Here is a 288,358-nt window from a genome sequence, read left to right as displayed (position 1 = left end):
AGAGTAATACAAATTTAGAGCAAGGGTGAGGAATCTGGTTCATCTGCCTGATTCCCTTGGGAGTATTGTCTATATGATTCTTGCTTGTCTTGCTGGTCAGCATGTTTCCAGGGGGTAACCTGTGGATTTGAGGCTACAATACTGTAGTGGAATAACTCTAGAATTTAAATTGGCCAGGTTTTTTTTCTTTTTTTCAGCCAAGGGCCCAGACTTTTTCAGCCTAGTTCTCCCCATGCATAGGGCTTTATATTTGCCAAAGCAAATGCATCTGGAAAAAAAAGCAGACTGGGAAAGACCGAATTAATTCAAGCTGTGTGAATTTAAAATCTCACAAGGGATTAGCTATTCACACTGTGCTAACCATAAGGTGTTTTGTTTGGAACTCATTGTGAGGCATGAACTCAGTTACTAGTTTGTAATGTCATGTCTGGGCGCCTTGATGGGAAGGATCTTTTTTTTTTTAATGTAACCCTCCAATTGCATTTTTAACAATGGCACACACACACAAAAATCTGCCCTGCCATAGTTATGACAGGCAGGACAGTTGCTAATCAATTAAGCACTCCAGTGAGGAGCTCCCATCTTGGCTTGTAAAACAAGGGCTGTGGCATTATAATGAACATTTTATAATGACCAGAATGGACAAGATTGCAAATGCAATCTTGCAATATGGTTTTGCAAATCAAAATCCATCTATGCTGGGGAATTACTCGATTTCCGAAAAGCATGTGCTTGAAGCAGGTGGAAAGCTGGAGAGAAAAGGAAGGGTTTTCTGTGTGAGCTATTTTTATATTTTGGGGTGACAAGCAGGGTGGGATTCTACCAGTTCGCACCTATTCGCTAGAACCAGTTGTTAACATTCTAAGCAGTTTGGAGAACCGGTTGTTAGAAGAAATTACCGGCCTAATCCTGTAAGGAAGGCAGGAAGGAAACATTCTGGTGTTGCTTACAGAAACTGCCTCTCCATTGACCCTTATTACATTCTTGGCAGGACTAGACTTCCTGTCTCTGGAACTTCTCTGGAGTTTTTTTCCCCTCCTTTGCTGGTACTTTGCTTGTGTGGAGTGACCATTCAAAGTTACAATGGCACTGACAAAAGTGACTTATGACCATTTTTCACGCTTACGACTATTGCAGCATCCCCACAGTCTTAAGAGGCCAGGCGAGGAGATGCATGCCTCGATGTGAGTGATATTGAGTTGGCCATGGCCAGCCAATAACATGACCACCAAGCCATGTCCACCCAGTCACATGACCACCAAGCCACACCCACAGAACCGGTTGTTTAAAAAAATTGAATCCCACCCCTGGTGACAAGCATCTATTTCAATGGGAATAAGTTGTTGGCACTGGAACCCAGATCTTTTGAGAGAAAGTGACATTTACGATGCTGTGTTAACTTCATTTTTCAGAATGTGTGCATTGGTGTATATTTAATAATGTTTTACCTGCAGGCACAGGTAGTGCTCAACATAAAGCCATAACTGAGTCTGGGATTATGGCTGTAAATTGTGTTGGTCGTTAAGTGGGTCATGACTGAACCCAATTTTACAACTTTTGTCATGGTCATGAAGTCATCAGAGTTACTAAGTGAAGATGCCATTTGTTCAGTGAATCCATTTTCTGTAATGGGCTTTTTTTTGTCAGAAACCAGAAGTAAGTGCTGCTTTCTAACAAAAGTCATAAATTGCGGTCATGTGCCCACAGGACAATCAAAACAGCTGTAAATGCGGGCCAGTTGCTGAATGCAATCACGTGACACGTGTGCCTGTGTGCACGCGCACACTATCAGAACTTCAAATCCAGGTTGTGAGTAGCCTTGGAAAGGTCCACCATAATTTTGAACGGGTGGTAAGCGACAGGTCATGACTCATAAGTCAAGGGGCTCTACCTATATTCCACTTTGCTTTTTAGCCAGTAAGTTTTACATTGTTTTATGTTTGTTACGTCTCTCTTATACACCTGGATCTAACCATCATTTATTTTAAAGGAGAGGTCAGTCTACCTGCACTTGGAAAGGTTTAGCTCAATTTAATTTTGTGTCGCATTACAGTTCAAAACTCATAATCTTTTTCTTCCTTCAAAATATTCCTGTTAATTAATAATTATCAATTACCTCTTTATGTATCATACTGCAATGTTTTTTTAATTAACCAATTGGGTCATGCATGATGTGTTGGAAGGGTGGGGAGTCAAAATCCCTGATTGGAATGTAAAAGTTTGCTCAGCAATTTGGAATGTTGGTACTTATAAAAGCATGGTCCAGATTTGGATTGCATTTAACTTTGGATTGTATTTAACTTTGGTGCTAAATGAGAAAATTGATCAGTCTGCAGTTACACTAGTGTTGTATCCTGCAACACTTCTGTAAACTAATACTGTTGTTATTACTGTGACAATCGCTTTTATATTCTGAAATGCACCTGTTTTATGAAAGAATTTACTCCACTGTCCCAGAAACATTTGAATTTTTGCCAATACTGTTAACAGAAAATAGCACTTACCTGAGACTATCAGAGAAAGATTCCACCCCATATTTGGAAGGACAGTAGCCTCCCCCAAACATACTTAATCGGCCCATTACGCTGGCAATGTTGACAATACGTCCTTTGGCTTTTCTCAACAATGGTATCATGTGTAAGGTCACGTCAATCAACCCAAGTAGATTGATATCTATGATTTTCTTGAAATCCTCCTTGGTTAGCCACTCGTTTGGGGCAGTCGGGATAGAAACACCGGCATTGTTTACCAATCCCCAAAGTCCTAATGAGAAGAAGAAAAACAGGGGGCATCAACTAAGTGATAAGAGGCCTCTACAGCAGCATCCCTCTGGAACACCCTCTCTTTTTAAATGTTAGGCAAGCCAATCTTCTTCTTCAAACATGTGAAGAAGGCAGCTTAGAGAAGTAATCGCAATAGCACTTATAAGACTTATATACTGCTTCACAGTGCTTTGCAGCCCTCTCTAAGCGGTTTACACACCAGCCTATTGCCCCCAGCCATCTGGGTCCTCATTTTACCCACCTCGAAAGGATGGATGGCTGAGTCAACCTTGAGCTGGTGAGGACTGAACTGCCAAAACTGCTGGCAGCCAGCAGTCAGCAGAAGTAGCCTGCAGTGCTGCATTCTCCCTATTGCACCATCACGGCTCTAAGGCATCCAAAGAGTATCCCATTCAATTCAGCTCTCAAAAGCTGGGATTTATGGAAGCTTAATCTCAGTTTATAGACTTGGGAAGATTAAGTAATATGTTTGGCATGTCTCCCTAGTAAACAATAAGACACAATGCAATATATACATTGGTCAATTTTTTTAGAATTATGTTTACCTAGAAAAGGATAACAGCATTTTGGTTTTGGCCATAGATTTTCCTGTGCAATGTGCAATGTTCTCATTAAAACCTGTTTTGTAACTGAAGGTGGGGTATTCAGACACAAGGACATTTTTTCCTCCATGCCAGCACTCTGCTAAACAACTAATTCCCACAACACTGTCAAACAATTTACTAAGACTGCATTACTATTATTCTTTTCACCCTTCCTATTACCTATCTAATCCTACTTATGGCTATAACATTGTTCCTTGTATCTTTACAATTTATATTGTTTTATTTAGTTTCCTAGTAAGATTTTGATTGCTTATTTGGTTTCCTATGACTATCACTAAATGTTGTTTCTTATGATTATTGATGAATGCATTTTTACACCGAGAGCATATGCACCGAAGACAAATTCCTTGTGTGTCCTATCACACTTGACCAAAAAAGAATTCTAAATTCTATTCTATTCTAATGATGAAAACTCCCTAGTACTTGTAATCATTTTTCACAAATCTTATTTGTAATGGTCTGTGGGAATATCCTTGAGAGATAAGAGGAGGAGGAGTTGCTGCCAGGACAATGGTTAGGCGAGAGACATCTCAGACCACAGAAGAATGGAGATGTGGGACATGTCTTAAAAGAAATCTCCTCTAATCCCCTGGAAAGTAAAGCCAAGGGGAAGAAATGTGCTTTCAATTCCATTATAGCAACCTTCTATTGAAGGTAGTGTTAGTACTCAATCTTACAAGTCCATGCAAATTGGGAAAGTTTCCAAATATTGTGAAATCAGTCAATCTGATATATGCCTGGCATGACAAGTATGCACTGCTGCTGGAAGACATAGTAATGCAGTTACTCCTTGTTTAGCAACCACGAATAGTTGGTTTAGAGTGGTTATGGCAACCATGTTAGAAACCAGAAGATGTGAATTCTAGTCTTGGTTTAGGTATGAAAACAAGACACAATGAGCAAGGACAAAATTTGTATGTAGTGCAGGGCAAGCAACGTGCAGCCTTAATCTGCTTTAATCTATTAATCATTTGCCATAGTCTGTGCTCAGGCTGATGGGAGTTGTAGTCTAAAATACCTAGAAAGTATTAGGGCAACAGTTCTGTCCAGTTTAGTAACTCTTGTCTCCGATACATATTAAGAAACATTTTCCACTGAAAGAAGAGTGTTGAGCAAGTCACATTGCCCAATATGTACAGAGTGGGAATGTGTAGAGATGAGATTTTAAAAATGGACTTCAGACCTAGAGAAGCTAGGATCAAAATCTCCTGCTTAGTATCTTTTTTATAATTATCAGTTTCAAAGGCCTGTTGTGACAAAAATGGGGCTAACCCTTCTAAAAATTCACCCTAATTTACACCAGAAGAATATTATTCTATTTTTAGTCAAATCCTAAAGAAAACCCAAGACTGCCTGAGTTCTGTGCCAACCTTTGTCTCCCACTTGGCTTTTCACCCATTCCGTTACTTTGTCCAGATTTTCTGTGCTGTTGACATCTATGAGGATAGTCTGCAACCGTTCTGACGTTGCTTCTTTCAGCTTCTCTGCACCCTGCTGGGTCAGACAACCTGCCAAGACACGAAGACCTTTCGCATCCAACTGCTGAGCCAGGAGATTGCCAAATCCAGAGTCACAGCCAGTTATGAAGACATATTTCTCTGTCAGGTTTGGGAAAATCTGTTTTTCACGGTACCAACGGAACAAGTAATAGAACCCCAGCAAGGCCGCCACATAAAACCACATGGTCTTCTAATACTTCTGTGACTTCTGGAAGAAAAGAAAGTTACTGGAAATGTTTGATTATCAACTGAGTGGTTGGAGAGAAGGCAAGAATAATCCATAAACAAATTATTTATTGAATAAGCACATGCTTGTATTCACACTCTACCACAAGTCAAGCAACTGAATGATGACTTAGTGTCATTATCTGTCAATGTTTTTATCTGCTGTGTTTTTATAATGAATGGTTTTAATGTTTTCAGTGTTGTTATACTGTAAGCTTCCCAGAGTTGTTGGATACGAGATGGCAAATAAAATAGATAGATGGATGGATGGATGGATGGATGGATGGATAGATAGATAGATAATGATAGATAGATGATAGTTAACGATAGATAGATAGATAATGATAGATAGATGATAGTTAATGATAGATAGATAATGATAGATAATGATAGATAGAAGATAGATAGATAGATAGATAGATAGATAGATAGATAGATAGATAGATAGATAGATAGATAGATAGATTTCTCTGCCAATCTGACCTTGCATGGAAGAGCAGCAAATAGGGTGAGCCATCACTTCAAAATCCTCAGGTAAAAGGTGACATTTGGCCAGGAATACTCCTCCCTTGCTGAATTACATTGCTTTATGTTATAAAGACCACCCAAAAATGCTATTATATTAGTTTCCTACTTCAACAAAATCTTGAGGGTCGATGCATGAATCTCTTCTCTCTCAAACATACACACATTCCTGCACACCCCAACACACACACACACACACACACACACACACACACACACACACCACGACCACCACCACTTTATCCCTGTGGCTGCTCTTTAAAATCAGTGAAGCTAAGAAAGGTGATTGACTCAAAGCCATTCAGTCAGGCTCAGGGCTAAATGGGACTTCGAACTCTTCTCAACAGAGGTCCAGCACTGATTTTCTGGTACAAACTCTTGATATAGTGTTATTTTTTATTATAATATAGTAAATACAGTATTAATAAAAGCATAGCTGAGAAGATCTTTAGGATTCAGGAAACCTCAGCAGACTTTGCTCTTCTTGTGGATGCCAATTGTCTACATTACTGTCCAAACCAAGAGACAGCTGTCATTTAATCACCTTGTCTGGCATTCTGTGCAAATCTACTATATTAACAATAGCTATTTAATAACAAATATTGGTGCAGGAGTTAATAGCCGTTTTCTCTCCAAGGGAGAAGTAGAACATAGTTACGACTGTAATTCACATCCTAGCTGAACTCCTCCATTCATTTGTAAATGGGTCAGGTTCGGGGTGGGATTCTACTGGTTCACACCGGTTCTATAGAGCCAGTTGTTAACGTCACCGGTAGTTCTAAGAACTGGTAAAACCGACCCCTGGCTGGCCCCACCCCTCTCCACCACTCCTACGGGCCACACCCCAATTTTTTTTACTGTGCATGCATGACACTTTTCATGCATGCATGAAAATCCTTGCCTCATTCTCCCCCCCGCCCCCCCTTCACTGGCACTGGCCCCCACCCCTATCCGCCGCTCCTACACTAAAAAAAAAACACGGTTTTACTGCGCATGCGCGAAAATCTTTGCCTCATTCTCCCCCGCCCACCCCGTTCCTACTTATAGCACATGTGTACTACCTACAAAAGTTTCCCGTCCAGCACCATTGCTCACACCAGCAGCAGCCGAAGCAGCTGAGGCAGCCAGCCAGCCAGCCAGCCGTCACCGCCTGCTTTCTGCCACCCTGCCGAGTGAGGGCAAACCACAAGCCCTGGTCGTCACCGCCGCTAACCGCCCTTGCCCAGCCAGCCTGCCTCCCAGGCCTGCCTGCCTGCCTTGCCTGGACTGCCTCCCACAGCAGCTGCTGTTAAAGAAGACACAAGCCCTGGCCACTGCCACCACTAGCCATCCTCGCCTGCCTGGACTGCCTACCCTGGCCTCCGAAGTTGCAGATTGGTAAGTACAACCCGGTTGCCTACCTGCCACCGCCAGCCCCGGTTGAGTGCCAACTCCCAGAACGTCCACCACCCTCGCCGATGCTCCCTGCCATGCCTGCCATCTTTCCTCGCCCACGGCCTTCCATTGTTCCTGCCTTGCCTTTCCACCACCGATTAGTGAGTGAGAAGGCAAAGCAGCAAGCCCTGCCAGTTCTCTACCTCCTCCTGCCACCCCACTGCCAGCCCGGTTGAGTGCCGACTCCTGGGACGGTTGCCGCTGCCTCGTCCACCCTGCGACTGCCATCTTGGCTTGGCCGGCACCACCTTCCCTCACCCGCCACAGCCCAAAGGTTGCTTGCTGCCTTGCCTTCCCACCACCAATTGGTGAGTGAGGAGGCAAAGCAGCAAACCCTGCCAGTCGCCTACCTTCTCCTGCTGCCATCGCCACCAGCCCGGTGGAGTGCCGACTCCCGGGCCAGCCAACCTTGCCGCAGCAAGCCTGAAGACTGAGGAGGACCCCAACGTAGCTGGCTAGCCAAGTTGCCTGCCTCATTTTTGGTAAGTTGTTTTTTTATTTATGTATTTATTTATTTTTTTAGTATCTGTTTTTGTTTTTAAAGCAAAACAGATACTAAAGAAATGAGTAAATACATAAATAAAAAAAGCAACTTACCAAAAATGAGGCAGGCTCTTGTAACATTGTTGTTATACATTATCTGTTTCTGCTTAAATCAATATATAGCAACAATATAACAAAAATCTGCATGCATGTTACAATACATAAATGGATATTTTTTTAAATAAAAGTTTTTTATTTTTTTTAAACAAACAAAACAAACATAAAACATAAACCATCTTCAGTTACATACAGTGTGTCAGTTGGTACAAATCACTTGTGCACAATCTCTGCAGTCTTTCCCTTCCAATTTGCATTATTCCTTACATCACAAATCCAATATATATATATATATATATATATATAATTATTATTATTACTATTATTAATTACTTACTAGACTTTACTAATATTACATCATTTTATGCGAGCAAATCACCATTTTTACTTAATCTACTTTATAACGTTCATTTCATCATCACCAATCTATTCTATAACAATATATCTTTACTTTATCTTACGTCTGTAACTCTATTATACTTCTATTATAAAATATTTCATAAATGAAAAAGCATAGCAGAAACAAATATCAATAAGTACAGCAGTGTAACAGAAAAATTATTTAAATTTCTTTGTATTGGCTTATTTCTAATTTTGTTAATTATATCAACATGTTTAAAATTATCAACCTTCTGAATTTAATTCATACATAGCAATGATCATTTCCCGCCTAATTTCTACCTCTTATCTCTGTCCATTTCTGCACATTGTAATTTTTTAATTTCATTTTCATCTATGGGATCTTTTCATTTTTCCACTGTTGTGCAAACATAATTCTAGCCACTGTTAACACGTGTAACATTAAATATGTATTGTACTCCCTTTATTTATGTGGGTGCCAACAAAAATATTTCTGGTTTTAAAATTTAAATCTACATGTTGCTTTACCATTTTTGCTAACCTTGACACTACATCCTCTTGAAGAGCTACACTAGCAGAGCCCAATACTGAATTCATATATTTCCAGTTTTTTAAACTGAAGAATAAATTTCAGAAAAAGAATTCAGTATTGCTCTGTGAATGTGCCTATCAATTCCATTCGTAAACTAACTTCTTAGATGATTTTGTACAATTATCTTTTTTTCCCTACTATATATATCTGCATAAGGCGGTAAAAAGCTTCAGTACATTTTTAAGCTCATTCTAAAAAGGTTAGGTGACCAAACATGGCTTCTTCTGGCTTCTCTCTCTCTGCTATAGTGAGAGCATTCCATTAGGGACTGTTGGTCCAGGTAAGTAGTCTTGGCTAGGAAAGATTTTTGTGCCACTACTGGCACAAAATAACAAACTCCATGTAGCTCCTCGTAGCTGCCGCGCCTCACCTTGCCCTACCTGTAGCTCCTTGTAGCTGCCCAATCCTGGCCTTACCCTCCCCGTAGCTCCTTGTAGCTGCCGCACCTCACCTTGCCTTCCCTGTAGCTCCTCGTAGCTGCCCAAGCCTCACCTTACCCTCCCTGTGGCTCTTTGTAGCTGCCCAAGCCTCGCCTTAGCTGCCCAAGCCTCACCTTACACTCCCCGTAGTGCCTTACTACCCAAGCCTCGCCTTGCCCTCCCCGTAGCTCCTTGTAGTTGCCCAAGCATCGCCTTGCCCTCCCCGTAGCTCTTTGTAGCTGCCCAAGCCTCGCCTTGCCCTCCCCGTAGCTCCTCATAACTACCCAAGCCTCGCCTTGCCCTCCCCTTAGCTCCTTGTAGTTGCCCAAGCCTCGCCTTACACGCCCCGTAGTGCCTCGTAACTACCCAAGCCTCACCTTGCCCTCCCCGTAGCTCCTCATAACTACCCAAGCCTTGCCTTGCCCTCCCCGTAGCTCCTTGTAGTTGTCCAAGCCTCGCCTTAGCTGCCCAAGCCTCACCTTACACTCCCCGTAGTGCCTCGTAACTACCCAAGCCTCGCCTTGCCCTCCCCGTAGCTCCTTGTAGCTGCCCAAGCCTCACCTTGCCCTCTCCAGAGTTTCCCAAGCCTTGGAAACTGGCAAAAAACACTTGCTAAGCAACTGGCCACTAAGTGAGGACCACCTAAATTTGGTTTGCCAGTCACATGGCCACCTGCCTGGGCCTCTCCAGTCACATGACCACCAAGCCATACCCACAAATTAGGCCACGCCCACAGAACCAGTTGTTAAGAAATTTGAATCCCACCCCTGGTCAGGTCAGCTATGAACGTGTAACATCTTGTTTTATTCCCTTTGAAACCCTGAGAAAACAACTAATACCATGTTTGTAAACCACAGCCCCAGCTGTACAGCCATTTTCAATGCAGTATCTCAACTCACTGATCAAGGAAAGGGAAAATGTTATTTAGGAAAGGATTCTGTTTCCTGCCTCTAACTACTTAAATAGGACAGCTGGTCATCACACTTTTGGTGGGGGGGATTGTTGTTGAGGCAGTTGGGACTCCTGGCAACTGCCTGAACAAGAAAAAACTGCAGCTTTCTTGGCAAGATTTTCAGAAGTTGATTGCCCTTGCCTCTTTCTTGGGGCTGAGAAAAAGAGAATGTCCCAAAATGAACTTCTTGACTAAGACGGAACTAGAACTCAAGAGTCTCCCAGTTTTAGCCTGGTGCTTTTAACTACTCCACCAATTCAAAGGATCACAGGGTCTGCAAGACTCTGACGGGGTTCATAATCTCAGAATCGGTTTGATATGAGAGCCAATTGGATCTAATGGTTCAGCCACCAGGCTAAAAATCAGGAGATGGTGAGTTCTAATCCCACTTTAAGGCTTGAAAATTGTCTGGGTGAGTTTGAGCCACTCGTTCTCTCTCAGTCCAACCCACCTCACAGGCTTGTTGTTGAAGAGAATTAGGCATATTTGCCACCTCTAGCCATTTATAAAAATAACAAGGCTGGGATAATAAATAACATTAAATAAACATAACCTTTTATTAACTGAATGTCCTCTGGGGCATCTGCCTTCAAATCTCACTGGAATGACTGAAGGCTGGTTTAAAGTATGACATTCAACAGGCATTCCCAGATTCAGTCTCTCAGCAGTTAAAAAATAATTTACACTCAGCAATCCCTGAACAAAATAAAACCAAGTGCAGTTCAAGGTGGCATATGATGCTTCTCACCCCTCCTATTTTATTTTCATCAGCTGAGACCGAGTTTTGTGCTATGAGAAATGAATCAGGTGAAGGGAAAGCTGGATTAAAAGAAAAAAGAAAATGAAAGAGAGAGAAAAACCCTAGGACAGGGGGTCTTCAAACTTGACAGCTTTAAGACTTGTGCACTTCAACTCCCAGAATTTTTCCTCCAGTCATGTTAGCTCAGGAATTCTGGGAATTGAAGTCCACAAGTCTTAAACTTGCCAGGTTTGAAGACCTTTGCCCTAGGAGCTAAAAGATTTCTATTTGAGACACTTTAATTAGAGTTAAAACATTATTAAAACACTGACTTGAAGCATTAGTTAAAGTATAATGCTTCTCCCCATTTTCCCAAAGTGAGCTCACCTCAGCAGGATGGGGTTTTGGGGGGAAAAGCGGTTGAAAGGGAGACGAAAAAGAACAGAGTGAATTCAGTATTTCATAAATCGCTCCAGGTTTACTTTGAAAATAAGCCGCCCTCTTCAATTTTACAAAAACAGAGCTCTTTTCGCCATTTCTTCTTAACTAAAAAGAGGGGAGCCGACATACACCCAGCAATATCGCGCCGTTTAAATCACCGTAAACCCCATAAAAGAAGATACCTGTTCAAACGTTCCTTTGCTTAGCCGAAGCCAGGACAAACGCTTCAGGAACCGTGATCGTCTGATTTGTTTTTGCCGATTTCTCTGCCTTGGAAAAACTGAAACTAGGTGGCGTTTACTGCCCTCAGGGCCCGCCCATTCAACTAGAAAGGCAGGCAGAGATCTGAATGGGGATCCTGCCACTAACGCGTGTAATCTGTTGCCTAATTGTTAAAAAAACACACTCATTAGAATAAGAGGAGAGACAGAACAAAAGATGCTGCTGCAAGACCGATGAAGTCATGGTGCAGAACTGCCAATAGTAGAGATGTAAATGATTTAAGTCTTAATAAGGCTGGAATAAATGAATTTATATTTTATATCATTTTAATTATAATTGTAATTTATATTTATTTAGATGTATAAATTGAATGCAATAAATTTATAAATATAAAATGGAAAGAGGGATATACAACTAAAACAGAATACCAGTAAATAGCTCGAATCTGCAAGGACGAAGTCAGGAAAGTTAAGTCTCAGAATTAAGTAAGACTTGCAACAAATGTAAAAAAAAAATATTTTTCAACATGTAAAAAAATAAGAAAAAAGTCAAAGAAAATATTGGTCCACCAAAAGATGACAAGGAAGTTATGGGTAGCAGGGATATATATTACATATAAATGCTACAGAACTGCATCCAATTCTGATGACCAAGATACAAAACAGATTTTGAGACTCACTAAACCATATGATGAATGATTGAAGGAACAAGTCTAGTCCAGAGGTCTCAAAACTTGGCAACTTTAAGACTTGTGGACTTCAGCTCCCAGAATTCTCCAGCCAGCTATGCTGGAGTTGAATTCCACAAGTCTTAAAGTTGCCAAGTTTGGGGACTCCTGGTCTAGTCTAACAAAGAGAAGGAGTAAGATAGCAGTCTTTCAGTACTTGGGCTGTCACAGAGAAGGGGAATCAGTTTATTCTTCAAATCACTTGAGGGCAAGATAAGAAGTAACAGATGGAATCATATCAAAGAGAGATTCAACCTAGATCTGAAGAGAAATTTTGTGACAATGAGAACAATTAATCAGTGGAACAACTCCATTGCTGGAGGTTTTCAAGAAGAGACGGGACAATCATTTGTTGGAAATGGTAGCATAGGATCTCCTACTATTGGCAGGGGGTTGGACTAGAAGACCTCCAAGGTCCCTTCCAACCTTATTGTATTCTATCAATTGTTTAGATCTATGTCAGCTAGGCTTTCAGATAGGTTGTGGAAAACCTTTGGCTAGTGTGAAGGATGGCCTTGGCTGAATGAGAGAAAGTCAAGTGTGGTAGGGTCATGCTAATTCTCTTTGATCACCTTACAGCTCATATTCTTTTCCATTGCTGTATAGATAGTGTGTGTGTGTGTGTGTGTGTGTGTTTTTTGGGGGGGTGGTATTTCTTAGTGCTTTCTGAATTTGGTGATCTTGCAGACGTTTCATTACCAAACTAGGTAACATCATCAGTGCTAGAAGGGAGTGGGGTTCACTCTTATATTTATATATCAGTAGCTTGCCCTGTCAGTGTTGGTCAGGGGTGGGATTCAACTGGTGTTACTATTGGTTCGGTGACTATGTTCTGAAATGCTGCCAGTGATGGGGAGTTGTTCACAAGAAAACACATGGAAGCAGCTGTCACAACAAAAAGAGTTCCATACCTATTACTGTAGTTAAATTTTAACCAGGTAGACAAAGAAAAAAAAGAGATAATTCTGATACATGTTCAAAGAAAATGGGTATCTGATTGTTGTACTTCAGGGTGTCAAACTGGCGGCCTGCAAGTTGGATGTGTCACATGCCCACCCCCGCTCCGCAAAGGCAAAAAACATTGCGATACTTCACACGACACAATTGAGTTTGATACCCGTGGCTAGATATTCATAGTACTTGCAATTCTTACAGCTATTATTTAGGTTTAAGACAACCTTACTGAACAGTGCTATAGATCTCATTAGACTCACTTTTCCTGTTCGTTGAAAGCTTGGTCCAGGAACACCCTATCCCCAGGCTCCTTGTTCAGCTTGGCTTTAATCTAAAAGTAATTAGACTGAAACAAAACAGCTGCATTGCAAAGCAAACTTATCTAATGAGTGAGAAAAACTAAGATGTTATGCTCCCATACTGTGGCTTGCTTAACTGATAATATTGGGCATTAGTCATTATTAGAAACTATCTCTTTATCACAGAGGAACTATAGTTGTTTCTTGTCTCCTCTAACAGGTGCCTGAAATTATTAAATTCTTTCCTGAGATTCATGTTTTTCTTGGCTTCGGCTTCTATTTTGTTATTTGCAATCTCCACCATTTGTTTAGACATCCAGTTTGGTTGCTTGGTCTTTGGATGTATCTTTTCACATTCATTCTTAACAATTTCAACCAGCATACAGCTGGAAGGGACCTTGGAGCAGGGGTGAGATTCAAATGTCTTAACAACTGGTTCTTGGGCGTGTCCTAATTTGTGGGTATGGCTTGGTGGTCACATGACTGGCTGGGCATGGCTTGTATGTAAATATTGTAAGTATTTATGTAAATATTTAATTTTTTATTTAAAAAAAAGCAACTTTTACCCAAAATCAGGCAAAGCAGGCAGGCAGATTGAGTTGCGCACAGAATCACAGATTCACTTAGAGATCTATCTATCTGCAATCTGTTGCCTGAGTCTGCACTGAAAAATAGAAGCTTCAGTCCTAAGGGAGGTTCAATTATGCTTTTAGATTAGCTAGAAAGCAATAAATTCAACAATTTCCTGCTTTCTAGGTAATCTAAATCTCTCGGCACAACAGAACAGCTGATGGTCGGGGGGGAAAAAAGGAAAAATAGCAACTTAGCAGGCAAGTTTGATGGGTGCGCATGCCAGGTAAGGAGTGATTGGGCAGAGCAGGGCCAGCCAGTGGAGCGATGTGCCGATTCTCTGAACTGGACAAAATCGTAACAACTGGTTCTATAAAACCGGACCAAACAGGTAGAATCCCACCCCTGCCTTGGAGGTCTTGTAGTCCAACCTCCTGCTCAAGGAGGAGATCCTATACAACAGGGGTATCAAACTCACATCGTCACAGCATCATCATGTGATGTATCACAACTATTTTCCCTTTTGCTAAACCAGGCACAGGTGAGGCCAGTGCATAATGCATCCGGCCCATGGGCTGTGAGTTTGACAGCCCTGTCAAACCTGAGACAAGTAGCTGTCCAGTCTCTTCTTAAAAACATTCTGTGATGTAGCACCTACAACTTCTGAAAGCAAGATGTTCCACTAGTTAATTGTCCTCACTGTTAGGAAGTTTTTCCATAATTCCAAGTTGCTTCTCTCCTTGATTAGTTTCCATCCATCATTTCTTGTCTTGCCATCTGATTTGGAAAATAAGTTGACCCCCTCTTCTTTGTGGTGGTCCCTCAAGTGCTGCTATTATGTCACCCCTAGTCCTTCTTTTCTCTAATCTAGACTAACCATACCCAGTTCCCATAAGCTTTCTTCATACGTTTTAGTCTCAAGGCCTTTAATCATCTTAGTTGCTCTGCTCTGCACATTTTTCAAAGTCTCAACATCTTTTTTGTAATGTGATTTTAACTTATTTGATTTCAATCTGCAGTTCCTCCGGTTCTTCTGGTTCAGGGTTTCAAAGGGATTCCTGTATAATATGTGTATATATATGCAAGGTCACATTTACAAACCAGTTGGTTTTGTTCTTTAGCTTACATTGGAACCTGCGCAAGAACAGTATGGTTTGTTGCAGTCAGCCCTGGGCCCAATCTTCCATTACAACTGAGCTCTTCATTTCCTTATACAAGTAACATAATCAATTTGATTTATGTGTGCGTTGTCTCTTGAGGGTGAAGTATTTGGAAGATGTGAACTCTTCCTTTCTATGTACATTGATAAACAAAACTATGGCTGGAAAAGGTTGGAAAATAATTACATTCATCTCAAGGCATAAACTTTACAATCAAGACATGCACAAACCTGCAGAGTAAAATAAGTTCCATTTTTAAAAGTACTACAGGAAACACAACAAAAGGTATGTTATGACATATATTTGTATAAATAAGCATGCATGTGAAGAGAATAAAAGAGTTGGAAGGGACCTTGGAGGTCTTCTAGTCCAACCCCCTGCTTAGGCAGGAAACCCTACACCATTTCAGACAAATGGCTGTCCAATCTCTCCTAAAAAACTTCCAGTGTTGGAGCATTTACAACTTCTGGAGGCAAGTTGTTCCACTGATTAATTGTTCTAACTGTCAAGAAATGTCCTCTTAGTTCTAGATTGCTTCTCTCCTTGATTAGTTCCTACCCATTGCTTCTTGTCTTGCTCTCAGGTGATTTGGAGAATAGCTTGACTCCTTCTTCTTTGTGGCAGCCCCTCAAATACTGGAATACTGATATCATGTCACTCCTAGTCCTTCTTTTCTCTAGACTGGCCATACCCAATTCCTGCAACTGTTCTTCATATGTTTTTGTCCCCAGGCCTTTAATCATCTTAGTTGCTCTTCTTTGCACTTTTCCCCCACCCCAGAGTTCAATATATTTTTTGTAATATAGTGACCAAAACTGTATTCCAAGGCATTTATAAAGTAGTATGAACACGTCACGTGACCTTGATTCTATCTGTTTAAGATATTAGGTAGGAAGATATAGGAAGATGCTGGAGATGGCTGATCTCTTTAGTGATTATGACAAGCCCATGTCTGCTGCATGGGAGAAAGCAGTGGTAACTGGATTTTACTAAGAAAAACTATTCCCCCCCGCTCACATTTTTGAAACAGCTTTAAATACAGTTCTTCTATATAGGTAATCCTTAAAGTTAACATAAACAAAGGAAACTATAGAAACAATGGCAGAGGGCACATCCTAATGGGATTTAGGGGTCACGAGGTTGAACAGCAATTAAGAGCAGTGCTAGACACAACAATTCACAGTCCTTATTGAGTCCTTAACAAAAGTCTTGGGGAGTATAAACAGGAAGACTTTCAAACAATGTATGCCTCTGGTCAGGTAAAGGTTAATCTCAGTTGAGCTCCATTTGAAAAACTTAATCCCTTCAATAGAAGGGAAAAGATCTAGTAAATTTAAGATGCACTGGAAGAATAATAATACAGGTAGTCCTTGACTTACGGCCACAATTGAGCCCAAAATTTCTGATGTCAAGTGAAGCATTTATTAAGTGAGTTTTGCCCCATTTTATGACCTTTCCTGACAGCCGTTAAGTGTATTATTGCAGTTGTTAAGTTAGTAGCACGGTTGTTAAGTGAATCTGTCTTTCCCATTGACAAAAACCGATCACGTGATCCCAGAACACTGCAACCATCATAAATATGAACTAGTTGCCAAACATCCAAATTTTGATTCCATGACCAAGGGGATACTGCAATGGTCATGAAAAACGGTCACAAGTCATTTTTTCAGTATCTTTGAACGGTCACTAAATGAACTGTTGTAAAGCGAGGACTACCTGTAATTCCAGATTAATCTGTACATACCTTTTTAAAACTTATCTAAGCACTTTTCTTTTGAGCAGGTAACAGATGTGGTGATCAAACCTTCATCTGAAAACTCAAAGACTTGCTCTAGCAGTGATGTCTAACAGCTGTTTGGTCTAGTGGTTAAAGTGCCAAGCTAGAAAGTGGGATACTATGAGTTTCTGGTCCTGCCTTAGCCATGAAAGCCAGCTGGGTGACTTTGGGCCAGTTATCAAAGTCACAGAAAGTTGTCATCTCACAGGGTTGTTGTTATGTGAAAAATAGGACGAAAAAGGTAGGTTGGATAAACATTCTTTGCTTTTTCTGCATAAACAATGACAATAATTCCTTCTTGCCATGCTACTTCCACTGAAGATATAGATCTTCATCTTCCCAGCAGTCTCCTTTGTTAGCATATTGGATCTATTTCATTAACCTGTATGGTGCCTGCCCTTTTGCCCACCACTATCACATTCTTCAGTCCTTCTCATTTATCTATCAAATTTGTTCCTTTATGGTTTCAGATATTCTTCTTGGTTGCCTGCTAAGTAGTTTCAAAAGGACTAAACCCAAAAGAGGCACTTTGCTACATGCAAAATAACAAGTTTGGGATAGATTGTCCTACTTGCTTCTTGTGACTGGTTCATCCGATAAGTCTGATAATCAATATGATAAGAGGATGATAAGAATTGATTCTTATTCCTATAATCCACGAAAGGACAGATACCTTTAAAAAAACCTGATTGCAAGTCTACACTTTAGTCCACTAAAAAAACAATGCCTGCTATTTTCTTAAATGAAATGTTTTTTTAAGGAAACTGCTATAGGGTAACAAGTAACAAGGTAAATTGGTGCCAGATAAGAATCAACGGATTTCAGGGATGGGGTTGGATTTAGGTCTTTTACCGAGGCATAGGGATTCCAAACTGATGATGCGTTTGACTCCATCCTCTGGCTCAGCCTGGTCATTTCCTACAGGTGATTAGAGAAAGTACATTTCCATCCCAAATTCGAAAAGTGTGACAAGTAGATGAATGGGCAGGGGAGCAATATTGGCATCTCTGCTTTCGCTGGTTTAGATACCCCAACAACCAAGCACTTGTGCATAGTAGGACAGGGGATGCCAAGCAGGTCTTCTAAACAAGCAATGAGGCTTGGTAAATAAACAATGATCAATAATTGATACCCCCCAAATAAGTTGTGTCTGCACAAGAAAACTCCATTTACTTTTAATGATGTTAAAGTAGGAGCCCTGCACATCTGAAAATATGAGGTGCTGCAACATGCAGGATTTTGAAATCTGTACTGGGATGAGATGTGTACAGCCACCAAGAGCTCAGTGTTTTTCCTGTATTTTCAGGGACCTCCTACAAACACATTGAGAACCACAGATCTGACCTCCCTCTCCCCAAGGGTAAACCATAAGAAAAGAAAGCAAGAAATATCAAGGACCCAGATACTAAACTGATCTGCCACCTTGTATACAGTATTGTACTTGTTGTCTGGGCATGCATCACCACCTTGAGTTATTTATAAAAAAAATAAAAATAAAGGCAGGATACAAATATATAAATATAAATAAATAAATAAACTCATATATAAAAGGGGTAAGGTTTGATAGTTTTGACTGGTCATGGCTTCCCTCCTGACAGTTATTACCCTCTTCACTTTGCAAATACCTTTGATCCATATACTATTAATTCAGATGTAACTCAATCCTTCAACATGCTATATTAATTTTGATTGATTATGCCATCAGGTCATTGTCACACTTAACGATCACATTGATAGATTTTCTTCATGAAGATCGGTCTCTAACCTAGTTTTTCATAACATGTTATGTTAAATACTCCCTGAAACTATCCTGCATTTAATCATGTGAGAAGAGCAATCATGAGGTAAACTATGGAGGCCCAATTTATCTCAAAATGTTTTCTTTCCAACTCAAATGCAGGACGGAAGCACTCTAATGTGGCCATGAAAAAGAATCTTAACTTCCAACTGGTGGATAACAAAGCAGATGTGAAGGATTGCTTTTAAGAGCCTTTTGAAGTAATGTGTTTGTACCTGCTACAGTGTCATTTTTAAAAGAGCAGAAAACAAGTTGTCTCCTTCAAGAGGTCATCTGTTAGGGAAACCAAGGCTAGGTGTTGTGTTTCAAAATCAGGACTGAACTCAGACATCTTCAGCTTTGTAGATACCTAGTTCTTTAAAACATTGTTGTTTTAAAAACTAGCAAGAAATCAAGTGATTTAAGAATTATCGGGTTTTCTGTAGACATTTCCCACCCTAGTAATGATACATTTGAAGATGGCTCATTTCACACCAGCGATTGTAGGAAGAGAATTGCATTAGTCTATAGGAATAATAATAATAATAATAATAATAATAACAACAACAACAACAACAACAACAACTCCTCTAGAGAAAAGGGTAGTCAGCTACTGTGTAATAGACTGCACTGTGCTACCTCACGTTTTGTCATGTATCAATGTCATCCACCAAGAAGCACAGTTCCCTACATACACAAAGGTGGGATGGGAGAGGGAGGCAGGGAGAGGGAGAGAGGGAGGGGGAGAGGGAGGGAGGGGGAGAGGAAGAGAGAGAGGGAGGGAGGGAGATGGAGAGAGGGAGGGAGGGGAGAGGGAAGGGGAGAGGGAGGGGGAGAGGAAGAGAGGGAGGGAGGGAGGGAGGGAGAGGGAGAGGGAGGGAGAGGGAGAGAGAGAGAGAGAGACATAGCTGGAAATAAATTTCACCAACCATATATACTGGGGGTCTTCTAGTTATACTTTCTCTGTGTGTCTTTTTCATTTCTTTCACTAGATGGGTACACTTTGGTGAAATGAAGCATTGATCCTAATCACACCACCACAACATCAATATCACCATCATTACATCTAAACATTAACCAAAGAAGTGATATCTTACCAGACTGTAAAGGAATTTGGACTGGCCTTGAGATATGGGTGGGAGAAGTGAGAAAGTGATTCCGAACATCTATTGTCCTTAAAAAGAGGCTGTGACTGTTTGGGGGCAATATTTTGTCAACGTAACGTATTACATTGTATTCCTGCATTGTTTGTTTCTTCACCTGGCACATTTCCAATGGCTGCACACACAGAAAAGAAATGGCTGGAATGTGCTCTAGACATGCATTCTTGTCATAATTTTGATTCCCTAAACCAGAGTTTCTCAAAGTATGGTCTTAGGGCCCCTGAAGGGGGTCACCCAAGACCCCCTCAGGACTCTCGAAATCAAAATGGTTTGCCACCATACAATATGTTGAAAAGTAATATTAAGATCTTATCAAACGATTATGAGATGTGAGCAGCAATAAATGCACCCATTTTAATTTTTAAAGTGGTAAATATCAATACATATAATCTATAAAAACAAAAGCTCTTATGAGGTCCTCCAGAAAAATGGAGAGTGATTGCAACTCTTTGATGAGAAATCTGTCCAAAGAGAACAAATGCACTTTTGTATGGTAGAAAAATAACTAGATCTCCAGATATACTTCTACCAACTCAGGATTTAATAAATGAAGGAATTGTTGTTTTTCATTAGAGTATGAAAATGGTTGGTTGCTAAGGCCTGCAGCCCTTGCTGTTGTTAAAGGATTAAGATTCAAACAGATAAGAATAATTGGCTCTTTGTTCAGATTCAAAAAACAAGGAACTGCTTTAGTAGAATTGGCTGTGTAATTGGCTGTCATTCAGCTTTCTACCTTTAATGCGAGATTTCTCTGAGAATCACTTACCAGAAGGATACAGTTGTGGACTCAGCATTTAATGTAACTCTAATAATAGAAGACAGCCTTGAACCCGTAACTTTTCAGATGAGTTGGAATACACAACTCAGAAGTTACCATATCGGTTGAGAATTCCAGGAACACCAAGAAAGCTGTTAGAGAGGTTTAGTTTCAAATGATAAATTCCCCATAGAAAAATTCATCAAAAATATTTATTAAAAATTACTAAATCCTGTCTCTATTTATTGATTGTTATGAAAGCAAACCTCTTTCTCTTTCTTGCACTCATTAATATTAATCCCATTCAAGGCTAAGATTAATAGTACTTGAGACCTCTTTTTATGCTTTTAACTACAGTTGGATATTCTAATATTAAAGCACGATTGGCAGGAGGAGGAAGAAAAACAGGGTTAAAATCTTATCAGTTTTCTGATAAGCTTTAGAGCAAGCATGTCCATCCTGCAGTCTATGGGCATCATTCAGCCCTGGATAGCTAAAAGTGCGGTCCCACAAGATTGTAAACTTTAATAATATTATGCAATTTTATATTATAAAACTATATTATATATTTTACATGCGGCCCAAGACAATTCCTATTCACTCAGTACAGCTCAGGGAAGCCAAAAGGTTGGTCGCCCATACTTTAGAGCAGGGGTGTCAAACTCATGGCATCACGGTGGCATCATGTGACTTATTGGGACTTTGCTAAACCAGGTGGGGGCGGGGCCAGCACGTGACTTGCCTGGCCCACGGGCCGCGAATTTGACACTCCTGCTTTAGAAGTACTTGTGGATCTTTTAAGGACCCAACATCCATTTTAATATTTGGGTTGAAAAAAATTTTCACCTCCTGGCACTCTGCATCACCCTGCATCAGGAATCAGGTCCTGGCATCGGGAATTTTCTCTGCCGGAACCCAAATATGGTCTATTTTTTAAAAAGCAACCACCCACCATTTTAAAGCATCAAATTCAACTCAGAATCTTGTCCTGGCATATGTTTTAGCATTTCGGTTGAAAAACATTTTGGCTGCTCAGCCTCCTACATCAGGAATTTTCTTCACCACCAGATATGATCAATTTTTAAACAGGGACCAGCATCATTTTTAAGCATGAATTTCTACACAGAATCTCGTCCCAGCAACTGTTTTAGTATTTGGGTTTGTCGCTAACCCTGGCATCAGGAATTTTCTTCTCCTGAAACCAAATATGGTTGATTTTTAAAAACAGCAACCAACACCATTTTCTGACATGAAATTCAACCCCAAATCTTGTCCTGGAGTCTCTTTTAGTATTTGAATGGTTTGGCCTCAATTCTAAACGTTATGTCTAGAGAAACCCAGGCACTGCTCATCACCTGTGCAATATCATCCCAATAATGAAGCATGGTGATGATAGCATCATGCTGAGGTGGTGTTTTTCAGCAGCAGGGACTGGGAAACTGGTTAGGGAAAGCTGAATGGAGCCAAGTACAGGGATATCCTCAGTGAAAACCTGTTCCTCAGCTCTCAGGACCTCAGACTGGACCAAAGGTTGACTTTCCAACATGACAACCATCTTAAACACACAGCCAAGACTACACAGGAATGGCTCAGGGACAACTCTGTGACTATCCCAGAATGGCCCAGCTAGAGCCCTGACTTGAATCCTATTGAACATCTCTGGAGGGACCTGTAAACGGTCACCCACCAACCTGGCTGATTTGCAAGGAAGAATGGCGGCAAATCCAGGGGTGCAAAACTTGTGGTGTCATATACCCCAAAAGACTCGAGGCCATAATTGCTGTCAAAGGTGCTTCCACAAAGTACTGAGTGCTTATGCCAATACTTATTTCAGGTGTTTTTTTTTTCTTTTTAATAAATTTACAGACATTTCTAAAATTCTGTTTTCACTTTGTCATTATGGGGTACTGAGTGTAGATTAACAAGGGAAAAAAGTGACTTTCAACAACTGCTGAATCATGCTGCAGCATAACAATATTGACAAAACTGAATGGGGGTCTGAATACTTTCTGAATGCACTTTATATTTACAGCAGACAAGAGTCAGAAACACAGGAACATCATGAGGTAAAACAGGGGTCTTCAAACTTGGCAAGTTTAAGACTTGTGGGCTTCAACTCTCAGAATTCCTCCTCCAGTCATGTTAGCTCAGGAATTCTGGGAGTTGAAGTCCACAAGTCTTAAACTTGCCAAGTTTGAAGATCTTTGTGGTAAAGCATCAGCCAGTATACAAAGCATATAGAAGAAAACGGTGGGGGGAAGGGAAACTCCCCCTTTACTCTCCCTTTACACCCACAGGAACCAATCATTGTGTAGATTGCCTGCCTCATGGAGGAGCCAACACTTTTGTACACTGTCCGAGCTACTAAATTTAATATCCTAATACCCTGGCTGGTACAATGGGGGTGCACAGTGTTGTTGCAGGAAATTACGAGACTCAGACCACGGAGTCAAAGATAATTGTTTTATTTGCACAAAGGTTCAGAGATATTTAGCCAAGGCACATCTGAATGTCTTCCTAGGAGTTATAGTTACTTTTATACACTCCAAAGGCTACAAACCACAGAAAAACAACTTGTCAATCATCCATTGATTACTCTGAATTTCAGCTACCCACATCCCCTGTTGCTGGGCGAAAGTAGCTGGATTTCACAAAATCTTTGCTAACCCACCTTGCTAAATCCTCTGACTTCTTGTACATCTGTTTGTGGTTTTTATTGCAAGCAAGACAACGTTTCCTGCTTGACAAATATGGGTGAATGACCGAAGGATGACCCTTTAATCTGGCATTTTTCATTAATACACACACATTTCATTATCAAGCAGAATCATGTTAATATCTCCCTAAAAACAATATATTTATTCTTTCTGCCTTAGTGTGGCAGGTAGGGTGACTATGGACAGGGTCAGGTGGATGGGGGCAGCTGGTGGAAGTGGCTAAGTAGTCAGCTAAAAGGCAATCATAAATATGGGTGGCCCTGAGTGGGCTGGGAGTTTGTTGATGTGACCGCAAGCACAAGTCTTTTGTTCAGCACCATCGTAAATTCAAATGGCCACTGAGTTAATGAATATTAAGCAAGGACTAGTAGCATGGCAAATGTCAGATCAAATTAGAGACTTGGGTGTATTTTAGGATGACGTTTCCTCATTGGTAGCTTTATCACTGTTAGACTGATTAGCAACTGTTCTGCTAAAGCAGAGGTGCAGAGCCTGAGGCCAGAGGTCGAAGCCTTTAGAGGCTGGTGATAGTTGCTATTAATTTGTAACATGTCTGAACCAGAGAATGGTAACTGTGTGGCATGGGGGAAAATCTATAATTAATTCTAATTAAATGTAGAAGAGAACAAATCAAATTTTATCATGACTCCTGGATGTGAGCCAGAAAAGCTCTTCAAAGGCTAAGCGTGTGTTTTGAATCAGAAAAAGATATTCACCACAATTTCTTTGACTCAAGAAAAAGATATTCACCACAGTTTCTTTGATTCAGAGCTTTCTTATTAAAACCGAGATATTTAACACAGGCCTGAGTGTCCTTTACCACTTTCAGATCAGAACAATTTGGTCTACCAGTTAAGGCACCAGGTTAAAAGCCAGAAACTGTGAATTTTAGTCCTGCCCAGGCCATGAAAGCTAGGTTGGGTGCCCTTGGGATAATCAATCTTAGCTCAATTCACCTTACAGGGTTGTTGTTATAGAGAAAACAAGAGGAAGGAGTATTTTATATGTTCACTGATTTGAGTTATTAATTAAAAAAAAATAAAGGCAGAAGATATAGATTGATGATAGATAGATGATAGATAGATAGATAGATAGATAGATAGATAGATAGATAGATAGATAGATAGATAGATAGATAGATACATAAGATGAGAGAGAGGGAGCGGGAGAGAGGGGGAGAGAGAGGGGGGAGAGGGAGAAACAGTCTCAAGAAAAAAGTAAAGTAGGGATATGTTGGGAATGTTGGTACACTGACTTACAAGAGAAAAATAGCCTTAAAGAAAGAGAGTAAGAGAGAGAGAGAAAGATCATTCAGAAATTAAATATACTACTCTTTTTGTAGAGAATTTCTTCCCCCGAGGCACAAATATTACAACTACCAAAGAAAAATACGGAGACAATAATGTGGCAGGCAAAGACTAGAAACAAAATAAAACAGGAAGGGATGAATTTTGCTTGGAGGCTGAATTTTTTTACTCCTCATATGACCAAAGAATTGCAAAAGTTCTGGTTTCTTCACAATGGCTTAACTGCAGAATAACAGAGTTGGAAGGGACCTTGGAGGTCTTCTAGACCAAACCCCTGCTCAAGCAGGAAACCCTATACTATAGGGCCATGATGGCAAACCTATGGCACGTGTGCCACAGGTGGCATGCAGAGCCATTTGTGTTGGCACGCGAGCTGCAGGCAAATTTACCTCACTGCGCATGTACATGCTTTCCAGCTGATTTTTGGGCAGTTTGAGGCCTTTTTTGGCCTCCCGAAAGGTTTGAGGAAGGCTTCTGCAGGCCAAAAACTAGCTCCATTTTGTCACTTCCTGTTTTTCTGAAAATAGCGGAAGTGACAAAACAGGGCTGGTTTTTTGCCTGCAAAGCCTGCAGAAGCCTCCCTCAAGCCTCTGGGAAGCTGAAAAAGGCCTCAAACTGGCTGAAAATCAGCTGGGAGGCACAGTGCAGCTAATGGGGTGGTGGTGGTGGGATTGCATGTGCATGTGGGGGGGGCGCATTGCCTTCTGGGTGCTGGCACATGAGCATGAACATGCAAGTGCATGCACAATTTTTGGCACAGGAGCCCAAAAAGGTTAGCCACCACTGCTATAGGGTCTCCTGCTTGAGCCATTCCAGACAAGTGGCTGTCCAGTCTCTTTTTAAAAGCCTCCAGTGATGGAGCCCTCACAACTTCTGAAGGCAAGTTGTTCCATTAGTTAATTGTTCTTACTGTTGGGAAATCTCTCCTTACTTCTCTCCTTGATTAGTTTCCATCCGTTGTTTCTTGTCTCGCCTTCTGGTGCTTTGGAAAATAGGTTGAGTCTTATTTTTTCTGTGGTAGCCCCTCAAATATTGGAACACTGCTATCATGTCATCCCAAGTCCTTCCAGACAAACCCAGTTCCTACAACCGTACTTCCTAAGTTTTTTTTTTTCAGATCCCGAATCAACTTTATTGCCTTTTCTGCACTCTTTCCAGAGTCTCTACATCTTTTTTTTCATAATATGGTGACCAAAACTGAATGCAGTATTCTATGTGTGGTCTTACTGAGGCATTATAAAGTGGTATTAAAACATCATGTGATCTTGTTTCTATCCCTTTACTAATGCAACCTAGGATTGTGTTGGCTTTTTTGGCTGCTGCTGCACATTGCTGACTCATATTTAAGTGATTGACCACTAAGAGTCCAAGATCCCTCTCACAGTTACTGCTATTGAGCCAGTTTCGCCTAATCCATACCTGTACATTTGATTTTTCTTGCTTATGTGTAAATCCTTACTTTTCTCTACATTAAATTTCATTTTGTTAAATAGGGCCCAGGGTTCAAATCAGTTGGGATCCATGGTTCCTGTTCAAAGAGAATGCATGATCTCGAAACATTCCAGTGGAAATACCTTCTATTAAGGCTTTTACTGTTTTATCAGGACACACAATTTTGCACACTTTTAGAGATTGATAGCAATGGATGGAAACTAATCAAGGAAAGAAGCAACTTAGAACTAAGGAGAAATTTCCTGACAGAACAATTAATCAGTGGAACAACTTGCCTCCAGAAGTTGTGAATGCTCCAACACTGGAAGTATTTAAAAAGATGTTGGATAACCATTTGTCTGAAGTGGTATAGGGATTCCTGCCTAGGCAGGGGGTTGGACTAGAAGACCTCCAAGGTCCCTTCCAACTCTTCTCTTCTCTTCTCTTCTCTTCTCTTCTCTTCTCTTCTATAAATCATGCTAATAGAGGGTTTTTTTCCTAATACTTCTTATCTCCTAAAAAGTCTGTAAATTATTTAATTTTTTGAAAAATACTAGTGTTATTATAATATTATTTGAGAAATGTCACATGGGACAAGAATACCGTCTGGCCCAAGAACCAAGAATAAAAGATTGAGTTACTTAAGAGTAGTTTTCTTCATTGTTCTTCCCCTATAGAGGGAATCTCGCCAGACTAAACAACTATCTGCATAACAATATACTCAGATATAACAGATACAGTCTGCGAACTGCTAAGAAAGGGATGCCCTTACCTTCTTCTTGCCTACCAAATTTTCCAAGCTCCACTGCCTCTTTGCCCTTTAGGAAGCAGTCCCTCCCTCCTGGGATTCCAGACTACATTCCACTACAAGTACCCACATTCAGTATCTATACAAAAATAATTATTTAATATACGAATCAACAAATTATTTATTAGCATCAATCATGAGCTAAACTAGTTAACAGAGTATTCTGCTGTTCACTCAAAATAGCTAATTCACTGTACCTCCCCAAACCCTGTGGTGCAAGGGAAGAAAGGAGGGCCATACTCCCATCTTTGCCAACTCCCCTACACCCAATCAGCTGCTGACAAGGTCTGACAGGTAAGTGGTGATTGGCAGTTTTGAAACTGAGGTTGACATTTGAGATCTCTTAATATTGTGAGGGAAGGCTGAGGAAGTGACTGAGATGCTTGCTAGTGTAATAGGCGGGGCAGGGGGGAGGTCTTGGCAGTTGACAGATGAACCCTCCTCCTCTCTGGAATAAGAGAGCTTGTGGGGACAAGCCAGGATGGGGAATGGGGACGGTGTTTGTTTGTTCTCTTTCTCCTCAACAAATTGATAGGCAGTTCTTGTGGGGTGGGGTGGAAGAGGAGGAGTAATGCCAATAGTGAAGCTGGCAGAAAGTCATTCCCACTACCACTGATTTTTTTTTGCCTGTTCATGGTCATTCTATTTCTCTGTTTATGTAGGGAAATATATCTGAAAGGATGACTCAATATAGGTTGTCTGATTACATATAGGTGCAATTTTTTTCCCCTCCTCAACCCGAACCCATGAAAAGAAAGATGCTTTTATCGGGTACATATCCTGAAGAACAAATTGGAATAAATATTGGAACAAATCCACTTTCCCAATTCTGAAAATTATTATTATTTTAACATTGATAACAACCATTCTCCAAATATTTTACTCAGGGTGAAATTGTGTCACCTGGCGCCTAGACATTTATCTCAGAGGCTTTTCACTAGCCATCAATATTTTACAGTCTTTTGACAAATACCATCATATGACAATACCTGACAGTTAATATGAGTCTTGTTTAAGACTTTATTTGACAGTATCAGAAAGAGGTTTTATTGCAGCTCCACTTATTTAAGAGTAAAAAGCAGTTGACTTTTGATATCACATTTTAACCTTCTAAAACCAAGAACTTGAACAATTTATAATTTTGAAATACCCAAAGCTCCATTTCAGGAGTACATTGACTGATATCAGTTCCTAATGTAGGTATGCAGATCAAATAAATTAACTTGCTTGTATATATGTTACAGAAAAGAGGAACAGTTGCCATTTAGTCATATGTTAATAATACTAATTTTAATAAAAAGCTAGATTGTCAGGCCCTTTTGTGATCAAAATCCCAAAATATACACAATTTTGCAGATAACTGGGATGCTTAGGGATAAGTTATCTGCACAGCAGCTGTTAACTGCCCTGGTCTATGGTAATGAAGGGGAAGCTGCCAGGTATAAGAACAGCAGCCATTTTGGAGGACTGGCATAAGTGATGGAAGGCTGGCCTGAATTTTATTCTATATTACTAATGAAACATCAGCCTGGGCATCTCTTACTATTGGCCAAACTGGCTAAGTTTGTTGGCACTTGCAATTCAACAACACTGGAGAACCACAAATTCCTCATCCCAAATGTAGGGGAGGAGAGTGTTTTTCAACTCTGGCAACTGTGAGATGTGTAAACTCCCAATTCCCACAATGTTTCAGCATGGGTGACTGGAGATTTCTGGGAGCTGAAGTCCTCACAGGTTAAAGTTGCCAAGATTGAAAAACACTGGCTCAGAGACTAGAAACAGTTAAGAAGCCATCTTCTGGTACATCTTTAATTATAGAGCAGGAGGTAGAAATGAGTAAAGAACAAGAACTAGGCACAGATAAAGCACAGTTAGTTATGAAAAGGGGGAGTGATTAAAATATGAATATATACATACATATACATATGAGACAGCAGAAAGTGGACTTTAGCAAAGATGCAGTTCATAGGCTATTCATGAAAGGTTATAGATTAACCTATTAAAAATATGTGTTCTTCAACAGCCACCCACTGGGTACAGTGGCATTTGAAATAGCCACTTTGTCTCTTCTTTGTGTTTGGTAACAGGCCAAAAACAGTTATGATTTTATCTGTGAAATAAATGGCATTTACAGGGAAGGGGGAAGCATACCCAATGAAAACTGAACTTTCATACTTTGGAGATTAAACTCTGCTGAGTTAGATATTATTAAATAAATGGCTTTGTAGCCTGAGTCCATACATTGTATTAAGTTACGGTTTCTTAAACAAGCTATAATTGTCTGGATTCATGCAGCATGCCAAGCCATTAAAAATGGTTTAGAAATCACAGTGGCTGTATTCAACTAAGATGCTAAGCCAATAAATATAAAAAGTAGCCATTTGGAAGCAGAATGTTCTAGAGCACCGTGTCCTTAATATCTTGAACCACTTCCTATTTAGGAAATTTACTTCTGGAAACACATCACTCTAGGAGTGGCCTGGTCCAGAGGGGAATCAGCATATTGCAGAGGGGTTATAGAAAGTTCTCCAGAAATGCCATTCCTGAATTATGGAACTTTGTACATCCTTACCTGCCTCACCAACTCTACAAGCCCTTTTTGGAAGTATGTGTAAACTACTTATACATAATTTGGGAGAATGAACTCATCAGGTGCTATTGAAGACACCATGTGTACTATTTTCTCCCTTACTCTGGCACTATCCAAAAGCAGCCTCATGGAGTGTGAACTCTGTTAGACTTTGTACCTATTTGGAGGGAAGGTAGATGATCGCAATGATTTTAACAGAAGCAACAGGAGGAGGCTAGGGTTCAGCAAAGATAATGCCAATCTAGTTTTCTGCTGACTCAAAGGACAGTTAGAGAGGACTCAGCAGGGGAGAAAGGTACCATGTTCACAGAACTACCACTGCTCCTACGTTTTTTTCCTCCACTATTTCAAGGCAAGATGTATCTTTCCCTCAGATACTACTTTCAGAGAATTGTGCATTCCATCCTACAATTAAGGAATTATAGGTTTATCTGGAAGGAAACGAAATTGCAGATTTAGGAAAGAAAACACTCAAGAGAGAAGAAACTGACTTATTTTATTGATGGCTAGACAATAAAAACAGAAGTTAGAATGAAAGGGACATAAAAAGGATAAATGTTAAAATGGAAATTTGTTAAAATGGACAAACAAAATATTATTGTTAGTACAGCATTAATGTTATTGTGATATATGTTATTGTAAATATGATTGCCTATAAATAATTGTACCCAGACAACACACTGTTTGATTGAAACAGATTTGTTATTTGTTATACTAATAAAACAAATAAAACTTTAAAAAAGAGAAGAAACTTGGCATTCTCTTTTTTAGACACTAGATGGCACTAAAAGTATTCAATTATGAGCCATTTTTAAGAGTGGACAGAAGCTGCATTTTGCACTTCAAGGAAAAAAGAAAATCCAGTTGCTTTTTGAAAAAGCACCTTTGAATGCACTTTGCACTGTTAGCTGCTGGAACAGAGAGAACAATCACTACTACTTTTTGTGCAATCAAGACAAGATCCAAAAAGAGATAAAATGGTCACCAATCTGGATGTCTTGGAAAGGAAATTTGATCAATTAAAGTGGGATCAAGCTATCAGTGACTGTGTGCAAACTATAAATGGAGGAATCATAGTCCTAGATTCTAATTTTTGGAGACCACAATCAGAAAGGTGTTATTGCGCTCTTCTGTTCTCCACAAATACTTGGTTTGACTGCTATTGAAACATAATGTTGAGCTAGAGAAGTTTTTGGTTTGATCGAACTCGGTGTCAAACTCACAGCGTCACAGCATCATCACGTGATGTATTGTAACTTTTTTCCCCTTCACTAAGCCAGGCGTGGCCAGTGCATGATGCATCTGGCCCGCAGGTTGCGAGTGTGACAGCCCTAAACTAGCCATACAGTGCTTCATTTGGTCATTAATTGTACACAGGTGTACAAGATGGTTTACTGAGGTCAGTCCTAACTTGACGGTTTTAAGGCTTTTCATTGTATGAAAGTTTAAATATTGCTCCATAGGTACTTGATCAAGGAGTTTCTCTCACAGCAGATCAAATTATTCATTTCAAGATAGTTACAGTTTGATCAGTTTGTTGCAGGCAAATTTAAAGGCAATTATGGCATAAGCCTTTGTAGACTACAATCTACTTTCTGAGAAAATTGAGGGTTTGCCGAGGCCTTCCTACTTACTGTAAATATTCCTTTGCATTCCATCTGAGAAATTATAGCTTGACATTCAATTTTTAAAGCTTGTTCTTCCCTTATCATCATGCAGTCACTTCCTCTCTAAATATAATAATACATCTAAGGCAAATATTGCAAGACATAGCTCTTAAGAACGAACCATTTTTACAACCAAAACTGACAGGTAATAAGCTGCTATTATAAAAAAATAAATTTTAAAAAGTTATGACCGTAAATCTACAACTACTATGGGACATGAATAGAGTTATGGCTGTTGTAATAGCTATTGAAGCCTACAATGAGAATACAATAGGCTTTCTCCAGCTGTGAATTTAAGGATGGTTCTCTTAAAACTGTTGAACTAAACCAACATTCTGAGCCAAGAAACATGGATAGTGAGAATTGTAATTCAGCAACATCTGGAAGGATACAATACAAGTACTCTGTCCCTGACTTAGAGTTGGAGACATCTTCCATCGATATCATCTCCAGAACTGGCTTGCTTCCTACTCCATAGATTAAAGAATCTGACAAGCATCTTTTACAGGTTGGGTTTGGATTCACAATCTCACAGGAAATAATATGGCATGTTTGTTTTGGGCTTAATGTTGGGAGGCAGGTGTTTTACAAATTTAATAAATTATTAATTAATTACAAATGTGATTTGTGAACCACTGAGGTTTTAAACCATGGTTTATGGCTTACTTGTATAAGTGCATTCAAGTATGATGACCTGTTCAAGAGACTATGATTAAAATAAAACATGACTGAATATCTGCTAAATTGACTGCCCCAAAAGTCCATGATGCAATTTTTGATTTTATGTTCTACTAAGCAGAATTTAGGTCTGAAAGATTCAGTCTAGGTCTTAAGACTAACTTTCTGAATTGGCCTAATCAACTGATCAGGAGTCAGTAGGATTGGTTTAAAGTCTGAGCTGCATTTTGGCCACTCTTGCCAGTTGTTATGTTTGAAATTAGACCCTGCAGATTCTTAAGAGGAAACCATAACAGTTAAAATGGCTTCCCTTGGTAATGTATGTGGACAACTGTATAGCTGCTGTACAAGAATATTTTCTTCAAACTTAGATTCCTATTCCTCATTTCTAGATTTTAATCTTCAGGCAAACTTAATTGATTTCCTGCCATTTCATTTTCCTTCATGTGGCAGATGAATCTTTTATACAGTATCTTTTATACTGCGAACTCCAACCTCCTCTGAAGAGAGTGAATTCAAATCGGAAGACAACTCACTTGTAAGTCCAAACAAGGGCCCTACGACCATTCCAGTGAAGTTAAGGGTACCCACATCGGGGGCCAAAGGGAAAATGCTGGCCTTGTTAGACTCTGGGTGCACAAGGTGCGTAGTCAGCTCGGAAATAGTAGAGAAAATGGGCCTAAGACTAAAGACCTTAAAAACGCCCATAGCCTTTTGCCAATTGGATGGATCGGTAGCTGGGGGCGGCCCTGCACATTTCATAACGGAACCCATAGAAATGACAATGGGGAAGCATAGAGAGACTTTGTGTTTTATTGTGGCCCCTGGGATGGAACGGCCGCTAATACTGGGATTGCCCTGGCTCCGGAAATGGAACCCCCACGTCGATTGGAGGAGGGGGTCATTGTGCATACATACTGACCAGCGCCTGGAAAGGGAGGGGCGATCTCTACTGAAACTCAAGAATCCCACTGAACTGGCCTCCATGGGTACTGAGAAACTGAAGGGGGAGGAGAAAATTCTGGAGGAATATTGGGACTTAAAGGAAGTATTCAGTGAGAAGGCCTCGGATGAGCTTCCGCCTCATCGTTCCACAGATTGTAGTATTGAAATTTTACCCGGGGTGAAACTCCCAAAACAGAAGCTGTACTCAGTGACACCACAGGAACTAGAAGAGCTGCAGTCGTTTATCGATAAGAATTTGGAACGTGGTTTCATCCAGCCCGCTAGGCCCCGGGTAGTGGCCCCAGTGTTGTTCCGTGAAAAGAAAGATGGCTCCCTTCGCTTATGTGTTGATTATAGAAACCTGAATGCGATTTCCATGGAAAACGTGTATTCCCTCCCCTTAATGAAGGACATGTTGACCCACCTGGCCAAGGGGAAATTTTTTACGAAGCTCGACTTGAGAGAAGCATACTACCGGGTTCGAGTTAAGGAAGGGGATGAATGGAAAACTGCTTTCAACTGCCCGATGGGTAGTTTTCAATTCAACGTTCTTCCATTTGGCCTACAGGGGCCCCCAGCAGTATTCATGCAAATGATCAATCAAGTGTTACATGAACATTTATACAAAGGGGTTTTGGTTTACCTTGATGATATCCTTATCTACACGGAAACTCGGGATGAACATATGAAACTAGTACGGTCAGTTTTGGAAAAACTCTGAGCCACTAAGCTGTATGCAAAATTGTCCAATTGTGAATTCCATCAGGAGAAAATTGACTATTTGGGTTATCGCATCTCACATGAGGGCATAGAAATGGATCCGGGGAAGGTTCGAGCTGTGTTGGAATGGGCCCCTCCATGCACCAGGAAACAACTTCAGAGTTTCTTGGGATTCGCCAATTTTTACTGACAATTTATCCCAGCTTTTGCGACGATAGCACTGTCTATCACAAACCTCCTAAAAACCAAAGGGGAGGTGAAACCAAAGCCTAGTAAGTCACTGGAGTGGGCCATGGAATGTCAAGCTGCCTTTGAAAAGCCGAAACGACTGTTTGCTGCTGAACCAGTGCTCAAGCACCTGGACATGGATGCGCCATTTGTGATCCAAGCCGATGCAAGCGATGTAGCAGTTGGAGCAGTGTTACTGCCAGCAAATGAGACGGGGACTTTACAACCATGTGCATATACTTCCCGTAAATTATCTGAAACCGAAAGGAGGTGGGCCGTCTGAGAAAAAGAAGCTTTTGCAGTTCGCTGGGCCCTGTTAACTTGGAGACATTTCTTGGAAGGAGCAAAACACCCATTTGAGGTGTGGACTGATCATAAAAATTTGGAGGCCTTGAAAACACCCAGAAGCTGTCCCCCAAACAAATTCGCCGGGCACAGTACTTTAAGCGTTTTAATTTTTCGTTGAAGTACATTCCAGGGGGGAGGAACTTCATGGCGGATGCTCTATCTAGACTACCTCAATATAATAGTGCTTTCCAGGAAGTGGTACGGCCGATTGTCCCAACCAAACAGTTGGCAGCTCCAGTAGTTACCAGAGCCCAAAAGAAGAAGAAGGACGTGGATTTATCGAATGATTTGACTGCACAATTAAGAGATGCTCTAAAACTTGATGACTGGTTCCTTGCTCACTCAAACAACTGTACGGATAGAGATGGATTGGCATGGGTGGGAGCCAAGTTATATGTGCCAGAGAAACTGAGGAGCCAGATATTACAGCAAGCTCATGATTCTAAAGCGGCTGGTCATTTTGGATTTGTGAAAACCTTACACTTGGTTAAACGGCAATTTTGGTGGCCTACTTTGAAGAAGGACATTGAAACTTATGTAGCTAGTTGTTCTATTTGTGCCTCAGCCAAGCGGCCTCCTGGTAAGCCAGCAGGATTGTTACAAAATGTGGCTAGACCAACAGCTCCATGGAAGAAAATCTCTATGGATTTTATAGTAGAATTACCTGAAAGTGGGGGAAACACAGTTATTTGGGTGGTAACTGATTTGTTTTCCAAACAAGTACATTTCATACCTTGTTCGAAGATCCCATCTGCAAAAACGTTAGCTAAATTGTTTATTTTACATATCTACAGGTTACATGGGGTTCCTGAACTCATAATCTCAGATGGGGTGTCCAATTCAATTAGATGAATGGATAACACAACTCCAGTTTACCTGGCCAGTTATTCGTAAAGCATTAGATGATGCACACCAAGCTCATAAGAAATTTGCAGACAAAAAGAGAACTCCACAAAAACCATATCAGGTGGGTGACGAAGTCTTTTTGTCCACCAGATATTTGCAAACTACCCAAAAGTCGAAAAAGCTTGGTCCTAAGTATGTTGGCCCTTTCTCAATTGAACGAATTGTAAACCCTGTGGCAGTCCAACTGAAATTACCAAAAAACTCTTCAACGAATCCACCCTGTTTTCTACGTTAGTCTGTTAAAACCTGAACATACTTCTGATCTGAGACCAGCCCAGATTGATCCTCCTGTACCATTGCTGATTGAAGGCGAACAACATTTTGAAGTTAAAGAAATTTTGGATTCTCGGAAATGGAGGGGTCGACTCCAATATTTGATTGCTTTTAAACATTTTCCATCTTCCCAAGCTGAGTGGGTCATTGAAAAGGATGTTAGGGCTCCTACGCTTGTCAAAGCATTTCGTACTAAATATCCTGATAAACCCTAAAAATATGACTATTTTTATGTTACTTGTTTATTAACTATTACCTTTTATGTTTTCTTCTTTTACAGGACTAACGTATTTTTTCTAGGAGGGCCGAAGTACTAATGTCAGCCTTCAAGATTTTCTCCTTTTGTTTTGCATCTTTCAGCTGTCATAAGTAACGGGGGGAGGAGGGGGGATAAGTATGGGAAGTGAGTTGGAGGTGTCACAAACTAGTACTGTATAAACTGGGGGGCGGGGGGAGCACATTCTTGCTCTTCTATGCGCAGCTGCAAACCTTTATCAAACTATGCCAAGGTCAACAGACAGAAGCCTCATCATCACCTGAAGATGTCCACATGATGATATTCACAACTTTTAATTGGAAGAACCATTTGAACTATTGGGGGTGGGAACATTGCCATCACTTTGTATATGTGATTTACACACCTATTTCCTCAGATTCAGAATTCTTTTGTTGCTACCACTTGATTTCCAGTAAAAGATATCTTTTCTCTAATTAAAAGAGTCTAAGTATTTCTTTCTTGGATTTTGAATGGAGCACCAGCTGACACCCAGCTGATTGGTTGGGTCTTTTTTTTGTTGCCCTGCACAGGAGAACGGAGCTGGAAAGCAGGTTAGTGGGGTGGGGAGGGAATGGAGATTTTGCAGTATCCTTCCCCTGCCATGCCCACCAAGCCATGCCCACCAAACCACACCCACAGTTCCGGTAGTTAAAAAAATTGAATCCCATCACTGCAGTGGAGGATCAGTGATGATGACAGCTGTAGCTCAGCATACCCTAAGGGGACTAAGTTAGAAGAGGCTGCTGTAATCCCTGCCTTACACCCTTTGTCTTTGATGGGAGGAAGAAAGGGTTGGAATTAAGAAAGAAATGTACACTGTATGTGGATAAAAGCAGTCTCATAATTTAACACTAAGTAGTGTTTTTCATCCTTGGACAACAAAGGTGACTCCCAAACAAGTATTGGAGCTCATAACACCAGACATGACACTGGAAAGCAAAATCATGCAACTGTGTCTCACTTATTTTGTCCAAGTCATGCAGGGGAATTCACTGGAGAAAATAAGTATGCTTGGAAGATTTAATGGTAAAAGGAAACCAGGCCATCAAAGAACATGGTGGCTGGACACCATCAAAGCTGACACCAGCCAGAGCATAGAAAAACTCAAAGAAGTAGTGCAAGATTGGAAGATGTGGAGAGACATGGCCCATAGAATCACCAAGAGTTGGACACAACTGAATGGATAGCTTCAGCGGCCACAGCAATTTTCAAGTATCCAAATTATGTCTACTCACACACACATCTCTGTAATCCTTGTATTAAATCTGTAAGATATTCATTTTTAAGAGGTGAGAGTAATAGAGGTACCTTTCAAGTTACGGGAAAATAGAAAGGAAGGTTAGGGAAATCTAAGCAGTTTAGCTAAATTGAGTTCCTTCCTATTAGCTAGCCAGAAAGATAAGGAGGCCATATCTGATCTGGCCTTTTTGCAAGTAGAGCAAGTGGGGGTGGGGGGAGAGAAAGGCTTTGAAACTATGAGGAGAGTTACCTAAGGCTATTTAGCAGTGCATTAATAACTCAGTTAAAATCTTGAACTGACCACTTCCTGTCATTAAGAGTTTTCACACTGCACCATGCAACACTATCTGCTAACTTCTAAGGCATAATCCTAGCATTAAAAACAGGTTGGTCTCAATCTAAACCCTGGAAAGAACCAACTGCAACTGAGCCAGGCAGGTTTTATAATCAACTTTTTTCATCTCCTGAGAGTTGCAAACAGATATGCTCAAAGGAGAATTTTCCCCCAGAGACCCTCCCAATGTGGATTCTAGTTCCCACTTGGCCCTCCTTCAGTAAACAGAAGACTCATTTGGGTGGAGCAGAAGGAGTCCTTGGGATAAGTGATACCAAAAGGTGTATATTTTAGAGGGCGGGGGGGGGACATCCTCAAATTTCCCTGATCCGGTGGAAACCCAAGGTTCATTTTATGGCAAGGCAGAGGGGGTGGCATGCCCAGCACCTGAGCCAGGCAGCTGGCAGCATGGATGGGTTGGGATCCAGCTCTCAGGTTTCCCCCCTCTCATCATTACATCCATTAAAGTCCCGTTCAGCCAGCATACAAAAGGATGGAACAGCAAATTAGCAGTAAACTCTTGAGCACAACATGACCCAGCCTGCATTATTAATGTCACTAGAGAATGGGTAATGTGAGCTTCCCTTGAAGGTCGGGGCAGAAGCTTGCTTGATGGTAGTCATAGGTGACTTCTCACCTACCTGGTGGGCCAGGCCTTTCAAAGAAGAGCAGTGGAAAGTGAAGCTTCTGATCCAAGGATATAATATTGGATGCTTAGCAGCACTTTAGCACTGAGTGTTACAAACGTTTTGGCCTTCTTGGAGAAACGCTAAAATTTGATCTTCTGACCCAGACTTTCATTTGCCCATTGTGGTAAGAACTCTTCTGCCTATTTTTGTCCATCTGGTGCTTCCTTTGGTCTTTAAATGCCCTAGTCCAAGGGTCTTCAAACTTGGTGAGTTTAAAACTTGTAGACTTCAACTCCCAGAATTCCTGAGCTAACATGACTGGAGGAGGAATTCTGGGAGTTGAAGTCCACAAGTCTTAAAGCTGCCAAGTTTGAAGACCCCTGCCCTAGTCTGGAGAACTTTAAAACGTACTGTACATGGTTTTAGTATAAAGACACACCAGGATCTTGCCGTGATTTGGTATAATTAAGATGATTATGGCTTACAGCTCATGAAAACCCCAAATCCACAATCTCAGAAAATTAGAATATTGTGAAAAAGTTCAATATTCTAGGCTCAAAGTGTCCCACTCTAATCAGCTAATTAAGCCATAACACCTGCAAGGGTTCCTGAGCCTTTAAATGGCCTCTCAGTCTGGTTCAATAGGAAGCACAATCATGGGAAAGACTGCTGACCTGACAGTTGTGCAGAAAACCATCACTGACACCTTCCATAAGGAGGGAAAGCCTCAAAAGGTAATTGCAAAAGAAGTTGGGTCTTCCCACATTAAGAGAAAGTTATGTGGAAGGGAAAAGTGTGGAAGAAAAAGGTGCACAAGCAGCAGGAATGACCACAGCCTGGAGAGGATTGTCAGGAAAAGGCCATTCAAAAGTGTTGGGGACTTTCACAAGGAGTGGACTGGGGCTGGAGTCAGTGCATCAAAAGCCACCACACACAGACGGATCTTGGACATGGGCTTCAAATGTTGTCAAGCTGCTCCTGAACAACAAACAACGTCAGAAGCATCTTACCTGGGCTAAAGAAAAACAGAACTGGTCTGTTGCTCAGTGGTCCAAAGTCCTCTTTTCTGATGAGAGCAACTTTTGCATATCATTTGGAAACCAAGGACCCAGAGTCTGGAGGAAGAATGGAGAGGCACACACTGCAAGATGCTTGAAGTCCAGTGTGACGTTTCCAGAGTCTGTGCTGATTTGGGGAGCCATGTCATCTGCTGGTGTTGGTCCACTGTGCTTCACTAAGTCCAGGTCAACGCAGCCATCTACCAGGAGATTTTGGAGCACTTCATGCTTCCTTCCGCAGACGAGCTTTATGGGGATGCTGACTTCATTTTCCAGCAGGACTTGGCACCTGCCCACTCTGCCAAAAGCACCAAAACCCGGTTCAATGACTGCAGGATTACTGTGCTTGATTGGCCAGCAAACTCGCCTGACCTGAACCCCATAGAGAATCTATGGGGCATTGCCAAGAGAAAGTTGAGAGACATGAGACCGAACAATGCAGAAGAGCTGAAGGCCGCTATTGAAGCATCCTGGTCTTCCATAACACTTCAGCAGTGCCACAGGCTGATAGCTTCCATGCCACGCTGCATTGAGGCAGTAATTGCTGCAAAAGGGGCCCAAACCAAGTACTGAGTACATATGCATGCTTATACTTTTCAGAGGTCTCATATTGTTCTATGTACAATCCTTGTTTTATTGATTGTATGTAATATTCTAATTTTCTGAGATTGTGGATTTGGGGTTTTCATGAGCTGTAAGCCATAATCATCTCAGTTATGTCAAATCACGGCTTGAACTATCTTGCTTTGCATGTAATGAGTCCATCTCATATATTAGTTTCACCTTTTAAGTTGCGTTACTGAAATAAATGAACTTTTGCACGATATTCTAATTTTTCGAGTTTCACCTGTAGGCGGAGAAGCATAACAGAGCTTACACTTCCAGTTTGGATGGTGTCTGAATAAAGGTGCAAATACTACTTTAACAAAGATGTCTGAAGCCTGTCTCACTCATGGGTTGGGTAAGAGATATAAGCAATGTCATGTGGATGTGGCAGAACCTCCTCCTCATGTTGTAGGCCATGTTTGCCTTGTATTTAAGAGAGGGGAGGCCATTCAGTCACTCTGCCTACAACCTACCTCTTTGCTTTGTGCCTGCTCTGCCCATTTCATTCAATCTGCCTCAGTCACTTGTGTTTTCCACAAAACAACCCCTCCCACCACCACCAATTTTGCAAGATGGTGCATGTTAAAATTAATTAAACAGCTACAGTAAAACATTGAACAAAACAAAAATTCAGGAAGACAGAGTAGGAACAACAGAGTTTGGAAGTTACACTGAGTTTCCTCAAGAAGCTGAGACAAGTTTAGGCAGGCTTGGGATTTCAGAAAGGGAGTGCCAGAGCAAGCGAGCCTCTAACCCATATCCCCATCCAGTGAATATTTCTAGAAAAGGGGACTTAAACCCGAATCTCTCCCACAGATCTTAGGGACCTTACTAAGTGGGAATGGAAAGGGATTTCATGCAGTCTAAAAATAAGAATGATCATGTAAAGTGTAAGTCTTATCGATTTCAAGTGTAGCTCAAATCTGAACTGATGAGTAATTACCTTATATAATCACTGGTGAGGGCAGAACAGTCTGCATACTTTCATAATTTTTTTTCCCCATAAAATCCTTTTATCTAAACCAGGCGTATCCATCCTTTTGGCTTGCTTGGGCCACACTGAGTGAAGAGGAATTGTCTTGGGCCACATTTTGTGGAGCTGCATTACTAGCTGTCCAGGGCTGCATGTTACCTGTAGGCCACAGGTTGGGCGTGCCTCATCTAAACCTTGGGCCAGTTACTCTCTCTCAGCCCAACAGACCTCACAGGGTTGTTGTTATAGGTAAAATAGGAGGAGGAAGATGTGTTGGATATGTTCGCCATCTTGGGTTATTTGTAAAAATGATAAAGGTGGGATACAAATAAATAAATGAATAATTTTCCACCTGTGTATGGCCAACAGCAAACTGAAATAAGCACCTCATATTTGAGGGTGCATTCCTCAGCTAAAGCGGCAAATCTGAATGCAGGCTGTTTAGTCTTTGCCTATTTTCTCATATCATCATTTTTAAATAGTTCAACCTTATGCATCTCTTGTCAAACATACAGTAAGCTTCATTGAATTTGACTAGATTTGAATGTAAATACCCTATTTGGAGTGGTTTTAATTCTGTCCATAATTATCTGGGATTAAGCTGCTGTGAGCTGGCTGAATCTTACCTCTCAACATGCATGCAAAGGACTGCATTATTAACTATATGAAGTCCTGCTGATTAACTTAACCTCAAAGTGAAACAAAGACATTAGGGTAGCTTCTTTTTTATATATGGCGAACCATATTTATAAGCCAACTGACACCATTCTGATTTCTTGCTTTCTAATTTTGCTGGACTTAAGAAGTGCTTCTTAAATTTGAAAGTCATATTTAACCACCATATACTTTGTAAAAGTGTTTCTAATGGTAAAAGGCTTTTGCTCATGATTGTGTATGTATATAGGTATTTATCTATGTGAGATTTTTAAATTAGGGCTGCAGAAATCCAGATGAGTGCTGTTTTATGCCATCTAGTGATTGTGCAGATTTCTGCATCCACAATCTGGCAATTCTTCAAATCTTTCTTTTCCTAAATTGACTGCTTCCCAATGCCATGAAGCAGAAATGTCTGTTCTCTTCTTGAAAGGCTAAAAAGAGATGTTGGCATCCCGTAGTAGGAAGTAGCCAGGAATAAGCGATCCTTCCCCATTGCTCCAGATAATTTGATGTAACACATTTTTATGCCAGAAGGCATGCTTGTTCTTAGAATAATCAGGCTTGATCTCCAAATTTGGAAAATCAGGCTATATCCTGAAATAGGGTGGTATAGGCAGGATCACACACACACACGGTTATTTGAAGAATTCACTCAGGCAAGAAGTACATAGAATAGAATAGAATAGAATAGAATAGAATAGAATAGAATAGAATAGAATAGAATAGAATAGAATAGAATAGAATACTTTATTGGCCAAGTGTGATTGGACACACACACAAGGAATTTGTCTTGGTGTAAATACTCTCAGTATACATAAAGAAAAGGTACATTCATTAAGAATCAAGAATCATAACGTACAACACTTAATGATAGTCATAGGGTACAATCAACAATCAAATCATACTAGGAAACAGTCAAGTGGGAGGGGATGGGTGATAAGGAGTGGTGAGAAGTAATAGTAGTAGTAATAGTAGTGTACACTTTGTAAATAGTTGAACAGTGTTGAGGGAATTATTTGTTTAGCAGAGTGATAGCTTTTGGGAAAAAACTGTTCTTGTGTCTAGTTGTTCTGGTGTGCAGTGCTCTATAGCGTCGTTTTGAGGGAAGGAGTTGAAACAGTTTAAGTCTGGGATGTGAGGGGTCTGTAAATATTTACACAGCCCCCTTTTTGACTCGTGCAGTATACAGGTCCTCAATTGAAGGCAGGTGGTAGTAATTGTTTTTTCTGCAGTCCTAATTATCCTCTGAAGTCTGTGTCTGTCCTGTTGGGTTGCAGAACCAAACCAGACAGTCATAGAGGAGCAGATGACAGACTCAATAATCCCTCTGTAGAACTGTATCAGCAGCTCCTTGGGCAGTTTGAGCTTTCTGAGTTGGCACAGAAAGAACATTCTTTGTTGTGCTTTTTTGATGATGTTTTTGATCTTAGGTGTCCATTTTAGATAATGTGATATAACAGAACCTGTAAATTTGAAGGTCTCTACTGTTGGTACTGTGTTGTCTAGTATTGTAAGAGGTGGTAGTATAGGAGGGTTTCTTCTAAAGTCTACCACCATTTCTATGGTTTTGAGTGTGTTCAGTTCCAGATTGTTCCGGTTACACCACGAGGCAAGTTGTATAACCTCCTGTCTGTATGCAGATTCATCATTGTCTCGAATGAGACCAATCACTGATGTGTCATCAGCAAACTTCAGTATTTTAACAGATGGATCGTTTGAGATGCAGTCATTGGTATATAAAGAGAAGTGGAGATAGCACACAGCCTTGTGGGGGCCCTGTGCTGATTGTGCAGGTATCCGATGTGATTCCACCTAGCTTCACCTGCTGCTTCCTGTCTGTTAGGAAGCTTATGATCCACTTACAATTGTGTTCAGGTATCGCTAGTTGGTTTAATTTACTTAGAAAAGTGTCTGGAATGATGGTATTGAATGCTGAACTGAAGTCTACAAAGAGGACCCTTGCGTAGGTATTTGGAGATTCAAGGTGTTGTAGGATGTAATGCAGAGCCATCATCTGTCAATCTATTTGTTTGGTATGCAAACTACATGGGATCTAACAGCAGATCCATGATGGTTTTCAGGTGGGACAGCACAAGCCTTTCAAAGATTTTCATAACTACAGATGTTAGAACAACTGGTCTGTAGTCATTCAGCTCCCTGATGGAGGGCTTCTTTGGCACTGGGATGATGGTAGAACGTTTGAAGCAGGAAGGAACATAGCACATCTCTAGTGATCTATTGAAGATTCGGGTGAAGACGGGGGCCAATTGGTCAGCACAGACTTTTAAGCAAGAAGGACTTAACTTGTCTGGCCCTGGTGCTTTTCCTGGCTTCTATGTAATGATCTTGCACTTCTTTTTCTGTGATCACCAGAGGTTGTGAGCCCAATGGATTGGGCCCAGTTGTAGGAGGTTTGGCTGTTGTTGGTGTGTTTGAGATAAAAATAAAAACAAACCCCTTGAAAATTTTTCTCCCAAAGGCTGTGTTGAAGTACAGGTGGCCCTCAACTTACAACTACAATTGAGCCTAAATGTGGCTGAGTAAGGTATTTGTTAAGTGAGTTTTGCCCCATTTTACAACCTTTCTTGCCACAATGGTTAAATGAATCATTGCAGTTGTTAAATTAGTAAGTGAATCTGGTTTCTCCCTTGGCTTTGCTTGTCAGAAGGTTGCAAAAGTTGAGCACATGACCCCAGGATACTGCAACCATCATACATAACAACCAGTTGCCAAACATCCGATCAAACATCCGATCAAACATCATTTTGATCAAGTGACCAAGGGGATGCTGTAACAGTTGTGTGAAAATCGGTCATAAGTCACTTTTTTCAATGCCATTGTAACTTTGAACAGTCACCAAATGAACTATTGTAAGTTGAGGACTACCCGTTATTGATATCCTGTTGCCTTGGGAAGTTTTTTCCCCCTCCTAGGCCAAGGAAGCAGAAATAGTTGTTCCACTTGGGCAACTATTATCTAAGTTTCCACTGCCAAAGGGACAAGAGGCATGAAGAACACCTCAAAGTCACAGGTTATGTCAGGAAAACAGGAGAAAAAATATTTAAGAGGCTGACATTGAATTAAAAAAGAAAGGTGGGGGCTTCCGGTTTGCAAGGCTTCGGCGACGGCAGGAATCCATGATTGTGCGCGGTCCCTGCCGCGCTCACCGCTGGAGTGCCCCTGATCCAGTTGGATTTGGGGGCTAATAGTTACCCCGTAGAGATGACTGAAGACAGGGGAGATCCAGCAGGGGTCTGGGAGAATCGCAACCCCCCTCCTCAGCTGGCTTAACTCCCTTTTCCAAAAGCGGTGGAGCAGCGGTCAGCAATGGCCGCCACAAAGAAGCTTTCATCCAGACAAGAATGTGTAGGAGGAAGCTGAGAAAGTGAAAGTTTTTGGCTGAACCGGGATAACAAGTAACACCTAAATACCCTGGAAACTTAACTTCATTAAAGATACATTGTTCCCACAGAAGATCGTAAAAAGCGGCGGATGAAAGTTAAAAGGGAAAGTTTTGTTTTTTCTCACTCTCCTTCCCTATGGAAACAGCAGATGGTAATCAGAAAAACCCGTTTTTTCAGCCTGGCAAACCCTAGCTATGTGGCCTTTTTTCTGGCAGTTTAGGCAGATGGCATTTCTGAATCTGCAGGTTGGCCTGGGATGTGCCCCCCCCCCCCCACAGTTCAGACAATTAGGTTGCTGTCTGGCAGCTGGGTTGGTGTTTTTCCTTGGCCCCTCTGTGGGGGGAGGGGGGGCTTGGCAGTCTGAGGCAGTTTACATCAAGCGGTTCCTCTTCTAGGGATACCTCATCAAAGTGAATGGCAGAGCTCTCTTGCTTTATGGGGTTTCCCTGAATCTCAGCTGCTGACAGCTCTGATAGCTCAGCAGCCCGAGCTTCTTCAATGGCCAGGCTTAGGGTTAAATCCTTTTTTGCTAGTAAACGCCTCTGTAGTTTAAGGTCTCTAACCCCTCCTACAATTTGGTCAAGCAACATGTCTTCCAGGTAATCCCTAAATCCAGTGTATGGCAGCTGATCTTAAGGCTGCCATATACTGACTAACAGTCTCTCCTTCAGCCTGAACTCTCCTTCTAAAAGCTAGTCTCCTAAGCTGTTTGAGAGGGTTTGGGGGAGTAGTGGTTAGATAGAATTCCCTGCAACTCCTCCCAGGGAATAGCCTTCACAGACCGTGGGGACACTAAAGCTGAGGCTTTATCAAAGACTGCAGCCCCACAGAAACTCAGAAAATAGGATCTTTTCCTCAGGTCAGTGGCTTCTGTCAGGTCGAAAGCGTTTAGGAAGCACTCAAACAGGCTCATATACGACTCCCACGTCTCACCCGTCGGCTGGAAGGGAGGGAATGTCGGGTTTGTGCCCATCTTGGAAGTGGCGGTGCTGATTTCCTCAGCTGAGGAAGCTTTAAATTCGCGCCTTTAAAAAGGCGCTCATGTCTGTGCCTGTCAGGCAGCATCAGACTCCCCAGCTGGGAGTTTGAACTTTGCGCTTGTGGAGAGCGTCAGCGGCGGTGACGTATTCAGCTCTTGGTGGCTTTGGCTCTTTTTGACAGTGACTGTGCTCAGCTGTCTTTGCCTGGTTGTCTCTTATCGCATCCCACCTTCGTCGCCAGTGTTGTAGAGCGGCGGTGAAGATAGAGACAAGACACAGGCTCGAAGTTAACAGACTTTATTCTATTGAATAAAGGGTTGCTGCGGCTGCCGAGGCTAACTGGCAGTCAGCTGGCGGCGACAGCTGATACCGTTTGACAGCTCCTTTTATAACCAGCTATCAAATGGCATCAGCCAATGGGAGCAATCGGCGCTCCCGTGCAGGCGGCGGACCAGAGAGAGAACTTGTCAGTCTGCGGACACAGCACATAGTTTATTATTTATTGAATTTGCTGGATTTACCCCCATTAAACCACAAACCATGGTTTATAAAGTGTAGTGGCTAAGTTTACACAGCATTCTAAGCCAAAGCCAAACAAAACTTCTGGTTTAGTTTGATGTGTGTAATTAGTTACAGGATCTGAGACGAACCAGTCTGAGAAGCATGTTGCCTTCCTCTTTCTCTGCAAGCTTCATGGAATTTGTCAGTGCATATTCTGCTTCTTGGTGCCTTGCCAAACCACTTCAGAAGCACTAAGTGCAGTGATGTTTGTCTTCACACTACTTTCAATATATTACTTATAACCCAGACAAGGATATTGGCTTGAGTTTACTTTGGCCTGATTGTTTATTATCCTAGGCAAAGCAATCATGGTTGAAGTATATTAAGATAATATACTGTATATATTAGATCTATTATTTTTATTATCTATATATTTTTATTATGTATTATCTATCAAGTCAACAAACCAAATTTCAAAATAGTGCTGGCTGTTAACATATCTCTGCTTGTTTTTAACTATGGATTGTCATCATCATCATCATTTCAACCACTGCAGGATGAAGGCCTCTTCCACATGTTTCCAACCAATCACCCTCTGCCTTTGGGCCTCCAGGAATTGAAGGCCGTTTTTGAGGTTATATTGGCCTGGGGAAGAAATAGACCATAATCTGTCACGCTGGTCCAATGCGGGTTGGCAGATGTGATCGGTGTTAGTCTGGGGTATCCATCATGGCCTATTTGCCTTGGGAGACCCTTCTGGACATATATATGTCTGACAACTTAGCTTACAATTTCATTTACCCACACAAGCCTCGTCAAGGCCCTGATCATAGGAGATGGATTATTATACCTGGCTTTATTTATTAGACCTGATTCCCGCCCATCTTGCCAAGATGGCTTACTCCTAGTCTGATTTTGTGTTCTTGTCCCATACATTTTGCCAAGCCACAAAGATTACTTTAAAATACTCTCAAGATGGCTTACAGCATGTTCAGCAAACCATGATTGAAACATTGTCAGGCTTCAACTTTATTCTCTCTTACTCAACGCAACATTTTTGTACTCTTGTTTTTTTAACAATTTCATAAAGTGAAATGGGAGAAAATAAAAATAGGAGAAGGAAATTTAAAAGCTTTTTTGTTACCAATTGCTGTGATAAAATTATTCCCACAGTCCAGCTCCATGCATCAGATGTATTATAGGAATTTGTGTACCTTGTTTGATTCTTTATTGATTAGTATCACTACTTGCTGTTTTCTTAGGTTTTTAATTTTACTAGAAAATTGTCTTCAGAATGCCTGGGAGCAACAGGGCTTGACACTCCTTTTATTTTTATTAGTCTTCTTTTTTGAACCTATGACAAGAGTGAGCCTCCAGAGCCAAGCTGCATGCCAATTTTTTAAAAAATATATCTCTGTCAGTCATACTTCATGATATTTAGCCTACTTTCCTTCCCTCTCCCCCACCTGTCAGTCATCTCATTTAAGCACTATTTCACAATGAAGGCAATTAAAAAAATTATGGGTGTTTAAATACATGGCAGATCTTTAAAACAGGGCTCCCAGAATTAGTGTCATTCAAAGCACCAACCCTTCCTTCATTTTAGCAGTGTTGCAACCCAGGATGCTCTGAAGTAACTCCTGGAACCAAGCAGATACACAGTTGTTACTCAGGTATTGCAAGGAGGGCAGGCCAGGAGGAGCCAGACATCTTTGCTCAAGCAAGAAAACCACACTGTACGGAAATAAGGTTTTGGAACAGAATGTATTGTTGATGGAAAAATATGATCCTCTTCCCATCACCCCCCTCCCATAGCGTTTCTATTTCACTATGGTAGCGTAATGCCCTACAGGGACTGAGTAGATAATAGAATACCACAGGTGAAGGCTTGGAAGAAAGATTTCATTCACTTGTCTGTCTTTCACCTTGAAACAAAGCAACAGGCTCTCTCGGTCTGCCGTCTGCTCAAAGTCCGGGCACGCGGATGGGTGGGAGGGGTGCACCTGGCTGGCCTCAAAATCCAGAAGCAGAAAATAAGCTTTGTGGGTGGCAGCTGGAGCAACTCTTACAACTGAGTACTTCCTCTTCTCCTTCCTTTGTAGAGCAGCAGGGATGAATCCAAAACACCCTGGTCAGCTCCTAGAATTCCTAAAAGGCCATTTTGACAAGAAGATGGAATCACTGGAGCTATCAAATTAGGCTTTCAGAAAAACAAGAAAACCGTTAGATGTGATTGTTAAATGAGTTGCATCAAATGTTATGGGAAGAAGATTATAGGAAGCTTGCTTCCCGCTATTCAGGATATTACTGATAAGCGCTATGTGTTTAGAGCGCAAATCATTGTTAGAGACCCCACACACTCTCTCTATGGTCCGTTTCTGTTGCTCTCCTCTGAGAGGAGGTTTCGAAGTTTTTCTAGCAGGACTATCAGATTTTGTAATAGCTTTGTTCGCTATGTCATCTGTCTGGTAAACTCACAAGATTTGTTTTTCTCACCATGTACATGTATACATCCAAACTAGACTTTGTTGTTGCTCTGTGTCATATAATATATGTGGGTATATGCATAATTTTGTATTTATCTGTTTGTTTTTTTGTTTATTCTGTCACGGTTATGCAGCATATGTTGGAGATGGTGACCGTTTGAAAGCTTTATACAATGAAATTTTTTTAAAAAATCATTTTTTTAAACGAAATGAAATTTTAAATGAAAAGCTGTACACAATGAAATGTAGGGTGTGTGCATAAGTGTACCAACGTGCCTACCGTCCCTGTCCTATTGTTTCTTTTTTTTTCTTATTCGTATCCATTTCATGTATTCATAACCATGTTTATACTTATACCTGTTATTTAACAATCACTTGACAAAATAAAATAAAACAAAAACAAAAAAAAATTCATTTTAATGTATGCCAATTACTGTACATTTAAAGTGACAAAATATTCTATTCTGTTCTGTTCTGTTCACTTTTTTTGTCACGGACATTAAATGCTTGAACTGTTGTAAATCAAAGCCAGTTGCCAAATACCTGAATTTTGAAACTGCCAGCATGTAAGCATGGAAAAATTATTCTTGCCTGGAAATGGGGCTTTCTTTCTACTGCTTGAGCTTCTTCTTCTTCCATGCCTAGATCAAACTTTAAACTGCCTGAATGAAGCCACCTTCTTGGTTTTATCACTGGCCAAAAATAAGTCTTATCGGTACATATTTCTGGTAGTAGCTGACATGCCAGCAGACGGGCCGGGCTCTGTGTGTTTCCATACTCACATAGCGTATTGTTATCTGCTAAGAGCCTCCACTTGAGCATGTATTAGTTTTACATTTGGGCATTTACATTTTGTACATTTACTAGTTGAACTGGGATATTTTTCTCCATTACAGGAATGTTCTTGGAATTTCAGAAGAGATGCTGGGAGACCCTTAAAGCCCATGGGCCACAAATGGTCCACCCTTTTTCATGTGCACCTACATTTAAGACAGAACTTTTACCCACAAGATGATAGGGATCCATCTATCGTATAGATACAGTATATACCATATGCAACCCGCCCCCACAAAAAACCTCCTCAATGTATCCCATAATGATGGAGATGATGACACGGACAAGGTCTGGGTATAGGAATTCAGAGTAGAGCGGCAATGAGTCACCATTTCAGTCCTTTTTCTAGAATGTATTTTTTGTGTTCTGAAGCACAGCCATCTGATTTTCAACAAGTGTGCAGTAGTTAGGTCCACATATTCAACTTGAGTGTGTTATGGTGTCTTAACCTTGCTTGGATAGTCAGCTGTATTGTCTCAATACCTAATGTGGCAATCTGCCACTGTTGTGCTTGGGAAACCTTCTGTATGAGAAGGCCCTGATCTGGTATTGTAAAAACTTGCTATGATACAGCAATTTCACGCCTTCAGCAAAGTCAAGGATGGAATAGGGATGGGGATGTTAGCCATTAAAAGCTAGGAATGGAAGAGAGAGGTACAAGAGATGTGTGTCTATAATTGTCAGGGGTGGGCAGCTTCTTAAGACTGTCTTCCTTGTGAACTTCTAGAGGGCACTTGAGGAATAATACAAAGTCACGGACCAGACCCACAATCATTGATCTCATTCAACAATTTATGATAATTCAGTCATTCTCACGTTCTTGTAATTGTGGCAAGACACCAGTTTGAAGATGCTGCTGTATCTATGTTGATGATTCATAACTTCCTTAGGTGCTGTAACACTAGATAGGCAGTGTGTCAAAAAGAAAATGATTAAGTGTTCCTATTATATAAAAACTGTCCCCTAACTTTAAAATCAATGTGTTTAGCTGCATTTTGTAGGGAAAGGACAACGGGGCCATTAGTTGGTATTTATCCCAGGAGTAGGCTGTGAGTGATGCAATTAAATGTGGCTTTTAATAAGCATGTCTGCACCTGTCTTTGTGTGTGAGTTAAAATACAGGCTAGTAGTTGTGAATGGCATTCAGCTGTTCACATTATGGAGATGACTGAAGCGTTTTGCTGTGGTTATTTTTTCCTTTTTTATTTTTTATTTTGCAAAAAGCTCCAACAAATAGCCTAAAAGAAAATTTCTCAGAATGATCCAGTCTTTGAAAAGAACCCACATTAAGCATGCAAACTTGCTTCCTATTCTTCTGTTCTCACTGTGGGCTAATTCAAAGGACCACACCAGAGGCAGATGAATCACTCCAAAAAACAACTTTATTTTGCAATACTCTCATGATAATGTGGGAATCTCTCACGTGGTTTGAATGCAGACTTCAGCACTTGTTAAAAATTGTTCTTCAAAATGCCCTGATTGTGCTGTGATGGGGAGCCTTTGTAATATACAAATTGTACAGCTTATTGTGGCTTCCAAAAGCTTAGCCTGAAGCTTTCGGAAATCTTCCAAGAGTTGCCATTGTTGGTCATTCTTAATATGATGGACGAAGGAAATGATTAAGTACATGTTAACTGGGATTAATTAAAAGTCAATTTACTAAGGTTTGTGACTAAATTAAATCAAATTTAAATTTCGGTCTAGTGCAACTCACTTCAAAATACTAAACAGTAAATGCCAGGTATTACCCTTGACCAATAAAGTCAGACATATAGACAAAGAGACACACTTCATTATGATATCTGTTTTTTAATTAATAGCCAACATGGGAGGGGGGATTTAACTGAAATCCTATCAGGTTTAACACTTCTTTTTCCCATCCTAATCTTGATACAAATTCTCCATCTCACTACTTCTTTGTTACCATATTAGCCATATAAAAAGATGCCTCTCTGATAACAATCGGAGGTTTAAAAAAAAAAAACATTTGAGGGCTTATAGTGATTCTAGAGTTACAATGCAGGAAGAAAAGAGTGCAATTTCCTTCTGGGTATGTTATGATCTGAAATGGACCTCCTTCCAACAGCTCTATTACACTTTACAATTTATACCACACAACACCACTTTTATGATGTATCCTTAACATCACACCAAGCTTGGCCCTAACAGTTATAGTTCCATCTTTAAAGAAGATGGAGTGAGTTCTCTATATTACGACTGCAGGGTACTCATCAAGTCACTGACATTTCAAACAAAGTTAATGTCCTCTGAAAAAGAAAAATTCTGAAATATTGTCCTAGAGTTGTTACACTGTTTGCAGAGGTAGAAGGAAGCTGGGTACCTCTCCTCTGTATATTATCTTGATTTTTAGCCTTCCTATTTAACTATACTAAATTTAATCACCTTGTATTATTTTTTTCTTACTTTTTCTTATATTGTAAGCTGCCCAGAATGGTATCAGTGAGATGAATGGCTTAAAATTTTAACAAATAAAAAAAATAGAGGATGTATATAGGTCCTTTTGGATCTGCTTACATAGTAAAAATAGTAATGGATCAGATGGGTGTGTATGTGTGTGAATCAGCTATATTGGCTTATCCAATGGAAGTTGTTCTGAGAAGGCTAAAATTGGAATTTAGTCATCTGTGCTATAATAAAATTAGGAATTGAGATTGTAATGTGCTTTATTGATATCCCTTTAAAACTATTCAAAAATAGTCTTCTGAATAAAGATATTCCACTTTTGACTTGGAATGTTGAAAACGTATGTTTTTGATGGGTGTGTGTATGTGTCCGAGAATACTGCCTATTTCTAAAATGGAATTGTATTTGGGGTGTGGGGAGGTTGTGCTCCTCTCTCCAGTTGAGAATTTCTCTTTTCTATGCTCCATCACTGGAAGTTTTTAAGGAGAGATCGGACAACCCTTTATCTGAAATGGTTTAGGGTTTCCTGCTTGAGCTGGGGGTTAGACTAGAAGACCTCCAAGGTCCCACCCAACTCGGTTATTCTGTTATTGAGGTCTTGCTGTGTATTATTTTATAAGGATAACCAACACGTGGTTATTTTATCAGGGCTTTATCATTGAACCTAAAATGATGAATAGCATTTGTTTTGACTCTCAATTCAAAGAGTTTAAAAGAAACAGTAAGATGGGAATTGATTTTAAGAGCCAGAGGCCATGAGAGTTATGAAAAGGCTATCGATGCTACAACTATCATTGAGAGTTGTTCCTGCCTTGCAAGCCGTTCCATGTTACCATCGTGCTACATATCACTTACTTCTGTTTCTTTATCTCTCAGAAAAGCTCCATATCCTTCCTGTCCCATATCTGCTTGAGCTGGAGCCATTTTTACTAACTGAGCTCATCCTATAACACAGATGACAAGCAATGCAGATGGCACCACAATGCCTCAATAAAATGGGGGAAACAAAGTGTTAATGTTAGATAAAACTGGTGACAGAAGAGAGCAGAGGTGTGCAATATTATATTTCAGGAAGAATCGCAGAAGCCCAGGTGCTTCTTTCTTCCATCTGAAGAGGTCTGAGTAAATGAAAAGCTTCTTTGTCAGCCAAAGATGGCCTAATGAAAGATATTTGATTACAGGAACAAATAATAAGGTATGGGGCTAAGGGGTTGGTCTAGGACTGGGAAGACGGAGTTCAATTCATTCTGAGCCATCAAGATTACATTGGGACAGTCACTGCCTTTTGTGCTTGGGGTGATAAAATGGAGATTCCCCATAAAAATTGCCTTGAACCCCCCCCCCCCCAAAAAAAAAAGACAAGATATAAATCAGAACCCCAAGGAAATATCAGCAATATGGATGTCTATCTAAAAAGTTGGGGAAAGGGAAGCAATAAATACAGGTATTTGGTAGAGGTCCTTGGTACCCTCTGAGCTTGGTCATTTTCTTGCAAATGTTGTGCACTGATGATGTTACCTAGTTTGATGATGAAATGTCTGCAAGAAAATGGCCAAGCTTAGATTGTACCAAAGACCCCACAGTTCAACCCTGAATTAAAAATATTCTTTTCTATTTGTATAGGTATGTGTCTACCCCCTAGAATAAGAGAAACCAGAATTACATTTCTATTCAAGCAGTAGGTAAATTTTCACCAATCACTATCTTCGAATCTAATCTAGTCCAGTTGATGGGCTAATCTAGTCCAGTTGATGGGTGAGAAGAACTACCGTATTAACTTATCTTGAGATTTTTGAAGGAAAGGTGGTACAATAACACTAGACTTATTCTTGGAAATTGTTTATGTATTCATAAAAGAAGTATTGCCAGGTTTCTGGCAGGAAACTTGGCAGTGAGGATGGGTTGGACATTCCAAAACGAAGAACTCTCCCTTAAAAACAGAAGCTAATGAGAATTAAATACCCTCAGATATGGAATGTTGGCCAATTGTTAACTGAAAAGAACAAATACCTATAACAGTTATGCTGTCAGGGTTCTGACCGATGCCCTAATTAAATCATGAGCCTCAGGCCAAACTTCAAAAGAAATCCAGTTATTTATTAGAGCTTCCTATCAGCAGGGACCAAATGAAGCCAACTCTGACCTCATTTAATTCGCGCTTTGGCTCTGACCCTGTTTCCTCCTCCTCCGAAGATGTGTCCTCAGTCACATTTCCCAACGAAGCAATTTTACGGATTGTAAAAGTCATTCCCTCCAGTCACTGTGGGTCTCTGTGGAGATGACCTTGACGTTGATGGTTGGAATGTGCTTTGTTTTGACTGAAATGCAAGTTCCTCGATGCAGCTGCAAGATTCGATTCCCCATCCCTTGCCTATGGCAGCTAGAGAGCAGGTCAGGAATGCTTTGTGAGATATATAACTGATCTGAACAGTAACATTCTGTGCTGCAAGTTTTTATTACGGGTGCTATAATTTAAATTTATAAAAGCCCAGATTGAGGTGATAGATTACTTTGGGTTGTTCCACACATGCAAAGCATGATATTGTGTTAAACCACCATACTAACATTGCTAAACTCCTTTGTTTGGCTGTTTTTCATTGACCACACTGCAATACCTTTAACAAACACATGACAAAATTGAGGTTCAACTGAAACAGCTTTCTATTTCATCTGCATTCTGAAAAAGCTTCATCTGATGAATTTCTGCTTGTCAGAAACAGGTGAGCATTCCCCTGCCCAAAAGTTGGCAACCCTGTTATTGAATGGTGATGAACATTTCTAGGAAAATTCATCTTAAAATCATACATTCTAGTTTACTGCCAAAAAAACATTATATTGATATGACTTCTTAAAGAGTAATTAATTCATTGTTGCATAGATTTTTAAAGAGCAGAGTCTCTTTATGTACATGTATGGAATGTAGGCACAATTTTCACTATCTAGTCTACTGCTTGATTATTTTTTTTAACATGGAAAGTGACAGATGGTTATCAGTACAAAAATATTTTGCAATTAATAGCAAACTAATTAGATGTATCGAGAGCCAGTCTGCTGTTGTGCTTAAGGCTAGAAACCAGAAGACCATGAATTCTAATTCTGCTTAAGGCATAAAGCCAGCTAACCATTCTCTTTCAGTCTTAGGAAAGAGGCCATGGAAAACCACTAATTATTGTTTATCCAAAAAAACATATTTAATGCTTAAGTTCCGTCAGTGTTATTTTTTTAATCATGATTTATCTTAATATGATAGATATATCCAGCTAATTGTTCTTATTGTTGTTTAGAGATCTGTGATTTGTTAGATTATTAGTTATAAAAATCCTGGCTTAGTACAAGGTATGATTCTTTCATATTTGTACCAGAGGTGGCATTCAGCAATTTCTGACCAGTTCTGGAGAACCGGTAGTGGAAATTTTGAGTGGAAATGTTGAGTACCACTTCTGACTGGCCCCGCCTCCATCTATTCTCTGCCTCCTGAGTCCCAGCTGATTGTCTGGGTCTTCTTTTGTTGCCCTGCACAGGAGAATGGAACTGGAAAGCAGGTTAGTAGGGTGGGGAGGGAATGGGATTTTGCAGTAACCTTCCCCAGGAGTGTGGAGGGAATGGAGATTTTACAGTCTCCTTCCCCGGCCACACCCACCAAGCCACGCCCACACAACCGGTAGTATAAGTATTGAATCCCACCACTGATTTGTACCCATTAATGAAACATGTTAGTCATGAACTAATTTATAGCATTTAGATTATTTTTTACATATAAATAACTTGTTCAGAGGAAACACCTTAACGCTACTCTTTTGCTCTCTGTGTGTATACATACACTTCATAGTTTCAAAGTTCCTTTTCTGAAGAGTCAGCTGTCTGTGAATGTGAATGAAGGTCTCATTTACTCAGCATAGTCTGCTTACCTTTTCCCATAGGATTCTATTCTCTTGCTGAGATATTTAATGTTCCTAGTACTCACACAGCAGTCTTTTGCAGAGAGGGGAAAATATACTTCTGTCCCTGGATACTACATACATTGCTGCTACGGTTGCCATGTGGAATGTGGATCTACAAATCTCTTGGCTACCTACAGCATGTCCCTTATGATGTCGTGTTAAAGGCTACAACACCTTGTCTCAAAAGTAGGCAGCAGTAGCTATGAACTTTTTGTCTTATTCTACAATGGCAGTAAACTCAACCACACTGTACTACTATATGTGCAAGAATGCTCATCCAGATTCTTTTTGAAACACATAAGAGCAGGAACGCATACATTCCTCCATAGCTCTCTATGTGTACAGACATACTTCGAAGTACTATACCGGGGATAGGGGGGAAAACTCAGTTTCTCTACGTTGCCATTTTTAACATTATCTCCATGACAAGATTAGCATCTGTTTCATCCTTCATTGGATCAGCCTAAAGGTTCACCAAGAAGGCAGCATTTCCTTGCAAGCAGACAGAGCAATCTTCTGAAAAACACATGTTAAATATTGTGCAGATCTCTTTACTCAGCTGTTTGCCACATAATCTGGATAAATGTGTATCGCCTTGACCAATTTATGGCACTTGCTACTGTATTAGTTTGACATATTTATAAACCACATATTCCTAGCAAGCCAACTTATGGCAGTTGATACCATAAATCAGAAACAATATAAACAACATTCAACAATATAATATACCTCAGACATAAAATTCATAAATAACAATACTGTATTCAAACGATACATGAATACAAACTTCAAAATATCAGGATATAAAAATGTTAAAAGACAGAAATCCCAAGGGAAGTAGATTTGAGAGTAAAAGTAAGTCTTTTATTGAAACAGGCAGGGGAAGGAGGTTTCTCAGGGAATTAATTCCCCAGGGCAAGTTACATTACTGAAGGGGTTCTTCTTGCCCTATTCAGCTAGGTCTCTCTCCAGACTGGCTCCAGCATTACATGTTTTGATTGATCAAAATAATTGAAATCCTGGTTTATAATATGCAGGAGAAACCATTCTTTCTGATAAGAAAGGTCCATGCCTTCTCTCTCAAAATAATCTGAATTTAATCTTAGAATTTAAGAGGTAAGCAATGCCAGAACACAAGGAAAGGAAAGAGCTTGGACAACCATTGTAGGAGAGCCATTTTAATCTATGGTAGGAAAAATAAAACCCTTACAGTCTGGTAGCATCTTTTCTGACTAACAAATGCTATTAAAAGCCATAGGTTTTCATAAGCTGCAGCTTGTTTTATGAGATGCATAGATTGGCTGGACTGATATAAGATTTAGATTGGATGGGGGGGATGTCGAGGAGGAGAAAGGATGTTGGTTGTGCATCTGCTTATGACTTTTAATAAAATTGTTGATTGAAAAAATGCTACCTGACTCCGATTTAGAACAAGAGCAATAGATATACAAATTATTTGTAGCAAGAAATTCCTTGCTATTCCTTGCTATTGCATTGACTTGAAAGTTCAGGGACTATACAGGATCAAAGAGCATCCCTAGAATGGATAATTATTCCTTAAAAAGAAGCCCAATTAAAGCAGTAGCATCTCCTCCAAACAGATTATGCCTCCTCTGACCACCAAACCATCTGGATTCAATTTTAGCCTGTTGTCTCTCATTCAGCCTGCAATCTGGTAACAGCAGGAGTCCACCAGAGAAACTGACATACGTAATAAAGATGGGATATCTTTGCTCTTGGACACAGAAACATGAAATTCTGGGAAATCTCAGAATAGATAACATCACCCAGTTCACTAATTTAGGGTTCCATCATATTAGGACACCCTGTTTGTCCCAGATCTAGTTCCAAAGAAAATATGTCTTATTTATCATCAACATGCCATTGGTAGAAGAGAGACAACAGTGGGATTGCTGAGATATGCCCATGACTTCACATAACTGCATATCTGTCTCTTGAAGGTCCATCACAATAGTTCTTTCTCCTCAAGCTCTAAATTATTTTGTCTTTCTTCCTATAATTGAGAACTAAAAATCAAATAGTCTTCCCCACCCAGATTACAGCCCACAATTCACCCCAAAATGCATCCATCCTAAATAAATGATTTATCCTGCTACCCAATACTTCTTCCTCATATCAGAAAGAAGTATTAGGTACCAAAGAATCCATAATACCTAGGCAATAACTTATCATTTTTATAGGTGCCAGTTTCAATAGTTGTCCCAGAGATATCGGCCTGGAATTTCATCCCGTGTGTCTCAAGGTCAAACAAAACAGCCACAGCAGCAACGCTTGAAGAGACCAACCTATCCAGATGAACAACAGAGAGGCACAATGCCAATAGTGATAGATGTCAGAAGTCACAGATGACAATAACAGAAGCTGCATCAAAAAATGTCATCAGCAATAGCAAGCAGCAGTAAAGATGGATGTCTGGCAAACACCCAGCAACACAACAGACAAACATGAAGCAGCATGCAATTTAAGCATATGTATTGGTAAAAGCAGTGAAAAGAGCCACAGCAATAAACATCAATGGTGAAGCCATGAGAGGTAATGAAGAAGTGGAAAGGATATTATTAAAACATCAGTGGGAAGAGTTATAGACCTGTGGCACAAATCTTTTCAAACAATTTTATTAAAAGTTTTTAAAAAGAAAATTTATACAATTAATGAAAAGTACAAAAGAAAAAATAAAGCAAATAGAAAGTTAAAGGTGCAATAAAATAAGAATCAAAGAAAAATAGAAAAAGGATACAGAAGTGACTTCTGATTTCTTTTTATAGCATAAGTACAATTATAAATTTTCATCTTTATCTATAGTTATAACATAACTTTCCTTAATCTATCCTGTCTAAGTATCAAAACTTTTGGAAAAGCTTTATAGCTCCTCCTGCCTTAAAAAGTTCAAAACATTCTTAAAGATCCATCTCCCCTGGGCACCCCCCTTTTTTTTAATGATTACCATCTGGCAGACGGTACAGGATAATAAAAAACAAGGACAAATAGGCTGAAAAACAGCTTCTATCCCAGGGCAGTAAGTTAATTATATTGAATTCTACTGTATTGTTGTTGTTGTTAGTTGCGAAGTCATGTCTGACCCATCACGACCCGATCAACAACATTCCTCCAGGCCTTCCTGTCCTCTACTATTCCCCCGGAATCCATATTCTACTGTACAGTACGATATTAATGCAATATCGGGTTTTCAATTCAATTGTATAGAATGTGAAGGATGTGTGTTTGTGTTTTATTTTTATAGTTATAATGTACACTGAAGAGGGCATTTAATTTCATTATACCAGGTGTAATGACAATGAAGTAAACTAAACTATGTAGTACATGGTGGTAATCGGGTCACTGTACAATATTCAACAAACTCTTGTATAAATTCTTGGATTAGGGTAATATATTGAGTCTAGCCACTTAGTTGTACTTACCAGAGAACAAGAGTTAAGGATCAACTTGTTCTTTTTGTTGTGTCATCTATATTACTGCTTAAGAGTTTGTGAGTATTTTTAAAATACTTCTGCATAAATACAAAGCTCAAGAGAGAAGGGCCATACAGCAAGATGCACAATGACCAAAGAATGTTAAAATAGAAGAAAAGTAATGTTTTGGAACAGCCAAGTCAAAGCCCTGACCTTAATCCTGTGGAAAAGTTGTGGAAAGCCCTGCACCTGGCAGATCATGCAAGGAAGTCCACCAATACTCCAGAGTTGAAGTTGTTATGTAAGAAGGCTAATGTTCCTTCAGGCCAATGTGTAGAATCAATCAGCAGTTATTGGAAATGTTTTACAGGTAGTCCATGACTTACGATTAGTATTGAACCAATGAAGTCATTAAGTGAGTTGCCCCTGATTTTTACAACTTTTTTTTTTTTTGCTGTGGTTATTAAGCAAATGATTGTTAAGCAAATCCAGCTTCCCCCATTGACTTTGCCTGTTGAAAGTTCCTGGGAACGTCACAAATGGCAATGATACGATCCTGGGATTTTGCAACCATTGTAAATGCATGCTAGTCACCAAACACCCAAATTGTGATCGTGTGACCACAGGGATGCTAGGATGCTTGTAAGTTCAAGGATCAGTTTCATAAACACATGTCACAACATAGGAGAGCAAACCCATCAGGACAAGATTCAACAGTCCATCTGCATTTAAAAGACAAAGGCCACTCTTTTGAAGACAGAAATGTCCACATTTTGGTTTGAATGAGGGGTCACAGAGGCCATCTGTGTCAAAACTGAACAGCCCTCTCTCAACAGAGGGAGAGATAATACAACATCATCTATCTCCAGTCTACAACACAGTCCTTTCAGCAATTCCAAGAAGGCTCCACACCCATTTGCACAACTCAGGTGATCCTGAGGACACAGACAAACCTCCAAGTGGCCTCAACAACACTCTAAAATGATGCAAATGACCAGCTGTCTGCAAGGAGTATAAATCCTTCCATTCCCCACCATCCAGTCTGAGTTGAAGAAGCTTCTTGGATGAGAAGTAAAATGTCTTCAAAGAAAAACCAGGAAGTTCAGCAGCCTTTTGAAAAAGCACCTTTGGGACAACTTTGTACAATGATTAAAAGAAAGGTCATAAGTTGAGGACTACCTATAATTGCAGTTACTGCTGCTGCAAGGTGGGGATATAGATGTTGAAAGCAAAGATTCACATACGTTTACCATACATAAATATTTAGCTTTGAATAATTTTCCTCAATGAATAAATGAGCAAGTGTAATGCTTCTGACTCATTTGTTTAATTTTCTTTATCTAGTTTTCTTTATCTAGTTCTAGGATTTGTGCAGAGAACAAATAATCTTTTAGGTTATATTTATGCAGAAATATCAAAAATTCAAATTTTACAACTTTTTAAGCTCCACTGTACTTACTGACTTTATATGTTCCAATTTACAAATTTTACAAATACAGTATAAAAATCAAAGTTTGCAAATACAGTGACTGGATTCATGTAATATATTGTCAAAACCATGCATAACAAATAGCTCGTAGCTTCAACATGTAATGTTCTGAAAGAAAACTGTGAATATACAATGTTAGTTTTCAAATGTAATTATTTATGTGAGGCTCTCTCTAAATAGTAAAGTGTGTGAATCATCAAACCATTTCAAGCAGTTGTTACTTATGCTCTATTTGAGGTACTTCAGAGCATGAGGGATCTCGGATTTTACCCCAAAGACTTACATTTATGGCATTATACATTTGCTAGCAAAAGAACACCCTATAAATGAGAAAGTAAATCCATTCATAGAATTTTTTGCAAAATACATACAATTAAAAAAATTAAATTGCTACACTGCTGTGTTCATTCAACATGTCAAACATAACATACCATAGTATGAACATGGTGGCCTGGGTCACTACATTATGATGTTTTGTCTGGAACCCACTTATCTTTTGTACTAACCCACTTATCTTTTGTACTAATGCCCAGATATAGGCAGTTACATAGATGACCCTACACAAAAGGTGCCAGGTTTTGACCTTCCTCGCCAGTATTGGTCAACGCTGAACAGGATCTGTACCCAACATGGTGTCTGCCAGGACTCATTGCTTAAGTGGGGTCTTGTCTCTACCCCTCAGTGTGGTGCTCCTCGACAAAATGTCCATTCCATTGTGTCCAAATGTCCATCAAGAGCTTACACCCAATGTCTATTTTTTTTCCCCAACATAGACCACTGTGTCCTTGAATGGCTGGGTAGACTAGACATTAACATTTGAACCACTATAAGTTCATGTATTTGCCATAGGCTAAATAAATAAATCTTTTTGTATTTTATAAAAAAGAGTCAGTGATGTCATAGCAAAGTAGGAATACTTGACTGATCACAGTTAATGCCAAAAAGCTGAATAGGCTCAAAGGCGGTCAGGATTTGGATGAGAGATTATAAGGTTGCATACTAATCGGATAACTTGCTAGCCAGAAAATGGCATAGGCAAATCAGGTGACCAAACGGTTTCAAGAAAAGCTGTAAGAGCTTATTTTATGAAGTCAGCAGGAGTTCAGCTCGACTCAAGGGTCACTTTTGATATGTGTTTTTGGCTTTGATTTAGAGGGGTCTTCTAGCATGAGGCAACTGAGGCTTCCTCAACCCGTATCTCAGTTATGGGATTCACTCAGTGAAGACAACGAATCCAACCGACAGCCCTCTTTGTCTTTGGTACATACATACTTTTGCATTACACATAATTTTATACATAGTGCATAATTTTGTATTTATTTGTTTATTCTGTTATGCTTATGCAGTGTTATATCAGAGGTGGTGACCCTTTTGAGAGCCGTTACGCAACGAAATTTCATTTTAATGTACGCCTATTAGTGTACAATTTCCAAGTGACAATAAAGTTATTCTATTTCTAGGCGAAAAGTCTGAACTGCTACCACAAACTTAATCGGGAAGACAGAAGCAGGTCTTGCGACTACACGTTTTGTAGCATTCCACGCGCCGTCCCCACCCCACCTTTTTTTATATATATTTTATTTTTGGTGCCACCCCGCCAAGTAAGGGATTTGGAACCCGGCCCGGATTCGATCTTTCAGCCGGCGGGCGTTTTGCGCGCTCTCAAGTACGCGCGCCTGAACGCGAGCGGCGACGTTCTCGACGCGCTGAAGGTGCGCTTTACCTGCTTTGGCTTGCCCACTGCGGAGAGCGTTCGCCAGCAACATTTCGGACGTGCGGGGAAGGCGGGGGCGGATGGGTGTTTTTTTTTTTTTTAAGCCTCCCTCCCGTTTGAGGTGTTCCCCCCAACCTTCAGTTTCTTTTCTTTTCTTTCTTTCTTTTTTGGGGGGGAACCGAGTTGTCTTTGGTCGCTCTCATTGGGCGGCCGAATTGGCGCCGCGACCAATCGCGAAACAGGGAGGGTGTGCGCGAGCCGCCTTGCCCGGGGGGTGGCAGAGCGAAAGCTTTTGGGCTTCGCTGCGCTGACATTTTTTTTGGCGATGCCTCCTTTTACTCCGGCTCTCTCCCTCGCGAGCCCTGCTGTTCCGGGGGGCCCTGCATCGTTGCTGCTGCCGCTGCTGCTGCTGTGCAGCCTGGGCCGTTCCTAGCACCGCCGCCGCCGCCGCCACCGCCGCTGCAGCGAACACGGGAGAGGCGGAGGAAGAGGCGGCGGCGGAGGCAGCAGCAGCTGCTGATCCTCTCCCGAGGCAGCTGCCATCCCTGCTGCGCCGCGGCCAGACCAGACGCAAGGTGCTGCTCCGCAGCGAAAGCTGAACAGGGATGATCCTAGGTGAGTGGCGGCTTCTCCGGGCTTCTGACTTCCCCCCACCCGCATCTTTGCACCTCGGCGTCGGTCGTTCAGTTTTTCCTGAGTCTCCTCGCTCTTCCCCTCGTCCTCTTTCAGGTAGCTTATTCCTTCTTCTCGCTTCACTTGTTTTTGTTTTTTGTTGCCCCTGTCGTGCCGTTCCTTATAATCCCAGTGTGGATTCTCTAGCTTGCCCTTTCCTCAAAGCCACAGAGGTATAATCTCCCCTGCACCCCCCCCCCCTTAACCAGGATAGCCTCTTTTTCAGATGAGAAGTGATGGCTGTCGTAAGCCGGTTGTGCCTGCCCCCCACCCCCAAAAAGGTGGTAAGTGAAGGACACTTTCTTAAGATCCCTGCTTGTATTTCCCCCTCCCAGGTCTTCGCAGTTTTACGGCATCGGAATTCCAAAGAAACCCACAACCCGATGGCATTGCATTTATACCTCCCCCACTCCCCTCTTTAAACAGGGCTCAGGTCTGCGTCACAAGGTGGAAGTTATTGAACTGTTCTGAACAGCAGCACCCAGGGAAAGATGAGGTGGGGAGAAATGAGATGCACCAGGAGGGGTGAGAGTAGAGCTTTACAATGCAGTGAGGGGGACATCCCAGCAGAAGAGAAGGCTGCGCGGGAACAATTGCGGGACCATAATAAAAACTCCCGAGGCATGGATCATCCTTGTTCTTTGTGCACCCCTGAAAACAGCATCTCCAGACTCCATGTCAACTTGGGAACCCTGTTTCAGCATTGCCTGGCTATGGAATAAGTCGTCCGTCCCACCCACCCACTTTACTCAAGGGTTGTTGGGTGGGAGAGGAGAGCTAGTTGCCAGGCAGGAGATGTGGAAGGGGAGAGAGGAGGGGGGAGAGGGAGAGAAAGAAAGAGCGAGCAGCTGACTGATTGACTGGATGGATCCCTTATTCTGATAAACTGTTTGATAAAGTGACGTTTGAAGCATCAGTGTTGACCTAGATCTTTGTGCATGGAGGGGGAGATTGCTCCCATATGCAGCCAGATGCTCCTCCTTTTTCTCTTTCCCCACCTTCAAAGACTTTCTGTCCGTTTAGTGGGGTGTGTGTGTGTGTGTGTGGAGATGCCCCTTATTTGGAATTGGCATTGATGTTGATTGGGATATTGTCTTATAATTCTCTTTACATACTTCAGTAGAATTATTTTGCGTTAGTTAGAAGGGGCAAAACAAGGGTTCAAGTTGAATGCAGGTTCAACGGTACCGATCATGGGTCATTTCCCCCCTTCTCATTTTTGACCCACTATACCCTCTTGGGCACTTTCCATTCATGGCGTTGAAGAAAGGTTGAAGTCTTCTCTCCATGTAGCGCCTGTTAGGGATAAAAGTTAAATTCTAGTGGGAGTTGACTTAGATGCCGGTGTGATTCTGAGTTACTCCATTTATAGCCAAAAAAATAAAATAAAAATAAAAATGCTGTGTTTACAGTATATGAACAGCACTCCTCTTGGGGAGCACTTGGTCACAAGAATGTCCCCACAGATTTGAATTATGGGTCTGGTCCAGCTTTTGAATAAGCTGGCTGCATGCCTCGACTATGCCTGGTTTGACTTTGCCTGGTTTGGGGTGAGGAGGGGGATAGAAAAATGCACCGCCTTGGATGGAGGTACATAGAGAAAGCTTGTTCTTTTCTCATATCGCCCTGCATTCCAGGAGACATAATTGAGAGCCTTCTGATCTCTGTTGCCTAGGGGGATAAACAGAGAGTGTAAAGGAGAGGAAGTCTCAAAATAACAGAGGATGGCAATGAAAATGAGGACACACTATCCTGGTCAGCTCTTCCACCACTAAAAGTACTGCTTTTGTGTTGCTCGGCATTTGATGGGTGGCCCGGGGAGCAAAATACCTAAAGCTGTCAGGGTCTGGAGTCAGATCACTCAAAGAAGAACTCAGGCAACAACAACAACAAAAACGAAAAGGTCATGAGCAGGAATACCTCCAGCATCCCAAGCGGATGTTCTTTTGATGTCATACTTTTCTCATCTATTTCTCCGTTTGCAAATTCCTCACCCGGTTCTGCAGAAGCCTGTTTTGACCTTGCAAACAAATCCACACGCTTCAGGTTGTCTTCTACAATCTCTTTAACCAGCTGTGTGCTTCGCCTAGGGCCAGATTCCTCTCAGGATAATCAGTCCCAGTCATGTGGACATTTCTTCCCTCCCTATTGTCCCCCAGCTCTTTGACACTGTATCCCACTGTCAAAATAACATGTTGTGTTTCTCTCTCACCCCCATCCCTGCAGATCTGGTTGCCACCGCTTCCCCTTTCCTGGATACCTAAGCCTCATCCAAGAATGGCCCAGGGAGGGAAGCCATTCTGATCTGTGATCTCTGCCACTGAATCCTAGGGATTGTTTGCTAATCCTACCTGACTTCTTGATTACAGTGGCTATTCACTTTGCCTCCCTCCTGTCTGTAGGCCTAGCGTTGACATAGATGTCAGCGGCTTAACCAGAGTTTTATCCCCATTTTGCTAAACAAGAAAGGAAACCACAGCTCGGGAGTGGAAAGAGAAAGGGTCACACACGCTATTGTAGAGAAAGCACTCATTGCCTCTAATCACTGCTCACATCCCTCTTTATTTTGCCTCTTCCTCCCTTAGGCTTCCTTGCCTCATTCTAAATCTGCTGTCTGTCTAAATCTCCATGCTTTTCCATTTCTCTTTGCAGGTCACCATTCTTTATCCATTTCTCTCTCTCTGATCTAGTGTTGGGTTTCAAGCTGCATAGCAGTTTGTGTGGCAGAGGCCTGGAACTGGGCCAGAAATCCTGATGTTTCCCAAGTAAGTTTCTGACTTAAAACTGGGATGGGAAACATCAGGATTGGCATGTGAGCCATGGGTTAATCCCTTTGTGGGGCTCTGCTGGATGTGACGTAGTTATTTCTTTTTGAGTACACGAACCATGGCATGGTCTACTTGAGACATTAAAACGAGGCTTCCAGTTTGCTTAGTGAGTTGCAGCCTTGTCTACTTACATTCACAAGTTGTGTATGGTCATGTATTCATCGGACAAGGTGGGCAACAGCCAGCATTATGCTTGCATTTGTAAAATGGGGGGAAATCATGAACTGGATGGATATGAACATGAGTCATATTGCTTTAGAAATGACTAATAAATAAGAAGGGATTTGCAACACAGTATTTTAAGGGATGACAGTTTTCAGTGATGACATTTCAGGGATGATCCATGCAAGCACTGTTACAAAACAGAGATTGGAGCCAAGGAAAGTAACCCTGTGAAGTTGAACATAGGGCAAAGAGGGTATCCAACCATGTGGGTTTAATTATATGCTTTCTCTGAACCAGAGAGAGTGGTGTGGCTGGTGGTAAGGCAAGCAGTAAGAATTATGTATCCCTGGTAAACTGAGTAAGAAGTCACTGAACAGTTTGGTAATAATGGGATCTGGGAGCCACAGTTGCAGTCAGACAAAAGATTATGGTGCAATAGTCAGGGATGGTGACTAAGTCGGGGGTAGGGTGAAGGTAGGGACAGAATATAGTACAGAATATACTTTGCAAATCTGTGGTCCAATTTTGTGAGCCATGTTGGGGTACAGGACAAGGGAATTACTGTACAGCAAATCTTCCTACACAGTGGAGGAGCCAAAATAATTTATCAAATGCACTTATGGACAGTTTAGGTTAAAACCAATCCATCCTGTTACCTTTCCCCTCAAATAATTTAATATCCATTTCTTTTGAGAAATCTTTATTTCATAGAGAATTACACTCCTCTCCTTATTCTTTCCCTCCTGTTGGACTATTGAATGCCTTCCAGGATACAGCGTACCAGACCATCCATGCGCCAACAGAATTTGGTCCTTCTTGCTAAAGCTGGCAGCCGGAATTGGCCTGGGCATTGCTTGCACTTTAGTTCCCCTGCCTGATTTCTCAGCCAAATCCGCTTTGTGCTGCTTTGAGCATGGCTGAGTGGTTGTTCTCAATAATGCCCACAGCTGAATGTTTTCAGGCTGTTGTCTTCTGCTTGGAATCACTGTTTTTTTTCTTTCTAAAGGCCTTAGTTGTTTTTCTTCCTGGCATTTATCTTATCTCTTTCCTCAGATGGTAGTGGGGAAAAGGGTACCATGGAACTGATGTACAGAATTCTTTGAGGTAGAGTTGTAGGCCCAACATATCACAGGCCCTGGCCTGGAGGAAGGAAAGGGAAGAGTCAGGCTCCTTGGACTGCCCTTGGCTGTTGTTGTGAATTAAATTTAGCATATTCTGTGTCAATTTGCTTCATTTCATCTCAAGTCCAGGAGCTGTACTTCTGATCTCCAAGGATCCTTTATCAGAAGGAAAATATAGGGCAAAATTATGGGGGATTTATACACAAGGCAAATGGTTCCAAAACCCACCTTGTGGAAAACTTGAAGCAAAAAATTGGGATTGTGTGTTTCTGTGTGTGTATATATGTGTTTGTGTGTATGAGAAAGAGAGAGAGAGACAGGGAGGGAGGGAGGGAGAGAGAGAGAGAGAAAGAGAGAGAGAGAGAGAAATGCTGCCATTTGATGAAAGAAGGGAACTTTTCCTTAACAGGGGCTTGGGGAACCAAAAATATACTGCTTACCCAAGTAAGTAGGTGCGTGTGAAAAGGTGTAGGGTATGTTTTAAAACAAAACACATATTAAAAAGGTTTCGGTTCTAAACAGCTTGAGGGGCAGTGATGTGTGGTCAGACCTGGCTTTGGATCACTGAATGTACCTTCCCCTTGTTGATGTTCTATTTTCCAGGGATTATCCTTAGATACAGCAGCATCTCCAGCCTCATTTCACTATTAAGGCCTGTACTTTTCTGGGTGATCTTTCAAAAAGCTCTCTTCCTTGCAGGTGTAGAGAAACACGCAGCACCCAGTGCAGGGAGAGACAGAAGAGGGGCTGGAGGCTGGGGAGGGTGTTGAGGTAATTCCCCATTAGGAGAATGAGCGCATACAGGGAGACGTATAGAGAGTAGTGTTGGAATAATACACACAGAGCACACAGATACACTGTACAGTAAATGTAGGCTTTTACTTCCAAAAACATTAAGCAAAGTCCAAACAAGCAATCCAAAGTCATTCACAAGTTAAATCAGTTTTCAATCCAGGGATAATTCAGTAACAAAGTCCAGTGTCAAAAACAGTTCAGTATCAGACTTACATTAAATCCATGAATATCAATCAATTAGGAAAAATGGAGGAACGGCAATACTTTCCAACAGAAGGAAACAGAGATACACTCTCTTCTAAGACTCAGACTAAGACTAAACAACCCAGGTTTCTGGCTCCATCTTATGGCCATTTGAGAAACCACATCCAATTGCATGCTCTTGCATTCCCTTAAAGGGACAGTATTAAAATGTCTATCCTGGTTTATATATTTCTAACCCAAATAGCTGTTAGGTGGCTCATATTCCTAACAGAGGGGGTTGGGGAGGTGGAGATGGTGTGTGGGGGAGAGCTTGGGAGACTCTCCTCAGAGGGGAGAATGTAGGAGATCTGCCAATGTCGAAGGTACCCCTATAGGATGAGAGGAATGGTGTATTAAAGACAGCAGAAATAATGGAGTGCAGTAGCACAGCAAGTGGTGTGTGTGTGTGTGTGTCTTTGTGTGTGTAAGGTGTGTGTTCATTCCTAGGGAATGTTTTTTGTTCCTTTCACATCAAAATTTAGGAAAGTTTCCCTGAAAGTTTGTAAGGACCATTCGGTGCTGCTTTTTCAGTGCGTCTCTCTCTTCTCTCTCTCTCCCTCTCTCTGCCCAGTTGTTTCAAAGCTAAGCAGCAAATGCAGCATATGTTATATAAGAGTGCTGATGATTGAATGTGGGTTTACTGAGTGCCATTGATTGTTTTGCTGAGAAATGCCTGGCATGATGAGTAGAGTGGCAGCAAAGCCACAGCTATCTCTGGCCTTGGCTGCAGCATCTCCTTGGGGGGCAATTAAGACCGGCTGCGAATGGAGTGGAATGGAAGGGTCAGAGGGAGCAATGGTGGAAGTCCCTGACTGCTGAGCTCACTGGAAGAGACTGCTGATTCTTCACCTCCTATTTTCAAAAAGAGATGTAGTAAGGGAGCCAACGTGTATGTGTCTGTCTGTGGGGGGGCGGGGGAGGAAGAGAAATCTTTGTTCAGTAGGTTCCCACTTATAAAATGGAAAGTTTGATATCCTGCCATTCCTTTCCCCTTGCTAATCAGCCTTTAGCGAAAGTGAACATATTTGTACTTACACTATGAGTTACGTTGCTTAAAATTGACTCCCCAATTACTGTAAGGCATCATCCACATTTGTTAAATTAATTAAGTTCCCATGTTACTTGTCATCGACATGCAAAAGAAACTAATTTAGATCACGGAAGTTTCTGAGTAAATCTTCGATTGTAGTTATGTTAGAAGGGTAACAAGGTTAGGGATTTTGCAGAATTTCTTTATCTGGAGCAGAATCCTGTGCAGTTTGGAGCTTTCCTTTTCTTAACGATTAGATCAAGAAAATGCATCAGTTGGACAAGTTGGATTCTGTCTCTGTTTAAAAATTACATTTTAAAAATGCACATGAAGAGCTTCCCAGGGCTATTCCTTTACCGCTTTACTTAACTTTACTAACTAAAATTAAAGGTTTTCTTTTACGAGCTCCTTCTTGGGGTAGGGAGCATAGAATATTGAGATTGATATTGCATGGATGTATTTCTCTCACCTACTGTATGAATGGAAGTGGATTTTGTGTTAGAATGATGTTGCCTTAATTGACCACCCACAAGCAGTACCTGAAGCTGGGAAGGAAAACTTGGAAATCTTGATCTCCAACATTCCTGGACTATCTATCTTATCAATGTTTGCTGACCTAATTCCTTACATAAAATTTGGATCTTCTCTATTTGCTTTGCCAGTTATCCTTGCAGTGAACATGGAAGTTCTGAAGGGAGTGCAAATGTGGTTTATCTATTTTACTATTGCAATTATGTGGTATCACAAATCAAAACATTGAAGGCTCAATAGCCCAAGAAGAAAAAACAGGAATCATATATATATGGTATTCAGCTTTGTTTGGGTATTTTCCCATGTCACTATAGTTGTGCTAAGTTGTAGTGATGTTTTGGCACAACTTTAAAAGATGTCGCTATAACTTTAAAAACACAACTATAATGACGTGGGAAAGTACCCAAACAAAGCTGAATACCATATATATAAATACTCGCAAAAACTTAAGAGAAAACACACACACACACACACACACACACATATATGTAGGTCTAGATGTGTTCAGGTCTTTTCCCATGTAAGATTAAGAGTATCTTGGCAACATTTTGGCGAGGTCCCACTCGCCATCCTCAGGCTGGTGCTTTCGGCCTTCGGCACTGACCAAAAAATAGCCAACATCCTAAGAAACCCCAAAGACAAGATCCAGCTAGAAAACCAAGGAGTTTATGAAATACCATGCAACAATTGCCCAGCCACATACATTGGACAAACCAACAGGAGAATAAATGTACATATCGTAGAACACAAGAGGCTAATGGAAAAAAGATCACTACAAAACAAACGACCCAGGAGATTACAGCACAAGATCCAGGATATCTCCACAACAAAACTCACAAGGCCATCACACAGCCCATTATACCAACATCAACTCAATCAACCAATCAAGAAGCAGCAGCGCAGCCAACCAGCCCAGCACACCAGCCCCCACCACCAGGATTTATAGAGAGGCGGCAACTCTGATCACACACTGCTTGCACTGGCACGAAGCCGAAAGCACCAGCCTGAGGAAGGCGAGTGGGACCTTGCCGAAATGTTGCCAAGATACTCTTAATCTTACACAGGAAAAGACCCGAACACACCTAGACCTACATCATACCTGTACCCGTGAAAATCTACAAACACACACACACACACACACACACACACACACACACACACATATGTTTTCTGAGGTTTTCACGGGTATTTGTATGTGGATCTTTGCTTATTGGGTTTTCTCCCGTGTAAAATTGGAAGTATTTTGGCAACGTTTCGACAAAATCTCATTCGTCATCTTCAGGCTTGTGTCTTCGGCTTTGTGCTCCTTGGATAATGTGAGCTTTCAGCTGTTTTTTCTTTTAACTGCCAGTGGGAGTGCAACTTGACTGGGTGGGGGCCACCTGAACAGAACACACCCCCAGCCAATCAGAACACAGCCAACCCCCCAACCAATCAGATCACAACCAGGCCCCCAACCAATGAGAATACACCCCCACCCAATCAGAACACAGCCAAGCCCCCACCCAGTCAAGTCGCACTCCCACTGGCAGTTAAAAGAAAAGACAGCTGCAAGCTCACATTTCTCCAAGAAGCACAAAGCCAAAGACACAAGCCTGAGGATGACGAATGAGATTTCGTGGAAACGTCGCCAAAATACTTCCAATCTTACACTGGAGAAAACCCGAATAATCAAATATATATATGTTTTGTTAAGTTTTTACAGGTATTTATATGTATAGTATTCAGCTTTGTTTGGGTATTTTCCCACGTCATTATAGTTGTGCTTTTAAAGTTGAAATGTTGAAGCGTTACTACAACTTTAAAAGCACAACTATAATGATGTGGGAAAATACCCGAACAAAGCTGAATACTGTACATACATACATACATATATATATTTGTTTTCTTAAGTTTTCGCGGGTACTTACATGTACTTACATGCACACCCCAACCAGTTACCCAGATGAAACCTAGCTTCCTAATAAATGATAGCCGTCCATTTACTCGGAGCCAAGCCACACTAAAAGCCTCCAATACAGGAAACACAATGTTGCCAGCCAATCAAGACAAAAAAAGCCACAAAACAGACAGAAGATATTAGAAACACCAATCAAGCAGAACACAGCAAACTCCAAGACTAATAAAGACAGACCAAGACTCCCAACCAATCAGGATGAAGAAAAAACCAATCTGGCACAGCAGTAGGCTAGCCCCAAATTTAAAACAGAAACAGCTGTGAAAGTCTGACTCACAGATGAACACAATACAGAAGCCTGATGATGGCACATGAGATTTTGCCGAAACGTTGCTACAACTTTAAAAGCTTTGTGTGTGTGTGTGTATATATATATATATATAAATGTAAGGACTATAACAGCCACCATATGGGACAGACAAACAGAAGTCTAACAGAGCACATCCATGAACACAATGAAAACTCCTTAATTTCACAACATATGGATAGTTTGAAACATAATTTCAACTGTCAAATGGTGAGCATCCTAGACCAAACTAAACCCCAAAATGCCAGGGAATTCCTGGAAGTTTGGCATTCAGCCTTCAGTAGAGATAAAAAAATAAACCACGTTCACACACCATTCAAAAATGACATGGAATGACATGAAATGAATGAAAAGAAAAATGCAATGAAAAGCAAAGAAGGAAACCAAAAGTCACATCCTCTGCAGAAGCCAACACTAAGATAAGCAGGGATTAATCACCAGGCAAACAAGTAGAAAACAATACCTTAATTAAAGTAGTACCAAGGTGTGTGGGGGGGAAATCACACTCCCAGAAACACTAGTAAGGCAAACTACTGTATTTAAACAGGGAACATGTCCCATACTTCCTTGCATTGATAATATTACCTAGATGGATAATGAAATGTCTACAAACAAACAATCAAACTCAGAAAGCACCAAAAGGCCACAGTAAGTCCTACTTTAAGGGATGCCCTGTCTTTCTGAAGCTAGGTACCTGATAGCTCATTGAGATTCTTTTTTACCTTGTATGAATGTGAATACAAATCCACAAATCATTGCTACATTTATTTATTTTCCCAATTGTCTTTGCAAAACCATGTCTAGGAATACTTTGGCTATACAGTAGTTGCTCTTTAAATCAGCGGTTGTCAACCGATGTGGTCCGTGAGAAAATTTTGGTGGTCCGCAGAGAAATGTCACCCCCAGAGCACCCCAAAAGCAATTAATCCAGGCTGCGCAGGAACACAAGTCTACCCCGCCCACATGGCCCGCGGGAACCCTTCTCGCCCACTCACTTCTTAGCTGGCAAACTTGCCTGCTAAGTTGCTATTTTTCCTTTTTTTCCCCCCCGACCATCAGCTATTCCGCTGTGCCAAGTGATTTAGATAAGCTAGAAAGCAGGAAATTGTTGGATTTCTTGCTTTCTAGCTAATTTTTAGATCTTCGGCTCTGCTTTTAAGCAGAACTTCCCTTAGGATTGAAGGTTCTCTTATTCAGTGAAGACTCAGATAGCTGATGGCAGAAACACAGATCTCTAAGTGAATCTGTGATTCTGTGAGCAACTCAATCTGCCTGCCTACTTTGCCTGATTTTGGGTAAAAGTTGCTCTTTTTTATTATACAAAATTCAATATTTACATACATGGTGTGTTGTGAGTTAATTTTGTGAGTTTGCTAGCAAATTTTATGTGACAGAATTAGGTAGCCGATAGCAGAAAGATAGATCTGTGATTCTGTGACCAACACAATCTGCCTGTCTGCTTTGCCTAATTTTGGGTAAAATTTGCTCTTTTTTATACAAAAATCAATATTTACATCAATATTTATAATATTTACAAGCCACACCCACAAATTAGGCCATGCCCAAGAACTGGTTGTTAAGAAATTTGAATCCCACTCGTGCCTCTGTGTGTTTGTGTATGTGTGTGTGTGTATGAGAGAGGGAGAGGGAGAGAGAGAGGTTAAATCATCTCTCTTTCTCTCTCTCTCCCACCAATGTCACTAAGCCACCGTCAGTCAAAATTCATATTAGTGGTCCCCGAGATTTTAAATTATGAGTTTGGCAGTCCCTGAGGTCCAAAAGGTTGGCAACCCCTGCATTTAAATGGTTGCAGTGGGGTGGGCTGCTAGTGGAGGCCAATAGAAAGTCAGATTGTGTGACTATCCTTTCAGTTTCTCATAAAAGACAACTGTAGGGAAGCAATTTGGCTTCAGCATCTGGAGATCTTGATATGATGGATTGTTTGATCTACTTGATTTCCAATGGAAGAAATTTCTCAAATACTGTATAACCCTGAAACTCAGAAAAGCTACAATTCCAGAATTCTGTAAAACGAAGTTACAACAGTTAAAAAATGTAGAACTCATTTTGTTACTGGAGAATCTAGCTATTTTCATTTTTTTAAAGAAAGCACATGGCAGGATTTAGAGGTCTTTGACTGAGCTCAGAAATCCAGATAATATTTAGATTGGTAATTCCAGAGCTATCGGCTAGGTTGGAAAGTTGAAAATCATCCCAAAGAGAAATCAGTTCTGCAACATGTCAATGCAGTCTTTAGGAGTCAAACACAACTTGAAAATCTGTTCACCTTTAGTAAAAACGCTACTAAAGTAAAAATGCTACTAAATCTCCTTCAGTGTTTGTAATTTGACATGTGAAAGTGGTATCAAGATGCCAGGCTGGGCTCTTCTATAACAAAATGAATAATCACGTCCAGAAAATGTTCTATAGCTTTAAGATAATAGGTGTGCACATGCTGTCAAGTGATACGAAAAGAATGGGTTCTTAAAAAGAAAACCATGGAACCTAAAATGGGAAAATACCTGTGAATGTGCAACTATGTCATTGACTCAAGAATATAATGGGAAATTATCTGCCACCCAGTGAGCATGGTTCTAATTGGATCTGCAATACACAGATAATGATTTTTGATTAGGCATCTGCTTGGGATCTTGCTTGAAGATACCAATTTTGCATACGGCTACATCCTAGGGTCTGAGGTCTTGTATAAGTTTTTTATTTGCTGATGATAATCCCTGATCATTCTTCTGCTTACAGGATGCTCCAAACTATCCCTCTGAATGGAGGATCCCAGCTAGAGCAATATCTGCCCCTCCTAAGGCCTTTTCTGTCACAGGCTGAGTCAGGCATCCAGACAGCTTTTGCCGCTTTTATGTAACCAGGTAGACACAGCTTTAGTGGCTATTTTTATCTCCTGAGCAGCATCTCATTTGTGGGTTAGTTTGTATCAATTGCCCATATTTTTAACTGCAGTAAATTTAATATTCCTCCAGAGATAACAAGACACAATGCACTATTTTTTTCACTTGTAAAATAAGATGGCAGACCTTCCAAGCATTGGTACCCATGTCCACCTTTGACTTCCTTTGTGATCTTGAGTTGTTGGGCTGGCTCTGCCGCCATGCTGTTTAGACAATTAGCCTGGTTGCAGTAGCTTGGCACTCAGTCCTCAGTATTTGAGGAATATTTTCTGTATTTACAAAGAAGAAGACCAACATCTTTCCGTTCAAAATAGTGGTTGCGTATGGCATATTTGAATAATTATTGGCATCTTTTTGTTTGAGAGAAATAATAGCCTCGAATGTCTTGATTTATCTTCATCTCAAAGATTTATTGGCTAACAAATTCTAGTTTTTTATTCTTTAGACCTTGCACATAATATGAAACTAATCAATGGTAACTTTGTGGATCAAAGACTCACTGATTTTGGTCTGGATATTGCTCAGTGTCTGTGGTGAGTTATAGCCTTGTAGTGAAAAGGGAAAGATATATTGTCCATCTTCAGAGTCTTTATTGTTTTCATTATCGAACAGCCAATAAGTCTCTGCATTTCTCTGTATAGAATTCACTTCCCTTTTGAACTAATATAGAGGTAAGAATCGAACATAACTATTCATTATTCCTGATGATTTCTTGGCTTCTTCAGGATAGCTGGATGGTCCTACACATTACAAATAAAAATGTTATTCTTCAACAATATCTACCTAAATATTCTCTCCACATTCTATTGATGTTACAATTTGATTATAGTATTCGCTGTGTTATTAAATCAGAATGCTTGCTTGTTTGCATTTGTTTTTGCAACCTGGACTTGATCCCATAAAGTGTCATCCTGGACTCCTTTTTATTATTCCATTTTTATAGGGTGAGGAGAAAATGGAGTGGTGGTGATATTGTCAGAGTGCATACAGTGTGACTAAGTGAGACAACCCAAGAGCAAATACGGGCACACAGGTTTGTAGTTAGATATAGCGGTTTTATCCCTACAAAAGCGCATATACATATACAAGTATATATATATATATTCATATATACAGGCCTTGATATATATATACATATATATACAGCCTGTATATACATATATACAGGCCTTGAACAAACAGCAATCAGTAATCAGCTACACCATAGAAGCATACATGGAGAGACAGAGACACCTTCACAGTGTCTCTCTTATACTACAACCTCTTAAAGTCGTAGCAGTCAAATAACCCTGCTGACTTATTGCTACCTTTGCATCATCATTTCAACATTACAGCATTACAGCATTATAGCAGCTGGTCAGCTAATTAAACCATCATTACCCTGACAGATATCTTTAAATAGTGCATCAAAGTTAGTTGAATTAGGTACCTAATTGGCCTGAAGGTAAATGATTTGCTCAGTCAAAGCTTAGGTACACCTTTATAGTTTCTTTCTCTTTGGAACTCTGCTCCTTGAGAAAAGAAATGGAGGCCTCCCTTTGTTGAGTCCTCCCTAGTCTTAATTCCTTGAAGCATATTAGCTGATTTTCTTGAGCATATTAGGGAGAAGAGCCATTCTCTTTGACTTAATAATTTCTCTGATGATCTTTGGAGATTAAATGTGTGTTGGAAGTTATAAGCCACAGAGACTGTGCTCTAAATTGGAAAGTTAAGAAGGCAAAATAGCTGCATATTAATTTATTTCACTGATAATCTGACTTTTCCCATGAGAACCTGAACATGGCACACATGCTTTTCCTTTCTTCAAAACTGGTGGGTTAAGCTGGACAAAAGTTGGTAAGGATTTAAACTCCAGTTTTTGTACACTTCCTCCAGCTTTCCCAACCTCTTGGCACCATTCTCTGCTGCTGCTTCTGGCCAGACTTCTCGTAATGAAGTGGGCCTGGTTCAGAGCCCTCTTGGCTAGCTCCGTGGGCCTCTGCTTTCTAGTAAGAAGTGTAGAGCAGCGGCTGAAATTGATGAGAAATATTTTAGAAGAGCTTCTCTTTTTCACGCTTTGAACTGTTTGCTAAACCTGAAAGTGGTATACTTTTCTCCTCTTCATTTTATCTCGTGACTCGTGTTGGGGAAAACATCATTTGATGTTTCATGAGAGCACCTCTTCAGATTTCAGAAAGATATCGTTCTTATAAATTAGGGCTTGAGAAGCTTGCTTTCACCATGTTCTGGTTATATAAGCTGATTTGTGTGGGAACGTATTATCATTGACATCCCAATACTTCATCAGTCATCAAAAGGCACATGCTTAGATTTACGTCTCAGCTCTTTTCTTTCCGTCCACACCACACTACCTATCCTGTCTTCATTTCCTCTTGCAGAAGCCTGCCTGTCTGGTTTTAAAAGCCTCAGGAGCATCTTTCCAGTTCTTCAGACAAAAGTTCTTTGGCATGTGAAGTGTATCACATGACTTTTTGATAGTATATGTTGCTGTTGTGTGGTGTTGTACATGCAATAGAGATAATTTCATCTATCTTCCAATCTGACATCTGGATATCTGGGAAACAAGCTAAGAAAGAATTCTGGACACCTCTTAACAACCTGCAGTAAGAAAACATTAATACAGTTTCTGTAAGAAAGCATAATACACAGAGTTTTTGTTACACTACAGTAAGTGGTCTGAACTACAGCTAGGTATTCTAGTTTAGATATAAAGGTTTGATATACTTAGATTTATGTCACTGTAGAAAATGGTTTTATAAATATCTTCCCCATTTTTATCTTGCCCTTGAATACAAAAATCCCAAGATTTTATAGTCATAATATCTAAGGACTGGGGATGATCTTGTGGTTCACCAGGAGCAGGTGTGGATAGCTGAGGTCTCGAAGAGCAAGGACTCAGATGAGGGGCCTGCGTGTGATTCAGGAATGGGGCCAGGACCATCAGGGAGTGGAATGCTGTCTTCGGAGAGTGTGGAGGCTGGCAGCAGTGATGAAGAGGCTCCTGAGGAGCCTGTGCCTAGTGCGCGCACACGCAAGGCTGCTCGAAGGAAAGAGCAGCTGCAGCAGCACGGGCGACTCGGGAGTAAGGCTGCAAGGTAATGGCCCCTCCCTCAAGAGATAAAACCAACTGAGAAACTGGAGTTCTTTGCAGCAAGCAAAGAAGTTTTTGCACTCAAGACTTGTGGACGTTTGGAATATCTTGGTTGGTGTTTGGAGACTCGTGTTTGAAATAGTTCTTAGTAACTTTATCTAGTGTTCTTGGCAGCCTTGTACAACCTTGGCAAGGCTCGTTCTTATCAGAGACAATTAGTTTGAAACAGCCTTTTAACCGTGAAGGAACGGAATTCGTAAAGAATCATTAAAAGGGTTTTCTGTTACCTGCGCATGTGTGTGCAACCCCCTGTGTCTGCCGTGCATCTCTGCGCATGTTCACACAATCCCCCGCATGCACGTCCCGCACAGCCTCACCCCCTGCACATACACCCCAGATACCCATCAATCGGTTGTTGTGCAGGCGGCGAGCACGCATGTACAGTGGGGCTCTTTCGCGTGACTTCTCACGTGCTGGCAGAAGTGGGTCTGCATTCCACTTCTGGCACATGTGCCATAGATTCGCCATCACAGATCTAGCCCAACTCTGTGCCCAGTGTAGGATTCCACTAATACCACATGCTCCGTACATGGCCTTCCAGCTCTGTTTATACACATCAGAGAAGGAAGCTACAAAGACAGACCGTTTCATTATTGAACAGCTCTTATCATTAGACATTTTTTCTGATGTCCAGCTGTCTCCTCTGAGCAGATCTGTTCCCTCTTCTATAGGAAAGCTCTTCAGATGATTGAAGAGAGCTAGCAGGTCTCTCCATAATCTTCTTGATACTAAATATACCCAACATCTTCAGCCATTCCTTGTAAATGTTTTTTTTTCCAGATCCTTTATCATCTTGGTTGCTCTTCTCTGGATATGCTCCAGTTTGTAAATATCCTTTTAAACAACGTCCTCCAAACTGGATGGAATATTTGTAGACCAGAGGTCTCCAAACTTTGCTGGCTGAGGAATTCTGGGAGTTGAAGTCCACAAATCTTAAAGTTGCAAAGTTTGGAGGCCCCTGCTGTAGACTGATATATACAGGTAGTCCATGACTTACAACCATAACAGCCCAAAATTTATGTTACTAAGTCAGGGGTGTCAAACTCCTGGCCTGTGGGCCGGATGCATCACGCGCTGGCCACACCCACATTTTCCCCCTTTAGTGAAGGGGAAAAATGTCACGATATGTCGGGTAACGCCGGAAGTTTGACACCCGTGTTAAGTGAAACATATGTTAAGTGAGTTTTCCCTCATTTTATGACATTTCTTGCCATCTTTGTTACGTGAATTGCTTCAGGTGGTAACTTAGTAACATGGTTGTTAAGGGAATCTGGCTTCCCCCTTGAATTTGTTTGTCAGAAAGTCACAAAAGGAGATCATGTGATCCCAGGATATTGCAACCATCATAAATATGAGTCAGTTGCCAAGTGCCTGAATTTTGATCAGGTGATCATGGGTAAGCTGCAATGGTCATAAGTATGAAAAACAGTCAAAAGTTGCTTTTTTCATTTCCGCTGTAACTTTGAATGGTCACTAAACGAACTCTTGTAAGTCGAAGACTACCTGTAACAGAATAGAAAGAGCCAGTGGTGGCTTCTGGTTTTTAAGACTACTCTTGTTGCAGCTCAGGACTGCCTTTGCCTTTTTTGCAACATTGCTGTCTCATGTTCAACTTGTGATCCACCAAGATCCTTTTCTCATGTACTAATACCAAGTATGGTTTCCTGCATAATTCTCACTTTTTATTTCTACCCATAGTTCCAATTTGTAAAGTTCCTTCTGAATTTTCTCTAAGTTCCCCATCTTTGTGCTGTCTGCAGATTTGATGATATTTTCCAATCCCTTGTTCAAATCATTTATAAGTATGTTAGAACTTTGTATGCCTCTTGCCAAATCCTTACAAATGATATATGATTATCCAAGCAGTACTTTATCAATCAAATAGTAGAATAGTCCAGCCTACATTTTTCCAGCGTCTGTTATAGAACCTCATGAAAGGCTGCTGCTTCTTATTGCTAAACAGGGGAAACATAGTCTGATCATATATTATAGTCTGCAAGGTTATTGTAGATCTATAGTTCAAAGCCAAATGTCAGTTTCTAAGTTTGCATGTAATGGATAATGTAATTCCCAAAGTTTGAAAAGTTAAGATATAGGGGGAGGGAGAAGAAGGAGAGACTTTTAAAGGCATGGCACTTGTTTTTCAACCAATATGTTATGTTCATTTAAAATTGCCGGGTCTGGATTAGACCCATTTTGTGCTTCCACAGCATTTTGTACTGAACATAAAATTTAGCAATCTCAGTCAATAAACTCTGAGAGCAAGCTTGGAAAGAAGAGAATAACTGCTGTAATTTCAGAAGATTAAGTAGGAGGGAAAATATCTGAGAGAGAACATCATTTAAGAAATAAAGGACTGCGGGACTCTGCTTGTAATTCCATATGACTTATATAATACCGTGTTTCTCCAACAATACGGCCTCCACCAATAGGAAGGCCTAGCATGTTTTATTGGCATAAAATCAAATTAAGCCCCTCCCCCCAAATTAAGGCCTATATTAAACATGTAAATGGGGGGGAATGGCGGGGGGGTGGCTTGCTGTTAGGAAGTACTTTTGTTGCATACCCGGATATGGTGCTGCCTGCGTTGGTGGGGCACTTCGTATCGGGAGACCTTCCGCCACCGTTGCTTTCCCTTCTCCCTTGCTGCCGCAGCGTTTAGAGCAACATTGCGGCATTTGGCGCAGCCATGCGCAGTCAGCCAGGATTCCTCCCTGCAACCGGAGCCCTGCGGAGACACTTGGCTTCAGGCACTCCTGTCGCCGCCTTCCCTTTGCCTTCGAAGGTAAAGCCAATTCTGTTAAAAACGACACCCTACTACAACAAAGCCTCCCCTGCCCAGGAGAGCAGCCCAACCCCACGTGGGGAAGCAGATCTCCCGGGGCCGCAGCGCAGGATCGCCCCACCCCAGGAGAAGCACCCAGCCACCATCCCTGCCTGGCGCCAGGCAGAGCGCGAAGAGCTTTGCCTGGGGCACCCAGCACAGCTGACAGGCGGGCCCTCCTTCCTGGCGGCAGAGCTCTCGCCAAGGCAGCAAGCGCCTCCCTGCTGGGCCCTCCGCTCATCCCGCCAGGGCTGCACCGGAGCTGTGTGGGCTGGGCAGAGCTGGGAAAGCGAGCCGTGGGTGCACGCACGCCTGCTAAGCAAAAGAGCTGGACCGACCCAAGCTTGGCTTCCTTCCCAAGTCCCTCCAGCCCGAACCCGAAAGGGCCACCAGGAGAGGCCACCCGAGGCAGTGATAGCTCCCACCCATCCGTGGACAGGGAGGCAAGGCGACGGCCTGCACCACGTCCTCCTCCGAGCTGAGACCCGCCGAGTCAGCGCCTCTGCCTGATGCCCATTCCGCTGCAGCGTTTGGAGCTGCTGGCGCATTTGGAGATGCGTGGGGACAGGGATGGGCTGGGCGAGGGGTGGAAAAGATGGGGGGCTTCAGGCTCTCTCTGACAGCCAGGGAAGCAACGCTGCCATCACCTCGCCTCCCTGTCCGCGAACGGATGGGCGCTATCATTGCCTCGGGCAGCCTCTCCCGGTGGCACCTTCAGGTTCGCGCTGGAGGGACTTGGGAAGGAAGCCAAGCTCAGGTCAGCCCAGCTCTTTTGCTTGGCAGGCAGGCGCGCACCCACGGCTCGCTTTCCTGGCTCTGCCCAGCCCACATGGCTCTGGAGCGGCCCTGGCAGCACCCACTGCCTTGGTGAGAGCTCTGCTGCCAGGCAGGAGGGCCCGCCTGTCAGCTGCGCTGGGTGCCCCAGGCGAAGCTCTTCGTGCTCTGCCTGGCGCCAGGCAGGGATGGTGGCTGGGTGCTTCTTCCGAGGTGGGCCAATCCTTCGCTGCGGCCCTGGGAGATTGGCCTCCCCACGAGGGGTTGGGCTACCCTCTTGGGCAGGGGAGGCTTTGTTGTAGTAGGGCGTCGTTTTTAAAATAATTGGCTTTACCTTCGAAAGCAAAGGGAAGGCGGCGACAGGAGCGCCTGAAGCTGAGTGTCTCCGCCGGGCTCTGGTTGCAGGGAGGAGCCTTGGCTGACTGCACATGGCTGCACCAACCACCGCGGCGTTGCTCTAAACACCACGGCAGCAAGGCAGAAGGAAAAGCAACAATGATGGAAGGTGTCCCGATACAAAGTGCCCCACCAACGCCAAGGTCAACATCCAAGCTGTTGCCGCCTGCCCACCCGAGGATGCAATGGGGGGGAATTAAGTCACCCCCCAAAAGACGGCCTAGCCGTTTTTTGGGGGGTCAAAAAAAGATAAGGCCCGGCCTTATTTTGTGAGAAACACGGTATATGCAAGTTTACATGGTTCATGCTTGTGTATGTGGGCTTTTTGAAATTGGCACCGTCATCATGTGAGTTAAAGTGTAGATTATAAACAGTTTTGATTATGATCTGAATCTTGGTGTAACTTACGAAAATTACCTCAGGATACTGGGAGGCATTTGATTGTTGGCTGCATATGTGCAGAAGATCTTTGGGACTTCAGAAGCCATTCTAGAAATTGAAGTATGAGAAAAGAAAAATCTGGAAAAATTAAGCAGGAAGAAACTGTGTTTTTCTGTTCTGTTTATTTGTAAAAAAAAACCTGGACACTGTGGAACTCTGAAAAAAGAGTTCTGCCAAGTATTATTTTCTTCTAGAACAAAGGGAATTTAAAACAATATTTTGACTTATTCAAATGTAGTTTATGATTTTTTTTCTGGATATTGTTCCTGCAAAAACGATGAATGAAATTCCTGTATATGCAACAAATATATCCAGTATTCATATGGTTTTCAGTGCTTTCTGATATTAAATTTTATATCCATATAAGTTAGTAATTCTTAGTATTATGACAGTATGAGATTATTCTGTCCAAACCATACATTCTTTCATTTGCCACTTTTGTTTTCAACTTTTATTTATTAACCATCTTAAGTAATAAAAATCCTATATTGAAATAAAATAGGTTATGGCATAGGCCCTCTTTATTTTAGCTTTGTTCATCTTATTTAATATACAGTATTTCTACATCACTTCTTGTACCATCATGTCTCAAACTGGTTAACCTTAAAATTTCAGATGGTTAAAATGCAATAATAAAATTCAGTATATAAAAACAAAGTGCAAAATCTTATTGAACATGACTGGGAAGGAAAAAGGAAGATAAAACTATTCACTGTATACATTCACACATAGAATTTTGAATATGTAACAACATGGAATAGTCAAATATCTGTTGAATTAAAAAATGGGAGGAAAAGGTCTGGACAGGTAGTTCTCAACTTACAACACTTTGTTTAGTGACCGTTTGAAGTGAAGTTACAACAGCTCTGAAAAAAAGTAACTTAGGATGTTTTTCACACCTAACACCACTGCAACATCCCCATGGTCATGTGATCAAAATTCAGAGGCTTGGTGACTGACTCATATTTATGATTGTTGCAGTGACTACCACCTCTGCTGTACTCCCATTGACATGCTGTGGGTTTTTTTAACCTTTAATGCCCCAATTGGCTTAAGATCTGGCTGTTTGAGGGAATGTTGCTCCTGCTGTAAATCTTCCCAACCTTTTTTTTTTTAAAGTATTCCCCTTGATGTCAAAAATGGCCTTCTATCCCATTCCCCAAGGCAATATGTTTAGCCGCTATTTTCCCTCTATTTAGGAAAATGGCACAAAATTCTATTTTCACCAAGCTTTTAATTGTTAATTGAATTGATTTTGCTTTTAATGCAACTGAGTCTAATTGCACTGGTTTTCTTACATTTTAATTGGTATTTTTATGTGCTGTAAGCCAGCTTCCAGGTTGTTTAAAGAAAACAAGGGGATGTAAAATGTAGTAAATTATCACTGTCAGTGGCATAAATATGTCAAAGGGAGAAATTAAACAAAACAATAAAGAAAAGGTTTTAAATACTGCCTTTTTTGGACAGCACCGTAGAATAAGCGTGTCACTGATAGAAGTTTTACGTGTAAGTTTTCATAAAATTTCCTCAATGCGAAAAAAATGTAAAATTTTAATATGTGTAAGGCTAGTAAAGACCAGGCAATGTTTAGACAATGCAGTCAGTGTAAATAGAAACGAATGGGCTATAAGCAGCACATTATTACATTTTTTTCTGACATTTATAGGAGACCAGAGGATTATTTCTAACACTGCCAGCCAGTCAATGGGGCAGGAAACTCCTAAGCAGTTCTCAGTAAAGCTTTCTTCCATCTCTGTCCCCCAAATTTAACAGAGTATCAGAGAAGAAGTGGAAAAATCTATGTTTATGACTTACTTTGTAATGGTTTGTAATGGTCAGTGTGGTTTGATAGTACAAAAAGAACTAAGTTCCCTTTTCAAACTGGTGTCATTTTGAGAAAGAACAGTATCTGCTTTTGGTGAAGATTAGAAGTATCAGGTCACTTTGTGCATTATGATTTAGTAACAACTACATATTATAGTTTGACAATAATATGTGTCTATGTAAACATGTGTGTGTGTGGATGGACATATCCCTAAGCTAGCCATGCAAGTCACAGAATTTAAAATTTTCTCCCCTTCCCTATTCTAGGATAAGAAAAAGTAAAAGGAAGAGAAAAACGGACGAGAATAGGATAAGGGTCAGCTCTGTCTGACTTTCTTTGTAGATGTTTTTATGTATGTAAATGTACATAGTCTGACCTGGAGGGCATCAGATTAGTAAATTCCACAGTATCACGGCTATTCTTTCCTATAACAATTAAGTTTCCCTTTAATTGGAAGATGCTGATTGATGGCCAAACCAGCATGCCATCCAATTAGCCATGATGCCTCTTCTTGCTTTCTTCAATCAAATTGTGTGTTTGTATGCTAAAGTCCAGTAAGCCTACTTGCCCATAGAGAAAGGTTATAAATAGAAGTGGATTTTCAGTTTCGAAAGAGGAGCCTCTGTTAATGCTTTTTTATTCTTCTCTCTACACCTGTGTGCTTATGTATCTGCCAGTTCTGGATATCATTCTATGCATCTAAGGTAAAGCTTGTATGGCCAAAAATACTTTTTAGCTATACCAATTTTGTTAGGCTTTAAGGTGGTTTTGTAGCAGTCAACTAACACAGCTGGATATTTTAAGAAAGATTTATGGCTGCTCTTACATATAATACCTTTAAGACTTTATTTTATTAATGTCCTACAGTTCCCTGGAACAAATCTTGTCAGAAGTACTTCTACTGCTAATAATAATCATTCTTCCAAGGGCAAGACATGTGCAACACCCAGATTTTGCTACTCATAGACGGGCAATTCACATCAAATGAAGTGATGTTTCTGTGTGTGAGAGAGAAAGAGGGAGGGGGAGGGAGGGAGAGAGATATTGAATTAGTTTTGACTTATGGTATCCGCATAGAGAAGTCTTCTTTTCTTGACAAGGTTTTTGGAAAGTGATTCCTTCCTAGGGCTAAAAGAGCATGACTGGCCAAAGGCCAACCAGCTGACTTCATGCCCAACAAGGGATTAGAACTCACAATCTGCTGAAGTTCTAGCCTTGTGCCTTAACCACACTGCCTCTTGCTGTTTCCTCTGGATCTCAATAACTTTCTTTGTTCTTGGTTAAACACTCTGCATTCTTCTATTTTTACATATATCGGTCATGGAATATTTTTACATACATTGGCCTCTAAATCTTGTTAGAGCTCCATGAGGGTCCCACTGCTATATAAAAGAAAGTCATCTTTCATTTTCTTCATAAAGAAAGTCACTCAGCATGCGGAATGGTACTGTGGAAAAAAATCCTAATTCAGTTAAAAGGAGAATTAAGTTGTGGACTACTTCATTAAAATGTTAGGGTTGACTTAGGTAGCCCTGCTCTATATTAACTTATTTATTAATTAAATTTATTTGTCACCCTTCTCACCTTGGGGCAACTCTAATTACTCTACTATAACTCTATATAAGTTTTATACTCCTCTCATCACAATAAAATTCTCACCACACAAATTTTAGAACACACCTATGCTCTACTGAAAAGACTTTAAAAAAAACTCAATAAAAGATCATTGATGCCCATTAGTGTAAAAGAGGTTACAAAACTATTTTTAAAGTATGAGAATTTTACCTATTGACAGTCATAGAGGTTTTTTCTGTCTTATAGCATTATAAATTATGAATAATTCATTATAGAATAAAATACCTATTATAGTGATATTTGTAAAATAGAAACTGGAAAGTGTTAACCCTATGATGATTTAGATGAATTAAACATTTGCAGATGAAAAAAGACTTATGTCATTGTTAAATATGATTTTTAAAATGTTAATATGCACATGATTGCTTAAGTTGTACAATTAAGATAAAGTATAATGTCGATAAAACATTGAAAAATACATTGAATTATTTTATGTCAGAGACATAGTCTTGAAATTGAGATTTGGAACAATATCTATGGAGATTCTCAGTCATCCAGGTCATGGTTGAACAGTCTTCTCTCAACAGAGGTATCTCAACAGAGAGTGAGGGATACAACATCATCTGTCTCCAGTCTACAACACAGCCCTTTCAGCAGTTCCAAGAAGGCTCCACACCCATATGCAGTACTCAGGTGACCCTAAGGGCACATATAAATCTCCAAGTGGCCTCAGTGACTCTCCCAAAAGAATGCAAATGACCAGCTGTCTGCAAGGAATATAAATCCTTCCATTTCCTACCATCCAGCCAGAGCTGAAGAAGCTTCTTGGAGGAGAAGTGAAACGTCTTCAGAAAAAACAAAGTCCAGTAGCCTCTTGAAAAAAGCACAATGTTTGGAACAATAGTCTTCCCAAGGTTGGCTATCCTATCAAAATCTTTCCAAGAGCTCGGCATAAAATTGTCCAGGAAATGGCAGAAATGTCCCAGAATAATGTTCAGGTATCTACAGACTTCTTTCATCAAGTCTAAAATAATTATTCATGACTCTGCCATTAGAAAAAACACTAGCTATAAATGGGATCCATGGGAGAGAAGCAAGGCAGAAAGCATTGCTTATTGAGAAAAACATAGTTCCTCATTTGAAGTTAGTAGAAAAGAACCTGGATGACCCTCCAGACTTTTGTAGAAATGTGCTATGAACAGACAAATCAAATGTGACTATGTTTGGTGAAACTAAAATTGATTCCATAATAATGTGTATATTAGTTGTCAGCAGTTAGTTCTGGAACGGATAGTATTATACTTGGAATTACTTTGCTCTCAGGCTTGGATGACTTACTGTCATCAAAAGAAACATTATTTCTGGTTTTTATCAAATAATTGTCTACACAATTTGCTTGTCATCTGAGACTAAATCACAAACTGTAACCCAGACATCAACTCCATAAAAATGTTGTGGCAGGGTCTAAAGCAAGCACTTCATGCTACAAACCCTCAAAGGTTCTTGAGTTTAAGCAGTTTGCCATAGAGGATTGGACCAAAATTGCTACACACCCATATGAGAACTTGAACACCAATCGTGGAAGTATTCATTTCAGTTATTGCTGCTAATGTTGGCTCAGCTAGTTACCAAATATTTAATAGAACACTACAAAGAATATTTGTTCCTTAGAACCCAAGAAAACAAGTAGTCTTTCATAAAACTGTGCTTGCCAGATAGCATGTGGTGTAGTGGCTACCTCAGCTTTGTGAAAAGGTGACCTGTAGCCAGCTCTTCAGATATGAAATGGAGAAGATCATGGCTTAATCCCTGATTTTAATTTAATACCTCTCATTGGGTTGTTAGATTAAATAATGGAATATTTCTTCACAAGACATGCATTCCTGCCTCCAGAAGCACCATCATTGTCCCAAGAAAAACTCCCCCCATTTTAAAAAAACCTGTTCCTGAGGATGTTTTGGTCAAACAAAAGGTGAGTGCAGTAAAGAGAGCAACAGTCCATTTATTCATATAAAGTTTAGATTAAAAACTAGGAAACGACTGGAGAAGATTTTTGGGATTGAAAAAAATCCTCTTGGTTTCTGTCCTTGAGAGAACACAAGGAAAAAAAAAAGGAAAGTCAATGCTGTATCGAAATAGGAGAATTTGGAATTCAGTATACATTCTATTTGAGCTACACAAAATTTATTTTTAGTAATTTATGAAAAATATATTTGAATTATTGTTAATCTGATAGTTCATGGATAATCACCTGCTCAAATTACATATTTAAAAGTACTGTATCAGTTGTGACCTTATAAACACATTTATAAACAAAGTTTTAATGATACTAACATATCTGCATGACATCAGGCATGCTTCCTGTTTTCCCAGGAAGTTTTTAGACAAGTAAACTGTTTTTCTCTCCCCCGCCCCTCTTCCTGGTTACAAAATTTTTTAACTCCAATTTGGGGAGATACTGGCATAACATCAAGAGACGTGCTTGGAGTTGTAGTTGGGCTAACAGTTACCCTAGCTGTTTATCACTGTTGCAGAGGGCTATTTGCAGCAGCCTCTGAGTTGGGGGTATCAAGGAGTTCTGAATTTGAAAATGGAACCAGCCTATAGAATTGCAAATTGTTTTCTCTGGAAATGATTCCCTCGTTGTTTAATTTTGTAAGATAAAATACTTGCGGTGTTCTGACCTACATAGAAGTTATGCCTTGTCATCTTAAGCAGTACATTCAGATGTTAGGATCATAACATTTGTACTTAGCAGAAAAGAAAGAGAATTGCCACTTTGGTGCCTTGCCTTGACAGGCTGATTAAAGCCCAAATAGTTCATCTTGTACAAGGTTATAAGCTGATGTTAATATTTTGAAATGTTTAAGAGTTCTGGTTGAAATTGCGATGATTTAAAAATAATCCATGTCCCAAATAAGCAAGATGTGAGTTGAGTGGGTGGGAAGCATCTTGATACTCAATTCTGTTCAAATCTGGCTGGCTGTCATGCCACAGATAGCTGTGCATGCATGTTGGGGGCAGATGTAATGGATAGAACAGGCTGGGGGTCACCTTCCATCCTGCACTGAGCAATTGCCATCATCTGCTGCCTTGGCTGCCCTTTGCAGTTGTCGGCTGACTCCGACACACCCTGGGATGTACTTAGGATATTGGGAATAGAGATGGTTGTATTGGGGAGGGAGTTTGGGACTTTGCCAGACACCTGCTGTCCAGGGGATTGGTCTGCAAGGAATTTCAGCTACCAAGGAGGACAAGAAGAAGAGTTAATTTGTGTTCTGAGTATATTGCAAGAGCTGGTCCAGCTCTTCTGCAGGGTAGTCATGCTTACAAGCACTATTGCATGAATGACAAGTAGAATGCAAAACATGAGGCATTCTTAAAACACTGTAATGAGGGCAGCAGCATATTTTTGACCTCTGGTATTCCGTAGAACCTGGTCTGTGGTTTCCCCTCAAGGTCACAGGACCTTGTTTCCCTAGACCCTAGACATGGAGCTATCGAGACAAATATTTGGTAGGGATTTCCATCCATGTTATATAATAATTGGATCGAAACATGTCATGGTAATTGAATGCTCCAACACTGGGAGTTTTTAAGAAGAGATTGGATAACTATTTGTCTTAAAGGGTATAGGGTTTCCCTGCCTGATCAGGGAGTTGGGTTAGAAGACCTTCAGGGTTCCTTCCATCTCTGTTATTAATTATGTGATTGAAATCATCTGTCTAAGTCCCTCAACCTGAGATGGAGAACCTTCCTAAAATCAGCGAAAGTTGCAGTGGGGTATAGATGGTGTTGATTATATAACATTTTCTTCATAACTATAAATACTCTCTATCCATATGAGAAATAGAGATTTGAGAGAAGAGGTGGTTCAATGCTAGGAAAGTTCAGGGTAAGAACAAGATTTCAGGTTTCAAGAAAGGGGGAAAAAAGAACAACACTCTAATCCCGATGATTACAGAAAAAGAATAAATGCTGCATCTACCCATTTCTTTCAGCATGAACGGACTGATAGATTTCATGCCTGCAAAAGAACTTTTTTCTGCCTTTTAAAATGTATAACACAGTCCTTATTTTGCCTCAGTATTTTTCAGTATCTCAGCAAATTCCTCCCTCCTCTCTCTTTGGCCATTAGAACATGACCATCTTTACTGGATTGCATGATACTATCACAACTCAAAATGCTCATTGCAGCAGATGTGCAAAACTCAGCATTTTGGGCACGGAGCATTCTAGAGAACTCTGGAGTGTTCTATTTACTCAGCAGACCATGCTGAATCTCCTGCCAGGTTATGTCTGAACCTACCTTTCCTTGAAATGGCCTGATCTGAAAGGGGAATGGAACATTTTGGACTTCACAAAAACAAAAATTAGACATTTTGCATCTAGCTTGACCACTTCTGTGAAGTAGAATTAATACTTTGACATCTGAATTAATTGAATTTCAAGTTCTTTTTTAAGCAAAATGATTTAATTTATAGCACTTCCATTATTTGCATAATACATATTGAATGCAGGGTTGAGCTTCACTGGTAATAGCCTTGAGATTTGCAGTAAAGTAGTGTCACTTGAGATTAAGGTCTATTTACTGAGTCATCTATGGGAGTTTAAAAATTTCCCCATGTCATCCAGTAACACCAGAAAAATTTAAAAATATATCAGATAAGTAAAATGTTTATCTTAATACTCGGAGATAAGAGTTCATTGAACAATAATGTTGGGGGCAGGGCAGCTTTAATTTTTAGCTAAATGTAAATAATCTAAACCAATTAACCCAGAATTCTCAGTCAAGGTACAAATAACCAGAGTCAAATTGTTCTATTTCAAACACATCATGTGAAGACTCAGCTCTCTGGAAAAGACTGTACTGCTGAGAAAGGTGGAAGGAAAAAGAATAGGATGACCAGGAACATGGTGGATGTTTTCAGTTATAGTGGCAATAAATACACCATTGGGAGACCTGAAGAACTAGTCTGTTCTTTGTGGAGAAAATCAATCTGTGTGGTTGCTAAGAGTCAACAGTGTGACTTAATGGCACGTTATCAGGGGTGGGATTCTACCAATTCGATTCTGCGCAGTTCGGAGAACCAGCAAATCGCGCTACTGGCTGGCCCCTCCGCTCCCTGCTCCGCCCAGTCACTCCTTATCTTGCATGCGCTCCATCCAACTTCCCTACATTGTGCCTTCACCTAATTTTGGTAAGTTGCTATTTTTCCTTTTTTTCCCCTGACAATCAGCTTTTCCATAATCAAATAATATAAAAGGCCTCTTTCTGCGAGCCTGAGGAACTGTGCTGGATTGTGTGAAGAAGCAGTAGGCCATATGAAGCCTGTGGACAACCTTGCAAGTACTTTATTGAAGTCTTTGCTAATGAGTTGCGCTAGGGGACTTTTGGCCCAAATTCGCTTAGTGCAGAACACCCAGGAGGTGGTAAGGAGTAATTTCATGACAATATCTTCCCTTAAATGATGATTACAGTGGCCATTTTGTAAACAGGAAGCTGTTGATTAGCACCCCTTTGGGTGGGGGGAGACAGCAAGACTTGCTCTTAAAATTCCAGATGAGTCCCATGTCCAAAATTGGTGGCCTACTCTTGATATGAATAGATCTGGACAAGTTAGTGAGTTCATATCTTGTGTTAAGGCCATAGTGTATTTACCATGATTATTGATTCTTCCGTAAGTTGCTGGACTATCACAACATACTAAGTCAGAATCAAACAAACCCTGTTGTAGCTTAGAATTACACGTGGACCAAGTTGCTTTGGTTTGTAATGCACTTTAATGTCATCCAGTAAGCTTTGGGCATTCCTGTTTCATCCTTGCTTTGATGATAGGACAGACCTAGAAAAGCTAGCTTGCTCAAAGCTGCTTGTACTCTATGACTGAACAGGAATTTAAAGCTCCATCTTTCCAATCTAGCCCCAGGATTCTGATGCTTCTTGTATTCTGCCAGTTGGCAGGATCTTAACTATGCTCAGCGTAAAAGCAGGAGGTGCCTTTCAGTGTGAATTATTTTATGACCCCACTGTACTTAGATCTGCAGATATTTTATGCGAAACCTATCAGCTTGTGTGCCAAAAAACCCCACGTGAATACTGTCACCTACATAGATTGTGCTATTTAGGGAAATCAGCCTATAAAGGCTTATTTTGCACAACGTTTTCTAAATAACTTGAGTGGCAAGGAATTAACACACACTGCACTCTCCTAACTATTGGAAAATCAGTTTGTTCCTGTTCTCCTGCCTGTAACTTGCCTGAATCCTTGCTTGTATAATTTCAAACTTATCCCTAGTCATGGTTTCAACCTATTTGGAAAATTGGTGATGAGTTTTCTAATTACATGCTAATTTGAACCAGGTAAAATCTTATTTCTTCACTAAAGTAAATAAACAAATCTACCTTACATGGAAAAGAAGCCAAGTTTCTTGATTGCTGCTATATATTTCCTGACTTCAGAATACTATTGCCGGTAGAGCAACCACTGTTCTATTATACTGTACAAAGGCATCTTAATCTTCCAAAATGTCATTTTACATGGAAAAAATACCCAGAGGAAGCAGAAGAATCTAGTATTTTCCATTACTTTGAGCTGAGAAAGAAAACAAAATTTTCCTAGTTCCCAGAAAAGCGGAATTGAAGTCCTGAAGAGAAATTATATAAAAAATATTGGTCATAGTTACTGAGAGATTCTCTAATCCACACATCTTAAAATTACCAAGTTGAGAAATACATTGTGCTCTAATGAACCAAAATTACCTGTATCTAAAAGTTGTGCTTATCTCTGGAAGCAGTCTTCCCCTAACCAGAAATAACTTGAGAGATCTAACCAATATTAGTGCATATTTCATTTTATTTACATAGTTAAGCCCTGCACTAGAGGATTTTTGTCCTTGTTCTCCAGCAACCTGAATCAGACAACCCCACCAGTCCAGTGTTTGCCTAGCAGTGGCCTGCCTTGATGTGCATGGGGAAAAGAAACAACCCAATGGCATTGTTGTAGAAACATCCTAGGCACACATATTTAAATTTAAGACGCTGAGTCTTCTGGCTCCCTCTGCAACCTACTAGGCTTTGTTTCTGGAGTTCAAGTCATACAATTGTGAAATATCCCTGTTTAAGAATTCAGCTGCATTCTTAGTTCATGATGAAATTTGCTCGAGCTGTTTTTAGTATTTGTTTCTTTTCTTATAGTCTTCTACATCTCACCAGTCCTCCCCTCCCCTCCCCTCTCCTCTTCTTATCTCTAACCTTGGGTTCTCCTTAGCTGATGCCTCTTTACATCTGGCTGTTGTCCCTCCCCTCCCCTCTCCTCTCCTCCTCTCTTCTTCTCTCTGACCTTGAGTTCCCCTTAACTGACTCTACCTCTTACTGTTGTCCCTCCCCTCCCCTCTCCCCTCCTTTCCTCCCCTCCCCTTTTCTTCTCTCTGACCTTGAGTTCTCCTTAGCTGACAGCTCTTTACCTCAGGCTGTTGTCCTTTCCCTCCCCTCCTCTCCCCTCTCCTTTCCTCCCCTCCCTCCCCTCTCCTTTCCTTTCCTCCCCTCCTCTCCCCTTTCCTTTCCTCCTCTCCCCTCCCCTCTTCTTCTCTCTGACCTTGAGTTCTCCTTAGCTGACAGCTCTTACCTCAGGCTGTTGTCCTTTCCCTCCCCTCCTCTCCCCTCTCCTTTCCTCCCACCCCTTTCCTTTCCCCTCTCCTCCTCTCCTTTCCTCCTCTCCTTCTCCTTTCCTTTCCTCCTCTCCCCTCTCCTTTCCTCCTCTCCTCTCCCCTCTCCTTTCCTCCCCTCCCCTCCCTCCCTTTCCTTTCCTCCTCTCCCCTCCCCTCTTCTTCTCTCTGACCTTGAGTTCCCCTTAGCTGACGGCTCTTTACCTCTGGCTGTTGTAGCAGCAGCAGCAGAAAACTGGGCCAGGATGTCAGGAGAGATCAGAATCTCTTCTGCCTCGGTGCTTGCCTACTCTGCATATAGCTTTGGTTACATTGGATTGTGGGGGGGTGAGAAGACGGCTGCATGCATGCTAGGCCGCAAGGGATTATTCATTGCTCAGATGTGGCCAAGCTTCCGGGCACAGGAGAGCATGCTGCATGGGTGGCCAAGTGAAGCATAAAGTAGGACCTGCTCCTCTTTTTTTTTTTTTCAAGGGCTGCCAGTTTTGGTGGAATGACTTCCATAATGCCTGATGCCCAGGCTTGGTTCATTTACCTTGAAGTCTACCTTTGAGGCAGAATCTCAATAGACACCTCACAGTTCAGCCCTCTTTCTTCCTCCTACCGTTAGACCAAGGAGGAAGAAAGGATAACCAGGGCAGCCTCCAACTAATCTTTCAAATTGTCAGTTCCGATCAAGATAATAGTTTATTGAACCTCATCCTTGTATAGGTACCTAGGAGGCAAAGGAGATAAAAAAAAATAGCAGCATGCCCATTGTATAGCATTTATAACATTTTTATTTAGTAAATCTAATCCCCATTATATGCCCATTCTCTAAAAATGATTAGAAATGATTCAGTGATTTGAAATGATTACGTATACCAAAGTAACTAAAATTATGCTCCAAAACTAACTAATTCTAACTATATTCTAAATAAATTTAGCATATTCAATTGGGTTTTTTTCTTCATCATTTGCAGAATTAATTCTTCTGGTAACCTTGTTTAGGGACTAGAAATTTGCAAAGTATTACTTCCTGGATATTGAAAGTCTTAACAGCACCTTCCTGAGATAGTACCCTTTAAGTGGTGTGCACATATTTCTTTTTTCCTCTCCCCTGCCAGAAAGTTATGAAGTCTATTTGCTTAAAAAATGGAGAAGGAGTATTTGATCCTCAGAATGGAAAGTTCAGTGCTCTGCTTGATAATTGTGATTGTTGATAATGTGCTTGTTTAAAAGTGGGCTTGGTGATCTCTCTTGGGTCATTTTTCCCTTCCATTTCTAGTATCCCTTCCAAACATAATAATTTCTTCTAGTTAGCGCTCCATTTGCATGACATACCTAAAGTATGTGAGTTTCTAATTGCTGATAATTGCTTGGGGAGTAATCACCCTATGATTGGCCCTGGACCAATTGATACAGTTTATTCTTGCAGACCATAGGGCTCCTTGTGTCATTTCCAAATCCATAATTCAAATGCCCTTTCTCTGGCCTTTAGTATCCAGTGTTTACACAGATATGTAATCTTGGAAAGGCCATTGCTTATTTTAGCTATTCTTGCTTAAGCTGTCATCAAAATGTCTTTATTTGGCATGATCTGCTCACGTTTGTCATTGCCTTTGTGCATAGGATTGATTCCTTTTGTCCATCTTTATTTGTACCTGAGCCTAAGAAGACAAAGCTTACCTGTAAATTCACTAAGCATGCAGGAATATTCTGTCTTATTAATATAATATTAACCCAGATTTTTGTTTTCCAGATTTTCTTTTGTAATGAATTCTTTTAAGTTGTCTAATTTTAACTAACAGAATGGCTAGTTGTCTGTCTGCATGAAACTTACTCCACCTAAGTATATTTCATTCAACTTGAATCAGCTTGGCTTTTGACTTCTCCGTTTGGTGCCGCAACAGAAGGATACTGTTTCGCCAAGTCATTTATCTTTGTTCTGTTGCAATTAGGCTTGAAGATTTTCAAATTCTGATTCTTTTTCTGGCTTTTTTTTTGGGGGGGGCTTTCTCTTAAAGTTGGGCGGGGGAGGGGAAGGTATTCAACTGCAAAGACTGAACGGTGTGCATGCATGTGAGCAATTTTGCAACAGAAACATCCTGCCCACCTTACAAGATCCTGCCATTAGAGAGAATGGGAGGCCAACTAGGGTGGTGCCTATTGGCTCCGGGATTAAGGGGCACAGTTCCATCTTGACACTAGGGCAGGCTAAGTTGGCTTTCAAGGACAGGAGTAGAATTGTGCTCAGTTTGTAGAATAAAACGCTCCTGCCAACGTGCATTCCCTCATGCCATCCCAGCTGAAGTGTGAAGGAGAGAGAAACCTCTTAGTCCCTATGAAACTCAGCTGATCATGTGCATCTTTTTCTCTGTACAATTTCAGGAGCACCTGGTCACCCACATCCACAATGAAAAAGGAAATTCTCTTTCACATTGGGGTCACTTTCTCATCTTGGATTCTGTTGCAAGCAGACATCTAAATGGTGTCAAGGCACCACCTGGGAATCCTCTCCAGTATGGACCAACAAAGAGCCCAGGCTACTCAAGGGACACCTATTTAGAGGTGTATCAACAAAAAATCAGATAAAGATTGAAAGATTTTTTGCTTAGTTGATTAACAGCTGGATCACAAAGACCAGCATTTTCCTTCTCTTTTAGAAAAGACTCTTCTTTTGAATTAGAATTCCAGTTCTGCCAGTCTTTTGCAATTAGATGAGCATCTTGCCAATTCTATTTCCTTTACATCAGCTAGGAGGGTGCTAATCAGGGATGGGATTCAATTTTTTTAACAACTGGTTCTGTGGGCGTGGCTTAGGTGCTGGGTGTGGCCTGGTGGTCATGTGACTGGGTGGACATGGCTTGGTGGTCATGTTATTGGTTGGGCGTGGCCAACTCAATATCACTCACATCGAGGCACGCATCTCCTCGCCTGGCCTCTCATGACTGTGGGGATGCTGCAACAGTTGTAAATGTGAAAAATGGTCATAAGTCACTTTTTCAGTGCCATTGTAACTTTGAATGGTCACTCCACACAAGCAAAGTACCAGCAAAGGAAGGAAAAAAAAAACTCCAGAGAAGTTCCTGAGACAGGAAGTCTAGTCCTGCCAAGAATGTAATCAGGGTTAACGGAGAGGCAGTTTCTGTAAGCAACACCAGAATGTTTCCTTCCTGCCTTCCTTACAGGATTAGGCCAGTCATTTCTTCTAACAACCGGTTCTCCAGACTGCTTAGAATGTTATCAACTGGTTCTAGTGAATAGGTGCGAACTGGTAAAATCATACCCCTGGTGCTAATTCTCTTCCCCAATCAAGGAGAAAGTGACAAAAGACCAGAGAGGCGGCTAACTCGATTCTCCAAACGTTATGGGACTTTCTGGAAAGTTCCAAGACTCTTCTTCTGTTGATATTCACCTACCCCTGGCCTACCCATGTCTATTGCTCCTAATACTTTATGGTTAGATAGGTGGATAAATATAATAGAACTGCTGTTGAATATTACTGGTCTCTAAATGTTCAAGGATTCTTTGTGCAGCAATAATGTTTGCTTAAATATTTACAAGAAGTAAAATGTGGGTAAGAGCTGAAAATGCAAGTAAAGGTCAATTTTGTTAATTTTTTACATTTGTTTTAACTGAGGGTTACCTAAATCTTTTTGATTTGTCTGTCTGGGAATAGCCTATATGAGGAGGAAGATGAGAGAAACGTATTAGGCCTTAGGCATGCTTCCAATATAATTTTGAAGGCTTTATTGAACTTAACACATGAACGTAGCTCTTCTTTGCTATTTATTAAAGCATCTTACTCTTTCAATCTTCAAAATACTTTAAGAGATGCACTAACATTAATGGTGGACTCCTTAAAACAGGGACTTTTGGGAGGAAGTCTGAAAAAAAGCCAGATTGCTTTAATGAAGAAATAGAAAGGTGTAGTGTTCGCACAAATCTGAAGTGCTTTTTTAAAACGAATTTTGAACCCTATACAATCTTAATCTGAACTGCAAGTACTCATAGTATTCTGTATCTGCCAGGAAAGTGTAGTTTGCGTGTGTGTGTTTGTGTGTGCATTTTCTGTTTTGCATTACAGTAAATTGAGAGCACCATCTCTGCTCTACATGTAAATTCATTAGGTCTTATGGTTATTGTATGTGAGAAAAATCTGCCCTAGATTGAACCCACTCTGTACTCTTTTACAGCTGTGATTTGAGGGAAACTATTCTTTTTCTCATTTTCTCACAAAGGAATCTGTGTTAAACCACAGAATTCCTTGTGGTATATGACCAAATCTATTTTGAGAGAGGTGTGACTTCATTTTTTTTTAATGGGTTACTTGTTGATGGTGCCTAACTCTAACCATTTCCTTTCTGCACAGTGGGGAGGAAAGAAGAAAACATAGGGACCTGTTTCCAAGGTGAACCTCCTTCTTCCACTTCTTCAAACGAGAAATTCTGCTATGACTTATTTATAGTATGCCTAACTTTTCAAGAAAGCGCAGAGAGCTTTTTGATGCTTGCTAAATTGCTCATAGCATTTTTGTGAGCTGAAGCATTCTAATTCCCAGATTGGCAACTGAAAGGAAGAGGGAAGATCCAATGGTCTTAGAGCCACAGAGTGTGCCTTGAGGGGACACATGAACTTTAGTCTTAAGTCCAAGACTCTGGTTCAAGGATGGGCAACCTTTTTGTAACCAGAGTCTGCACTATTAACAAACGTGACCTCTGGAGGAACGTGGCAGTGACATAACCAGAGAAGCAATGGCAATGTTTTCTTCTAATTGAAGTGGGATGTGTATATATTATATATCTTATTCACAGTTTGGGTGAGATTGTCTTAGGGAAGGTCTCCAGGGGCCACAGAAAGAGAGAATCAAGGCAGATGTGGCTCATCCTGCCTCAAGCTTTGGAGCTTAGAAAGGATGAGTGGAGTTAGACATGTCTGACTTCATCCTGCTTCTGCATCCTGACTGGCCTGACTGGTGTCCTACAGAAAAGGGAGAGCAGCAAAGCTGGAAGACTCCATCAGTTTGTTTATCAGTAACATGTCAAAACAAGGGCCAAAGAGGCAGGATAAGGATTAACAATGGGACAGCAAAATCATATGATTACAGTACAGTTTTCTGTCAATTTGAGGATTAGTGGATAGGATTTGAACTCAATGGGAAAGGCCCCGTGATCCATAAATTACTGCAAGGCATTGCCTTCTGTTGGACTCAGAAAAAATATAGCACATTAATAAGCAATATTCAAGAGTTCTTTCTGAGTCTGGATTAATATTGTGTTTATGCAAAAGGAATACAGGTAGTCCTCAACTTACGATTGAGCCCAACATTTCTGTTGTTAAGTGAGACATTTGTTAAGTGAATTTTGCCCCATTTTACGACATTTGTTAGGTGAATCACTGCAGTTGCTAAGTTATTCACACAGTTGTTAAGTGAATCTGGCTTCCCCCTTGATTTTGCTTGTCAGAAAGTTGCAAAAGGGGTCAAAAGTCACTTTTTTCAATGTCGTCGTAACTTTGAATGGTCACTCAAAGACCTGTTGTAGGTTGGGGACTGCCTGTATTGGAATCCATGAGATTAGAATCGTTTTACATTTGCTCAGAATATGGAAACAAGAGGACATTGAAAGTGAGCAAGAGGGAAGTCGGTAGGACCATGCAATGGGGGAAAAGAGAGAGAGAATTCCATCCTCAAAGAAAATGCCACTATCTAATAAGTCAATAGGACTTATTAGATAGTAAGCACATATATCTTCTGAGCCCAGGTGTTTTTTTCAGTCTTTCACTATATAAAAGTATATAGAAGAGAAAGTTGTTTGTGTATGATAGAATTGTTTCCGCAATGAGGGAATCACTTATTGTTTACAAATTGGATGCCTCCTTTACAGGCCACCCTGTGTGTGTATATGTGCATGTGCTTGCATGTGTGTGTGTGTGTGTACCTTTTTTTGAAGAACAAGAAGAATCATTTCTGGTCAGTTGGTATATATACATACCAACAAGATGCACATATGTAGTTATGAAAGATGTCATGTTAATGTGGGGCAGGAGGGAAATCTTGCGGGCACTGGAATTTGTTAAAAATAATGACAATTTTGAGAAACTGTGTTCAAGATTTTGGGACTGGTTTACATCCTCTTCCCCATCCAATCCTCTTTTTGTGGAAAGAGATACCCTTCTTCAAAGCTATTAAAGTAAAATGTGAACGGAGATAGATAGATAGATAGATAGATAGATAGATAGATAGATAGATAGATAGATAGATAGATAGATAGATTATGTGTCATCAAATGATTGTTGACTCTTACAACCTTGTAGAATTTTCTCCAGGACTATCTGTCCCCAGCCTGGTCTTTCATGTGCATCTAAATGCTTCACCTTCTCTTTCCTTCCATCTTTCCCAGTGTTACAGATTTCCCCAGAGGGCTGGTCTTTGAGGCAAGTTATTTGTGCCTTGATTGAGTCCTCTGGCTTGATTGGTGCTCTAAGTCTTAGTTTTCTTTAAAACCTGGACTCTTCTCCAGCAGCAAAACACAAAAGCATCAATACTTTTTCCACCCTGATTCTTCAGAGTCCAGACAAAGGAGGGGGAAGGGAACATACATTTCGTAGATTGAGGCGATTCCCATCGTTTTCTGAATATTTCTCCTCCCCACCCCCTCTATTTTTCACCCAGCCTTGGAAAATGATTCAGGGGAATTCAGAAAGTTGTTTATTGTGTTATGGTGATCAAACTACTGTCACAGAACTGAAATTCAAACCTTTGCAATTGCAGTACAAAGAAGTTGGGCCCCCTCTATAGCTCTTGCCATTGGATCATAATCAATCAGAATAGAGTTGGAAGGGACCTTGGAGGTCTTCTAGACCAACCCCCTGCTCAAGCAGGAGACCTGTACCATTTCAGACGAAGTGGCTGTCTAGTCTCTTTTTAAAAACCTCCAGTGATGAAGCACCCACAAGGAGGGAAGCTGTTCCACTGGTCCTCACTGTTAGGAAGTTTCTTCTTATCTTTGATTTCCCTCCATCGTTTCTTGTCCAGCCTTTAGATGCTTTGGAGAATAAGTTGACCCCCTCTTCTTTGGGGCAGCCCCTCAAATGCTGGAAAGCTGTTATCATGTCACCCCGGTGCTTCTCTAGACTTTTCTCTTCTAGTTATTGCTTTAACTCTAGGATCCTACTTATCCTGGCCTGCCCTCCCATTATATGGTGAAGCAACTAATTAGAACCTTTTTGTAGGTATGTGGTCAGTAGGATGGCCTCACTGTGAGGCAAGACAGCATCACTGGCAATGAATGTTGCATTGCTTTCTTATCATCTTGTCGTAAGTTATCGTCAGCCTTCCAAGCAATAACCTCCAAAACAAAGACTCTGAGACTAGCATTTCCTCAAAGTTCCATTTTATTAGAGATGTCATATTGGCACATCTGGGAAAACCTGAATCTGAGAGTTCCGAGTTTTTCCCCACACAAAAGAAAGTCAAAATCCATCCCCTGCACCCACAAGTCCATCACATGGCCCAATCATGTCTTCCTCCTGACTGGAGACTACCTCCAGTCACTCCCTTCCAGGTGCAGGGCAATTGTCCTTGACTCCCAGAGAAAGGAATGTTGTTGTGGCTCATCTTTCACCACTCCTTGCAATCCCCTCTCCCGCTTTCCCAGGCACTAAATGTGGCAGCCTCGAAGCTCCAAGGGAAAAATGGCTTCCAAGGCTGATAGTTATCTTATCTCATCATCTCATCTCCATGCAGCGGAGTATTTCTTTCTTCCCCCGGTTTAATATCAAATGTTCCATTTCAGGCACTAAACCTGGATGTAAATGTACTATAGATGTAGATCTTTAGGCAGTAAAGATAAAGAGTTGAAAAGTTGATGAATGGTTGTTGACATTTCAAAATTTTCAAAAGACCAAGTGGGAGAGATAAGCAGCACAGAGACTCAGGGAAGACTGTGAACGAATCATCCAATTCCAGAACTGAATTGAAGTCTTGTCATTGGCCCATAGCATTCCATGGGCACTGATCAAGGACCTTTTCTACTCTAAACATGCATAGCACAGTGGTAGTAACCTTGGTTCACTTTTATATATAAGTAAATGTGTGTGCTCTCCCAAATTCTCCCCTCCCTCCATCCCTCCCACACCCCACTGTCTCTCTCTCTCTGCATATGTGTATTTATATTTTTAAGTGAACTGCTTGTCAAGACTGTGTGAGGATTGGAAATATTTGGAGAGCGATGGGCCAGCCCAAACAAAACTTAGCAAGAAAGAGAGTTGGTATAATTTGCAGTTATCTGTGCTGCTTAAGATGTAATGGCCTTTCCTTCTCCTACCCCCATCCGCCTAAGATTGCAAGGAAAACTATTTGAGGGGCTGCCCCAAAGAAGAGGGGGTCAACTTATTCTCCAAAGCATCTAAAGGCAAGGAAAACTATTTTGCAGTCAGAATTTTCATCTCTTCTATGACTAATCCTTTACTTCAACCACATTTCCCTTTTTGCTTCTAGAATGTGCCTTAACTCACTTTCATGAGTCATACATTCCCTTGTGACCTCTCTTTTATGCCACAGACCCATGTTAGTGTCCCAGTCCATACTTGAACTTAAAATATAGCATTAAAGGACTGTTTCTCCCCTCCCCGCAATAAATATCCAATGAACAATGGTACAATCTGACGCATTTTCTAATGTCAGATGTCCCAAATAATTCCTGAGCAGTGGGGAAGGGGGGTGATGACCAAGCAGAAAAAGAGTCAAATCTCTTGACTGTTACATAGCACAGTTCCTACCTACCATACTAAACCTGGGTTCAAGGGAGCGAAACAACAGACAAAGAAGTGGGTTGCCCCGTGAAGTCGCAAAGAAAACACCAGCTTATGATGCTCTCCCATTGTGCCTCTCAACAGTTCTCTGAGTCACTTCTGAACAGGAATTTACTGCTCATCCAGATGTTGCTTGGACAGTCAGTTATTCAGAGTCATCCAAGTCTCTGAAGGATTGACTTGGTGAACTGGAGAGCAGGGTACTCTCTCTCTTTGCCAGCCGGCAGTCCTAGCCTTGGTAGCCATTCCCCAGAAATGCCAGACGAAGTGAGTTCTGACAGATGGTTAGGTCTACCCAGGTCTAATTGTTGGTTAAAAGCACTACCTGTCTTAGTGCTGTGATAGGCAGATGGTTTTCCTCATGGTTGGTGACACTAAGAGGGTGGAGGTAGAACAGAAAATGAGGAAACTGTCTTTCTGACTATAAGCCAGACCAGAGGCAATGGGGAGTGGCAGTGGGGACACTAAAACTGATACAAAACTATACAAAACTGACTCACAAATGAGAGGAGCATATTTAAGTGAGCCACAGGGAAGAAGACCCTTGAAAATGCATCCTTTCTCTGATGGGAGGTGAAGATGACTTTCCCACCCTGGTCTCCGTGGATCTATAATTCAGTTATCTGTCAGCTCCAGGTCTGAACCTTTGCATGTGGTTCCTGCCTCCATTGTTGCCATTTTTATTACACTACAGGGATTATGTCCAAGGCTCCATGTGGTGGAATGTAGTCTGGAGTCCCCGACAAGAGACAGGAAGGGCTGTTTTCCAGAACACAAAAGAATCAGCAGAAACTTGAAGAGTGCTAAGACAGTTCCTCCCTGGTAGTGTGCAGAGCATATCTTTAGTTATGCCAATAGTTGCTCTTAGAATTTGAACATACAGGCACCTGCCACAAAACACCCCACACTTCACAATTGTTGATAAGAAAGACGAAAAAGTCTTGATAGTTGAACTGGCCACACCTGGAGGCAGCAGAATGGAAGAGATAGAACTGGAGAAGGCAAAACATAAAGACCTGCAAATAGACTGTGGCAAAAGAAAACAAAGTACCTAAGGCGCCTTGGATGCAGCCCTAAAACAACCCCTTGAACACACCATGGGCATTGACAAGTTCACCATCGGTCAATTGCAAAAAGTGGCTTTACTTGGAATAGCTCACATGCTGCGATGATACTTCTCCTTGAGTATGTTTTTATTAGGTTATAAAGTATTATAAAATACAAAAGCAAATAAGAGGACAGGGAGAGGGAAGGGAAAGGGGCAAAGAAAAGTGAGGAAGCGTAGGGAAAGAAAAAGAAGCATTGACTTCCGACTCTCTCTCTCTCTGTTGCAGTACCAAAAAGGCATTAACAACAAATCACAACTTTTTGTTTTACCATAATACTATGAATCAGTCATTTCTACAAAAGTCTGTCAGTCTAATCTGTAAAACCCAGAATCAAAAGTTTCATTCTTTTCCACGTCAAGCACAAAGTTCAGAAAAGGTTTCCCCATCCTGCGATGATACTTCTAACACCATCAAAATCTGCCTGTCCCAGGTCATCAGAAATGACTCGACAGGTAGACAAAAATGCCAATGCTTTGCTGGCTGAGGAATTCTGGGAGTTGAAGTCCACAAGTCTTAAAGTTGCCAAGGTTGGAGACCCCTGATTTAGAGCTATGAAACTAAAGTTCCGTCACTCTCAATCCAAGTTCTGGATTGAGAGAAATTTAGCTCATCCCAGAAGGCAAGAGATGAGCTACAACTTCAATCTCGTTCCTTTGATTATTTATGAAATTTACCTCCTCCCTTCTAATTCAGTGCCCAGTTTTCTCTTGAAATTGGGGGAAAAGCTGTCTTTGTGTTCATCTCATAGACTGTTATACCCCATGCAAGAGCAAAGATGTACTAAACAGGAGCCTGAATCATGAGATTTACAACTGGTGCGGAGAGATCTAATACATGTAACACAAAAATGTACACAGCACACGCTACCCTTTGGTATCAATGTAACGCTAGCCTTTAACTCTCCTAAATGTACATTCATCCCTGGGCATCCATAATTCACAACCTCATAGGCAACATTCCCCTGCATGTACAGCACAAACAGGCACCACTGTTGTCTCTATGCACATATCGCCCCTTGTTTGGGGAGGCGATCTGCCTTCCTCTTTGACTAGTTTGTCCCGGGCTTCCTGCTTGTTCATTAGCCAGAGGAAGCAGGAAAGCAACTTTTGCTGAATTTGGGGTTTTTTTTTTTGTTTCAGGGGTCTTTCTTGCAGTCTTTTGCGCCAAGAGGTGTGGCTTGTTGGCTGCTCCCCTCCCAGCACCTGCTTTCCCACAAACAAAGGCCTTTTGTCTCACCTGTTTTCCCCCCTCCTTCTTGACCACTTTATGACCCAGCCAATAACACTGAGGAGTAGAACTCCTCCAGGTTTGCATCTGGGGTGGGTGGGGTGGGGGGAGGGGAAAGAGAGATAGGGGACATAAGCTGTTATTGTTTGGGGTTGCGGAGTGGAAAGAAGCGAGTTCAACTCCCTGCTCTTCTGAGATTTTGAGAACTGCCCAAATGCGTTGCTCTGCTCCTTTCCTGAGCACTGTGTAGGATTTTTGTCTGGAGATCCTGGGGGAATATGTACTTTTCTTAAGGGGTGATGTGTGCATAGAAACAAGAGCAGGGCCTACATGTGGAGGTGAATGTTGCCTGCGAGTTTGTGAATTATGGATGCCCAGGGATGAGTGTGCATTTAGGACAGTTGAAGATGTGTTATGTTGATAGCAAAGGAGAGCGTGTGCTGTGCATATTTTTGTGTTGTGTGCATTAGATCTCTCTGCACCTGCTGTAAATCTCATGGTTCAGGCTCCTGTGTAGTATATCTGCACTCGCACATGTGGTGTAACTGTCTGTGAGTTCCTAAACCAAGGCAAAGTATGATATTTCCATAAATTTCCTTGTAGGTTTGGCAAGATGCATGCTTCTCTGGGTGCCAGAGGGACAGCGGCGGAGGGAAATAAGAGACGGGGTGGGGAGAGAGATTGCATGTGTATCCTATGTGTGATTGTTATCAAGGTTGTTTCTCTGGCTTTGAGCCAGGCCCCATCCCACTTTGGAAACACAGCCAAGACTTGGCTAAGCACTCCACCCAAGCCCAGGGACAAACTCAATTATGCTTGGATTTCATTCCAGCTGCAGCTTTTCATGCAGAGACCTGCCTAAGGAGAAGAATAGTTCTCAGATATGGCAGGACGAAGGAAGAATCAACTCTGATTAACAGAAGAGGATGGGAGAAGCTTATGAGGCATGCTGGGAGCGAGAGTATTTTAATAAGCTTTGCCCTACACGGGCACCGGCAGCAAGGGCAGAGTTAACTGTTGGAATCCTAAGTAGATCAACTGGGCTGACCCATTTCAGACTGAAGGATGGAGGAGGTGGCTCACATTTTTGGTGTTCCTGCTTATAAAGCAGTGGGCCTTTGAAATGCTCTCTGTCTGTCACTGAGTCGGCAGAAGACTACAGAATATCAGGATGAAATGGGCTGCCTCCATCGCTGGTCCCTATCCTGCCTCTTTTACCGCTGTTCCCAACCCCTTGACTTCCTTCCAAGGTAATGGGTGAGGAAGCTTAAGAGATTCAATTCACCTTGAAGCTGCCCTTGGACTGGGTTGGAATAAGGGTGGGGGGTGTGGGGGCGGAAATGCTGCTTTAGCATAGGACATTGCTTAAATTTAAGACCGTGTCATTGCTGGTCTGGAAGAAGCTAAAGTTATCAGTATAGGGATAGGGCAGAAACAAGATGCTGTGTGGGTATGTTAAGTCAAGTTTATTTGCAAGAGGAGGAGAAGCTAGTCTCCCATACTGCTTCCAATGATTAGAATATCTGTAGGTCACAGAATAAGCTGAGCTAGATTTTTTTTTTTTAAATCTCTGATGCAATCACTTTTGCACTTTTGATTTTACTTTCAAAGACATCCTTAGAGGAACAATTATAAAGGCAACACCCTGCTTGCAATTTCAAGTAATAAAGTGCATTTTGTTTCCTTGTGCAGACCCCCAGGAAGGTTAGGTGCACAACAGAGGTGGAAAGGATACGGGGAATAGTATTATAGAGACTACAGCACTTCATTTCTTATCGTTGGTGGGGATGATGGGAACTGTACTTTAACATCGTCTGGTAATCCACGGTTAGGAGAGGCAGTTGGACAATGTGGAGGATTAATGTTAGAGGCAGTGGTGATAGCTCTCAAAAATACCAATTGCCAGGGTTAAATATATCAGCCTCGAGTCAATTGCTAGGAATTATTCCCTTTCGCGTTGCCAAGAATTCCAGGTTCCATAAACTCTTAACAGAGATTCCTTATTCCTGGCCAGCCTTCCCCTACCTGATGCCTTCTATTCCAACGGTTCTGCCAGTTTTGGTGGTGGGCACATCAGGTTGAAGAATACTCATTCCGGATCTTTTGACTCTGGACACATGGCCTCCTTTACCTTTGTGGCATGCCTGGGGTTGACTTCTGAATTGACCACCCTAGTTCTGTGCCTTGAAACAAGCAGCAGTTATCAAGAGAGGAACTGGTTTGAATGCTAATCATTTCTGCCTATGGAGAGAGATTTGGTCAAGGAGAGCCTGGCCCCAGCTGCCTGCCTCTTCTGTCTGATTTGCCCCGTTTCACTTTGTGGCATGATCTTGGGTTGCATACCGGAAAGTGGAGTGGGAGGGGTATGTGTGTATATTGTGAGATGTTTTCATTTCTATCTATCTGGTTCTCATTGCTCTCCTTCTTTTTTGGAATGTATTCGGGCGATCGTTTCATTCTGAGGTGGCGGTATTGTTTTCCCCTCTCCTGCAAGGCCACCCCCACCAACCTGTCCCTTTTCTGCACACGCTCTTTCTCCTCCGCTGCATGCTTGTCCCACTTTTAAGCATTTTTAATTGGCTGGGCTTTCTGAAGCCTATTATAAATAGTTGGGAGAGGGGAGGGCAGCCTGCTCATGGTGGGGGAAGGGTGGTTTGGGTGGTTTGGGAGGGGAAGGAGGAAGAAGGTGGCTGGGCATTGCTGCATCTGGTCAGTTGCTAGCATCTTTCCTTTTCCAAATGTGTAAGGGAGTGTGTGGATGAGGAGTAGTCACCCAACAAAAGGCCAGGAGCAATTCTTGGACCAGTTAAACGGCTTGTACATCTGTTCCCTGCCTCTCCCAAACCTCAAGCACAACACAAACTGAGATAGTTAGAAGTAACCGGGTATCTGACTGCTTAGCTGCTCAACCCTCCCTAGATGTTGCCACCAAGCTTCAGTGACTTCAATATTTGAAGGGGGAGGGTTGTTTCCTCCCCTGAATTTATGAAATACTTCCTTTGCCTGCAATGGCATTGGAGGCTGAGAATGGCCAAAGGCCACGCTGGCCCAAAGGTTACCTTTCCCATAACCAGGATATTTGAGAAGGTCATCTTCCTATCAGGTAGTTCTCAAAAATACCCAGAAAGACACAAAACATATTGTTCCAATCTTCCCTAGTCTGACATTCCATCCAGAGATGTTGGGGAATTACATTACCCAAAATTCCCAGTCAACATGGTGAAAGATTTATTTAAGTCTGCCTAGCAGTCTCATATCCCCAAGGTGCTTTTTCAAGAGGCAACTGGATTTCTGTCCAGTTGCTTCTTGAAAAAGCACCTTTGGGACAACCATGACCTGGATGACTGAGGATCTCCAATGACCCATAATATTTGGGTCATTCTTAATATTGATATTACAGAAAATAAAGCATGTTAGTTCTCTTGCCTTGCCTGTTCTCATAAGATTTATAGCAACTGCAGGAGGCAGGATGGCATGGGAGAAACTGTGTACGATAGAGAAGGATCTTTCCTCCGGAGTAATGCTGTCCAGAGCTCCCTAGCAGTATTGCAATTAATACAACAATATTGGGGGATCCCATTGCTAGTCCATTGCACGCAGTGAGGTTTGATCATGTGCTTGAGCCTAGAAAATAGGATAGCTCAGCAATTCCTGCTAGGAACTGCTACTGCAAAGCCTTGAAACCTATTTTTTTCTAAAAAGAATGGATTCATTAATGATTGGCTGTTTCTTATGTCGGATTAACAAGGTTCTGAAGAAAATCAGAAAGCTGCCTAAGGCAGATGCATCCACTCTGTGTAAAACTTGGGGGGGGTGGCTTGTTTGTCAGAGAGGTGGGATATTTGTCTCATGTATCACAATTGTGTGTGTAACTTTGTACTGCTGCTACATGTGAGGCTTCATTTGCATTTTGCATATTTTAAAAATAATTTATATATATATATATATATATATATATATATATATATATATATATATATATATATATATATATATATATATATATATATATATATATATATATATTATAAAGAAAAAAGAAAGATTGTGAAAAGATCTAACACACGAATTCATGTTCTAAAAGAAAGGAAGATGCTACACTGATTGTAAATTCAGGTTGTTCTTAGTACAAAATCAATGGGAAATAGATCTTGATGGCTTTTTTGACTTTTTAAAATATCTACACTGATTGGGATCTGAATTTAGATGTTTGACATTATGGACAAACAAAATAAAGACATTACACATTGTTCACTAGATATAGTTAACTCTGGAATTTTAAGTGTTTTTCAAAACCTTGCATTATTGTGGGTATTTAAGTTTAGTAGAATGAATATCTCTGTTGAGATATAGTTAATAACAGTAATTTGCTAAATTTATATCCTATGCAACACCTAGCAACTCTGAATGGTTTAGAAATGGTTAAAAGCAAGTAAGAATATAAGAAACACAGAATAAAGAAACAGAGGTAGAGATGTAAAGATGTAGATATGCATATATAGATTGTACATATAGATATACGTATAGCTATAAACATAGATATGAATTTTGCCAAGTTCTTGCAGAATCAGCCAATAGCTACTTACGCTGTATTTGTGTTTTATTGGTCTGGGGCCATAAGTAAACAAATATTTTTTCTCCGATGGGAATTTTTGCTAGCTTTAATATTTAAAGAGAGAAATGGTGAATATTTTTCATCTCTACATTTCTGCTTTAGTTTTCTTTCTCTGCATTTTCACATTGTCATAGCAGAAATTATAATGCCTTTTAACATTCTCCACATCCCCCCCCCCCCTTTTTTTTGGCTAGCTTTTCATTTCTTATGCTTTTTGTTTGTTCAGTGGGAGGGACAATAAGTGGAGTAAAAGCTTTGTTCTGTTTGCTTTGAATATTCCATTTTTTGCTATTGATACATATTTCTTAAGTAATTTCAGCTTTTGAAACTACCCAGTTTGGTATAGTATCTAGCATTCCTTATTCTTCTAATTCCCTTTATAAAACAGCCGTATTTCATAAATATTTTTTTTCTTTCCCCTGTGTTGGTGGGTACAAAAAAGAAGGAGCAATAGAAAGAACACTGTCCAGAAGTGGAGTGCTATGAGTTTAGTAGCTAATTTTAAAAATAAGAGATATTGATATGACAGATGTTACTCTTCATCAAAAGCCACTTTCCATCACCCAGCTGTGCTTTCTGCTTTCTTTGTGTTCCAGAATTTGTATCTCTGTCAACATTCTTCTTCTAAATTGGTTGGAGCTGGTTCTCTGATGCAGCAAGGCAAGCTAACCTTTATCTAGTGATGCCATGTAGGTTGGTGAGAGATACTGTAAAAATCAGAGTTGGTACCAGAGATACAGCAAACAGATAAGAAATTGATAAAAAAAAAATTATAAACAAATTGTTTTGAAAGGGATTTTTTTGGATTCAAGATCTAGAATCCTGATGAAATGTGATGGATTGCCTTAGCCAGCTTCAGTATCTAAAAGAGATTGGTATCTTGTGATTTCCCAAGCATTAGAAGCTTTGTCCAAATGATAATGCTAGAAACCAGTAAAGCAAATGCTATCCTGTGTGGGTGTGAGGATGCCTTGAAGGGAGTTATTCTCCCAAAATTCCATGAGTTGGTTGCCTCAGACAACAGATTCAAGGCCCTACTATTACAGAAGGATAAAAGATTGCAAGATTCTTTTATGGAAGATCCCGAGCCTTAATATTAATTTCATTTAGGCTTTGTGAAGTAATCTTTTATTTCTTCTACATGTGAGCAGACAGGAAAGCCTTGTTTGGCATTCCAACCTAACAGGTACCAAGAAGATGATATCAACCAGTTCTGGTCCTGTAAGATACAGAGAAGTAAAAAATGTCAAATTAAAGGCACAGGTTGCTGACAGGGAGAACGGCATCTCATTTCTAGCATCAGCTTTCTTAAAAACAAAATCCCAAAATTGCCTGGCAGTTTTCTAATTACAGAACCTTGTTGAAAAGCATTCTGCTTTGCCTTCCTGACTGTACACAAACCCAAATACACACATACCCTGCTGTTGACACCCACACAGCATAGAGTGCCATCTTTTATTGATGTTCTGCTTGGCTTCGTTGAAAGGAAAACATGTTTGTAGTAACATAGACAGATGGCAGTGTTTTTTTTCCCTTCTGCTTTTGGTTGGCATGATGGATCAAATCTCAAACTCCTCCACCTTCATATTTAGGGAGATTCCTCTTGCAAAGCTTCTTGCCAAACCATTTGTGATAGTGGGCGGCAGACTTCACTGTTCGTTTTTACAGTTATGCTTCATTGGCCTACTCTGTAGAAGATTACTCACAAATGATTTGTTGGGAATATCACCCTACATTTGAGAAATACTCAGAGGATTAATTTATACTGTGGTAACAGGAGCCATATATATCAACACCAAAGTGAAGTTGCAATACCCGGTCTATATTAGGTGAAAGAGGAGATATTCTTGGTGAAATCATGAAATATGCAAGAGACTTTGTGCTATGGAAATGGTTTTCTCCATGCTTCTTTCTCAGTAACTCCTGCTTGGCTTCCAAGTCTATTTTACAACTCTAGGATTTCCTAATCAGATCTTAGTTTGCTTAGTTTTGCAAGTTCGGCTATGGTTGCCTGGGGATGTCTCAAGAGATGGGCAGAGAAATCTATCATGTGTGCACTGCAGAGGTGCTATTCAGCAGGTTCTGACCAGTTCTGGAGAACCAGTAGCGAAAAGTTTGAGTAGTTCGGAGAACCGGCAAATTCTACCTCTGACTGGAGATTTTACAGTATTCTTCCCCCTCCACGCCCACCAAACCACGCCCACAGAACTGGTAGTAAAAAAAATTGAATCCCACCACTGGTACACTGAATCTCTTTCAAAACAATGCTTGAAATGCAATTTTAAACATATTTAATAGGGAATAATTCATAGGCAGGTTTTCAAAATAAACCAGAAAATTAAAAAGTAAAAGTAAATCCAGAATATTGGGCAGTTACCTTATAGATTATAATTAGGGGTTCCTTAGATTTTTAGAAACCAGATCCCCCCCATCAGAGATTTCAAACCCAGCTGGAAATCCTGGGGCAGTCAGAAAACTATAGGACATTCCTTCCTCCTCCCTCACTTCTAACATCCATGTTCTATATTTTATTTATTAAGATTTTATAGCTGCAGAGTATGAGAAGCAGTGGAAAAAGAGGGACCCAAAGCCCACTGAATTGGGGAGAGACCTGAAGCAACCCTGCCTGCTATACATACACTCTTCTCACAACTTCAGAAAATTTGGCAGGACAGACAAGTTCAACGCTACCATTAGTAATTATTAGTAATGCCATTAGTAAATGCTATCATTTTAATAGTTGGAATTCAAGATGGAAGGGACCATTGGGCGCTTAATTTTGGGGAAATCAGAGTGTGAGGCAGAAAATTAAGGCTAAGTAGGAAGGTATGGTTCTGAAATCTTAATTTTTTTAGTGATGCTCATTGAAAAATAAAATGTTGGAAGCACTAGGCACAAGCCTTTGGTCCATCAGCTGATATGTTTGTGTATACACGGGTGATTTGAAATCTTGAAAGGTCTTGATCTCTCTGTCTCTCTCTGCTCTTCTAGAGAGATTCTCTAGCTCCCATTCTGGAGTCTTGCCAGGGTGCTGCTGGTTAAAAGTCAATAATAAGCCACATTAAGCCCTTACACTATCCTAGTCCTCCCCAGCAATTATACCAGGGTCAGGCCAGGCACGGCAAGGACACCGAGAGACTTCAGGGAAGCAGGATTTCTATGCTGACTGGGAAGAAAGAATTGAGAAGGGTAATCTGGTGTTATTTTGAAGTGGCATGGTCCTGTTTTTTACCTGAATAAACATGATTACAGGGGAGAGAACCTCTGGCTGGAAAGGCTGATCGATTCGGCTTCTTCCCCATGTAGAACACAACAGAAGAAGTAGCTGGACAATGGGTCTTCAGATCCATGTGGTTGGCTCCTTTCATTGCCTTTTTTCAGAGCTCTGTTTGGCTCAGATAAAGATTGGATGTGTATATGTGAAATAGGGGAAGAAGGTAGATTTATACAGAGCTGGAATGGTTTAAATTCATTTGAAAATGACCACAGGGCGGGACTATTTTTAGACATAGGAAATGCTAGATTGAACCACCTCCCCTAATCTGCCTTTTTTTAAAATAAAAAAAAAGTTCTCCATTGTTGCTAGTTATTTGGGGGTATCATGGGGTGTTCTCAGGGATGAGACATTCTCTCTGTCTCCCCAATCCTCAGTCCCTGCAGGGAAGGCAAAAAGCCAGTTTACTCATTAGCTTTCTAAAGATCCTAAATAGTGGTACCAGCTCAGACATGCAGCCGGAGTGAGAACAGTGCATTTTGCCTACAGTGGAGGGAGAATGTGAGGAGATGTGGGGAGGAGGAGGAGGAAGATGTCACTTGCTAACCATCAAATGCAGCAGCAGAAGAAGGAGAAGCATGAGGAAGAAATTTTGATGATCTCTCTTCCCCTTGATCTCCCTCTATCAGGCCGCTTTAAGACAAGTACAACTTGGGTGGACATCTAAGTGACAAGCTTGTCCATTCTCAGCCTCTTTTGCTGTTGTTGTTCATTCTAATGTCTTTTAATGCACAGTCAGAATGACTTAGAATATAGCCATTCTCCAAAGGGATAGTTATTTCATGGCAATTTTATGGGTTTTATGTTATTATACTTCAATGCTGGTCAAGAACCAAAATAAATATTGATTTTACCCGTCTCCTCTTTAATTTTGTTGGTATTGTGGAAAGGCAGCTTCAAATGTAGTAACACTCATCAATCTTCCCTCTTATACTTTTCTTCCCCCAAACATTTCTATATACCACTTCTATATACATTTCTTTATACAGGGATTTCTATTGACCCAGTGTCCTCTGAGGAGAAATATGATAAATATTTAGATTACAATAAGCCAAATATGAGTTGATTACAAAGAAATAAGTATGAATAACTGACCATGTATAGTTAGACATAGAAATGTCAGTGAGAATGAATTATAAAAAAAGAGGAAATATGAAGACTTTCAAATAAGGAGCCAATGAATGTGAAAAAGGAAAGTAGTTGTGATGCCAATAATGGCTGATACATTAGGTGTCATACCCAAAATCTGAAAAGCACTTTAACACAACAGAAATGGACAGAATCTCCACATACAGTAGAACCTCGGTCACGACCGTAATCTGTTCCATGACTTCGGTCACAACCCGATTTGGTCATGACTGGAGGTGAGACTGACTGCGAATGCACGTAAAAAAATGCAGCGGAAGGGCAAATCACCGCAGCAGTGTTTGATCACCACCTGAGTATTTGTTCGCAACTAGATGCAAAAATTTCCTGATTTTTTTTGCCATCACCCCATTTGGTCATGGTCAGAAGCATTCATGATCAGAGGTTCTATTGTACTAATGACAAAAAAAATTGCACATATATATTACAATGATATCCTGAGCTATCCTAGGTCCTTGTCAAAATTCAGTCAGAACTATCCAATAGACTCTGTAAATAACATGATTAATAGTAATAATATCACAGAGCTTCCAGTGAACCCCTAAGATAAATTAATGTCTCTCAAGAATAGAGAGACACTTTGCAGTTAAAAATGGCATTCAAATGTAGGTTTTGGGCTGCTGGAATCCCTCCAGAATAAGGAGAGATTGCAAGATTACCCACATGTACTCCAGACAGCTCTTTATGAGCAGACAGCAAAAACTGCATTTTTGCAGCTGGTTTATAATCAGCTGGGAGTTGTGAGATTAGATCATGCTTATAGTCAGTACTGTCATCTCTGCAGACTCTAAGTTTGACTAAGGTTCATTTCTTAATCACTTTGGATTTAATTGTGTTGTTCTTAAAGATTGAGAAGCTTTAGCTTGGGAAGTTTTCTTCAATATATTAAAGTTTTATCTACAACTTTAAAGATTTGGATTAAACATTGTGAGCGTGAGGAATATACAGCAAAAGTATGACTAATGTTGGTTTTTAGAAAGTTTTAAATGTATTAAGGGGTTTGATTTAAGACTTGGTTAATTGAAATAATACTTTCTTGTGGGAAATGTTTATATTTCAAAATAACTGATAAGATGATTTTGAAGGTTGCACACGAGAGGGCACCACATGGCTATTTTTAAAGGAGAAGGTTTTGATAAATGGGCATAGGAAGTTTTCAGAATTATTTACCTTTACAAAGGAATCAGGAATCACTAAGAGGATCACTGAGAGAGGACACAAAGAGATTCTGAGAAAGCAAATGTTACAATTTATTTTGATGAATCCAAAAATACTTCAGAGAAAAAGAACGAGTATAAAATAGTATTTGATCCAGGCTAAAATAATGGGGTGCGATTTCTAATAACGTTCAATGGGTTTTGTTTTGTTTTTTACTGTGGGTGCCTGATGATGTCTTAAGGATTTTGTTTATTTGAAGAGAGAAAATGAGATACGTTTAAATAGAAATGTAAATATAAATATAAAAGGGAGGATTTGAATTGGGTTTACTAGGTAGAGTTTGTAATGGTTATGTTGTCATTTCTGATAATCCTTAATAGATTTGCTGATTAATATGAAGAAATTAGCTTTTAGAGATAGGTTTTTAGAGAATGGGATGAGTTATGAGGATGAAAAGATATTTGGTTTTACTTTAAAAACTAATGATAAGTTGTTAATGTTGATTATACTTGCTGGGGATGAAGAGTGAGGTTTGGTTTTTTTCCCCTTTTTTTATCTTTCTGCTCTTTAATTTTTTAAAAAATATATATTTCTATACTATGCAGATAATATTAGTCTTATCTATATTAAGTTCCATAGAATTATTTAAAAAATTGTAGTAATAAAAATGCTTCCAGATTGTAGTCTGTTTTCTGTAGATATAGAAGGAGGAGCTGTCTGCTTTCACACAAGCATTCTTTAAAACATTGCTCAAACTTTTTGTGTCCTTGAATTCTGAAGAATGCAGAGGTGAAAGGAAGGAAGGAAGGAAGGAAGGAAGGAAGGAAGGAAGGAAGGTCTGTGAGGCGGTGCTGGCGTGCAAGCAGATTATGCCTTAGCTCTCAGGACAATTCCTTCATGTATTAATCTGTCTTAACTGACCTCAGGAATCCTATTATTAAAGGTTTTGTTGCAAATGCCAGCCTTTTCATCTGCAAAACACTGGAGTGTTTTAACATCCTCAATATTTGGAGTGCCTGATGATGGTGGTGTTTTCCCTAAATGTGTGTGTGTGTGTGTGAGAGAGAGTGATGTGAAATGCATGCATGAATGGTCTCAATTTTTATCACTGTGCTTGCTGGAAGGTGTGGTAGAATGGAATAAGAGCCTGGAGAGTGCAGGACAAGTCTGTAGAAATCCGCCTGTCCTGTCATAATTCCTCTACTCACAATAGTATTCCCTATGCCTCCGGGCTCGAAATTTTTGGGCCTGAACAACCTAAAACTGCACCACCTGTAGTTCGCAAAATTGTCTGCTATAACATCTCGCCTGTCAACAACTTCTTCAGCCTCAATCGCAATAGTACACGGGCAAACAACCAATACAAACTCAAGGTAAACTGCTCCAAACTTGATTGCAGAAAACTTCAGCAACAGAGTGGTCAACGCCTGGAACGCCCTACCCTGCAACGGTTGTTACAGCCTCAAACCCTCACAGCGTCAACCTCAAACTGTCTACCATGGACCTCACTCCATTCCTAAGAGGTCCTTAAAGGGGGAGTGCATAAGTGCACCAACGTCCCTGTCTTACTGTCCTCATTTATCTGTATTTACTTCCTTTGTTCATTTTTATGTTTATACTTATACTTGTTATCTTGTACATGCTTGACAAACAAACAAAGAAATAAATACATACATAAATGAAATAATCTGCCTACTGATCTAGAAGGAACAGAAGTTGTTGTATGGGTGGAAGCAGCAGCATGACAAGAAGAAAAGGAAAAGCAACAATGAGGCTCACATCTAGACACAACTGAAATATTTACTGTAAACCCTTGGACTATCAGTTTCTCCAAAAGGCCCAGTGATGTAATATCTCATGCTTTGTTTTCAGTAGTCAGGACAGCACAAGGAAATTTCTGTCTTCTTAGAGAAGATGATACAGAGGAAGTAGGACCTGTTCTCCCAGGTTGTCAACCCATTGCATGAAAAATGTAGTTTAGACTCAGGACTTTTCTGGTGTGTAGAGTTTTTCAGGCTGATTTGTAAAAATCCCCCACTAATGTTCTAGAGTAAGGATACCAATGCAGCTTGCAAAAGCCTACATGACCACAGGCATGAGACCAGCAGAGATAACAAAGAAATAGCTAATTTTTCTGATATTTTATTGTTGACCTGCATTATTGCAGCTTAGACCTACTTGGTGGTCCCGCTTGGGATTCCAAGTATAGTTTCCCCACCTAGAAATACTGTGGCTCCTTTGGTAGAATCTTTCATGAGGACTATCAGCTTGTGGCTAACTTTAAATAGGGATGGGAAAGTGGTGAAAAACTTCATTATCCTTTCTGCAGATTTTGAATGGATCCAGCTTTCCAACTGCTTCAGCACAGTAGCTGTTGAGTCAGACAATCCATACCTTGCAGTGTTCTTGATCTGTTTCTAGAGCTTTGTGCCTAAAATTAGTGAGTCCGCCACAGCAGAAAAGCACAAAATGGCATGTGGTTCTGTTTGTTTTTTTTAAATGCTTCTTAATCAGGGGCAACTAAATTATTTTGCTTTCTGAGGTCGAGGGCCAAAGCATCACCTTCTCTGATCGAAGTGCATTATTTTGACATCTTGGGCAGAATGATCTCGCAAGCAGCTGTCTTCTTTTCTGATAGTAAAGACACCATCGTCATCAATAGCAGCAGCAGCAACAATAATAATTTTCTGTGTTTTCATGGCTCCTCTGAGGCTGCCACCTTGCTCTGCCCAGTAATTGAGGTGGCTCTCTCTCATCCCTGTAATGATTTGTGACAATTTCACATAATGAGTAGCGGAGGACACAGAGAAGGAAAGGGGCCAATTCTCAGAAGGCAGCAGAGAATGAGGAATGGACTGAGAGTTATTGAAATGGCAGTGCTTGGAAAGAAAGATTCAGTGTAGTCAAGAATCTCAAAAGCACTGTTTCCCAACCCTGGTAACTTTTAGGTGGACTTCATCTCCCAGAATTGGATGGCTAGGGAATTCTGGGAGTTGAAGTCCACCTATCTTAAAGTTGTAAAGTTGGGGAACCCTGCCGTAGAATATGATTGCTCTTTGCCGACTACACAAGCTTGGCGATTGCTCTAAGGGTATGTGATATATCAACCAAGAAACAGAAGTTATACTTTTAATTGATGCACCACCTGGCTTGTCATTAATATATTTTACGCTACAGGTATTTTACACATGTAAATAAATGTACAGCCTCTGCAAGATCCCTTCTTCTCAAAAGAAGAGTTTACAATTCAACGATGCTGTAAATGTGTGATCTTTAGCCAACATTCTTCAATCAAAATATTTTAGTGGGTTAAGCACAGTGCCTTCAATAAAGGAATTTTCTGAAATGCTTTTACTGTACACAGTAAAGATGCTTCTTTCTGGCACTTGGAGGCCTCCTCCCCTCTTCACCCCACCTTTCTTCTGTTTTTCCATACCCTGCCCTCTTTTTTTTTTCTTATCACTTTGCTGTTCAGCGAGCTTTTTTATGGAGGAGCTAGAGATGGGTCCTTGCATACACACCTAAAGCCATATTGTTCACATCAGCATCATGACGGCAGCAAATGTTTACCTATTTTTTTCTTACACTGAAACCCACTATAATAAGAGACGAGTGTATGTCTGTGTGTGTGGAGGAGGGGAGGCAGGGAGAGAATATCAAGTATATAATGGCAACTATAAGAGCTAGTAAATGGCTTTTCAGGGAGCTGTAAAGTTCTTCCTTTCCATTCTTTAACTTAACATCCTTGTCAATTTCACTTCTTAATGAACCTGCTTTCTCCATTTGCTGTGGAGAATGGAAGAAAGAGCATATACCCTTTCCGCTACCTTTTCCTTGGGTTCTGGATAACCAGCAATTACCAAAAATGGTTACTTAGGCAAACAAAGAGAGAAAGAATACCCTTTTCCAGTAGTTGTTTGAAAACACCACCCACAGCTACTGCACATTATACTGAATTCTCCCCAGTTCCACAAACGAAATTAAGGGCACACCATTAAGTGCTTTAGGAAATAGGCTTTTTCGCTGGTGTAAAACGTTGTAGACATCTATGGCTGGCCTGCTTTTTTTTTTTTTTTTTGATAGAAGAATGTCTTCTTAATAGACTATAGATACAGGTTTCATTTATTTTCTGGTTTTGGGAGTTTGGTTTGAAGAAAGACTGCATTTGTGGAGCAGCAGCTGTTGAACACATGCAGACAAACTCTTTTTGAGTGCAAATTGTACTCTGCACAAGCAGCTGGTTATTTAGATTTTTATTTAAAAACTAAAAAATACTGTGGAATGGGACAACTCGCCACAGCCAACTCACTGCAGCCAACAGACCACGGCCATCTTGCCACAGTCAATTTACCATGGCCAACTAGCTGCAGCTGGTTCACCGCAGGACAACTTGCCATGGCCAACTCTCCACAGGACAGCTCTCCAAATGACAAATTCAACAGTTCAATTCAACAGTTCAATTTAATTATTCAAAATAATGAAAACATTGTTTTAGTTTTTGTCATTCACATTGCATTTTGTCCCTCCTCTGGCATCCTTTCTTTAATGATTCTATTCCACCATTTCTTCTATATTAGTGTAACTCATGTCCTGTGGCGAGTTGGCCGTGGTTAGTTGACCATGGAAATTTGACTGTGGCAACTTAGTTGTGGCGAGCTGCCCTAGGCCCAAAATATCAGGGCACTTAGGAGAAACTATTTTCTTTTTGCAGGGAATGAACCTACATGTCACTAGTAAGACTGCACTCTTTATATCAAAGGCCATTTCCAAAAGGATGGAATATTTAGATCAGATTGGGCTTAACTGTAGGGATAAGGGCTTATTATGAAACATGTCCTGTTGTTTGCTTTGTATCTATTTGTAATATTTGAATTAGTTTAATCAGAGCTGGTATTCAGCAGGTTCTGGCCAGTTCTTGAGAACCGGTAGCGGAAATTTTGAGTAGTTCGGAGAACCGGCAAATACCACCTCTGACTGGCCTGCCCCCATCTATTCTCTATCTCCAGAGTCCCAGCTGATCGGCTTTGGTTGCCCTGCACAGGAGAACGGAGCTGGAAAGCAGGTTATTGGGGTGGGGGGGAATGGGTTTTTGCAGTAACCTTCCCCTGGAGTGGAGTGGGAATGCAGATTTTGCAGTATCCTTCCCCTGCCACGCCCACCAAGCCACACCCACAGAAATGGTAGTAAAAAAATTTGAATCCCACTACTGAGTTTAATATTTTTGATATGGTCAAATGACTAAATGAAGTTCTGTTCTTTTATTCTAAGACAGTTTTCTCCAAAGCCAAGACTTATATAGTGCTGAGGGTTTGATGATGCAACTTTCAGGCAATTTTGATTTCTAGGATAAAAAGCAGGCACCCACAAAACCAGAATCATAAGTGATGTCTGTGTGGAATCTCATGAGTCACATATTGACATGATAACGCCTATGCTCAGAAACCCAGATATGATTTGGGCAGACAGCGCATATCTGGAAGCCTGAAGGTGCCGTTCTCATGTTTATTCTCCCAGTAGGTTGGTGTTTATCAGTGGTGGGATTCAAATTATTTTTACTACTGGTTCTGTGGGTGTGGCTTGGTGGGCGTGGCAGGGGAAGAATACTGTAAAATCTCCAGTCAGAGGCGGTATTTGCTGGTTCTCCGAACTACTCAAAATTTCTGCTATCGGTTCTCCAGAACTGGTCAGATACCCCCCCTGGCGTTAATGCATTTGTACAGTTACTTCTTTCCTGTGGGATTTGCTCACTGATGTACATTTTCTTAATACTCCTTAAAATTCTCACTGTTTTGCCTTTTGGCTTATATATATAGTAACTTAGGTAGTGGTACCAGTGGTGGTGGTTGATCCTAGAGTTTGATCACATGCTGTTTGTGTATTCAGAAATAGAATTCTAATCCTTGTTGAGTCAGAAAGCCCAATCAGACCAGTTGTTGATTTTTGAGCGAACTGAAGTTTTTGTGATAGTAGATGGACTCATGGCCTGCAACTGGGTATTCATATTCATGGCCTGAAAATTTTCACTACTATTCAGACACTCTGGCTTTCTTCATCAGTTCCACCTTTCTCCATTGTGATCATAGGGACTAGGAAGACATTTAAATCCTATGCAGGTAATTAAATCAACACAGTGCATTTAAAAACTAAGCGACTTCAAAATTTATTGCATTTCATTCAGTTAAATGCCACTAAGTTCAGTTTGGTAACTTAAATAAATGATTAATATAAATTATCCAAACAATGGAAACAAATTGGATGGTTGCATACAGGGAACGATGGACAAACCAATTTCCCAAATTGATAATAATACTGAATTCAGGTTTCAGAACATGGCTTTCTAACTGCAGATCTGAAATTCTGAGGACCTGGGATGGTGTTTGCAGGGGTCAGTTTGAAATGTTTATTGCTATAGGCAATTATTCCATCATGTTGCAGCTGGTAACAACTCGAATCCGTGTTCAATCCCAAATCCTAATCTCTTGTTCTTTGCACCTCACCTGCCTTTCAAAACCCCCTACTGGAGGGCAACCTGCTTATGCTTCTCCTTGTCTCTCCTTGCCTAGGCAGCCTGAGCCGGGCAGGTCCAATTCCTGCAATCCTGCGCCCGCCACCGGCCATGATGCAGCCACCCTTGGATCTCAAACCCTTCCTCTCGTTCCCCGTGGAGGCGCAGCCAGCCGTGGGTCTCTTTCCAGGTTTCAACACGGTAAGGCCGTGGCTGCTTCCATCCCAGGAGGTGCAGGCTCGGGTAGGACTGTTTGTATAACTCCTCCTACTCTTCTCCTTCTCTTCCTCTGTCCCCACCTGGGTGATCTGGATACCTGGCCCCTGGGAATGCCAGGTGAGGCCCCCAGAGTCTGTCATTTGAGGGCGGGTTTGTGTTCAAATAAGTTCCTTAGACCTGGAGTTCTTAATGCAATCATCTCTGCTCTTAAGTGTGGTTCCTGCTTCATTTGCCTTTCTTAAGCTAGCTATGCTTGCAAGGAATCATGAGAATTTGTGATGAACAAACGCAACACAGCCAGAGAATAATAATGAGTTCCTTTATTAGCTGCAACTTTGCCCCCAATGACCCAGTTACCTTCCTGTCTGGAGAAAAAACTCTCCCCCCAACCTGCAACAGCCTTTGGCTGCAGATATTCCAATCCAAACATTGTAAACAGAAAACTTTAAATTATAAATCCAACAAGGCAAAATAAGGTAATAACTCCGGCAGGGCAAGATAAAGAGTTCCAAAAGTGAAGTAACACGGCAGTAAATCAAACTAGTTGGGAGGATGCCAGGAACTGTGATTACAGCAATCAACATTACATAAACTCAGCAATTGTTCCTGATAACCACCCCACCCATCTGCCTCTCCTTTAACTCCGTCCCCAAGTGTGCCTTGTGAAGGAATCGGGGCCCTTTCCTCCCTTGTAAAGCACACGACCCATGGTGCTTTCTTCTCCGTTCTTCCCTGTGTGACCTAGGATGAGGAGGTCTTCCTCTGAGCCCCCTCTTTCTTATTCTACGTCTTCCCTGCTCTGCCCAGCCTGACTTTGCCCTTCCCCAGTTTCCTCAACAGCCAACGGAGCCCCTCTCCTGCTCCCTGATGGCTGTTCATCTTCCTCCTCTGATTCAGACTCCGATGGGCGCATGACAGGAATTACAGGCTGTTTCCTACCCATCTGGACAAACCCTCATTTGGATGCTTCATTGCATGCTCCTGTCAGCTGACTCAAGGATGTTTCACCCATTTTGTCAGGATAGAAACTGCTTTCTGAAAGTATTGTACCTGCAATCCAGCTGAGATTGTCTTCTCTGCTCTTAGAGTAGGTTGAGGTGTTTCCCCACTTAGATCAGAGGTGGGCTATGAGTAACTCTCAAAATTTGCATTGCGACTCTCATCATCTTTCCCTGTTGGTGTGCTAGTTAGGTCTGTGTGAAGTTGGCATTCAGAAATATCTGAAGGGGTTCTCCAGCCTCATTTAGGACTTATTGGCTCTTCAGACCCTAGTGGAGAATGCAGTCTTGCCTGCCACACCAGGAAAGAATGAATAACTGGTGGACAAAACCATTTGGTGACGAACATTGCACCAGCTTGAAGAAAGCTTAGCATATATGCAGGTTTTTGGAGATTAGCTGCAGAACTTGAGTGCCTCTGATATCTTCAGCCCATACATTTTGATAGCTACTTATCCTATAATCAGTCCACTTCTGAATCGCTACAGCATTAGAATCAAAAAGACATAGCTGGAATTTGCTGTCGCATAGAGAGGTTTGATTGCATAAGAATATTAATTAGCGATTCATGCTCAGATCTCTGGAGGAAGAAGGGACATTTGGTCAGGATTTGAGATGTGATAAGTCTAGTCAAGCAAACACTCTCCAGAAGGGCTGGAGTATGGTTCCCATCAATCTGGCCAACACACTAATTGGGCTAAGTGAGGTGATGGAACTTGTAGTCCAGCCCAGGTGAAAGTCACTAGGTTGGAGTTCACTTGTTTTGATTTATTTGGCTGTGTTGGGGTGCCCTCTGCTGGTGACAGTAAGAAACCTGTTGGCACTGTATAATTGCAGAAAATGCAAATTAAAGACGATCCTCTGGTGACTTGGAGCCTTTCCTCACTTCTATTTAACCATGGCACAACAACGTATCCTTAGAAGCATCCCTTTTCTGCCAGGCCCACATGATGTTACCCGTCGCTAAGCGAATCTGGCTTTCCCCATTGGCTTTGCTTGTCAGAAACCAGCTGTGAAAGTTTGCAAATGCCAATCACGTAAACCCCCTGGGAGGCTGCCGCTGCTGAAAATACCTTGCTAGTTACCAAGCATCTGAATTTTGATCATGTGACTGTAGGGATGCTGCGACACTAGTAAGGGTGAACATTGTGTGTGTGTGCGTGTGTGCGTGCGCACGCTTCAAATTCTGCCTAGCTTCTTTTGAATTCTAGGTAATCTCCCCCTCCATATGCTAAGCAGGGTTGGTCCTCCTTAGCTCTCAGTTCACTACTACTGCACCTTGCTGAGATAATTCCTGTATCAAAACAGGAAAAGACTCCTTCAAGGCAAGCCTGTTTCTTTGTGAATCGATGGGACGCATCTTGGTTATTTCCTTAGCAGCCGTATCAGATGGCATCTTTCTTCTGGATGGGGTCCCAATATGTCCCTACAGTCCTGGAATTTCTGGTGGCCTCCCATCCAAGGGTGGTTTGGCACCCAACTTAACTGAAGTGCTGTAACCTCACTGAGCAATTCCCAATTTTGTACCAGATTATTACAGGACCAGCTGGATACTGTTCTGTGTGCGTAATTTTTATTTAAAAACTTTTAAACCAGAAGATTAAAAACTAACCCAAGCTAGTATAGAGTAAGGAGAAAGGAACAACATGAAGGAAATCAAAGGAAAAGCAAACAGTGCAAGAAAAGGGGGGGAGTTTATGAAAATTAGAAAAGAAAGAAAAAAGATATAAAGAAATGGCTTTTGATATTCTTCCCAGCAATTATAATACAATTGTGTTTTAACTTCTGTCTGTAAAGTTAAGTCATGATATTCTTCTTTCTATAATTTATCTTATCATCCAAAACATTTTTTCCATTTTTATGCAAAAGGTCCCTAAGAGGCTTCTAATCAGCATGTAAATATATATAATGTCTTTTTTCTAATCAGAGAAGTCAATTTATCCATTTCAGCACATTCCGTCAACTTCACCAACCATTCCTCCATAGTGGTTAGTGTTGAATCTTTCCATTTCTGTGCAGATCGTTGCTATAATCATACACTGAAACAACCTTCCATGGTTTTTTTCCTAACTATTAATCCTAAAAGGAAAAATGCTGGCTTCAGTTGAATATTGATCTTTAAGATCCTCTGTACCCATGTATGTGTCTGAATTCAAAATGTTTAAGCTGTTTTACACATTAACCAGACATGGTTAAATGTCCCTTCTCATTGTCTCAAAGGTGCTTTTCCAAAAGGCGACTGGACTTCCTCGGTTTTATTCTTTGAAAACATTTCACTTCTTATCCAGGAAGCTTCTGCAGTTCTGATCCAAGAAGCTTCTTGGGGGAGAAGCAAAACGTTTTCCAAGCAAAAACAAACAAGAGAGTCCAGTTGCATTTTGGAAAATAACTTTTGGGACCAACCATGACCAGGTTGATTGAGAATCCCCATAGACATCATCTCTTCACGCTGTTCACATTTCCAACGTACATTGCTGCAAGCAAGAAGCTCATTGCCTAGACCCCACATTCCCACACGAAGCGGTGACACCCCAGCCCTGCCCCACAAACCCCACACTACCAAGTTGGGGGCGAGTTCTTGTCTACCTTTCCCTTTGGCTGCTCGGTTCATACTTTGAGCACAGAGAAACAAGACCGCTCAGAGTCTCCTGACTGATGGTACTGTAATTATTTTTACCAGATTATTATGTGACCAGCTGGATGCTGTTCAAGAGGAGCTGGGTGAAGCCGGACTTTATGCAGTTAATCCCTTGGCCTTAATCCCTGTGTCATTTTCTTCTGCTGCTGCTATTGCTCATGGAATGTTATTTGGTGATAATCTGGCCCAGGGTATTGTGTTGCCCCACCCAGCCCTCAAATGGCACAAATGCCATTTCCTCCCTCCCTCTCTCTCTCTCTCTCCCCTCCTCCCTCTCCCCTTCTCTCTCTCCCTTCTCTCTCTCCCTTTCCCTTTCTCTCTCTGTCTTTTTCCAATGGAAGATAAATGTTCAACTCTCTGCAGTATCACGTGTCTCTTCCCTCACATCTGGGATATATTGAGTGGCTGTTCATTTATTTAATACATTGGGGAGGCCTTGGGGGCTCCTTCAGAAATTCTCAGTTGATAAGAGCCACTTGGGGACGTCTCGATTACGGGGGTGGCATTTCAATGAAGAGCTGTGTACATGTGTGCATATATATATATTTTCACTGCTCAGAGTTGAATTAGCTTGCGTCTGACAATCATGGAGTGAAGTTTGCCTATCTCTTGGCATTCTGCATTTGAGTGGCTGAGACTCTGCAGATAATTACATCAGTGTTGGTAAAACCACTTTTCATCTGCTTGTCTCTTTGCTCTTTCTCCTCCTCCTCCTCAAAGATCTTAGGAGGGAATCTTCTGCTTGTAGGGGGAAAAAAAACTGGAAAATATATTACCTAAATAATATATAACTAATAAATCTATTAATTCATTTATTGCCCAGAGGTGTTTTTTTTAACTTCATTTCATTTCATGGCAGGGGGTAGAGGGGGGAAACGTATTACATTTGATGGGTAGTGGAATAATTTGCTGTTTTCCCACTTTCCCAAGTCATCTTCCTTTCAATGTGGCTGTTAGTCTCTGGGGGCAGGATAAGGGAGACAAATATCTGCATTTCCTTCCTTGGCAGCTTAAGGGCAGAAGATTGATTTAAACTGGATAAAACCCAGACATTCTGTCCGTTTCTCTCCCCCCAAGAACTGCATTATAGCAAGAGTTAACATTGTCAGGAGACTAATTAACACGAGTTTCGTGTGTGTGTGTGTGTGTGTGTGTGTTTGTGTGTGCTTTGTGCAGTTTGGTGTTGATTGCAGTTTAAAACCTAAATGACTTTATTACTTTATAAGTAACTCAAGGTGGCAAACGTATGTAATATTCCTTTCTCCTCCTAGTTTCTCCATAACAACCCTGTGAGATAGGTTGGGTGGAGAGAGAGTGACTGGCCCAAAATCATCCATCCAGTTTTCATGCTTAAGGCAGGACTAGAAGTCACAGTCTCCTAGTTTTTCTAGACCGGAGCCTAGCCATAACACCGAACTGGCTCTCCAGAGTATTATTTTCCAGAGAGTATGACTCTCAAGAGTAATAATATCAGGAAATTGAGCAACGGAGTTTCTTGTGCCCTGTGTAAATTGGTGCTGATTGCAGTTTAAATTAGTTTTCCAGCATCCTGAGATAGGTATGGGGGGAAGCAAGGCATCTTGGGATGTGGATGTCAGAAGATAGTCCTCTATTCCAGCATTATCTTTCTTTTTGAGCCTGTGTGGGAGCTGAATTTGCCCTGTTCCAGGGAGTACCAATCTACAGAAACTTCATTTGTCTTTGTCCAAAAGAAAAAGAAAAAGACTTTTGGAGCATTTTGCTTGACTGTTCCCAAAATTTCCCATGCTGATTAAGCAGATAGTTGCCAGTCTTGAATGTGGTAGAAGTCCATGTTCTCATCTATTATATCTCTTACCTTCCCACAGTATAACTGGAAGATAGCTCCTTCTTCCTCTTCGGCTTTATAGTCTAGGCATCGACTTACTGCATACGTTGGTTTGCAATCTTCATTGAGCTGTTAGCTAAGAAAAAACTCATTAACCTAGTAGTTAAAGAAGTCAAAGCCATCTCCTAAGGCAAGGGTCTTCAAACTTGACAGCTTTAAGACTTGTGGACTTCAACTCCCAGAATTCCTCCTCCAGTCATGTTAGCTTAAAGAATTGTGGGAGTTGAAGTCCACAAGTCTTAAACTTGCCAAGTTTGAAGACCCTTCTCCTAAGGACATGGAAGGAGGAAGAGAGTCTAGAATCAGAAGCTACTTAGATGTCCAGAGGATCCATTGTAGTTTCACAGTGTCCAAGCACCAGCAACAGAAATTAGAGTTGATAATCTGAATCAGAGGCCAAGGGCTGACCTTGGCTCACTCCAAAATTAAACAAGGCCAGAAAAAAAAGTGATGTGCTAAGAGAAAAAATAAATGTAATTGAAAATAAAGTAATGTCATCAGTAGTATTACTCCCCATATTTTAAAGTAAATTATATACATTATTATATATTCCCCATGTATTTAATTGTTAGTTTGATTCAAAATAATGTAATACTAATAGCTTTACTTCCCATTTTTAATATATGCAGTATTATTTCCCACGTCTTTAATAATGTTTTCCTTTGGTCACAATTAAAAATGACAATTCTGCATTATTTCTGGATTGGCTGTTCTCAAGGCATTGGGGGTTCTTTTTAGCCACTCATCCCCAAATAATAACATTATCCATCATTACCTCGAATTGAGAAATCACCATATGTTTCAACTTTAAAAAAAAAAAAAACCAGAAGAATAGGTATTGGAAATTATCCCAAACCACTGGGCCTCAGTTGAATTTCTATAATAAAAGCCAGACTAGTATCTTGTTCATGGAATTAGGGATCATGAAGTCTCTTAGATATTAACCTCCTTGAGATTTTTATCCCCAGCTCAATTTTCTGGAAAATTTCAGTGAAGCCAGTCTGAGTCACATTAATCTATAGAGGAGCTAATAATAATAATGCAGCCATGAGAGAGGTGCTCTGGATGTGGGAACAGAATAGGGTAGATGGATGACAAATGAGGAATCTACCCCCTTCCGAGTTAGATAAGATTTCCCTTAAAAAATCATGTCTCCTCTATGAGGTTGCTTTGGAAATCATGATCACCCAATTGCTTTTGTCTGACTCAGGTCAATTTTTAAAAAAATATTTATTTCCCACCTTTATATATTTTTTCTAATAAATAACTTAGGGTGGGGAACACACACAATGCTTTCCTTGCAACAACCAACCCTGTTGGGCTGAGAGAGAGTGAAGGTCCAAGGTCATCCCACTGGTTTTCATGCCTAAATGAGACTAGAACTCGAAACCGGGCTTCTAGCCTGGTGCCTTAACCAATAGACCAAACTGCCCCTGCCTCTGTTCCTGACAGGAACATGCCTTCTACCTGCTAGCACATACCTTTCTTGCTTCTAGATTACGCTGTTGCAATACAGCCAATTGGAGAAAATGCCATTGCCCAGAATCAGAGGTGGGTATTCAGCAGGTTCTGACCAGTTCTGGAGAACCGATAGCGGAAATTTTCAGTAGTTCAGAGAACCGGCAAATACCACCTCTGACTGGCCCCGCCCCCATCTATTCTCTGCCTCCTGAGTCCCAGCTGATTGGCTGGGTGTTCTTTTGTTGCCCTGCGCAGGAGAACGGAGCTGGAAAGCAGGTTAGTGGGGTGGGGTGGGGAGGGAATGGGGAGTTTGCAGTATCCTCCCCCTGCCACGCCCACCAAGCCACGCCAACAGAACTGGTAGTAAAAATTTTTGAATCCCACCACTGCCCAGAATGTGCAGCTAGTAAGGTAGTGAGCACTGGGTTTATGACAATTTGCCACGGCCAACTTGCCGTTGCACTAATATCAAAGAAATGATGGAATAGAATCATGAAAGAAAAGATGCAAAAGAGGGACAAAATGAAATGTGAATGACAAAAAATAAAATATTTTTTTAATTTATTTTAAATAATTAAATTAGACTTAAATTGTCCCACGGCGAGCTGTTCCGCAGCAAGTTGCCCATGAGGAGTTTTTCCGTGATGAGTTGGCATAATGAGCTGACTGTGGCGCATTGTCTCATTCCAGTGAGCACTTACTTAGGTCACATCTGCAGCTTCTACACTGCAAGATCTACGCCAGGGGTGTCAAACTCAAGGCCCGCATCTGGCCCGCAGGTTGCTTAGATTTGGCCCATGGAGCCAGCCTGAAAACAGCAAAGAACCGGCCCAGGGTGCTTTTGCCAGTGAAAATGGAGCTCAGCGGGCCCCGTGTGCCCCCCAAGGCCCCATTTTCAGCCGTTATGGCCTCCTGCAGCCCTCTGCCAGCGAAAATTGAGCTTGGGGGCTGCACACAGCCACCACCATCCTATCTCCATTTTCCCTGGCAGAGGACCATCAAAACAAACTAAAAACAAAACGAGAAATGTTTCCCCTTTTGCATTTGAGCATCCAAGAAGGGACGAGAAAGGGAAAGAGGAAAGACAAAAAAAAAAAAAAAGAAGGGAAGATGGGAAGAGAGCAAGGAAAGAAAGCTACGGGAAGAGAGCAAGGAAAAAGAAGAACAGGAAGGAAGATTATAGTGAGAGTGAGTGAGGTTCTCAGGGAAGTCCTGCCTTAGCACTTGGCCACCACAGGTGCCCCCGAGTCCCATGTCACACCCACCATGGCCGCATCCACTCCCAACCACTACAGCCACTATCGCCACGGCCACCACCCCAGCCCTCCAAGGTCAAACACAACCCTGATGTGGCCCTCAATGAAATCGTGTTTGACACCCCCGATCTACACTGTTAATTGCTTTTCTTTCAGAGAATATGCAGTGTTGACAAATAACCTTTCAAGACCCCTAGTGGCTTAAGCCCTCCTTGGCCTTTCTGTCTGAAACATGCGCTTTTGCTCTGTGGATAAGGCTCAATTGAAAAAGGATTGGGGAAAGTAGCTGACTTAAAGGATGAAACTCTAACCTGAGAAAGGGCTTCTCCATTTTGATCATATAATGAAATAATTGTTTCTGTTTATAGGCATGTATTTTGCTAGAGAAGTTTGTATTGAATGCCTTTGCTTCATCATCTGCACCTGTCAGTACATTGCAGAGAGAGAAGGGTGGTTTTATTGCATTTTAATCAGCCTGATAATCCCTAACAAGGTTTTCAGATGAAATAAATAAGTGGAGAAGAAAGCTTTGGCGGCAGGTCCTTATGGAACAGACTTCTCAAATATTAAGCCTCCGGTTGCACTGCATTCCTATTCACCCAGGCAATGTTTGAATGTGCTGGATGAGGAATGAGGGGAGTTGTGCTGTCTGAAGCTTTTGGAAAGGCTCGTGCGGCATGCAGTCGCTAAGCGTGCATTCAGTTCGGGGTAAAGTTCATGTCAGTGACCTATGCAGAAAGGTTAATGGGGAAAGATTGGAAATGTGATGATCTATGTGCGCGCGCACACACATCCACAGAGTTCAGGCGCAATTTAATCTTGCTTTGCTCAAGGTTTCCCCATTTATGGAGTGCGGTAGGCAGGCTATTTTACAACCCCCAGAACAGATGGGTCTGAACTTTTTGATTATTATTTTTTTAGGTTTTCAGGGTGGGACTTAAAGAGTTGAAATGAGTGCCCTTAAGTCTCTACAGAGTGCCAGAGCTTCTTAACACCCCAGCCACCCAAAAATGTCTTCACCAGAAAGGATGAAATGCTTGACTAAAGCTGCAAACACATATCTAATATCTGCTTTAGAGGTTCCAAGGTAGGATTGGGAGAGAGGATAGAAGTCCTGTATTTCTTGCCATCTGCCCTGGCTGCAGTCATGCTTGCTCTGGAGCAAATTTAAAGAAATCACTTTAGATATACTCTGTTTTGGTTTCTTCCCCATCTCACCTAGCAAGGAGCATTTGGCTACATCTAGTTTAAGGACTAGAAGGACTAGGGGCGACATGGTAGCACTGTTCCAATATTTGAGGGGCTCCTACAAAAACTATTTTCCAAAGCACCAAAAGGCAAGAGAAGAAACAATGGTTGGAAACTATCTAAGGAGAGAAGCAAAGTAGAACTAAGGAGAAATTTCCTAATGCTGGGAGCAATCAACCAATGGAACGGCTCCCCTTCAGAAGTTGTGGGTGCTCCATGACTGGAGGCTTTCAAAAAGAGACTGGACAACCATTTGTCTGAAATGATACAGGGTCTCCTGCTAGAGCAGGGGGTTGGACTAGAAGACCTCTTAGGTCCCTTCCAACATAAAATAATAATGTTCTGTGTCTTTAACAATTCCCTGTAACAGAAAGATGTTAGCAAATTGATATTCTTCTAGTCCAGACTTGTTCGTAACTGCTGAAGCAGGGAGAATGAAGTCCATGATTTTGAAGAAAATAATAATAATTTAAAAAGATAGAATTACTTGAACTGTCATTGTTTGGGGAACAAGACATTAATGCTGATTGATGAAAAAGGCCCAGGGTGCCTTGGATGCTTGTGAAAGCCTTTTGTAATTAGATCTTATGGGAGTGGTTTGGTGTTTTTATGCAGATCAGATGTGGTTTGGATTAGTTGTTCTGGGAGTATTAAGTGTCTCATCTCAGTGCATAGAAGATGCAGAATTTGCCACATGCCCCCAAAGTATCATATCCAGAGGACTGGCACCTCATCTCCCAGCCTTTTGGAGATGGGAAGGCAGAGTTTTCTAGGGTCAGCTGTTTCCTTAGGCCCAGCAAAGCCCCTGCCCTGCTCCTCGTGCCCTGTTCTTCGATGGGCACATTCTCTGGGACATAAAAGTCATCCAGAAGAGCTGGATCTCTGCCAGTCACCGGATTCTGTTTGCAGTTGCTGCTCAGTGGCAGCAATTCAATACAGCATGTGGCTCTCCTTTTCAGCCCTGCCTGGCAGTCCACTGCCTGTCCCTTAGTCTGCAGCAAAATGCTGTTTCAAAGGAGAAGGATGGCTTTATAGCAGAGGTGTCCAACCTTAGCAACTTTTAAGACTTATGGACTTCAACTCCCAGAATTCCTCAGTCAGCATAATGGGTGGGGAATTCTGGGAGTTGAAGTACATGAGTCTTGAAAGTTTATTTATTTATTTTGTTTGTTTGTCAAGCATGTATGAGAAAAAAATATATGCTTGACAAACAATACAATAGGAATGGAGTAGGTCCACAGTAGACAGTTAGTTTTGGGGGTTTGAGGATGTAACAACAGAGTCAAGTAGTGAGTTCCAGGCATTGACCACTCTGTTGCTGAAGTCGTATTTTCTGCAATCGAGTTTGGAGCGGTTTATTCTGAGTTTGTATCTACTGTTTGCCCGTGTGTTATTGCGGTTGAAGCTGAAGTAGTCATTGACAGATAGGACATTATAGCAGACAATTTTGTGTACTAAGCTTAAGTCAGACTGTAGGCGGAGTAGTTCTAGGTTGTCCAGGTCCAAAATTTCAAGCCTGCCAGCATAAGGATGGACACCCCTGCTTCACAGCTTTTGAAACCTACTTGTGAATCACAGTCCAGATGAAAAGACTGCACTGAAGTCCGTCTTTCCAGGACTCTTGTGTTTTCTCTTCACTGATGGCCAGCTGTGCTTTTTAAAATTAGTAATGTATCCATCTTAGCCAGAAGGATTCAAGCATTACGCCTTTCTTTTGATGCTCCTCAAACAAGCAGAGAAGCAATTTCTCTTTTAAAATGGGAAACCTCTTGAACCTATAACATACCTGGAGTAGAAAAGGAGGTTCTTTGCATCCAGGCTGCGTCTCGTCAAGTTTGCAAGTGAAAAATACTCTCTTCAACATTCTTCGGTGCAAATGGCCTTTCTTGTAGGCGTGAGAAGACCCTTTAAGAAGACCCTCTTCTTTCCTAGATTCATTTCCCCTTCCTAGAGCAAGTCCAGATTAGTTTTACATGCAAAAACAGTTGGTTTGTAGATTTACACCTTTCTGAGAGAACCATGTTGGTTTATGGTGGAACAAAAACCAGGAGGAGCCAAGCAACCTCTTCTCTGACTACTGTCACGAATGTGGTGGGTATGTCTTTGAATAAAATTTGACAGTCAGAAGAGGTGCTACCAGACCTCCTCATCTCTTTAAGAATAAATAACAGACTAACAGAATTGGAAGGGACCTTGGAGGTCTAGTCCCACACACACACACCCTCAGGCAGGAGACCCTATACCAGTGATGGCTAACCTTTTTGGGCTCCTGTGCCAAAAATTGTTTGCGTGCTTGTACGCTCGCACTCGTGTGCCAGCACCCGGAAGGCAATGCGCCCCCCCACACATCCTACGCATGCGCACGTAATCCCCACCCACCTCCGCTGCCCCCTTACCTGCACTGTGCCTCACAGCTGATTTTCGGCTGGTTTGAGGCCTTTTTCGGCCTCCCAAAGGCTTGAGGAAGGCTTTTGCAGGCTGAAAACTAGCCCTGTTTTGTCACTTCCAATATTTTTGGAAAAACAGGAAGTGATGAAACGGGACTAATTTTCGGCCTGCAAAGCCTGCAGAAGCCTTCTTCAAGCCTGTGGGAAGCCAAAAAAGACCTCAAACTGGCTGAAAATCAGCAAGGCGCGCGCATGCCCAGTGAAGTAAGTTTGCCTGCAGCTTGCGTGCCAGCACAAATGGCTCTGCGTGCTACCTGTGGCACGTGTGCCATAGGTTCGCCATCACGGCCCTATACCGTACCAGACAAATGTCTGTCCAGTCTCTTCTTAAAAGCCTCTGTGGATGGAGCTCCCACAACTTTTAAAGGCAAGCTGTTACACTGGTTAATTGGTCTCATCATTTCAAAGATGCCCCTATGGTTCAAAGCTTGCTGCCTGAACATGCAGGAAATGAGGGAAGAGAGGCTTAGTTAAATCCCCCTCAACCCCTTAATGTCCAGATATTTGCAGCCAGTGATGTTTATCTCTATGCAGTTCAAAGCTTTCCTTAATTGTCTGCTTTTTGGCACATCAATGCTACTATTAAAGGCGTAAGAGCAGGTCAGAGTGGGTGTTCGTCATCTCACCCCTCCTCTCCCATTAGTGGTTCTAGTTTGCTGGTTCTTAAGTATTCAGATTCGCTCTTTACTATTGTAACTATTGATCCTAAAATTGAGCATGCAAGCCAGTCCGATTCATTGTACTTGGAGGCTGAAACTATCATAAGCATTTTCCAAGTTAACATCACTGAGACTTCCAATCTGCCTCATTGAGGTCATGAGTATTAGTAAAGCAGGCAGGTATGTTGCTTTACTATACATTTAAGCAATATCAAAGAGTCAGTTCACCTACCATCAGGAAATAATGGTGTGTTGTATTGAAAGCTAAAATATTAATCCCTTATGTGCATAAGCAGTTTCATTAGAAATTTGGCTGTGGGGTAAGGAGAGTTAATGTTTTGACCAATGGGCAGAGATTAGTAACAGATTATGTTGAAACTAGTAGAGGGCCACTGCTATCCTGTCATGACAGGGTGTTTCTGTTTATGTTTCCATATGTTTGTAAAGATATAAATCTAGGGGATAATGTGTAAAGCATGTCTGGGTGTGAAGCTTGTTAGAAGCCATATGTTTCGATCATAATGTTCCTTATGATGTCATTTTATACATAGCCATATATATATAGTTTGTTTGACAATTTAGTGATCTCCAGATGTTTGAGCCATATATAAGTATGTGTGTGTGTGTGTGTGTGTACACACACACACACACACACATATAGTGCTCAAAAAAATAAAGGGAACACTTAAACAACACAGTGTAACTCCAAGTCAATCACACTTCTGTGAAATCATACTGTCCACTTAGGTAGCAATACTGATTGACAATCAATTTCACATGCTGTTGTGCAAACTGAATAGACAACAGGTGGAAAGCATAGGCAGTTAGCAAGACATCCCCAATAAAGGAGTGGTTCTGCAGATGGTGACCACAGACCACTTCTCAGTTCCTATGCTTTCTGGCTGATGGTTTGGTTACTTTTGAATGCTGGCAGTGCTTTCACTCTAGTGGTAGCATGAGATGGAGTCTACAACCCACACAAGTGGCTCAGGTAGTGCAGCTCATCCAGGATGGCACATCGTTGCGAGCTGTGGCAAGAAAATTTGCTGTGTGTCTGTCAGCATAGTGTCCAGAGCATGGAGGCGCTACCAGGAGACAGGCCAGCACATCAGGAAACGTGGAGGCAGTAAAGCGCAACAGCCCAGCATCAGGACTGCTACCTCTGCCTTTCTGCAAGGAGGGAAAGGAGGAGCACTGCCAGAGCCCTGCAAAATAACCACCAGTGGTCCACAAATGTGCATGTGGCTGCTCAAACAGTCAGAAACAGACTCCATGAGGGTGGTATGAGGGCCTGACGTCCACAGGTGGGGGTTGTGCTTACAGCCCAACACCGTGCAGGACGTTTGGCATTTGCTAGAGCACACCAAGATTGGCAAATTCACCACTGGCACCCTGTACTCTTCACAGATGAAAGCAGGGTCACACTGAACTCATGTGACAGACGTGACAGGGTCTGGAGACGCCATGGAGAACGTTCTGTTGCCTGCAACATCCTCCAGCATGACCAGATTGGCAGTGGGTCAGTAATGGCGTGGGGTGGCATTTCTTTAGGGGGCCGCACAGCCCTCCATGTGTTCGACAGAGGTAACCTGAGTGCCATTAGGTACCAAGATGAGATCCTCAGACCCCTTGTGAGACCATATGCTGGTGCAGTTGGCCCTGGGTTTCTCCTAATGCACCACAATGCTAGACCTCATGTGGCTGGGGTGTGTCAGCAGTTCCTGCAAGATGAAGGCATTGATGCTATGGACTGGCCCACCCGTTCCCCAGACCTGAATCCAATTGAGCACATCTGGGACATCATGTCTCGCTCCATCCACCAACGCCACGTTGCACTACAGACTGTATAGGAGTTGGGGGATGCTTTAGTCCAGGTGTGCGAGGAGATCCCTCAGGAGACCATCCGCCACCTCATCAGGAGCATGCCCAGGCATTGTAGGGAGGTCATACAGGCACATGGAGGCCACACACACTACTGAGCCTCATTTTGACTTGTTTTAAGGACATTACATAAGTTGGATCAGCCTGCAGTGTTTTTTTCCACTTTAATTTTGAGTGTAACTCCAAATCCAGACCTCGATGACTTGCTAAATTTGATAATTTTTTGTGTGATTTTGTTGTCAGCACATTGAACTATGTAATGAACAAAGTATTTAATAAGAATATTTCATTCATTCAAATCTAGGATGTCTTATTTTTGTGTTCCCTTTATTTTTTTGAGCAGTATATATATGCAGGTCTTGGCGTGTTCGGGTCTTTTCCCCATGTAAGATTGAGAGTATCTTGGTGACGTTTTGACGAGGTCCCACCCATCATACTCAGGCTGGTGCCTTTGGCTTCGTGCTCGTGCGAGCAAAGCATGATCGGAGCTGCCATCTCCGACATCTCCGACAGCAGCTCCGATCACGCTTTGCTTGCACAAGCAGGAAGCTGAAGACACCAGCCTGAGGATGGTGGGTGGGACCTTGTTGAAACGTTGCCAAGATACTCTCAATCTTACATGGGGAAAAGACCCGAACACACCTAGACATATATACATACATACATACATACATACATACATACATACATATATATATATATTTTCTGAGGTTCTCGCAGGTATTTGTTTGTGGATCTCTGGTTATTCGGGTTTTCTCCCGTGTAAGATTGGAAGTATCTAGGCAACGTTTCAATGAAGTCTCATTCATCATCTTCAGGCTTGTGTCTTCTGCTCTGTGCTTGGCTGTGTTCTGATTGTATTCTCATTGGTTGGGGGTTTGGAGAGAACACACCCCCACCCAATCAAGTCACACCCACACTAGCAGTTAAAAGGAAGAAGCAGCTGCAAGCTCACATTACTCTGAGAAGCACAGATATATATAATATATAAATATATAATTATATATAATATATAAATATATAAATATACATGTGTGCATACACACACACACACAAACAACACACAAGCACATTCCTTAACTATACACCACTGGTTGTAGCCTGTAGTATATAGTTAAAGGATTATAGGAATTGAAGTTGAAAATATCTGGAAGACACCAAATCGTTTATAGTACCTCCCATGTACAGGTGCAGCTCTTATTGCTCTGGGAAAGTATGCACACAGTAGCTCTTTGTGTCAGTGCTGAAGATATTGAACACAGTTTCTGGACCAACTATTAATGGAACAGTTCAAAAAGTGAGGGCTCACTTATTCACCTTTGAAACTCTTGAGTTAGTTCATACAAGACACTGTTTGGCTTCTGACAAATAGTGAATCACAATTGCCCTAAGTTATTTTAGCCTGTTTTGGTGCAAACCAGCCTACACAAGCCCTATTCACACTGCTGTTTCCTTATCCTCAATTCTATCCCCTTCCCAAATATTGGGATTAGCTCATAATACTGACATTACTACATTTATAGTGTTGATTTTAAAAGTTAGAGAAGGAGGCTTGGCACTGGAATGTGATAGAAAATTGGTCGTCATTATGAAGTAGTCCTGTATTTGGTATGTGTGAACATGCATAGGCAAGTTTGGCATAAATGAGATAAAACAAAAAGCTCCAAAGGAAACAAAAAGGCTAAAACACCTCCTCACCAGCAATCAGTACCCATATGAGCAGAGTTTTAACACCAAAATTAAACAAGATCAACAATCAAGTAAACGATATCCCAATCAAGGAACTACAAATGCATATAAAAACAAGCTAACAGTATAACAACTGCCTAATCAAGGAAGCATGAAGAGCACTCCTGTCAACATTGACAAGGCAAGCCACTAGCATGTAAAAATAAGCATACCTACTTTAGCGGTCGCCCACCGGTGGGCCACAAGAAAATTTTAGTGGGCCGCAGAGAAATGTCACCCCCAGAGCACCCCCCAAAGCAATTAATCCAGGCTGTGCAGTAACACAAGACTGTGCCACCCACATGGCCCGCGGGAACCCTCCCTCCCTACTCACTCTTTACCAGGCAAACTTGCCTGCTAAGTTGCTATTTTTCCTTCCCCACCCCCGACCATTAGCTATTCTGCTGTGCCGGAAAATTTAGGTTAGCTAGGAAGCAGGAAATGGTTGGATTTCTTGCTTTCTAGCTAGTCTTTAGAACTTCGGCTCTGCTTTTAAGCACAGCTGAGCTTCCCTTAGGACTGAATATTTTATTATGCAGTGCAGACTCACAGCAAGCAAATTTTATGTGACAGACACAGGTAGCCGAGGGCAGATAGATAGATCAATGAATGATTCTGTGAGCAACTCAATCTGCCTGCCTGCTTTGCCAGATTTTGGGTAAAAATGGCTCTTTCTTACATAAAAATTCAATATTTATATAAATATTTATAATATTTACATACAAGCCATGCCCAGTCAGTCACATGACCATCAAGCCACACCCACAAATTAGGCCACCCCCACAGAACCAGTTAGTGGTCCCTAGGATTTAAAATTATGAGTTTGGTGGTCCCTGAGGTCCAAAAGGTTGGCGACCCCTGCGCTACTTATTCTCCCTTCTAGCACTGATGCTGTTGGTAATGAAACATTTACAAGAAAACCACCAGGCTCAGAGATCACCAAGGACACCCCAGTTTAGCCTGCAGGGGTGTCAAAATCAAGGCTCGCAGGCTGATCCCGTCCATAGGGTACTTAGATCTGGCCTACAGAGTCGCCCTGGAAACAGCAAATGACTGGCTCACAGTGCCTCTGCCAGCTAAAATGGAGTTCTGGAGGGTCGCATGCGGCCTTCTCAAACTCCATTTTTGTTGGCAGAGGGTTGCAGGAGGCCATTGCAGCTAAAACTGGAGCCCAGGAGCCCGTTTTGATTGGCAGAGCACTCGGGCCTCTACAGGCACCTCCTATACAAGTGACGTAAAGCTGTCCCCCCCACCCCCAAGTCAAATACAACCCTGATGAAATCGAGTTTGACATCCCTGGCCTAGTGTGGTTAAGGCTCCATGCTAGAAACCAGGAGATGGTGAAGGAAGTTCTTGGATGAGAAGCGAAACGTCTTCACAGAAGAGGGTAGTTCTAATTCTGCTTTAGGCATGAAAATCAGCTTGCTGACTTTGAACCAATTATAGTCTCTCAGCCATCCAGGGTTGTCTAGAAAACGGCAGGAGGAAGGAGTACAGGTAATCCTTGACTTAGAACAGTTCATACAGTGACCATTTGAAGTTGCAACGGGACTGAAAAAAGTGGCTTATCATTCTTCACACTTAGGGCCGTTGTGGCATCCCCATAGTCACACAATCAAAATTAAGGTGCCTGGCAACTGACTCATATTTATGACAGTTGCAGTCTCCCTGGGTCATGGGATCCCCTTTTGCGGCCTCTTGACAAGCAAAAATAAAAAAATAAAAAAAATCAATGGGGAAGCCAGATTCAGTTAACAAGCAAGTTACTAACAAATGCAACGATACACTTAACAGCATAAAAATCGTAAAACGAGGCACACTCCCTTAACAAACGTCTCACTTAGCAACGTAAGTTTTGGGCTCCGTTGTGGTGGTAACTCGAGGGCTACCTGTATTAGATATGTATTAGATATGTTTGCTGCCTTGAGTTATGTAATAATAAAAAAATAATAAAAGCAGGAGATCTCTCGCTTGCTCGCTCCCTCTCTTGCTCTCTTCACCCACAACAAACAGTTTGTTAAAAAGACTCCTCGTATTCTTTGCACGCTCAAGGCGCTGTTTACTCCCCGGTTTGGCAGCTGCGAAGCAAAGAGATTTGGGGGGCGCTCTTTTTGCTTTGTTAAATCCCTCGCCGAGGGATCGGAGAGGCCGGGTCTCTCGGTCGCCTTATATATCTCAGGGCGGCGGCGGATGGAGAAGGCCTAGAGTTCTCCGGTGCGAACTTGGATGGGTGGGTGGATGTTGGGGCGGGGGGGGAAGAGAGCCGCTAGCGGGACCCGCAGAGGTTCCTCTCTCGCCCCCGCTTGCGCCGCTCGAGAGGCGAAGGTGGGCGGTGTGGGAGGGAGACTCGGGCTCGCTCCTCCCCGGCCTGAGAAGGGGGAGGGCGCGCTGGTCGCTCGCTGCCGGGATGCGCCGGCGGGGGCTCAGCCGGTCTGGGCAGCGCACTGAAGCTGCACGGGGTAAGAAAGGGCGCGCTTTGCTGATCCGGATTAAACGGGTTGGTCTGTGGGTTGGGAGGGGTGAGATTTTCATTTAAAGAGGTAGGGTAAGGTAAGCAGATGCGCTGCTGCTGACGCGACCCCTCCCCACCCTCCCCCTCTCCCTTTAGTTCCATGCTCGGCTAGGCTTGCTGAGCCCTGGATCTTGTTCCTGTGCAACCCAGCAAGTCTCAAAGCTGTTATTTACTTGGGGGGGGGGGGTGTAGTTTCGTTTCCATGCTTCTTAGCCAGTCACCTCTCTGCTTCTCTTCCTCTTTAATCCATTTGGGACCACAGCTATATGAAAGGTGATGTAAGAGCCAGTAATTATAATAATGAGACAGTTTGCAGCACTTGGTTGTGTTTTCCCTCACCTGTCTACCGTGAGGGAAATGCTTAGTGGAACTAACCTATCTTTTTTTCGTTAGAAAGGGATTTCTGGATTAAACTCAGCAACAGTTCTTAATCTGCTCTCCCCAGCTCTGGGGGAATAAGGGAGAGGAGACCCTCTTGGTTATGTGAATGGTCCACCTGTCAGAGTCTTAGTTAAGAGTTGCAGCCAAGAATCTTTTACTGACTAGATTCTCCCCTTTATCCTTTCCTGAAACTTGCCCCCCCCCTCTCTCTCTCTGGGCCACAGCTTTAGAACTGTTGCTGACTTTGGTTTCATAATGGGTTTTGTGTTCCTTCACAGTCCCTTGGAAGAACCACGTTTCTCTTTGCAAAGTTAGAGAGATTGAAATGTGAGGAGTATTGTAACAAGCGTCTCCGTTGGGTTCGGTATCATCGGGTCAGGTACTGGAAGTTCAACGCTATATTTTCCCCTTTCCTCCCCAGTTACCAGCTGCTTTGCTGGAGCTTTGACAGCAGAAGCTTCAGTTTTATTACACAAAGAGCATTTGGGATACCCACGTGAATGTCTCTGACCTGAACTAACATTTAAACCTGTTGTACTGGCTTCAGCATCTACTTTTAGCATTTTCTAAATTTTGTATTCTAATTTTCATTCAGTAGATTCCAGTCTGCTTAAATAATACATTTGAGTGCACGTGTGTGAGAACCATTTAAATAATCTCTATAGGAACTGTGCTAGACAGCTGATAATCCTTGGTAGGCTTAATCTATAGGCCCTAGACTGTAGTAATCAATCCCCATTATGTGTTTAGGCCAGTCTTGCTGAATTTTTTAAGATTAAGATTTTTTAAGATTAAGTGTCCTAATATAAAACATTTGGAGGCTGCTAAACTGGGCACGGCTTGCTTGCACTTTCTTTTCACTCTTCCATCCTTCAGACTTTGCTTTCTGTACTTGGACAATAAGGAACTTTTTACCATGAACTGTATCTTCCATTCTATCAGCTGATCAACTCACCTGTTGTTCAGACCACAGCTCCATTTCAGTTCCATTGGATGTCTCCTACAAATGTGACAGCCTTATGCCATCCTCCCATTCCTGTCTCTGGAGTTATTATGCAAATTATATATATCATACTGTATATTTCATATCATCCTTTCAGCAGGTAGCTGGTTTGCCTGACGCTGTTCTTCATTGATGTGCATCCCTCCCACTCTGTTTCTCAGTTCCTTTTTATCTTGGCATCCCCAATGCTTTGCAATAGCTCAGGCTCAAAATATTTTAGGCAAGCAACAGAGGGAGGGGGAAGACAGAACTGTCTAAATCCAGGGATAGGAACTGAGTAGAAACATGGCTCCCTGCCGGCCTTGTCCCTTTCATCCAGTAGCTAGAAAAAAAAAATAGAAAAGTGGAGGAATATGGCATAGGGGTTGTTTTCCATAGCACAGTCCACCATTGTGAACAAAAAATTTGGTAAAAACTTTTCATCTCCCAGAACTGAAACAACTTATATCATCTGGCTCCAGTCTTGCCCACACTTCCAATAAGGAAGATGTCACATTTGAGAAACAAACCAGGACTCTTGGCTTCCACTCCTATATTTCCAGTTGGGACTAAATGCATTCTCTGGGTCTCTTGAGTCTTCCCTCAGTTATAAAAGACCAAATGATGTGTCATGAGAAATATAATTAAAGGATGCTCTGAGTTCTGAAAACTGCTTATTCTGTCTTTGCACGATCCATGGCCTTATCTACCTCCACTCAGTCAGTGCTGTGCTGACAATTCTTTCGCTGCTTGTCTGAATCCTTTTTTTTTTTTTTTGGTTCTTGACATGACATGTACTGGACTTTTTGCTGACAAGGGAGGATGGATAGTGCATCTCTGCAGAAGTCTTTGCTCCGGACTTGGCATTTTTCATCCATAAGGCCAGCTAAGAACACTCAAGATATGCAGAGGGCAAGATTCCTCACGGAATCAGCAATTCCCAGCCCTGTGTATTAAAATATCTTACATATCATTGACAATTTTAAACACTTTAGGAAACAGAAGTTTTGGAAATAAAATGTACACAGGCTATACTAAGAAGGTTTCAGATGTTTGAAACATAACTCCTCCCTTTTAACTGGGAATTAAACTGATGTCCCTGACATCACCCATAAGGTCTGATTCCACTTCCAAGCTAGTTCGAATCCCTGGGATAAATGCCTTTGTTCTATCTTACTTTTTAAAAAGCTCCGCTAAGTGGGTCTCTCTTTTGCTTCCAAAGTTTTATTTCCATAAAGTTATGCAGAAAATGTAACTTTTGAAGGAACCGTAAAATATCTGGGGAACAGAGTTCAGGGCCACAAAGCAGGAGACTGAGTGAAATTAGGTTTTGAGGGTTATACTGATGCAAGGATTGATTTAATTGGATTTGGGTTTCGAGGGAAGTTCTCTTGGTTTCTAACAGAGATGTGCTTATTGTAGGCTTATTCATTTATGGTTAGTGATCAGTTTCCCACTCTAGAATGGAAAGAGTCTTGCGTTTTTCAGTTTTCAACAGCAATCACCCGAGAGGGCTTGAAGGGGTTCTCTGGCTGCAAGCATGCAATGTTGCAAGTTCACATGGGAGAGATTGTGAATAGGCATGTAAGAATGCTCAAGGCTGTTGAGGGGAAGGGGAGGAGGAGGAGGCCGTGTTGTGCAGAACGGGGAAGAACTTTTCCCCTCTGTATCTGGAATTTGTGGAGGAGAAGTACATGGTGGGGCAACGAGAGAGCGTGCATATACTGGAAAAAGAGAGGGAGGGGGAAACTTTTGTTTATTGCTGCAGATCAAAGGCTGATTGCAGTGAATTGTGTATCTGCAGCTGGGTTTTCAATCCCCAAAGAAGCAAAATGACCCTTTTGCAGCCCGTGGTCTGTCAAGCAATAAAATACCCTAGTAAAAGAACACTATAATGCTGGGGAGTAAGACTCAAGATTTAACCTACTCTGTGACATATGTACAGTGTTAGAGTGAGCAGGGGTTGGGTTTTTTTGAGGGGGGAGGCGGGGAGAAAAACATGCAGTTACATAACAGAGAAAAACCTACATCCAGCCAAAAACATCTCCTCCCCCCTCCCTCCAATCCAGGAAAGCAAACAAAAGCAAAAGTCTTTAGATCCATCCTGAGTTTACTAGAGTCAAACACCATGACCAGGGCAGCTATTTTTGGCATAGGTATTATTTTGGGCTGTTATCTGCTGAACATGGGGTTTCTGCTCATTAGATGTCATGACAAGATGTAGTTACATTACCACCTGGCGTCTCCCAGCTTGGTGCACCGGAGAAGACGCTGCTGCAAACTGCCTCTCATTGAACGCAGGCAGCCTGAGATTGTAGCTGCCCTACAGCTTGACTTTGTGGCTTGTTAGAAAGCGGAGTGGGAAGGGTTGAGCTTCTAGCTTTCCTAGTGCAAGTGGCGCCTCAGGAGTGGTAAATAATAAGGCCTGCTTAGGACGTCTTTCAGCCCGAGAAGCCTTTGAGATTGTCTCTGTGGAAGACCTCCCACTTTAAGCTTGGTGTGTGAATTTAGCAAAAGGAGATGGCCTCCTTCATGTACAACAGAGCAGAGAATCAAAATGAAGCAACTTGGGAAATCCTAGGAATGCCTCTTGGTATCTTCCATTGCCCATGGCTGAGCATACTCAGGCTTTGAAGAGAGAGTATGGTGCCTCCTTACTGATACCAAGTATGGTGCCTCTCTCTTACTGAGCTTCCTCTGGCATAAAAAATCCCGAATACTCAGAAGTTTCCAATTTCTATTGCCTTATGCACTAATTGAATCATGACCATGGGGTCTGCCTCACTAAATGGTTACGGGGCGATCATAGATGCAGTAGTGGATGTCAGGACAGCTCCTTTTTGTTGTTGTTGTTGTTCAACTTAATTACATGGAGAATGGACATTCTGAGGTAAAGTGTATGGATAGAAAGTAGGAGGAGATCCTGGTATCTTCTAATTTATTGGTCTAAGTATGGTAATGATGTGTGAATTACTACTTCTTGGGACAATGATATAAGAAAAGATTGAGAAACATTTGGAGTTAGGATAGAGAAGTGTTTTAAAACCCCCAGTTCTACTCTTATTCCAAGAAGGAATAATTCAAATGGCAGGTCAGGACATGTGGTTCCATTTATAGGTCTTTTGAGGAATAATAGAGGTATAGAAAAATAGATGTTGGAGTTTATCTGTAAGCTCTGCAAGACAACTGAGGACTGTTGCTTACTTGGTAGGATACTCTAGAGACCAGGATTCCTGGTTGTATTTCTCCTTCAGATAAACCTACATTGATTTCCTAATCTTTCATTGCTTGAGCATAGGGAGCCAATGAGTAACTATTCCAGTGAGTTAGTACAGAGGCAGTCTAATGTGCTCCAAATATTTTGGATTGTAGGAGTTGTAGCCCAGAACATTTAGGGTTACTTGGTTAGCGTTCAGGATTATGCCTATGCTCTCTTTAAGTGATGTTTTAGAAGAATATAACATAAGAATAATAGGGTTGGAAGGGATCTTGGGGGTCTTCCAGTTTAACCTCTGTCCAGGCCCTATACCATTCCAGACAAATGTCCTTCTATTTAGAATAGAAAATTGAATAGTGTTTTCAATATTCAATATATAGTATATATTCAATGTAGAAAATTGAATAGAAAGTTGGATGTAGAATAGAAAAAGAGTGGCAGGAACATTAAAGACTACAGTCCTTGAATTTCTAGTTTGAAAAGAAAAGAAACATCCTTTGGGTTATGTTATCTTTAATTATCTTTTTCAGGAGAATAAAGAAATTGTGTGTCCAATTAACAGGATTTTGTTGGTGGTGGTGATAACTAATCCCATTCTAAGATGAACAGTCCTAATAAACTTGGAAATATTCAACCAGAGCTGGAAAACCTATGAATTAGCCATAACAAATTCGAACTGTAATCAGGAATAATGGGATAGGTAGCCCAATAGGATCTAGTAAACAAGAGATTCCCTCTCTGCACAGTATTAATACCTTGAATAAATGTTGGCAACTTATACTTCCTGAATGTAGAGAACCAAAGAGATCACCTTGAAAAAAATAAGCCAAGAGAGTAAATTAGTCTAGTGAGTTAAGAAGATGTCAGCCTGAGTTTCTTTGGCCTTCTTCCTCTGTGTCAGGGACTGAAAGTTTATTTTTGCAACCATTGCCTTTGCCTTATTTCTTCAAGTTCATCTCTACATTACAACAGCTCTTCTCCCTTGGGAGAGCTGATATTGGCCTCCCCTCAACACTCATATACCAATTGAGAGTTTAGGGGTGGAAAAGGGAATAGCAGTTGCAATGATGGATTGGGGTATATTTTGGGTGAAGCCCTGGGATTTGGGGGCACCTTACCTTCTCAGTTTCCCTTTTTAATTTCTTACTACTTAACTGATTTGGGAAATACAGTATCTTTGCATCTTGGCTGTTGTTGGATCTGAAACATTAGCTAGTGTTTCTGAACAACCGGATGCTAAATAATACCAGGAGAAAGTAGTCCCAATTCAATAATTCTATTCTTTGTTCCCGTGTAGAATCACAGAAGGGCCCTGAGCCACAGTTTCCGCATTGATGCAGATGTAGGATAGCGAAGACATAAGGCTTACGGAGAACTAAAGTTAGTGGCTGGAGTTGAGACTGCATTGAGAGATGTTAAGAGGTGGGCCTAACCAAACCCAGACGACTTGGTTCTGGGATGTGGTACAGAGTTCCAGCTTCTTGGCTCCTGCTAGTGAGTCCTTTAGTCTGTCAACTGAAAATGGGCATTGGTAGAAGTTACCCTGAACGCCCTTTCTATCTATGCTGCGAGAGAGCCCAGGATGGGTTGACTCCTTCCTATGAGGTCATTTAGCTGAGTCTGTACTAAGATATAAAAGCCAGCCCCCGGGAGAGACCCCAGCTTTGGCGAAGATACTTCACAGACTGAAAGGTGTCTCTGAAAGCACAAAATGAATACAGAAATATGATTTACCCTCTCCGGACGAATCAAGGGAGGGGCTGGGCTCTCTCACAGCATAGATAGAAAGGGTGTTCAGGGTAACTTCTACCAACGCCCATTCTCCTCCATGCTGCATCGAGAGCCCAGGACATAACAAAGCTTGCATGTCCACAGGCGGCTCATCACACTGATGGTTAAACCACTTGTTGAAGCACCTGTCTACCGAAGGCTGCAGTCACCAAGGCAAAGGTATTCAGACGGTAGTGTCTGATGAAAGGAGACGGGGAAGTCCACATGGCCGCACGACAGATCTCCTCCAAGGGTGCTTGGGTTGCCCAGGCAGCAGAAGTGGCCGCGCTTCTGGTAGAGTGCACCGTCAGACCTCGAGGAACCGGAAGAGCCGCAGCTTGGTAGGTCTGCTCAATGCAAGATCTGACCTACCTGCTAATAGTAGAAGAGGCCTTGTGCCCCAAGTGAGAAGGGAAAAGGAAACAAACATGGCTTCCGACTTCCTGAAGGATAAAGTGTGCTTAATGTATATTCTAAGAGCCCTTCTTACATCTAATATGTGCCACTGCTGCTCTAAGTCATGGTGTGGGAGGGGGCAGAAGCCAGGCAACACAGTGTCCTGGGACCTGTGAAACCAGGTGTTAACCTTTGGAATAAATGAGGGGTCCAGATGGAGAACAACCCTATCATCGTGAAAGGAACAAAGGTCCTGTCTGATGGAAAGAGCAGCGAGCTCAGATACCCACCTGGCTGAACTGATGGAAACGGGGAACACTACCTTCAGAGTCAGGAAACAGAGAGAAAATGTTCTAAGGGGTTCAAAAGGGGGGCTTCGTAAGGCCATTAAGGACCACATGAAGATCCCAGGTAGGATACCTGTGAACCACCAGTGGGTGCAGGTTGGAAGCCCCTTTCAAAAACCTCCTGACTGAAGGGTGATGGGATAAGGAAGGAAGCGAACCCCATGAAAGAACCAAGGAGAGGGCCTCAACCTGCCTGGGTAAGGTGTTGGGGGCCAAACCTTTCTCCAGATCATGCTGAAGGAATCTAAGAACCTCTGCCAACTTGGCTAAAGCAGGAGAGAGACCCTCCTGAAGGCACCATAGGGAAAGGGCCTTCCAGGTGGCATCATAGATGCGCCTTGTAGAAGGTTTGTGAGATGCCAGGATAGTGATGATGACCCTTTCCTCTAGCCGCTGCCGCTCAAGTGCCACACAGTCAGCTTAAGCCACTGGGGCTCTGGATGGAGCAGAATCCCCTGATGAAGGGAGATTAGATGGGCTGGAGTCCTCCAAGGAGAAGCCACCGATAAGTTGACCAGGTCCGCAAACCAGCGCCTCCTTGGCCCATAGGGAGCCAGGAAGAGGACCTCCGCTCGTTCCTCCAACATCTTCCGAATTACTACCAGAATGATGGGAAGCGGTGGAAATGCGTAGAGGAGAACTTTGGGCCATCTGCACCGAAGAGCATTGGGCCCCTCCGCTCCCTGACAAGGAAACGTGGTGAAGAATTGGTGACCTGAGCGTTTTGAGGAGTGGAGAAGAGATCCACCTCTGGCGTACCGAATCTTAGGGAAAGGTCTCTGAATAGAGACGGAGGAATGGACCATTCTGCCTGGTCAACTAGGCTCCTGTTGAGCCAGTCGGCCTGGGAGTTGTTGATCCCGGAGAAGTGGTCTGCCAAGATTGACAACAGGTGTTTCTCTGCCCATAACTCCAACTGTAGAGCCTCTCCCAAGAGGGCTCTGGACCTTGTCCCCCCTTGCCGGTTGACATGAGACATTGCGGCCATGTTGTCCGAAGGACTAGAACACGAGAGCCGGTCACTGAGTGCCTGAAATGCTTGAGGGCTAGAAAAATGGCTCTGAGCTCTAGCCAATTTATGGGAAGGCTCTGCTCTGACCTGGACCAAACACCCTGAGCTATCCGGCCCTGCATATGGGAACCCCAACCCAGGAGGCTGGCGTCAGTGGTTATCACTAGCCTGTCTGGGACCCTGAACAGAAGTCCCTCCCAGATTAACGGGGAACGCCACCAATCACCGTATTTGTGGTGGGAGTGGGACCTTGATGGATGAGTGGCTGGTTCCTGCTCGTTGGTAGGGAAGCAGGAACCATTGGAGTGGACGGAGTGGAAAAATCCATGGCTCTGGAGATATGACAGGGTAATTTGCAGATCCCGATGGGCTGCATGGATGGAGGAGGACAGAATCAAAATGTCATCCAAGTAGTGCTGAATCCTCACTGGAACAGAATGCAGAGATGCCATCAATGCTGCCAGAACCTTTGTGAAGACCCTTGAAGCCAATGAGAGGCCGAAGGGAAGTGCTCGATACTGGTAATGGGTATTCTGATAACAGAAACGGAGAAACTGGCAATGATGAGGCCAAATGGGGATGTGGAGGAGAGCCTCCATGAGATCAATGGAAGAAAGGAGATCGCCCTCCTGAACGCTCTCTTAAAATAGAATGCAGAGTCTGCATTTGAAATTGCCTGTATTTTACAAATTGGTTGAGAAATTTTAGATCAAGGATGGCTCGCCACCCCCCCTGAGGCTTTGGTAACGATGAAAAGGTGAGAGTAAAGCCCACGTCCCCATTGAGAGGGGGGAACAGGTTGAATAGCTCTGATTTCAAGAAGGTGTTGAATGGCCTGATTCATGAGGGCTTGCCTTGACATGTCCCAAGAGACAGGACAGATCAAGCATTTTTCTGGGGGTGGCATTAGGAAGTCCAATTGTAACCCTGACCTAATAATGCTGAGCACCCAGGCATCGTTGACTCCTCCCATTTGGAGACAAAGAAGGCTAGATGACCTCCGATGCGTAGGGAGAATGAGGGATTACTTAGCGCGACAGAAGGAACAACCCCCTCCCTCCCGAAAGGGCCATTTACCAGTAGAAGGTTGTTGCCTGCCAGATGCTTCCGCACGTTGGTCTTGGCGTTGGGAGTATGGCCTCAGAGCGGGGGAAGCGAGATGAGGTCTCCGCTCGAAAGGCAGGAGGGCGATAAGGAGCTGGGAAATAAATCGGCTTTCTTCCAGAGGAAGAGAGAATTTTATGTTTATCTCTGGTTTCGCTGAGATAAGGTCCCAGAGCATCGCCAAAAAGCTTATCGCCTGCAAATGGAACTGAAGCCAGCTTCCATTTTCAGCATGACTCCGCCTGCCAATTTCGGAGCCATAATAGTCATCTTGCTGCTACTGAAGATGCCATGGCCTTGGATGCAAATTTTGGTGGAACTGAGAGTGGCATCTGCAGTGAATTCCACTGCTGCGATAATCCTTTTAAGGTCTTGGTGAGACCGAAGGTCAGAAGCAGGCAATCTGTTCTGGAGTTGGCGCAGCCACCATATGGATGCCCTCATGAAAAAGGATGCTGCTGTTGAAGCCCAAACAGCCCATGCAGCGGTGATTGTGTTTGAGGGTCTGTTCGGAGCGTTTATCATCCAGTTTCAGGATATCTTCTGGCTCCGTGGGAGTGCCAGAAGATGAGAATGAGATCAGAACCGGAATGTCAACAGAAGGCACTGCCAGGGCATTGTCCAGGGCTGCGCTGACGTTATAGAAAGGCTTATACAGAGAAGATGGGCGAGGACCTGCCGAAGGGGAAGCGCACTGTTCCTTGACCATGTCCAGGAACAAAGTGGGAGAAGGCAAAACCTCTGCATGCACTACAGGCTTGGAGAAGAGTGAGTCTCCCAGGCTAGAGGGATTTCCTCGTGGCTCAGGAGCCACTTCCTCCAGTGACAGCTTGGCAAGTGACCAAGGCCTTGCTGAGCAATCGCCTGAAGAGAGAAGGATTGAAGACCAATGCAGAGGATGTCTGTTCTGGGCGAGAATCCTCTTCCTCTGAAAGATTTTGGTCAAAAGTCTCACCCTCTTCACACTCTGAATGAGAGGGGTAACTGTGTTCAGATGGTGAAGCCCTTCCCTCCTCATCAACCTCCTCCCATTCTGATAGAGAAGAATGGACGCTGAGGCCTGTGTAAATCAGGGTGATGAGGCAAGGAACTTATAGATTGAGAAGGGAGAAGGGCCTGAACCCTTTCCAGAGGTTGAAGAATTTGCTTGAAGCCTTCAGCCAATCCCTGCCTAATGACCAATGAGACAACATCTTGGATATCCCCTGGTCTATGCTCAAAGGTAGAGGCAGAAGGCTGAAGGCCCGCTGCTGTGGGAGTGAAGGTGGCTTCAGGCCTAGATTGAGAAGAGGTTCGAGGCCTGGAGGGAAGGGAAGGAGCATAGGGCCCAGAAGCCTGTTGGAAATAAGGCCCAGATCTGCTGAGATCCTGAGGATCAGATTGTACTCCAGAAACCTAGGAGACCAGGATGGAGGATGGAAAGGCTCATAGATAACTTCTCCTCCCCTGGGAGGGCTTGGCTGGGGCCCACGGGTATCACCTGAAACATGCTGTAGTTGCACTTCCTTCTGTTGAATAGTTCTGTGGAACTGCCTCTCTAGGGCTGCATGTCTGCGCTTTTCTGCCCTCAACTCAGCCTGAGTTGCCTTCTTAGGGGCTAGAGCCTTAGCTCTGATTTTAGCAGCCACCTCCCTCTGGACTGATTGGGTGCATTGCCTATGTCTTTTTCTCTTATTGGGCTTAAGAGGCTGTTCCACTGAGGGGCGGGGGGAAGCTCTTCCTGAGCCTTATCTTGCTCCATTTGTAGAATAAAGGCTCTTGCGATGGAAAGAAACTGTTTGGAAATTTTTTTGTATTAAGCCCCTTAGGGTATAAATTGGCCCCCAGGCTTACAAAATGGCCGCTCACCTCATGGTGGAAGGCTTCAATCCAAGATGGCCGCTGACTAGGGGAAACAGGCTCCAAGATACAATAATCACTCCTTAGGCTATAAAGACCCCTAAGTGAAGTTAGCAAAGGAAAGGGCAGCCTCCGGCCGCACGATCAGCTGGCTGACGCTGTTATCGGTTTGCCGATCACTTTTTACGATCGCTCCAAACTGCAGGCATGGGGGAGGTCTGCAGACTCTGCCCAGCTTGCCTGCACAGAGCTCTGTAGCGCTGCTCCCAACGTTGCAGGAGAGAGAGCCCTGCTCTCCTGGAAGAGCAGCTGTCCTGATCCCTGGGAGCTGCTTGAAGTGAGGAAAAAAGGTACTGAAGATCGCTGGTGATTGCTATTTAACAGAACGCTTTCAGGGACACAGCTACTGACTGAAAGGAGCTGAGTCAAAAGCTGGGGTCTCTCCTGGGGGCTGGCTTTTATATCTTAGTACAGACTCAGCTAAATGATGTCATAGGAAGGAGTCAACCCATCCTGGGCTCTCGATGCAGCATGGAGAAGAAACAAAAATTCCTGTTGTATTCCTGTAAATATTCTCAACTTCTGCCCTGTCCTTGTAGAAAAGATTAGACCAGAAGGAAGATTTTTTCCATTTTTCTTTTCTATGGCTCACTCACTAGCTGTCAAGGCTGGGCAAGTCCTCGAAAGAGGTGCTTTGTCACGTGTGGGTTCAAGCATGAATCAACACACCTCTTTTTAAATTGTTGAAAACAGCCATGTGGTTGCAAGGCTCATTAGCTGCTTCTGGCTTTCTCCACACACATGTGCATGCACAACCTGAAATGTGGAGCTTTTATGGGCAAAGGAGCTCTCCCAGTGACCTCTGCTGTGTTGTCTTAATTATTGATCAACCCTTTCTTTATAGTCTGCATGGAAAAGAACTTCCTGGTTAAACTGAGAAAACTCAATACCTAGGTGTATATGAGGATTCTTTAAAAAATGCAGGGGCTTGCAGTCCTTTATTTTGATATCCAGTTGTCGTCCCTCCCCTCCCCCCACACAAAAAAAGGCTGAAAAGGATTTGAGGTAATAATTGGCCTTTTCATTGGTTTCCAGGAAGATGGCATTGTTAGATTACTGCAGAGAAAAGTGGTGGTTGCAGTATGGCATCAGCTTTTGTGACCATCAAAAGAAGCAGAATTACGAAGGAGGAGCTGGAATAGATGAAAATTTGAGCCATAACAAATATGTATGTCAAGGAAGGGCTCTAAGGCATGTTTGTTTTCATTTCAGATTAGTACAGAGTTTGCCTCAAAGGCTGCGTTCCCGCATGACAGAAAAGCAGGATAAACATTGAAATGCTGCTGCTTCTTGCACTTGAGAATGCCTTTCTTAGCTTACATCCTGGAAGAATTGGTGAAAGATAGCATTTTCATCCCAGTTACATGGCTGAGCAAGGTAGCATTTCAGTGGTAGTACTTTAAAATCCATTTGAGACCGTTAAAATGTTTAGCAGTTTAGCAGATAAGAATAAAAACACATTCTATATAAGCAAGAAAACACAGGCCAGTCATTTTTATAGATTTGACCCTTTTCTACTTCATGTCTAGAATGATTGGTGCTTTTATTTCAGGATTGGAATGCCTGATGGTCTTTTGGGTTCCTTATTTTCTCCGTTCACATTTAATTTTTGTATTTTAATTGTCTTTTAGAATTGTTGGTTTCAATTCTTGATGGTTTCAATTCAGATTACTTACATTGTTCTTTTTTCACTGCTGGGGGCTTCTTCTGGAGGAAAAGCAGTGTAAAATTAAAATTAATAGTAATATTTCAGTGAAAAGCATGTGGTCTATTGACTCATGATGCAATCTTTTGCATGTTTATCTAGAAATACGACCTATTATGTTCAGTTGAATTATGTTATTCTCTAGCACAATTAGAGACTCAGCCAAGCTGCAATCGGGAACTCTAAAACTAAAGCCATATAGCAGAGCTGTTACAGAAAATATTTCCTACAGTAGAAAATAATTGATTTGGATTACCTTTGAAGATTTGTCCAGTGTTATACTGCAGTTATCCGTAATGGCAAACATTATGTATTTATCACTGGACAAACACCTTGAGTTAGAGAGTTGAGCCCTTTCAAGGCAAGTGCTAGAAGAGGTGATAAAATCCAGAAATTCTCTTTATACAGCAATTGCTTATGTTCAATCAAAACTTCCCCCAAAACCTGTCTACAGCCCGATACTATTGCTCTGACAAGTCATATATCCCAGCCTACCTTTTGTTAACGGGCCCATACTTGAAAGTCTTACCTTACTGGAGGCAATGTAAGTTACTTTGCATTTTTTTCCATTAGACTTTCCCAGCAAAAACAACACAATGTCTTTTGGCATGTTAACGACTAATGTTTATATTATTGCATACACTTTTGTGGATCACAGACCCCATCATCAGAAGCCTAAAAATTGTGGTTTTATTTTGTATCACTACCTGGGATTAATTCTTTCTCCCATTCCTTTCATTTTCCTGTTTTCCTTTCTCTTATGCTCCCTTCCCAGCAATCACTGTCTAAATATATTACTTCTTTCACAGGACTCTGCTCTTCTGTACTCCATGAAGTAGGTTATGATGCATGGAAAGTTTAATTTCTTAGTTGTTAAGATGCTGCAGTTCTTTGCCATTTGTCAAAAAAAATACACCACTTATGCCTTTTTCCCAGCTGATTAACTAAAAGATATTCCATTAAAATGTAACCGTCTAAAACATTAGAGCAAATATTTAAGGATCTCCAAGTCTGAAGACCCTTGGATTGTTTAAACTCACAACTAGTCCATTTTCTTCCCTGGATTCACAGTCCATTTCCCTCTCTTCCAGTTTGGTCAGGAGAAGGCATTTAGAAACGCTCATTTCCATTTGGGATTAATCACCCCTTAATGGATGGGGTGACTTGCTGACTTGGCTTCAGAGCACGGGATGAGCCAGTGCTTCCCCAACAACAATCAAAGTTGCCTCTTCAAAGCCTTGGAGCAGGGGTGTCCAACCATGGCAACTTTAAGACTTTTGGACTTCAACTCCCAGAATTCCTCAGCCAGCTGGCTGAGGAATTCTGGGAGTTGAAGTCCAAAAGTCTTAAAGTTGCCAAGGTTGGACACCCCTGCCTTAGAGAGAGCCAATTGTATCCTAATTGTTACATGTTGTAATTAGTCACTGGAACCAAGAGCTCAAGTCTTCACTCAGGTGTTTAAGCAGGAGAATTGCTTTAAACTGATTGGTTGCTCGGCTGACAACTCCCTATAAAAGGAGCACTGTCAGCCAGACTGTTGCTGGTTGTTTCACTGTGTTAATAAAGAGCTTAGCTGAAGATCACTTTCCGATTCTCATTCATTCGACCCTGAATCTAACACCAATCACAACAATAAAGCAGCAGAAATGTCAGCAATTAGTAGGCTAGAAACAAGGAGAAGACATTCGCAGGAGAAAGTACAGGTGGTCCTCAAGTTATGACCACAATTGAGCCCAAAATTTATGTTGCTAAGTGAAACATTTGTTAAACGAGTTTGCTCCATTTTACAACCTTCCTTGCCACCGTAGTTAAGTGAAAAACTGCATTGTTAAGTTAGTGACATGGTTGTTAAGTGAATCTGGATTTGACTTTGCTGGTCAGAAGGTCGCAAAAGTTGATCACACAACCCCAGCAACCATCATAAATGTGAACCAGTTGCCAAGCATCTTGATCATGTGATCATAGGGACGCTGCAATGGTTGTAAGTGTGAAAAACGGTCATAAGTCAATTTTTCCAGTGCCATTGTAATTTTGAATGGCCGCTAAATGAACTGTTGTAAATTGAGGATCACCTGCATCAGGTGGGGATATTTTGGTATAGTAATTATACTCTGTTGCATTTTTCTTTTCTTAGAAACAAGGGTTTCTGGCAATTTCCAAGTTGTTAATAAGGACTTTATGTGGCAAATTGAAATGCATTCAGACAACATGGAATTCCAGCAGCTGGACTTCAAACCAGCCCCAGGGTCACTTATTTGCAGCCTGGGTGCTTGGGAACCTGTTCACATTTATGACTGGTTACCAAATATTCCATAATTATGTGATCTCCATTTGCAGTCTTCCCTGCTGGCTTCCCCAGAAAGTCAATGAGGAAGCCATCTGGGAAGCCATCTGCAAGCTGTTGCGGCAGGCAGCAATTTGAGAACATGGAGCTAACATTCCCCACCCAGCAGGCAATCCTTTGAAAGTTAGAAAGAGCTGCCTGCTATGGGTAGGGCAATTCCTTCAGTGGAGTTGTAGAAACAGAGCTCAGATCCCAAACAGAGCTTGGATCTGCTTAACAACCTGGGAGATTGCTTAACAACTGCAACCAGGAGTGCCAGAATTGTGGTTTTTGAATGAAGCAGTCATGTGGGCATCTTGTTTAGTGACCAGTTTGCTCAGTGACTAAGATTCCAGTCCCGTGGCCAAAAATCAAAAACTACCTGTATTATGTTATAGAACAGTGAAAGCATGCTAACTTTGGGGATATGTCACAGCTTAATGTGAGTTGTGAATGCACTAGTTACATAAATAATACAGTTGTGTGGCCATCACTGATGGTTGTTATGTTAAACATAGAAGTTTTGTGTTACTACTGTACCATAGAAATTTTACACAGCTATCCTTCTGAAGTCTCTGTTAAAGAAACTCTTTTCTTCTATACTCCTTAACTGAAAGTTGCAATTTCACAATTTGGAGGGATGAAGAAAACAACATTAACAAGAACATGGAAAGTGGTAGGGAGTACAGAATTGAACCCTTAAGAATTAATTGAGTGACTTTGCTTGTTTTCAGAAGCAGGTTTCTACTTCTTGTTGTACCTCTATGTTCTGGTGAGATTATGCTGAAATGGGCATTTCAATACTTCTATCCCATCCAATGATGATAAAAGCAAATTAAAAAAATAGCAAAAGTATATACAGTACAGACACAAATAGAAAGTTGCACCAAAAATAAAAATAAAAAATACAAATTTTCATAGTTTACATGCAAGTCACAGAATTTGGCTTCTCCCATTATTTATATCAAATGAGTTTATTATTTGTAATTCTGTATAAATAGAACACACACGGCCTTTTGAATTAATTAATTAACATGTTCTGCTTTGTTCAGTGAAATTATTAAATCCTGCTCTGATCTAAATAATTTCCTGTTCATGTTTCCTTCATACTTTGCATTTTGTGATATGATCTTCAGTCTTGTTTTTGTATTTCTCCTCTTGAAAGATTGCAGCTCAATAAATATTGTTACACAAAATACTATGTATTAATGGTATTGTGTCATCTATTGTGAGTATGTAGATTCTTTCTGAGGAGTCTATAAGGTTCATTGTCGCGTTGAGCGACCGGTCTGTTGTTTCGCCTTTCTGGTTGATTGCTGAATTCCTCTCAGAAAATAACCCTCTCCAGGGTGAGATTTAAAGTAGCCCTCGCAAGGGCGAGACAGTGGGACCCTCGCAAGGGTGAGGCCAGGCAAGACTCACAAAAGAGTGATTGCCAAGCAAGCACAAGAAATAAAACACACAAAACACAAGAAATCTTCAAAATGAGGCAACTCTTTGAGCCTGGGGGAGATGGGATTCCCTGGCTGCCCTGGAACAGATGGAAAATGTCCGGGCCTCTCTCCTTCTCCTGCTCCCTTCTTCTGCTTCTCTCCTCCCCAGGCTTTTTGCTGTCCTCTTTTATTGTGCTAATTCAAGGGAGCGGGTCAGAGAGGAAATTTACAGAAAGGTAAAGAGATACAATGTTAATCTTTTTAGACCAGTTTACGTGACATGAGCCACATCCTCTATAGCTGCTATAGACAGGCATATCTTATTTGAATACACATTATTGTCTCGGGTTATTCTTTTATTTAACTTCCTTCTTGTCAGTGCTTTCCTGCTGAGCTGAATACGTGCTTTCCAGCAAGATTTCTTCTTGTGGAAAAATACAAGACAGAACCAAGGTAAAATAGTCACAGTTCATAGTTAAGTATCTTCATATAAACAGGCCGAATCTTGCAGAAAGATACTGAGACAGAATAATGTTCTTTTATCTAGATCCTATGTGGAAGGATGATGACATAATGGAGTAGAAGTTCAGAGATATTGAACTGTGTGGGTTTAGATAGCATTATTTCATCTTGAAAGCATGGAGCCTGATTTCATGGTCATCGTCTCTCCTGATGGATGTGTGTGGATGTGTGTTTGCATTGACCCTACTAGGAGAGGCCTACTTTAATACAGTTGTTTATCACAGTGGTTGCCAACTGGTGGGACGTAAGAAAATTTTGGTGGTCCACGAAGAAATATCACTCCCAGAGCATCCACCCCCCCTCAAAGCAATTAATCCAGGCTGCGCGGGAATACAAGGCTGCGCCCCCCTCCCACATGGCCTGAGGGAATCCTTCCCGCCCACTTACTCCTTACCTTGCAAACTTGTCTGCTAAGTTGCTATTTTTCCTTTTTTTTTTCCTGACCATCAGCTGTTCTGCTGTGCCAGGAGATTCAGATTAGCTAGAAAGCAAGAAACCATTGGATTTCTTGCTTTCTAACTAATCTTTAGATCTTCGGCTTTGCTTAGTACTGAAGGTTCTATTATTCAGTGCAGACTCAGGTAGCCGATTGCAGATAGATAGATCTCTTAAGTGAATCTGTGATTCCATGAGCAACTCGATCTGCCTGCCTGCTTTGCTTGATTTTGGGTAAAAGTTGCTCTTTTTTTTATAAAAAATTCAATATTTACATAAATATTTATAATATTTACATACAAGCCATGCCCAGCCAGTCATATGACCACCAAGCCACACCCACAAATTGGGCCATGTCCAGGACCCGGTTGTTAAGAAATCTGAATCCCACCCCTGCCTCTGTGTGTTTGTGTGTGTGAGAGAGAGAGGGGGAGAGGGGGAGAGAGAGAGAAGTTAGATCAGATCTCTCTCGCTCTCTCCACCAACATCAGCAAGCCATCGTCAGTCAAAATCCGTATTAGTGGTCCCCAGGATTTAAAATTATGGGTTTGGGGGTCCCTGAAGTCCAAAAGGTTAGCGACCCCTGGTTTATCAAGAAAAGCAAGGCTTCTGGTCACTTGGGAAGATGTTTCTGTGTGTACAGTCAGTTGCATTTTTCTTTACATTGCACTAAGCTGAAAAGTATGAAGCAGCCTATGGAATGTGCCACTCTCTTGGTTTGTCTGGGCAGCAACTAAGGGATCTAAGAGGGACTGTTATGACAACCCCCACCATATGATGTCATACATTTCTGTCAGTTCTTTGTAACAGTAGATCCCCAAGGGAAGGGAAGTAGTTCTGAATGGAGCAGCAGCATTATTCTACACCAAGAGAAAGGGAGGCAATTCATGGTCTTTCCTTCAGTCCAACTCATGACTGGATCATGTGTTTGAGAGGTGAAATGGTGCCTGGGTTCAGTCAGATAATTTCGGATTTACTCCGATAACAGTGCAATGACAGGGATGGAGATTTTCAGAATTCTACCTAATTAGCAACATTTGGGGGTTTTCTTTTTTTAGATCAATAATAACGTTAAGTTACGCAAATGGAACACTACACTGTATCAATAGAAGTTTAGTTTCCGAATCATGGAAGGCAAGGTAGTAGCTTACACTTGGCCAAATCCCATAAGTAGTTGGATGATACGTTTTAATGAGAACATATATTTGAAATGAGTTTATGGAAGAAATAAGGATGGTCGGGAGATTGGAGAAAGTTGGAAACCAGTTGATAGGTTTAGGTTTGAGAAAGTAAGAGATTAGGGGAGAGTGGTAGATAGCTCTCTTGAACAATTTCCAGCTGAAAATGCATGCGTAAAATGTTCCATGGGATGGATTCCATTTTCTTGGGCATATACTTAATGTAAGCAAAAAAAAAAAAAAGGTAAACACTATCCTTTGTCATGGCACTCTTGGGCAAGGCCTTGCCATTGGTGTGAGCAGACAGTTTACAGGAAAAAACCTATTTTGCAACTGTTTGTCTCTGGGGTTCTAGGATAAAAGCCAAAGGGAATTATTGAAATTCCTTAGTCATTAATATTCATTTAAGTTCTTATAGTAATGTCAGGGAAAGTAATACCAGAGATGGGAAAACTGACATTTGGCAGTTCTAGAACAATTGTTATTGCAATTGATAGAACGTCTCTATTCCTGTTTTAATTAATATTTGACATATTTGGCAATTAGTTTGAGTGGATGGTTTTGTGCATTGTGTAGATTACTGTAAATTGGCGTAAGTTTTCAATTCCTAATTAAATAAAACATGAACAAAGCACTTTCCAATCACATAGATTCCAGCAGGGCTTAATCATATCCTGTCGGATTAAATGGAACTAAAATTTGATCGACTGAGTTTGGCTCCTTTGCTTTATGATTCATCCGCTGCAAAAAAAAAAAAAGTTTCCCCTCCTTTCTTAACTATTGACATAACTAGAGGAATTTTTTGCAACTGTTTTCTAGCAACATGTGGTTAATACAAAAGGCTGGATGCTCATTCATAAAGCTAGAAATTTGTTTGTGTTGGTTATTATATATTTGTAGATATGCACGCAAGACATGTTGTTTTCTCTTTCGGGCTGAACCTTTTGTATCTTCTGGCTGTTCCAGAGAAGTAGCAACAGCTCACACTTAATTAGAGGAGGAGTACATCTAAAATGAGTTCTTGCTGATGACATTCTGCTTGGCCTTGAGTGGCAGTGGTATCTATTACATTGGGCAAAGTCAATGGAAATGTTAACAGGTACAGTGATAGGGCCTGGGAAATTGCCAGGGTCTCTGGTGGGGAAGGAAGACAGTGCACCCCCCCCCATCCTGCCCACACACACATCTAAGGCTCTTGGGTTCTTTCTCTCTTCTGCTGTAGGAGAAGGGATCTGTGGCTGAGATAGGGGACTGTAATGCTGATGCCCTAAACTTTGGTGACCTTGTATAACCAGTAGCTTGGCTTGTTGCCTTGTGACTTATAGGTTGCGACCTCTCTGGCTCAAGACAGAAAGTAACTGGATATCTGATATCCCAAGTGTTTAAAAATCATTCAGAATAGACACCCCCCCACACACACTCTAAAAGAAACCCTTAATTTTGCTCAGAACGGCTCCATTGTTTGTATGCGTTCAGCCTTTTCCTTACATATTGTCTCTCCGGACGAAATTGTTTTTTGTGAAATTGCTGTTCTTGAGGTGGGTGAGTGGGGAATTCAAGTATCCCAAAATTATTTTTGGTTTTGCAGGGGTTGGGGGTGGGCATTGGGTGGAATGGACAAAAAGGAATAAAGGAACAATTAAAGTAAAAAAAAAAGCACCAGAAAAATGTCTTTAAAAAATAATCAGGCAGTCAATATCTGAACTCCTTGTGACTATTTTCAGACTTTAAAAAAAATGGGAGAATTGATTCTGGATTCCTGTCCCATATTATTTTCTGAATATTCTCAAAGATAAGCACCTAAAATGATACATGAAGGAATTATCGAAGTGTTGACTTGGACTGCTGTTAGAGCTTATGGCCTCATGTCATAAGTATTGGTTGGATGGATGGGTAAGGGAGTGGGGGAGAGAGGGAGATATATATATGATGATGGCAGATGAGATTCTGCCGAAACATTGCTACAACTTTAAAAGCACAACTATAATGACGTGGGAAAATACCCGAACAAAGCTGAATACCATTCATTAAGTACCCGCAAAAACTTAAGAAAACATATACATACATATACATATACATACATACATACATATTTATACACTGCTCAAAAAAATAAAGGGAACACTTAAACAACACAATGTAACTCCAAGTCAATCACACTTCTGTGAAATCAAACTGTCCACTTAGGTAGCAACACTGATTGACAATCAATTTCAAATGCTGTTGTGCAAATGGAATAGACAACAGGTGGAAAGCATAGGCAGTTAGCAAGACATCCCCAATAAAGGAGTGGTTCTGCAGGTGGTGACCACAGATCACTTCTCAGTTCCTATGCTTTCTGGATGATGGTTTGGTCACTTTTGAATGCTGGCAGTGCTTTCACTCTAGTGGTAGCATGAGATGGAGTCTACAACCCACACAAGTGGCTCAGGTAGTGCAGTTCATCCAGGATGGCACATCAATGCGAGCTGTGGCAAGAAGTTTTGCTGTGTCTGTCAGCGTAGTGTCCAGAGTATGGAGGCGCTACCAGGAGACAGGCCAGTACATCAGGAGGCGTGGAGGAGGCCGTAGGAGGGCAACAGCCCAGCATCAGGACCGCTACCTCCGCCTTTGTGCAAGGAGGGACAGGAGGAGCGTTGCCAGAGCCCTGCAAAATGATCTCCAGTGGACCACAAATGTTCATGTGGCTGCTCAAACGGTCAGAAACAGACTCCATGAGGGTGGTACGAGGGCCCGACGTCCACAGGTGGGGGCTGTGCTTACAGCCCAACACCATGCAGGACGTTTGGCATTTGCCAGAGAACACCAAGATTGGCAAATTCACCACTGGCGCCCTGTGCTCTTCACAGTTGAAAGCAAGTTCACACTGAGCACATCTGACAGACGTGACAGGGTCTGGAGACGCCATGGATACCGTTCTGCTGCCTGCAACATCCTCCAGCATGACCAATTTGGCAGTGGGTCAGTAATGGTATGGGGTGGCATTTCTTCAGGGGGGCACACAGCCCTCCATGTGCTCGCCAGAGGTAGCCTGACTGCCATTAGGTACCGAGATGAGATCCTCAGACCCTTTGTGAGACCGTATGCTGGTGTGGTTGGCCCTGGGTTCCTCCTAATGCACCACAATGCTAGACCTCATGTGGCTGGGGTGTGTCAGCAGTTCCTGCAAGATGAAGGCATTGATGGTATGGACTGGCCCACCCATTCCCCAGACCTGAATCCAGTTGGGCACATCTGGGACATCATGTCTTGCTCCATCCACCAACGCCACGTTGTACCAGAGACTGTCCAGGAGTTGGGGGGTGCTTTAGTGCAGGTGTGGGAGGAGATCCTTCAGGAAACCATCTGCCACCTCATCAGGAGCATGCCCAGGCATTGTAGGGAGATCATACAGGCACGTGGAGGCCACACACGCGACTGAGCCTCATTTTAACTTAAGGACATTACATCAAAGTTGGATCAGCCTGCAGTGTTTTTTTCCACTTTAATTTTGAGTGTAACTCCAAATCCAGACCTCGATGAGTCGCTAAAGTTGATTTCCATTGATAATTTTTGTGTGATTTTGTTGTCAGCACATTCAACTATATAATGAATAAAGTATTTAATAAGAATATTTCATTCATTCAGATCTAGGATGTCTTATTTTTGTGTTCCCTTTATTTTTTTGAGCTGTGTATACATACATACATATATGTGTATGTGTATGTTTTCTTAAGTTTTCGCGGGTACTTACATGTATGGTATTCAGCTTTGTTCCGGTATTTTCCCATGTCATTGTAGTTGTGCTTTTAAAGTTGTAGCAACATTTCGGCAGAATCTCATCTGACTCACAGACGGAGTCTCATCTGACTCACAGACGGGGCCTGACTCACAGACGGACACAATACAGAAGCCTGATGATGGCAGATGAGATTCTGCCGAAACGTAGCTACAACTTTAAAAGCACAACTACAATGACGTGGGAAAATACCCGAACAAAGCTGAATACCATATATGTATGTATGTATGTATGTATGTATGTATGTATGTATGTATATATATATTTGTTATAATAGCGCAAACCTCCTTTTCAAGAAACCAGACATTGGATTGGAACATGACTCTCCCTTCCCAAATATTCATTTGTTGGGTAGCTGTCTCTCTCTCTATATATATATATATTTTCATCCTTTAACAAGTTCATATCCACATCTTGAAACCGTGCTAAAAACCTGAGGAATTGTGTGAGATTCCTCTCCATTTCCACATCTTCAAGGGCTGATTAAGAGCAAACTTTGGCTGTTAACCACCTCAAACTCACCTTAAAGAGAAAAAAAATCCTCCAGTGGAAAAAAAAAATCATTACAACAACCTCATCTGCTAAAGGTTCTTTCTATCTTCACTTAAAAAGCTAACTTAGTGTGGGAAATCAGAGGAGAAATGCTGCTAAGATAGGGGAACCTGTAATCCCAAATGCTGTTGCAGGACAGCTCCTGATATTCCTCATCATGGCTGTCTGGTCTGATGTTATAGTAGAGCATGATTGGAAGTCATAGAATAGCACTTTCTTGGAAGAGTCACAGGACCCTGACTTCTGCCTTAATTTTACTGGTACCCTCAAGTCTTATTGAATTTGTTAGGATTCATTCACACTTAAATGTATATAGAAGACTCTAAGGAATCAGGAATGCACAACTTGTATCCATTCAGACGTTGGTTGAAAGCAAAAGTGAGAGCAGTGGGACAGCATTGGAGGGTTATAAATGGAGGATGACATCATCTGTGAACGAGGCAGTCAATAGTGCGTGCACAAGAATGCCTTCTCTGGCAGCAACACCCTTGTCTTCCTAAGGTAAATCTTAAAAGGAAGACAAGGGCTCAGGCAGTACCATAGGGACCAGGTATTACACAAGAAGGATCCCATTTTAAAATGCTGTTGGATTAGAAGCAAAACAGGGAAGAAATATCCAGATTCCAATAAAAGAAGGGTTTCTACTTCATATGGATTGTTGCTCTACGGGATATGATCTTTTTCAGGAGATTTCTCCACTGCACCTCACTAGAAGCTCACAGGCTGAGATACAGAAGAGTGCATGTTTGGCTATTTATAGAAGAAAAAAAAAACCCGCATTTGGGTTCCCCAAATACCTTGGGCTGGCTCTTCTTTTCATCTTTTCCTTGTATATTTCTAATACAAAGTGCTTTCTGAGGAGAGATTTCTGCCCTTGTCTTTTGTGCAAAGCATCTAGTAGGACTGGTGGACTGAATCCTATCCCAAGCAGGTTGCCTTAATTCCCCCACCCCTTAATCCTCACAATAGCTCCCTCCCCCCTTTTTTTTTTCCAGGGAGGTGATTTCACAAGGTCAGTCCTGCAGAAGGATCAATAACAGCCTCCAAAGTCACCTTTCCCAGATCAGTGCTGACTGTAGTAACTCTCTCCTCCCTGGGGCCTTCTTCCCTCACTTTAGTTCCCCTCTCGTCCTCTATCACTTCTTGCCCTTCTTGGGTTTTGTACTGTTGTGGTGACTTCTTTGCAAAAGTAATTTTTAAGCACTTTTTAATTTATTTTTGGAAAGGAATTTTCTTAAAATAGCCGTGGCCTCCCTTACCCTTTTTTGTTCTTTCCCATTCCAGCTGTTTTGTGGTTCTTTCCACCAAAGAATGGGAATAGTCTATGCAGACTCTTTGTCTCTTGGAAAAGAGATCACTGAATATGCAAGACTGCAACGCACGTTATTTTTGGACAAATTGAAGATTCATTTAGTCCAGACCTTCGTCATCAGGGTTTGCCAATCAGATGGGCGAGGCAAAGATTATCTGAATTGGACAAGGATGATGGTCATCTGTTCTCAATCTCTAGTAATGAGTGGTATGCTGACTGATTATGGAAGCTGCATTCAGAGAAATCGCATTAATTCAGTGGCAGAAAACTACTTGGAAATGAAATATTGAAAACTTTTTAAAACGCACGTTTGTCAGTGAGACTGGAGACAATAAGAGCAGGGAAAAAAGCCCTTCAGCTGGTAATATATTGTTTGACTTGTTTAAATTTAACTGAACGTGCATATTCCTATAATATTTCTAAGGTATTTTTAAATTAAAACAACTTTGAACATTTGATACAATGAATTATCTATTGTTCTCTATTCATTTGTTTCACTGTGAACAGGCAAGCAAACACAATCACCCATTGTTGAAAAAAATACTGTTTTTTTCTTTTTTCGTTCCATATCTAAGTATCACTCCAGATTCAAACATAATTATAAAACACCGTATGGACCCTTTATGCATAATCCCACTGATCAGTGAATGGAAAGTTTTATTTATTTCTAAATATAATTTGATTTAAAATTTGCAAAAGCTAAAGCAGGCCTAGGCAGCATATATATGAAATATTTGTTGTATAAAGTGAGTTCTCTGCTCATGCTGAATTTTGTACCAGTTTCATTTGATGATCTTGAATTAATAATGTGTGGGGAGAAGGTAAGCAATTCTGTTTCTCCTTGCAATTTTAAAAACCTCTTTCATGCTTGTTCTTGTGGCAAACTCAGGGCAATATGTAGATACCTAGGGTATTTAAGTTATGACACTGTATGTAATATGTGTGTTATATGACTTCACATGTAATATTAGAAACCAAACCCCACAAAGTGATTTGATGGGAAAAGCAAGTTGTATACATTATTACATATATACCTTTAAAAAAAATTATGCACCATCAATATTAAGCACCAGGGAAATTAAAAGACTCAGGCAGTAAAACAGAATAGAATAGAATTCTTTATTGGCCAAGTGTGATTGGACACACCAGGAATTTGTTTTGGTGCAAATGCTCTGTGTTCATAAAAAAAAAAATACATTCATCAAGAATCATAGGTATAACATTTAATAGTAGTCAAAGGGTACAAATAAGCAATCAAATCATACTAGGAAACATAATATGTGATCAAATCAAATTATACTAGTAAACAGTCAATTTAAAAAATCATAAGAATACAAGCAACAAAGTTACATTAATGCGGTCATAAGTGGAAGGAGATGGATGAAAGGAAGGAAGAGAAGATGAATAGTAATAGTAGCACAGATTTAGTAAATAGTTTGACAGTGTTATGGGAATTATTTGTTTAGCAGAGTGATGGCGTTCGGGAAAAAACTGTCCTTGTGTCTAGTTGTTCTGGTGTGCAGTGCTCTATAGCGTCGTTTTGAGGGTAGGAGTTAAAACAGTTTATGTCCAGGATGTGAGGGGTCCGTAAATAAAAATGGCTATAAATATTTATTGCAAGCTAAGCTAAGCTCTCTACAAGAATCTGAACTACTAACAGCCAAAGCAAATTGGCGGTAGATAAGAGTCAAAGGCATTCAAGGTGGGCTGGACTTAGATCTTTTGTGGGCGCGAAGGGACACATTTGACCCTTCCCTCAGGCTCAGCCTAGTCATCTACAATCAAGTCATTTTCGACTCTTAGCGATCGTATAGATTTTCCCTGTGACAATCTATCCCTAACTGGTCTTTCTGGTCTTCTAATGGTACACCCATTACCACTGAAAGTGAGTCCATACAACTTGCTTCTGATTGTCTTGTTCTTCTGTTTCTTTCCACCTTTCTCAACATTACAGCCTTCTCCAGAGAGTTAGATCTTCACATAATGCGTCCAAAGTAAGATAATTTGGGCCTGGTATATACTTCAAAGAGCCTCTATTTCACCACCTTCTGTCTGATATAGTTGGGGTGGGGCAAGATGGAGACGTTTACTTTAGGAACATGCTAAGGCTAGAAGAGTACTTGGTTCTGTGGCCTAAAATTTTGCATGGTCTTGAGGATAGTTGAGTAGAGAAAGGGGGGAAAGGAAAAAATGATTCAAGATTCTGGAAAGTTAGTTAAGGTTCAGTTCTCCTAGCAACAACTTGGCCGTTTGATTCATCTCATCCCTGTTTTTCCATGAAGTCCATTTGAATAGGCAATTATGCCTTCTTCAAATCATGGCTGTTTGTTCTTATTTGGAAGCAAGGTAAAGCATCAAATTAAGCAAGTCAGAAAATGAAGAAGAGCCTTTACATCTAAATCAGGGGTCAGCAACCCATGGCTCTGGAGCCACATGTGGCTCTTTCACCCCTCTGCTATGGCTCCCTATCACTCAAAACATGCATCATAACCACCATTGTGCACGTGATTTATTGAGGATGACAGCACACAGAAGCAGATGGCATTTTTAGTTTGCTGCAGATGGATAATTTATATTTGGCTTTTTATTTAATAAATACTATAGTAGTTTTATATATAGCACAAAGGTAAAAAATGATATATGCAGTGTTATCTTCATTTTAGATGTCAAAAGGGTTTTGTGGCTCCCCGGTGTTTTCGGTGAGAAACGGTTCCAAATAGCTTTTTGAGTGTTTAAGGTTGCTGATCCCTGATCTAGATAAAAAGGCACTCTTTTGTTACTTCCTACCTATATCTAATCTGGTCACAAAACAAGTTTTTGCTCAACTACCACTTTCTTCCCTCCTTTCAGTAGCAGCAGATACTGTAGAGTGGTACAAATATTCTCATGCTGGTTTTTACAGTTTTGATTTTTTTTAAATTTCTCAATTGCTTACAAGATAATAGGTATAAGTAAAAACATAGTTATGAATACATGGATACATATAAGAAAAATATAAAAAATATAAAAGAAACAATAGGACAGGGACGGTAGGCACATTGGTGCGCTTATGCACACCCCCTACAGACCTCTTAAGAAAGGGGTGAGGTCAATAGTAGACAGTCTAAGGTTAAAGTTTTTGGAGTTTGGGGAAAAAAACCACAGAGTCAGGTAGAGTATTCCAGACATTGACCACTCTGTTGCTGAAGTCGTATTTCCTGCAATCAAGTTTGGTGCAATTAACCTTGAGTTTTCATCTATTGTTTGCTCTTGTGTTATGGTTGAAGCTGAAGTATTCATTGACAGGTAAGACATTGCAATGTATGATTTTATATACTATACTTAGATTGGACCGAAGGCGGCGTAGTTCTAGGTTTTCTAGGTCTAGAATTTTGAGTCTGGTGGCATAAGGTATTCTGCAATGAGTAGAGGAGTGGAGAACTCTTCTTGTGAAATATTTCTGGACTTTCTCAACTGTGTTAATATCAGATACGTAATGTGCTAAATAATTGTGATAAAGCCAGGCATTGCATCCACAATCCAGCTTTCTAGAAAAATGTCTTCATTTTAATGGTAATTCAGTTTAGCATCGTCAACCATGATAGACATTCACAATTCATAGTTTCATTTAGGCGAGTTTAATTTAGGGAACTTTAAACTCTGCATAACTTTAATAGCATCCAGTTGTAGACAGTTTATTGCGAAGATGGATTGGAGGGATAGGTCCTCATGTAAAGATCCGGCTATTGCCTCAAACTATTATTATAGTTTTAAAGTCAGCTTTCCTCAACCTCAATTTGTAGTCCTGCTCTTAAACAGTACTTGAATTGTATGTTTCTTTGTGTTTCTCCATTGCAAATTGTACTCTTGTACTTGCTCAGGTATCACTAGCTTTCTTTGTATGCTCAGGGGTACTCTGCATAGACATTTCTTCTTCCAGAGTAGCCGTTCTTTCCAGATTCAGCCCATCGTAGTCATTGCATTCTGTTGCCATTTTACTATTCCACTACAGCTTCTGTGACCTACTATTCTTGCAAGCTCGGCTCATATTCTTCCATTTTTTTTGGTAGCAGCAATGAAACTCCGAAATGAGAGATCTAGAGGCAGCATGCATGCTTAAGTAATTGCCTTTTAGAAGATATTGAATAAGCAGGCGCAACAGCTTGTCAGATGAATTTGTGTCGGCAGGGCTGGGAGCTGGCAATATCAGTGGGTAGACATTGTTGAGCTGCAGGCAAAAGATAGGTACTGAACAATTCCTGTAATCTTAAAGTTCTTTGCCTCAGCCCCAGGAAAGCCATGGTTTGCAATCAAATGATAAAAACATGGATAGGCAACGTGGACTGGCTATCTGTCCCTTCCCGTGCTGTGACCCATTGTCCTCCTTGGAACCTCCTGCTCATTGCACTGACTTATTTTTGAAGTACTGTACCTAAAAGACTTATTAAAAGAGTATGTAAGAAACACTTTTAATTTTAGGTGCTTTTAAAATAATGCCGCCTTCTCATCATTTTCCTGTTCTCTTGGGGGAAGGGGTTCGATATTTTTGGTTTTGGTTTTTTTTCATTTTTTATTTCTCCCTAGTCCTTCACTTTGAGTGTAGCCTTCATCTGGAAGAAAAGCAAAAAAATAAAAAAAGTGTGGTCCTCAGACACTAGAAAATTGCCTACCCAGTGTTTTTTTTAGTTTAATTTAATTTAATTTTTTATTTTATTTCTATGCCTTTAATTAAACAGAAAAAGTATGTATGCATTTATATGTATGCGTATTTTATATATTGGTATATACGTGTGATTATATATATTACATACATACATGAGATATGTATACGTAAGTCATGCATGTATATATGTATATAAAGTTTGTGTGTGTATATGTATACTGTATGTAGGTGTGTGTGTGTGTGTGTGCGCGTGTGCACGCACACACACAAGTACACACACAAGCACACACACACACACACACACACACACACACACACACAGAGTTTTACAAAGAGTTTCCATAAAAGATGATCTTATTACATTATCATGTTTAACTGACTCATCTGTAACTGTGGGTAACAAGAGTATACCTGTGATGAAGCGATGAGCCTCTAGCTGTACTGGTGGTGAAAAGGCCCAGCTACATCATCACAAAAATTACATGACATTGTTCTGGCAGAACTGTATGCTATCACATCAAGATGCTCTCTATTTGAGGCTAGATCATCAAACAAACAAAAATAGTCTATTACAGTATGTTTAGGCTTAAATCTTGTCCCAGAGATTTAAGTTTTCAGGGTGGCAAAGGGAATCAAGACTTCATTTGCAGCCTAAATGATTCTACCCAGCATGGGCTGCATCTTAGTATTTTACTCTTATACATCTCCGATCTAAGTATTTGGAAGATACTATCTTAGTGCGGGGGATGAACTTGGACATCCTGACCAAACCTAGGATGAAGGGGGAGCTATTTAAACAGCTGTTGCCCTCTATTGCTAACCTCCCTTTCCCTGTGGAGACATGTGTGAGGCGGTTCCAGTTTACAGCCTGCTGTTTTGACAGAGCCTGTCTTACTGGCGGGGAAGTGGAAAGAGTATCCACTCCCTTTTGGTTCATTTCTGATATATGTCCATAGAGCAGGGCAGCTCTTAGAAGAGTCTGAATGTTCTTCATTAAATGTAGAGCAAAAATCTGGAGAGATGGTGGCCTATCGTGCTCAGCCACAGTGTGCAGGAGAGACGAGGATTTTACAGGGTCTCTGTGCTGCCATCTGGGGCTCAGTTATTCTCTGCCAATCCTGGACTTTTCTTCCTAATTCTGTGCTAGGCAAATTCATTGTGGATCAGCAAAGTTGAGGAAATACCTCAGGTGTGCAACGTTGTATGTTAAGATGACAGATGATTTGGATTTAACCAATAGTGAACTTGCCTTCATTCTGCTAAAAATAATTGAGGGAAGAAAGTGTAGAATCACAGCCAATATTTTAACGGGTTATTGATTGAATCCAGTCACATTATGTATCTCTCCATTCATTATGGAGACTTATTTCTCAGTTGCTTATATTATACGGACAAGATGAAATCAAAGGAAGTTTTTTGCAAAGACACCTTGATATAGAGCAGGGCTGTCAAGCATCATGTACTGGCCACACTCACACATGGTTTAGTAAAAGGTGGGGAGTCCTAATACGTCACATGACGCCACCATGATGTTGTGAATTTGACACCCCTGTGATAGAGATTCCACTGCAGTGGAGGATTTATTTATATCCTTAATCTATTCAATAATAAAAGCTTGTTGGCTGGATTATAAACTAATAACATGTATAACAATAATTAGGACATTGTAGTACCCTACACAAATATATGAACATCCACATATAAAAAATGTGTCTCTTCAGATATTTAAAATGCCAAACAAAGTTTTATTAGATGTAGTGCTTTTTCTTTTTTTTCCACAAAAGAATTTTCTCAAATTGGTGCATCATCATTTTATGATTATTATTGTTGTTGTTATGGCTCGTTGCATAGTCAGCCGGATATTCAGACTGGATTTGGCATTTTTGTCCGTCTATCAAGTCCTTCCCAAGGACCTGGGATTGGCAAATGTGGATGTTTGATGGTGTTACAGATACCGTTGCAGGATGTAAGCTGTTCCCAGTAAAGATATCTTTTGCAATTGACTGATGGTGAATTTGTCAATGCTGATGGTGTTTAAAGGGTGCAATTGGTTTTGGTTTGCACCCAAGGCACCTACTATTATTATTGCTATTACTTACCTAGTAACTTTTGTTTCCCTTCGAATGGAAGAAGGCTCTATTTTTCTGATGGATTAACTTTAGAAGTGCTGACAACTAAAAAAAATAAATGAAAGCTACCTCTTTGTGGCTGTTTGTAAGTTACTTAGTGCTTAGAGATTCACATTATTGCTCCCTTCTTTCCCCACCACCTTGAGTAGAAATGTAAATTCAGAAATATCTTAGAAAAGCAAAAATACTTTCTCACAGGGATTGGGGAATCTTCAAATAAACATAAGGTTTCCCTACAGTATTCATTAGTTAACCTTTTTATCATGATTAGAGGAATAGACAGAGTAAGATCTTCAGGAATAGAGTTATCTCATGTTGTATCTCAGGCATCTGATGTTTCGGATGTTATCATAGCACATCCAAACATTATTTAGAAACTGTGGGCAAGGGGAAAAAAATTTTAAGGATCTCTTCTACTGCATGTTTGTTTAATTTTAATTCAGTCCCTCTATCTCAGATTAAGTCTTTCTCTATTTTTAACACATTTTTTTCTGAACTAATGCACTTTGGGTTATTGAGCTCCTTCTCTTTTTTACTTTCCTAACTGTTGTAAAAATGAATCCATGTGATTGTTTCCTGCACAACACCTACAGCATTCAATAAATTTGACCCAGTTTGACAGAAAAGAGTGGGTGGGGCTTAAAATAGCACTGCAAAACAACTGGATTTTTACAGATAGCCAATTTTAATTTCCCTGGGAAAACATGTGCAGGCTAAATTAATATTTTTTTCAATGAGAAACAACCCTCAGAAAGGGGAGACAAGACAGGCCACATGATTAAATAAGGAGAGCACAAGATATTTGTTGGGACTTAATCATCTGAAAGCTTGTGTACCCTTTTTAATAACAGAAAAGCTTTTTTGCATATGAAACTCTCCGCTGTAACAGAGACAAAATGAGATTAAGGAAGCACACCCCTCTTGGGTGAATCAGTAGCCATTTTAATAAAGTGCCTTTGAGCCTCACTCAGGCTTTTGATGCTAAACCCATGGCAATTATTCAAGTGGGAAAATATGTGGAAAAGAAGCATTTGAAGTGAAGAGGAGCATTTTGGCTAATTTAAAGTTTTCTATTTGTACTACAAATCCAACTGGGGCAGAGATGGTTTAAAATCACCCAAAGGAGAAAGGATGCTGTTTCCTTAATAGGATACTTGGAACTCTCCTTAGGTACTCTGAGGGTCTCTACATGGTCCTCTGTCCCCAATTTGTATCTTTCTTCATAAATTAAATCTCTCTCTCATCAGGCAATTGGTGGCAGAGTTGGTTTCTGCCTTTCGGCAGCTGCCTGTTGTCAATTTATATTATAATCACAGACGTAAGGGCCAGAGAGTTAACCCAGCCTGGGCCCTGTTCCAGGTTTGTGCCAAGAATATATTTATTAACTATATTCTGGGCTGCCAGAATTTTCAAGGGGATACTTCTAGCCATGAAGTTGCATCTTCCCATCCAGCTGCATTTCAGCACTGGTTTGTAACAAGCCAATGAAAACATTGTGTTTGTGATAATAGTTGGGGATCTCCTAAGGGTAGAGTGGGAACGTGCAGCCTTGTGGATAGCTAACTTCTAGCATCTTTCATTGTTGTCCAACTGCAGTGGGACTATTGGGAGTTGTAATTCTGTCACATTTGAGGGCCAAATTCGCCACTCTGTTGGAAAGTAGGCGAGGTGCATGGCTCTCCAAGTTCCTGACAAGAGTGCTCATTCCATATGGAAGACCTTGTCTCAATATGGAGATATCCAACCCAAATGTGAATCACTGAGGTAGAAAGAGTCCAAGGAGAGACACGTGGGAATAGCAGGGAGACTAGACTGTTGGTTTTCCTAAGAAATGTGCTTGGTTTTCCTAAGAATGGCCAGAGCAGTAGCCCAGGAAACGCCTAGTATCTTTGGCTGCCTGGCTAATTATTCAGTCTGACGTCCAGTTTAGTTTATGCTCCTGCCAGAGACAACAGAGGAATATAGGAGGAGAACTATGTTCTTGCCCTTGGTTACAGAATATGGATAAATACATCCCCCTCGAATAAGACAAAAGGAATGCCAAATTGTACTCTTTGACACACACTCTTCTTTTTTCCTTTCTGACCCATGTTAACCCCAAGTAAGCATTTACATGAAAGAACAAAAGTACCATACATCGCACAACACACACTCAAACATGATGGCATGCTCAAATAGCAGTATTTTGCATTTGTAACACGTGTCAGGAACTTCACAACTCACCATACGCATTAGCTCACTAAGCTATACAAGGAGCAAGCTGGCATAGGATGGAAGTCAACTAGGATGTAATAAATAGGGTGGGGTCTTAGAAAATAAGGAGAGCACGTCACTTGACCTAATATCTTCTGCAAGCTTGTTCTATCAGAGTTACTCAAAGTACCTTGCAGTTAAAACAGTATGAATATGAGTTGTTTATTTTTTGTTTATCCTTCCTTCTACTCCCATAATAGAGAGGAGAGCCATGGCTGAGAGAAAGTTGCCTCAGGCCTCAGTTTATAGTTGAGGTGAGAGCTAAATTAGGAACTTCGCATTTCATGCTTGTAGCTATTGCACAGCCTTCCAAAGTGTGCCTCATTTCTCTCTTTCACCATTCTGTTGACCTCCGACTGCCCCTCTTGTAGCATTCTGTTCTCTTACCTACATGCATGCTCAGGCTTATGAGTTATGCCATCCCTATCTCGTATACCTTATAATTTCCAGCACCTCTGCAGGTCATCGTTTTGGGATGATTAGCATGTATATAGAATCTTGCTGGATTGCTGGAAAAAAAGGTGCATAGGAAATAATTTACATAATTTGCCCAAGCATCTCCTCAACAACTTAAGCTAGTCTGAGAGCTTTTAGTGTGTCACACATTCATCATCACTGGGGATGACAACAAATAAAAAGTATTAATTTGTAAAATATCTACCTTTCCAGAGTATTTTGAAGTTTAACACCTCAGAAGGCCATCTCACCCAGCCTACTATAGGCTCAACCTCTTTCCTTGGAATCTAGCTGTAGCACCATCAACTTACAAGAAATTAACTACCGTGTTTCTCCAACAATACGGCTTCCACCAATAGGAAGGCCCAGTATGATTTCTAGGCATGAGGTGAAATTAAGCCCCGCCCCCAAAATTTAGGCCTATTCAAACCATGCTTTTCCCTGCCATTTCTCACATCGTTTGTTAGAACTACACGAGGTGAAGAGAAATGGGGGGGAAAGGGGGGGTGGGGAGAAAACTTGCCTTTAAGAGTGCCCTGCAGGTAGCCTAGGCTAGAATACCCCGATAGCCAATAGAAGCTCCCTGAAGGCAGAGTCCCCAGCCGCTTCAGGGCATGGCGTGGTTACCCGTGTCCCCTCGCCTTTAGGGCAGTCTCTTTCGGGCGATGGAAGCTCCCCAAATGCAGTCACCAGCCACTTTGATCGGCCGGTAGAAGCGGCCTCGCAGGGAAGGGGAGTGTGTGTGTGCCACACCTCGCCCCGAAGCGGTTGGGAACTCTGCCTTCAAGGGAGCTTCGATCAGCTGGTAGAAGTGGCCTCGGGGTGAGCGCACACACACACTCCCCTCACCACGAGGCCGCTTCTATCAGCAGACAAAAGCTCCCTTGAAGGCAGAGTCCCCAGCCAGTTCAGGGTGAGGCGTGGCTGCCCATGTCCCCTCGCCTTTAGGCAGTCTCTTTCGGGCAATGGAAACTCCCCAAATGCAGTCACCAGCCACTTCGATTGGCCGGTAGAAGCAGCCTCGGGGCGAGCGCACACACACACACACACACACACACACACACACACACACACACACTTCCCTCACCACGAGGCCGCTTCTATCGGCAGACGATAGCTCCCTTGAAGGCAGAGTCCCCAGCCGCTTCGGGGCGAGGCGTGGCTGCCCGTGTCCCCTTGCCTTTAGGCAGTCTTTTTCCGGCGATGGAAGCTCCCCAAATGCAGTGACCAGCCACTTCAATCAGCCGATAGAAGCGGCCTCGGGGTGAGCACACAAACACACACTCCCCTCGCCCGAAAGAGACTGCCTAAAGGCGAGGGGACATGGGCAGCCACGCCACATCCTGAAGCAGCTGGGGACTCTGCCTTCGGGGAGCTTTCATTGGCTGATAGAAGTGGCCTTGCGGCGAGGTACGTGCATATGGGCCGCTCTAGGTGGGGGAGGAAATTAAGTCACCCCCGAAAAGACAGCCTACCTGTTTTTTCAGGGGTCAAAAAAAAATAAGGCCCGGCCTTATTTTGTGAGAAACACGGTAGGTTTCTTCAGAGTTGCCAGAAAGTAAACTCACCACATATTTTCTTATGCTTGAAAACACTTACTTTAGCATTAAAGGATGAATTAAGAATAGGGTTGGGGCATTGTTGGTGTTGGAGGCATGCAAATACTTGTGCTGTGGGTCGACAGGATTATGTGGTTAGGCCTTCCAGTTCATCATTATCATGAAAAGTAGGCCTTATAAGTACAGGTACAATATAGTCACTCACCACAATTCTTACTTATGTTCCCCTGGCAGATGGACCCAGTGCAGAAAGCAGTGATCAACCATACGTTTGGGGTCCCTGTAACCAAGGCCAAACGCCCCATCATTTCTTGCAACGTCTGCCAGATCCGCTTCAATTCTGAGGTAAGTTTTTAGAAAGTCCTGATACTTTCCTCTGCATTGTAGTGGCAGGTAGTTCAGTTGATGGTAACAGGGATATAAAGGACAAATGATATATAAATACAGGCAGTCCTCGACTTACAACCATTTGTTGTAATACAGCGGCACTGAAAAAAGTAACTTATGACCAGTTTTCATACTTAAGACTGTTGTAGCATCCCCAGGGTCTTGTGATTACCTTTTGCACATTCTGACAAGCAAAGTCCATGGGGAAGCCAAATTCATTGAACGACTTTGTTACTAACTTAACAATTGCACAATTCACTTAACAACTGTGGCAAAAAAGATCATAAAATGGGGCAAAATTTACTTAACAACTGTCTTGTTTAGCAATGGAAATTTAGGCTCAATTTTGGTTATATCAATCGAGGACTAGCTTTACATGGCTGAGATCACATGCCTTTTGTTTGCCCAGGTTCAGTTCTTTGAGGGAATTGAATGTATATAACAGTTTGGAGAACGGGTGAAGTTTCTCATGTTGGATTAGCAATAGCAATAGCACTTAGACTTATATACCACTTCACAGTGCTTTACAGGCCCTCTAAGCTGTTTACAAAGTCAGCCTATTGCCCTCAACAATCTAGGTCCTCATTTTACCCACCTCGGAAGGATGGAAGGCTGAGTCAACCTTGAGGCTGGTGAGATTTGAACTGCCAAACTGCTGGAAGCCAGCAGAAATAGCCTGCAGTACTGCATTCTAACCACTGCACCACTTGGGATTAGATGATGATTATATTGTAAATTATAAAGAAGGTTTGATCATCGTTTGGCTTATGTCATAAGACGTAATTTTTGATACATTTGAATAAACAACAGAATTCTGAATGTAATATAACACGTGTGAAGAAAACAAAAAAATGTGCCAGATAGCAAATCTGCAGGTTAGCATATGATCTAATAGAGAGCTGAGTCAGAATATACGTCTCTATATTTTTTGAACGATTGGAAACGCCTTGGTATGAAACCAAAATGAGGTCTTGATGGAGATGCCTAGATACCCCAGCCTGCATGCTGAGATAAGACTGCTACAGTCTTCCTTTTCCATTAGGCACACCATTAAACCTTAGCTGTCATGCACGTTAACTGCCATATGATACAAGATATGAGAAAGTTAGTGAAGCTACTGAATGAAAAAGCAAAGCAATGAAATCATTTAGTCTTGATCTCAGATATGATTTCCAAATCACGGCAGATTGTATTCTTTCAAGATCCATGCAAGATGGCACTTCTAAAGATATATATTAAGAGTCTCAGAGATGGAACGAAAAGCAAAGATCTTCTTATACTTTGTATTTTTTTATCTCATTCCAGTAAAGTTTATATTATGACTTGGGGCTGGGTAGCCCTCCAAATGTTAGCGGACTGATGGAATTGAGGTCAAGCACCATCTTGAAGGAAGCCAGTTTTCTTTCTCTGACGTAGTACGACACAAATGCAATGTACTTATCACACTGTACATTTCCCTTCCTTCAATAGGCTGTGATGTGATATTGATTGATTATGTGCCATCAAGTTGTTGTCAGTTATTAAGAGATTACACAGATAGATTTTCTCTATTATGATCTGTCCTTAACCTGATTTTTCAAAACATGATGTGATGTACTTATGGGGAAAATGTTGAAGATGATGACATTGTCATCATAATTTAATTTTTTTCCTGTTGTAAATATCAGAAAGAAAGGAAAGAAAAACATTAAAAGGTTCACCTGGTATGTTTTGGTAATGCTTATTTCCAGCCTATCTATGTCATGATAAGATTGTTAAAGTTAGAATTGGTAGGCATTGTTAAGGTTATAAGACAAGTGAAGGTGAGTAACTTTTGAGTTGCTGGGGTCTTCTTTTCCAGAGAAGGAGCAAGTTGACATTCTCTTACTTCTTTCAAGAATGTAATGAAGCAGTTTCTAAAATGGCAAAGTCCATCTTAGGAAGCTTTAACAGAAATTCAGCATGGAGAGAATAGACATAATTGTCTTACTCTGCTCTGGTCAGAACCCATGTGGACTATTATATCCAATTCTGGGTACAATAATTCAAATAGGATGATGATCAATAGAAGCAAGTTCAGAAGACAACCACTGAAATGGATTGTGGTTTAGAAATCAATTCCTTTGAGGAATGGTTAAAGGATCCGGATAGATTTAGCCTGCAGAAAAGATGAATGTGGGGAAATACGGTTGCAGTCTTCAAATATTTGAAGGGGTTTTTTTGCACAGAAAAGAGACTAGACATATTCTTTATTGACTCAAAAGATAGGAATAGTATCAGTAGATTAAAATCATTAGAAATCAGATTCAGACTATATATCAAGGTAAAGCTCCTGACTATAAAAGTTGTTAGATAGTGGAAGCCAAGCTGCCACATGACATGCTGGAGGTCCTCAAACAAGACTGTTAGTTGTCTGTAAGTGGCTCTTGCACTGACCAAGAGGTTGGAATAGATGCCCTCTTAACACAATTACTGAATCATAGAATTGGAATTGACCTTAGGGGGCATTTAGTGAAATCATGTTGTTCTAATGTTTGGCACTATTTAAAATGTTCTGTTTAGAAAATGAGTTCTAAGAGAAGAGAGCTACTAAATATTATTAAAATATGCAAAAAGAAAAAAAGAAAAAGAAGGAAAGAGGAAATTGTAATTAAAACCTTTCTTCTCCTGAAGACAAAAGGCTATTAAAAGGTGTTTATCTCTTGGTACCAAGACTGTTAAATGGGAGTTTTTTCATTTAGGATAAATCTGGAAAGGCTTCATTTTTTGCTTATCCATATTAGACAAGCTCCTGCTATAATCATGTTGTTTCACATCTACTTTCCGAAAATACCCACAAATCAGGTCTGGAAGAAACAGGGGAAATTAACAACATATTGGGAAGGGGATTTTGCATCTTTATTAAAGAAAGCACCAATATACAACCTAAGTACAAGTATAAAAGCAAATTAAAATAGCAAAATGAATACTAATACACAGCCTGAAGTTATGTGTAGAAAAGGGTAAATTACATAGAGACTACAGAATATTTTTTCGGCATCAATCACAAAAAATTGTTTGCAATTTTCTTCTTTGAAAATTGGGTTTGTCTGTTTGTTTGTTTACTCTTACCCTGCTTAGCTTTTTGGTGATCAGCCAAGCATGCCTAAATGCTACCATCTTCTGTTGTATTCATGAACCTGAGGAGAAATATAAATATTGTAAGCATCTATATTTAAAACTTCTATCCAAGATGACATTTTTATAGATGAAAGTAATCTGTTAGAAGAACATTATTAGTGTAGATAATTCATAGGTTCAGGTTTAAATTAATGTGTTCTTCCTTGTCATAATATTCCTTAAAAGGAAGGGGAAGAAAGGATGTTTGTGTCAAAGAGGGGGGGACCCCAAACTAGTCTGAAAGCATTCTCAGAAATTTATTTGGATGTTCCATTTAGATCAGTTTGGTTTAGTGGTTAAGGCACCAGACTAGAAAGTAGGAGGCCATGAGCTCAAGTCCCGCCTAAGCTATGAAAGCCAGCTGGGTAACCTTGGGCCAGTACCGCTTGCTCAACCCTACTTACCTCACAGGGTTCTTGTTATAAGGAAAATAGGAGGAGGAAGAAGTACTATTTGCGTTCACTGCCTTGAGTTATTTGTAAAAATAATAAAAGTGGGATGTAAATAAATAAAATTTTAAAAAGTATTCTGGCCTAGCCTGGTACAGCATTGAAACAAGGTTACAGAAAGTTTGTGCCATTCTCGTCGATCAACACTTGTAATGTTATGGGTTTTTGGATCTCCTATTGCTGTCTTCTTTTTTTCTTGTATAGAGCCAGGCTGAAGCACACTACAAGGGGAACCGCCACGCCCGGCGAGTAAAGGGAATCGAAGCAGCCAGAACGCGGCAGAAGGAAGCGGGACCTCGGGAGGGAGACAAGCCAGGATCTGCAGGCAGTCCATCCTCCAGCACCGGGGAGAGTGATTCTGACCGCACAGGTTCTAAACTTCTTCTTTCATTACAAGTGCTCCCTAAAATCTAAGGGTTTCCTGAAGAACATTGCGTGGGATGTGGGCATGCGTGAGAGGGAGGGAAGGAGAGAGAGAGAGAGAGAGATCCTATATTCTCCAAAAATATTTCACCGATTTTCAAGACTTCTCTGTGAATCTGTTGCACTGGAATGTACTCTAGAACTTCCAAGTTCCAGACTGGTTTGTTCAGGATTTTAGGAAAATGAAGGGGTATTCCCAGACCAGAGCATAGGAAGAGGAGAGTTTTCAAACCAGCCCTCTTGCTAGAAAAGTGGATGAGCCTTGTCTTTTTCTGCCATAGAGCCAGTTCTGAGGAAACTAAAACAAATATTGATAATGTTAGCTAGGAAAGAAATACAGGGCTCTGGGCACTACCCACATTCTGCTTCAATTACAGAGTTCAATAAGACCTTAGCTGTATTTTGCATCAATTACAGGGTTGAGGGTGAAACCTTTGTGCTAAAGGGAGGGAGGGAGGGGGAGGTTAGATCTTACATCCTGTCTTTGACGTTGTGCCTGTCCTCCTGATGATGGGAACTTGAGCTGCCTTCTCGGTCCGAGTGACCGCTGAGCAAGCGGGTAATTAAATCGCATCTAATTAAACATTGATTACGGCTCCAATAGCTGGTGGAAATGGAGCTGGGGCTGCAGCCGGCATACTTACCCAGGGAACGCTGCCTCCCAGCTTCAGAAGAGGGGGATTTTTGGAGACTTTGCAAGAGAGTGACTAGCCTCATCTATAGCATTTCTGATGCTATAGCTTCCGCAGGATTGCAGCTAAGCAGCATAAACAATCTGCTAGCTTTGGGGGCAGGGGTGAAGGAAAAGGGAAGACAAGGGAAATGGGGGGTGTGGAGGATGGAAGAATCAACTTGTTAGGGCTAACAGCTGCTTTTATAAATACGAAGCAAGCTGTTTTTGTGGACAGCAGAGGATTAAGAGGAAGTGTGTCATTCCACTTAGAGGCTTTTTAAAATGTCAGAGCCTTTTCCAAGGATGGAGTGAGATTGTGTGCTCTTTCTCTATTGTATAGACTGGGAATCCTCATTTAGCAGCCACAATTGGGACCAGCAACTCAGTTGTTAAGCGAAAGGGTTTGTTAAGTGAAACTGTGACTGTGTTTTTCTTCAGGTTTCCTTTCTTTAGAGACCTCATAAAGGCAAGGATTGGTCATCAAGTTCCTTTTTCATCACTGTCGTAACTGCAAACAGTCACTAAATAAGATCTACTTGTATTAGCCTGCGTGAAAGCTACATATGACAGTAGTATAGGCAGTACTTGAGTGCCAACAGTTCCTTTAGTGACCATTCAAAATTGCAACAGTACTGAAAAAAGGGACTATTTTTCACAGTTGCTACCTTTGCAGTGCCCCCATGATCATGTGATCAAAATTCAGGTGTTGGCAACTAGTTCATACTTATGACCGTTGCTGTGTTCCAAGGCCATGTGATCATCTTTTTACGATCTTCTGACAAAGTCAGTGGGGAAGCCAGATTCACTTAACAACCAGGTTACTAACTTATCAACTGCAGTGATTTACTTAACAATGGTGGCAAGAAAGGTCACAAAATGGGGCAAAACTCACTTAACAAATGTCTCACTTAACAACAGAAATTTTGGGCTCAATTGTGGATGTAACTTGAGGACTACCTGTACTTTAAAAAAATCACTGAATTAATGGGCAAAATCTGAGCCATCTCTTGAAGGAGTCTGAAAAGCACGACTGCAAAAAAAATGGCAAATTCCATATTGAGAATTATTAGAGAAAGATTTGAAAACTGAACTGTCTGTGTGGCAACACTTTATACAAATTTCAATAGCTTCTGTCATTGCACCACAAAAAATGATTTTATGTATGTGTGCATTGAGGCAAGAAATGTGCATTGAGGCTAAGAGTCAATGCAAACTTGATGGCACATAATTAAGATGAAGAAAAGTAGAACCAAAATAATCAAGCCATTAGAGCGCATCTGCAAGGGAAGTTCTAAATTTGGAGCATTTTCATTCAAGAAAACGCAGTTGAAGAGAAGCTTTGAAGGAGTATTGTGAAATTATGCATGATGGAAATGCAGTGGGAAAAGGAGTGTTTTTCTCTCATCATGTAAGAAACTGAGATCATCCAGTGAAACTGACCAGAAGATGATTTAGGAGAAGTTGCTTTAAAAAGGAACATTGGATTGCCCCCTTGTGTGGCTTTTGGGATATTTCTCAGGGATTTGGTCCAGCCTTTACAGTATAAAATCTACTGTATATAGGAGCTCTAAAGTAAACATATCCAATAGTCTTGCAAATGTAGAATTATTTTAAATGGAAGTTTAAGCTGTATCCCACCTTATCACCTTAACTTGGTGAGGAAATTATGGTTGGGTAAATTTGCCCATTCTTCCTTTGCTTGGGAAGCCCTTTTAAAAGCGAATTTTAAAAGCACATTTTTATTATGCCCTTTAGCCCAGAAATAGGACAAAGATTAGAGGATTTGTCCCAAAACAATTCTGAATGGTGAACAGTAGGCTTAGAATAAGTGACCCGCAGATTATAACAACTGTGCCCCTGATAATGCATAGAAAACAAAAGATACCAGGAGAAATAATCCTACTGGAGAGAGATTTCTGATAGTTAAACAGATTGTCCATTGCTAAAGATATATATTTGAAGCTAATCAGCTGTGAATAATACTGCAGTTGTGGATCCTGTCCTAAACTGGATTAGACCAAATCAGCCAGCTCCAATTTTGGCTCCTTCCAAATGAGTGGATTTCAGCTCCCAGAATTCCCTGATTTCTATGGCCACTGCTGAGGATTCTCAGAGTTGAAGTCTGCAACATGTAAAAGTCACCTAGACTGGGGAAGGCTGATCTAGATATTCTCTAAAGCAAGGGTGTCCAATTCAAGGCCGTGGGATGCTTAAATCGGGCCTGTATTTTGGCTGGCAAAGTCTCCCCACCTACCCACCCATCCCCCAGCCAGTCCGCGCAGGAGAACTACAAGCTGATCTGGCCCCCAATAAATCCAGTTTGACACCCCTGCTCTAAAGTCTCTTCCAGTCCTAAAGGTTACCATGTGATCAGTGGCAGCCTCCAAATGTCTTGAGCAAAACTAGCAAGAAGATAATGGAGCTTTTTTAATTTAAGTAACTACCATGATACGTGATACCTCATGTTAGTCCACATTCTTCCTTCTTTATGTGTACGTGTTGTTTTCTCCAGTGGTTTACAAAACTAGTTAAAATATGCAAAAGAGAACCAGACTATTGAAACCACATGAAACTAATTAAGGCTGATCCATTCACAGCAATAATTCATGCCTGCCTAAAAAAAGTCCCCCCCCCCAAATGCCTGAATACCACCAGTGAATAAACCCACTTTAAGATTTTTCTTTCTATGAAGAATTGGTTTTCCAACTCTTCTTGTATTCAAAGCTCCAAGACGTTTGCTTTTAAAAAAAATTAAAAGCAGTTTCATCATCCAGATTTTAAAATGATGGTTGGATTTTGCCTTTGATGCAATTCTGTTTCACTGATACAGCAAGATAGTGTTTATAGCGGGCAACATAAAATTCATGAGATGTTCCTCAGATATTTGAGGGGAGGAATCCTAATTTTGAAAAGGTTCTGTCCCAGCCATCTTTTATTTAAAAAAAGGGTTAGACAAGAATTAATATGAAAGATTTCTCCCAGAGACGTTGAAGGCTCCTGTCAATCAGAAGAGAGGATCCCTGGCTAAATCAATCAGTATTCTGATCTGTCATAAGGTAGCTTCTTATAAAATGCATGCCTTTCCTTCTGAGAGAATTGGAGTGTGATATATTGTCCACTCACCCTCCATCTATGCAGGTGAGCTAGAAATGAATGCAGGCTGAAACACAATAGTCAGAGTTCACATGATGGATTGGATGGCCTGCATGCTTGAAAAAATCCCAATGGAGAGAACTCAAGGACTGTGATTTCAAATACTTCAGGGTGAATCTGTTTTATCGATAAAGAATGGGGTTCATTAAACAGAAGACTCGTTTCTGTTTCTTTCCAAGTGTCAGGGCTTGCTATCAACATTAAGCTCTTCCCATGTCAAAACCATTCCTCTTCAGGGTGAAGACATTAACCTGTGCATCATAGTTTGAATTTGTGTGTGTCAGGACATCTGAATCCTGTATTGTAAGCAACCTGTGCTTCTATCTGTATCGCTAGAACAAGGGTCTTCAAACTTGGCAAGTTTAAGACTTGTGGACTTCAACTCCCAGAATTCTTGAGCTAACAAGACTGGAGGAGGAATTCTGGGAGTTGGAGTCCACAAGTCTTAAAGCTGTCAAGTTTGAAGACCCCTGCTCTGGAGCCATAACAGGCAACCGTATCCTAGGAAGTGTTGCTTTTTGTTATTATTAACAGAGGAAAAAGATGGCAGTGTCCTAATATCAGAGGCTTTGGAGCAGGGAATTGAATTTCGTCTGGCCAGTGTTATCCATACAACTTATTTCTTTAGTTTTCATTAGAAAACAGCAGGAAAAAAACAATCAATTTTTACCAGGTCACCCCTACATTTCAACAAGTTGCCCAGCTCCGTTGAGGAGCATGGGGGCCGTTTGGTGACATCAGACTAACCTAACCTGCCTCTGTGACCTGTTTCCTATTTTGAGCACAAGGAAGGAATCTGATACTTCTTTAGTCCAGGGATCCAGTCTTGTAAGTCCAGCATCCCTCTTGTATAAGAGTGCCAGCTGTCTCTTATGCATGGCTGTTTCCCTAGTGAAATTTTGCTGAGAACTAATGTGAGCTCCCTCCTACTGTTTGGTTCAGCAAAGGCTTCCTCGTTTTCAATTTTGTGTGTTTTAGAAGTGATAACACTGATAAAACGTTGACGACCACAATGTTTGGTAACAAGGAGAACTGTAGTCCCTCTCAGCTGGATAGCAACCATTCAGGGAAGGCTGGATTTGAAGATCAGATCTGGACTGGGATCCCTGATGCAAATCCTTACCTGACCATCAAACCTCAGCAAGGCTAGTCTAATCTACCTTACAAAGCAACGGGGAATTGTTTACACTGCTTTGAAGGGAGACAGGCTAGAAATGCATTTGTTTGTTTTCCTGAGTGTGCATTCCCCAATGACAGGGCAGGGACACAAGGAAACAGTATTTTTAAACCGCACAAACAAAAACAGTCGTATGAGGGCAAGAAAAGAATGAATCTGTTAACATACCTTGGTACAATCTCCATAACAAATTCATACCCCATCCTAGCTCAGAGCCTGGGGAAACAACCAGGTCTTCTGGAGGGACAGCACGGTTGGCATGGTCTGGGCCTTGGGGAGATGCTGCTTCAAAGAATGGGCACTGCCACAGAGAAAGTGAGCTTGCTGTGTCCCTTAAGGTTGCTTGAGACCTGAAATGTACCAACCCCATTGGATTTGTATAGGATGGGGTGGGCAACCTTAAACATTCAAAGAGCCACAAAGGTCCTAACTAGAAGCCTCCCATTCAATTCTGGAGCCAACCAGAGTCTATGGAGGTTCCCCCACCATAGAGTCTCCTCCTAGCGTGGCGTCCTTTTTCCTCTTCCTGTCCTAACCAAAAGCCCTATCAATTGTGCAACCGACCCGGCCACAGGGAGCTGCAGTAGTGGAAGGAAAGAGCCACATGTGGCTCCAGAGCCTCAGGTTGCTGACCCCTGGTATAGGAGAAACAGAAACATTTACAGAAAGTCCCTCAAATATCCAAGCTCTAATCTATGCCATGCAGGGTTTGTGGGTGATGAGCAGAACTTTGAATTGAAGCCAGGAAGTTCACTATGAACCTCTGCAACTCACATAGCACAGTTGTTACATCATGGCCTATTAAGGACGCCCTTAATGACTTATGTGAATGAATCCTGGACCAGCTATAACTTCTAAGTGGTCCTCAAGGACAGCCCCATGCAAATTGTATTGCAATAGATCATATGTGAGATGAACGAGACTACAAGGGACTGTTGAGATACATTGCCACTGTTTGAGTTTGTGACCTTCTTGGATTATTGGGGGAGGGAGAGGGCGGGAGCCTTATTTGTAGTAAATAACCACATGATGAGTTCACTGAACTTCGCTTGTATGCACAGAACAGACTTACTTGCAATTGCAGGCTGCATTTGTTCTTTCTCCCAGTAGGCATTTTGAAGTAGTGGAAAGTAGGCTCGGATCTGCCTTAAACCCATGTGTACAACAGCTATATAGGGCAACCATTTTGTGGGGTTTTTTTCCTCTTTGTAAGGTGCTTCTTACATCTGTGTGGAGTTGGAGGCAGCAGTCTGCTCCTCACTGGAATGATAAATTCTAGGAAACACTTGGCAGAGATGCGGTTGTCTGGAGATGAAGAATTTATAGGGAGAGTTACTCAGGGTTGCTGGTTCCCAGCCACCAAATGACCTCACAGAGCTTGATGGGCTTTTCCCTTCCTCCTTCCCTCCCTCCCTCCCTCCCTCCCCTCGTTATGCAAGAGACCCTGTGTTTTCCATTGAGGATTCAGACTCAGCGGGTGGGGGAGGCACCAAGGCCAATGAGAAGAACGGTGCAGAATAAAAGGGCATATATCTTACCCAGAAAGCCCCAACAGTCCTCAGAAGTGGTCTCATGTCTTCTCTGGTGAGGCTGGGCTGGGGGTGGGAGGGGTCATGTCATAACAATTCCAGGCAGGAAATCTGTGTTCTTTCTTTTGTTTGAAATCTGTCACACATTGTGCTTTTGGGTGCGCACACGCGCGCACGCACACACACACACACATACACAGAGGACTGCTCCCAATAAACACAAATGCAACATTCTATGCATGTAGCCCCTTAGTACATATGCGCACCACTCCTGTCTTAATTCATCATCTTGGCTATTCTGCTTTCAAACTTTTGAAGAAGCCATTAGCTCATTTCTCTCATTGCTGGATCCACACTGCACAGGTGGTCCTCGACTTACAACAGCCCATTTAGTGACCATTCGAAGTTACAATGGCACTGAAAAAGTGACTTAGACTTAGAATAACTTTATTGTCACTTGGAAATCTTACACTAATCGGCATACATTAAAATGAGATCTCATTGCATGCAGCTCTCAAAGGGTCACCACCTCCAATATACACTTACTACCGTTTTTCACACTTATGACCATTGCGGCATCCACATCATGATCAAAATTCAGGTGCTTGGCAAATGACTCATATTTATGACGGTTGCAGTGTCATGCAGTTACCTTTTGCGACCTTCTGACAAGCAAAGTCAATGGGGAAGCCAGATTCACTTAACCACTGAATTACTAGCTTAAAGTTACTTTTTCATCACTGTCACTTAACTCGAACGGTCACTAAATGATACCTACTTGTATTATCCTGTGTGAAAGCTACATATGACGGCAGTACAGGTGGTCCTCGAGTTACAACAGTTCATTTCGTGACCGTTCAAAATTATAACCATACTGAAAAAAGTATTTTTCACAGTTACGACCTTTGAAGCGTCCCCATGATCATTTGATCAAAATTCAGATGCTTGGAAATTGGTTCATACTTATGACCATTGCTGTGTCCCAAGGTTATGTGATCACCTGTTGCAAATGTCAACTCAAAATATTTCTGTGGTCTTTTTAGAGTTGCCAACAGAAAAGGAGGGGGGAGCAGTGCGGGAGCTTGCAAAACCGAAAGTGCATTCCACAAATGTTTTCAAAGATAGTAACTAGGTGACTGAAGTTTCTGCCATGCAAAATTCTAACTGGAGAGCATGATTGGTGACTCTTGGCTATGGATGCTTCTCATTGGAGAACATGAATTACGATACACCCAGGGGGTGGGGGGAAACCAGGGTCAAGGGTGACAATGAATGATGTATTTCAGAGTCGGCTACATCCAGGCAATGCCAGACATTTTAACTCTCAATAAATCCTTTTGAAGTTTTGGAAGTTTGGCTCGAGACTCATGATTTAAATGGGGGTAACTGTCAGAATCCTGACAGCTAGGGCAGAGCAGTTCTCTACAAGGAAAGTCAATGGGAAAGCCAGATTTACTTAACCAGGTTACTAACTTATCAACTGCAGGGATTCACTTAATAACTGTGGCAAGAAAGGTTGCAAAATGGGGCAAAACTCACTTAACAAATGTTTTACTTAAGAACATAAATTTTGGGCTCAATTGTGTTCGTAAGTCTAGGACTATCTCTACTGGAGTCTTATTTGTATGATTTTTTAGGTTGTGGTATAGGATTCACCCTTTCATTTCTGGTGAAGTGTCACATACAAGTTCGCAAAGCTAGTCATTCTCTGCTAAACATCAATAAGTTTAGCGAGAGCCTAAGGCCTGTGTGCTTACAGAGATAAAAGGGAACTCGATGATTAAGCTAGCTGCTGTCTTACGCATGCTTTCCTAAAAAAGTCACTGACCACCGCTGAAGCTTAGGTATGGGATCGTCATCAATATTGTTGTTATTAATGATTTGGATAAAGAAGTGGAGGGAATGTTTATCAAATTTGCAAATGAGACAAAATCGGGCTGGATAGCTGCTACCATGGAACATATACACACAAAAATGAAAAGCTTTCTCGATAGGTTAGAAAAATGGAATGAAGTTTATTAGGGACTGTTGCAAAGCATTCACTTCGAGAATAAAAATCAAAGGCCCTGATTATAGCAAGGAATTTAGATTTTTTTTTTCCCAGTCCAACCAATTTTTGAAAAGACGTAAAGGAGCTTAAATGACTCTGTCCATCTCTCTATCAATCAGCAGCATAAGTCTGCAAAAACTCAGCATGGTGGGGGTAAATCCAGTGTGTATCGGGAAGTGAAGCTGGCAAACGAAAGACTGAATTCAAAAATGTGCGTGAGCAGATTGGGGATTATTGGGGGGGTGGGATGGGGGTGTTGAATATTCCACTATGGGAGAAACAGGAAAGCAGTGGCCCAGAATATGTTCAACTCTTCCCTTCTACCTAAGCCTGTCATCCTGCTTCATTCTCATCTAAACTAGAGCATTAAGGAATTGGTGAAAAAAAAAAAATACAGATTCTTCAGGCTTTCTCTTATTTGTTCTGTACAAAATAAGATCTTGGGAAAGTACTTGTTTACAAACTGAATAGGAGTCAGTAGTATAATGTAGTTACCAAAAAAGGGCAACTTCATCTGTAACCTACATCAACAGAAACATGGTTTGCAAGTAAGAATCCCTCTTTATTCTGCTTGTCAGGCTGCCATCTTAAGTACCGTGTCCAGTTATAGGGATCTCCTTTTTAAAAAGGACCACACAAACTTGAAAAGGTTCAGAAAGAGTGACAAAGGTGATCAAGGGACTCCAAAATAAAGCCTATGAAGAAAGATAGAAGGAATGTTTAGCCTTGCAAACACTGAATGGAAATATAATTCATTTATTGATCATAAGAGCCGTGATGGCGCAGTGCTTAAAATGCAGTATTGCAGGCTAATTCTGCCTACTGCCGGTAGTTCGATCCTCACCGGCTCAAGGTTGACTCAGCCTTCCATCCTTCCAAGGTCGGTAAAATGAGAACCCAGATTGTTGGTGGCAAGATGCTGATTCTATAAACTGCTGAGAAAGGACTGTGTAGCATAGAGTCCTTTTTGACTCCTAGCGACCATTGGATAGTTTTCCTCCATGAAGGAGGAAAATACCTGAAAGTGTTTGACACATGTTGTTAATTGTGAAGAAGTAGGCATGTTCCAGAGTGCAGAATGTTAATTAATGATTTTATATTAAAGGAAGGCAGATTCCAATTGTACATTAGGGAAAAAAAACCCAACAATGCAATTTGACAGTGAAACCAATTACTCACAGTTGTGGCAGACTGTGCTCTATTAACTGTGTTCTAACAGAGGTCATATGACAATATGTTCGCCATTTTTTGTTTTGTTTTCTTTTGCTAAGCAGGAGGCTGGACTCAATCTAAAAGGCCTTTCCAACTCAGTGATTCTGTGAGTGAATAAATATGCCTAGGATTGCACTTTCTGTGAATTGAAAGCAGTGAAATTAGTTTGCAACTAGCTTAAACGGTATTGAGAGGTTGCTAACATATAAGTTTAGATAGTGTCTTCAGCCGCCAATTCTAAGTTGTGCTTGCTTATTGCATAATAATCAAGAAGATAAAAATTCTCTCTTGAATTTATCGCTGTGTTGGAGCAACTTCACCTGACTAATTTCAGCTGGCACAGATGCCATTAAAAAGCAAAGGCCAAGTACTGAGCTTGATAAGTTTAAGGCCAGGTTCCCCATCGAGCATGTTTTGTGGTATGGATAACTGTTAATATTTCTGAAACTTTTCTAGTATAAAGTGATGAAAAAGCTTCCTCTATTAAAGTTTGGCCTACTCTGAAGTAGGTTCAAGGGCACAAGATTCAGTTTAGTAAAAAGAAAAATGAAGTTAAAGAAATTAAAAGTATTAGAACTGTACCAGAGTAAAAATTTGCACAATATTATATGGGTTCCTCTAGTCTTTCAGAAAATAATTATTGTGATTTACTTAACCAATAGTGTGGTTGTGAACACACACACACACAAACAATTAGGATTGTACATGCTTGAACATTAATATTGTTACGAAAGTATTTAAACTGAAAACAGTCATACCAGTTTATATTTCCTCAGCCTATGTCCAGAACAGCACATTGCTAAATAAATTGCATAAATGTGTTTATAGTAAGAGGTTTGAATTTCTGACTTCAGTACTAGATCCACAGGGAAGGAAAGGATAGAATGGAATACTATAACTCCATGGCCCAGTTACAAGAAATCCTGATCATATTTCCTTCTGTTTTTTAGAATTAAGACTGAGAACTGCCTTTAAATTATCAAGGGTATTTCCACAACTGGAGTAGAATCTTTTTTTTAAACTGAAAATTGGGGTTCTCCTGAGATTGAATTAGGCTCAGATATTTTTCCAATTGCTGTTTGTCTTCTTCCACTTCGAACCCTGAACTGGTGTCTGTATAATGGCTTTAAGAGAGAGATCGTGGAAGAAAAGGCTATGGTTGGGACAGGAAGTCTTGCATTTCAGCTTTTGTTCAATTTCTCCCACGTTTTTTCCTTTTTGGAGAAAATGGGCAGCCAGGGATTAGTAAGGTGGGAGTCCTTTTTCTGCTTGTGTATAAATTAAAACCATATGTAAATTGGCAGGCCTGCTAATTCTGCCTATGGATATGCAGGGAGTTCGTGCTTTGCAGGCACATGCACAAACTTACACATATATACACAATCATATCCCTCTCTTTAATATACATACATATCCCTTCTAATGTATACATGATGAGAGACTAATTACAATAAATGAATGCAATGGAATGTCAGGAATCTAGAAGCTGTACCAAGTCAAACTCTTCGTTTTCCGTTACAATCGCAGCTATGAAGTTAAGTTTCAAGGAATGGAGAGGAAACTAAGGTAGGGATTGGGGAATCTGATCCTCCATTTATTGCTGAAGTATAGCTTCCAGAATGGTCACCACTTTGTAGCCTTTTGCACAGATACAACAAAAAGAGTTGTCAGACTTTATTTTTTGAAGTCTGAGTCTGTCCTTACATCTCTGTTTTTATAGCTTGATCCACAGTGTTTTTCCCTAATCAGGGACCTAAACGATCCCATTCAGGGCTATGATTCTATGAAAGCCTCAGCAGAAACACTGAGTTGGAAGGGACCTTTGAGGTCTTCTAATCTAACCCCCTACCCAAGCAGCAGACCTTATGCCATTCTGGACAAATGGCTGTCCAATCTCTTCTTAAAAAACCTCCAGTGATGGAGTACTCACAGTTTCAAGTTGCTGTAAAGAAAGGGAGCTAATTTAAAAAACAAACAAACAGCCATCCTTGCACAGTCAGAACTAGTTTCAACATCCACTTAAATTCTAAGCCAGGATGCATAGTTGCAAAAAAAGATGCATATTTTTAACAGTTATGCAGAAAGAATAATTTTAGCAGAGGTGGAAGATGAATCTGGAAACTCTGCTGGCATTCCCTCTTCTCAGTAGTTTAATAGCAGATGCAGATACCTCCCTACTAGTTTTAATCCCTGTCTGTCTCTCCATTTAATTGTTTAACTTATTTATTCCCTGGACTGCAACATCCTCCTTCGTCTCATTTATTGGCTATAGCTTTAGCAAGGTGAAACCAGAGTTATAATTCTAAGTAGTCATAAACTCAGCAGCTGAGGTAATTGAGTACCAGTGACTCACCTGCCCTGTGAAGATGGTCCCAAAAAGGCACCATGCTCTTATTTTATTGATGTACTTATTTTCCAGTGCTGCCAGTTCTGTGTGCCAAGCTCCAAGGAGTTTTTTGTTTTATTTTGTGGCTGCATTAATGACATAATTGGAGCAGGGTGGGAGTAATTTGAAGCAGATACTGTACCTAGCTCCTACGCCAGGCCACTTTTTATCCTGATGATCTGGATTGAGCTGATCTGGGCAAACCAAGCAGGCATCTATCAAAGCCCAGAATCCATCAATAGCAAAGCCTGATTCTAATTGTTCCGAACAGGGTCTAATAATAACTCCCTGCTTTCAGCCAAACGAGAGCAACAACCGTGAACTGGTGGCATTTCAGAGAATGGGGGCACACAGCTGAAGAAAAGGAGTAGCAGGCAGAGTTTCATGATACAGGAGGTGCTCTGGGTCAGTGTTGCTAATGGTGGGGCAGCTCCCACATGTAGAAGAATCGCTAGCACATCTCCCTCTCTAGGATGCCCAGAAGGGTTTCATGACACGGACAATGAATGGAGGACATCTTTGTTCATGAATTTTAAAAAATTTTTATTAGATGGTTAAAACATAAAATACAAAGAAAAAGGAAAAATAATGGGAAGGAAAGGGGAAGAGGAAAAAGTGTATGTGAAAAGGGGAAAAATAAAGAAAAGCAATGACTTCTGACTCTTTTTATTGCACTAGAATAAGATAATGACATACAGCCTCAACTTTTTCCTTCTACATAGTAATATATACTAGACATTTCTATAACAACAAACCTAATCTAATCAGTGAAACCCAAAGTCAGTTTCATTTATTTTCCACCTCAGGCACAAATTCCAGAAGTGGTTTCCAAGTGGAAATAAAGTTAGGACATCTTTGTTCAGAAAGGGACTTTTGTAGATCTAGTTTTCACAGAAAAGGTTCCCACTACAAGTTTGGACCAGGCAGTACTTCTCCTTTCTCAAAGTTAGCTTGGGGGGACCCTGAGAAAAGAGAGATACCAAGGAAGGGATTGGATGGAAAGATGTACCCATCTTGGTTTGCTTTTAGCCATCCAAACAAGGATATCACCTATTTGAAAAGGACTGATACAAAATCCCCTTCCTCCCCGCCAGATTTGACCCTAGAAATTCCTCTGAGTTCTTTTGAGGCCTAAAGAGCCATCTGTTTTCTATATTTTGTTTAATCCTCTTTTAAAGTGATATACATCATTGGCCATCCACATGTGTCAATAGCACAAAATTCAGTTATGTGATTTGTAAGAAAAAAAGTGCTTAATCACCTGAAATCTTAATTACGGTTCAGTTCTTGAGTTGAGTCCTGGGATTTTTTTGCTGACAAAGCTCAGTCACGGAGCATGCACAGAGTAACATGTAAAAGTGTGGTTTATAGCTCACTGCCAGTCCACACACAAAGAGTTTCAGGGCAGTTTCCAAGCCACTCCCTTGGTCTTGCTTTCCCAGAATTGGGGAAGATTAGAGCCCAAGGTGAAGTCTGGGTCACAATATGAATGGTGTGGCATGAGAATTTTAAACTCCCTTGTTTTGCTCAACGCTTGAAAGCCGATAAAAGGATAAAGTAATAGATGAAACCAAGATGAAGAGAAGTTGGAAGGGAAATGGGATCTTGAGATGGGTTTAATATTTGAAACTGGGATCCAGCTGTTGTGCTGCCGCAGCAGAATTCTGCAGAAATATCCTTGTTTATAGATCTGACTTCTTCTCTCCTTTGGCTTCAGGCTACTGAGTTGCTATGTTGTGGAGAACAAATGGTGCCTCATGCACTGATTTGGAACAGAGCAGATTTACCCTAAAAAGTTATCCTCTCAGAAACACAGTTCTTCACTCTGTTTTTTTTCATGGTTCATAAGCTCCATGGCCATTCAACTTGGAGATACAACAAATGGGGCTTGGATCCCAGTGGAAGCTGGAATTAGAAAGCATCAGGAGATACTGGATTCATTCTCTGCCAGCTGATAGAACCCAGCTGGCTTCGGAGAAGACAGGGTGAGATGATGCAGTCTAAACCACAATTGAAGTTGGGCCACTTGCATTCTGCTGATTGTATTGAGAAATAAGAATAAGGGTGCCAGTTCCTTTTTCCCTTTCTGATTTTTTTTAAGGGGAACAGGAAGAAAATGCTTTGAAATAATTTTTTTTTTTTTTTGCTAAGACTATTTGCAAATTCTGTTTATTCTTTGAAGCCAGGCAGACTTCACATCCCACTGGGATCTGTGTCTCTCCCTCTGTTGTTGCCATTTAGAAAAAAAGAACATTTCTAGCATGGATCTAGAGGACAAAAGAACCCCGGTCTCTGCAGCTGAGATGCCAACTTGAAACTATTGTGCAATATTGATGTAACTCAAAATACTGCCTCCTCCATATGTAAACAAAGGTTGCCAATACCACCCAATCTGAAATACGCCGTATACGAGGCCAAGCCCAATCAAATGCTAAAGGTTGTACAGTCTAAGCAAAAGGAAAGTGTGATCGGGATTTTGGAACAAGAATCCTCACTTTGTATATACATTGACAGCATTTGAATTTATAAGTTATTTGGAAAGTGGTCTTGAGCCCTGATGGGTAGCTCAGCGACTACTTCTGCATGAGGAATTGCGAGGAAGGAAATTAAAGAAATATCTGACTGCCTTTAGCCAAATTTACAGCACAGCACCACTGGCAATGCTACAGACATTCCCAATCAACATATCTTGAGAGGATTAAAAAAGAAAAAAAAACCCAACCAATAGTAGTAGAAAACTAAAATGGCTGTGGCCTTCAAAGTAAAGTCTAAAACCTTTAAAGCTCTTTAACCAAATTTACCTTAAACTTTTCAAATTTGCTTGGACTGGGAAAGGCTCGTGCTTCAGAGCCTAAGAGTCATATCCTGTCCATGCAAACCAGGGGTGTCAAACTCGATTTCATTGAAGGCCACATCAGGGTTGTGTTTGACCTCGGGGGGCCTCGGGAGTGGCCAGGGTGGGAGTGGCCAGCTCCACATCACTCATTGAGGCTCTGTTTTCAGCCGCGACGGCCTCCTGCAGCCCTCTGCTAGAGAAAACAGAGTTTGCGGTCCAGTAGTGAGATTCACATTTTTTTACTACTGGTTCTGTGGGCGTGGCTTGGTGGGCCTGGCAGGGGAAGGATACTGTAAAATCTCCATTCCCTCCCCACCCCACTAACCTGCTTTCCAGCTCCGTTCTCCTGTGCAGGGCAACCAAAGAAGACCCAGCCGATCAGCTGGGACTCGGGAGGCAGAGAATAGATGGAGTGGGGCCAGTCAGAGGTGGTATTTGCCGGTTCTCCAAACTACTCAAAATTTCCACTACTGGTTCTCCAGAACTGGTCAGAACCTGATGAATCCCCAAGTTCCATTCTCGCTGGCAGAGGGTTGCAGGAGGCTTTCGTGGCCAAAAATGGAGCCCAGGGAAGGCTGTGCGTGGCCCTGCCAAGCTCTGTTTTCACTGGCAGAGGCACCACTAGCCGGTCCTTCGCTGTTTCCAGAACAGGCACGCGGGCCTTAAGTTTGACACCCCTGATGTAAAGGGTCAAATGGAGTTCTGATCTTAGATCTGCATAAAGGGAGATTTTTCTCTAGCTTTAAAAAAAAGGCAGCAGTAGGAGAAACTATCAGGGTTTATAAAGTGATGATGTGTGATGTGGAGAAAATATACAATGCCAAGGTTTTCTTCCTGCAGCTTCATACAAGGTATACCTGGAGTCACCAGTAAAACTGACTGGCTGCCTAGAGATTTAAAGCAGACAGAGGAGACAGTGTTCCACACGAGGAGGTTCCATGTTTCAGGATCCAATCTGGGTCAGTCACCAAGACCAAAGGTTTTATCTTCTGAGCTAAAGAGGAGTTCCCTGAAGTTTGGCTCTAGCAGGTGTCAGAAAGCTCGAAAGACAAAACCGCTGGTCCCAGATTGGATCCTGCAGCATTATCCTGGGACACACATGCTTGCTTTCATTCGTGATGTTACATGTGTTTCTGCAAGCTACCCAGATGGCTTCTTGGCTTAAATGGGTTTAAAAGATGCTGGGTAAATATTATCTTGTTTTTTTTTATATGGTGGTTGTGTCATCCATAACTCTGTCAGGAGCCGTTAGCTATAAAGGTTTCCAGATCTCGGATTCTCCTCACCACCCCACCCTATCCCTTTTCGTTCCTTTCCTTCATAAGGCCTCTTGACTCATGGGTTTCTCTGGTTGTTATGGGTTTCTCTGACTATTATGGAAAACAGGATGCTGGATTTTGTTTTGTGATCTAGTTCTTCTGGGGGTTGAAGTCCACAAGTCTTAAAGTTGCTAAGGTTGGAGACCCCCTGATCTAGTTGGTCCTTCTCAAGCTCCACTCTCCTGATGCAAAAAAAAAAAAAAAAACCCACAAAAAAACAGGAGTGTTGGGTTTGGTATGTTGAAGGAGGCGATTTAGTTTCCTGGACATCCAGAAAGTATGCTGTATGTGTGTGTGTGTGTGTGTGCGGGGGTGAGTGTGAGACTGTAAATAAATAGTGCTCCACAGGGTCACCATGCAGAATGGAAGTTGACATGTTCCGTTAACATTAATGAGCTAAATTCCTCCTTCTTGGCAGAAAGAGGAATAGAGAGCAAAACTAGTGCTGGAAGGGTATAGGATGAAGGAGACGTTCCCTTTAGGGAGAAATGTACAATGATTTCCTTTCAATGAAGAAAAGGATACTAGTACAAATCTGATGAAGAAACCATGCAGACACAGGCTCATTCTTTTTTTTTTTCAAGGGTGTAATACATAAGCCCAGTCATTATTTGGGGTGCTTCTTGTCAACTTCAAAAGTAAAAGATTTTTCTGTATTGCCAAAGAGAAAATCTCCCCTTCCCCCAATTAAAACAGGCACAATAGAAGTACCGGTAGTAGCTTAGCTACAAAATCTGCCGCATCCAAACCTGTTGCATCTAGAAAGTATTTCTGATTTCCTAGGTGGCATGTGGCCAAGAAAAGGACCAGGATTGCGTGGAAGCCAAGGTTTGGAAATAGGAATAAGAATGACAAAAAAACCAGGGTCCAGCCCCATAGGGATTACATGAAATTAATATATTGCCCATCCACCCTGAAGTTTTGGAAATTGTATTATGTATATACATGTAGTCCTCAATTTACAATAGTGACCTTTCAAAATTACAAAAGGGCATAGAAAAAAGTAACTTATGATCATTTGTCACACTTATAACAATTGTAGCATCCCCAGGGTCATGTGATCAGAATTCTAAAGCTTGGCAACTGACTCATGTTTATGACGGTTGCATTATCCCAGGGTCATATGATCAACTTTTGCGGCCTTCTGACAAGCAAAGTCAATGGGGAAGCCAGGTTCACTTAACAACCATGTTACTGTTCTGACCCAACCAGGTTCCCAAAGAACAAACAAAGACAAAGGCAGCAGTCCCCACCTTTTAAGGTTTAATAACGGATTCTGTTCTGAAGGCTGCTTTCCACTAATCAGCTCTGACAAGAAAGAGTCTTGCCAAGTTGTTTGTCAAGGCTGCCAAAACCCCAGAGATAAGAACTAATTTACAAGATTCTCCAAACTAAGATGTCCACCAGTTGAGTTTCAGAGCTTCTTTGCTATCTGCAAAGAAAGCTTTTCCAAACCAGGCTTTTATCCTCTTGAGGGTGGGGCCATTGCAGCCTTACTCCCGAGTCACCTGTGCTGCTGTAATTGTTCTTTCCTCCAAACAATCCTTCGTGCACGTGCACTTGGCACAGGCTCCTTGGGAACCTCCTCATCACTGCTGCCAGCCCCCACAATCTCTGAAGGCAGCAGTCCACTCCCTGATGGTCCTGGCCCTTCATCAGTCCTCGCTCTCCTCAGCCATCTGCACCTGCTGCCGGCTAACAACAGTTACTGACTTAACAACTGCAGTAATTCACTTAACAACTATGGCAAAAAGGTCATAAAACGAGGCAAAACTCACTCAACAAATGTCTCACTTAACAACATACATTTTGAGCTCAATTGTGGTTGTAAGTCAAGGACTACTTGGGCACTATGGGAAGAGGTGTAAATAAAAAATATGCTTGGCTGTCCAAAGGAAAACCGAATTGGATATAAATTAATTTTAAGTTGTAGAAGGCTACATGTTGCTTGAGCATAAGAATTGCTTATCTACAGGAATGGTAAATATTGCATATAGATTATGCTAAATGCCTACAACCTTTGTAATGTTTTTCTACTGGGTTTAGGGCAATCGATTCTCAACTACTGTTCCTTCACAAGTGCTCTTTGTTTTATGCTTACCTAATCAGAGAAGATTTGCAGCACAATATCTGTCTAAAGAACTCACTTTGTGTTCAGTAGAATTTAATCCCAGGAAATGTTCAAGGCAATTCTGTGGATGTTTATTCAAAAAAAAAAAAAACTTGTATATATAACTTGTTTATACAAAAATAACTATTGCAATTCAGGGTACATGAAAGAATGACTTAATTAAATATTTATCAGGCTATGTTTTCTTTTCCCCTCTCATTTCCATTTCTTTTAAAAGGGTAAAAACATTTTAGCCACTGCAGTTAGGATGAGAAATGGCAATGATTAGGAACATCGTATGTTTCAGAGCTGAATTGGACCTTTCAGTGTTGAACCTCAACATTTGGATCGCTCTGTTAAAGCTAGCATATCTAGGTTATAAAATTCAGAATAATCACTACAGAATTCTTTGCTGTCAGCTAGTGGTCATTCAGATTTATGAAGCCTAGATCTAGTCGCCTTTACAATTGGGTTCTTCAGTGTTTGATGTGCTAATAATAGCAAAAGTGGACTGAAGGGGATCCAAGACAGCATATGAGTGGGCAAATTTATGGTTGGCAAAGCCATGCCCAGTTTATGGCTGCTGTTTTGAAACCTTTATTATGTAACACGTTACAGTATGTCGCAGGAATTATTCATATAAGGATCATTAATTAAAATAGACTGCCTGTCACAGATCACATAATTGTGGAAGAAACTTCCACATCAGCCAGCAGTTTTCATTGGAAACTCTGCTGCTATAATTGGAAACAAACATAGACTTCACAATAATAAATAAATTGGTTCTGAATTTGACGGGATTAACTGTCCTATAAAATTTTAGTTTACAAACGTACTTATTACAAGGGCCATACTAGCTGATAATTAAATAAGTGACCCATTTATTCTGCAGCAAACATGTAGAACCTTTGCTGCGACTTTTTTTTTTTTTTAACCAATTCATGACTTCAGATAAATCAGGAGAAAAGGGTGTGGGGAATCAAGTCTGCTGCAGAAATTAAAAAGACAAATGAAAAGTGCAGTACTATTTGCAAAGTAAGCCAGAAATGAGTCATAGTGAGTCTGGTGGAATTTATTTCTAGGAAAATATGTTTTTGTGAAAGCAGCAAGCAGTATTAAGAAAATTGACCAAGACACTTTGATTCCCTGAATTATAACAGGTGCCACAATGAAAATGCTTTCTTTTTGAAAAGAAGATTTTAGAATCCCTGATTACCTTCTGTATGTATTCAGTATTTTGCTAGCTATCATTGTTCTCACACATCACAATTTTTCATGTCTCATCTTTCATCCTCTTCCAGGACTTGACATGCTATATGTCACCATGCTATATGTCAAGATACAAGCTTTATTTATTTACATGTAAAACAGTAAGTTGCATGTTAGATTATCACAGAACGTGTTTCATAGGTAAAGAATCCAACAATGAGTCCAGTACAGGAAATCTTTTGGAGGTAATAATCACATTTGGGGTGATGGGAGTTTGTCATGCTTATAAAATGGTTGCCATGGGAGGGAGTTGCTGTTCACAAAATGCCTGTAATGATGGATGGAGCCAAATGCAAAAGAGCCTTTTAGTAGTAGGAGGGTAACAAGGAAGTTGTATCCCATCAGTCCTTCACACGCACACACACACACACGCACACACAAAGACACACACACACAGACACTTTCTCAAGATGACTCAACCAGAGCAATAGGTTACAGCTGCCATCATTTCTATTTCTTTTTTAAAAACTGCCTTTGCCCAATAAAGATTGTGCTGGACACTTTGCAGTTTATCAGCTTATCTGATTTATTTCCTTATTAAATGATCATAGGAAAATCAGTATCAGGTAAGGCAAGAAGCCAAATAAGTTGTTTGTCTTTTGAGCACTTGTTTATAACCTGATATTAAAAATAGTGTAAAAACAGTTTAACGTAAACAGTGATGTCCATCTGCACCTGTGTATTAATGCCAGCAGGGACTAGCCTTGAGGTCAGATTGGACAGCTGCTGCTTTAGAGTCAAATTCTATGCTTGGAAATGTTGCAATGACAACTGAAATAGAAGTTCTGATGTAATAATGCCTTACACAAACCTACAAATCGACCACACTCAGAAGAGAGCTGGCATTATGGTTCTGGTCACCACACCTTAGAGGTAAAAAAGCAGCCAACGGGGTTAGGTTTTGGAGACAACTCCCCTGTGATTAAAACTACATCAGTTGGACTGAAGATAAAAAGAGACAATATAAAAAACAGTGTCTGGTACAATGGATCAGGATATGATTTTCTCCACCTTTTACAATGTTCTAAATTCTGTTCAGCAACTGAAATGAAATTCAGGGAGATTCAAGACTTGTCAGAAGAAAATACATTTTCACATGAGAACAGGGTTTCATAGTTGATTTATGGAAGTTGCTGCCAAAAATTGTGGTACAGAATAGTAGCCAGTTTAGATGGATCTTGTAAAATCAGATTCTTCTAATGTTGAGGGCATTCACCCCCTCCTACTCTTAGGATGCACCGCAGGGAAGGGGCTGTTACTCTCCAGTCAAGGTCTGTGAAGTTTCCAAAGGCATTCAGTTTGGCCACCTTTTGATCTTATGTTCTTAACCAAAGCTCTTCATGTTCTGAACATGCTCCTGGAAAAGTGTGGCTAAACTAAATTATTCATTTTTGCTTTCCACTGGAACCCTTTGGAAGAGAAAAGTGGCAATGGTCAAGAAAAAAAGGTGGAGAGCCACAAAGACACAGGCACATGCACGCACACATACATGCACATGCAAACAGACATACAATCTGCCCAGCTCTTTCTGGCTGGGAACAGAGCTTTCTTAGGAGTGGCATCTGCCACTGGGTCCCCCCTCTCCACGGCTTCAAAGATTGCTCCACAGTGTGTGCATTATCAAGAGCCTCCAGGCTGCAATCATATGTATGTTTTTTGTAGCAAGAAATCCCTTTGAACTCAAAAGAAATTTCCTTCTGAATAATGATATATACCATAGATTTGCTCTGTCTAATGCAGCTCTCACGCAAATTTGTATTATCCTTCTTGATCTCTCCACCTTTTGTACTGATGGAAGTTCCTTATTAATTTCTCTCAGGGTGTATTTTGGTGCTTTTTTCACTGCTTCTTGGTAATAGTTTTATCTTTGACAGCATTAGAAAAATAACAATGTCTAAATTATAGGCAAAGTTTTCTTTTGCCCATTTAAAGGAACCCAATCTATTTATTCTGTCATACCCACATAATCCAGGATAGAGAGATAAAAGATGAGGTGAAGAATCTAAGATTAAAGGGGAGGGTAGGTAGAGCTAAGGATTAGGATGATGAGCCAGATGGAATCTGAGACTGGAAGGTGGAAAGCGCTGAATTGGTAAACAGATCCTTATTTCAGGCATCAGAAAGGGTAGAGCACTGTGTAGTCTCATAAGAGATCATAATAATGTATTTCAGGTAGATCAGAAATAGGTGCAGTAATCTGGTGTTAGCCAACTCTTCTATTACATCCCTCTCACAATTCCTTATCATTGACTAGATGTTGCTGAACTGGAAGTTGAAAACCTCAGGAAGAAACTAGGCTGCCTACAATTGTTGCATTCATAGGAGCTGCTTTAGGATTTAAGCAAGAAGAAGCCCATAAACATTTTTGCTCCTAGAAAGATTTGCTTGAAATTTTGCCTGTTTCATTCCTGCATTCTTTGATTAATGTAAATTGAATCAATACCCCAGAGATGGAGGAAAAACAAAAAAAAATGCATTGCAAAGTTTAAAGGTGGATATTTAAATGGTATTCCCGTGGACAATATAGGGCAGTGCTTAAATTAAAGGCTATATTTTGGTTTTAACAGCATACAAAATTTATCAAAGAAGTTGAGAAGTTATGTCTAATAGGGAAATGGTGGCAAATGGGTGGCTGAGAGCATTTTTGCCTGAAAAACCAAATCTGCCTTTAGCAGAAGTAAAAGTCCCAGATGGGATAAGAGAAGTTGTTAGTACAGTATCTACTGTTGTAGTAACTTTCCCCAGCCGAGTGTCCAGCAGATACATAGGACTGAACTCATTATCCTCAGCCATCTACAGTATGACAAAGTATAAAAGTAGGAGTGGTTTAGATTTTGTTTTTGTTTTTAAGGAAAAATGTTGGTTAGGAGGGACAGCAAGCTACCTGTCAAGTGGTAAATAGTTGGAAGGTGGTATTAATCCTTTACTTTCTAGCTATATTTGTACTAGTAGTCTTAATTTAGCAACCACAGATATAACTACAATGCAGGTGTTAAGCGAAGGGGCTACTAAGTGAAACTGCGACTATCAGGCACAAATAACCAGATCCAAATGGAAAAAGTTTAATTAGCTACTTTATTGCTCATGCTTCTTTCACAGGAATCTTCCCACTGGTGGGTTGCATGTGGGTGAGGTTCAACAGCATTCAAAGGGGGTCAGACTATTTCTTCTTGTGCCTGTGTAAAGATTCCAGACTAATCACTCTCTTGACTCCTCCTGGCTCAGCTAGTATCTCTCCAACAGCAACTGTGCTTGTGATCTTACTTCAGCTTTCCTTTGCTTTGCAGATCCACAAATGCTGTAAATGTAAGGATTGGTTGCAAAGTTATTTTTTCATCACTGTTGTAACTACAAATAGTCACTAAATGAGGACTACCTGTATCCAAATTATCCATACCCATCCCCTCTTTTTTCCTTTTGGGCAAGAAAGTGATTCTTCCAATGTTGCTCTCTTTCACCTTTCATAAACACCTTCTTCTTCTTGATAACAGATAATCAGAGTTGGAAGGGACTTTATTGGTCATCTAGTCCAACTCCCCGCCCAAGCGGGAGACCCTACACCGTTTCTGACAAATGGCAGTCCAATCTCTTCTTGAAGGTCTCAACTGATGGCGCTCCCACAATTTCCGAGAGCAAGCCGTTCCATTGGTTGATTGTTCTCACTGTCAGAAAGTTTCTCCTTATTTCCAGGTTAAATCTCTCCTTGTTCAGTTTCCATCTATTATTCCTTGTCTGGCCTACAGGTGCTTTAGAAAACAGCTTGACCCCTTCCTCTCTGTGGCAGCCCCTCAAATATTGGAAGACCACTATTATGTCTCCCCTGGTCCGTCTCTTTACTAAACTAGCCAAGCCCAGTTCCTGCAACCGTTCATCGTATGTTTTAGCCTCCAGTCCCCTAATCATCCTGGTTGCTCTTCTCTGCACTTTTTCTAGAGTCTCAACATCTTTTTTATAATGTGGTGACCAAAACTGGATGCAGTACTCTAGGTGTGGTCTTACTAAGGCTTTATAGAGTGGGTATTAGTACCTCCCTTGATCTTGATTGTATCCATCTGTTAATGCAATTTAGGATTGCATTAGCTTTTTTGGCTGCTGCTGCACTCTGCTGGCTCATATTTAGCTGGTTGTCCACTAAGACTCCAAGATCCTTCTCACAGTTACTGCTTCATGGTTTTTGTCTGGCTGAATTTCCCTATACAAACAGTTTCCCCAAGAGACTGGCAACAGCCCTAGACTATATAGCAGAATTGATGTTTCCCTATTTTCTCTCTTGCCGGTAGCCTCCCACTGAAACAATGAGAATACGGAAGCAATTTCTTCACTGTTGAGTTTAGATAGTCTATACCAGGGGTCCCCAGGCCACGGCTCACTATCAGGCCACAGTCTGTTTGGAACTGGCCCACCTACGTGGTAGACAAGTGCATGAATGCATGCAAATGTCTCCTTGCTTAAATGGTGGGCATTTGCACCTGCCACTTGTACAAATGGAGCTGAGCACACTCGCACACACCTGCCTGTTACTTGCAGGAGTTTCCCCTCTACCAGGCCACCAAGCTAGAAAGGTTGGGTACCACTGGTCTATACTATCATGGCCACAGTGTGGTTTTTTACACAAAGACAGAGAGAGGGAGAGAGAGAGGGTGAGTGAGTGTTTGGATTTAATAGCAGTGAATTTCCTTTGCATCAGCACAGTCATACCTTACATTTTGTTTTGTACTGGATATGGCACTTTCTAATCACAACTAGATTAAAATTATAGATTTATCTCTTTTTTTTAACAGCAGTACTTACACTTTCCATGAAGGAAAACAACATGTATTGATTTAAAACGAGTCAGAGTGTTGGTGCATGGATGTGTGGTTCAGACCTCTACAGCACTTAAATGTCACTTATAAATGCAGCTTCACTCATTAAAAAGAATATTTGAAAGATAGGGCCAGCTTCCTTCTAACGTGAGCTATAGAAGTACAATAAAAAAAAATGAAAGTCACAGTAGAGACTTATTTATTCTAAAGGGAAAAGAAACAGAATTCTGACACAGTTTATCAGATCAATGGTGGCCTGTGACATGCCTAGAACTAAGCAAAATCTGTAGAGAGTAAGGACCTTGACCTTGAATAAGCAAGATTCTGTTATTTTAGCCAATCTCAATAAAAATAGTGTTAGCCTTCCTGGGAAGCGGATTTCTTGACCTGGTCTATCGAGTGGGGCTGATGTCAATCTTGCAAGTCTATTTATGGTTTTCCTTTTTCTCTTTCACTTCCTCCTCCTCCTCATAGTTCAGTGAATTAGGGAGATATCTACTTGAATCGTTTCCAAATGTTATCTAGCTGTTACAGACTTGCATATCAAGGTCATCTTCCTTACTTTCGACAAAATTCTGCACAGACTGACAGTTTGGCAATCATAGCTTCTCTGCCTTTTTACTATTTTGAAGTTGACTTGCTTCCATGGACCTTGGGATTCTGGAAGGAACATCAAAGTGGAATTCCACAAGCCTAAGGATTCCAACATAATTTCAAGGGTGCTACCTGGGCAGTTTGTGGAAAGGTTGTGGAAAAACAAGTGTTAAGTTCTTCCAACTCTTCTTGGGCATCATGCTGAGTCCCAATGCTGAGCCTACCTGCCCACTCCATGCTATCAGAGCATTGGGCCTCTTGCTTCTTGCAGGAGGACACCTCACCATAAGGGCGGTGTCAAGAAGGAGCCCAGGTAAAGTCATCCTTGGAAGATGGGAAACATGAGACTAAGTAGGAGGGCCTTCATGCTGGACAGGTTGTCTTGGGCATATTTTATCTTTCGTGAAATAGCACACTTCATATATTATTCTGCAGTAGGTATATCCTGATTATTGACTCTTTAATATTTCTCATTTAAGTGGGCTAGCATAACAAATGACCAGAACCATTGATTTAGATAATACCCCTGCTTTGCCTTGATTGCCTGGATCTATAGAATGAGAAGAACATAGGAAAAGCCTTAATTGGTTAGGTTGAGCCTCCATTTTCTCTGCTTCAGGGATGGTTATAGCCAGATACCTTTGTGGAGTTCACAAATAGGCATGAGAAAAATAAGCAATTCCCCACCTTTGGTGTCCTTTTCCCCATCCTTGGACCACCATAACAGTTCATTATATTTACCCCGATCTCAGAAAGTAGCTTTTCCTACCAAAGAGAGACATTGCCTCTTCCAAATCAGCCTGCTAGTGGGTGGCTCAGCACCATTGACATGAGTTAGAGTAAGGGGGAGGGGCTCAGTCCCCAGGTTTGTCCTTAGGAAAATACAGGTGTACAATTAAAAAAGGAGAAGAAGAAGACAACCTTCTGAGCAATTGAAGCCCAGTCTCCTCTAGCTCCCATTTTCAGATTTGGTAGATACCAGGAGTGACCTAGCAAAAAGAAGTATCTATGAATGTCCTGTGCAGGCTCACTTGGATTATGTGCAAAACATCCTCTTTCTTCCAATACCATAAAAAAAACAAAAAACATGCTCTTTGGGGTCAAAGTGGGACTTATTCCTTTTTAAGGCTATGGGTACTGTGGTAATAGCTCAGTGGCCCCCAACCTTTTTTGTGCCATGGCCCGGTACCAGCATCACAAAATCATCCACGGCCCGCTACTGGCATCAGCACGCATGGCAAGGCGAGCTGAGCGACCGGCCAGCCAGCCGTCCCCCGCTTCTCCCCGCCACCTTCAACTCCTCCTTTGTACCTGTGTCGATGGGCTTCGCGACGGCTTCAGGACGGTCGCTCAGCTCGCCTTGCCATGCATGCTGAAAGAATCCTCGCACCTTAATTTTGTTCGAACCCCCCGATGAAACTAAGGCGCAAAGATTCTTTCATCACCCAAACGCCACTTTCTACCCGGAAAAGCTCACCGGAAGCACTTTTTCATCAAAACAAGATGGCGGCGCCCAACAAACCGGCGGCCCGGTAGAAATTGTTCCACGGACCGGTGGTTAGGCACCCCTGTAATAGCTAATAGAAATTAATGTACTGGGAATCTTCAGTCAGTTTCACTGGATGCCCATGAACTCCAGTGCTGCAGAATGGGGCTTAAAAAAAAAAAAAGCAAATTGCAATGAGAAAGTGCTTTCTCTATCATGCACAGCTTTTGAGTGTCCCAGAAGCATAGGGTAGCAGACCCTTTGGTGAAAGCACATGGACTAGGTGAACTTTAGCTATGATCCAAGGAGGCAAGTTATATTTTTATGAGTAGAAAACATGGTTCAGCTTTATATTTATGAAGATTCTCAGTCATCCAGGTCATAGTTGTCCCAAAGGTGCTTTTGTAAGAGGCAACTGGACCTTCTTGTTTTTCTTTGAAGACCAAAGGAGCATAAATCCTTCCAATTCCCCACCATCCAGTCAAGAGCTGAAGAAGCTTCTTGGATGAGAAGCGAAAACGTCTTCAAAGAAGAACAAAGTCCAGTTGCCTCTTGAAAAAAGCATCTTTGGGACATGGTTCAGCTTTATAGCTATGTTACTTTCAATTACTTTGCATCAATAAGAGAATTATTCTATTAATAGATGTAAGATTGCTCTTCATTTCCATAAGGCTGAAACCCCTGCCTGTGTAGTCTTAATATTTATTTATTTATTTATGCGTCCTCATGAAAAAGTGAATCTGGGCAGCATACAATAAGACTATTAGAGGTGCCAGGTGATTCATCAAAAGTCCTTGCAGCTGCCTAATTTAATCTGCATGGCTTGGACACGCGTTTTGAGTTTTGGTGACTAGCCAATCCATTTTTCAGCCCTTTTTCTTTTAATGCCGGAATGATCAAAAGATTTCCCTTTCCCTTCAAAGTCATGTCCTGTTGTGCAGCCTTCTCTTCAAATTAGTTTCTCTGTTCTCACTCTGTAGGGAGTGACTGAAAGCAAGAAATTGCACATCTTCAGAGGAAGCAAGATGGGCACTTGCCGTAGCCCCCGGGCCTTGTTAATTCTGCCCACTCAGCAGTTTTTATGTTGTAGAATTGAACTTAGGGGTGTAATTCGCTCAGTTAAGATGAAACCTCACTTCCTGGCTTTAAAATTAGGACAAGTTTTCGTGCAGAGTTTCCACAGCTGGCTGTCACAACTGGCTAAGCCGTGACATGCCAGAAGGGCGGCAGATTTATTGGTCTCAGGCATTCTTACTCTATATTTTAGCCAAAACAAAGGCTCCCCAAAGAACACACATATATTCAGTGTTAAAAGCTCATTCATCTTTCCTGAATTATATTCTCGGATACAACACAGATGTAAAAGAGCAATGGGGAGAATAAGAGGAAAATAAATAAATTCAGTGTTGCTAATGGGGAAGGGGAGACTTAAAAACCAGCCTCATCGATTCTTATCTGCTCGTGTTCCCAGCAAAAAATAGAGTCAGGATAAGCCCCCTACGCCCTCCCACCCTCCGTCTGTCTAGCTAGGGACTTCTTGGTCTTTCTATCCAGGATTGCTCACTTTAATCTAGCTCTAGGAAAAGAGAAAAGAAGGTGCTCTAGACTTCCCTACCCAAAGCCCAGAATAAAGAATTTAACAAATTATGTGCCAATCCTGAAAGTCAAGCAGTGGCTAAAGGGTTATGCAGTTTTGTGAATAGAGATTTAATGAGGAATTCCTTTCTAAAAAGGAGTTAAGCTAATTATGTAGATTAGATATTAAAATAATATAGTGAGCAAAGAAAAATGTAGGGAAAAACAAGACAACAATCCTCTCTCTCTCTCTCTCTCTCTCTCTCTCTCTCTCTCTCTCTCTCTCTCTCTCTCCCTCCTCTCCCTCCTCCCCTCGCTCCCTCTCTCTCTCAAACACACACACACACACACACAAATAAAAGCAGTAGTGTCAGTTTAACAAAATCATTTACACCATACCTCCTTAAATGAGGTCTTACACAAAGAAAAGCTGGAGAAAACCCTTTTGAGTTTTGGGCATGAATGTTTATAAGCAAGCCTTAGTTTTCTCTTGAGTACTTATCTGGAGAATACAGAAAGTGGGGGCTAATTGGAGCCCAGCTTCTTTGAGAAAATTTATTGCTGCTTGGCTCAGTCAAGGACAACACTGCAGCAATTATGTCCTCAATCCAGCCAGCAAATCAGAAACGATCTCGGGATTTAATCGATCTTCCTCACGATCTTTGATGAGTTTGTCAAGGCATGATCTGGTTTTACATAACTAGGATTCTATGGAAGAAGCTCTTGGGGAACAAAATGTGAATTCTGCCTGTTGGTATGGGCTTAATTTTTCAGATGCTTAAAGGGCACCATCATGCATATTAAAACTAAGGTTTTTCACACTTCAGCAGCAGTTCTAAGTTATAATTCTCATCAAGCTATTGTCCAAATCAAAATAATACTTTTGAATCTTTTATAGAAGGAAGAATCAGATAGTTTTGATAACTCTATATCAGGGGTGTCAAACTCAAGGCCCAGGGACCAGATCTGGCCCACAAGGTGCTTAGATCTGGCCCATGGGGGCCACCCTGGAAACAGCAAAGGACTGGCCCTCCAGAGCTCCATTTTCCCTGGCAGAGGAAGAGCAGGAGGCCGTCCCAGCCAAAAATGGAGATTGGGAGCCTATTTTCGCTAGCAGGGCACTTGGGCCACCCCAGGCACCCGTGACACGAGTGACATCAAGGTGGCCACACCTACCCTGCCCCCCACCCCCCTGAGGTCAAACACAACCCTGATGAAGCCCTCAGTGAAATCGAGTTTTGATACCTCTATAATGTAGAGTCAGGAGCAACATTTGGATGGCACGTAGTGCCGGTTGGTTTGGACAGATCAGCCGGAATAGATTTATCTGAGTCAGGATCATAGGAAACATTTATTATTTCTTCAATTCAAATTGAAAGCTAATTCCTTACAACTCTAGGCAGCTTTACAAATCAAGAAGAAATTACTACGTTCTGCATTATACATACAAACATAGCGTTAAATGCCTTCCCTCCTTCATTCCAAAATAGCTGGTGTATTAAACAAAATGTCAATTAATGAGCATGAGGTCAAAATGCAAAATCAGTTTTGCAAATATTCCTGACAGATGCCAGTTTTATTTTAAAGGCAGGGATGGAATAGAAGTGGAATGTCTTAATGTGTCATCTCTAGCATTGGGAGATAGGAAAAAAAGGCGGGGGGTGCTAACTCAATTCCAGCAGGCTGCCAATGGCTCAGCCCATTTTTGTTGCCCTCCTTTGCTGTAGAAGATTTTGCTAAGCCATACCAAGGTGCCTCCTCCTCAACCTGCTATTGCTGAAACAACACGAGTAGTACTTCTTTGTTGAGCTATTTCATGCTGGAGATTGGACAGCTAGAGAGGAGGACACATGGAAAGAGGAAGGTGATTCTCTGCTATTTGAGAGAAGGAGGGATGAAAATGGCAAAGGTACTCCTCTTCAAGCAGTTTTGTAAATGTAGGAATCCAGATATATAACTACAACACAAGGGGCGGGGAAACCCTGAATTATGAAGATTTCTCTTCGCATAGAGAATGATGGGTGCTGTGGTTGTTTGGATGAGGGTTAAACGATGCACTCTCCAGGAAGGAATTGAGAAGAGATTGAGCCTGTACCGAAGGTCTACCCTTACATCAAAGCAAATGACCTAATGCTGATTATTTGCTGCATAATCCCAGACAAAGGGTCAATTGCAGTTTGTAACCTTGCAGGAATTTGTTGGTTGAATTAACCATGCAGCTGCTCCGGATAAAAGTGTGTGCTTTAATTGGGACTAAGCCAAGAAGCTCAGAGATTTGCTTTATATAAATGGCTTAAGCAGCCAGAAATGGGCTTTTGTAAAAGACGGTGAAAATGTTTGATGGTTCAGCATGAAATTAGTGAGCCTGCTGGCTGAAATCACAAGTAACTCATGCAGGAAATATTGTCCTCAGGCACAGTTGGTTTGATTATTCTCAGCATCATCATCACATAGCTAAATTTGGCTATGATGTCATCATATTTCCCTGATCAGCCAATTCTGAACAAGAAGAAAAAGAAAACCTAACAATTTTCATCAGAGGAAAAAAAATGGAGGAATTGTAGTTACGAATGGGTAGAATAAAAGACAAGCATTCTCAAGGATGAAAAGATCGACAATATAAATTTTGAACCTTTCCATGTTCTTATTCCCAACATAACTTAACAGCAACATACTAATGTTATTCCCAGCACAACGAGAGCCAGTTTGGTGTGATGATTAAGGCACCTGGCTAGAAAGCAGAAAAATATGGATTCTATTCCCGCCTTAGTCATGAAAGTCAGCTGGGTGACTTTGAGCCAATGACTTTCTGTCAGCCCAACTCACCTCACAGGGTTGTTGTGGGGAAAATAAGAGGAGGATGTATTGGATATGTTCGTGCCTTATTTGTGAATAATCAGGAAAAATATAAATCACTCAACACATCATGGAAAAGGGGATATTGGCAAGAAAACAGCATACTGTAGGCATAGCTAGGAACCCATTGGGATTTGATTTCAACTTAAGATACTTTATCTTGTTGTGCGTGCAAAAAATGGTACACAAGATGAGTAGTCAGGGAACAATAAGCATAGTTCCCTACAAGCCTAATATAACTATATGGCTTAGGTTGATGCTAATAGTTGTGTGAGCAGCTATTGTTATCATTATTATCAAATTTATTTGCCACCCAGTCAGCCATCTTGCCCCTCACCATTCATCAGGTACTATTCTATAATAATCATACAGGAATCAGGTGCTCCTTGAGCCTGGATGAAGAAGAAAATGGTTGCCAGATCAAACGGCCACAATCCATTAAGGCAATCCCTCTTTCTGAAGAATTTCACATAGTATAGTCTACATTCATACAGTATAGCATGGAATCAAGCTGATCAATTCCATTTTCTGGAACTATCAGAAAGGCATGGAAGACAAAACTGTTTGTTCTGTCCTCTAGAAGTGGGTGTGGGTCAATGAGAACCTCTGGTTTGAAACTGAGGTATTTCCAACTGAAGTAGGTGTGGTCCGTGCCTGGGACATGACATGCTAAGGAAAAAATGATAGAAAACAGGCACATCATAAAAACTTCCTGACATCTCTTTTGGACCTGCTTAGAGCACAAAAGATGATAATTAATTATTATCATTGCCTGCTTGTCTATCCAAATAGCTTGTTTGGCTACAGAGGGATAGAAAAGAATTCTGGGCACAATTATAAGGGTTGACATATGCTGCTTCTGCCAAAGTCAGTTGAACAGTGAAGGCTTCAGATCTCCAGTTCACTTGGCCTTGTCCTGTCCTTGCCCACACACCGCCTTCTTCCTATGGCAGGAGGTAGCTATTTCCAGACTGCTATCCTGCAAGAAGATTTTTCTTGCTTAAACATCATATACCTAGGTGAAGTAAAAATACACACACACACACACACACACACACACACACATATACACACTATCAAGTTGGGAGTGAGGTCTTGCTTACCACTCCCTTGGGCTGCTAGGTTCACACTTTGAGCAAGACCATTCAGAGTCTCCCAACTGACAATAAACTACTGCTGTATTTACCTGAAAAAGTAACTTAGGAAGAATGACGTACTTCTTCAAAGGGAAAGATGTCTTAGATAAAACATAGTAATGTAGGCAAGCAAGCTTTTAAAAATGAATTCATTTGCACCATTTGAGGCACCCTGAGTCCTAAGGACTCTGGGTGGCAAGCTTTTATTGTCCATCTGCCTTGGTGGGCGTGCCATCTTAATGTTGGCAACATCTTCCTCTTGGGTAAACAAGTGTTTGCTTTTTATTTTCGAGCTAGCTTTGGAAAATCCTTAGTGAACTTTGGTGCAGTTTGATATTATAAAGGTTATTATAAAGGTCCAGCATACATATCTGAAAAACTGTTCCCCGTACTTCACCTTAACTTGGGCAGATATTACTTAAATCCTTTATAACTTATCAATTCACTTATCAATTCAGTTGGCCCTTGACATTCAAAATATCTGCACAACTTGCCAACTTGAGAATCTTGCCCTCCAAAATACCTTTCTATACTTTGATGCAGCAAAATCCTTTTAAGAATACAGAAAGATCTAGGAAGAATTTCCCATGGATCACACGTTGTGCTGCCCCGCTCCAGAGGGCATGATAAAATTTAATCCAGTTAATCAATAGGCTAACGAACCAAAACTTTAACTGATTGAAATTATGGTAAGCGAATATCGATTGATAGAATTGTGGCTTTTCAAACATACCTGATCCAGTCCCATTTTATTTATTTGCTTAGCTATTTTGACAGGGATTGAGCTCATTTTGTATTACTAGAACTTTTGTAGTTTCTGCAATTTATGATCTAAGTCTTTGCATTTATGCCTGTTTAACAAACAAATTTTAATGCTGCACAGTCTTGACAGTGGAATTAATTATGCCAAGCTAGTGCATGTGCAGTGTACAAGTATTTCTTCTGACTGTAGAAGTCTCCTGGGTATGATTATTGTAATAACTACAGCATATTAGTAGGCTGTATCTCAGCCTTCCTTGTTTTCTTTTCATAAAGAGAAGGTCTCCATAATCTTGCCCCAAAGGCAAGATTTAATTTAAAAACAGGATTTAATTTTAAACCACAGAACCTAATTTAAATGTCAGGGCTCAGATTTAAAATATGCCAAATGATGTATTGATGCTTTTATTCTTGACATCTTAAGCATACGACCCAGAGTTCACAAGGCCTGCCTACCTCATTTCTTCAAGACTGCCTATTCTGTGGGGCTAAAATAGAAGGCAAAAATGAATGCCTATAGCCTGTATGTCAAAGAACTGACATGTGCAGCTGCTAGATTTCAACAAATGATAATTTCCAGAAATAAATATGCTTTGCTAATCCAAGCCCTAGAGAGTACTATGAATGACAGTATAAGGTACTGAATTTCTGTGATAATCTGTTTATATGCACACTGAAGTTATGGTTTCTGAGCATATTACTATAAAGTGTTTGCCTATATTGTCCAATGTTGTGTTTCTTTCTAATGTAAGTTATTTTGAAAAAGCTTGGATAATACTTTTAGAAAACAGATTTATTCGTCTTGAAATTCTGATGCCCGGCACATCTGCTTTGCCATTAATTGGGGATTGCTGGTTCAAGGCTACAGGGAATCTTGAGCCTGGTGCAGTGATGGTGAACATCACTGTTCGCTTTTGGGCTCAGCATGTCAAAAATTCAGAAAATGCCTAACTTGATTCTGCTGCACAAGAATCAATCAAAAAATCCCTCTGGATAATGAGATGGTCAACATCTAAACCCAATAAAATAAAATAAAATAAAATAAAATAAAATAAAATAAAATAAAATAAATAAATAAATAAATAGTTACATAATGGTAAACATTTTTTGGCTGGTCTCTCACAAAAACATGCCTATCCAAGGCAAGTCACACGAAGCTTGGAAACTTTGCAAAATTCTCTTGGGTGGCCTTGCAGTCTCCAAAACAAAGCACACCTCCTTCTCGTGTGCATTTTGGAGGTTCCAGAGGCTGTGCAAGAGCAGGGGCCTCTCGCGTGACTTCCAGATGGTCCAGAGATTTGGCGTGTTACCTGGACACCACACGTCGTAGGTTTGTCATCACTGGCCTTGTGATTAATTTTTAAACTGAGAGGCACTCTGAATCCCAAACCAGTGATTGCCATTTGGTATTTGGGCTGTGAAAGATAGATGAGCACATTGTACAGTGGTTATCTATTATTGCCACGCTAGCACCTTGCTTAAGCCTGGAATTGAAAAGAAATACTGAGGTTGTAGTGAGCTCTGGCTATAATTAACCTCTCTGCAATCTTTGGTTTCCTAATTATACACCCTGCTGAGGTTTGTGTATGTCTTCTCTGCTTCTGCACCATTCCTGATGTCTTCTCTTTCTTTCCTTCTCTTCTTGATTTTCTTACACAGCTGAGCAGCTGAACGGCATAGGAGCATCAGTGACGGTGCCCCCTTTGCCAGCTCCTTCCTCGCCAGAGAAACAGCCCTGCCTGGGTTCTCCAGCAGCAGCAATAGCACCTCACCTGGCCGCTTGCCCGGAGCCAAGCCAGAGTTCCAAGAGTGGGCCAGCCTGGGGGACCAAGTTGGGAGAAACCTCGACCACATCTGCAACCCCAGCCGCTTCCGGGGCAGCACCCCATAGTAACAGCAGTCCCAAGCCCGATGAAGAGAAGGCCAAGAAGCTGCTCTATTGTGCCCTCTGCAAAGTGGCCGTGAACTCGCTGTCTCAGCTTGAGGCACATAACAAAGGTATTTGGGGAGCGTTTTGAGAGGTACATTTTGGTGAGAGGGACTGTTGAGGGGGTAGGTCAAATCAAATAGCCCCTCATCCTGTAGCTGTTAGTTCAGCAACATTTCTGTGCAAAGGAGAAACAGTGCTTTCCGGAACAGAAGCTGTGGAGAACCATGAGTTCGTACCTCCAGCCTTCTGGGCACATGTTTACAAGAGAAGCTCATGTGATGGCATGTAACAGTTAAAATTAAACTAATTCAGGAATTAGTTGTTCCAGATACGTATAACCAGAGCTGTGCTTTGGCATTCCCACTAATTAACTTCTTAAAGTAATTTAAAACCAACCAATAATTGTTTTCCCTGCTGCTGAGCAATGAAATCTGTTGATGCCCTCCCTTCTCACCTGCCCAATTCAGGAATGCAAAGAATGGCACTCAGAGTCCCAGCCCTGATCCATTTTCTGGTGCTGGGTTGTCAAATCACTTCCTGGCACTACTCCTCTGCTTATTTTATTTTATTTTATTTATTTTATTTTATTCTAATTTTATTTTTTTTATTTGTGTGTGTGTGTATGTGTGTGTGTGTGTGTAATTATAATATGAAATACAAATGAAAACAAAGATAATGGGGGAGGAAAAAGGAGGGGAAGAGAACTGTGGGATAAGGAAAAAAGAAGGGGAAAAAACCCACTGATTCCCAACTTTTGTCAGCATGGTAGAATAAAAATAATAAAATACAACCTCAACTTTTTCACTTTTATGTATTTAATATATACTATTCATTTCTGTGACAACAAACTTCTCTAATCAGAATTTCATTTTTTTTTCTGTCTTGAGCACAAAGTCTAGAAGCAGTTTCCAAGTAGAAAGAATATGGATATATTCTTTAATTAAAACAGTTAATTTGGCCATCTCTGCTGACTCTGAAGAGTTTTTGCATCCATTCTTCCAGTGTGGAGGTTATTATATGATCCTCTGCTGTATTTAAAGGGCGTGCTGGATAGTAGAGCTGGATCTTAATTGGGAGGGAAGAAACACCAATTTGAACCAAGGGAATTGGAAAACACGGTTTCCCCACACAATCTTCAAGGTTTCAACATTTTTTTTTAACAAAATACACAAAATAATCCATTTTAATAGGGCATTACTTCAATCTGATGATGGATATAATGGGACTGAATCAGATATAAAGCAGCTTTGCTATGAAACAGATTCATAAGATGGGATTTTATAAATGTGCAGTTGACTTTCGATTGGTGCAAAGACTTAAGTGTGGAGGTGGCATATTCTACTCCACGCCTAAAGAAAGACCAAACCTTAATTTTTCTACCTTAGTCTTTCAAGACAACAGAATTCTGTTATCTGTCCATATGATGAAGTCTGGGCAAATCTGCAGACTCCCCCTACCCACGCAAATTCTACTTCTTTTTAGATACAGAGAGAGGACAAGAAACCCTATTTTCCAGACTCCCTTTTGAGTTCTCAAGTTTTATAGATATTAATTTCAAATGCTCTTGAGCGTAACTTCACAGCCATAGTACTAACTGATTAGACACCAAAGACCTTGTAAATGCTCTGAAAATGGAGCCGCGTTTATTTTATTTCTCCCACAAGTCCAAACCAGAATAAAAGAAAAACGGGCCTTGAGGTAAAACGAGGGCAAAGCTTATTTCCTAATGGCTGTAGCAGAAAAGCTCAGAGCTGGCTCCACTGCATTGCTACTGTGGCTGGGATCAGCTCCCCAGTTTGCCTTGATGCCCTTAACTAAGGTATGGTGGTGCAGTGGTTAGAATGCAACATTACAGGCTAATTCTGCAGACTGCCAGCAGTTTGATTCTTACCAGGCTCAAGGTTTACTCAGCCTTGCATCCTTCTGAAGTGGGTAAAATGAGGACCCAGATTGTTGGGGGCAATAGGCTGACTCTGTAAACCGCTTAGAGAAGGCTGTAAAGCACTGCAAAGTGCATATAAGTCTAAGTGCTGTTGCTAATTGATCTTTCTTCCATTCTGCTCTGTTGCTTCTGATTAACACATGGGTTTGAGGGGGACTTTCCAGCCCCATTCATGGTCCTTCTGATGTCACAAGTGGTTTTGTACCCCTCAAAAAACATTGACACCTTTCCTCGAAACAGAAAATGAGGAAAGGAACAGCCCCTTCTGTTTCAGTAGTACAAACAGCCTGGTGCTTCTATTCTGTTCTTCATTGTAGGAGAGCCATATCAGTCTATGGTGGCAAAACATCAGAAGGACCTCATAGCTCAGGGGTGTCAAACTGTCAGCCTGCAGGCTGGATGCATCACTCACAGGCCACGCCAGAGGTGGTATTTAGCAGATTCTGACCAGTTCTGGAGAACCGGTAGTAGAAATTTTGAGTAGTTCGGAGAACCGGAAAATACTACCTCTGACTGGAGATTTTACAGTATCCTTCCCCTGCCATGCCCACCAAGCCACGCCCACAGAACCGGTAGTAAAAAAAAATTTGAATCCCACCACTGGGCCACGCCCACCCCAGCTCCATGAAGAGGTAAATGTCGCAATACGTCATGTGACGGCAATGTGATGCGGTGAGTTTAACACCCGTGTTCTAGTTCCTTTTCTGACTAACGACTTGTATTAAAAGGCATAAGTTTTCAGTTGAATCTTTTTCAAAACTTGTGAATCAGAAAAGATGGAACCAGACTCCTCCTGATTCTCTGCTTAATATTATTGCAATTCTTTTCTTGCCTAAATTCTGCCAGTGAAGGTTCCCTCTGCTACATTCCCTTCCCAGCCCAACTGCGTCTGTAGAGGATTCTGGGAGTGATCCAGAAGCATCACAACAAAATCCAACACGTGCACCTTCCCCTATAGAGGAGCTGAAGTGGGGTGAAGAGGTCACCTGTTGAATGGTTGTCTTTGATGACTGTGGAAGACCCATAAATCCTGACAGGAAGGATAGCAACTCCTCCTTTTTTGACACACCTTCCTCTGGGTGCATCCAATTAAGATTTTTTTTAATCTCCTTTCTTCTTAATCCTGTGCATCTTTGGCCCTGTTGCAAGAGCTGTGGGTGTGGTTGCGGAGCATATCTTGGCAACACGACAGACATTCCCCACAAAGTGAGCTCACAGCCTCAGCAGTTCAAGCCTCCTCTGGAAAACCAGTTCTTCAGCTTTCCATCCAAATTTACAGGCCTGATGGAGATCAGCATGGATAAAACTCAATGGTCCTCCTTCCAGCTGCATCTCTTCCCCACCACTGGTTCATCTTGCCCATCCTCACGCAGTCCTGTGGAGCTGCAACTGAGGAGAGGAGAAGTTGCTCAGGAAACAGGGGCCCAGGGGTCAGAACTGGAGAACAATAGCATCCCAGCTCACATCCAACTGGCCAGTTTAACAAGCTTCCTTCTGGTCCATGAAGCACACAGCAGTATGCTGGCATCACTTGCTCTGTCCTGACAGATGAATTGTGTTTTGGTGTAGGAACGAGTCAAGCAAGTATCCCTGTCCTGACAGATTTGGTGTGGGACAAGCTAAGGAAGGTGATTGGTGGGTTTCCTGCCAATAGGAAAGCACCCACTAATCACTCTCCTTAACATAAAATGGGGTGGAAGTGAGTTAGGCCAGTGTTCCTCAATCCCACCAATGTTAAGCGTTGTGGGCTGGGGAATTCTGGGAACTGAAATCCACACCTCTTAATGTTGCTGAGATTAAAAATAATGATTTGAGCCCAGGGGTTCAGATCGAGGGTCTTCAAACTTGGCAAGTTTAAGACTTGTGGACTTCAACTCCCAGAATTCTTGAGCTAACATGACTGGAGGAGGAATTCTGGGAGTTGAAGTCCACCAGTCTTAAAGCTGTCAAGTTTGAAGACCCCTGCCTCGGATTCTGATTGGCAGGGGTGGGGGTGGGGTTTCTGCTTCTCTTGCTTGTCCTAGATACCCCAATTCAACCTACTGATGATCCGTCTGGCCGATCCACCTAGCCTACTCGCTCTGCTTTTCTTCTTTGAAGCTGTCTTACTCACCCATCCTTCTCCTTTGTTCGTCTTACTTTCTTCTGCTTACTCCACTGCCCATTCCTTTCTGTCATCTCCTCCCTCCAACAGCATCTCTCACTCACTTACCACCCCCGCCACTCTTTTGATCTCTTTTGCTCACAGTTGACTCTTTTCCTTGCTTGTTTGTTATGCACTTGCCCTCTTGCTTGCTCTCTCTCTCCTCTGTCTCTCTTGCTCCACCCTCCTTCATCTTTCTCTCCCTCTCCATCGCCTCCTCCATTGCCATCTGTTCTTGTAGCACCTGCTGCATTACCCAGTCTGCTCCATGGCCGGCCGACTCTAGACTTGCTTCATCTGTCCTCCTGTTTGCCGTGCTCTTTTCACTGCCTCTTACTTGATTGCTAGCACTTCTCTTTCTCTCACAATTTTTGTTTTTGTCCTCTTGCTCCTCATTTAGTTATGCTCATCATTCTCTCCACCCCCCCTCTCAATATCTTGCTTACACAGAAACAAGAAAGAGAAAAACATGTCTCCACTTTATTAAAAAATATTATTGTAAAATATTCTGTTGCTTCACATCCTTTGCTTAAAAAACTAACTCGCTGAGAATTGGTGACAAGGGAAAAGAATATTAGAATAAGAGTGTTGCTTTGTTTAACAAGGGGTGCCTGGGAGCTGTTGACAGGTGCTAGTTCATGGCCTCTGCCACTTCAGCCCCGGCTGCTTTGCTGCACAAACTACCTGTCAAGAGTATTTATATAAGTCTATATAACGCTTGAGTGGCCCTTTGCACCAAAGCCACAGTCCCAGATCGAAGTGGCCATGGAGCAAAGTAGTCCGATCAGAAGAACGAGGGAATGCCTGCACCACAGCCCAAAACAGTAAAGGAGAACTGGACAGATCCCAGCCCCGGCAATAGGTCACCCCAATCTCTGCTAAGTCTGTTGAGAGAAAAGAAAAAAAACGATCACATAAACGTTTGAAAAGATGAACATGAAGTTAAGCGTCTTCAGCTGTAGGTTAGGGAAAAGGAAATGGTCCTGAAGAATAATTAGTGAGGCATCTTCCCATTGCAGTTTGCAAACAGGACTGGCTTGAAGCAAAAAAAAAGAAAGAAAAAGGCTAACGATGCCTCTCCTGTTTGGTCAGTATGCACTTCTTGATCAGAGGTGGGTATTCAGCAGGTTCTGACCAGTTTTGGAGAACCGGTAGCGGAAATTTTGAGTAGTTTGCAGAATTGGCAAATACCACCTCTGACTGGCCTCGCCCCCATCTAGTCTCTGCCTCCCGAGTCCCAGCTGATAGGCTGGGTCTTCTTTGGTTGCCCCGCACAGGAAAACAGAGCTGGAAAGCAGGTTAGTGGGGTGGGGAGGGAATGGGGATTTTGCAATAACCTTCCCCCAGGAGTGGGGAGGGAATGGGGATTTTGCAATAACCTTCCCCCAGGAGTGGGGAGGAAATGGGGATTTTGCAGTATCCTTCCCCTGCCACGCCCACAGAACCAGTAGTAAAAAAATTTGAATCTCACCACTGTTCTTGATGCATGCCTCTTCATTAGTACATATCTAAAGTGTGAAGAAATGTGTGCTGGGAGAAAGCCATGGCTTCACTTTATTAAAAAATATCATTGTAAAATATTCTGTTGCTTCAAATCATTCGCTGGAAAACTAATTCACTGAGAATTGGTGACAAGGGAAAAGAATATTAAAATAGAGTGAACAATTATCCTAAACGCCCAACAGAATGAGGAATAAAACATGGCTAAGATATCATTTTTATCATAATATTTGGGAACTATTGGCCCAGAGCAGCTCTCCAGTATTGTTTAAGATAGTCATATCATTGCTTTCAATCTTTGCGGCCAGTGAATAGTCATTTGGATTTCTGCAGGCCAGGTTTAGTACTCCTAAACAATATAAATTGAATAGATAAATCCATTCTTAAATTATTCAGAGCCCTTCGCTTATATCAGGTCAAAAGTTCAAATTAAGATAAACTTTTTTTTTTTGTAAATTTTATTTGAGTTTTCACAAAGAGAAAAAAAATACAAATAAAACATCTTTTTTGAAAGTAGCGTAATCCTGGGTTACATTTCTTCGTACAGACACAAATTCAGGTTCGTGCTCATTTTTATATTCTATTCCGTATCTTATTACTATTTTACATTTTCTGCATAGCTTCTCTCCTCTTTTAATTTTCTCAAATTTTAAGATAAACATTTTAAGCAACATGTTTAGAACCTATATATATACCGGTATATATTTAGAAGAAAAAAGAAACAGCCATATATGCTTCAGTGTGGATTGGAAATCAGCCCTGTCTTCCTACATGGGATTTCTGGGAAAGGCTTCCTGGCCTCAAGAACTAACAAATTTCAGTTTAAGGGTAGGCTATGAGCATGCAGGAAATAATAAACTTATGATTTTTAATGAGATTTGAACCAGAAACTTCCTGTCTCTACAGCATTCATTGATACATGATACCAGGGGTTGGCATCTGTGGCCCCTTACAACTTGTGAAATTCAACTCCCAAAATACCTGGCCCAGGAATTCTGGGAGTTGAAGTCCACAGATCATAAAGGGGCCATAATTGCCCACTCCTGCATTATACAGTCATAGGAAACTATTTTTCCCCAGTTCAGACTAATTAGCCCTAAATTGTTTGCTGTAATTGGCAGGAACTCTGGGGTGCATGGCAGAAATTTTTTCCTCCTGCCTGGCCTTTTAAAATAGAAATATCAAGGATAGGAAGTGATGCTTTCTAAGTGCAAGAATTAAGTTCTCTGCTGCAAAGAACAGTGGTTTTAAAAGATGTCTAGGTGTCTCTGTTCCCTCTTTATAAAACTTAGCAGGTGAATAGACAGCCTGGAGTCAGGACTTTTATGTCTATAGGCACGCTGTACAAACCCAGAAATAAATATTCTGGGTGCAAAATTTAGCATTTGAAGAATGTCAATACTTAATTGGATGTCCATCCGTCCCCCCAAAATATCCAAAGGTATTATCTTAGATAAGCAATAAATCTAAGGGGCTGCCACAAAGATGAGAGGGTCAATCTATTCTCCAAAACACCTAAAAGCAGGCCAAGAATCAATGGATGGGAACTAGTCAAGGAGAGAACCAACCTAGAACTAAGGATCAATTTCCTAACAATGAGAACAATTAACCTCCAGAAGTTGCCTCCAGAAGTTGTGGGTGCTTCATCACTGGAGGTTTTGAAGAAAAGATTGGACAACCATTTGTCTGAAATGATACAAGGTTTCCCGCCTAAGCAGGTGGTTGGACTAGAAGACCTCCAAGGTCCCTTCCAACTCTGATATTCTGTTAAAGTCATGATCTTTTTGCATATATGCAATATTTTAGAAAGCAATTGTTTCAAACAATTCAATTTCAAACAGGAAAAATGTTTAATGTCCTCCAAGAATCCTTTTTTTCCCCTATAAATGAACAAAAGCAGACTTTTACTAAAATGAGGATTGTAACCCCATTTTATTAAGTACACATAAATGACAGAATTTAGCTTTTTGCAAAGCATAATTTTGAATATTGTACTCCTCCTGCTTATTCCTGCTTTATTTAGTTAGTAGAACATACAGTACATTCCATCCTTATTTACTTAGAATATCACAGAGTTTCTGTGCTATTTAAGTAGATTCTGAATTCCTATATGGACTCAGAGTACAAATTTTCTGCTATAATGTGTGGTGTGTGTGTGTGTGCATACGTGTGTGCGCGTGCACATATGTATATACATAAAGTTTGATAAAGTAAAAGCAATACTTAGATGTATATTAAAATATAATTGTCATGTAACAATATAAAAAGGGAATTTTAGAATTTATATAAAATGTAGTGATTTGATAGCCAAAAAAGTTGTAATATAAAAAAAAATGCCTTTTATCTGAAGGTAGATGCCGCTACAGGAGGGGAACCTGATTGGTTTTTCTAGCTTAAAGAATCAGTTCTATATATAAAAAAAGGTCACTGCAGAAAAATCTATTCTGTGTCCTTTCTAGTTTGTCAACAAGGCAGACTGAATTATAGGCTAAATTCCTGTAACCGTAGAACTGTAACTCCTAAGATTAAAAAGAAAAAGAACTAAAGATAAAGTATATATTCGTAGAGGACTAGACTGTCTCTACCAATTTTGCACACAGCGTTCTCCTGGGAGGAAGCATACAAGAGAAAAAGTTCTGCAAGAAATGATTGGTGGACATTTCTCTTGAGCATTTGCAGTTTCAGTATTGTGTTATATACTCTCCTAGGTACAAAGCACAAGACTATCCTGGAAGCGCGCAGTGGACTGGGGCCTATCAAAGCGTATCCACGTCTTAGTCCCACAACTGGAGGGGAACCAGGCAACCAAGACCCCAGTGCTCAGGAGAGAACCTTCCACTGTGAAATCTGCAATGTCAAAGTTAACTCGGAGGTCCAGCTCAAACAGGTGTGAAATGCAGTCGTGACACCTTGTCGGAACTTCTTACCAGAAGAGAATTCCCTCTTTTTTAGGAAGAACGTGGTGGCTCAGTGGCTAAGACGCTGAGCTTGTTGATCAGAAAAGTCAGCGGTTTGGCAGGTCGAATCCCTAGCGCCGCATAATGGAGTGAGCTCCCGCTACTTGTCTCAGCTTCCGTCAACCTAGCAGTTTGAAAGCAAGTAAAAAAAAATGCAAGTAGAAAAATAGGGACCACTTTATTGGAAAGGTAACAGCATTCTGTGTGCCTTTGGTGTTTGGTTGCCTTTGGTTGCCTAGTTAGTCATGACCACGGAGACATCTTCAGACAGCGCTGGCTCTTCGGCTTTGTAACAGAGATAAACACCACTCCCTAGAGCCAGATACGACTCGCACATATGTGCGAAGGGAACCTTTACCTAAGGAAGAACAGTTGGTGGAACTCAACAGGGATGTAATTTATAGTAAAGCTTCAGCCCTAAAAATGTTTTCTTACTTTTGTTAAGGCTAATTTTTTTTTTTTAAAGTGCCACGTGAAAGGAGGCAATGTCTCTGAACATAAGTACACACAGTATATTTCTCTCCCTACTAAAAACAGGTAGTCCTTGACTTACAATGGAGCCCAAAATTTCCACTGCTGAGCAAGACAGTTGTTCAGAGAGTTTTGCCCCATTTTACAACATTTCTTGCCACAGTTGTTAAGTGAACCACTGCCGTTATTAAGTTAGTAACACGGTTGTGAAGTGAATCTGGCTTCCTCTTGGACTTGTCTTGCTGCTTGTCAGGAGTTCACAAAAGCTGATCACCTGACCACAGGACACATAAATATGAGCCAGTTGCCAAGCATTCGAATTCTGATCATGGGGCCAGGGAGGATACTGCAAAAAGTGAAAATTAGTCATAAGACCCTTTTTTTCAGTGCTGTTGTAACTTTGAACGGTCTCTCAATAATAGTTGTAAGCCGAGAACTGCCTATAATGGTAGTCGTCCCTCACATTCCTGGGATTCAGAAGATGGGAGGTTTCATGTCAAAGTTCATAGCTTCCGATTTTGAATCTCAAGATCAGGATTTGATTTAGGTATTGGAATAAGCATTCATTAATTCTAATCATGAAGGTCCTAGGATGTTCTTGCTCAGGCCCTGCTTATTAAATGCAGATTGATCTAGATTGCTCTTCTGTTGGTATGGAAGATGGGAGGACCTGCTGGAATTGCCCTGGAATTACCTGATTGAGCCCATTTCTGCACTTGTGAGCTACTCCTGCCTAGGACGATGGGCTGCTATTGGTGGGGATAGGGGTCCGGAATAGGACATACATGTGCTCCTATCCATGGCCTCTCTCATAAACCTGTCCCCAAAGAAGCCTTAAAACTACAAATTTTACCACCCGAAGGATTTCTAACGAACATGAATCTGAGTTCATGTAAAGATACGTGAGAAAGACCTTGGAAGATAGCAAACAGATGCTGCATAGGTAGCAAGCAATCGGATAAAATGCAGCGTAGCCCACAAATGCATAGTGGGTGGAGCAAAAGGCCCAGAAGGGACCCTTCTTAAGTTCTCAGGCTGTAAAGGAGAGGATGAAAGAGTTGAACTTTCACACAGGCAAAATTCTATTAATGTAGCTTTATAGTACAGTAGAATTAGTTTACTTGGGCACTGTGTTTCTTGGCTGGCCTATACTGATGATAGTTCGTCAGCCTTTTGTACATGGCAGGATTGGCAACATCCATTGAGGGAATCGGGATTCTTTACTTGTCAATTAGCTTGATAGCTCTTTCTTCCTCTTTGGTTTTCTAGCATATTTCCAGCCGGCGGCACCGGGATGGAGTTGCTGGAAAGCCTAATCCCTTGTTGAGTCGGCACAAGAAGCAGCGTGGCATGGCAGAGCTGCCAGTGAGTACATAACGGGCATTTTCCAATATGAACTGTGGTGCTGTTCTTTAATAGACCAGAATAATTGGCACCTCTTTAATCAGACAACCAAACTGAATCTCTCTCTCTCTCTCTCTTTTTCTTTTTCTCTTTGTCTCCGCAGGGCTCCCTGGCCTTTTCCAAGGAGCTTCCCAAGTCCCTGGCAGCTGGATTGCTACCAAATCCCCTGGCTGTAGCCGCTGCCTTAGCAGCAGCAGCTTCCACGCCCCTGACGCTGCGGCCAGCCCCAACGCCACCCCTGCTGCAGGGCCCACCTCTGACACACCCACTCCTGCGCCCGGCTCCGGGGCCCATCCGAACTGCACATGGACCCATCCTCTTCTCACCATACTGATGCTGCCCTTCCACTCACCTGCCTGCCACAATCCCGGGACTCCTGGCTCCACCAGAACCATACCGCCCTCCCCCCCGGTAACTAGCAACCAGTCCCGGCAATCTCACAAGGCACCCAGGCCCATTGAAGGGAGCATTTTACTCTTCCTCCCCGTCCTTTTTTCTTTGTGACAGGAAATGGAATCATTTTTCTGAGAAGAGGAAGGGGAGAAGCCCACCCTTCTGCATCCCCACACATCGGGCGTGCCTGCTCTCCACCCTCTCGGGATCTCAGCCAAATCTGCACAAGTGCTGGGCTCCCGCAGGGGGCTGGATGGGGGGGGGCGTGCTACTTGGGGTGTGCCTGTGCGTGCATGTGCGTGTCGGTCTCATCTTCCGAGGTACGAAAGGTTGGGGAGTGGAAGTGCCTCCCCAGGACTCTGTGGCGCGTTGGCAAGGGAGGCAGTTCTGGTACCTCAGGGACTGATCAGCAAGCAATTCTCCTTCATCCCAGAGCTAAGGGGGCCGTTGCCCCCCTTACTCATACAAGCCATTGTCCACTTGCACTGAGAAGTGGGGGGGGTGTATATGTGTGTGCGGGACAGAAGACAGGGCCTCCTGAAAGAGTCCCTACTGCAATAATGCTGGCCAGCACCTCCATGTACATATCCCCTAAGGTCCCTCCCTGTCAGCACCCCCCCCTCCCCCTCCACCGTGCTGGCCCCTCTCCTTACTGCGCTTCCATGCAACGGGGCTCCCCTTGGGCTCCTCACCACGGCACCTCAAATAAGAGACTGGCAGAGCAAGTACTGTGCCCCATTTTTCCATGTCCTCCAGTTCCTCTTGCGCTGAGCAGCAGCAACAGGCAGACCCAGCCCTTGTTCGTCCATGTTTTCCCAATCTGCAGAACTTTCTGTCCTGTAAGCGAAGAAAAACACGAGGAGGCCACATCAGCTTGCCTGAAAATGACACGTTGGCTAAGAGAGCGAGAGCATCGGGGTTGGGGGGGGAACGGCTGGCATCTCCTTCTGCCTGTAGACCATCCTTTGGGTTAACTGTGCCGTTGCCACGGTAATGTGACCTCTCCCCCTTCCCTCGCCTTCCCTTTGCTATTTCTACAGAGTTGGGCCCACACCCACCTCTCCCCAGTTGAACGGGGATGCTAGCCAAGAGGCCAGGTTGTTCTTTTCCTGGGGGATTAAGCAGCCCCCACACCTCCAGCCAGCCCCACCCCACAGCACATAGAATTCCAGATGCTTGTAAATCCCTTGGCATGCACCCCAGTTGGTGCCTCTTGAGAGACGGCCTCTGCTGTAGGGCGTGTACCGTAGAAGCGTGGGCCCTTCGGGTTTGGAAGAACAATCAAAAGGTCGGGTCCTTTCTTTCCTCCGGCAAACTTGTACACCCAGAAACAGACATTGGCCGGTTCCCATTCTGTCAAGCGGAAGAAGGCCCCAGCTCGAAACGAAACACTGTAGCCTAGGGAAGGAGGGAGGGAGGCCTTCTTCCATGTTGCGGCCCTGCTATTCTTCCCTGCCTCTCTCCAAACGGTGACTGACATTCCGAGCCATAGAGACACCAGCATGGAAGGGGAACAGGACCCACCTTCCCCCGACTGGCATGACCCACAGGGTAACCCCCTGCCCCGTCCTCCATCCGCAGATGCCCTCCGCTCCTCTGAGTCTGACCCTTGTCCACCGTTTGTCCGACCATGCTAGACTCTCGGCCTCTCTTTCTTGCTGACACCAAGGACTGTCTGCTTTGCCCCCAACATAGCACCTTTTCTCCCTCCCTCCCTTGCTCCTTGATAACAATAAAAGAAATGATAAGGCTCATTTATGCCTGCGCTCGGTCTGTCTTCCTGTCTGTCAGGGACTGGGGGAAGCCCTGATTTCAGGCTGGGATCATCCATCTTAATAAAATTACTATGGACTTCCTTCCTCCACACTCAGGGCCCAAAGTTCAGTGGGGAAAGGAACAGAGGAGCCTCCAATAGAATCATAAAATAACGGAGTTGGAAGGGACCCTGACGGTCATGTAATCCAACCCCCTGCTTGAGCAGGAGAGTCTATTCCAAATATTAGCCTCTACCTAGGATCGAACCCACAGCACTCCTGGATTGTGAGGCGAGAGCTCCAAATACAGGTAGTCCTTGAATTACAACAGGGGTGTCAAAATGGCGGCCCGTGGGCCAGATGCATCACGCTTAGGCCACACCCACCCCAGCTCTGCAAAGGAATGCCACATGATATTGCGAGTTTGCCACCCATGACTTCTTTAGTGACCATTCAAAATTACAACATCATTACAACTGTGACCTATGACCCTTTTTCACACAACTCATGCAGCAACCCCATGATCATAGGTTCAAAATTTGGATGCTTGGCCACTGGCTCATATTGATGACGGTTGCAGTGTTCCAGGGTCACATGATCCCCTTTTGCGACCTTCTGACATGCAAAGTCAATGGGGAAGCCGGATTCACTTTACAACCATGTTACTAACTTAACAAGTGCAGTGATTCACTTAACGACTATGGCAAGAAAGGTCACAAAATGGGGTAAAATTCACTTAAGGACTGTCTCGCTTAGCAACAAACATCTGGGGCTCAATTACGGTCATAAGTTGAGGGCTACTGTAGCATAAAGCCCTGGGTTTGGTTTGTTGCAATGAATTGCTGCCTTTTCTACTTTTCTGGCCGAACAGGTAAGTCTGTTCTACATTTGTTTTGGGAGGGGGGGACAGTCTTTAGGGGTACAGCTGCAAGCAGGCCCAGTGTGACCCTGAGAATTGCCTCCCTTGGAGAAAGGAAAGGAACATTTTTTGGGGGGGGAGAAGCTTTCTTCCTTCAGCCTCAGCTCTTATTTGCCAATTTGTGACTCTCCCAGCAAGGAAAATGGGCAATTTATTTAGCTTGGAAAGCTGCAAACTTGTTGATCTGTTCAGCTGAACAGCTTTTATGGCTGCTATCACCAAATCTGAGAACTCCAGGGTAGAAACCAAGAAACCATTTATTTTTTTATTTGGGGGGGGGGGGGGACACAAAAGGAAAACTGAAAGCAAGCATTCTCCTAGCTCATTTCATTCTGAATTATATTAATGCTGCCCCTATTCACCTCCTGGCATGTGTCAAGCAGCCTCGATACTTGAAACATTGCCGTTTTAAGTGGTGCGCTTCGCTGATCTGTAACATGCCTCCATTAAAGCTATAATGTTGAAATGGCCCCCAGGGAAATTTAATAGATTTCTCAGTGGACATAGAATGCCTCCCGAGGCAAGATAAGGCAAGTTTTGAAGCACTTTGGTGGGAATCTCATTCTCATCCACTGAGTTTAACTTTAAACCACTGTGACTTGTACATGCCTTCCAAATCTGAGCCAGGCTATCATCTACTTGTTCATACTCCTCTCAGTATTTCTTGTACTAGTAGTAGAGGGTAGTGACTCTGCCTCAAAAAAGTAGATAAAAGATATGCCTATGGTTTTAATTCTGTCTTGGAGGGGAGGGAGGGAGGAAGGAAGGAAGGATTAGAGGAGGTCCTGTTCATGCGACTTCAACGGCATTTCTCTGGTAAGTTCTTGGTCTCCTGGCTGCTCCAGTGTCCTTTATTCATGCAGTGTGCTGTGCTGACTCCTGCCAATAGGGGGCAGAAGAGCACACTGATGTATGAGGAATCAAATTGCCTTGGGAAGGGATATGTACCTCAATTAGCCATGAGTCAGAGAATCCTTACAAGTGATCTCGCCATTCATGATTACAAAGATCTGAAAAATGATCAAGGCAGACTTTGATCCCAAATCAAAGGGACAGTCTGTGAATAGGATTGCTAACTTGGAAACTCTCTGTATAGTTTTGAACTCGGAAGGGGTTGGTGTTAGTGTTTGGGGATAAACCCTCAAGCAGAGTATGCAGCAGCAGTCAAGCCAGGCAGGCAAATGAGAGAGAGAGTAGGCCCAAGAGTATACACACACTGGAGACAAAAACACTGTTTGTGGTTTTAAAATAGTTATTTAATTCACACAGAGATTAAGAAGTGTCATTCAGTCCATATATCATTATCCAGTATATCCATCCAGTTATCAAGTCCATTAACAGTAAATACAATGTCTTTATCTGCTTGTAAATCTTCTCCTCCCGATACCTTTCTCTCAAAGACAACGCTGAATCCTCAGCTCACCAGGCAAACAGTCCTTGTGTTCAGTTGAAATGGTATCTGGCACAGTAGCCTCCAAAAGCAAGCAGACGTTCCAAAACAGCAGGCAGCAGACTAGGAACAGAACCAGGTGCATCCAGAAGCCGGGTCTATTACGTTTCCCTTCCTACCTTTATTACTGCCTGCAACCGCACCCACAATGACATTGCAGTTTCTTGCTTAAAGCTACATAGCCACTTAATCCTAGGTTTACATATTTATTCAACCCAAACCTGGTTGGTGTATCCATATACCCAACATTCTCCCCTTTTGGGTGATATAAATATGTAATGCCTTTACATTCTAAACCCATATTTTTCACAACTCTCTAGATGCTTAATGGCACCTTGGGCTTTAGTAAAATGATCAGCTACATTGTCCTCCGACATGCAGTACTCCAGCTGTATCAATTTACTCTGTACAGATTGTCTTACATTAAGATACCTCAAATCTGTATGTTTACTTCTCGTTTTAACTGCAATATTAGTGGCCATTTGAATTGCTGCCTGATTATCTTCATGTACAACTATAGGGTAAGTTACAGTTATACCCATATCCTTCAACATTTGTTTGTACATAATCAACTCAGTACACAATAAAGATAAACAGGAGAATTCTGCCTCCATAGTAGACAAACTTATATGCTGTTGCCTTATTGACTTCCAGCCTATTAATGTCTTACCCAGCATTATGGCTGTTCCTGAAGTCGACTTTCTAGTATCTCTTTCTGCTGCAAAACTAGCATCTGCATAAGCACTCAATATGAGATCACCTTTTGGTTCTAAATACAGTGCATGGTGTAATGTTCCTTTAAGATACCTTAAGATTCTTTTCAATGCTATCCAGTGACATTGAAGCGGATCATTATTGTGTCGTGCCAGCTGATTAATACTAAAAACAATATCTGGCCTTGACCAATTGCTAATATATGATAAGCTACCAATCAAAGATTGATACAGTTCCTTATCACATTTGGGACTTTGAGTATCCATTTTGCAAATATCCTGACTCATTGGAGTCTTTGCAGGCTTACAAAGTTCCATCTTATAATCTATTAGCAATTTAGATATCTTATCTTCCTGAGATATCTTAAAACCTTTCTGTGTTTTCAGTATATTCAATCCTAGATATCTCTTTATCTCCCCTAATTGTTTGATTTTTATTTTCTTGGCTAATGATGTTATTATTTCATTTGCTTCATCATTAGTTTTAGTTATCAGAGCAATATCATCAGTAAACAACAATAATAATGATATCTTCCCATGTTTTTCCTTCTTAAATAGACATGGATCGGCTAAACCAGCTTTAAACCCTATATTGTTCAGTTCCTTTACAATATACTGGTTCCATTCATAGCCTGATTGTTTAAGACCATAAAGGCTCTTCTTTAATAACCAACAATCATTATCATTATTATTGTCTCCTTTAAATCCATTAGGCCTTTTCATATAAACAGTATGTCTTAGTGGAGCGTGCAAGTAAGCAGTTTCCACATCAAGATGGTTAACTATATATTGCTTGCTTGCTGCCCACACTAATGCTGCCCTTAAAGTTGCTGCTTTCAGACTAGGTGCAAATACTTCATCATAGTCTTTTGCACTTTGTCTAAAACCTTGGGCTACTAGCCTTGCCTTATGGATTGTGTTTCCATCCTTATCTGTTTTTATTTTAAAAATCCATCTGCAGCCAATGGGTTTTTCATTACTAGGTAATCTCACGTTTTCATATACTTGCATATCCTTCAGAGACTTCAATTCTTTATTAATTGCTGCATACCAATTTTCTTTCTCTTTAGAAGGATATCTTTTAATCTCATCCACAGTATTTGGGATTCTATTTTCCTGGCACACTGTGTTAGCCTGGTATCTTTCAGGCGGTCTAGAAATACGTGTAGTCCTTCTGGGTATTTCTGGGCTTGGTTGAGTTACTACCTGTTCCTCATCCTCAGCTATTTCTTCCTCTAGGGGTTGTACTTCTTCCTGTACTTCTTCCTTTACATTATTTTTAAAGTTACAGGGATACTTAATGGGATTTTTGTATGATTCAATAATCACCTCGTTATTGCTATCCTGTTCTAACTTATCCCATCCTACGTGCTCTAGAAATTGGGCATTAGCACTACATAACACCTTAGATGTGCCTTTCTCCCAAAATCTATATGCCCTATGGTTAGCTTGGTAACCAACGAAGAAAAATTGTTTAGCTCTATGTTGCCCTTTACGCCTGAGTTGTGTAGGGATATGCACCCATGCTGGTGCACCAAATGTGTGCAGGTAACTCAGATCAGGCTTCCTGCCATGCCACATGGTGAATGGTATTTCACCAGTGGTTGAGTTAACCACATTATTTAATAAATGATTAGCACACATTGTGGCCTCCCCCCACAAAGAATCAGGTAACCCAGAATCAGTTAACATAGTACGGGTCATTGCCTGCAGAGTTTGGCCTCGCCTTTCAACATATGCATTGTGTTGTGGTCTGTATGGTGCAGATGTCTTATGAGCTATTCCAGCTGCCTTTAATCTATTCTGGAATTTGCTGTTAACAAATTCCGTGCCATTATCTGCCACCAGGGTTATAATTTGCCGTTTGGTTTTTCTTTCAGCAAACTTTAACCAGTTGAAGAAGTGTTGATATGTTTCAGTTTTGCTTTTCATTAGGTAGCAAAACCCATATCTAGAGTAATGGTCCATAATGCTCAGTATATATCGAGCACCCCCCATACTGGGTTTCTTTGGACCAATAATGTCTGCAAATACTACTTCTAAAGGTTCTTTAGTTTTGAAACCATTTAGTCTATTTGCAGGCATTATTTTACTCTTATCTTCACAACAGACATTACAACGCAAATACTTATCACAGGGTTTTAACCTTATTCCTTCAGATAACTCCACTGTACGTTTTAGCATTTTAAAATTCACATGCCCCAAATGTCTATGCAATAAATGGATACATTCATCATGAGGCTTGATATTATTAAATACAGTCTGTGCCTCCCCTTTCTTACTATCATGTAAGACATACAATGTTCCATTTAAAGCTGCAGTTACCTTTTTGCCGTCTCTTTCCAGTATGCACTTATTATTCTTAAATGTAACTACATATCCTAGTTTATCTAATACTCTTACAGAAAGTAAATTCATCTTTAACTGTGGTACATATAACATTTTTATATTCTGGTTCAAACATGGACAATAAGCAATACCTTCACCCTTGGCCTTGAGGTGCCAACCATTGGCAAGTGATATACGTTGAGAACTTGTAGACATTTTGATAAACTTTGTCTTATCTCTCGTGATGCAGTGGGATGCACCACTGTCCACCACCCATAAATCATTCTTCATATCACAATTGCCAAACATGGCCAGTTCAAAGGATTTCTTTGGCTTCTTTAAATTCTGGCTTTTTACTTTTCTGCAGAATCTTGCCAAATGTCCTCTGCCTCCACAATTAAAACACTTTTTAATTGTGTATGCCGTTGAAGATAACTTCTCTTCTTCCGGGTGCTTTACTTTACACAGCTGGTTTCTTTCCAGCTTTGAAGATAATTTCTCTTCTTTATTAGGCTTATCTTCTCTCAGCTGGTCACGTTCAAACCTTCTTCTGGCTTCTTCTAATAGCCTGCCGGTAATCTCAGTTACTGATAAACTGTCTTTTGGCAACACCTCTAATGCAGTCACAAAATCATCATAGCTTCGATCCAATGAAGACAATATGATGTATACTTGTTGCAACTCATTAAATATAAGCTCTTTTTCTTGTAATTCTTGAAAAATGCTTTTCATACAGTTTAAATGAGTTAACATGTCTCCATTTATCTCAAGATGTGTTCTAAACAGCTTTCGTGTAAGATTGATATGAGCTCCTACACTGTCTCGAACATAAATCTTTTTGAGATTATCCCAGCAGTCTGCAGCATTTTCCACTCCACGGATATGAATGAGTTGCTGGTCAGACAGGGTGAGACCTATGATGCACAAAGCCTGTTCATTCTTTCGTTCATAGTCCTGTATCAGTTTATAATCCTCTTCATCATTGGGATTTAAGTTAGATACATCTGGTGGGTTTGTTATTATGTTCCACAAACCTTCTCTTCGTAGAAGTAAACTACATTTCATTGACCATGAAACATAGTTTGTTCCATCTAGTCTGGATATCATGGACAGATGTGGCAAATTTACTTGTGCCATTGCTTTTGTGAAAAACAACTATTTAACAAACAGTTTGTATTTACAGTAATGTGCAACTCCCACCAGCTCTCACTGCTATATCCTGGTTAGTTAGACTGTGCTCACTGCTGGGCCCATAACCAATGTTAGTGTTTGGGGATAAACCCCCAAGCAGAGTATGCAGCAGCAGTCAAGCCAGGCAGGCAAATGAGAGAGAGAGTGGGCCCAAGAGTATACACACACTGGAGACAAAAACACTGTTTGTGGTTTTAAAATAGTTATTTAATTCACACAGAGATTAAGAAGTGTCATTCAGTCCATATATCATTATCCAGTATATCCATCCAGTTATCAAGTCCATTAACAGTAAATACAATGTCTTTATCTGCTTGTAAATCTTCTCCTCCCGATACCTTTCTCTCAAAGACAACGCTGAATCCTCAGCTCACCAGGCAAACAGTCCTTGTGTTCAGTTGAAATGGTATCTGGCACAGTAGCCTCCAAAAGCAAGCAGACGTTCCAAAACAGCAGGCAGCAGACTAGGAACAGAACCAGGTGCATCCAGAAGCCGGGTCTATTACGTTTCCCTTCCTACCTTTATTACTGCCTGCAACCGCACCCACAATGACATTGCAGTTTCTTGCTTAAAGCTACATAGCCACTTAATCCTAGGTTTACATATTTATTCAACCCAAACCTGGTTGGTGTATCCATATACCCAACAGTTGGATTGATAAGAAGCCGAAGGGATTCTTGAGGCAGATGGGCAGGAGTTATTAGAAACTTTCGTTGTTGCTTTCCAACACTGAACCTTCATACCATGGACCCAAAAGTCTCAAGAAGATCATGTATAAAAATAAACTGGTAGTCCTTGTTTAACAACTGCCTCAAATAATTTCTATTTGCAAATAGGATGATAATGAAAAATCATTTCCCAATCAATGCAGCATTTAGGACAATAAAAGCCTTCAGTGAGAAACTAATTAACTGGTCCGGTCAGTTTCAGGCAGTAGCTGCCAGCCAGGGGAAGGTTCTAGTTAACTAATTAATGTCACTGACTTGAGTTTGTTAACTTGCAATTAGCCTGTGCCTCAGAGAAAAGCAGCTCAGACGGAGACAACTTGCTTAAGCAATCTCTCCATTCTGCAAAGGGGTAAAGAAAGAAAGAAAAACAGGCCAAGGCATAGAATACTGTTGAATATTATCTGAATGAGGTGGCAGCAACTATTGCTCTTCGCAGCATCTCTCTCACATATTCACTTAGCAACAATTTCAACTGGGTCATCAGAATCAATTGCCATCACTAAACAAGGATTATCTATAGCTACACAACAAGACTTTTGGTCAATCAAAACTATTGGGAAGATTCCCTGAAAATGGTTGTGCAATTCAGGCATTCTGGTTCTTAACTCCAAAGGGCTAGAGATGCTGGCATCCACAGGTGGCAGAGGATACACGGAACACGAGGCACAAACTGTGATTTGGGTTCGATGGTATATCATTCAGTTTTAAGTTACCTTTTTGTGAGATGATGTCATGATGTGCCATTATTTTGATATCATGAGGTGTTATAGACACCTGTGATCAGTTGGCTGTTAATGTTGCTTGGATGTTCATAAGGTTACATGTGAGATATTTGATACCTCAGCACACAAGCAGAAGTCCCCAAAGCATGGGAAATCAATGGGACTCCGCATACTTTTCCAGCTAGGATACCAGGTGTGAAATTCTTCTTTATCATCCCATAGGAGTATTTTAAGAATGAAAAAAGAAATACAAGTCATAATGAAGATACAACTAGGTATATTTTTTTCCCCCAATGTGGATTTTTAGACGTGTGTTCAAGAGTTTATTGTTTTCCCATGTCACTCCATCCACAGTAGTGTATCCATTGCAGAGAAGCAACAGGTCTAACAGCCATGTTTGGTTCTGTCCCATTTCCTGGCAATAATTGGAGATACCCTACCTGGGCTGCCAAAATCCAAATAACAATGAAATGAAAACAGTGTTTTCTGTAGGTTTTTTCTGCCATCTAGTACTATTGGGATTTTTTTGAAAGCCAGGTAAAATAGCCATAGTGATGGGACATATCTAAGGCCTGCTGTCATTAAAAATCATGATATTATTACTTACTATTTTCCTTTAAAATATATTGATTCAGCATTATATCCTCAGTTTGCTAACATTTCCCAACAGGAAGGAGTGACTGTGAGTTTATTATCTAAGAAAGTAAACTGACTAGAGTATCTTTGGAATAGTAACAGGTAATCCTGGCCTTTTTCTGTCCCCTCCCATGTGCTTACCCCATAAAATTATGTATTTTATATTCATTTATGTTTCCTATTTCTCAACAGCCCATTCCTTAAAGAGATGATTTTTCTGCTGAGAATTTTGGGCAAGTTATCCCATAACTGTACATCTTACCCCCTTTTCCCAAAACCACTGCATACAATTTCCTTGACAGAATTCTGAGCTGACCAAACAAAAATGCTTTTAAAAGTTGCCAAGTTATAACTCTAGATGGTATTTCTGGACACCTGCCTGTGTATAGTTAAATTACACACACGTATACACCCTTTGTGTATTTTCCAAGTTACTAGCCTAGCCTGGCCCTGATGCTGATCATGGCAGTAATGCCCCCGCTTTACAGTACTCTGGATCACAAAGGAACTAATTTAATTCTCTTTTTCCAAATATCAGCCAATTCAGAGAGGCAGCCTTCACCCAAGTCACATTTCTTTTATTTATCTACTCGAGTTTCTATACCATTTCAATCGAATGTTACAAAACTTGTTTGCTTGCAGTCTGGAAATTTTTAAACAATGTGGTTCCAAAACGACATTTTTGAATTAGGCAGAGGTCCATGTCATTGCTTTATTGTGGAATCTTTCAACTTTCTTTTCTCTGACATCACTTTTGAATATGCCATGGTCCTGGCACGAATGTTGATTACATACCTTTAATATGAAACTTGTAAGCTCTCCCAGATGTCTACATGTAGTAAAATAAGACATCAGTGCAATGTCATGGGTGTACATGGTATAGTCAGCCTATACATACAGCTTATACAAATTTTTAAAAAGTGATTCAAGCTGCTTTGGAATATGGGAATGCCAACAGAGCAATTTTTTAGCCAGTCACTTTTAGTCTTCTGCACAAAGCCAAAAGCAGATGCAGTGGTTTTAAGGAGTCTTTTGAAAGATGTGGCTGTTTTAATGACTTGTTGCCATAAACCAGCTGTTCTAAAGAATTGTTCAGCTATCCATCCCTTGTGTTTTGAAGGTCCTCTTTCTAATCATTTCTGAAGCATGTACATAATGTGTATGTGTGCAAAAACTATGGGAAGTGTTTGCAAAAGAGGCTGCCTTAAGTCTTACCGGCTAAGTAACAGACAAAAATGATGCCGTGCCCATACTAAGTATATTCCCTTACATTCTTCTTCATATAAAGCCATTTGGTTTTCAGAAACTAGTGACAAAGCGTTTGTGAGCAGAAATTATGTAATGATGTTGGTGTGGTTGTATGCAATCAACACTTTGGCTGATGATTTTATTTATCATCATGAAGTAGATTACTTAAATGGACTCACTACTAGTGACTCTCCAACATTAACATTTAAAAACATTAGGTTTTTATGGCTACAGGGCTTCTAAAGTCATGTTCAAAACATTTTGCTTCATGAAAGGCATTCTTTGTTTCCTATTGATGTCACTTTTGCTAGTCCATTTTTGAGCATTGATACAGGGATTGTGCATGTTACAGTTACATAGGAATCCAGTGACATCATCCAGAACTACATTTTAACAATACAGTATGAGAGGCTGAAGTCAAGAACAGAAAAAAACTTGGGCTGGTGGCCAGGGTTGCCTGCTAATTTCCCTCAGAATTATCCCTCAAATATATAATAGTTCACTTCTGAACGATGGACTCTTTTTTTTCTTCTTCTCAAAGATGCCAAAAGTTTAGGAAATTGAGCCTTAATGCTTTTTTATTCTTGTCTATATTAGCTAAAGCCTGAAAGTCACTTTACTAGAGGCAAAATGGAATTATCACCAGGAACTCTGTTATCTCTATCCACAGATTAGGAAATGGTACATAGGCATTTCCATGTAAAAGATAGACCTTTCATCTGACATAGCTTGAAGTACATCCTCATTTTAAAGGAAAGGTAACTCAAAGGCAATAATTGCCTTTTTTGGCAGCTCCATGGAACAAATCAGATGGCTGTGGGACTACACAATGTTTCTCGAGATCTTAGCTGCTCAGGTACATTTTTCAGCTGGAGAAAACTGACAAATTCTGACCAGGTATAACATTTAGGATTTAAATCAGGGATGGAATTGAAGAGCTCAAGCTACCCTAAAGGTTACATTAACCCGTAACTAAAACCTGGCAGGTTGTCTTATATTACCAAATGACACATATAACGAATAATACAAATTTACATATATGTATAAACTTTAGTCATTTTTAATACACTTATTCCTTTCTTTTTTTCAATCAGTGGTAGAACTTCTCTCAAATTTTGTAGTAATCAGATTCAGTCTTATTTTTTAATTCTTGAGTTACTTTGTCCATTTCAGCACGTCCAAATTTTCCTAATTATTTCCATCTCGTCTGGCATTTCATTACCTTTCCATCTTTGGGCAAAGGCTAACCTCACAGCACTAGTGACATGGACTATTAAGTATGTTACATCTTTATTGTATTCTTTTTCATAGGACCTTATGTTCCTACCAAGGCTACATCTTTCCAAAACAGAAACCTAGACCTTTCCCATGGCAATCTCAACACTAAAAAGAAAACCACTGTGGCTCACTTGAGTTCCAGTGAGAGTCTGGGTCCGTCTGGTCATAAACCCAACCAATTCTTTGGTGATTCTTGTACTGAGGACTGGGGTTCTGTCAAACAAGTTATCCCATTGTTCATCTTCCATTGAGTGGGATTGCATGGCCTTGTCAGCTCTCTAAATGATATTGTGAACTATTCTTTCTGGCCCCAGGTCATAGCAATGCTTGCAGGGAAAATATCCCCCCCCAATTCATCTTTACTTGATTTACTATTTGGTACCTAAACCAGAATCCAGCACCTTTGAGTATCCATGCAGCTTCACCTTAAAAAAAACTTGAGAAGCATTCCATGTTATACCAAAGCAGGTGTATTTCTAACCTTCTAAGATTATAGAAGATGCTCTAACACAGACGTGTCGAACTCAAGGACTGCTGGCCACATCCAGCCTGTGGGGCACTTAGATCTGGCCTGCAGGGCCACGCTGGAGATAGCGAAGGACTGGCCTGTGGTACCTCTGCCAGCAAAAATGGAGCTTAGAGGGTTGCGCATGGCCCTCCCGAGCTCCATTTTTGCTGGCATGGGGTTGCAGGAGGCTGTTGCAGCCAGAAACAGAGCTCGTAAGCCTGTTTTTCTGGCAGAGCACTTGGGCCACCACAGATACCCCTGACATAAGTGACATGCTCACCCTGGCCACGCCCATCCTGGCTCCCGAGGTCAAATACAACCCTGATGTGGCCCTCAATGAAATCAAGTTTGACACCCCTGTTCTAACACAATCTAAAGGAATTCCATCAGCTTGCAGAAATAGATCCAATTCTTTATCATAGTTTACCTTCCAACATATCTATCTTTGTTCTTTTAAAGGCCTAAATTAATCATTTCATTATTGTCTGAGCTGGAAAGACTTTCCAACGATACTGCCAGAACATTTTACACAGCAACCCCAATCTCTTACAACAAAATATATATCTGCTTTTTAAATAAATTATCTTTTGCTGGATCGTTTAAGAACATACCATTTGCAGTACAATTTGTTCTGGATGCCACTCCCTGCCAGGGCCTTCCAGCTGGAGGGCCAATATAACTTCAGGTAGAAATTCAAATTGACATGTTCTGCCTTTCAAACTATTTATACACAGTGGCTTTGGTCAAAGGTTGCAGCATCTTAACACTTGCTGGCCTTTGGGGGAAGTGAATGCCTCAGATAAGTCTTCCTGGGTATAGAAGCAATTCCATAGTTTCATCAAGGTTATGTTCAGCACTGACTTATTCCTCTCTTAAGAAGCAAAGTCAGAAACCATTGCTTATTATTAGTTGGTAATTCTGCTTGTTTCCAGAATACCACACCAGCATATTGGTCTTATGTGAATCACCAATCCATCAATGAAGCCATTCAAGTTGGATTAACCATGCCTGTTGGTTGGAGAAACAGATTACAACCAGTCAGAAGGAGACAGCAGCAGGACTTTGTCGATTCCTGGGGAATCAAGAATGCTTTGCATTTCTAATTTATGATTGCAGGCAAACTTGGATATTTAATTTTGCAAGTGTCACATACATCAGCAATGTTCTAAATCTAAATTATGCTGAACTTCACATAAACATGAATTGCCATTCAGAAAGACACACACAATAAAAGCTGAATAACTTAGGCATTTCCTCCTAAAATGTTCTGACATATCATGCCTAGGCCTCAGTGCCAAATATGTTTACAAAAATTTTCCATCATTTATGTCTAAAACTATCTTATATAGTTTCTTTTATACCTTGCTTTCCTTTTCCTAGTTTACCAAATAGTTCTTTATACTGCACTAAACTTCTCCATCGGCTGTCAACTACTGATTTCTCAACATCTGTACCATGATTCAAAATTATCCTGGGTAAATACTTATCTTCCACTTATTTCTGTATTTTTCCCAGGCTTTAAATATATCAGTGTTATTAACTGTTGCCTAAGCTTTAGGAAATACATTATGCTTCACACATATCCCTGTAAAGAAATAGATACCAAAGTTATTTTTTTTAACTGAGGGCAAAAATCTGCTTTATTCAAAAACATTCATAAACTCAACCAATTTATAGAAAGATTGGAAAAAACTTTTTAAAATACACACTTTGAGGGGTGAAATAGTAACTCAAGCCTTCCAGCTGAGGTAGTTCATCCTCATCTCTCAACTCTTCAATAAAACAATAGTAAAAATGTGAAAGGAAATTTTACAGAACCGCTCTTTCCGTTCCAGTTACTTTAATGGACCACAAGAGGTATAATCAGTGCTAGTTTTTCATGGTAACAATAACACAAACAATGGAGCCATCATGGAAGTGATGGCTCACAAAGCACACATCTCTCTCCAAGGAACTTTTAATTTAAAATATGACCATTTTATTAACTGTAAAAAAAATTTTTTTACAGGAAGAGGGTATCCATGTCTCAGCTGGGAGTGACTTGCTTTCTTACCCCACTCATTCTGTCTGGTGTGTGTGTGTTTTTTAAATCAGCTATTATATTGATAAGCCACCAAATAACCGGAATTCCTTACTTCCTCTCTGAATTCCTAGATTCCTCTCTGTTTGGGCTCCAATAGATTGGGTGGGGGGGAGATGAACAGCAGTACTGATCCACATTTTGCTCACAGCCATATTGAGAAGATCCTCACAGTGCAAACTAGCCCCCCAAAATCTATTTTCATTCCTTACAATTTAAATGGCAGCACTAGCGTTTTCTATCAGCAGTCAAAAAAGATTCCTTTAGGTAAGCCATGCTAGCCACAGAGGAGGAAATCTACAGCATTGTATATTGCCATCGCCAAAAGTACTCACGAACTGCTGGACTGAATACAATAACTTTAACAGGATAGGAAGGTTAAGCACAATGAGGCTGCTTCCCTCTGTTGAGTTGAAGTGCCCTCAACTCATCCTTGAGTAAGCAGAAAACTGTTGGCATAAAAACTTCTGTTCCATCTCCTGCCTCCTAGCAGAATTTACTCACCTCAATCTTTCTTTTAGAAAAGTGGTGGAACAATGCTTCATTAATTAAGACTTGTCTCACTCATGAGTAGGGGTGTATGTACGTGACAGGAAACCTGGGTCCAAGCCTAAAGAACACAGGGTCAAAGAAAGATGTTACTGCATGTGCAAAGCAGAGAAAAGGAAATTTTTTTAAAAAGGATTCCAATCTCAAAGCCAACAATCAGATGGAGAAGATATTTCTGCCTCATCCCATGGACTCTCAATGCCTCTAGTCTAGACAAGAGTCAATTTATTTGGGAGGTGGAAGGGTTGTAATTGAATCTAGCATAACTTAAATGGCTGAATGTCTATGGAGATTCTTAATCATCCAGGTCATGGTTGTCCCAAAGGTGCTTTTCCAAAGGCAAACGGGCTTTTTTTTAGTTTTTTTCTTTGAAAATGTTTTGCTTCTCATCAAAGAAGCTTCTTCAATTCCCTACACACACGCACGCACGCACACACGCACACATATCTAAGCTACTAGACAATTTTTCTGTGTGAGGAAATCAATTTTAAAATCTTAGTAATACATTTGTAATGTTACATAAATCTTAAATGGCTGCTAGGCTGTGACTTGGACAGGTAGAGCTATCAGCCTCTATTCGGACCACCAGTACCAGAGATCTTGAAATCTTACCAGTATTTATCCCTTTGGCTGTTGTTCCCCAAATTCTGCTCTTCAGAAAGTTACAAAAATGTCCTCCATTTGAATTTTTATATTTATTATATATCTGAAACATTACACCGGCTGGCAAAAACCACACCGATATTTTATTATCTGCGTTGAGTGATGGAATTTGGCAAAAGAATCTGACTCTTTGATCAAGGCAAGACAAACTTACCAAGATAAGTGCCAGTATTTATTCATATGGATGTGAGCAGCACCACACCCTCTCCCGCAAAGAGGAAACACACCAATGTTATGCAACCACTGATGCCAGAAGTCACATTCTTTTTTAGATACTTAAAATCTGGGATTTTTTCTTCTGAAGAAAAATGGGTGCAATTAATTCTTCGTTGTTTCCAACCAAGTCTTTAGGAATTTGGAGTCTCCCACACCCAGCTAAAAAGGGGAGATATCTAAGAGTTTTTTTATTGAGTGAAGGAAATATAATTTTTAAAATCTTACTAGTAATGTTATAAAGTTAACTAAATCATCAGAAAGTTTCTTAGCTTGAAAAATAATGTTCCCATTTTGTTTCCTACAAGTAAAAATTCTCATCCTATTTCTGCTTCACTACTTTTTAAAAAAATATCTTCTTTTCTAGTAACAATAAACCTATATCCTATCTTTGTTCTTATTGAAGAGTACAAATGAAAGAACTAATTACAGGAAATCCTCCACTTATAACCATTTTATTTAATAGCCGTTTGAAATTATGGTCATGATGAAAAAATTGGGTTACAACTGGTTCTCACACTTTATTTTTATTTATTTATTTATTTTGATTTATTTTGATTTGTCAATCGCTTACAAGATAATAGGTATAAGTATATACATAGTTATGAATACATGAAATGGGTACATATAAGAAAAATAAAAGAAACAATAGGACAGAGACAGTAGGCACGTTGGTGCACTTATGCACGCCCCCGACAGACCTCTTACAACACTTGCAGCATTCGTATGGTCACATGGATCAGAATTCAGATGCTTAGCAGTCAGCATGTATTTAGGATAGTTGCAGAATCCCAGGCTCAAACAATCATCATTCGTGATCTTCCCAGAAGTTTTCAACAAGCTATGTCAACTGGTGAAACTGGATTTTCTTAATAATTACATGATTTGCTTAACAATTGCAGGGGGAAAAAAAAACCTTCATAAAATCTAATACAAGTACAGAATAAGGAAAACAAAGGAAAAAAAGGGGGAAAGTGCAAAAAGAAAGAATAAAAGGAAATGAAGGAGCTTCTGAGTTCCTTTGCAGCAAACATGATTGCAAAGTTTTTATACTCTATGATTATTTTTAAAAAGCTCACTTTTTTCTAGTCCATTTTTTTTTCTAATCATCGAAATCACAAGACTATGCCATGCACAAGTCTGTTCTTTGGTGGTGTGGAAAGCCACCCCCAACTCCTAGAAGAATGAAATATTTTGAGGAATATTAAAAAAGGCAGAGTATTATATTTCCCAAAGGGAGAAATGGAGAAACATGTTTTTAGAGGCAGAAAGCAACCCCCACTTTCCTTAATAGCCCACAGTAGATGTCAGCACTTAAGAGATAAAGATCTTATTGAAAAAGGAAGACAAGTATCTAGATATCTTTATTCATAGGCAAAGCAAATACTGCAGGCAGAAATCCATTCAAGACAGGATATTTTGAAACTCCCTGCAGCAAGTCTGAACAAAGGCAGAATGATGGGATTAGCCCTCACATAAAATACAAAACAGGACGAAAGCCATTAAGTCACAATAGAAATTGCCCAACACCCTTTCAGAACACAAGCCCCTTCATTGCATTATATCAGAGCAATCCAAACTTCAACCAAACTTGAGAATTCAGACAAACACTTAGGATTTGCATTTCTTCTTTTGCCTATAGAGCCAACTATGACCCCTACATAACCCCTACATGACCTCATAGGAATCTGGCAACAGCTAATAAAATACATGTTCTTGCACAGGAATAGGAAGCTCAAGTGCAAAGCCCAAAAGAAGGTATAAAAGCCACCCGCTCTTAACTCCATTTTGTCAGCTGCCAAGAACCACAAACCCATGTGGTTCTTCTTCATCAATAAATCATCTTTCCAATCAGCCTCCATGTTTCCAGTGCCTTTCTCCCAGCTTGGAATTGAACCAGGTGGCTATTTCTTCCCACAGTGACATATTCATACTGTGGCTTTTGAATATCTTTTATAAGGCCTACATGGCTCCTGTGCCAAGTTCTAGCCTATGGCCTATTTCTTGGATACTAAGTCCTTTATTGCGGAGAGTTGATCCTAAAACAGAAACTTTCTGCCACTTCGATATCTTTATTCAGTTCTAATCCTGGTGGTTGTATTTATGGTCATTAGTTAGGCCTTCTTTATATTTAATTTTAGTCCTTTTGTGGGGGGGTGTCACTGTTTTGCTTGACTTTTAGAGCTAGATGCTTGCAGATCCTTCGCATTTTTGGCTATCAGGGTAATGTCATTAGTATAGCTCAGGTTACTGATGCTTCTTCCTCCTGTTTTAAAATCACATGTTTTCGTCCAATCCAGCTTCCTTTAATAGATATTTTATTTATTCATTGAATAAATAAGGGGAGAATATACAACCTTGTCTCATGCCTTTGCCCACCTGGAGCCAGTCTGTTTCACAATGTTCAGTCTGCACTATCATTTCATGAACTCAATTCAGTTTTCCATGAGGATAATGCTGATGTAAATATTAATGTTGATACATGCAAAAGAATTGAGCTTACATTTTTTTAAATGTTTTCATTCTTTTATGCTTTACGCTGCTGCTTACCAATTATCTGGGCAACCTTTTACACGGCATATTTGCCCAGGGAAGAATACCAAATACAAATCTTGAACTAAGGATAGATTGATATAGGAACCGACAATCTTTCAAATAACTTCACAACCCAGCCATTTAAGTTGTGACAGTGGTGAAGGCTATGATGTCTTGGCACATGAAACCTGATGATGAACCAACAGCTAAGATAAGAGGAAGCAGCCACAGAGGGTGGGTTAAGCATAACCCTTTCCCCTCTCTTACACTTTGCAGGATTTGGGGGAGGTCTGCAGTTTGTATATTTTTAGAAATAGGCCTGCCTTCAGCCAGGTTCTCTATGTATGTCAGGCTCCATCCATAGGTCATGCTAGCTGAAGCTGATTATAGCTGTAATCCAAACCATCTAATGGGTACAATGCTGGGGGTTGCTGATGTACCTTAAGAAACTGCCCTCTCCTTGCTCCTTAATGAATAAGGTGTTGTTCTCTTGAACTGATGCACAGGAATTAACAAAAGCCTCTAAAGGGAAGGAGGAGGAGGGGGGGGGGAGGAGGAAAAAGAAGAAGAAAAATAAGCTTCTTTAGCAGCCAGCCGACCTGCAGCTGTATTCAGAGCCGTAGTGCCCAGCAGCCAAAGGAAAAGTGTGAAATGAGAGAAGAATGTTTCTTCTCAAATGCCCCTGCAGAAAATAAAATCTCTCCTCCCCGACCTTTAAAAAAACGCAAGGAGGTTTGTTTGCCAGGGTGTCAAATGAGCTGAGCTTTTTTGATATAATAAACCAATTAAATGGGTCAGCCAATCGGGGGGCGGGGGAGAGAAAATAAAGGGGCACAGATTTTAGGTAGGAGAAAGTTGAATTAAGGGAAGCATTCAAATATTGCTCCAATGAAGAGGCATCAGCAGTGCTGGAAACACTGCTCTTTCTTTCCTTTTACTGGGATGGATCCAGTTAAAGATCCGCATTCTTAATCTGTTTAATGAATGGACTCTTTTTTTTCTTGTGAACTCAGTGGGCCTCCCAGGAAAACAACTTTAGTTGAGTTTGGAGAAATATCAAACTCAAGCAGTCCAAAAGACCATGATTCCAAAGGGTAACTCTGGCTGCCACATGCATAGAAACCCAGGACCTCATCATAGCTTCATAAAGCAGGCTGTTTTCATTTTAGCAGACAACAGCAATGAAGAAAAGACATGCATAGTCCCACATCAAATTTCTGTCCATAAATTATGGGATTTGCCAGGGTCTTTTCCTATCTAATTAACTGCCTTCATCCACTGCCTTAAGTCAGTAAATAGTACATTAGGAAAACTATCAACATATGAACATAGGTCTTCCCCAATAGTACAAATAAGAATATGGGTGTTGGAGCAATTTCTTCATTTAAGTAAGACTTCTCCAACATAAGACGTTCTTGATATGCTGGAATACAGCTCCTCTATTTCCAAACAGCATATGGAACTTGTAGTTCAATCTGTCTAAAAGGACCATCCAAGCAAGGCTGAGGTGCATGTTCAGAAAGACTTTTTACTGGGATCAGGTGAAGTTTAGGTTCATGTTTGCTGACTTGGCCTTCAACCTATGCTGCATGTTCAAGCCATCACCAAAAGCACCTGGAAATTGTCAATATCCTGTTCTTTTCATGAGTAGGCCAAGAGACTGTCCAAACATGTAATACTTTGCTTTAAAAATAAAACTCTTGGACTTTAGGTTATTAGAGGATCATGTGCTTGAATGCTGGGCCGAAAACAAAATACTATTTGGACATATAAAATTAGATGCCAAGGAAAATATTCAACCCTTCTCGCTATGATTCATGATGAGTTGACATCCCCAGGAAGGAAATTGAGATTCAGTCAACAGGATGTTGACCTGCAAAGTAATCTCTGGGCTGAAGATCTAGTTTATACAAAATAGTGTGAGCTACTTGGGACAAAATTAGGTTTGGGTTGTGCTTCTGGAACACTGTCTAAAATGTGCCAGGCCTGAATGGAACTATCATTATGGTTAGATGTGTCACTGGTATGGCTAAAACTATTGTGGAGAAATACAGTATAATCCAGGGGTCCCCAGCCCCCAAGCTGCAGCCCACTATGGGGCTATGTGAGTGGCTGGCTGGCGCACATGTGTGCAGGTGCAGCTTGAGTCACATGAGTGGCAGGCCAGTGCTCACACACAGCTCAAGTCACATAAGCAGTGCGCTGGCATGCACACCCATGTAGGGCAGACTGCAGTGGTGGGATTCAAATTTTTTTACTACCAGTTCTGTAGGTGTGGCTTGGTGGGCATGGCTTGGTGGGCATGACAGGGGAAGGTTACTGCAAAATCCCATTCCCTCCCCACCCCACTAACCTGCTTTCCAGCTCTGTTCTCCTGTGCAGGATAACAAAAGAAGACCCAGCCAATCAGCTGGGATTCGGGAGGCAGAGAACAGATGGGGGCGAGGCCACTCAAAGGTGGTATTTGCCGGTTCACCAAAGTACTCAAAATTCCCACTACCGATTCTCCAGAACTGGTCAGAACCTGCTGAATACCACCTCTGGCAGGCTGCCACTTGCGCATGCTGGTTCCCCTTTCCCACTTCCCCCAGGCCGCCAAGCTGTAAAGATTGGGGACCGCTAATGGAGACTATGCGACTTTGGCATATAGTTATGCTGGCTACATAACCACGGAAATTGTCTTTGGATAATAGCTGTCTCCCTTAGCCAAGAAACAGATATGAGCACCTTGCCCTAGAGGACATAGCTGACAAGGAATCAAGGTTATAGTTGATTGATTGAATACCATGAGTAGCCAGAAAAGCAAACCAATGTATCATCGAGCAAATCAAACCAATCTTCTCACTCAAGGCATAAATAACCAGGATCAAATTATCCTACTTTGGAAACATTGTGTGAAGAACTAGCTCTCTGGAGAAGATTATAATTTTTATTTATTTTTGAATTTATGTTTATTATTTATTAATTAATTCTGGGAAAGGTAGAGGGAAAGAGATGAAGTAGATGCCAGGAGAAAGGTGGCTGGATTCAATTTACAGTGGCAATGACGGTGCACCATTGGAAGCCCTGAAGAGGATGGGTATGGATCATCCTGGAAAAAATCCCGCTGTGTGGTCATTAATAATGGACACTGACTTGATAGCACATAATCAGAATCAAGTTTAATGCTTGTTCTGCCTCCATTTTAAATACAGGCCAGTCCCCTTTGCAGTACAGCCCTCAGTGTGTCCTTCGGATGTGGCCCTCAAATCAATGGCATCAACTAACAGACACTCCCCCCATCTAAGGCTCTGAGCTAAGCCTGGGAGCCAAAATCATCCAGGCAACAAGAAAATATCTTTCTGCTGCCAGAGGACAATGTATGGAACTGCAAGACTATCCCCCACTTGCAAGTCGCCTGCGTAATATTAAATATGGAATTCAGTCATTGGTGGCACTAAAATGTGAATAGTAACAGGGATTTTTTCCCTTCCTTCCCTTCCCTGCCATTATTCTGTTTCAAGCATCTCCTGGAATTGCTTCCGGACAGGATCATTTTTCTCTCCCATTCCACCCCAGTAATAGCTGTGGGAGTGGCGGGGAGCCTTCATTAGGATCCAGGCTGGTTAATGCCCTTCTCTTCCTCTCAGGGCAGTCCCATAAGGCTTAAATTGTGGCTAAAAGGACCCCATTTGTTGTTTGGCTTTGTTTTGTTTATAAATCCCCCAAATGGCAAACATACCATTTAATAAAATACAAAGAATATTTTGACACCACCTGTCAGATAAGCATACCACTTTGGACTTCAGGCAGGAAATGTTGCCCAAACATAGTAATAATTTTCAGGTCTTGATTTAAGCAGATAGGATATCCATTCTGTAATGGAGTTTTCATTTAAAATAAGTGGGTTTTGGATTTGTGTCTGTGTCCAGACATGTTGTTTTTCAAGTGTCCATTTTTCTAGAAATTCTAGAAATTACTAAAAAAAAAAAAGAATGTGAAGGCGGCAAATAATGTGCTCAAATGGAGATGGCTAAAGGCCTTGAAGCCCTGTCATCATAATCACCATTATTATTACTATTACTATCACTATTGTAGGAAGTTAGAAAAATGAAATATCCTAGGAAATATCAAAAAGGCAGAATATTTCCCCTAAAAAGAGTAGAAACTCAGAAGCAGAAGCTCACCTCAGAAACAGCTCATCCCCACCTTTGTTAATGGTGGGCCATTAAGGCCTGGGCCAGAATACTTTACATAACGAAGATCTCTAGGTAAAGCTATAGCAATTGCTCAAAGCTCTTTTCATTACATCATCATCCAGCAAGACTCAACCAAGCCTGGAACTCAGGACAGCCTACAGAGTTGCCCCTGCATGGCCCCATGGGAGTCTGACAACCAATCAGAATACAAGCTCAAATTCAAATCTCAATAGAGGGTATAAAACCAGGCACTTTCAGCCCTCTTCCTTCTTCTTGAGCTTTTTCTTCACCTTGAAGTATTATGTAATCATCCTTTTCACTTTGGAGCTCCAGGCCATGTGGTCCTGTCCACCATTAAACCATCTTTCCAAACAGCCTCCCTGTTTCCAGTGTCTTTTTCCCCATTTGGAACTGAACCCAGAAAGATATTGCTTCCAACTCTATCATCACTACTATATTTTAATCCAGTCTTTTTTATATGTAACTCAAGACGCTGAACATATGTAATACTCCTGCCTATTTTCCTCAGAACAACTACCTGTGAGGTGGGAGACAAGCCCAAAGTCCCCCAGCCATCCTTTGTGCTTAGTGGAGGACTAGAACTCACCATCTCCTAGTTTCTAGGCCAGCTCCTTCACCACTAAACCCCCAGCTATTAAGTTGCCGAAGCCAGTTGACTTATCTTCAGGCCTGGCTGGCACAAACTCATTTTCTCCAACCGAGCTACGTATATACAGTATATCCCTATGGATGGAGTTCACATTTTGCTTGGCAGATTTGTTGTCGCTGTTTATTGAAACGTGCTGTTAAAATTGCAACAAAAGAATTCCTTCAGTTCCCTTCCCTGTTATTTAGTTGTTATAGCAAATGTAGAACAAATCGCTTCCATCGCATCGTTCCCCCACTGCCCAATAGGAAGACACAGTCCCGCTTTGCTGCAGGACATAATAAATAAAATGGATTCATCTAGAAAATGAGAATGTCAGCAGGACGACTAGGCTTGAATTCTTTTTCCTGGTGATGTTCTGTAAAAAAAAGGAATTGTTTTCTTAATAGAAACATTTCCTCTGTTCAGATAATCAAGTCCCCAAGTCAGGTTTATTGTAGTCATTATTAAATATATAAGAGACCTTTCCCCAACCTGCTGCTGTTGCTGGCTAGAAATTTTGGCAACTATCAAACCACAACATGTGGGTTTTATTAACATAATCTTTCCTAATAGATTACTTCTGTGTATATAAGGCTTTTGAGGCAAACTCAGAATACTGAAATATTAATATTTCTTCTTTAAATTTATCAGCACTCCCAAGCATATAGATATAGATATATACAGGTAGTTCTCTACTTACAACCATTTGTTTAGTGACTTTTCATCATTATAATGGAAATGAAAAAAGCGACTTATGACTGGTCGTGGCACTTCTGTCCATTACAGGCATCTCACAGTCATGTGATCAAAATTCAGGCCCTTGGCAACTGACATGTTGTACCTCCTGGGGTCACGTGATCACCATTTGCAACTTTCCTAGAAGGCTTCCAACAAGTAAAGTGAATGGGGAAAGCCAGATTCACTTAACAACCAGGTTACTACCTTATCAACGGCAGCATTTCACTTAACAACTCTGGCAAGAAAAGTCGTAAAATGGGGCAAAATTCACTTAACAAATGTCTCACTTAACAACAGAAATTTTGGGCTCCGTTAAAGTTGTACGTATAGGACTACCTGTATTACCTTTTCTTTCCCTCCCCAATAACAATGTTTCATTAAGAGGTTAATTTATTTAACAAGATTAAATAATTAGCAAACTAGTGCTTCTGTGAGGATTTCATAGAGGAAGAACTCAGTGGGGATGGGGAAATTGCAATCGTTTTCTGTAACTGTATTTTTAACTCCAGCAACGTAGTATGTAGAAACATTTGCCCCTTACTTATATCATTTCATCATCTGCTCAATGACTCAAATGTTGAGAAGAAAACAGAAATGAGGCTCAACCAACAAGCAAGGATTAAACAAGGGTTTGGACATTTGACTACTCTTGCCCAAGTTTTGCCTTGGAATTTTTGTAGTGCCTTAAAACAAATAGAGACGGTACTTGTTTAGCAACCACAATTCAGACCAGCAACTTGGCTGCTAAAGTGAAGCAGTTGTTAAGTGAAACCATGACTGTGCTTATGATGTTGTTTCACCTTTCATATGCTTTACCGACCTGCAAAAGTCATAAATGTAAGGATTGGTCACAAATTTACCTTTTCATCAGTGTTGTAACTGAATGATTGCTAAATGAGGCAGTCACTAAAAGAGGGCGATAAATAAAAAAGATACCTTTAAGCAAACATCTATGATTTGGGTGGGGAGGGAGGAATAAAGTTCAGAAGACCTTTTCCTTCACTTCCTCAGGGATGTTTTATCCACTTCATGGAATGCCCAGGTGATTCCTCATCTAAATATTCCTCAGAGGTGACTCCATTTTGTTTCTGAAATCAGAAACAGCCAGTCAGATGCTGCCATCTGTTAAGGGCTTAGCTAAAAACATAAATAATGTCTGTCCTGGTGGATTTTCTTTACCCCATTCTCATCACACAATAGTACAGGTTGCTAATTGCAATGTATGAAAAGACACGGTAGTGTTTTTCTCCTTTCCTCACATCACTCAACCTCAAAGTCAGGAATAGTGAGGAGATACAAGGTTGTGAATGGCTGTATTAGTACCCATACATCATGTAGTTAAATGGAAGAATGGGCTACCACAACTCACCAATTTGAAAGGTTTTAACAAGAGATTCAGAGGTGGCCACTGAAACTGTGCGAACTTCCTACCAGGCATTCAGGAGACAGAACAATGATCTAGATTAGCATCAAAAGAGGAAATTATTCAGCTGGTTAGGTAATTTGCTGTTTAGTACCATTCAACACAATCTGAAGGGTCACCAAGTTCCCTGCACCACAGATCACCTTTGCTTTGTACTAATGCAAGATTACAAGGAACAACACATGTTGGCAACAAGCCTAATAAACAAAGAAAGAAGGATTAGTGGAAGCTTCTGCAATTTCTGTAGTTTGTAGCTCTTACCTTCATTATGATATATACCAGCAATGGCACCAGCACAAACTCTCAATGTAAGAAGATGACCCTGTTCCAAAGTAAACTGGGCAGATAAAACCTGACTTCCACATTTTCAACAAATCTATGGGACCCCTTCCCATTCAAAGGTACATGATTTAGAAAGAAAATCTGTAAGGAAGAAAATAGACTTCCTGACAGATAAATACAATTTTTGAACATATTCCTCAGGTATGAAATTGTTGAAGATGTCAGTTGTTTAACAGCTGACTGCCCCAAAACATGCTTCCAACAACTCCTCTTGAGATCCAGCTATGTAAAATGAATCAGTTTTTAGCAAATGATTCACAACAGTGAAAGAGTTATTATAAAAGGATCAATTGTGATTTGTGTAGTCTTTTTAGACTGCAGTTCTAAACATATTTACCAGGAATAAAATGCCATTTAAACCCTCTTTGGCCTCACTACTGAGTAAATACATTTGGGATTGTGCTACAAATCAGAGGCTTATGTAGTTGCTCAAATGGAAGATTAGGAAGATGACACCTTCAGGGTTCTTCAATCAGGTGTTAAGCTGAGAATTGTTAGAGGCCATGCAGCATGGGTTATGAAGATTAATTTCAACACATTTTAAACAGGAGATCTTTCCCCCCTCAAGCCACATGACAAATATGTCACAACAATCTTGCTTACAGCACTGACAACTAACCAGAACTATAAAGCTTGATGTGTGCCTTTGAAAAGCTTTCATGGGTAAAAAAATAAAAAACAACAACGATTTAAGCATGTTGTGGCCTGGAACCAAACTTAGGGCTATTGAAAGTTTTTGTTAATGGGACAGTTACAGAAAATGCTTCAAAACCTGGCATCCTTTTTAAAAACAACTTTCAAATTTCCCTTTTTAATCTCAGGTTCATCGCCTATTCTCAGGAATCCTTGCAGAATTGTTGTGATAAATCATATTCAGCATCTCATTAGCACGTGTAGAATTTGGTTTATTTTAATTCATAGACCCTCGGATACTCACTGATCATTGTTCCCAGAATGTCTAAATTAATTATGCCTATGTGGTTTGTTTCTATTCAATTGTAATGGCACAGAAGCATTTTAGAATCTATATGGAGGATGAGGGAGATCATTTCCAAGAGGATGGGCAAACATAAAAGACTGAAATTGCAAATTATGAAAGGGGGGGGGGAAGTCATTTGAAAACTAGAATTGATAGGAACTTCTATATTGTCAAAAAGAAAGCGACAAGAGTTGCAAGAGAATTGTCTATTGTCTGTAAATTTCAAAAATTGTTGGAAGGTACAAAAGATGTTATATTAGAAGAAGATGGAGACATTTTCTAGGCCTTAGAAGCCCTGCCAAAATTCTGATGAAACTCCATCATTCCCTGAAAAATGATCACTGCTGCTCCACAAGTAATGATCAATTGGTGACATTACAGTACTCATGTCTTTAATTAAATTGAGGTCTAATAAACATAGGTATTGGTTTCATACTTAATGCTCCATTACAGGTTAGTGTGGTCAATAGGATTGACCACACTAACCTGTAATGGATTAGTTTAACAGAATTAAACTTTTAACAATTGTTACGTTGTATTACTGCCCTGGCTTCCGAGTCCTTCATAATGTACTAAGTTACAGAACCGTAGGGTTACCACATTTGAGTTGCAAAATTAAACAGACTGCTAGATGGCAGCAAACAGATACAAATGACTAAACTGCTTTGGTTTTTGCAGGTTAGAGCTAAGGCATTATTGAAGTCAAGCAGGCAGGTTTCATGTCAGAAAACATTATCTACTAATTTTCTACAAGGAGAATGGCTCGTAAAGGCAGAGAAACTGAAACCAGGTTTAAAGGCTTCTGAAAATTTCTATCGATCCAGGCCATTTTGTTGCTTAAAAAAAGAAACGTGCATAAGCGCACCAATGTGCTTACCGTCCCTGTCCTATTGTTTCTTTTATTTTTTATTTTTCTTATATGTATCCATGTATTCATAACTATGTTTTTACTTATACCTATTATCTTGTAAGCAATTGACAAAAAGAAATAAATCAAATAAATAAACAAATAAATAAAAAAGGAATGGAGGGAAAGGAAAGGAAAGGAAAGGAAAGGAAAGGAAAGGAAAGGAAAGGAAAGGAAAGGAAAGGAAAGGAAAGGAAAGGAAAGGAAGGGCTGGTAATTGTTGGAGAAATACCCTAAGAAAAATCCCTTCTCCCTTCTTTGCTACCTGAGTGGTGAGGTTTGGATCCATTCTTCTACTGTGTCAGGACATAGATTAAAACTCTCCAAACTTTATTAAAAGTCTGCAATCATGATCAGACATATAAGAGTATATAAAGTAACATAACATTCCCAGATACAGTAAAAGATCTTGAACAATGAAATTTCAAACATTGCAGTTGCATTGTATAATCTACATTTGGTTATTTACACATTTTTAGTGTGCAACTGCTAACCAACAACAACACTCACCCACAAGTTTGTCTTTGTTCAGATATACCATCATAGTGGCATTCCCATAGCAACCTACTATAGGGTTTGTCCCACTATCTATACCAGCTCTTTTGTCGCCTGTTGTGCAATTCCATTACACCTGAATTTTCAGCCATAAAAGCATAGCATACATTTGCTTATCTATTCCATGCTGTCTCTGCTAACCTTGCCTTATAATAATGAAATCTGCTTGTTTAAGCTTAAATCTCTTTATTAGGATTAAATTCCTCATGAATCTCCCAAATCTCTCTAGGTTTGTCCATCTCTTGTATTGGAATATTTTCTTGGTATTATTGCTCACAATAATATTTCAAATGGCATAAAAGATTGGTAATGAGCTTAAGGGTTGTAGTAAGCAGTAGAAATGCCATCTTATAAAGCAAGAACTAGTCTTGTCATTTCAGGTTAAATGAGCAAAACTAAAGAAGCATATACAAGAAAGACCAATGGCTTATGTATTGTGGGTAGTGTGAGAAGTTTTGTATGCAAATATATTTTATTCTTTATACTGTTCCTATCTTCCCTTAGAACATTAACAAAATCCACAATGGTCTGAGAATCAGCATCTCCAGTAGATAATTGAAAGTCAAGCTGAAACTAAATTAACTGAGTAACAATAGCAAATGGGAAAATCCTTTACCCAAACTTCCTCAAACTCCCAAATAAGGTACCTAGACCTAATCCACATATCAAAGGATAAGGTCTGCAAACACAATAGAGTTAACTAAATTTGTTCTCTCAGCAAAACTGCATGTTCACAAGAACACACACACACACACACACCCCCCTCAAGTGTCACCCTAGAATCAGCACGTAGACACTTCCACACCCTGGATGTGCTCCTCATATAAAAGCCTGCTGCTATACCCCATTTCTCTGTAGCTGCCCCTAAAGGCAAACTGTTTGCTTTTAGGAATAAATACTTTTTCTTTCCGCACAGCTGTCTGCACCTCATTTTTATTTATTCTTGTGCAACCCGGCTCGAGTTGGAACCTCGAATTATTCTTCTGACAGTAGCTATAGATGCTACTTCTGAGACTGTCCACTGATACTTTTCTAAGCATTGTGAAGAAAACCACCTGCCCCAGCTACTTTTGCACAATCGAGCAGCATGAGAGAACCTGAACAGGAGGAGAGAAATATGATTGGTTGATTCACTGTGCCCTTATATTTAATGATTGGCTCAAACCTATGAAATATAAAATTTTTATAAAATAGTTGACAAAGGTGCAGTTGCCATCCAACATCCTCTGTTAATCTTGGGCAAAATAAAATCTTTCTTATCTCTTTGCCAATAATCTAGCATTTGATTTCCTCCCAGCTTGGAAATAAAACTACTTGGGAAGGAAGGAAATTTTCTTCCTAAGATCTATGTATTATATAATATGTTTCTGGGCCAGCCTTGAAGCCCTGTATAAGGCCTGGGAGAGGCAAATGTTAATAGCCAGGCCAAGATTTCACTTTCTTCTTTAAACTGCTGTCTCCTAAGTCAATATTATCCCTTTAAGCTTTTAACACATCCTTTCTCATCTGTCAGCTGCCACAGTTTTTGTGTGCACAAGAAAGAAAGAAAGAAAGAAAGAAAGAAAGAAAGAAAGAAAGAAAGAAAGAAAGAAAGAAAGAAAGAAAGAAAGAAAGAAAGAAAGAAAGAATCATGTAAGCATTCCAAGATGTGCAAGATAAACAAAACACCAGCCAAAAGGCCTTATCTTACCCCAAAACCACAGGCCATGGGATAGTGCCAGCTCTGTTTTTAATCAGATGAGACAACATTTTCAGTTTGGATCTTAGTTTGGAAGGTTGCTAAGCAGCTCCATTTTTTCCTACATATTTCTGAAGCTTTATCAGACTGCAGGCAAAGGTAGGGAAAGCGTGTTGCTCTTCACATGTTGCTAGGATCAAATCCCTGTACATAGCATAGCCAAGAGCAGAAAATGTGATCCAGCAGCTTCAGAACAGGGCACAGTTTTCCAGTCCATGTTGCAAGAGCTTGCAATCATTGCCTGCAAACTTGGCCTGTGATCTTTAAGAAATAGGTGCATATTTAAAGAAAAGAGAAACAAATACTATCGAAACAGCATCTCACATAACTAGGTTTGCCTAGAAAACCACAGAGTCGCAGGTATTGGCACGTACAGAAAGAAAAGTCAATCTTTGTGTTCCATTTGACTGGGATGGTATAAGACTCTACTAGTGGTGGGATTCAATATTTTTTACTACCGGTTCTGGGGCGTGGCATGGCTTGGTGGGCGTGGCTTGGCTTGGCAGGCATGGCAGAGGAAGGATACTGCAAAATCCCCATTCCCTCCCCACCCCACTAACCTGCTTTCCAGCTCCGTTCTCCTGTGCAGGGCAGCCAAAGAAGACCCAGCCAATCATCTGGGACTTGGGAGGCAGAGAATAGATTGGGGGCGGGGCCAGTCAGAGATGGTATTTGCCGGTTCTCTGAACTACTCAAAATTTCCGCTACTGGTTCTCCAGAACTGGTCAGAACCTGCTGAATAACCACCTCTGGACTCTACTTTGAGTAGGGGTTTGGACTAGAAGACCTTTGAGGTCCCTTCCAGCCCTGTAATTCTAATGTTTCTAAGACATACCTGGTAGTCTTTGGATGCACAATCTCCTGGAAACAGGGCATCTTGTTTCAATTGTCCATCATTCGCTAGTAAATCAGACCTTTGGAAATGTACTTTTGTCTTCTCTGATTAGTCTAGCTGCCTACAAAATGGCTTCTCTTATGACAAGTGCCAATGTTTTGTTCGCAAAATGTTTTGAGAAGGAAGGAGAAACTTTTGCACAGTATACCAGAATGCAAAAAAAAAAAAAAAAAGTCCAACTAGAACAGAGCAATACACTGTATAGACTAGAGCATCCTCTTCCTTCCTACAATGGCCAACCCTTGCCTTTATTTTTTGTTCTCCGTAGGTGAGCAGTTGCGCCACCACCAAGGAAGGATGGAATTATTTCCATATACTCCCTTGTTATTTATCTTACTCTAAGAATCATGTGGTATACTTATCATATTCTAAAAGCCCAGTTGGTCTTGTGGTTCAGGGCATGAAATTAGAAATGGGGAGACTGTGAGTTTTAGTCTCATCTTAAACATGAAGCCAGCTGGATGATCTTGAGCCAGTCTCTCTGGCTCAACCTTAGGAAGGAGGCAAGGGCAAACTACTTCCCAAAATCTTGCCAAGAAAACTGCAGGGATTTTTTTTCATCAGATGTCAACACTGATTTGAAGGGGCACACACACACACACACACACACACACACACACACGAATGCCAAATCCTTTGAACAAAGCTGCGTCTATTATATAAAATGCTGATGACCTTAAAAAAGCTGTAGGTCACTACACAAAGGATTTTAACATGCAGTAGCTACACATATACCCTTGAGTTTGGGGAATGGAAAGTTGAACTCTGAATTACAAAGGAGCACATTTGAGATAGCAAACCTTTAATGACAATGAGTGTACCTTCCTTTCAGTTTTTGTATGCTTTCTGCTCAGAAAGTGTAACATCCAACCTAAGTCAACAAGGTTTTTTTTTTTTTAATGATCTCATGAGCAAAATTGGTTGGGCTGAATCGGCACTATTTTTTTTCCTTGCCTCTCTCCTTTTCATCCCATGTAAGTTAGGTTTAATGTTTAATCTTTATTGAGGCTCCTTTAAAACTCATGCTAATTGCAGAGGGCGAGTTTGCAGGCATTCTTAAAGGCCAGGATCTGTGCTGGGCAAGTTCTCTAAGAACATATCAGTCTAGCGAATAGGCGTTCAAGGGTGTCACAAGAGGAAGTTACTTCAGGGAGTTTGGAAACCGGGGACTTTTCTTTCCTAATTCAAGCCTGGGAGGAACCTTTATAAATATGGGTGTCAAAAAATAAAAAGGTGGAGATTGTGGGAACAGCAGACATTGAACATTCAACTCTTGGAGTCTTCTGGTTCTTGTGTTCCCAGTAAGTCATTTTTGTTTACTTCATATAAGGAAAGTTAAATTCAAGAGAAAACTAAAATGAGAAATTATCGGTGTGCTTCTTGTTTGGTGAATTTATTTGCTGCTTTCTATGCCTCCTGTATGGGTAGAATTCTGAAGGTCTGTGAGAAGACATTGCATGCATCAGTCTCAGCTCTTAAATATATCATGATAGCTTCAAGCTGTCATATCACACTTATTTTCTTGCTGTGAAACTTACTAATTGTTGATTGGGGGGGATCAATATGTTCTTAAGACCCAGCAACAGGGTGAAACTGGTTGGAGATTGAGGCAAATTTTAAATCCCATAATTATAAATCTTAATCATGGCTTCCTGTGATCATTAATTAATGTTGTTAGGGATAAACACCATTTTGTATTAGAAAATAAATTGTTCAAGTAAAATAATAACATGAATAACCATAACTGTAATTTTAGTGGGTGAGTGGGCAGAAAGAAATGCTATAGTGAACAGCTTCCATTCAGCCATGCCTGTATCAGCCTCCAAAGGTTTTTTTTGGTTCTGTTTACTCCTGACTTCATTACGTGCCACCCTCACAGCCTGTTGAAGGGAAATGGGCACACGGTTCTTTACATCGCCAAATATTGTGTAAAAGAGGGAATTCCAGCAAGTACATCGCAAGCTGAAGTTCTTTGCTCATGTCAAGTTTGGCATCTGCTCAACAATGTATACATAGATTTGCCAACAATTTTCAAGATTTTGCTTCAGGCAGAAACGTGAAGCTAAAACTTGCAGAAGACAATTCATCTACTTACTTCCTGTTCAAATATGCTGGAGACATTGAATTCAATGGTCAAAGAAAAAAGGGGGAAAAAAGCCTCAACTGACCAAAAAGACACAAATCCATAGATTATCATAAGGGGTGGGGAGATAACAGAAGTACCCAAGGATCCTTCAGGATTACAGATTGGTTTCTTTGTCACACACAAGAACTCAGAAAAAGTCTATAGTGATAGATTTTATCACTCTTAAGACTTGGCCAGGGAGGGAAGTTCTGGCTATTGAAAAGAAGGGGCAGGATGCATAGGGCATACTGTATAATTCAGCAATCTGGAGAGCATTGAACTTGATGGAAGACCAGCTGAAAGTGTGGGGTTGACTGGATAGCTTCCATCTGTTTTCCCAAAGAGCTCTTGATAGAAAATAGGTTGAAAGAAGGATTTTTGAACTACTGAAGAGAAGATGGTGCAGTATCTTTCTCCCTTCCAATTTCAGGGGAGAGGGAAAACAATTTTCATGGAACAGTATCCAGGCTGTGCCACAATAAGAAGTGGCCAGGTAGATGAATGCTCTTCAATCAAGAAAGTAAAACTAATAATTATTCATTCACTGGATAGTTCAGGTTTTTCTCAAACACTCCCTTTCCTGGGACAATGAATTTCATGGACAAAGAAAAAAGGAGAAAAATCCACAAGTGACAAAAAGTGATAAGAAAGTATGACAGGAAAGGAAAGAAGGAAATCGAAAAGAGAAGGGGAGGAAAGTCTTAAATGAACATTTTGCCACCAGAGTTCTATAGTATAAAAGGATCCAGTTTGTCAAAAGGGTTGAGATTTTGTTGGCAATGAACTTAATAAAATTGTATAGGAAGACTATTCAGGATCTTAAGACAGTCTTCTATATCTCCAACATACTATTTCTTCAAGTGTTATCACAATTGATGAAGATTGGAGAAGATTGCATTAAAAAGCTTTTCCTTCTTAAATGAAAATTAGTAATGTTTTAGATGCCAGGGTGATACTCTAGAGCGCTTGAGAGTTTGGGTGGTGCACTTAATTATTCTTTACATCTTATCTTTGGGAGAAGTCAACAATTAATAAAATGATATAAAAAAGGAAACAATTTGAAAAGAGTTTCCTTGCCAATATCCCAATTAGGCCCAATAAGAAAGAAGAAGAAACTTTTATCTCTGTTCCCTGAAAGGAATTATGTTGCAAGTACGTGTGTGCATGTGCATAAAATAAAAGAAGTACTGTAGTAGGTTTAATCATGGTAATTGTGGAAGGCTAGCAGAATATTTGTTGCTTGTTGATCTCCAACGTTTTCCAATCTTCTTTTGATCATCATATTGGAATTTCCAAAGGACACAGGAAACTTTTCTCTCTAGGAGCATAGCAAAACCCTGCCTCTGAAATGATTTGGTGTCAATAATCTATCGGGAGAAAGCCCAGAAGATAAGATTGTTTGGGACCAATATTGTTAGAGTGTTTAGAAGTGATACTATTATGAAATGTTCCCCAGTATTTCATGATATAACAATAATTTCACAATATAGTATATATTTAAACTGAATGGACCAGTGGTGGGATTCAACTTTTTTTTACCACCAGTTCAGTGGGTGTGGCTTGCTGGCATGGCAGGGGAAGGATACTGTAAAATCTCTAGTCAGAGATTCTCCGGTTCTCTGAACTGCTCAAAATTTCCACTACCAGTTCTCCAGAACTGGTCAGAACCTGCTGAATACCAATTCTGGAATAGACTTAGGCCCAATTAGACCCTGTCTAATGGATGATTTTCTTCTAAAAAATAAGTTGTGTTACTTTTATGAAAGCTTCCCTGGATAAATAAGCCATTTGGTTGATAGTGGCTCAGAGATAGTAAACTGGATCTGGAAAAACTCTGGAAAAACAGAGTAACCCACATATGATCATCAGAGATATATTGTTTATGAATGAACGTTTGGTTCTCAGATACCAAGGCTAAGACCCATCTGTAGAATTCTATCTTCCAATGCATTTACCCTTTGCAAATAGTATTTATGCTATTGGCTTTAATGATGGCCTCTACCAAACAATCTTATGAATTGATTACATATTTAATTTTATACATGATGTATATTATATATTGAATGACAATCCTTATGCCTGCACTGAAATCTCTGTTAATCAGAACTTACTTTGGGTTAATTCTGTCCATCTCGCCTTTCTTCTAGAACCAATACTGCTGTGGTTTTTTCCAAGCTTTCCCCCAGAGGGTGGCCTAGTTGGGACCACTTCCTGCCAAGATGGAAAATCCTGCTAGCAACTTCTCCTGCTATGACCCATCCCTTGTTGGTTACCGCTACCTGTCAGTGAGCTGGGGCATTGTGGTCACAATAGTTGGCACAGTGGGCAATGTATTAACTCTGTTAGCATATGCTGCTGACACCAAACTGCAAACACGCTTCAACGTTCTCATTGTCAACTTGACTTTGGCCGACATCCTGTATTGCACCTTTTTGCAGCCCTTTTCCGTGGACTCCTACCTGAATCTCTACTGGAGGGCGGGCGCTGATTTCTGCCGTGTCTTTGGGATGCTGCTGTTTGTCTCCAACTCGGTCTCCATCTTGACTCTCTGTCTCATAGCAGTGAGCCGCTACCTCCTCATTGCCAATACGGCTCTCTTTGACCGTATCTTCACCCGTCTGGGAGTGATACTAATTTCCCTGGGGAGCTGGGTGGTTGGAATTGTCAGTTTTGCCCCCCTGTGGCATGTTTATGTCTTGGTCCCCAAAGTCTGTACCTGCAGCTTCCATCGCATCCGTGGGAAGCCCTACACCACCATTCTCATGGGCTTCTACTTTGTGGTGGGACTGAGCTGTGTTGGCATCTTTTATTTCCTCATCCATCGCAAAGTCAAGAGTGCTGCCCAGGCCTTGGATCAATACAAGCTGAAGAAGGCCAGCTTGAAGGGAGCTCATGTAGCTGGAACCAACTCAACTATACCAGGACAGTACCACGAGCTGGACAGTGGGGTGGACAGTGCAGCTGCTTCACAGCAATCCTGTGAGAGTGTCCCCTCTGAGCCCACATCCAAGACGAGCATTCCCCCGCATTTGGAGAGCAGCACGGCTCCTCCTGCATCTCAGCCTGTGGTCCCATCAAAGAAAGCGACCCTCTGCAAACCCAAGGATAGCAACTCCGAATTCCAGCGAGTGACCCGCATGTGCTTTGTGGTTTTTATTTTCTTTGTTCTTTGCTATGTCCCTTTTTTGCTCATCAACATCTTTGATGCCAAAAACAAGGCTCCCACTATCCTGCACGTGATTGCTGCCAATCTGACATGGCTGAACAGCTGTATTAACCCTCTACTTTATGCAGCCATGAACCGGCAGTTCCGTGAGGCCTATAAAGGAGTGATTTACAAGTTTACCCAGAAAATCCACTGGTGTCGCTAACATGTTGGGAGCTGTACACCCCCTTCTCCTCATGGCTAAGTTCTTTGACCTTCATTTGCCCTCCTGACTGTCACGAAATTGCATCTACATTTTCACTGAGGACTAAATCCTGAATTTTTCACTTCTGTTCTTCTTCTTATTGTATTTTACCCATCTTCTGTGGCAGCCAACAGGGGACATTTGTAAATCAAACATAATTGACTGACTGAGCTTCACTCTGAGTGGTGGAAGACTAGGAAACTCCACCTTGGGTTTGCATCTAAGAGCAAATATACTGACCATGCCAGGTTCCCATTAATACTTCAAATGTTGCCCTTCATAAAGGATTGTCTGGTGGGGCAACTTGCTCTCTCTTTGTGATAGGCATGGATTGTCTGTACACCAGTTGCATGTGTACATGGTACATACTTTTATATTATTATGTGTTATTTCTGTTTTGCGTTCCAATGCCCAAAACTCTTCACTTCTTGAGCTCCTCCTCAAATTCCAACATCCTGACTGCTCCCAGATCAAGTAAAAACTCTTTCTCCTTGTTTTCACAATACCTGGGTAAGTTTTGTATTTGACCCTTAGTAACAGTAAAAGCTGCTGTCAGGTTTTCATGCAAAAGTTTTTCCAGGCCTATCTGGAAAGACCTTGGATCTCTTATCTTGAAAACATATTTTATAGCAGGGGTGTCAAACTCGAGGTCTGCTGGCCACCCCCACCCCCGGTTTAGCGAAGGGGGAAAAAGTAATCATACATCACATGATGACATGACTCCACGAGTTTTGACGCCCTGTTTTATAGCTTAGAATAGAGAAGAAATATATTCTCTCTATTCTAAACCATAGTTAAGGCTTAGCCCATATATCTCCAGTCTTATATTGTATCTAGATCTTTCAGTTATTTCAGCCAAATCTCCCGCCCTCAGCTCTCCAAGGTCTTCCAATTCCTCAAATGAAGCTATTCAGCCCCTTTTGCTTTCTCCCATTTAGCTGTCCTTCAATAATCAGTAAAGCTATGAAGGATGGATCCAGTTATTACTTGGATAGAAAACCACCCCAAAAATCGCAAGACTGCCAACCAGAATTGGAAACTAAAGAAATCCTTAAAAAAAAAAAAAGACAAATTACTTCCATATTGCTGCCAAGAAGATAGCATAGGTTTATGCAGTCATCAGAAATGAAGTTCAACTGGAGAACGATTCTTCCCTCCCTTTGGATCTCTCATCCAAACCCACAAATCTTTGAGACCATTCATTTATTTGCCATCCCTAATAAATAATCTAGTCCTTCGCTCCCTATTTTCCCCTAGCTCTCATCATAATTATCTCTTTTATGATGGAGTATAAATTATAATTCCTTGAATGTAGGTGGTATGCTAAAGCATCACAACATATAAAAGATGCTTTGTAATATCTATGTACTCCTAAAATTGTTGTTGTATTTATCTGTTTGTCTTTTTGTACCCTCAAGTTAGTCCAAACAGCGCATTATATTGAAGCGATTTTTCCCTCAAGGTACCTAAAACCTGCTATCTTAAACATAGACATATCTGGTTCCCATTACTCCTATGAAATGGAAATTTCCACCATGGTCAGACCAGTTTTATTTGCAAAATTGAGGCCACTGCAGCATCCCAACAGTCATATAATCATGATTTCCAACATTCCCTGTCAGTTTCCCATAAGCAAAGTCAGTGGGGAAGTCAGCAAGAAGTTGGAAATTGCTCCTGCTCCCATTGCTTTTTTGCCCCTCTATGGTCATTCTGGTTATCTCTTTAAGTAAAGAAATATTGACCTATTTTTGAAGTTCATTTATGATATATGCTCAATCAATCAAAATATAACTGGAAGGGACCATGGAGGTCTTTTAGTCCAGCCCCTGCTCAAGCAGGAGACCTTATACCATTTCAACCAGTGACTGTCCAATCTCTTCTTAAAAACTTCAGTGATGAAGCACCCAGAATTTCTGAAGGCAAGCTGCCCCACTGGTTAATTGTCCTCACTCTTAGGAAGTTTCTCCTTAATTCCAGGTTGCTTCTCTCCTTGACTAGTTTCCATCCATTGTTTCTTGTCTTGCCTTCTGGTGCTTTGGAAAATAAATTGACCCCCTCCTCTTTTTGATCTCTCAAAAGATAACCCAATGGGTCATGGGGTTGCCTAATATCTATCTAAAATTTTGGTTGTGCGGCTCATATGAGAAAAGATCAAAATTTACTAAGCCAATGGATATTTAAGTAAAAGAATGGGTAGACATAAATATCCTTTTTTGTGCCCTTGTTGTTAGATAAAGAAATTAGAAGGCAAAAAGTCTACTTAGAGTAGCAACATCTACCAAAATATGAAAGATTTTTTATTTATTTTTTAATCTAAAGAAAGATATGCTAATTAATATACAAAGTATGAGACAGAATGTTTTACAATGTACCTCATCTATTAGTACAGCAATGTATGTATATAATGTATAAATAAAGAATTAAACATGTATTCAGAGTGCGGGCTCAAAACGTTTCACTACAAAGTTTGCCCAGTCAAAAAAGAGTTGGAGACCTTTTCTCCAGAGAGTCACCAAAATATAAGACACGTGCCTCTTTTTCTAGTTGATTTGATTATTTTACCTTGTCAACCAACCTGTCCCAAATGGGGAAGATGCCTCTGCCCACTGAGGGATAGAGGTTGGTTTGTGGGTTATTTTGAAACTTCTATAGTTCTGCTGAAACATCCTTTTTGAAATGGACACAATGTGCACTCAAGCAAAGAAGGGTGCATAAAGGGGGAAAAAGCAGAACCTGCTGGAATTCCATCTGCTATCCAGTTATGAAATATTTGCCGTCTCCACCCACCTCCCGGTTTTCTTTGCATCTGGCCACTTTTTAGTGGCCCCACACGAAGCAAGGGTTCTGCGCAATGATCTGATGAAGGATGATATCTGTTTCTCCTTTGGAAACCCTGAATGATCTACTACAGCCATTGAGAGTCCAACTGCAAAACAGACAGTTGGAAGGTCTTGTGTGCGTGCTTACGTCATTGTTTTTCTCTTTTGTTTGTTCTAGGCCTCCAGCAAAATAATTGATAGTTTTTAAATTGCCTGGGGTGGAATGGATTTGGACCCCACCCACTTTCACCATGGCTTCCTGTGGAAGTGCTTTGCCTGTCCTATTGCTCAAGAGCTGAGATTAGTGAGACAGCTGGAATGGCCTTTGAGGAAAAGGACAAGTCTATGCATGCAGAAAGGGGGCCAAATGACTGTCAGTATGGCTAGGGGGCGGCTCCAGATCTGAGCTGCTTGTTGGCTCACTTACAACTTGGTCAAGGTTTCTTCCAGCAGGACTCCCATGCAATGGAGGGCTATATCTGGCCTCGTGTGTGAGCAGGGGGTTGGACTAGATGGCCTCCAAGATCCCTTCCAACTCTGTTACTGTTACTGTGTCTTCACTATCTACAGTTGAAGCTTTTTTGTCTTCCCTCTGTCTGGTCTGGATTTTTTTATTATTATTATTTAGCGTATGGCAAAGTCACACTAGCCAGGAGAGTACAATGCTAATACACTAATACAGAGTAGTAGTTTGACTGCTTAAGACTGCTACTCCTGTTGGGTTCACACTTGTGCATTTCCAAGGTGTGCCACAGGGGACGAGCTACCTCTGTGGATCTCCTGCAGTGTCCCTCCATTGAAGCCACTTTGCAAATGGACGTTGCACCTTGTCAGCAGGATTCTAACCATCCACAGGAAACGCTAGCTCTCCCCACCAGTGGTGCCTATTTATCTACTTGCATGTAACATGCTTTTGAACTGCTAGGTGGGCAGAAGATGAGGTGAGTGACGGAAGCTCACCCCACTATTTGGTGCTAGGGTTTGAACCACTGGAAGAAAGACCATCTCTACTCCTTAAGCCACTGAGTCATTGTGTCCCTGGTCTGGAGAGAAGCTTCACTTTCTTCACGCCAGGCTGCAACTGCTAAAATAGGATTCTTCTGGGTTTTTTTAAAAAAGAAATGTGTTGATCCTGTTTTGATATATTAGTACATTCCTGAAGCCACCTTCTGTCTCCCATCAAGATATTAATCAAAGCCAGATCTGCTTGGCTTCAACCAAACTCGCAATCTGTGCCACATTGCCATTTCTGTTCTGTTTGTTCTATATAGGATTAGACCATGTGCAAATATGCTTTTTATTTTTGCTTTCTTTATTTTTTTTCTAGATTGGCCCACACTCTCCTGCTGACTTTAGCAGCTGAGATTACACAGATGAAGCAGGGAAGTCATCTCTGTGCCATTGATTTCTATGCCAGGAAAATTCTGCCCTGTTTAATTTCTTTATTATGAGGCTGCTGCAGAGGTGAAAAAAAAAGCAAGGCTAGGAAATCTACTTATGGCTTTCCCACCATTGCAATATTTATTTCAGGTCAGGTTTACTGTGTGAATTAAAGCAATACATAACAAACTATTGCTACATAGGCAGAATAAAATAATCTAGGTAGTTAACTTGATAACATTCTTTCTCTCTCTTTGCTATGACTAATACTGGTATCTGTAAATATTTCTACATGCAATGTTGATTGATGTGCAAATACATAAACTCAGAATAACTATTGACTCTCTGTTAAGTAAACAAGCCATTGGTGCATTATGTTACTCAAAGAAGTAGAGGGAATAAGGATGTGGTAGATCAACCCGGAAGTTCTTGTTTCATGCAAGTTTGTTTTTGAACTTTTCAGGAGTCCTTTGGCACTTCTTCCTGGAAAGTATATCTGATAAACATACAAGACATTGATAGCATAAAGTGTGAACAGAGTGTTGGACTAGATGATCTCCAAGATCCCTTCCAACTCTGTTACTGTTACTTATGTCTATTGATCAGTGGTGGGATTCAAAAATTTTTTACCACCGGTTCTGTGGGCGTGGCTTTGTGGGCATGGCAGGGGAAGGATACTGCAAAATCCCATTCCCCTCCACCCCACTAACCTGCTTTCCAGCTCCGTTCTCCTGTGCAGGGCAACAAAAGAAGACCCAGCTGATCAGCTGGGACTTGGGAGGCAGAGAATAGATGGGGGAGGGGCCAGTCAGAGGGGGTATTTGCCGGTTCTCCAAGCTACTCAGAATTTCCACTACCGGTTCTACAGAACTGGTCAGAACCTGCTGAATACCACCTCTGCTATTGACTATTATGTTAAATATGTTAGAGCAAATATGCCCCTGGAGTAATTATAAAAGGACTTGTCTCAGTTTTCAGTATACAGGTAGTACTCGACTTACAACTATTTGTTTAGTCACTGTTCGAAGTTACAATGACACTGAAAAAAAAGTAATTTATGTTCGGTTTTCATGCTTATGACCATTGCAGCAGCATCCCTCTTGTCACATGATCAAAATTTTGGGCGCTTGGCAACTGGCATGTATTTATGTTACGCTATCCTGGGGTCATGTGATCACCATTCCCATCTGGCTTTGGACAAGCAAAGTCAATGGGGGAAGTCAGATTCACTTAACAAATTCAGTGATTTGCTTAACAACGGTAGTAAAAAAAAAGATAAAATGGGGCAAACTCACTTACTAACTGTCTTGCTTAGTAATGGAAATTTGGTGCTCAGTCAAGGTAAGTCAAGGACTACCTTTAGTCTACTACAGACACAACTTATAAAGAAATAAGTTGATCGCCCACCGTGCAAGCTAATGCAGGCAACAGAGCAGTGTTTCTCAACCTTGGCTGTCATGCCCTTGTTGGAGTCTGATTCTGAGGAGGAGATTGAGAAGCTGACAGGGAGTGGGAGTGTGGCTCCAGTGGCTGTGGAAGAAACGGGGGAAGAGCACAGTCCTGCTGGACATTCAGAGGAAGACCCAGGGCCATCCCCTCTTCATCCTAGGGCACACAGGGAGGAACGGAAAAGAGAGCAACGTGTCTTACGGGAGAGGAAAAGGCCCTGATCCCTTTCATTAGTTGCAGCTGGGAGAACAGGATATAAATGGGGCATTTTAAATAGCTCTTTGCTGTAAGCAAAGCTTGAGGCTTATCTGGGTTTTGGCGTCTTCCCAACTGTGGTTGCTGGTTATCTTGTGGAAGTCTGCAATTTATCATCCTGACCTGCCATGTTAATTACTTCAGTGTGGTTTGTGTTGGTTTTTTTTTTAATGTCTAATTATCTTTACTGTTGGTTTGGACTGTGTTTACTCTCTTTGTAGACTGTTTTTGGAAGAGTTTGATATCAAGCCAAGGATAATTGGACATTGGGGCCCAAGTTGGAGGCATTAAAGGGAATTTATTCTACTTTTTTGACTGTGTTATTTTTGTGTCATGCCTCGGGTCATCACATTGGCAATTTGAAGATGTGTGAACTTCAACACCCAGAATTCCACAACCAGCCTCCTGGTGTCTAGCTTGGCAGCCAATGACTATCAATGCCTGCTAAAACCTATCTTGGAAATTCCCCTTCCTCAACAAAACTTGTTGCAGGTGTCATGGAATTTTGCAGTAGCTACATTGCCAAAAAAAGGGGGAGGGGTAGACAGTAAATCGGATGCTGAAAGGAGACTATTAATTAATTTTAATAGTTACTGATAAAAATTAATTGCCTATGAAATAAGCTATGCCATTTGCAAAATAAATTGATCCCCATGTGAATATAGCAACTGTTCCCGCTTATAAATAAACCATTATCTCAGGTCCTACATGTACATACTTTCCCTTAAAAAGCAAGCAAAGGAAGGGGGGGGAGGAAAAAGATGAAAAGAACATAAGAAAAAGCATTAGCAGCATTGAGAAAGGAAGGAAAAGGAAAAATGGGCCTAGAAATCAAAGATGAGTCAGGGAAAAAGTTAAAGTTATTTAAGTGTTAAATTTACTGGGCAAACAAATACTCTCAAGCAGCAGACAGGAATTAACCTTGGAAGGTTTTTGCAGCACCCATATGTACAGCCTTTTGTGGTGGGATTCATATTTTTTTATTACTGGTTCTGTGGGCGTGGCTTGGTGGGCGTGGCAGGGGAAGGACACTGTAAAATCTCCAGTCAGAGGTGGTATTTGTCGATTTTTCAAACTACTCAAAATTTCCACTACTGGTTCTCCAGAACTGCTCAGAACCTGCTGAATCCCACCTCTGCATTTGCACCACTTAAGCCTTTTGGTTTTATCAGATTCTTATTTTTCTTCTCAGCTGATGTATGATATACGTCATTTCTCTTTCCCTTTCCAATTTGTCTTCCGATAGGTAAATGCAATATTTTCTTTCACAGCTGCGCTATAAAAGACTTCAAACCTGTTTCAATGCTACAGGCAGGCAACCCACAAGATATAAAGGACTGTGTTCAAGACATATCAGTGATGGCTAAACTTTTGGATTCTTTCTTATGAATACTGATATCATAGCATTTATACTATAATCCTAAATGTATACAAGACTATTCAAAGATGAGTCATACAAATGTAATAGCTCCCCAGGATGTAACCTCCAAGCTGTGTTGGATTCATGATTACAGCAACATACATCTTTTATCATAAAGAGCAGTACTTTATTTCTGAAAAACAATCCTTTAGATTTATTTATTTTTCAAAAGCTCACTTTTATTCTTCATATGGTCATTTAACATTTACCATACAAATAGTACCACTTAATGCACAGTCCTTCAAATTTATATGAAAAATATGGAAACTGAATGATAATTTAAAAATACATTTACATGTCCTGTTTGGTAAAATAGAATATGTGCTTTTGTAGTTTTTCTTGCTTTTGCTCTTTAATTTTTCTTTGTAAAGCAAAATTATAAACATAAGCATCTTTTTTTTAATCTATATAAGCTTCCTTTAAGATTTCCCTCTTTTGGGGTCCCCCCCCCAAAAAAAATAATAGGGTTACTGCACAGGTAATTCTTAAATTATGACCCCGATTGAGTCCAAAATTTCTGTTGCTTAGTGAGATGGTTAAGTTAGTTTTGCCCCATTTTACAGCCTTTCTTGCCATAATTGTTAAGTGAATCACCATAGTTGTTAAGTTAGTAACATAGTTGTTAACTGAATTTGCCTTCCTCATTGAGTTTGCTTGTCAGAAAGTCGAAAAAGGTGATCAAATGACCCAAGGACACAGCAACCATCCTAAACCACAGCCAGTTGTCAAGCATCTGAATTTTGATCATGTGACATGGGGATGATTCAACAGTCATAAGTCTGAAAAACAGGCATAAGACACTTTTTTCACTGCTGTCGTAACTTCGAATGGTCCTTAAATAAATGGTTGCAATTCGAGGACTACCTGTACTAAGAAGTCACCCATTGCTTCTATTAACATAGCAAAAACTAGGATGTAGGATTGCAGCCTAAATCTACTCCTTTTCTCATAACTGTTGCCTAAAATAGTAAGTTTTACTTGGTTTTTCATAATCAGGCTAACTGCTTTAGTGGCCCTTGTGAGATTCTGTTCTTAGTCACTAGCTGCTCTTTCATATGATTTCCTGAGGAAGAGGCCTCATCTAAACTTTTTCAAATAAGTCAGAAATATTTGAGGATGCAACAGTTCTCTCCATATTACTTCCTCATATTGTCCAAAGTGTGTCTATTTATTGTAAGCTGGAAGAATCTTTACTTCAGTAATACTAAGGGGTATCTGCAAGGGGGAGAGTCCAACATGGTGGCCATAACTGTGGCAACTATAATGTACCTTTAAAAAAAAAGCTGGGACTTTGATGACAAGGTTGTGGCAGGGGTGGGATTCTATCAGTTTGGACCAGTTCGGGCATACTGGGTGTTAAGTTTTCATCTGGTTCGCCAAACCGGTATAACCAACCGGCTGGCACTGCCCATCCTACCCCGCTGCTCCCAGGAGTCTTCACGCAATGCAGGTAAGTGCAGGGTCCGGGCGAAGACTCTGAGAGGGGGAAAACGGGCCTTCTGGAAGTCTGAAAATGGGCCTGTTTCCGGCTTCCAGAGGGCCTCCAAGAGCCCAGAAGAGGCCATTTTCACTCTCCCAGGGGCCCTGGGGAGGCCTCTGGTGCCTGGAGCACCCCCCGAAGTGCGGAAACAGCCTGTGGCCCGTGGGCCTCGACCTGGGGTGGCCTCCCACCCCCCCGAAGCCTCTGAACCCTTGAGAGGGCAAAAAACGGCCCTCCTGGAAGTTCTGGTAGGCCACACACACCATGGCCATGCCTACCCAGCAACTGGGCAGCGAACCGGTTGCTGGAATTTTTGAATCCCACCCCTGGGTTGTGATCACCATCTTGGCTTGCCAGTTTGGTGTAGTGGGTTAATGCATCATGTTATATATTGAATATATAAAGTTGTGTTAACCCCTGATAAAGTAAAACTAACCTTTAGATAACCCTAACTGTTAACTCCAACTCTTTTGGAGGGAAATTTAGAAGATTCATGTTTGGGCAGGCTTTTCAAGTATTATGATTGGTTAAGGCCCTGTGGGCCCAGAATATAAATTACAGCCAGTTGCCTTCTCTTCCGTAATTCCAGGTTTGAGCCAATAAATGCTGTTTTATCTATGCTGGCCTGCTTCTTGCCTACTAAAGCCCACTACACAATACATCAGGCTAGAAATGGGGACACCATAAGTTCTAATCTTGCCTTAGTCATAAAAGCTGGCTAGTGAACCTTGGGCCAGTCCCTCTCCTCACCCCTAAGAAGAAGGCAGGGGCAAATCACTTTCCAAAAACCATGGCCAGAAAATGGCATAGACTTGTCTTGTCTGTTGCCAGGAATCAAGCAAAGGAAAGAAAGAGAGAAAGAGAGGGAAGGAGGGAGGGAGGGAAGGAAGGGAGGGAGGGAGAGAGAGGGAGGAAGGAAGGAAGGAAGGAAGGAAGGCAGCAAAGTACCAGGAACAGTGAAAGAGCTGAGAAAGGGGGATTTGGGGAAGAGGAAGCTCCGTGTTTTTTTTTTTAATGAACTGCAACTACAAGGGTCTTTAATCCATCTAGGGTTGGCAACAATGCAATCCCTTACAGTAGAGTCTAGATTTTGTAGGGTGATAACAAAGACTGTGATGTCTAGTGTCATCCAAAGAACTATAGGTTCTTCACCTCTGAGGTACAGTCTGTCTCAAGTCAATGAAAGTTTCACAGCCATCTGGCAGTCATGTTAAAGCAAAGAGGAATTTGGGGAGGGTTAACAATAATTGCTGATATAGTACTATTTTCTTTATTGTTCTGATAATTCTTAATGTACACATGCAGATAACCATGGCTTGGTTAATTACAGTAAATCTTATTAGGCAGAACACACTAAGGCATACAATATTTCCACACATTCCCCGAGTTCAGCTGTGTATAAACTAAACTGTATAAAGTCCAATCGATTGTTTCAGAATATAAATGTAAGGAAAAAAAAATGGTAAAAACTCCTCCAAATTATCTCCCTGTGAATACATGTTCATGTCCATGCATATGTCTTGGTCACAATATGGAAGTGGTTTGCCCTGCCTTCCTCCCAGATTTTTATGTTTATATTGTTATGGTTCATCACAGAGTCAGCCACATATTCAGACTGCATTTTGCATTTTTGTCCAACTATTCTATCAAGTCCTTTCTAAGGATCTGGAATAGGCAGCTTTTGATGTTTGATGGTGTTAGAAATATTGTCACAGGATATAAGCTCTTCCAAGTAAATCTACCCTTTGCCATTGACATGGTGAATTTGTCAATGCTGATGGTGTTCAAGGAATGTTCCAGTTGTTTTGGAGTTGCACCCAAGGTACCTATTACTATTGGTACTCCTTTTGCTTTTGTTTGCCACAGTCATTCTATTTCTGTTTCAAAGACTTTGTATTTTGTTATTTTCTCCAGTTCTTTCTCTTCTCTTCTGCTATTATTATTATTATTTCCCAAGGTAGCTTACAGCTTTTAGATTCCTGAGTAGTTTCTCATCCACATATTAACCAGATCTGGCTCTAGTTTTAATCATCGGCCCAGGTTGGTTAACTTGTGCCATTTGAAGAAGCTTGTGTGTCTTTGATCCTTTCCAAACATTTTGCCTCCTTTTCATTGCTTCTTTCTTCCATGTGCATGATAGAAATCTGGTCAGAGCCAGGTGGCACATCACTTCTTAATTTTTCCCTCTTAATTTTTCAATAAGTTCTTTTTAAAAACAAAGAACATCTTTTATCTCTTTTCACATTGACAGTCACCTTTGTGCCCTATTATTTCCCAAAGATAGATTTTGCTAGGTAGTTAGGTTGTCTACCATCGATTCCTTGCGAGGGAATCAAATCCTGATTAATTCGAACTTTCCATATACGATCTTGACATTTTCATGTCTGCTATCTCCTATCAACAGATAATAGTGATTTGTTGTTCATCTGTTGTTCCTGGCTATGTTCCTGACTTGTGGAAATTCTGCAACCTCTAATTTAAACCATCTCATTTCAATTTGGAAAATCAGGTCCAATTTGAATTATCAAAGTAGGTCAATCCAATTCCTACTTCTGAATTTAGTGATTCAATCAATTCAGTGGTTCAGATCAGCTTTCTGATGCTGTATAGATAGTTTGTTTAGGTCAGAGATTCAATCAAATTGTCTTCAAATCAAATTCCTCAATAGAGCAATCAAACAATATTTATTTCTACTCCATGACAGACTGCTGTAAGAGATCTCTTTTACCCCTTGCATTATCTCTGCATTATCTCTCGCACCTGCTTTTGATGCCCTTGAGTTATCCAACATATTTTAGGCCCACTCTTTTCCTAGCCAAATGCCGCCAATATATTTAAGTAACAAATCCCACAAGCTTTAACCATTCTGCCATTGCTTGCTATTGTGAATGATATTTTATAGGCATTTGACATATCTGAAAATGCTTCACACTTTCTGATGCTACTATTAAAAGTTTTATGAGAGCTAGAAAAGCATCAGTGGAACAAAGGCATTGCTTAAGACCTTGTTGGCAGAAGGAAAAATGGCAAAAAGAAGATCCTATTCAATCAGCAAATAGATATGAGACATTATTCAAGTTCACATAGCATCCTAGATTACAGTTTGGGAAGTGCAGAAACATACCCATGTTCCTCATCATGGTTTAATTTAGGGTTCGATGTACAACTGACTTTATGAAGTAAAACTTGACTGTTCAACATGAGTTGGTACAGTATATTACGCAAATTCAACCGTTCTGCCTTGGTCTCGAATAAAAACTCCTCACTTGGGGAAACCCCTGTGGTCATTATCAGCAGAACTTAGTGACTCACTAACTTCTCACTCACATACATTGAAGCTGTTATCACAACCACTTCCTCTCACTTGGACAAGATGTACTATGTGAGGGACAGAGCATGAAAGGAAATGGAAGGAAAGCCCCCATCTTCGAAGGAAAGGGTGATATGCAGTAAACTACAGGTAGTCCTCAATTTACAACAATTCATTTAGTGACTGGAAAAAAATAACTAATGACTGTTTTTCACACTTATGACCATTGCAGCATTCCCATGATCACGTAACAAAATTCAGCCACTTGGCAACTGACTCATATTTATGGCAGCTGCTGTGTCCCAAAAAAGAGTCATGTGAAACCCTCTTATGACCTTTTGACAAGCAAAGTCAATGGGGAAGATGGATTCACTTAATAACCATGTTACTAACTTAAGAATTGCAGTGATTCGCTTAACAACTTTGGCAAGAAAGGTCCTAAAATGGGCCAAAAATCACTTAACAAATGTTTCACTTAGTGACAAAAAATTTAAGCTCAATTGTGGTTATAAGTCAAGGATTACCTGCACCAGTGTTGGGCCTTTGGAATGGCTAACTTTAAATGCTTGTGTTATCAGCTCCAAATCTGTTTTATTATTATTTTTAGTTACTAAACAAATTTTGTAAGCTACAGAGAGGAGAGGAGAGAAGCCATGGGTTGTAGAAAACAAATACACAGTCTCCCCCTGTTTCTGGCGACCTTATATTTTACTGGGTGGTATGTGTGGAAACTTACAGATCTTCTCCAGCTAGGTTAAATAAATTTTAAATGACCTTTTTCCTTTTTACTGACAACTTTTAGTATGTCTGAGTTTCCTCCCATTGATAAGAACCAGCAATTTACCATCAGATCTCCTGTTTTCTTCTGAAGTGTCTGGCATTCCCACCAATGTTACTATTAAAGCGAACAAGTGGGATGACAACAGAATGCTATAATATGTCTTCTCTCCATCCATAAAATTGTTTTGGGTTCCAGCCAGCATTTTCTTCTGAGTGTGGAACTCCACTTCCTATCAGTGGTGGGATTCAAACTTTTTTACTACCGGTTCTGTGGGCATGGCTAGGTGGGCTTGGCTTTTTTTTTTTTTTGCAGCACTCCTCCCCCCCCCCTGGTTTTTGGGCCTTCTGGGCCTCAGGCAAGCCTCCTGGGGGGGGGGGGCATTTTTGCTCCCAGAAGGCTTCCCTGGGGCTCAGGAAGGAAATAAACTAAGCATGGGGGGCACACAGCATCCCCCCCTGCGCTCCGTTTTAGGGCCTTCTGGGCCTCAGGGAAGCCTCCTGGAGGGGTGTTTTTGCTCTCAGGAAGCTTCCCTGGGGCCCAGGAAGGCAAAAAATGGAGGAGAGGCAGGGGGGAGCTGTGCCCCCCTCCATTTTTTGCCTTCCTGGGCCTCAGGGAAGCCTCCTGGGTGAAGCAGTAAGACAGTGAGGGGAATCCTGGCACAGCTGATCATAGGAACAGCTGATTTTTGGGAGGGGAAAAAAAGAAATACTTTAAGGAGTGAATCGGTAGGGAAGAACGCAGTCAGCAATGTTGGGCATGCATGATAAGAACTGATGGGGAGAGGAGGGTGACCAGGTCGGGGGGGTGGCCAGCCAGAAGTTACTACCGGTTCAGTGACCCACGCCAAATCCTTGCAATCGGTTCGCTCGAACCAGTGTGAACCGGCTGAATACCACCGCTGCTTCCTACCCTCCTAAAGAGAGTGAGCCATCGGGGTAGGCCATTGCAGGTTTAATCTGCAAACAACAGATTATCCCTCCGCAAGAAAATTCCTCTTTCTTGGTCTCCTTTTCATTCTTTTCAATCCAACAGAACTTTGGAAAGACATTAGGTGAAACTCTGACCATCTATTGTTTAAAGTCAATGTGTCCAAAACCTGGACAGAACCGAGCCAAACTGTGATGGGTGGGGGGAGGGAGAGAAGCTGGCAAAAGAAATGTTGAGTCTGAAAACAGATCTAACTGAGGCTTGCAGAAATAATCCAGATAAATAAATTTCCCCTCCACATCCTCCTGGGAGTATCTCAGAATGTTGCTGCCTCCTCCATTTTAAGCCTCCCTCCCTCCTAGACATGTGACTCAAGGGTTACAGAAAAAATTCCGGTATCGCTTTTCAGCAGACTTTCCCTCCCTTGTTTCAACACTCTGCAAGCCCCTGCCCTTTTAAGATTGCTATTCCAAGCAGTAGTGATAATAGAAAAGATGCTGCATCTGCCTCTGCTACTGCTGTCTCACCACCAGGATCAATTCCATTGACAAATATATCTTCTCTGAATTTATAGATGCTTCCTTTAAAGCCATCCAGTGAGACGCATGAACCCAGCTTTTGTGATCAATAGACTGCGATTTATGGCAAGAAGTCTCTAATGTTCCTGAGCTAGGTGAGCCCATTGGAGAATTTTGGGAGAGTATTTTGGTTTTCACATATCACTGTCATGGGGGGCGTGTTGCTTGTTTAAAAATGGTTGCGGCATGGGAACAACAATACACCAGTGCAAATGTCCACCCATTAGTAAGTGCAACAAAGAGACTGATAAATACAGGGGACTCTTAGTTGCCTGGAATAGTGTATAATCTAGAAATACATAGATCTAGAAATGCAACTGTATATAGGTATGGTATAGGTCCTTGAGTTATGACCACAACCGAGCCCAAACTTCTGTTATTAAGTGAGATATTTGTTAAGTGAGTTTTGCCCCATTTAATGACCTTTCTTGTCACAGTTGTTAAGCGAATCTCTGCAGTTGATCAATTAGGAAAATAGTTGTTCAGTGAAAGGTCGCAAAAGAGGCTCATGTGACTCTGGGACACAGCGAAAGTCCTAAGTAGGAACCAGTTGCCAAGCATCCGAATTTTGATCACATAATCATGGGGATGCCGCAAAGATCATAAGTGTGAAAAATGGTCATAAGTTACTTTTTTTCAGTGCCCTTGTAACTTTGAATGGTCACTAAATGCACTGTTGTAAGTCAAGGACTACGATGCCTGTATTTCTATAAAACGAGATTAAATTAAATTAATTGAAGATGAGAAACTGTCAACAATAACAATGCTTCCTCTCCTTAAATTCTACACTTCACATTTTTTTTCCATACAGCTCCTAAGCCAGCCGATTTCAGCCTGGTCCCTTCCATCTGTGTTGGATTTCCTTTCCCATAACTAATGCAGGTAGTCCTTGACTTACAACTGGTCGCTTAGAAACCAAAGTTAAAACAGACCTCCCCAAGAATACTTAGGACTCAGATTTGAAGTTCTGATGCCCTCCCCCATTCTCCTGCAGTCACGTGATTGCAATTTGGGTGTTCGGCAACTGCCCGAATTTCCAGCAATTTGCAGTGTCCCGTCATCACAAGACTGCATTATATATATATATATATATATTGCTGGAAGTTGGTGTTTATTTCTGGTTTCCAACAAAAACATTCACAATGGATGGATGGATGGATAGCAGATTTGTTTAACCCCTGCGTCAGAAAAAAAAAATCATAGAATCACATATGATCATGAAGTGACTCATTTAACAACCAGTTTGATTTACGGCCATCATCCCCAGGCTCAATTATGGTCATAAGGACTATCTTTATGTCAGAAAGTACCACATGGCTTCAGCTATTCTTGATCTGCCTTGTTTTTTCTGGCTAAAACCTGGTTTGGGGAATTCCCATTTGGTTGCTTTGATTTCCTATCTGGTAAAAAGAGTCATCAATGACTTCATTAAAAAAAAAAAGCAAAACCCAGTCGTAGCCTGTTTCCCTATAGAAGCGCCGGAAGCAAGTGACCACAAGGCAGGCATGCAGGCAGAAAGGAGCTGCTGCTCAACAGACTGGCACGATTAAGCAAGTAGGAATTTTCAAAACTGCAGCATCATAAGTGGCTTTCCAGAAAAGACGCAGTTGTCTGTTGCTTCCCTCATGTCAAGCAGAGGTCAGCAGTTTTCTGACGTTAGGATCAGTATGGCTGTGTTTCTATACTATGCTAATTTACCCAATTCCCTGGGTTTCACACCACCCTACACTATAAATAAAATACCCTCCTTCAGGCAATCTAACTGTACTCTCCTGGGTTGTACAACTCCAACTCTTCAAGTGGAATGAAGAAAAAAATTCAACAACCCATAACACAGATGGCTGTATGATACATCCCCCAAGATGCTGTTAGAAACTGGACAATGATTTCTTTCATCAATGATCTGATATATCTTGCTTTGACTCAAGTTGTCAAGGCAAGGCAGGCCTCTAGAGAAACTCTAGACTAGAGTAAGTAAATGTAACAGCCCTCCAACGACTGGGAAGGCTCCACCCAGTGGTGCGATTCAACCGGTGTAACAACTGGTTTGAGCGCGTCCTTTGTATGTGTGCTCTACATTTTAAAAAGCCCATTTTCAACTCAATTATTTCCCTTCTGCTCTGCGAATCAGCTGTGCTAAAAAAAAACAGGAAACAAAGCATATGAAAGAACAGGGGCGGGGAGGGGGGGAAATGCTCACCGGAACTACCGGTTCGCCCGAACCATTCCAAACCGATAGAATCCCACCCCTGGCTCCACCCCATACCTCCCTAAAGGCAGCCACCCTCAGTCCTCCAAACAGCCTGTGTCTAACAAAGACAGTCCACGGAGAAGGAGCACGCTCAGAGGGCAAAGCCCAGGGTCCCAAGTCCAGTTCACCTGGCTAAGCGAGCCCATGAGGCAAACGGTAGTCCATAAGACAAAGACAAGGCAAGGGCAAGATACAAGGTAAAAGGCAGTCCTCAAGGCCAGGCAAGGCAAAAGGCAAAAGTCAAAGCCAGGAGAGTGTAAACCAAAACAAATTGTTCCTGGTAAAGACTAACTCCCAACGGCTTCTCCTTAAGTCAATCCACTCCAGGTGTTCCTTGTGAGGAGGGTGGGGCGACTTTCTCCTTGCAGGCCTTCTCTGAACTTGCCTATACTCTGTTCTCCATGACCTTGGGTCCAGTGGGGGAGGCAGCTGTTCCTCATCAGAGGGGATCTGCTGCCTATCAGGATCACTGCCTGTCAGCAGCCGATCTTCCCCTGAGTCCGTGAGGGCAGGCAGCTCTCCATCTGATCCACCACTTTCCTCATAATGCCTGAGGGGCCTGGAACAGCGTCACCCGCAGCCCCTGCCTTTCCAAACGTCCCAAGAGAGATGAGCCACCCCTGTCTGATGATTCCGGTTTCAACTCCTTCTCCTCTGAACCAGGCTCTGATGGAGTTAATGACACATGGCCGATGGAACAGCTTGCCTTCAGAAGTTGTGGGAGCCTCGCCACTGGAAGTTTTCAAGAAGAGACTAGACTGCCGTCTGTCAGAAATGATGTAGAGTCTCCTGCTTGGGGGGGTGGGGTTGGACTAGATGACCTACAAAGTCCCTTCCAACTCTCTTATTCTGTTAAGCTACATCTTCAATGTGGAAGTGAACCATGGTTTTCTTAATATTATGGCTTCAATCCAAAACAAGATTTTTTCAGGATTTAGGTCCAGATTGTGTCTGAACAGCCCGATCTCAACTGGGGACACTGAAATCTTTGACCCAAAAGTGCAGGTGCCTTTCATTTGCCAAGAAGTAATTTCCAATAATTTAGCACTACCACAGGTAGGCAACTGGAGTTTTGGAGAGAAAAAAAAAGGATTTCAGGTTAGAAGGTGTGGAAGCCCAGAATTTAATATATATTAGAATTAAGCAGCACTCATTATTTGTTGTCAGATGACCATATACCATTCATTCTTCAATTCTCACATACAAAGGAACTCACACAGGCAATTCAAGTTAATTCCATATTGCCACTATTAGTTGAACACTTTGATGATGTGACATGCCTTCTCCAACCTGAAATGCCCTGCAGAATTCCCAACCAGTCCCCTCCAAATAGTAAGTCAATGGGTGATGTTAGCAGACCAGGTTGTATGAAAATAATAACAGTAATAGAGTTGAAAAGGACTTTGGAGGTCTTCTAGTCCAACCCTCTCCTCAGGCAGGAAACCCTACACCACTTCAGACAAATAGTTATCCACTCTCTTTTTAAAAACCTAAGGATTTACAACTTCTGGAGGCAAGTTGTTCCGCTGATTAATTGTTCTAACTGTCAGCGGAGGACACTATAATTTATTTTTTTTTGCAACTCCTTGGCAACTGGCTATTGATGTCCTTTGAAATAGAGTGTGAAGCAAATGTCAAACTTAACTGGACGAGAAGGTTCATCCCAATTGCAGAATCTCATCTCCTACTTCTTAATCTTCATTATGAATAATCACCCAGCAGGTGATAGATGTTGGAAGGCAATTGAGGTTTGAAACACTAAGAGTGTTAAAAAGAAAAAGAAAAAAAAGGGGGGGGGAGAGATGTTTGATTTATCAACTGGTGAATGTGAGCAGAGAGTGCCACCTTGTGACTGAATTCAATAAGAAAGCACTGATGTTATCTAGTTTGGATAATGGAATGTCTGCAAGAAAACCAGCAAACTCAGAGAGCATCAAGGAGCCTTTATGTCAACCCTGAGCAACAAATGTTTTCCTTTATTAATAAGAAAGCCAAAATAACAGTTATTTGGGGCTCAGTTGTGAAACTCTCAATAAAACCACGAAAGGTTTCTTGCAAGGACAAAGAAAAATGGGGCAGGGGTTCAAGATTGGTCCTACCATTAAGGAAGGGCAAGGCAATGGCCTCAGGTGGAAGATGCTAGTCATTGCTTGTCATGCAGCCTGCCCTGAACCTTCAATCTACTATGGAGGAAGGGGAAGGGAAGGAAAAGGTATGGAAGGGTAGGGTAGAGTAGAGTACGGAAGGGAAAGTAAGGTTTGTTTGTGTCCACGATTGCAAGCAAGATGGCTAATCTCATCATCTCCCTGCTCTCAAACCCAAGGAAAGTCACTGTTTGATGAACTCCTCATGAGAAGCAGCCATCGAAAGCACATGCGGATGATGTCCCATTTTCTTCTTATCCAAAGAAGTTCCAAACAACCAGTCTACTCACCACTTCCTTGATCTTTCCCATGGTTTCTGTCTTCACTTTCTCAGAGCTGTTTCCAACTCTCCATACCTCCCACAGTAGGCTATCAACCAGGACATTTTAACCATTGCAGGAAGTTAGCACCCACCCCTTTCCTAGAAAATTGAAATAGCCTAGGAAATATTAAAAAGGCAGAATATTTCCTCTAAAAAGAGTAGAAACTCAGAAGCAGAAACTCACCTCAGAAGCAGAAACTCACCCCCACCTTTGTTAATGGGTGGGCCATTAAGGCCTGGGCCAGAATACATTACATAACAAAGATCTCCAGGTAAAACTATAGCAATTGCCCAAAGCCCTTTCAGTGCATCATCCAGCAAAGCTCAACCAAGCCTGGAACTCAGGGCAGCCTACAGAGTTGCCCCTGCATGGCCTCATGGGAGTCTGACAGCCAATTAGAAACAAGCTTCAATTCAAATCCCAACAAAAGTTATAAAACCCAGGCGCTCTCAGCATATCGGTCTCTTTTCGTGATCTCTTCCTTCACCTTGAAGCATGTGATCATCCTTCCTTCTCATTCTGGAGCTCCAGGTCAAGTGGTCCTGATATTAAACCTTCCAAACAGCCTCCATGTTTCCAGTGTCTTTTCCTCACTTGGAACTGAACCCAGAAGGATATTTCTTCCAACACCATGGTACCAAAATCAGCTAAAATGTATAAATCCCCAATCCAAAGGCATTCTTCCTGCCACAATGCAAAATACCAAGAGAGGCAGGGAAGGGGGATAGTTTGTTATATAAGATCATTAATGGCACAGGCGAGCGGTTTGGGGTTATGCTACAGCTATATTAGAGATAGAGAAAAATCTCACAAACTAAGAATACAGGCTCAGAAAACAATATCCAGAGGGCAAAAGGTGGTTGGAGAAATCCCTGGGAGATCGATCCATCTCTCTTCTTGAAAGACCTCACCTAACCAAGGGCAAAGGGAAATAGCTCGCTTTATTTTTGTGTAAGGGGAAGCAAAAATGATTTGTTAACATCTGGAGTTCTTCCAAAAAAAAAGGCAGAAAGGAGCAGCTGGTATTTTACTATCACCTGGCAAGGTAAACAGGGAGAAGCATTCTGATCTAGAAAGACATCAAAAAGAATTCTATAATTAATTCTCAACTAATTAATCATTCTCCTTATTTTAAAAGTACCCATGAAAGTTGCAACCAAAATGTAGGGAGGGGGATGAGAAAGATGAGGGAAGGCAGCATCTCTTGAAATTGCAAGGATCTCCTGTTCTTGATTAGGGAGCCCTAACAAGTCTTTGATTTTTCCAAATTCTGTACAGTTGGCTACCTATCTGCAGCCTTCAAGAGTATTTTGGGAATTAAGCTTTAAAAAAAGCAAAGGGGCTTTCTAGTTTGCTTGGATCCTTAAAGAGGTTGATGAAGAAGAGAGGAACTGGACTTGAAGAATATAAGCACCTCTTCTGTAAGTTCAGGATTAAGGGGGCAGCCATTAAGCAACTGGTGGACAACTGAACATAACCAGTGAGCTGCCAAGAGAGTTAAATGTACATTGAAACAACACAAGCTCCATCCTTTCCTATTTGCCTCACAATGTTGCTTCCATCTGCAGTACATAAAAGGTGAGGCTGGCATTGCAATGCTTATTTTGTGACTTCCTCCATCTTGTCCACCTATGGATGCACAATCTGAGACCTCAAACACCTTTTTGTACTTTGCCGATGTTTATTGTTTGCAATTTCTGAAAATAGAAGGCCAAATGTTCTGCTTTTGTAAGATGGGAAACACACAAAACCAACAGTGTCAGATCTAACAATGACAGCCTCAAAAGCTTCGCCCTCCATCAAAATGCAGAAAAATTCCCCAAATTGTGCATGGCAAAAATGCACAATTCAATACATCTCTCTTTGCATCTTGACCTCACTTACTGTGGAAATCATTCTTCCAAAAAAGTTAGGTTTAGAGCTAGGTCATCAAGAGATTGTCCACCCTGGCATTAAAGGATTGTTTATATTTGATGTGTGTGTGGGAGGGGGGAAGAGGGGTTAATTTCAAAAGATGCGCATCAAGGAACTGACTTCATTTGATTGTGTGAGTGATTTTGACATCCCCCCAAAATACATGCTGCTAACGATAAGCACTGCTTGGTTCAACATGGCCGTTAAGTTTTCTAAGTTAACTACATCACTTCTATCCACACTATTTTGCACTGGGCTTTTTTTCATTTATTCTCAAAGCTCTACAGATATAGGATCTCAATACAGCAGATGTCATGCCCCAGTTGGAGTCTGAACCCCAAATGAACAGCTAACAGGGAGCAGGAGTGGGGCTCCATTGGCTGTGGAGGAAACTGGGGAAGGGCGAAGTCCAGCTGGACAGAGCAGGGGAGAGGTAGAGCAAGGGAGTTCAGAGGAAGACCCAGGCCCACTTCATCCTGGGGCACACAAGGCGGAACAGAGAAGAGAGCAACGTAGGTTGAGTGGCTTACGGGGGAGGAAAGGGCCCTGATTCCCTTCATTAGGCACACCTGGGAAGAGAGTTTAAAGGAGAGACAGCTGAAAGTGGTGTTTGCTGGGAACAAACATGAGTTTATCTTGTATTGATTGTGGTTATCTGTGTTCCTGGCATTTTCCCAACTGGGTTGATTTACTGCTGTTCCTTTACTTCTGGGATTCCTTATCTTGCCCTGCCGGATTAATTACCTCATCTTGCCTTGATTGGACTTATAGTTAAAGTTTCTGTTCCTGGGAGTGTTTTTCTTCAGGCCAGAAGGTAACAGGACATTGGGGGCAAAGTTGGAGCTAATAAAGGGACTCCTACTTATTATCTGACTATGTTGCCTTTGTGCCACACCCCGGGTCATTACAGCAGACCTTGCTTACCAACTGTCTCATTTAGCAACTGTTCAAAGTTATGACGGTGTAAAAAATAGCTTTGTGACCATCGATACACTGATGACTAATGTAACATTCTGCAGTCACACGATTGCCATTCAGGCACTTCTCAACCAGCACACATTGATAATTATTGCAATGTCCCCCAGTTATCATTTGCCTGATTCCCAACAAATGTGGAAGTACTTCCAAGAATGTGGGAGTAAAATCACAAGTCGTAGTCACATGATTTGCTTAGTGAACACAATGCTTGGCGATAGACTGGCTGCTCCCAATAATGGTTGCTAAGCAAGAACTACTGTAATAATATTCCATATTCAAGCCTATAAATTACCAAAGGCTACTTAGTCAATTTATAGCTGATCTTGAGAATAGATCAGCTGGTTTCCTATTCATATCATAAATTCTTGATCACAGCAGCTTTCTCCAGGGTGCCTAGTCAAAGCTTGTTGGGGTGGTTAATTGAAGGATAGACAACCTGCAGCCGGATGAATTCCCCCAATTCCCTTCTTGTGGCACTGAGAGCTCCCTTGCCCTGAAATTCCAGGGCAAATTCCTGAATAGGGGAAAAAAAAGGAGAGCATCAAGTCCTAGGTAAGCTTCAACAATCTTCAAGAAGTAGAGAGATCTCCTTAAAAACTAAATTAGATGGGGGGAAATCTGGAACAGCTTGCAGAAGCCAACTATATCCTCTTCTCACTATTGCTTCAGGTCTGGCTTTTCTGTATTTTAAATGTTGTACTTGTGTTTTACTCATTAGGGACTCTAAATAGAATAATTTGAATTTGAACGTCTGGAAATCCCAGCTCACTCACATTACTGCCCAGGTGATAGCAGCATCCAGAGGACAGTCTGGGCTGCAGGTCTTGAATATCTGCCTATCCTTTGCTTAGTGGTAGAAACGTTGCCTGTCAAATTACTCCTGACAGTTTCCTTTCCCCCAAATTGTCTTCTTTTGCTGCCACATCTAATCTGCACAAAAAAGGGGGCCACTCCAAAGAAGGCTCCAGACTCAAGTGGCTCATGAGCTACAGGAGACTTGATTCACTGGTTGTCTGCAAACATTATAGCTCTTTATTTGGGGGAACACATTCAACCTTTCTGTTCCGCTGGTGGCTGGCAGAGATGGCAGCAGAGTCGGACAGTAGTGAGGTTGTTGGGCAGGGGTGGGATTCAATTTTTTTAACAACCGGTTCTGTGGGTGTGGCTTAGTTGGTGGGCGTGGCTTGGTGGTCATGTTATTGGCTGGGCATGGCCCACTCAATATCACTCACATCGAGGCACGCATCTCCTCGCCTGGCCTCTCATGACTGTGGGGATGCTGCAACAGTCGTAAGTGTGAAAAAGGATCATAAGTCCCTTTTTTCAGTACCATTGTAACTTTGAATGGTCATTCCACACAAGCAAAGTACCAGCAAAGGAAGGGGAAAAAACTCCAGAGAAGTTTCTGAGACAGGAAATCTAGTCCTGCCAAGAATGTAATAAGGGTTAATGGAGAGGCAGCTTCTGTAAGCAACACCAGAATGTTTCCTTCCTGCCTTCCTTACAGGATTAGGCCAATAATTTCTTCTAACAACCGGTTCTCCAAACTGCTTAGAATGTTAACAACCGATTCTACCAAATAGGTGCCCACCCCTGTTGTTGGGGAAGAACCTGGACCAGTCTTGGAGGCTGAGGAAGGCTTGGACGAGGGATCTGCATCAGAGGCAGAGATGGGGCCAGGGCAGGCTGGCGTTCATCAGCTGCCTTCGGGCTCAGATAGCAATGAGGCTGGGGAGCAGTTGGAACCAGTTCCCAGCTTGCACACAAGCAGAGCTGCTAAAAGAATGGAGCAATTAAGAACTCAGGGTCAACAGGGGAGCAAGGCCACAGCTGGATGATGAATGACCCCTCCCATCAGGAGTAAAAGAGGAGCAAAATGGGAGGGGCTTTTTGCAGGAAACAACTCGCTCATTCAGTCATTTGTTTGTTCCAGCCTTGTGGAGATTTGTCTGTAAACTCAACCTTCCCTGCCAACAGTGAATACGGAACTATTTACCGGGCAGCATTCTAGGATTGATAAAGGTCTGAGATAATTAGTCTACCTCTGCGAGACTGTTTGCCAAGCTGTTCGCTGACTGTGAATGAAATAATTCACATTATTGTAAATAAAGAGGTTTTTGCTGGGAATTGACTGAGTGCTTTTTGGTGAGGCCTAGGACAGAACACTTTCAAATCCATCATCTTGTGTTTGGTTTCCCTCAAGTGCAAATTGAGATGGACTCCCAGATAGCTAAGCTAGCCCGCTCCACACATGTACATTATTGCCACTGACCTATGAGTTACAGTGTGTCAGGAAACAAAATTATTAAATTACTGGGGAATAATAGAATTTGTCTGTGGCATAAAACAGCTGCAAGCTTCTACAATCCTCATTTCGCAAACCAACAAAATAAGATGTTCATTACACCGTAAGAAAAAGAATTGGATATTGTAATGAAGTGAACTGCGGCTGCAATTTCAGTCTGAAATTTTGAGGGGAGCCATAATTCAAACCCTTCTTTCCTCACTTTCAAGCTCTGGCGACCTAACCGAGTCTCTCCTCAGCTACTTTTTACAAAATGTTAAGCCCTTCCCTGAACAGTTTCACATACATACACACCTACATACACAAACAAACTACATAAACACAGTCATTCAGGCAGTATCGTCTATATAAATTTATAAATATCCAGGGAGAATCAGCAGGGGTCTTCTTTCATTTTTCGCAGACACATATTTCAATATGAAATGCATTTGTTAGGATTTGGTTGGCTTTATCAATACGATGGTAAGACATCCTATTCCTAAAGTAGCTTCAATGTGTTGGCACCTTGGGATGCTCCAATTGTAGAATGAATAAAATTGCTTGCATTTCTCATCACTTGAATGTTGATCAGGGCAATAGGGAGGGGTTGTTCCCAGATTAGAAAGGCAAAATATTTGCCACTTCTCTCTCCCTCTCCCTCCCCCCCTCTCTCTGTGATTTGTGTGTGTGTGTGTGTGATATGCGTGTGTAGTGGGGGGAGAAATTTTCTATTTATTTTATTTTATTCTATATCCCTTTTCAGGTAGCAGAAAGCTAATCCAGTTCACTCTCTATTACAGATAGTTCTCAATTTACAACTGCAACTGGTACCAGAACTTCCATGGTCAAATGAGACAATTATTAAGTGAGACACTCCCGGTTTTACAACTACCCATGCTTCCCCAAATATAAGACCGGGTCTTATATTATATTAATTTGCTCCAAAAGATGCATTAGGGTTTATTTTCCAGTTAGGTCTTATTCTCAGGGAAATATGGTATTAAATGCGTCCATCTGGCT

The 288,358-nt window shown here is 41.3% G+C and overlaps 3 protein-coding genes and 1 long non-coding RNA gene across 15 annotated transcripts in view; 3 read left to right on the top strand and 1 right to left on the bottom strand.

Moving 5' to 3' along the window:
- Window positions 1–19,814, bottom strand: part of LOC113452299 (retinol dehydrogenase 16) — a 37,490-nt gene extending 17,676 nt beyond the window's left edge. For 2 of the 3 annotated variants that reach the window (XM_087925406.1, XM_087925407.1), the window contains exons 1-3: window positions 11,357–11,456; window positions 4,759–5,095; window positions 2,505–2,763 (exon numbers count right to left, since the gene is read on the bottom strand). In XM_087925406.1, coding sequence (XP_087781532.1) covers window positions 2,505–2,763; window positions 4,759–5,071 — 572 coding nt within the window. In that variant the 5' untranslated portion in view covers window positions 5,072–5,095; window positions 11,357–11,456. Of the gene's footprint in view, window positions 1–2,504; window positions 2,764–4,758; window positions 5,096–11,356; window positions 11,457–19,757 lie in introns of those variants that run through there. The other variant, XM_087925408.1, reaches the window with a different exon arrangement.
- LOC148127100 (uncharacterized) lies at window positions 18,782–20,188 on the top strand. The gene is made up of 2 exons (XR_015741939.1): window positions 18,782–18,881; window positions 19,653–20,188. It is a non-coding gene; the product is annotated as an uncharacterized LOC148127100 (long non-coding RNA).
- A 41,950-nt stretch (window positions 20,189–62,138) lies between these two features.
- Window positions 62,139–227,344, top strand: ZNF385A (zinc finger protein 385A). 10 transcript variants are annotated; one of them, XM_026714709.2, is made up of 8 exons: window positions 62,139–62,790; window positions 121,288–121,472; window positions 175,763–175,873; window positions 179,707–179,872; window positions 214,510–214,848; window positions 223,074–223,252; window positions 225,063–225,158; window positions 225,301–227,344. In XM_026714709.2, the coding sequence occupies exons 1-8, from the start codon at window positions 62,781–62,783 to the stop codon at window positions 225,529–225,531; spliced, it is 1,317 nt and encodes a 438-aa protein (XP_026570494.1). In that variant the 5' UTR covers window positions 62,139–62,780; the 3' UTR covers window positions 225,532–227,344. The 10 variants fall into 10 exon arrangements, with proteins under 10 accessions (XP_026570494.1, XP_087781507.1, XP_026570497.1 ...); XM_087925381.1 differs by having other exon boundaries at window positions 62,140–62,790; window positions 121,288–121,430; XM_087925382.1 differs by having other exon boundaries at window positions 62,455–62,790; window positions 121,288–121,565.
- Window positions 227,345–258,696: 31,352 nt separating this feature from the next.
- GPR84 (G protein-coupled receptor 84) lies at window positions 258,697–265,474 on the top strand. The gene is made up of 2 exons (XM_026714770.2): window positions 258,697–258,811; window positions 261,783–265,474. Exon 2 carries the CDS (start codon window positions 261,855–261,857, stop codon window positions 263,004–263,006), a length of 1,152 nt encoding a protein of 383 aa, XP_026570555.1. The 5' UTR covers window positions 258,697–258,811; window positions 261,783–261,854; the 3' UTR covers window positions 263,007–265,474.
- The last annotated feature ends 22,884 nt before the right edge of the window (window positions 265,475–288,358 follow it).

This window comes from Pseudonaja textilis, chromosome 2, assembly GCF_049901715.1.
Source record: "Pseudonaja textilis isolate UNSWEBS1 chromosome 2, rPseTex1.2, whole genome shotgun sequence".
Taxonomy (NCBI): Eukaryota; Metazoa; Chordata; class Lepidosauria; order Squamata; family Elapidae; genus Pseudonaja; species Pseudonaja textilis.
Note: the sequence above shows the minus strand (reverse complement) of the source record. Positions and strands in the feature narration are given on the sequence as shown.

Bases quoted from the DNA above. Each gene is read 5' to 3' on its own strand.
- ZNF385A (XM_087925377.1), top strand. From the start codon at position 62,781: ATGATCCTAGGTGAGTGGCGGCTTCTCCGGGCTTCTGACTTCCCCCCA. The intron at 62,905-121,287 runs GTAGCTTATTCC...CTCCTTGCCTAG, and splicing joins TTCCCCTCGTCCTCTTTCAG to GCAGCCTGAGCCGGGCAGGT. The intron at 223,253-225,062 runs GTGTGAAATGCA...TTGGTTTTCTAG, and splicing joins CGGAGGTCCAGCTCAAACAG to CATATTTCCAGCCGGCGGCA.
- GPR84 (XM_026714770.2), top strand. From the start codon at position 261,855: ATGGAAAATCCTGCTAGCAACTTCTCCTGCTATGACCCATCCCTTGTT.